The following is a 288,358-nucleotide window of genomic DNA, read 5'->3' as shown; positions in this document are numbered from 1 at the left end:
GCTTCCTATGTAATCAGGGCAGTTCTCCGGCTCTACGTAACTATCTTTACCCTCATAAACCATAAAGCTCCATGCATAGCCTGTGGCCCTGTCACAGCACTTATAGAGCTTGACCCCGTATCTGGTACGCTTGTTGGGAATGTACTGTTTGAATGACAAGCGACCAGTAAACTTAACCAGGGACTCATCAACGCAGACAACTTTTTGGGGAGTAAACAAGTCTGCAAAACGTTGGTTGAAGTGGTTTATGAGGGGCCGAATTTTGTAGAGCCGATCGTATTCAGGGTCTCCACGTGGACGACAAAGTTCATTGTCACTGAAGTGCAAGAACCGCAAGATCTGCTCGTATCGTTTCCTGGACATGGAGTTAGAGAACACGGCATGTGGTCAGCCGGATGCGTGGACCAATAAGCCCGCATCCGCATAAATTTGTGTGTGCCCATGTTGAGGGAAAGGCCCAAAAACGTCTTAAATTCGAAAACCGTAACTGGTTTCCAATCTCTGGCAAGAGACGGCAACTGGGGATTAGCGGCGATGCGTTGACCAGCATATAAATTGGTTTGGTCCACAATAGATCTATAGAGATCTTCCGTGAGATACAGAGAATAAAAATCGAGTGGCGTAAAATCATCTGTATCCACCTGAATACCGGGTTGGGCAGTGAATGGGGGAAGTACGGGTTCTGCAGAAGTGGTGGGCACCCAATCAGGATTGGCGAATTCTGCAGGAAGGGCACTATGGGTACGACAGGCCTGTCTTTGTCTTCTTCTTGGTGGCAGCGGGACACTACTTGTGCTTGCCACCTCGCCAGCTTGAACTGCACTTATGGGACTCGCCACGTCACCACGTGATACTGCAGTGCTGGATGTACGTCCAGGGTGTACTAGGCCGCTGGTGCTTGCCAGTTCACCAAAAGGATGAGCGGCGCTAGTACTGGCTCTATACTCCATACGAGGGACTTGCGGTTCCTGCACCTCAACAACATCAGAAAATCGGGGTCGGGTACGCCTGACAATAGCAGGGACCTCTTCTTCGTCGTCAGAGCTATCTGACATGGAGGCGCTGTCCTCTACAGGTTCGTATTCTGAGCCTGAATCTGACAGATCAGTGTCTTCCTCTTCACTATCTGTCATGCTCAGAAACGTGTAGGCCTCTTCACTAGTGTACCTTCGCTTTGCCATTTTGGGCTCTAAATTTAGGGGTACAGTAGTGAGACTCACAGGTAAAAAAGCACCTAGCCTGTCAGCGACTGTATAAAACGCTACCAAAAAAACCTGTTAGCGATCGCAGGGATCAGGCCTGACTCTGCGAACGCTGCAGTTATGTGTGTTGTGTTTTGTAAGTGACAGTGATCGATCGATACTGCACTTGGGTGGGCTGGGCTGGGCTGGGCTGGGCAGAGGGGCAAAACGCAGGTGCTAGCAGGTATCTGGGCTGATCCCGCTAACAATGCGTTTTTTTAGAACCCTAAATTGCTGGGCACGCTAGTATAGATCTGATCAGATCAGATATTGATCTGTTCGGATACTATACCACTAAGGGAGGTGTATGCTTTGCGCGTGTGTGTTAGCGGTGCTGGCACTAACCTAGCACTGCCTGGGGCGACGCAGACCCTTTCTGACCCTAAAACCAAATTTATATCACCCGCCGGGTGATCAGGGGTTAAAACCTTTATTGGGTATTTATATGGGGGTACCTGAAGCTTTATAAAAAGCTGACGGGGAACCTAAATAACTAACTGGCTAACCAGCGTCACCAGTGACACTTATGCAGCGATCGCTGGTGAAAGGGTTAACTCTAGGGGCAATCAAAGGGTTAAAACCTTTATTAGGTTATATATCGGGGTACCTAACGGTATAAAAACCTGGCGTTGAACCTAAAAAAAAAACTAGCTTCCTAGCGGGACCAGTGACACTATTGCAGCGATCAGAAAAACGATCGCTTAGTGACACTGGTAAAAGAGGGTGAAAGGGTTAACTGGGAGGGCAATCAAGGGGTTAAACCTTTATTAGGGGGGGTAGGGGGCTACCCTGGACCTAAAGGGGCCTAACACTAGCTGCCCTGACACTTTTTACAGTCACAACTGACACTAAATGTAGTGATCAATAAATAAATGAACACTGCATTAGTGACACTGTGACTGGGGGGGGGGCGGGGGGCCGATCGGGGGGTGACTGGGGTGAAATGTGTGCCTGTGTGTACCTATGTGTCAGTGGACTGTTGGTGCACTTACTTGAAGGTCTTCACTCCTCGCTGTCCGGTTCAAAAAGACCGCCACGAGGAGTGTGACATCACTTCCTCCTCCTGTGTTTACATTTTCACAGGGGAGGAAGTTCGTCACTGGCCAGGAGCGATCGAGAGGGGATGGGCGGAAACCAACGGCCATCCCCTCATCGCCAATCGCTCCGGCACCGAAAGGGACCGCCGTATCTAGCGGGAGGGGGTCCGATCGGACCCCCCACCCGCTAGAAGGCATTCACGTACATTTACGTGATTGTGCCTGCCTGTGCCATTGTGTTGACGTACATTGGCAATACGGCGGTCCTCAAGTGGTTAAGGACTGGTATAGGTGTACAGTATATAGGGTTGTAATCCACTTATAATATACTTTCTTTCAAATATAGAAAGTATATTATGGTGGACTGCTGTGCTGCTGAGTGCTGACCGATTCTGCCGCTGTCTTTTATCAGTGTAGGGACTGAGGGACGGTTTGGAGCAGGGACAGTCTGCAAATCACTAGCTATGAGGTCCACAAAGGTCCTTTTAAGGACTGGTATAGGTGTACAGTATATAGGGTTGTACACGTATAATATACTTACTTTCAAATATAGAAAGCATATTATATTTCACTGCTGTGCTGCCGAGCTCAGTGCTGACCATTTCTGCAGCTGTCGTTTCTCAGTGTAGGGAGGGACAGTTTGGTTTTTGGAGCAAGGACAGTCTGCAATTCACTAGCTAGCTACTACTAGTTCCACAAAGGTCCTTTTAAGGACTGGTATAGGTATACAGTATATAGGGTTGTAATACACGTATAATATACTTTCTTTCAAATATAGAAAGCATATTATAGTGCACTGCACTGCTGTGCTGCTGACCGATTCTGCAGCTGTCGTTTCTCAGTGTAGGGAGGGACAGTTTGGTGTTTGGACAGGGACAGTCTGCAATTCACTAGCTACTATTAGGTCCACAAAGGTCCTTTTAAGGACTGGTATAGGTGTACTATTTGGTGTGCAGTATATAGGGGTGTAATACACGTATAAAATACTTGCATATATAGAAAGCATAGTATAGTGCATATCCACTGTGCAGCATTGTGACTGCTGAGCGGTTCTGCAGCGATACTACAAAGAGTGACAAACGCAATTAGAAAAAAGTATTATAACTGGTGTAATAGACCAGTGGCCCCCCAAAACGACAGATTGAAGCGGGGTGTTATATACCTTCTTCCACATACATACTGCACTTCTCTAGAGACTTTTGTCACAGGGTCATTTAAAAAGACAGGCAGAGGAAGAGGCAGGCTCTTCTGCAGGGGGGGTAGGGTAGGAGCAACAGGCTTGAGCCAAAGTGGCAAATTTCAGAAGGTGCGTTCGATTACGTCAAAGGACGCACCAGACTTGGTTGAGTGGCTCACTCAGCCTTACTCTTCTGCACCCTCCTCATCCTCTTGATCTGCACCCTCTTCTTCACTCTCTACTGTGTGCACCCCATAAACTATTTTTTTTAATCTAGCACAGGGACCCTTTTTCTACCTTTGGCTCGCTTCCTTGTACAAAAAAGAGTTTGAAGAGGTTGAGCGGTATCATATTTTTGGGTCCCGCGAGTTACTGGTATCAGTGCTGGTGTCAGTGCTCTCTATCTCGGTGCTGGTGTTGTGTCAGTGCTCTCTATCATGGTGCTGGTGTGGTGTCAGTGCTCTCTATCATGGTGCTGGTGTGGTGTCAGTGCTCTCTATCACGGTGCTGGTGTCAGGTCAGTGCTCTCTATCTCGGTGCTGGTGTCAGTGCTCTCTATCTCGGTGCTGGTGTCAGTGCTCTCTATCACGGTGCTGGTGTCAGTGCTCTCTATCACGGTGCTGGTGTCAGTGCTCTGTATCTCGGTGCTGGTGTCAGTGCTCTCTATCACGGTGCTGGTGTCAGTGCTCTCTATCATGGTGCTGGTGTGGTCTCAGTGCTCTCTATCATGGTGCTGGTGTGGTCTCAGTGTTCTCTATCACGGTGCTGGTGTCAGTGCTCTCTATCTTGGTGCTAGTGTGGTCTCAGTGCTCTCTATCATGGTGCTGGTGTGGTCTCAGTGTTCTCTATCACGGTGCTGGTGTCAGTGCTCTCTCTCTAGCTCAGTTCTGGTGTGGTGTCAGTGCTCTATCACTGCTGGTATCAGTGCTCTCTATCACGGTACTGGTGTCAGTGCTCTCTTTCATGGTGCTGGTGTCAGTGCTCAGTCTCTATTGCGGTGCTGGTTTCAGACAGTGAGGGAGATAGCAGCGGAGAAGCCAATCAGCAGGCAGTGCCAGCACCATGGCTGAGGATCAGCACTGGACTGGCACCTCCGAACCACTGCAGTGGAGCCCTGCATAGGTGGGGGTAAGGGCCGGGCAGAGGGAGGGGCTCAAGCACAGGTTGGGACACTGGCACAGGACTGCGCTGCCCTGACTGTGGCACTGATCATCTCCTGCACCCCCTTCATAGCCTACCCTGACCTTGCCTCTCCTCCATGGCCCTCATGCTCTCCTGAATTGTCAAAATTTCACAGATAAAAAAAGAATGCTTGTCGTTGCCGATCCCAGATTCACTTAATACTTTTGTTATGTCAGTGTCCATGTTGTGGGACTATGTGTGCACAGCTAGTAAGTATTTTGTGGCTGAAAATATGACCTGGAGGTTTTTAAGGTTCGCCTGCCATTAAAGTCAATGGGGCCTGCCGTGAACTTTTGGCCACGTTCGTGGTTCGCGGAACGTCCCGTCGGAAGTTCGTCCATCACTAATATTGATCCAACAGAGCTGCAAAATTGAATGGGGGGATAAATACTTTCCCTGGGACCACAGTACATTAAGTTGACGTAATACAAGTTTATGTCTAAATTTCCCCAAACACGGCTTCAATACACACGGCCTAGACTATCAGTATGGGCAAAGGATTAATGGTAAACTACCCTACACTCTGCACATGATAATGTTAACACATAAAATATACAATACAATCACTACAATTTTGAAAGAAAAAGATAATTAATATTCGTCAGGTCTCTATCTTGCCAACAGTTTCAAAAGGGAAGATATCCGACAAATTTTAAGAAGTTTGAGACGTTTCAGTCACAAGGTCCAGCAAGATGGGGAGTGGTCAGATATCATAAAGTTTCCTTATCGTCTAGGGGTGTATACGGCATGTGGGTCTGTGATCCTCTCTCTATGGCCCTCACATCATTTAAACCAGGGATATGCAATTAGCGGACCTCCAGCTGTTGCAAAACTCCAAGTCCCATCATGCCTCTGCCTCTGGGTGTCATGCTTGTGGTTGCCAGATTCTTGCTATGCCTCATGGGACTTGTAGTTCTGCAACAATTGGAGGTCTGCTAATTGCATATCCCTGATTTATACCATCTGGGACAATAAGCTCATAAAATTATCATAAGCTCAGCCCAGAAGGTTTGTCTTATTCACATAGGTGTGTCTGAAGATAGAAAATGTATTCTAAACGATTTGTTAAAAGGAAGAATATGTTTTCTTTTATAATTGCCATCTACCTATATATTGGGGCTTATGAATATATATCTATATTGTCCAGGAACCCCCGACAACTGGTACAAAATATAATATACTTAGTATAAATTTGATTAATCACTATCACACAAAATGGATGTTTATATGCATAATTGCATGACTCTTGCATATCCTATGAAAACCTATGTGTCTTGGGATAACATATGTTAGATGGTATTTTTATGTAGATGTGGTCACAGTTTCTATGTCTTTACAACAATGATGGGTATCTAAACACAATTCTTCATTTGTTCATACTATAGACACCCCCCAGGTATGAAATTTAAAGGAATATTTCACTTTTATTGTTTCACTTTAATCATTATTAAAATCACTGCTCCCAAAAAATGGCAGTTTTTAAAACTTTTTTTGCATTGATAAATGTCCCCTGGGGCAGGACCTGGGGCCCCAAACACTTTTTATGACAATAACCTGCATATTAACCTTTAAAATTAACACTTTTGATTTCTCCTATAGACTTTTAAAGGGTGTGCCACGGCTTTCGAATTTGCCGCAAACACCCCAAATTGTTCGCTAATCGGCAAACGGGCAAACAGCCAATGTTCGAATTGAACTCATGTTCGACCCGAACACAAATTGGATTCATAGTCTAATGCCGCATGCACGCGACCGAACCTTCCGGCAAACTAGGTCTGACAGGATCAGTCAGTCGAACAATCCGATCGTGTGTGGGCTAATCCGATCGTTTTTCGTTATAAAAATCAGACGGACTTAGAAATAGAACATGTTTCAAATCTTTCCGAAGGGCTCAATTCCTATCGGGAAAACCGTTCGTCTGTATGCTGGTCCGATGGACCAAATACTATGCGAGGGCAGCTATTGGCTACTGGCTATTGAACTTCCTTTTTTAGTCCTGTCATACATCATCACGTTCAAAACGAACGGACTTTCGAACAGACTTAGTCCGTTCGAATGTGGCCAGGTCCGTTAGTTCGGAAGTCGGTCTGAAAAGTCACTCGGGAAGACCATCGGACCTAGTCTGCCGGAAAGTTTGGTCGTGTGTACACGGCATAACTGTTCCATTAATCTTTCTATCCGTCCCTCCATTGCTCTCTGCTCGGATTTGAGTCTCTCAATTTCTGGTTCACTCTCTTTATCTCTAGTGGCAGAGTTTGTTTCAATGGGGTCTTTTCTCTCTCATTTATAATATTCTCTTTCTTGTTTACATTTTTGATATTTCTCTTGCAGTTTTCTAGTAGGTGATGGAATTCTTATATTAGGCCTGAGCATTTTGGATCTGGCCCTTTAACTCTTCCTGTCCTTCTTTAGATTGTCTGAGTCTACTCTCAGCCTGTTGGATTTGGGTTGACTTCTGTTTTGTTATTTAAGATGTGTTTAAGTGTGTCCAACAATTCTCTCTTTAAGGCTGGCATTTGTTCGGTGACTTCATTACACAAAAACTACAAGATCGGCCAAGACTATAATGAGCCGGTCTCGACTTTTGGTGTCTTTTGCTCTAGCAAAAGTCATAATCATTTGGCAAACCCTACCATCTTCAATAAAAGAATTATCACTTAACCTCTGGGCCTGTTCTTTATCCTCTTTAACCACTTCCCGACCGCCGCACGACGATGTACGTCGACAGAATGGCACGGGCAGGCATAAGGGCTTACATGTACGTCCTTGCCTGCCCGCGGGTCGGGGGCCTGATCGGGCCCCCGCCCGGTGCCTGCGGCGGTCGGTATTCGTTCGGGAGCGATCCCGGACGAGGGGACGGCCATTCATTCATGGCCACCCCCTCGCGATCGCTCCCGACGAATGAAAATGTCCGGTGACATCACTTCCTCTCCTGTAATGTAAACACAGGAGAGGAAGTGATGTATTCTCTCCTCTGTGTCGGTATTTTTCGTTCCGGCACCGAGGAGAGAGCATCGGTGAGTTGCACAAGCACTACACTACACAGTAGAACATGCCAGGCACACCAATTACCCCTGCCCCCCCAGTCACAGTGACACCAATTGCTTTTTTTTTTTTTTGCATTGGTGTCATTTGTGACTGTAATAACTGTTAGGGCAGTTAGGGTTAGCCCCCTTTAGTTCTAATGTGCCCCCCTAACCCCCCCAATAAAGGTTTAACCCCGTGATCACCCCCCCTCGCCAGTGTCACTAAGGCTGGGTTCACATTGCAGCGGTTTATGAGAACGAATGTGATTCGCACTGCAGTGCAAATCACATCCGATCTCTGTGCGATTCGAGTTCAGCCATACAGATAGTATGGCTGAATTCGTGTCGCACCCGCCGCACCCGCCGCAAATTCGCACGGGACCCTTTTTTTGGCCCGCAGCAGAATCGGATCGCATGGGTGTTCACACCATGCGATCCGAGTTTGCAGATCGCACTGCGATATGCGAACTGATCTGGGGGTGTCATTAACATTTCACTGACACTCCCAGCAGTTCGCATAGGGCAGTGTGAACTGCCGCCGGGAGGCATGCGATGCGGGAACCCCCCTGCGGATTCATGGCGTTCCCGCATCGCTCCAGTGTGAACCCGGCCTAATAAGCGATCGTTTTTCTGATCGCTGTATTAGTGTCACAGGTGACGCTAGTTAGGCAGGTAGGTATTTAGGTTCGCCGCAGCTTTTTATAGCGCCAGGGACCCCCATATACTACCGCATAAAGCCCCCTGATTGCCCCCTAGTTAACCCTTTCACCAGTGATCACCATATAACTGTTACAGGTGACGCTGGTTGGTTAGTTATTTTTTTTATAGTTTCAGGGCACCCGCCATTTATTACCTAGTCTCACTAGTGTACCCCTAAATTTAGGGGTGTCTACTTTCCAAAATGGGGTCATTTGGGGGGGGTTTGTGCCATCTTGGCATTTTATGGCCTTCAAAACTGTAACGCCCTTAGAAAGCCTGAAGGCGGTGCTTGGTTTTCGGGGCCCCGTACGCGGCTAGGCTCCCAAAAAGTCCCACATATGTGGTATCCCCGTACTCAGGAGAAGGAGCAGAATTTATTTTGGGGTGTCATTTCACATATGCCCATGGCATGCGTGAGCAATATATCATTTAGTGACAACTTTGTGAAAAAAAAAAAAAGTTTGTAATTTTCCCGCAACTTGTGGCAAAATATAAAATATTCCATGGACTCAACATGCCTCTCAGCAAATAGCTTGGGGTGTCTACTTTCTAAAATGGGGTCATTTGTGGGGGTTTTGTGCCATCTTGGCATTTTATGGCCTTCAAAACTGTAATAGGTAGTGAGGAGTGAAGTCAAATATTTACGCCCTTAGAAAACCTGAAGGCGGTTCTTGGTTTTCGGGGCCCCGTACGTGGCTAGGCTCCCAAAAAGTCCCACATATGTGGTATCCCCGTACTCAGGAGAAGCAGCAGAATTTATTTTGGGGTGTCATTTCACATATGCCCATAGCATGTGTGAGCAATATATCATTTAGTGACAACTTTGTGTAAAAAAAATAAATAAATTATTTTTTGTCATTATTCAATCGCTTGAGGCAAAAAAATAAAATATTCAATGGGCTCAACATGCCACTTATCAATTTCCTTAGGGTGTCTACTTTCCAAAATGGGGTCATTTGGGGGGGTTTTGTACTGCCCTGCCATTTTAGCACCTCAAGAAATGAGATAGGCAGTCGTAAACTAAAAGCTGCGTAAATTCCAGAAAACGTACCTTAGTTTGTAGATGTGACAACTTTTGCGCAAACCAATAAATATACAATTATTGACTTTTTTTTTACCAAAGACATGTGGCTGAATACATTTTGGCCTAAATGTATGACTAAAATTGAGTTTATTGGATTTTTCTAATAACAAAAAGTAGAAAATATCATTTTTTTTCAAAATTTGCGGTCTTTTTACGTTTATATCGCAAAAAATAAAAATCGCAGAGGCAATCAAATACCATCAAAAGAAAGCTCTATTTGTGGGAAGAAAAGGACGCAAATTTTGTTCGGGTACAACATTGCATGACCGCGCAATTACCAGTTAAAGCAGCGCAGTGCCAAATTGTAAAAAGACCTCTGGTCATTTACCAGCAAAATGGTCTGGTCTGAAAGTGGTTAATACATTTCTCTAAACTGCCTCCTAGGTCTAATCTTTTGCGAATATATTCAGTCACACCATAATCAAGGACCCTACCTAAGTTTTCTTGTGGCCCAGTGGCCTTTTTCTGGTTTGAGGTAGCTACAGCTGGGGTGGTATCATCATCCTGCCCGTTTCTAGATGAACTTGATTCGTTATCACTACCAGCCATGTTATTATACAACAGATATTTTTCACAATGTATATGCAAATACAATCACCAGTATGTTCTATAATGTGGTAAGATTCCCAGTAGTGCTTGCCAATTTTATGTTGTGAGTGCGGTACGGAATCTTAATTAAGATCTCAGTGTTTTTGTTTTTAAGTGCCTCCAACCTTAAGGTAAATTACGGTAAATTTTGTGAACCTAGTTCAGATAATCAGTACTTACCACAATCCTTTCCTGAGTTTGTTAATTTATGGGGTCTTCTTACCAATGTATAAATAGCTCCCAACAAAATTAATAAGTAAATCATTTGACTTTATTAATTAACAAGTATAGTTATACAATGTTATACAGAACTGGAATTTCTGGTGATTGATATTTCACACACACACATAGTCAAAACATCAACATGACCATGAACAATATTTCTAAATATAATAATTAACTCAAGGGAGCCCAAATTGGTCTGTTAGAAAAAATATGTGCGGTAATCGTGCTTTACATTCAAGAACACAATATCCCTTGTCGCTCGGGTAAACAGTCCTCTGAATTTCTCTGGCCGGAAGGAATTCAAAGTATGTCTGACGGAGTCAACAGAAAAATATTGCCAGTTTGAAAGAAATATTAAACTAACAGAACTTACTAAAATTGAATGGGGCAATTGTACTCTCCCTGGGACCACAGGAATTAAATTTGATGTAAAAAGTTTGTCTGAATCCCCCCAAAACACGGCTTCAATAATACACAGCCTAGACAATCAACATGAGCAGATGATGATAATATATTTCCCTACACACTGTATATGATAATATCAACACATCAATAGTATAAGATAACCTCTACAATTTTGAGAGAAAAAGATAATTAAGATTTAATGGTCTGTATCTTATCAACAGCCTAAAATGGGAAGATGTCCGCCAATATCTAAGTACATCGAGTGGTTCCAGTCACAAGGTCCAGCAAGATGGGGGGTGGTCAAATATCAGCAGACTTCTTGATCGTCTAGGGGTGTATCCGGCGTGTGGGTCTGTGATCCCTTCTCTTTGGCCCACACATCCTTTATACCATCTGGGACAATAAGCTTATAAAATTATCATAAGCTCAGCCTAGAGGTTTGGCTTATTCTCCATTGGTTTGGAGAACTTTAATGATTTACTTGGTAAGCTCAGGTAATATCATCTTCAGCCACTAGGTGTGTCTGAGGACAGAAAATGTATTCTAAACTATTTGTTAGAAGAAAAATATGTTTTCTTTTATAATGGGTATTTATCTATATATTGGGGCTTTTGAATATATGTCTATATTGTTCAGGGACCCCGGCAATTGGTACAAAATATAATAAATTTAGTATAAATTTGACTAATTAATATCACACACAATGGATGTTTATATGGATAAATGCATGACTCCTGCATATCCTATGAAAACCTATTTGTCTTGGGATAACACATGTTAAATGGGTATTTTCATGTAGATGCAGTCACGGTTTCTATGTCCTTACAACAATGATGGTATCTAGACAGTTCTTCATTTGTTTTACCTCCAAAATTTATATTTCTATCTATGGGAGGTTACTCATGGGGCCAGTGGATATAAAAATTATGGTCGTTATCTGTGACCTGGAGTCTGATATATAGCATTTGCTTGAGTATTGGAAATAGACCTTGGACCGGCTTTACTGAGGGTTTAGAGAAAGATTTAGCTGCACAAACAATTTCTCCTTATAGACACTTTTAGTCAATATCATTATAGTCTGTTCATACATTTGGGACTGTTGACATGTTGGTGTAATATAAACCTTGCATCTCAGTCATTGTCTGAGGGACAGCTTGAGTCAACATTGGGGTTGACTAAGGAGACAATTTCACCCTTTGAAACAATGGGGTTATTTACCCACTTTTTTCCTTTAATCGAAGACTTTGTAATTTGGATCTGGAAACACAAATTAAGTTAACATTATTGTTCATGTTTACTTGGCTTCAACATAGGTTTTGTCTCTTTACTTCAATCAGCCTATTCTTGGTTTGTAACCTGCCTCTGCCTGATGTTCCTGTCCTCCGCTGCCTGGCTATTTTTGACCTTCTGTCCTGTGTCCTGGCTACGCTCCTGTCTGCCGATCAAGTGCCACGTGTTCCAGTTCAACAGAAGTGTAAATAAGCTGTCATCCTGAGCTCCACTTCCTGCAAATCTGGTCACTGTATGTAGATAGCAATTAAAGGGAGAAAGCACTCACCCACAGGATGTTCCTTAGCCTGAATAAGATGTTGATAATAAAATTATAATAATTGATATCCACATCTGTCCCCAATCACTTAATCTACAGCACTCCCTATGCTCTCCCCATCACAGAAAAGCACCTACTGGGAACCCACCTTTTACAGGGAATGGTCTGGCTTATCCATACTCCCCCTTGATGGCCCTTCTAAGCCATCTGACCAAAATTCAAAGGCCAGGAAGTTAATTATTGGTAATTGGTTGCTATGGTGCTGTATTAGTTTGGTGAGTCCACAAATGACAAACAAGTTGGGTTCACCTCAAACTGATGCTTGACCTGAACCTTAACCGGTTCCCGACCGGCGCACGCCGATGTACGTCGGCAGAATGGCACGGGCAGGCATATTGGCGTACAGGTACGTCCAGTCTTCAATGCAGCCCTGCCATCGGGACCCCCGTGAGTCCGGTCGCGGGTCCCGCGGACTCGATCGCCGTGGGCATACCCGCGATCGTCTCACGGGGCGGCTGAATGGAGGAAATGCCGTGTAAACAGCATTTCCCCATTCTGCCTAGCAACTAGTGACGCTGATCTCTGCTCCATGTGATTGGAGCAGAGATCAGTGTTCACTAAATGAAAGCCCAGCCCCCCCACAGTTAGTAACACACCCCTAGAAACACTTAACCCCTACACTGCCACCCACTGGTTAACCCCTTCACTGCCAGTGTCATTTACACAGGAATCACTGCATTTATATAGCAGTGATTACTGTATAAATGACAATGGTGTCAAAAATGTCTGATGTGTCCGCCGCAATGTTGCAATCACAATAAAAATCACTGATCGCCGCCATTACTAGTAAAAAAAATGCCATAAAACTATCCCTATTTTGTAAACGCTATAACTTTTGCGCAAACCAATTAATAATCGCTTATTGCGATTTTTTTTTTTACCAAAAATATGTAGAAGAATACGTATCGGCCTAAACTGAGGGAAAAAAATGTTTTTTTATATATTTTTTGGGGGATATTTATTATAACAAAAAGTAAAAAATAATGCGTTTTTTTTTCAAAATTGTCGCTCTATTTTTGTTTATAGCGCAAAAAATAAAAACCGCAGGGGTGATCAAATACCACCAAAAGAGAGCTCTATTTGTGGGAAAAAAAGGACGTCAATTTTGTTTGGGAGCCACGTCGCACGACCGCGCAATTGTCAGTTAAAGCGACACAGTGCCGAATCGCAAAAAGTGGTCTGGTCTTTGACCAGCAAAATGGTCCGGTCTGTAAGTGGTTAAAACAGAGTTCCACAGACAAAAAGGTATTATACAGTATCTGCCGCCCCCTCCCCCTGAAAGGTGCCAAATATGAGGAACCGGAAAAGCGGAAGTTCCATTTTTGGGTTTGAACTCCGCTTTAAGCTGTTCTCTAGTTGCTGGTAATATGGTTGTCTATTGTGTCATATGGTTAGAATTAGGGCTGAAACAACTAATCGATTAATCGACAACTATTCGATTACTATTTTCATAATTGATTAATCGGCCAGTAACATAATGGGGTTAAAAAAACTAAAATGAGCCCTTTATAGCACAAAAAGAGCAAATCGCTACTGTAAATATTACTTTCACTGTTCTACAGTAAAAAAAAAAAAAAAAAAAAAAATGAACCGCTTACAGTAGTGATTATCTGCTTTTTTCTACTATAAAGGGCTCATTTTAGTTTTTTTTTAACCCCATTATGTTACTAAACGTCTTAGACCTGGTTCACATCTGTGTTTATTGGTGCTTTTTGCAGAAATGCACTACAGTTCATTTACATGGTTTCCTATGGGACACGTTCACATCTGAAAGGGTCAGAGACTTTTAACGCAAAATGGTTCTTTATTGGTTCAATATTCTTCAATGGAGAAGCTACAGAAAAGCAAATTGCAGTAAAATCACGTGCGCAAAAATCAAAACATACAGCAAAAAGCACTGCAGAAACAGATCAAAATCAAACTGTATAGGTGTGTACCGAGCCTTATGCTGGCCACACGGATAAATTTTCAGATGAGAATATTCAGACGAAAAATCTTTGTACATTCGCTGAATGAAAGAATTTTGTTTGAAAATTTTCACTTGTTTTTAACATTCTGTTTTTAAAATGAATGTAATTTCTGAACGAAAACCACATACACTGTCTGAAAATTCCTTTGACCAAGCAGTTTTCTATTATTTCCAAATTTTCCCGTCACTGTGGTTGAAAATGAAAGTCAATTTGACCCACAGAAAGTTTTACAATTTTTCTTTTGTTTTGATAGAGCTGGTCATTGGACATTGCTGGAGCTGATCACTAGACATTGCTAGAGCTGGTCATTGGACATTGCTAGAGCTGTTCACTGGACATTGCTAGAGCTGGTCATTGGACATTGCTAGAGCTTGTCATTGGACATTGCTAGAGCTGGTCATTGGACATTGCTAGAGCTGGTCATTGGACATTGCTAGAGCTGTTCACTGGACATTGATAGAGCTGGTCATTGGACATTGCTAGAGCTGTTCACTGGACATTGCTAGAGCTGGTCATTGGACATTGCTAGAGCTGTTCACTGGACATTGCTAGAGCTGGTCATTGGACATTGCTAGAGCTGGTCATTGGACATTGCTAGAGCTGGTCATTGGACATTGCTAGAGCTGGTCATTGGACATTGCTAGAGCTGGTCATTGGACATTGCTAGAGCTGTTCACTGGACATTGATAGAGCTGGTCATTGGACATTGCTAGAGCTGTTCACTGGACATTGCTAGAGCTGGTCATTGGACATTGCTAGAGGTGTTCACTGGACATTGCTAGAGCTGGTCATTGGACATTGCCGGAGCTGGTCATTGGACATTGCCGGAGCTGGTCATTGGACATTGCCGGAGCTGGTCATTGGACATTGCCGGAGCTGGTCATTGGCCATTACACAAAGTGCCATGGTGCTCACAGGTGAGCTGGTGTGCCGTCAGATAACACCACTGTTCTGTCAAAATAGCCAATTCATCAAGATCTCCAATTATGGCAATTCTGGTTACTGTAAACCATTATTTGATTGAATATTTCAAAGACTTGCCGATTTGATACAACATCGGCAAGTGTGTACACTATCATACACAAAGACTTTGCTGTTTTGACACAACAGCTGGTAACGAGGAAGAAATTGATGCTGCCGCAGAGGCAGGCATTCTGTTGGTTAGTATCGGAGCAGACTAACAATATCCGCTCATAATACCGTGTACCGGAGTGTATACGGTTGCCGGTGTTGTGTCAAAATGGAAAGTCGTTGAAATCTCCAATTACTGATGGTTTACTGTAACCGAAAGTGACGGAATTGGAGATCTTGATGAATTAGCTATTTTGATGGAACGCCGACTCCGGCAGCATGATCTCCTCCATGCAGTGTGCTTGCCCAGTTGCAGCTGTGGCAATAAGAAAAAGAAGAGTCCGGATGGCTGCACACCAAGCTGAGATCCAAAAAGGCTTTTATTCATATAAAACCATGGCACAATGCGATGAAGCACGTTAGCTGTTCCTCTCCTGCTTGTACATGTAGTGCTCTTCATGTCTTTCATGGTTTTATATGAATTAAGGCGTTTTTGGATCTCAGCTTGGTGTGCAGCCATCCGGACTCTTCTTTTTTTGAACACTGGCCATTGCTGGAGCTGGTCATTGGCCGTTGCTGGAGCTGGTCATTGGCCGTTGCTGGAGCTGGTCATTGGCCGTTGCTGGAGCTGGTCATTGGCCGGTGCTGGAGCTGGTCATTGGCCGGTGCTGGAGCTGGTCATTGGCCGGTGCTGGAGCTGGTCATTGGCCGGTGCTGGAGCTGGTCATTGGCCGGTGCTGGAGCTGGTCATTGGCCGTTGCTGGAGCTGGTCATTGGCCGGTGCTGGAGCTGGTCATTGGCCGGTGCTGGAGCTGGTCATTGGCCGTTGCTGGAGCTGGTCATTGGCCGTTGCTGGAGCTGGTCATTGGCTGGAGCTGGTCATTGACCATTGCTAAAGCTGGTCATTGGCTGCTCCTGGAGCTGGTCATTGGCCATTGCTGGAGCTGGTCATTGGCTGCTCCTGGAGCTGGTCAATTACCATTGCTAAAGCTGGTCATTGGCTGCTCCTGGAGCTGGTCATTGGCTGCTCCTGGAGCTGGTCATTGGCTGCTCCTGGAGCTGGTCATTGGCTGCTCCTGGAGCTGGTCATTGGCTGCTCCTGGAGCTGGTCATTTGCTGCTCCTGGAGCTGGTCATTTGCTGCTCCTGGAGCTGGTCATTGGCTGCTCCTGCAGCTGGTCATTTGTCATTGCTGGAGTTGGTCATTGGCCATTGCTAGAGCTGGTCACTGGCTGCTGATGGAGCTGGTCATTGACCATTGCTAGATCTGGTCATTGGTTGGTTATTGGACAGCTGTATCATTTTCTAACTACCCACTGCTGAAACCTTAAGAATGCTGATCCGGGAGATTTAGGTTTGCATGTTTAGTGTTTGTTCTAAGCCACCCATACCAAAGCCACCTACCTCTACTATGTCCTCTCCACAGTCCTACAAAGACTCAAGGGTCACATCATTCAGGATTAACATATCGGGTCATATGATTTTACAGTTCTGTAAATGCAATAATTTTGTGTTTTTCGTCACTTTATATATTTTTTTTATTTGTATATTATTTCTATATTACAAATTGTATATTATAAATTATTGCAATCATTTAATTTTTTAGGAAAAGTGTTAGATAACATTCTGAATAGGCATTTTCCATGGTGCCTAAACCGGCATGACACAGAAAAAGCTATTTATAACTATTCACATCCACACAAATTTGGCATGTCCTATATTTTAATAATATTTGGGCACAGTCCTTGGAGGAGACCTCAGCACCGCAAGGCAAGAGCATTATCCACTCAGTTACTGATCTTCCCAGCAGTGTCACATACACACAAGGAATTACATTTCCATATAGAGGTGGGACCCCAAAATCTTCAGATCTTATTGGAAAAGATCCCCCGTAGACGACCTTAGTCTTCTCAGATACGACCTTCAGTGTTGTCACTTCCAATGATGTCCAGCAGGGAGCGACCATGTGTCGTACTTTCAGCCACTGGTTTACTGGATATATATACTGGATATGGATATAGTTCAATTCTATATTTTAACTTCGGCTCCTGTCCAGTTCTCACATGTTTCCTGATAATTGGTGTTTTGTATAGAGATATTATTTTCTGCTTCCCCTCTTTTCTTTCCCTACAATATACAAAAAGAGAAAATGTTGGTGATGAAAAAAAATATAATGGCAATGTAAGAATTGGGAATATTTGTGTAGTGATGTAGTATTTTCCCTCAATTCTTTGTTTTATTTCAGAATTCTGTAGATCAGCCTAATGCCCTGCACACACGATCGGTTTTCCCATCGGAATAAACTCTGAAGGTTTTTCCGACTAAAAAATATAGAACATGTTCGCTATCTAAGTCCGTCTGAATTTTCGACGGAAAAAGTCAAATGGGGCATACACATGGTCAGAATATACGATGAAATTCCGACCCTGTGTGTACGCGGCATTTAGACCCCTTTCACAATGGGGCACGTTTCAGGCATTTTAGAAAAATAGCGCCTGTAATGTGCCTAAAAAGTGCCTCTCAAGCTGCCTCACATATGTAAGCGTGAGTGCTTTCACACTGGGGCGGTGTGCTGGCAGGACAGGAAAAAGTCTTTGGGGTGGTGGGGGAGCGGTGTATACACCGTTCCTCCACCGCCCCTGCCCATTGAAATAGGCAGCGCTGCTGTAGTATGTGGAAATGGCTTCAGATGTAGGTAGGTGGAGTCTACTTTCTCCACTGCAGGTGGCATTCAACCGCAGGTGCATTGCAGAGAGCTGGGGGAGATATCCAGTTGGATGCTGGCACCCCATGTGACTCTGATGGTCATCTTGGGTCGTGCAGAGTCTATTTAAGACCCTGGCCCCCGGGCATTGCATATGTGGTCAGTGTAGGCACAGGTAACCCCTGTATCACAGACAGTAATTAGAAGCAGGGATACGCCATCCTTCCTCAAAGCCTCCCAGTTTGATCCCAGACCGACCAGGCCATATTCTGCCACTCGAGACAGACACTTTCGTTGCACAGGGGTATGCCATCCTTCCTAGAAGCCTTCCTATTGAAGCACAGACAGGCCAGGCTGCATTCCACCCCTCAAGACACACACTGTCCGTGCACCCAAGACCTACTATTCTACTCTTCACTGCAACATCCTGTGAGTGTGCCCGGTTGGGTTGTCTTCCCACCGGGTAGTTCTGCCTTATTGAACTTTAACTTCAATACAGTTCTGTTACTGCAACCGCAGCACACTGCACCTTCCCCTAGAAGAGTTTATGGCCAAGTCTAGAGTATGAGACTCAGTGTACTTAGGGATTTCCTGATCCATACCTCATCCCTCTTCCCATAATGCCCTGTGCGATAAACTTTTAAATCCATTGAATGACTGGTGCCCATTATTTCTGAACATCCAGACAAAAGGTGCACACCCAAGATGAATGTACATACAAATCCTTATGTGGGTGCAGTGGTAGCAAATGCACGACTGTATGGGTGCAATAGCAGCAAGGGTTAGAATGCATGTCGGGTACAGTGGTGGTGAGTACAAGGGTTCCAATCCAGATGACGCTTTCTAAGGGGAAACGCTTTGGGCGGAGCTAGCGGTGTGACATCAACACACACAGACCAACCTCTCGTCATCGTTGCTGCGTTTATATTAAATTTTTTGCTTATTTTATAAGCTTTCTCTGTAAGTGCAATACTTTTTATGAAATATAAATATGAAATTTTTCCCACAAATAGAGCTTTCTTTTGGTGGTATTTGATCACCTCTGGGGTTTTTATTTTTGGAAAATGAATAAAAATACAAAACAGTTTTATATTTTGTTATAAAATTTTGTAAACAGATAATTTTTCTCCTTCATTGATGTACGCTGATAAGGCTGCACCGATGGGCACTGATAGGCTCCACTGATAAGCGGAACTGGTAGGCACTGATGAGGCATCACTGGTGGGCACTGAGAGGTGGCACTTGTGGACACTGAGAGGTGGCACCGGTGGACACTGAGAGGTAGCACTGATGGGCGGCATTGAAGGGCATTAATAGGTGGCACTGATAGCTGGCGCTGATGGGCACTGATAGGTGGCAGTGATGGGCGGCAGTGATTGGCACTGGTAGGTGACATTGATAGGCCGCACTGCCAGGTGGTACTGATGAGGCATTGATTGGGACCACTGGTGGGCATTGATAGGTGGCACTCGGCATTGATAGTTGGCACTGATTGGTGGCACTAATATACATGGTTGTCACAGATGAGGCGGCTGTGCCTCTTCCTCTTTGGAACCGATGCCCCTTACACAGAAGCCGGTGATTGGCTTTCTTTTCTCCTCACGCTGTCAGTGTGAGGAGAAAAAAACGAATACCGATCTTCTGTTTACATCACGTAATCAGCTGTCAGTGGCTGACAGCTGATCATGTGGTAAGGGGCTGGTGATCACAGCGTGGGGAGCGTGCAAAGGGGAGGATGTCTATTGATGGCCTCCTGGCAATGTAGGTCCGCGCTGTAGCCGTCATTCGGCTATAGCGTGGACGGGAACAGGTTAACATTTCTACAAAATTTGCATGGTCGTAGTACTCGGGAATATTTGGTGCAGCAGTCTTAATTTAATTGTGGTTAAGCGAAATCCTAGGAATTTTTAAACGTGTGTATTTCACATGTATTGCATAATATCAGATACGTACTCTGAGGAGTTTCTGCCTCATCCATGGAGTGAACTGGACCGCGGTAAGGCACACCAGAACCACAAGTATCAGCACCAGCAAACCAATGATAATTCCTAGGGATGACCCTGACAACACACTGGAAAGGACACAACACAGAACATGGCATAAAATCATATGAATAAGGATAAATAAATGCCTTAAACAAAATAGCTGGTAAGGGGCCTGGTGGGACAAGCTGGATACATGATTAATGGATTCATCAAGTACTGGGACCTTTTTTTCACCAGAATTTGTGACATGGGTTTATTTTGTCAAAGAGTCATTTAATGAAACCATAATCAGCCACATTTTGCCACTTAAGTTACCAGGAAGGGGGCCTTTGGTCCCAATATATTATAAAGGGAACTGCTCTTTAGTCTGTCCTAAGTTGCAACCATCAACTTACTGAAAACACCAAATCCCAAGGGGGCCACTACATCCACCACCATGCTCCATACCACCAGATGTGCCTACTTTACCTAAACTTCCTACTAATTTACCATTGCCGGTGACCTTGTACCCATTTGGCTGCTATGACAAATCACCTCCCCAAAGACCCTAATAAAAATTATTTGGGTGGGTTGGCAAGACAGCTTTCTAGCTCTGCATTTCCTTCTGGAATGGCCATCACAATATCCTTATTTGTTATCCCTTACTACCCAAGCTACCACCTTCCTCCCTTTGCCTTGCAGCCCCTCTGTTAAGCCCTTCATAATCCAGGACTACCTATTTTTGGTACACAGAAACCAAATCCTAGAATATCCGTGTGACTTCCTTGCAATTGATGACTAGAGTGTAAGTTCTGGAATGTCAACATTAGGGATGGGCGAATGGTTCAGCCCGAGCATGAGTTCTGACTGAACATTGGCTGTTCGCCCATTTGACGAACACCCAAGTTATTGGGGCGTTTAACCATTTGTTCGGCCTGCCGAATGACCACAATGCACTGCGTCGCCGCACAATGCATTGGAAGCCCTGATTGTCTGAAGCAATGAAAGCTTTGCCCAATCAGGGCACAGAGCACTGTCAGAGCCATGATTGAAGAAAGTAATGATGACTTTAATCAATCATGGCTCATTGCACTTAGTCCCGCCCCCACTATAAAATTATTTTTTCAATAGCGGCCATTTGTAGTGTGATAAATTTGCCTGGAGAGAGATAGAATAGGGCTCTGTTCAGTGCTACTAGAGAGTTATGCCCCGTACACCCGATCGGAAATTCGGCGAGCAAAAGGCAGATGAGAGCTTTTGGATGGAAAATGCTACCGTGTGTATCCCGCCAGCAAAAGACTGAGAGAAAGTTACTCTATTTTTCAGTCAGAATAAGTTCTGATCAGAAATTCCGATCGTCTGTACAAATCTGACATGCAAAATTCCTAAGCATGCTCGGAAACAATTCGACACATGCCCATAAGCATTGAACTTAATTTACATTGTAGTGTTGTACGTCACTGTGTTCTTGGTGATCGCAAGTTCCGATAACTTTTGTGTGACCGTGTGTATGCAAGGCAAGCTTGAGCGGAATTCCATTGGAAAAACCATCCAAGTTTTTTTTCTGATCGTGTGTACGGGGCATAAGTGTGCTATTCTGATTCTATTGTCAGTGTAGAATATTAGTTTAGTGTAAATCTAGTGATAGATCAGCCAGTGTGAGTGTAGTGACCATTAATTTTTACATTAGTTTCAGTTTATTTTGTCAGGGCAGGTTTAATGCAGTATATTTCTGTGCATTAGTGCACGTTTAACACAGTATATTTCAGTGTGTTGCGTGCCGTTTAACGCAGTTTATTTCAGTGCATTAGTGCACGTTGAATGCAGTATATTTCTGTGCTTTAGTGCACGTATAACACAGTATATTTCAGTGAATTATGTGCCATTTAACGCAGTATATATCAGTGCGTTACATGCCATTTAACGCAGTATATATCAGTGCGTTAGTGCACGTTTTCCGCAGTATATTTCTGTGTGTTAGTGCACGTTTAACTCAGTATGTTTCTGTGTGTTACTCCAAGTTTAATGCAGTAAATTTCAGAGCATTACGTGCCGTTTAAAGAGGAAGTAAACCCCACCAAAAAAATTCTAGTTTTCAAATGTTTGCATAATTATTAATATCAGCATTCATAATATCTCTAAATATTCCAAAAATTAGCGTTATAATTACCTTTTTGAAAGGTTTTATATTGCACTGTCTTCCGGGTATCGCCCGCGCCATTGTTACTGCTGATTTTAGAAGCCTTTGCGGACGTCATTTCCGCCCTTAGTTGGTGTCCCTCACGAAATCTCGTGCATGCGCCGTAGCGTAGTACCCAAGCCTCGATCTCGATTGCCGTTACTAAGGCAACAAAGCATTTCATTACATGAAATGCCGATCAAGGCTCTACATCACGAGATTTCTCCTCTGTGCCATTCTGAGGAGAATCTCATGTACGTTCCTATGCAGACAAGCCGGAAAAACACATGTGGCATAGGATACATGCCGCGCTTGAAAATCCATACTGCGCAATCGCGCATGACGTCATGGACTATAAAACTGCGATTTTTATGAAAAGTAAACAAGTAAGTGCACTTTCTCAGGCAGCGATCAGCTGCCTGAGAAAAGTAGTATCTGACAAGCTAAACATGTATCTGAGGGTTTACAACCACTTTAACGCAGTATATTTGTGTGTTAGTACACATTTAACGCTTTATATTTCAGAGCCTTGTGTGCTGTTTAATGGAGTATAGTTCAGTGCATTATGTGCCATATAACGCAGTATGTATCAGTGTGTTAGTGCACGTTTAATTCAGTATACTTCTGTGCGTTACCTGCCGGTTAATGCAGTATATTTTAGTGTGTTACTGCACATTTAACGTATATTTGTTAGGGCTGGGCTCATCCCTTCCTTCCCTGAGCTGGCTGATCAGCTGTTGGCTAATTGCCAGCTCCTATCTCTCCACAGTGACTCACATGTTGATGATATCCTGCCTTGTCAGTCCTGCCAACTTAAGCTGTCCAGTCCAGATGATCTCTGCCTTCGCCTTGGTCACATCTCTAGAGATGCTCTCCTGTGTTCCTATTAAAGACTTGCTTGGCTGACATTCCTTCTGGCTCCAGATCCTGCTTGCTGTTCTACTATGCTGTTCTCTGGCTTCCTGATGTTCTGGCTTGTCTGACTATCTGTTCCAGTTCCAGAACTCTGGCTATGTTTTGACTCTGTTTACTTTTTTATTATTATTAAACAAGTGTGATTTAACTGTGCTTCTGTCTCAGTTTGATTCATGGCTTCTGACAATATATCTGTGCATTACTGCATGTTTAATGCAGTATATTGCAGTGCGTCAGTGCAGTTTTACTGCAGTGTATTGTAGTGTATCAGTGGAGTGTGTCTGTGTAGTGAGTACTCAGGTTAAAGTGCACCAAACACCACTTTCCACTCCATCATGTCTGGGGGGACAAGAAGGAGAGGCAGATGTTCTCATGGCACTGTGAGGGGGCCAGTGGCGCTTGTGTCCACAGGTAAAGGTGGATCTGGTCAGTCTCACTCCTCAGGCAGGGCATCCTTTCCTCTGTTTAGTGATGTTGCCTTTGCTATCCAGCCACAGCATGCAGAGGAGGTGGTGGACTGGCTTACTAAACCATCCTCATCCTCCTCATCCTCTGTCACCCAAGCAGAAACTAGTGTGCAGTCCACTGCAGCTGCCAGAGTGGCTAAACCTGGCTCCTTGACCACAGCTATTGCTGTCATAGCCCCAGTATCAGGCATGGAGGAGTCAGCTGAGTTATCTGCACACAGTGTCAACCACTTGCTCCTTGAAGATGCACATCCATTACTTGATTCAGATGTTGGTTCTGAGGTTGAGGAAGGCAGGAACATGAGCCTACAGAGAGGGGAGAACACTGGTACACAAATTGGTAGTCATGTTCCCCCAGCCGCAGTGTATTTTCAATTTGTTTCCAGTGGTAATGAGGATGGAGGAGATGATGATGATGAGGTCCCTGATGTGATTTGGGTGCCGGATAGAGCAGAGGAGGAAAGTAATGCCACGTACACACGACCGGACTTTCCGGCAGACTAGGTCTGATGGAATCATTCCTTCGGATAGTCCGATCGTGTGTGAGATAGTCCGATTGTTTTTCTTTAAAATAAATCGGACGGACTTAAAATAGAACATGTTTCAAATCTGTCCGACGGACTCAATTTCTATCAGGAAAACTGTTCGTCTGTATGCTGGTCCAACGGGTCAAATACAACGCAAAGGCAGCTATTGGCTACTTGCTATTGAAATTCCATTGTACATCATCACGTTCAAAACGAACGGATTTTCAAATGGATTTTAGTTCGTTCGTGTGTGGGCAAGTCTATGTGTTTGGGAGTCCGTTGTAGCTCCGTCAAAAGTCCACCGGGAAGACCGTCTAACCTTTTCTGCCGGAAAGTCCAGTCGTGTGTACGCGGCATAAGGGTGAGGCACAACCCCAATGAGGCAGCCACCATGGAAGAGTAGAGAACAGCCATCCTATTCCATCACATTGTTAGCTCCCGGACCACTTCCCACAGCTCAGCTGTCTGGGCATTTTTTAGCACATGTGCAGCCAATCGCACTGTTGCAATTTGCAAACTTTGTCTCAAGCACATCAAGTGTGGCAAAAACACCAGCCATTTGGGTACCACATGCTTGACAAGGCATTTGACCTCCCACCACTCAGCCCATTGACAAGAACACCTGAAAGCCACACAAAAGGGGTGCAATTCTGTTCCCCCTCCTTACCTCAGTCTGCCCCTGCTATACCTCATGACCTCTCAGCAGCCTCCACTGACAGGGATGATGGTATAGCGCAGGGTGCCCCAGGTCCTTGCAGCACATCTGCCAGTAGCAAACCACCAGCTTTAGACTATAGCCGGCATCTGCTGCAGTGAAAAAAAATACAGTCACTGACACCCACATGCCCAGCGTCTAAATACAAGCTTGGCTAAGCTGCTGGCTCTACAACTTCTCAAAACAAAAAAACACAATCTCCTGCGCTCAGGCCCTTAGTCCATGTGTAGGTGGTGTAGCCAACCCTTTGGATAAAGTGTGGAAAGTCAAAGGTCTTGCTGCCCTCCTCAGAACAATGGGCGTCCTTAAAGCTGAAACATATAGAAAGACAGGGAGGGCGCACCGACCTTGTGCATTACCAAAGATAACATTTATTTGAATAGTAAAAACAAAGGTCATACTCGCACAAACAAGCGTTTAAAAAAGGCTTAACATTACTCCAAGGATTTGGAGCTGTCTTCTAGACACCTGCAACATATTTAGATTTCCCTTCTAAATGTTTTTTTTTTTTGTCTGAATATCTCACTTCCTGTTTCTCCTCAGTAAACTTCTCACCATCATCCGAGCGGTGGTTAGTCAGCCAGAACAGCTTACTGAACAGCTTACTGAGGAGGAACAGGAAGTGAGAAATTCAGACAGAAAACAAAGAAAAAAAACATTTAGAAGGGAAATCGAAGGAAAAGATAAGTGAACCAACAATGCACTAGCTTAAAGGAACCTATTTAGAAAATAAAAAACAAACCTTTACAACCCCTATAATCTTAGTTTCATCCATACAAAGAGTCCAATCTGGCTTTTCTATTTTTCAGGCTTATGAATGGTTTGCACCTTGTGGTGAGCCCTCTGTATTTGCTCTTGTGAAGTCTTCTCTTGATTGTAGACTTTTACAATGACACGCCCACCTCCTGGAGAGTGTCCTTCACTTGCGTGGATGTTGTGAATGGGTTTTTCTTTACCATAGAGAGGATTCTGCGATCACCCGCCACTGTTGTCTTCCTTGGACGTCCAGGCCTTTTTATGTTGCTGAACTCACCAGTGCGTTCTTCTTCTTTTCTTCAGAATGTACCAAACTGTTGATTTGGCCACTCCTAATGTTGCTGCTATCTCTCTGATGGATTTGTTTAATTTGTTTAATTTTTTTATCACTTGCATGGACAGCTCCTTTGAACGCATGATGTAGGCTCACCGCAATAGATTCCAAATGCAAATACCACACTTAGAATCAACTCCAGATCTTTTACCTGCCTAATTGATGAAGAAATAATGAAGGAGTAGCCCACACCTGTCCACGACGCAGCTTTTGATTCAATTGTCCCTTGAAAAAGGGGGAGTGGCTATTCTTAACAGCTGTAATTCCTAAACCCTTCCTCCGATTTGGATGTACATACCCTCAAATCAAACCTGAGAGTGCGCACTTTGAGCCCATATCCATTATATTGTATAACTATAGCTTAAATATGTTTTGGTAAATACTTGAAAAAACTAAAATTGTGCCTGTGTCCAAATATATATGGACCTAACTGTATGTATATAATAAATGTGCACACAAACTGTATCTTGAATTGATCTGACCACTAAACCTAGCACATAGAAAACTTCCATTAGAGCCAATGACATAAAAAGTAGCATTATTTCCCTGTAATAATCATGACTGTTTCCAGGCTGAATAAGCATAAAGAATTAAAATGTATAAAAAAAACAAAAACAAAAATGTCATATTGGGGCTTCCCAGTCCTTAGATGTGTTGCATGTATTTGTTTTCTTTTTTTTCAGGCTAAGAGCGTTTTCTGCAAGTACAGAAAATACCTGTTGATCCTGCCAGAAATGCAGTGTCCTTGTCACTTCCTGCACACTGAACTGATATATAGCACCCTCCTAGTTAATGCAGGTAGATAGGCACGTTTAGTTTAGCTCCTCTGCAATCAATGGAACAGGGGTTGATTGTTCTGGCCTGCTCAGTGTCTCACATGCTGTGGCTCTGATTACTTCTCCCTGTATTCTAGAGGATTCTAGAAGTATAGTGGGAGGAAGAACAGATTTGTCAGCCTGAATATTTATAGGGAATAAAGCCAATCCCTGGGGAGGTGCGCCCAGTAGGGTGGCTGGAATGCCCAAAAAAAGTCTGAGACCTGAGGGAGAGAGAATTCCTTGGCCCAATCCTGCTAGAGACAGAGGCTTAACTAGAACCTTCAGGGCCCCCCGTTGCAAGAAACCTTGAAGGGTTCACCTGATCCCCAGGTGAGGCCCTTCCCTCTGAGCCCAGGGTCCTTTAATACCATTGCAGGGCCCTTTATTAAGGTCCTGCAGCGGGGCCCTTTCACATGTTCGGTAATTGCCTATTTTTTTGCCATTGTGTGGCCTCCCACAGTGGTGGAATGCCAGGGCCTAGTCGCAAGTGTGACCTGTGGGACCCTACTAATTCCACCACTGGTGTCAGTAGAACTATGAATGGTGTCAACAAGACTCAAGATACACTATACAAGCTATACAAGCCTCCCTTCTAGTATATCATCACAGCGCTCAAATGCCCCCCTCCCTTCCTAGCTGCCACTTAAAAAATTGGTATACTTCTCAGAAGGTGATAAAATAAAGGAAAATAAACGAAATAATAAACAGAAATCACCTTGTGGCGCTGAATAAGCGCAATAACGCTAAATAACAGTGTACTCTAATGTCCTACTGGACTCCGTGAATAATAAACACAAGTGCATGAATATAATGAGATCACATTCAAAAAATCACATGTAAGTGATAACAAAAAAATCGCATAAACATAAAAAAATAAAAAAATGTCAAATACGTGAAAACAATTATATAAAGCAAATAAGTGAAGCCAAAAAGTGCTCTTATAACAATGTGCAGTCCCAAAACATATGGTCTCACACATCCAATATTCAATCAGACACATTCAATGTCTAATATTGAAATGATGATTGCAGTAGTTCAAAGACTCCTTCTCCAGTGAAAATTCTATAAAGTGTCCATAAACGCAAACCTCCACCACACCTTCAGTGTTCGTGCCCCCCTCGTTTAGAACACTCACCAACAGTATTGCCCAGCACTCTCGTGTCAGGCAGAAGTGCTTATAGTGAATACAGATGGTAGTCGTTCCTCCAGCCAACTCTTGTGCCAAGCTCCGCAGCAGAGGTTAATTGGTTAATAACTCAGAGTTACCTCAAGGAAACAAAGGAGACTTCCCATAGTGCAAGATTGCAAAGATAATTTTAATCTCACTAGAAAAATCGCTAAAAAGTCGCACTCACATGAATCAAGTTAAAAACAGGTACTTCAAATCAACATTCCACTGGTCAATCAGGAGATCCTTTACTCTTAGGCATTGGTAAGCACATCGGAGGCTAGTCCAATTGATATCAAAAAGCACAAACTCTATAACAAGGCAGCTGTGCGGTACCTGACAACAGACAGCCTGGTTTGAAAGCAGCGCCAAATCGTGATAGTCAATACTTCAGTAGGTATGTGCTCCTTCCTCCGCCTTCTCTCTACCTAATACTGTGTAAGCTGGTCGCCGTATAGCCACGCCCCCCATGAATGGTGTCAGTCAGTAGAGCAGTGGACGGTATCCATATGGCAGTGGACTTTGTCAGTAATACAGTGGATGGTGTCAGTAGGGTGGTATACTTTGTCAGTAGGGCAGTGGAGGGGTCAGTATGGCGGTGCTCAATAGTTTTTTTATTTTTGTTATTAGATTTTTTTTATTATTTTCTACCATTTTATTTTATTATTATATTTTTTTTTTATTATTATTATTTTTTTATGAGCCCTGTTGGGAAGCTTTGGTGAAATATCAGGGGTCTAAACAGACCTCTGATGTTTCACCTTTGAGACAGAGAAAGGAAATTGAGCCTGGCTTCACACTTTTGCAATGCGGGAACCAGTGCGATTCCAGTGCCGGTTCCCGCATCGCATCTCCCCCCTCAGGCAGTTCACACTGCCCTCTGAAAACTGCTGCGGTTGCCAATACAAAGTTAATGACACCCCCAGATTGGTTCATGGATCGCAGTGTGAACTGTGAATTCGGGTAGGAATCGGATCGCATTGGGTGTGCACACCAATGCAATCCAATTCCAGTGCGAGGGGGAAAAAAGGTTCCTGCACCTTTTTTGTGTGAATCCAATCCAAGTTCAGCCATACAAATGTATTCGCATTGCACAAACATCAGATGTGATCTGCACCAGCGTTGTGGTGCGAATCACATGCAACGTCTGTGTTCACATATGTGTGAATCCAGGATGAGAACACAGCCCTCAGCCTCCATCTCTGCAGACTCATCAGCACAGGATGAATGGACAGGAGTAGCTCTGTACAGAGGTTTCCCGTTCATTCACAAACAGAAGCATAGTAAATACCGTTTACTATGCTTCCGTTATGAATGGACACAGGACCGATCGGTACCAATTACTGACTTCATTCAAAAAAGGAAGGGGACAGTAAATTACATATTTATCGGCCCCTCCCTGTTCTAAATCCTGACACATCCACCGCAGCAGTCAGCGAAAGAGGGAAAGGGGGGAACCTGGCAGCACTGCAGGGAGACTAGGGGGGACAAGGGAACACACATGGGCCTGGGAGCAGCAGGACCTGGATAGGAGATGTGGCATATAGTGGAACCAATGCCCTCCCTTTTCCTCCTGCAGCTGCTGAATGCATGTGGGGGGGGAAGAGGAGAAGCAGGTTTTCAGTGGCTGCAGGAGGAAGATGGGGGGGCATCGGTTCCTCTGTATGCTGCTCCCACCAACTCCCCTATCCAGGTGCCACACGGGCCCCCTGCAGCATGGAGAAGGGTCACAATTGCGACTTCTGTGACCTCTGGCTGGAGAAGACTAGACATGTGCAAAAGGAAAAAATTAGTTTAGTTTAGTTTCGTTTTAATTCGTTAATTCATTAATTTCGTTTAGTTATATTCGTTAACTTCCTTAAATTCGTTTTCGGATTTCGTTTAGTTTTCTACCGAATTCGAAAATATTTCAACCAAATTCGAAAATATTTTGTGACCCGAATTTAGGGCCATGTATCTCGGGGTCCCTTGGTGCTACTCCAAATTTGGATATGTTGTAGTGCTAGTACTATTGTGTTTGCATACCAAATTTGGGGTTTCTATCTATAAGTGACTCCGAGATATGTGGCCCCAAAATCGGGTCGCAAAATGTTATTAGTTATTAGAGCAGAGAATGACATTTTGTGACCCGATTTTGGGGCCACATATCTCGGGGTCACTTATAGCTAGAAACCCCAAATTTGGTATGCAAACACAATAGTACTAGCACTACAACATATCCAAATTTGAAGTGTCGTGTTGAAATAATTTCGAATGCAGTTGAAATCATTTCGAATCATGTCGAATTCATTCGAATTCATTCGTTATATTTCTTTTGTATTCGTTGTAATTTGTTATTTTTTTATTCGGACATTCGGATGCATCCGAATGTCCGAAAGATGCAAAATTCGGCCGAATTTCAATTCGTTACGAAACGAATTGCACAAGCCTAGAGAAGACCTCGGGGGCAGGATTACTGGGTGTCCCATCTAGAAGACATCAAGGTCTTAGCTCAGGCTTTAGCTGGAGGGCCTTTTTGCAGAGTGTAGTCCTGGAGTTCTTCGGGTCTGGAGAAGGTCACTGGAGAGTACCAGGAGGAAGTTGGGGGGGAAAGGGTGTCCAGCTGACTTATGGTGGGAGCCTATATCTCCCTCACTGGGGAGTACCAGGAGGAAGTTGCGGGAAAAGGTGTCCAGCTGTCCTATGGTGGGAGCCTATATCTACCTCACTGGAGAGTACCAGGAGGAAGTTTGGGGAAAAGGTGTCCAGCTGACCTATGGTGGGAGCCTATATCTCCCTCACTGGGGAGTACTTGGTCGATAAAGGAAAGAGGCAACTGATGATCCTGTGGTTGTGTGAGTAGATGACCCCGGAGCTGGAGGTAAGTGACTGTGTGCAGCTTTGGTCTCTCAGGAAAGTCCTCGTCACCTACCAGCGTTAGAGATTCTGTGGGACATTTTTTGCAGCACAGCAAGATAGAGGAGGAGTCCTCAAAGAGTTCAGTTCACCAGTTTGGGGTATCCCATGCTCCCTTCACCCCATCCAAATTTATCGCTACAAAAATCCCTAAAAGGACACCCCTTGGTGGTCCCTTTTGAGCCAGTGGAGGAATAAAGAAAGTGCTTTGCCCCTGGCTGTGTGTGCACTAACTGGTGGAAAGAGTCAGTTCACCAGCGGCTCCTGAGGGGTGCGCTACAGTTATATCAATCACTGCTTTTAGCTTTCCAGGCTATACTCTGAACCAGGGGCATAACTATAGGGGGTGCAGCAGTCGCGACGGCAACTGGGCCCTGTGATGCAGGGGGCCCATGCAGCCCCCTCTACATATGGCCAGCAGCAGCATAGGCAGCTAGGGGTACCAGTGCACCATGCACACGGGTGGCTGGAGGTGGAGGGTGACTAGCAGAGCTCCATGCTCCACTATCGCACTGGCTGCTCTTTAGTTGTGCATTCCCCCTGTGACCTGTGTCCTCGGCCGGCTCCTCAGAGTACCCCTCTCCTGCTCCATGCATTGCCGCTCAGTCCGATGTCTGTTCTCCCCAGCCAGAGTTTCTTTCTGGGAGATATGCTGATCGCCCGTCCCATCCAGCACAGTGGATGGAGCCCAGGCCAACATGGATGAGTGCGTGGCCTACAGCTTGGTCATGGTGAGTGCGAGGACTCCATCCCCCACACACCCTCCATCTCCCCCTGGGGACAGGGACCCCCACCTCCCCTGGGGACAGGGACCCCTTCTCACCTGGGGGCAGTAACTTCATCTGCCCTGGAGAAAAGGACCTCATCTCTTCTGGGGACGGGGACCCCATCCTGCCTTGGGACAGTCCCCCAATGGGGCACCTAAAAATAAAAAAAACTACTGATACCAGTGGTGGAACTACAGGGCTCACAAAGGTCATACCTGTGACCACGCCCTGGAGTTCCACCGCCGGACTCAGAGGGAAGGGCCCTGGCTGGGGTTCAGGGGGGCCCTTCATGGTTTCTTGCATCGGGGCCCTGAAGGTTCTAGTTACGCCACTGCTCTGAACTAAGAACGCCTCAATATGCTATGATGAGTACAGTGGGTGAACACCGCCACCCTGAGACAGGAAGTGTGTTACTGGCAGGATCATCAGGTGACAATAAACTAGGAAAAGAAAACTTCAGCAGCCACCACATCTAAGGGCCAATCAGCTGCAATATATGACATTTTTGTTCTTGGGTTTAGATATGTTGGCTTCCAATAACCTGGTTATTATTTGGATGGCTCATATTTCCTAAATCACCCGACATGCCCAGAATGAGGAGGACTTCTTATACACAGTGTCAGAACAAGGGGTTGTTGGGGCAATTGGGACCATCACCATCACATGCCTGGTGATCAAGTTCCCTTCAGCTCCTCTAACCTTGTAGAGAGTTAATCACCTGCCGACCCCTCACAATAAATATACTGCGAGCGGGCGGGAGATACGGGCACAGTCATGTACATGTACGGGAACCGGCCTTCTTCCGGGGTTTTCGACCCGTGCTGTGATTGGACACAGCACGGTGTTTGGCAGCAGATTTCAGCCAATGGTTTTTAGCTGAACCCTGCTGAATGGCTGTATCCAATCACTGAGTTCTGTCTTTTCAAAACACACAGAACTCTGTGTACCAGGAACAGCGATCTGGCTGTCTCTTCCTCCTGAAAAGCAGGGAGAAAAAAACAGCCAGATCAGAAAGTAGAAGCATTACACATTGTTAGGCACACAGTTAACCCCTTTGATTGCCCTTTGATTAACCACTTACAGACCGGACCATTTTGCTGGTCAAAGACCAGACCATGTTTTGCGATTCGGCACTGCGTCGCTGTAACTGACAATTGCACGGTCGTGCGACGTGGCTCCCAAACAAAATTGACGTCCTTTTTTTCTCACAAATAGAGCTTTCTTTTGGTGGTATTTGATCACCTCTGCGGTTTTTATTTTTTGCGCTATAAACAAAAATAGAGCGACAATTTTGAAAAAACCGCATTATTTTTTACTTTTTGTTATAATAAATATCCCCCAAAAATATATAAAAAAACATTTTTTCCCTCAGTTTAGGCCGATACGTATTCTTCTACATATTTTTGGTAAAAAAAAAATCGCAATAAGCGATTATTGATTGGTCTGCGCAAAAGTTATAGCGTTTACAAAATAGGGGATAGTTTTATAGCATTTTTATTAATAATTTTTTTTTTTTTACTAGTAATGGCGGCGATCAGCGATTTTTATTGTGACTGCGACATTGTAGGGGACCCATTGGACATTTTTGACACATTTTTTGGACCATTGTCATTTATACAGTAATCACTGCTATATAAATGCAGTGATTCCTGTGTAAATGACACTGGCAGTGAAGGGGTTAACCAGTGGGTGGCAGTGTAGGGGTTAAGTATTCCTAGGGGTGTGTTACTAACTGTGGGTGGGTTGGGCTTTCATTTAGTGAACACTGATCTCTGCTCCAATCACATGGAGCAGAGATCAGCGTCACTAGTTGCTAGGCAGAATGGAGAAATGCTGTTTACACGGCATTTCCTCCATTCAGCCGTCCCGTGAGACGATCGCGGGTATCCCCGCGGCAATCGAGTCCGCGGGTCCCGCGACCGGACTCACGGGAGTCCCAACCAGTGATGGCAGGGCGGCATTGAAGATTGGACGTACATGTACGCCAATATGCCTGCCCGTGCCATTCTGTCGACTTACATCGGCGTGCGCTGGTCGGGAACTGGTTAAAGCGGAGTTCCAGCTGGCATGAGTAATAAATGTATGTTTTAGCATTTATTTATTTTTTTCTTGTTAAAAAAATTTTCTTTTCCAGTGAGCCCACTTCCATCTGGAGTGTGGGCATTAGACGTGTGCAATTTGTTTAGTTCCGAATTCGTTTTTTAAAAACTAATTTAGACAAATTCAATAATTCGGAAATATCCGAATGAAGGAAAACCCGTTTACCAAATTTTTCCGAATATATTCGTAAATTCGAAAACCCGAAAATTCGAAAATCTGAAATAACAACTAACTAATAATAACTTAACTATTACTATTAAATTATAGGTATTGGAATCTCCTTTCATATTTGGCTGTTGGTGAACGTAACGAATACGAATTTATCTGAAGTTACGAATTATCTGAAATAATGAATGCCGTATGTAAGCAAATGGAACGTAACAAATTAATAAGAATAAATAATAATAATAACTTTTTTTATTATTATTTATTAATATTAATTTTTTATCTTCCATTTGTTTAGATACGACATTCATTATTTTGGATAATTCGTAACTTCACATAAATTCATATGTTACGTTCATAAACAGCTAAATTTGAAAGGAAATTCCAATACCTATAATTTAATAGTTAGTTATTATTAGTTAGTTATTATTTAAGATTTTAGAATTTCCAAATTTGAAATTTCCAAATTTTTTAATTTACGAATACTGCATTTAAACAAAAATAGAACATAACAAATTAAAATTTTTCCGAAGTTACAAATTTATTCAAAATAACTAATTACGACAAAACGAATGAAACGAAAACAAACACATTTTTCGGCAGTGCACATGTCTAATTGCCAGTTAAAGTAGTGCAGTGCTGAGTAGCAAAAAATGCCCCGGTGATGAAGGGGTTAAAACCCGCTGGTGGCTAATACACAGGAATGTGTGAAAAGTATGTGATGGAACAAATAAGAGAGACTCTGGGAGATTAATCTTCCACTAAGTGAGCAAAACTTTCCAAGCTTTTCATCAGATCACAATCACATCATTTTCCGATCACAGATTAGTTGGAGTCGGGGACCATTCTAGGTACAAACCATGGACTTGGTTCTATCAGACTTGCCTTCTTGCAGGCACTTAGCCAATTCCCATATCTTCAACTATTTCCCTTGTTGTCACCGACTTTGCTAACACTGCAGAATGAAGAATGAATTATCGGGAAATAACCACATTGTGTTTCCTGACCTTCTGATGAGACACGAAGATTCTCAAATATGCCTAGTAAGGACCATGAATGTCCAAAAGGTCATAGACCAAGACATTCACTCCAATTCACGAGCGACATTGAGAAAAAGCATTTTATGAAAGCAGTACTAAGTAGTACTTTAGAAATTTATATCCAGTTTTACTAACATATGCCAAAGTTGCAAAACTGTGTTCAGGCTTTAAGTTTTTTTCACAAAGAGGTTAAGGGCTAGTCCTAACCTTAACCTGATAGAATGTCTTTGGGCTGAATTCGAGCGAAGACTGCAAGCCAGGCCTTCTTGTCCAACATCAGTGCCTGACCTCACAAGTGAGCTTCTGGAAGAATGGTCAAACATTCCTATAGACACTTTTCTAAACCTTGTGGACAAACCTTCCCAGAAGAGTTGAAGCTGCTATAGCTGCAAAGGGTGGACCAATTCAATATTGAACCCTATGGACTAAGACTGGGAGTCCATTAAAGTTCATGTGCGTGTAAAGGCAGGCATTACAATACTTTTGGTAATACAGTGTCGGTTTGTGACCTACTTTTGGTGGGTGCAGCATGATGCGGTGGCTGTAAAGAAACAGAGTGCTAAGGTGCTGAAGTCATATAGTCATATAGTTCTGGGTTCTGGTCCAGAAGTTGTTGCTGATTCCGTGGTCCTGGTCCTCCTGACCAGCCCCCAGGGGCCCTCATGGCCTGGGGTGCGGATCCATCCGTTTCCGAGTCTCGGAACTGGCTAGTTCAAGGCGCAGTAACTGGAAGGAGGATTCTGAGGTGTTCCGGTGCTGTCCCGGGTTTGGAGAGGCCCAGCAACTCTACATACGACCAGGGGAGGGCTCTTCAGTAAGAGAACCACGCACAAGGCTGGCTGCTCGGTAAGAGCCTGGAAGCAGAGCTGCCATGGACATTGACTGAATCCACAGTTCTTATGGTATCGCCGGACCGGCTGAAAGATTCTGATACAGTAAGAAAAGTTTCTACTTCTACCCTTCCAGTTGTAACTAAGTTTCCAACCAAGTCTGTGTGAGAGTCTTTGAAAAGCCAGAATTACCTGTTGGCTGCTAAACCCAAATCTTAACCACTTAAGCCCCGGACCATTTTCCAGCTAAAGGACCAGGCCCCTTTTTGTAATTCGGCACTGCGTCGCTTTAACTGATAATTGCACGGTCGTGCGACGTGACTCCCAAACAAAATTGGCGTCCTTTTTTTTCCCACAAATAGAGCTTTCTTTCGGTGGTATTTGATCACCTCTGCAGTTTTTATTTTTTTGTGCTATAAACAGGGCAGTCTTTAATTTTGTTTGGGCCCTGGGCAAACATTTTCTTGGGGCCCCCCCTCCATTCTGAGACATAAAAAAAATAGCAGGTAGACTCAAAATCTGTTTACTGCAGCAGATCACGCAGCGATTGCAATTGTTTGCCAGAGGTTACAGCCTATCCTTACTGCTCGCTGGCTGGTTGCTAGAGGTTACAACACATAATTTCTGCTTGCCGATTGGTTGCTAGAGGTTAATGCACATCATTACCACTTACTGATTGGCTGTTAGAGATTAAAGCAGATCACTACTGTTCGCTGATTGGTTGCTACAGGCTAATACACATCATTACCTCTCACTGAATAATTGAGCAAGTAAAGGAGCACATTAATACACATACTACAGGAGAGTGTCAGAGACTGCAGACATACTGCAGGAGATTACCAAAGACTGGGGACATACTGCAGGAGACAATCAGAGACTGCGGACATATTACAGGAGACAATCAGAGACTGCGGACATATTACAGGAGACAATCAGAGACTGCGGACATATTACAGGAGACAATCAGAGACTGCGGACATATTACAGGAGACAATCAAAGACTGCGGACATACTGAAGGAGACAATTAGAGACTGCGAACATACTGCAGGAGACAATCAGAGACTGCAGACATACTGCAGGAGACAATCAAAGACTGTGGACATACTGCAGGAGACAATCAAAGACTGTGGACATACTGCAGGAGACAATCAGAGACTGCGTACATACTGCAGGAGACAATCAGGGACTGCGGACATACTACAGGAGAGAATCAGAGACTGCGGACATACTGCAGGATACAATCAGAGACTGCAGACATACTGAAGGAGACAATTAGAGACTGCGGACATACTGCAGGAGACAATCAAAGACTGTGGACATACTGCAGGAGACAATCAGAGACTGCGTACATACTACAGGAGACAATCAGAGACTTCGGACATACTGCAGGAGAGAATAAGAGACTGCGGACATACTGCAGGATACAATCAGAGACTGCGGACATACTGCAGGAGACAATCAGAGACTGCGGACATACGGCAGGAGACAATCAGAGATTGGGCACATACTACAGGAGACAATCAGAGACTGGGGACATACTGCAGGAGACAATCAGAGACTGCGGACATACTGCAGGATACAATCAGAGACTGAGAACATACTGCAGGAGACAATCAGAGACTGCGGACATACTGCAGGAGACAATGAGAGACTGCGGACATACTGCAGGAGACAATGAGAGACTGCGGACATACTGTAGGAGACAATGAGAGACTGCGGACATACTGCAGGAGACAATGAGAGACTGCGGACATACTACAGGAGACAATAAAAGACTGCGGACATACTGCAGGAGACAATCAGAGACTGTGGACATACTGCAGGAGACAATCAGAGACTGCGGACATACTGCAGGAGACAATCAGAGACTGCGGACATACTGCAGGAGACAGAGACTGCGGACATGCTACAGGTGATGGCCAGAGAACTTTTAGCAACGCACAGCTTGACAGTTGAATAACACAGCTCAGGGTTTAAGCAGTCAGGCATTTTATGGGTGCAAGGACATACCTGGCCAGCCAAACTCACTACATACATTTAGAGGTATGTGGGCTGGGCTTCCATTCTCTGATCTCACTACAACAGCCGGGAGCTCCACTGATGTTTTGTAGGGGGGCCCCGTTACCCGTGAATTGGGGCCCCGATGAAGGTTTTGCAGAGTGCACAGAGGACACGGGAGGCTGTATTCCCGCGCTAGCCAGCTGAGAGGAGGCGGGGCCGGGAGCTCCACTGACGCTCTGACCCCGCGCCTGTGCAGCCTGTATGCTCGGAACAGAGCGGCTGTAATGAGAGCCAGTGATCGGAGTGGGAGCGTCAGTGGAGCTCTCGGCCCCGCCCCCTCTATACTGGCTGGGGAATACAGAGGTCAGGGGGTGGGGCCGGGAGCTCCACTGATGCTCCCACTTCGATCACTGGCTCTCACTACAGCCGCTGTGTTCCAAGCATACAGGCTGCACGGGGGCGGGGTCAGAGCGTCAGCGGAGCTCCTGGCCCCGCCCCCTTTCAGCTGGCTAGCATGGGAATACAGCCTCCCGTGTCCTCTGCACACTCTGCAAAACCTTCATTGGGGTCACAATTCACGGGTAACGGGGCCCCCCTACAAACATTGGGCCCAGGGCAGGTGCCCCGTTTGCCCTGCGCTAAAGACGGCCCTGGCTATAAACAAAAATAGAGCGACAATTTTGAAAAAAATGCAATATTTATACTTTTTGCTATAATAAATATCCCCCACAAATATATAAAAATTATTTTTTCCTCAGTTTAGACCGATACGTATTCTTCTACATATTTTTGGTAAAAAAAAAAATGCAATAAGCGTTTATTGATTGGTTTGCACAAAAGTTATAGCGTCTACAAAATAGGGGATACTTTTATGTCATTTTTATTAATATTTTTTCTTTTTACTAGCAATGGCGGTGATCAGCAATTTTTATTGTGACTGCGACATTATGGCGGACATGGACAATTTTGACACATTTTTGGGACCATTGGCATTGATACAGCAATCAGTGCAATTAATAATGCACTGATTACTGTAAAAATTTCACTGGCAGTGAAGGGGTTAACCACTAGGGGGCAGTGTAGGGGTTGAGTGTGTGTGTGTTTTTTTTAACGGTAGGGGGCGTGGCTTGGCGTCTGACATCACCGATCATCTTTCCCTATAAGCCCTTGTACACACGGTCGGAGAATCCGTCGGAGTGCGTCTTATCGGACCGTGTTGTCGGATAATCCGACTGTGTGTGGTATGCATCGGACTGATTCCGTCGGAATATCTGTCGGACCCAATTTTCCAACTTGTTGGAAATATTTTCCGACCAACTGGTTCGATCGGACATACTCCGATCATGTGTAGAGAATTTTGATCGGACAAAGTGCCACGCATGCTCAGATCAAATTCCTACATCAAAGCTATTGGCTACTAGCCTGAACGTAGTCCCATCGTAACTAAATTACGTCATCACGTACTGAACGATCTGATTTTTCGACAACTTAGTCCGACCGTGTGTATGCAACAGTTTCGGACAAAATCCGACGGACAAAATCCGACGGACAAAATCCGACGGATTTGGTTGTCGAAATCTCAGACCATGTGTACAGGGGCTTACAGGGAACAGACGATCAGTGATGGCCTCAGTAGGAAGCATGAAGAGAGGTTTGTTTACACTTACCTCTCCTCCTCAGCTCTGTGACCCGATCACGGGGACACCGGCGGCGATTGGATCCACGGGTCCCGCGGCCATGGTCACGGAGCTCAGGACTGGGTCCGAGTACGCCACTGGTGGTGCACACACGACCCACAGCTGGGCACTTAAAGGGAACGCACAGGTACGTGATTGTGCCCAGCCACGCCATTCTGCTGACGTACATCGGCGTGAGGCGGTCCTTAAGCGGTTAAGGATTTATCCAACAGTTAAAGAATCCAGTTGTGAGCGGCTGTTTCCTGGATCGTGTATATAGAGAGAGGCTTTTATTGAAGTCAGCAGCTCCAAGCACCTGAGCTAAACTCTACCCTGATACCCTCTATTCCCAACTTAGAGACTGAGTTTGTTCAACTGCTTTATGCAAAATAAAAATCCTAACAAGGAATTCAAGTGTCGGTCTCTACAGTTACTGGGTTATCAACCCTGGGAACCCTTAGACAAGGACAACGAGTACGAGCTGGTGGAGGTAATCGGTAAGCCCAAAGTTAAATCAGCAGCTCCTTCGGGGGTTAGTGCTACACATTTTTTAATTTTTTTTCAAAAAAGGATCTCTGCACGTATGCAATTCTTTCAATATACGTTTTCATTGATTGTCTGCAGTTATTGTGTATACAACAGACACACATGAACATGTAGAGGTTAGTAGCTAGCAAAACCTGGAAGTACTGCCCACAATGAAGCAGGGTTCCACTTGATAGATAAATGATATCTCAAGTAAGCAAGGTGAAGAAATCAACTATGGCAGGAATGCATTAAAGTTCTGAATTAATGCTTGAATAAATTTTTGTACATTTTTACCAGACTCTAGTATTGCCCTTTGCAGTGGCGTAACTAGAACCTTCAGGGCCCCGATGCAAGGAACCATGAAGGGCCCCCCTGAACCCCAGCCAGGGCCCTTCCCTCCGAGTCCAGCGGTGGAACTCCAGGGCGTGGTCACAGGTATGACCTTTGTGAGCCCTGTAGTTCCACCACTGGTATCAGTATTTTTTTTTATTATAATTTTTTTAAATTTTTAGGTGCCCCATTGGGGGACTGTCCCTAGGCAGGATGGGGTCCCCGTCCCCAGAAGAGATGAGGTCCCTTTCTCCAGGACAGATGAAGTTACTGCCCACAGGTGAGAAGGAGTCCCTGTCCCCAGGGGAGGTGGGGGTCCCTGTCCCCACGTGAGAAGGGGTCCCTGTCTCCAGGGGGAGATGGAGGGGGTATGTAATGGTGTGTGGGGGATGGGGTCCTCTCACTCACCATGACCAAGCTGTAGGCCGCTCACTCATCCATGTTGGCCTGGGCTCCATCCAGTGTGCTGGATGGGTGATCAGCATATCTCCCACAAAGACCTTTCATCATCTGTGTATGACGGGGAGGAGGAGGGCTGGCAGACAAGCCTGCAGTGTCCTCCGCGAGCCGGCTCTCATAGGGCTGCACTGCATCTGTGTGCTTAAAGTTTGTTTACCCGGGAGAAGTATGCAGTGCAGAGTGGGCCGGACTCGGGGGGGGAGAACAGATATTGGACTGAGCGGCAATGCATGGAGCTGGAGAGTGGTACTCTGAGGAGCCGGCTGAGGACACAGGTCATGCGGGGAATGCACAACTAAAGAGCAGCCAGTGCGATAGTCGAGCATGGAGCTCTGCTAGTCACCCTCCACCTCCAGCCACCCGTGTGCATGCTGCACTGGTACCCCTAGCTGCCTATGCTGCTGCCGGCCATATGTAGAGGGGGCTGCATGGGCCCCCTGCATCACAGGGCCCGGTTGCGGTCGCGACTGCTGCATCCCCTATAGTTACGCCCCTGGCCCTTTGCTGCCTTAGTAGCCATTTTATCTCTCGGGGGTTCTCTCACCTGAGCTTTCCCCCATCTTTTCTTTTCTTTTGGTCCAGTTTGCTTGGCTATGGCAGCAACACCTTACCTGGGTGAATGGCATTGTGTCTGTATTAATTAACATATATGGTAGAGGTGCCATCAGTGTACCTGTCATCATCTTTTTTGCCAACGTACACACGATCGGAAATTCGGCCAGGAAAAGACCGATGAGAGCTATTCATTAGAAAATGCGACCATGTGTAGGCTCCATCAGACTTTTACTGGTGGAATTTCGGCCAGCAAAAGATTGAGAGCGTGTTCTCAATTTTTCCAATCCGATCGTCTGTGGCAATTCCGGTGTGCAAAATTTCCGACGCATGCTCGGAAACAATTTAATGCATGCTCAGAAGCATTGAACTTCATTTTCGCGGCTCGAAGTAATGTTGTACGTCACCACATTCTTGACGGTGGGAATTTGGTGTGACCGCGTGTAGGCGACACAAGCTTGAGCCGAATTCCGTCGGAAAAACCATCCAAGAATTTTCCGACGAGAATTCCGATCGTGTGTATACGGCATTTTTCTTGAGCTTATACAAAAAAACCTACACTAGCACCTACCTACCTAAGGTAGAAGGTGCTACAGGTATATTTTTCGTTTATTTAGCAAAAAAAAAAAAAAACCCAGCAGTGATTAAAGCGGGAGTCCGCCGGGAGTCCGCGTTTTTTTTTTTTTAAAAGCCAGCAGCTACAAATACTGCAGCTGCTGACTTTTAAAATAGTGACACTTACCTGTCCAGCGCGCCCGCGATGTCGGCACCCGAAGCCGATCTCTCGATCGTCTCTCGGGTGCTGCCGCCGCCATCTTGGGTATGGGAATCAGGAAGTGGAGCCTTTCCGCTTCATTTCCCGGTTCCCTATTGCGCATGCGCGAGTCGCGCTGCGCAATGAGGATGGACCCGCTGCCTCTGGGATCTGTGTGTTTCCCAGCAGGCAGCGGGGGACTTTCGGAAAGGGGCGTAATCTACACCCCTTTCCGCAGAGAGCTATCCAGGAAGTAGGTGCAGATACCTGTACTGTACAGGTACCTGCACCCCCCTCCCCCCTGAAAGGTGCCAATTGTGGCGCCGGAGGGGGGGGAGGATTCCAATGAGCGGAAGGTCCATTTTAGGGTGGACCTCCGCTTTAAATACCACCAAAAGAAAGCTCCATTTATGTGAAAAAAAAAGTTAAAACACATCGTTTGGGTACAGTGTAGCACGACTGCACAACTGCCATTAAAAGTGTGACAGCGCTGAACAGTGAAAATTGGCCTGGGCAGTAAGGGGATAAACGTGCCCGGTATTGAAATGGCTAAAAATCCTCAGTGTTCTCCATTTTGGTTTTGGTGTTCCCATTTTGATTAGGGTGTGGTGTCCGTTGAATGCTGACTCCCGTTATATATCATCATTGCTAATCCTAACATCGTCTTCTCCCTCATGGTCCAATGGTGTAAGGTCACAAGACAAATGCAAGGTTGCTCTGTGTTGGACTGGGGGGGATGCCGAGGGACAGTCCACCACTGGGGAGCAGAGGATAAGGTAAGTAAAAGTGCTTTTACTCTCCGCTAGACTAAACAAGCAATCAACCCTTGAAATACGGACACAACCACACAGAGAGAATTTTCTGATTTTCCGGTGTTGGGCACTAAGAAAAAATGCTGGGCCTCACACTGATGGCTGTCCGCATGGTAAAATACAAAATGTTATCACACAGACTGGTGTGAACCAATCCTAAAGGTTTTTTCATAGTGTTATGACATTAATAATGTGAACAACTCCAACCTCTGACAATACATTTATTTTGGCACATGAATGTGTGATGGAGGTATGAAGGCTCCTTCCCTGGTGAGCCCAGGATAATTCCCCGCCGTTTCTCACCATAATATTCCATAATCATCGATGACTGAAAATAATATATAAAGAATCAGGATCAGCCTGTGATAATATTAAATGTCAGAAAGAGAGAGAGTAAGGTGGGTGGGATTATTGCGGTGCTATAAAGATGAGAAAATTATGTAGTATAAAAGTAAAAAGAAATTTTATTAAATACAGTAAAAATTAACCACAATAATGAGGTAAATTCCAGGAATTATTTTCAAAAATACAGACAACAATATCTATACAGACAATAACCACAATCTGTCAATTAGTTTAGATGAAGGGGTTCTTGGCTATTCTGATGGAATCCCGACATGTTTCGCCTACACAGAGGCTTCTTCAGGGGAGCCAATAATTGACAGGAGGTAATTTTAAAAGAAAAAAAGAGAAGATTCACAATCTCCGAATACGGGCCCCGCCTGCACACTAAAGTGAGGACACCTTTAGAACGTGGAGAGCGCAACAGTCCCTGAAATCCCCAGGAGGTGACTACGCAGGTTGATGTTGAATATGTCACAGGTGGAGAACTAATAATTGCAGGTAAGCAAGTCCATAAGATGATCTGGTGTCATGATAATGACCAATAAACAGAGAAGAGCAAAAGGAAATATTGCTATGTTCCAATAAAATGGATATGGAATCGCACTATGCTTAAAGAACTCAGCAGAGGGCTGCAACAAGTGGACCAATCTACACCAGTCGGTCCTGCGAGACACTACAGCGGTGATCTCATTGTGAAGACTAACATTTTTTGGTGCTGCACATGCTGGCTGATTGGTCCACTTGTTGCAGCCCTCTGCTGAGTTCTTTAAGCATAGTGCGATTCCATATCCATTTTATTGGAACATAGCAATATTTCCTTTTGCTCTTCTCTGTTTATTGGTCATTATCATGACACCAGATTATCTTATGGACTTGCTTACCTGCAATTATTAGTTCTCCACCTGTGACATATTCAACATCAACCTGCGTAGTCACCTCCTGGGGATTTCAGGGACTGTTGCGCTCTCCACGTTCTAAAGGTGTCCTCACTTTAGTGTGCAGGCGGGGCCCGTATTCGGAGATTGTGAATCTTCTCTTTTTTTCTTTTAAAATTACCTCCTGTCAATTATTGGCTCCCCTGAAGAAGCCTCTGTGTAGGCGAAACATGTCGGGATTCCATCAGAATAGCCAAGAACCCCTTCATCTAAACTAATTGACGGATTGTGGTTATTGTCTGTATAGATATTGTTGTCTGTATTTTTGAAAATAATTCCTGGAATTTACCTCATTATTGTGGTTAATTTTTACTGTATTTAATAAAATTTCTTTTTACTTTTATACTACATAATTTTCTCATCTTTATAGCACCGCAATAATCCCACCCACCTTTCTCTCTCTCTTTCTATTCAATACCATTGGGATGAGGTGCGCTGTTAAATTTTTGCCCGACCTGGTTCTCCCCACTCCTCCATAAAAATATTAAATGTCACCTTCTTTGTCTTACCTTCCCCCTCCGGAGCGTTGGCATCAACCGGCATCAGTTGGCAGAGGAGACAGACGGTGATCACCAGATAAGACCGCAGTGTAGACATGGCAGGAGGACCCCCAGCTGCAGTCAGTCTTATCACTGGAAAGGAAAGGAAAAGATCTGCTCTAACTTCTTACACCCAGAAACTCATAAAGTAGACGATAGAAAACAAGATAGATAGATAGCATCATCAAAACAATGTACATGAAGGTAAGCAAGCTCCGGGAGGCAGTGGAGGACAGAAAAACCTGGCGCACCATGGTCCATGAAGACTCGGACATGAGTCGGACATGAATTGGACATGACTAAATGACTGAACAACGAATGTAAATCAGATATACTTTGTAAATTACACAATATTTTCTTCTATCAAAACTGCCTCTAGATTGTTTTCTTTTTTAAATATGGCCACCATTGTCTTCTCTCGTCCTCAGAACTTCCCCTAAACAAAGATTGCCAATCATCCTTTTTTTCCACAAAGAGTTTATCTCCCATCTGGGGAGAGGAGAACCTGTCTGTGAATATAGGATGGCTGGCAGCAACTGTCACTTCAGGATAAACGTCTGAAGCGCTCTGTGAGTGTCCACCAGCAACATTCACCCCTGAGTGACTAGATGGATAGGATAAGCAGAGGCTGGATTGGATCCACCACTTGCTTTATTCCTGCTGTAACTGCCAAGCCTCGAGCTCCATCCCCACCTCCCAGCTTATCCCTGTTGTTACCGCTAAGCCTTAAGCATCACCCCCACCATATTCCTGCTGTTACTGCCAATCCTCAAGCTCCACCCCCGCCCCCCACCCTACCCCTGTTGTTACTGCCAAGCCTTAAGCTGTACCGCCACCCTATTTCTGTGGTTACTGCTCATTTCCAAGCTCTACCCTACCCCGGTTTTACCACCAAGCCTCAAGCTCCACCCCCATCACTCACCCTATCCTTGCTGTTACTGTCAAGTCTCAAGCTCCACCCCCACCCTATCACTGCTGTTACTGCCCATCCTCAAGCTCCACCCTTCAACTCCCACCCTATCCCCGCTGTTACCGCCAAGCCTCAAACTCCACCCCACACCCTAAACTTGCTGTTCCTGGCCAGCCTCAAGCTCCACCCCACCTCTCATCCAATCCCTGCTGTTCCTGCCCAGCACCAAGCTCCACCCTCTGATGTGCAGTGTTTGGCTACACTGCCTACAAAGGGGTTCCTGGTGTGGGTGGCAGATTTTAAACGAGAGGGTGAGACAGAGATCCTGTGTCTATACTGGAGATGCTGGAGCCTCGGGGAGGTCAGACATGATAGGTGAGTGAGCCTTCTGTATAGTGAATGACTCCCTCTCTACCCCCCCCCCCCCCCAACTCCTCTCCACCCTTTCCCTTACTAACCTGAATTTTTGGAAGACAAATTGAAGCAAACAGGACGTGTTATAGATGATCAGAGAGGGGACACAAGCTATCCTCCCCTGCACAGCTCCCTTCAATCAGTGACAGTCTGTCTTTACCACACACAGTTTTATATTTGCAGATCAGCTGTGTATTACATTACCCCCCCCCCCTCCCTCTCTGTGCTTCTATGGAAAAAAAAAGAAAAATAGGAAGATCTGTGTGCTGGACCCCTTCCAAATCTCAGGGAATCAACTTCTACTACAATCCTTAGCAGAGTTCCATTGAAGAAGCTTCTACCCTGGGAAGTGACCTCTGTCCTTCCCTCTACACTGAGACTGGAATCACGAACACAACCAAAAAAAAGGGGGGGGGGGCACTCTACAAATATAATCCTAATTAAAGGTACCACATCCTATACATTTGACTTATGAATCTCCATCACCATACAGAACAAGATACAGGACATTAGAGGTACAAATCACAAACTAATTATATAAAACGTTCAATATTGTTCTTCCATTTAAAGATCCACAATAAAAAATATGTATTACAGGCTGTTCATTGTACATCCATATCCAAAGTACAATATTTCACCCCAAAGACATCCAAATACATCATTATAAATGTACAAATGATTTCTGAAGCAATATTTCCAAAGCAAGTGCATATGAGGATATCACGCTTCAATGCATTTCTGCATTGACCCAAGAAACGCATTGAACAATAAAATTGTGAACATTTTAAAATATAATTTGTTTGTGATTTTGTATCTCTATAGTCCGTAGCTATTTTTTTGTATATTTAAGGAGTTTCTAAATTCTGTGCTAAAACGCAACTGCTTATTACTGGCTGGTTGAAAGGAGTTCTTACTCTGGTCCCCCCTCCTCTCTCTCTCCCTCCTTTTTCTCTTTCCCTTCCTCCTTTCTCTTCCAAACTCTCTCTTCCACACTCCCTCCCTCTATTCTCTCCCACCTCTCTCTCCCTCCTTTCTCTCTCCCTCTCTCTCCCCCCTTCCACTCTCTCTTCCCTTTCATTTCAGAGTATATAGTGCAGTCAGTAGGGATGACCTTGCGGTTCGCCTGGCGGTCGGTTCACGGCTAATTTTGCGTGTTCGCGACTCGCCAAACCGGCGGACATCTGGCGCTGTTCGTGCAGCGGACATATGCGTTTACATTGTGAAAGAACTTTGACCCATGATGACACATCCATCATGGGGTACAGGACAGCCAATTGAGACATTTCAGCACATGGACAATTGGACATTCCCCCTAACTTATAAATAGACCTGATCTGGTGGCCATTTTACATTCTGTCTTTTGTCAGTGTAGGGAAAGGACACTGTGTGGAGCAGGGACAGACTGTAGTGACACAAATCACTAGCTATTAGGTCCACAAAAGTCCTTTTAAGGACTGGTATAGGTGTACAGTATATAGGGTTGTACACGTATAATATACTTTCTTTCAAATATAGAAAGCCTATTATGCTTGACTGCTGAGCTGAATGCTGACGGATTCTGCAGCTGTCTTTTATCAGTGTAGGGACTGAGGGACAGTCTGCAAATCACTAGCTACTAGGTTCACAAAGGTCCTTTTAAGGACTAGTATAGGTGTACAGTATATAGGGTTGTACACGTATAATATACTTTCTTTCAAATATAGAAAGCATATTATACTTGACTGCTGTGCTGTTGAGCTGATTGCTGCCCGATTCTGCAGCTGTCTTTTATCGGTGTAGGGACTGAGGGACAGTTTGGTGTTTGAAGCAGGGACAGTCTGCAAACCACTAGCTACTAGGTCCACAAAGGTCCTTTTATAGGTGTACAGTATATAGGGTTGTACACGTATAATATACTTTCTTTCAAATATAGAAAGCATATATAGTGCACTGCACTGCTGTGCTGCTGTCCGATTCTGCAGCTGTCGTTTCTCACTGTAGGGAGGTTTTTGGAGCAGGGACAGTCTGCAATTCACTAGCTACTAGCTAGCTACTATTAGGTCCACAAAGGTCCTTTTAAGGACTGGTATAGGTGTACTATTTGCTGTGCAGTATATAGCGGTGTAATACACGTATGAAATACTTGCACATATAGAAAGCATAGTATAGTGCATTTCCACTGTGCAGAATTGTGACTGCTGAGCGGTTCTGCAGCGATACTACAAAGAGTGACAAACGCTATTTAAAAAAAAGTATTATAACTGGTGTGATAGACCAGTGGCCCCCAAAAACGACAGATTGAAGCGGGGTGTTATATACCTTCTTCCACATACATACTGCACTTCTCTAGAGACTTTTGTCACAGGGTCATTTAAAAAATGAGAGGCAGAGGAAGAGGCAGGCCCTTCCACTGGGGTGGTAGGGGTAGGGCAGGAGCAACAGGCTTGAGCCAAAGTGGCAAATTGCCGAAGGTGCGTGCGATTACGTCAAAGGACGCACCAGACTTGGTTGAGTGGCTCACTCAGCCTTACTCTTCTGCACCCTCCTCATCCTCTCGATCTGCAGCCTCTTCACTCTCTGCTGTGTGCACCCCCAAAGACACTACCACCAACATCACCACCACCATATACCTTCTGCTTGAGTCACAGGATTTATTTTCCGATCCATCACAAGAAATTTCCGATGCGCAGCCATTCTTGGCATTGGATCAGGAAGAGGAGGTAGCAACAACCGCCACTCAGCAGTCTGACAACAGTACCCAGATCAGCCCAAGGAGGAGGTTGGTCCCCGGTGTTGCTGCCTACTCCGAGATCTCTAATTATAGCGGTGGGGAAGGTGACGTCGATGATGACGTGTCTAGTGATGTCACATGGGTGCCCACAACAGAGGAAGAGGAGGGGAGTTCAGAGGGAGATATGGACTAGCAGATAGGGAGGAGAAGCAGGCGGAACTTAGATTGCACAGGAGGCACAAAGCAGACTGCTAATGTATCAGGAGCGAGGCATCAACCATGTATGGTCACATCTGGCGCTCCTAGGACGCCGGCACATGGCTCCGCAGTGTGGGATTTTTTTAACGTGTCCGCTGCTGACAATAGTGTTGCCATCTGCAATCTTTGCAGTCAACGCATAAGTCGCGGTAAGCCCAACACTCACCTACTGACGACCGCCTTAAGAAGGCACATGAGCAGCCATCACCGAGCCCAGTGGGAGCAACGGAACACACAAAGCCACACTCCAGGCTCCCACCATCCAGCCTCGTCTTCTACTTCTCCTTCTCCTTCTCCTTCTCCTCTCTCCTCACAATTGTCCTCCACTCCACCTTCCATCATGCCGTCCTCACATTTTTCTGCAAAAAGGCAGGCTTCCGTGGGCCAAATGTTCGAGCGTAAAAAAAATGATGACGCCGGATAACCCTCTTTCCCAATGGTTGACGGCTGGCTTGTCAGAACTGATAGCCCGCCAACTACTGCCATATAAACTGGTGGACTCGGAGGCCTTTCGAAAATTTGTGGCCATTGGAACACCACAATGGAAGGTCCCAGGAAGGAAGTATTTCTCACAGAAGGGCATCCCAGAGCTATATGGCCATGTTCAGCGGCAAGTGAATGTATCTCTGGCACACAGTGTCGGTGCCAAGATACATCTGACCACAGACACGTGGTCTAGCAAACACGGGCAGGGAAGGTATATAACTTTTACTGCCCACTGGGTGAACCTTCTGACGGCCATCAAGCATGTAACCCTTGGCACCCGTGTAGATTTGGTTTTACCGCCACGGATTGCATGCAGACCTGTCTCTTCTTCTCCTCCTCCTACTCCATCCTCCTCTCTCTCCTCCTCGGCTGACTCCTCCTTTTCCACTGCTAGCGCCTCTTCCGCTGCGCCGCCCAAGATCCCCAGAACATATTCGACATGCCAGTTAAGACGTTGCCATGCTGTGCTGCGTCTGTTGTGCATGGAAGCCAAGAGCCACATTGGCCCTGCACTCCTTTCAGCTTTGTGTTCACAGGCAGATCAGTGGCTAACACCGCTCAATTTGACAGTTGGTAAAGTGGTGTGTGACAACGGTGCCAATCTGCTTAGCGCATTGAAAAAGGGCAAAATTACACACGTGCCATGCATGGCACACGTCTTACACTTGGTCGTGCAGCGATTCGTTGTCAAATACCCTGGGGTCCAGGACATCTTGCGGCAGGCAAGGAAAATCTCGGCCCATTTCAGAAGATTTTACATAGCCATGGCTTGCCTTGCTGACATTCAGCCGCGACACAATCTGCAGGTCAGACGTCTTATTTGCGATTGCCCGGTGCGATAGAACTCAACCTTCTATATGATTGATAGGCTGCTCCAGCAGAAACGTGCAGTTAACGACTACCTGTACGAACTCTGCGGCAGAACCGGTTCTGGGGAGATTTTTTCACCGCGCCAGTGGCTGCTAATGTGCGACGCATGCAGACTTCTGCGGCCATTTGATGAGATCACCAAACTGGCCAGTCGCAGCCATGGTGCCATCAGTGACATGGTACCTTATGCCTTCTTTATGGAGCGTGCATTGCGTTGTGTCATTGATCAAGCCGTGGAGCATCACTGTGCTGGTGTCAGTGCTCTCTATCACGGTGCTGGTATCAGTGCTCTCTATCACGGTGCTGGTATCAGTGCTCTCTATCACGGTGCTGGTATCAGTGCTCTCTATCACGGTGCTGGTGTCAGTGCTCTCTATCTCGGTGCTGGTGTCAGTGCTCTCAATCACGGATTTGGTGTGGTGTCAGTGCTCTGCATTTCGCTGCTGGTGTCAGTGCTCTCTCTCTATCTTGGTGCTGGTGTCAGTGTTCTCTATCTCGTTGCTGGTGTCAATGCTCTCTCTATCTCCGTGCTGGTGTGGTGTCAGTGCTCTCTATCTCTGTGCTGGTGTGGTGTCAGTGCTCTCTATCTCGGTGCTGGTGTCAGTGCTCTCTATCATGGTGCTGGTGTCAGTGCTCAGTCTCTATCGCGGTGCTGGTTTCAGACAGAGAGGGAGATAGCAGCAGAGAAGCCAATCAGCAAGCAGTGCTAGCACCATGGCTGAGGATCAGCACTGGACTGGCACCTCCGGACCACCGCAGTGGAGCCCTGCATAGGTGGAGGTAAGGGCTGGGCAGAGGGAGGGACTCAAGCACAGGTTGGCACACTGGAACACTGGCACAGAACTGCGCTGCCCTGACTGTGGCATTGATCATCTCCTGCACCCCCTTCATAGCCTGGCCTGACCTTGCCTCTCCTCCATGGCCTTCATGTGCTCCTGAATTGTCAAAATTTCACAGATAAAAAAAGAATGCTTGTCGTTGTCGATCCCAGATTCACTTACTACTTTTGTTATGTCAGTGTTCATGTTGTGGGACTATGTGTGCACAGCTAGTAAGTATTTTGTGGCTGAAAATATGACCTGGAGGTTTTTAAGGTTCGCCTGCCATTAAAGTCAATGGGGTCCGCTGCAAACTTTGCGGTTCGCAAACTTTTGGCCGCATTCACGAAACGTTGCGTCTGAAGTTCGTCCATCACTAGCCACCATGACCCCTCTTTTTTTTGCATTTATATTGGAGAAAAAGTAGTGTTGGAAGTTTCTGTGAGAGCATCTAGGTGGAGTAATGTGATGAAAGTGTGTCTCTTGTGCGCATAGTATATCGCATTGGGAGGAGTCAGCCTCTTTCCAAAGGGATGCTCTCTTGGCCGGGTGGCTTCGTTTATGTGCATTAATGTAGAGTAGTTTAATTGGCATGTATCAAGTTGGAAACTGTGAATGATGGGGATCGATGGTACTCACATTTATGTTGATGGGAGGTAGTCCACTTGGAGGTAGATGTTCTTCTTTCCAAGACGATGATGCTTCTAAATTGCTGCTTGGTTCGGGTAGGTGCCATTTAGAGTCTGGAGGTTATTTTCCATAGAGATGAACTTGGAGATGTATCTGGTATAGGTAGTTGATCCACATAACAAAAGGAAAGGTATACCATAACGAATTGAAAAAAAAGAAAAGAATGATCACACGCCCCTCCCTCCCAGACCATCTTAAAAGACGCAGTTTTGGTGTTAAGAAGAAGTTTTAGTTCATTTTGGCTGTGACACCTGATTTATTTATCCAATGGTAATAGGCCTGAACAACAGATCCAAAAGCTACCGGAAGGTTTACTTCTGATAAAGCCGAACTCCTCGACTTACTAAAAATTGTCCCGAGGCACAGGAGTTTCATGGTATAGCGTATGAGTGTCCTTTTCACAGTACAGCACTGCAGTTCAATGAAATATCAGAACACGCGAAAACACTTAAAAACTACAATCCCACATTCCCCTGAACCCCTATCCATCCCTGTATGGGAATGCCCAGATTTGCTAATGATGTGCCCTGGGAGAGAGGAGGAAGAGAGAGAAAGTGTTTGAGATAGGTAAGAGAGAGAGGGGGGAGAGAGATAAAAGAGGGAGGGAGAGAGAGAGGAGGACGAGAAAGAAAGAGGGAGGGGGAGAGAGGAGAGAGATGAGAAGAGAGACCATGAGAGAAAAGTAGGAGGAATAGGAGAGAGATAGGAGGGAGAGAGAGACGATCAGGGAAGGATAGAAAGAGAGAGAGGGGGGAGATAGAGGGGAGAGAGAGAGGAGGGGAGAGGGAGAGAGAGAGGAGAGAGAGATAGAGGGGGAGAAAGGGGGAATGAGAGAGAAAGAGTGGGAGACAGAGAGGGGGAGAGAAAGGAGGGAGAGGAGAGAGAGAAAGTGTTTGAGAGAGGTAAGAGAGAGAGGGGGAGATAGATAAAAGAGGGAGGGAGAGAGAGAGGAGGAAGAGAGAAAGAGAGGTAGAGGGGGGAGAGAGAGAGGAGAGGGGGAGAAATGAGGGAGAGAGAGATAGTGTGAGAGAGGTAAGAGAGAGAGAGAGGGTGAGAGTAAGGGAAGAGAGAGGGAGAGAGGAGAGATGGCGGCGGGGAGAGAGAGAGAGGGACAGGAGAAAGAGAGAGAGAAGGGGCACAGAGGGGAGAGAGGGAGAGAGGAGGAAGGGAGAGAGAGAGGGGAGAGAGAGAGGGGAGGGATGGGGGTGGAGAGAGGGAGAGAGGAGGAAGGGGGAGAGAGAGGGGAGAGAGAGGGGGGAGAGAGGGGAGAGAGGAGGAAGGGAGAGAGAGAGGGGAGAGAGAGAGAGGGAGAGAGGAGGAAGGGGGAGAGAGAGGGGAGAGAGGAGGAGGGGAGAGAGAGGGAGAGAGAGGGGGAGAGAGGAGGAAGGGGGAGAGAGAGGGGAGAGAGGAGGAGGGGAGAGAGAGGGAGAGAGGAGGAGGGGAGAGAGAGGGAGAGAGGAGGAAGGGGGGAGAGAGAGGGGAGAGAGAGGGGGGAGAGAGAGGGAGAGAGAGAGAGGGAGAGAGGAGGAAGGGGGAGAGAGAGGGGAGAGAGGAGGAGGGGGGAGAGAGAGAGAGAGGGAGAGAGGAGGAAGGGGGGAGAGAGAGAGGGGGTAGAGAGAGGGGAGGGATAGGGGTGGAGAGAGAGAGAAAGGGAGAGAGGAGGAAGGGGGAGAGAGAGAGGGAGAGAGGAGGAAGGGAGAGAGAGGGGGAGAGAGAGAGAGAGAGGGGAGAGATGAGGGTGGAGAGAGATGGGGGAGGGGGACCAGAGTATGAACTCCTTTCACCCAGCAAGTAATAAGCAGCTGAGTTTCAGCACAGACTTATGAAATTCCTTAAAGGGTAAGTTCACCTTACAGAAAAATCTGTAAGGTGAACTTACACAGGACCCCCAACTCACCCCTCCAGTTCCCCTGACATGGAGCTCGGCAATCTCCCGCTCTGAGCCCCGCTATAGCCCCATCATGGGTCCCGGGCTAATCCCTGCTGCTTAATCTCCATAACGTACCCCGTCAGGAGTAGTGATGTCCAGTTCATGAACGAATCGTTCTTTTGAATCGATTCTTTTCAGTGAACTGATTCGTTTGAAACACTTCACTCTGCACTCAGTACATAGCAGAGCAGCAGAGCTGGCAGTGGTAATATGATCCTAGAGTGAGAGAGCTCCGCCCCTCCCTGCAACCAATCAGCTGACTCAAAGCACAGCGACACTCAGGAACTGGATACAAACTTAAAACAAGAGCCAGGAGTACACAGTACACCGAGTTAAAGAATCGTACAAGTTACCGAGTTAAAGAATCGTACAAGTTACCGAGTTAAAGAATCGTACAAGTTACCGAGTTAAAGAATCATATCAGTTTTTAGAACCCAGTACACTGAAAGAACCACGAGTCACCACCAGTAAAACAATACACTAAACCAATGAGGTGGCAGCAGTGATCAGGTGGTACGTACAGCCTAAGGCCCTTTCACACTCGTGCGACTTGTCCTGCGACTTGAGACTGCAAAGTCACATGACAAGTCACACCCCATGATTTCCAACGAGTTCAGTTCATATCTGTGCGACTTCAAAGTAGTTTTTGTACTACTTTTGTCTGACTTTGATGCGACTTGTGGCAGAGACCTCAAGATTACACAGGCATTGCTTCAAGTCGTGGCAAAAATCATGGCAAAAGCACTTGACTTTCAAATCGCACAAGTGTGAAAATAGCCCTAACGATTGGATTTTACTACCAGGGGTACTTCGCCCATGGTAGTGGTAGTAAAATGTGATCATCATTCCTGCGCATGCGCTGTAAAGACTATGGGAAAATCTGATGGCTAGCAATTTTAACTGGGAAGTTGGCCCATCAGAATGCAGTTCACATGCACAAAAACCCACTTTTCATTTAGGCTCCATTTCCACTTGTGCAACTTGTCCTGCGACTTTGTACTCTATGATTTCCAATGAGTATTATTCGTATCTGTGCGACTTCAAAGTAGTCCCTGCACTACTTTGGTCCCACTTTGATGCAACTTGAGATCCATAGACCTCCGGAATACACAGGCATTGCTTTAAAGTCGCATCAAAATTGCGGCAGAATTGTGCAACTTTCAGGCTGCGTTAGCCTAAAAAGCCAGAAAGTTGCACGATTCTGCCGCGACTTGAAGCAATGCCTGTGTATTCTGGAGGTTTAGGGACCTCAAGTCACATTACAATGGGACCAAAGTAGTGCAGGGACTACTTTGAAGTCGCTGTGACTTGAAGTCGCACAGATATGAATGGTACTCATTGGAAATCGGGTACTTCTTGTCATGCAACTTTGCAGTCCCAAGTCGCAGGACAAGTTGCACAAGTGGAAACAGAGCCTAAATGAAAAACGGGGTTTGTGTGCATGTGAACTGCATTCTGGGGCAACTTCACAGGTAACATTGCTATCCATCAAATTTGCGGAAACCTAGGCTCAGGGCCAGTTCACACTGCTGCATAGTGCAAAATCGCATGCGATTTGCACTGCAGTGCAAATCACAGGCAATGTCCGTGCAATGCGATTTCAGCCATACAGATAGTATGGCTGAAATCGTATCGCATTCGGACTAAACTCGCACAGGACCCTTTTTTTGGTCCGCACCAGAATCAGATCGCATGGCACTCATGCGATCCGATTCATGTCCAAACTGACACTTCGCAGTGCGACATGCGAACTGAAATGGGGGTGCCATTAACATTGTATGACACTCCCCAGCAGTTCGCATATGTCGTTGTGAACTGTCGTGCGAGTCGGGTGCGATGCAGGAACCCGTCGTGGAATCGCAGGGTTCCCGCATCGCACAAGTGTGAACCCAGCCTAACACAGCTGTTTGTGTGTCACCAAAATGCATGACACTGAGCTAATCTGACAACAATGGAATAATTGTCAATTGACAACAATTGTGCTCTGCGCCGATGAACTAAATCAAAGTAAACATTACCAGGACCTGCCATCCTTCTGTGTGAATCACTCTTCTGATTCTACTCATTTAAGAAGGTTGAATCAGAGCTTCGGTTCACTTGCTTGTCAGTAGACTCAGCAAGTGAACCGAGGAATCGATTCATTGAATCGGTTCATTTCAGTGAGCAGTTCGAAATGAACCGATTCATTTTAAAGATCCGAACTTCCCATCACTAGTCAGGAGGCACATTTAGGAGCGTTCTAATTGGTCGGCGCCGACCAATCAGAAAGCGCGTAGCCCATCCCTGCAGAGGGGAAGAATAAGAGTTAAAGCCGCGGGCATTTCTAAGCCTTGGACCCCTGACGCGGCTATACTGGGGCTCAGAACAGGAGATCGCCGAGCTCCGGGTCAGCAGTACTGGGGGAGGGGGGGGGGCGTAGAGAGTCTTGTGTAAATTCACCTTACAAAATTTTCTGTAAAGGTGAACTTACACTTTAAGTATACAAAAAAAGCTACAGACTATACTGTAGAGATACAAAATCACAGACAATATATATATATATAAAAAAAGTTCACATTTTTATTGTTCGATGCGTTTCTTGGGTCAATGCAGAAATGCATTGAAGCGTGATATCCTCATATGCACTTGCTTTGGAAATATGGATTAAAAAATAATTTGTACATTTATAATGATGTATTTGGATGTCTTTGGGGTGAAATATTGTACTTTGGATATGGATGTACAATATGTAATACATATTTTATTGTGGATCTTTAAATGGAAGAACAATATTGAACGTTTTATATAATTAGTTTGTGATTTGTACCTCTAATGTCCTGTATCTTGTTCTGTATGGTGATGGAGATTCATAAGTCTAATGTATAGGATGTGGTACCTTTAATTAGGATTATATTTGTAGAGTCCCCCCCCCCCCCTTTTTTTGGTTGTGTTCGTGATTCCAGTCTCAGTGTAGAGGGAAGGACAGAGGTCACTTCCCGGGGTGGAAGCTTCTTCAATGGAACTCTGCTAAGGATTGCAGTAGAAGATGATTCCCTGAGATTTGGATGGGATCCAGTACACAGGACTTCCTATTCTTTTTTTTCCCATAGAAGCACAGAGAGGGACAGAGGTGTGTGTGTGGGGGGGGGGGGGGGGTAATACACAGCTGATCTGCAAATATAAAACTGTGTGTAGTAAAGACAGACTGTCACTGATTGAAGGGAGCTGTGCAGGGGAGGATAGCTTGTGTCCCCTCTCTGATCATCTATAACACATCCTGTTTGCTTCAATTCTCCTTTCAGAAGTTCAGGTTGGTAAGAACTTGGAGAAGGGTGGAGAGGAGTTGGGGGTGGGGGGGGGTAGAGAGAGAGTCATTCACTGTACAGAAGGCTCACACACCTATTATGTCTGGTCTCCCCCTGAGGCTCCGGCATCTCCTGTATACACACAGGATCTCTGTCTCACCCTCTCTGTTCAAATCTGCCACCCACACCAGGAACCCCTTTTGTAGGCAGTGTAGCCAGGCACTGCACACCAAGGGGTGGAGCTTGGGGCTGGGCAGGAACAGCAGGGATTGGGTGAGAGGTGGGGTGGAGCTTGAGGCTGGGCAGGAACAGCATGGTTAGGGTGTGGGGTGGAGCTTGAGGCTGAGCAGGAACAGCATGGTTAGGGTGTGGGGTGGAGTTTGAGGCTGGGCAGGAACAACATGGTCAGGGTGTGGGGTGGAGCTTGAGGCTTGGTGGTAACAGCAGGGATAGGGTGGGAGTTGAAGGGTGGAGCTTGGGGATGGGCAGTAATGGCAGGGATAGGGTGAGGTTAGAGCTTGAGGCTTGGCGGTAACAACAGGGATAGGGTGGGAGTTGAAGGGTGGAGCTTGGGGATGGGCAGTAATGGCAGGGATAGGGTGAGGTTAGCGCTTGAGGCTTGGTGGTAACAGCACGGATAGGGTGGGAGTTGAAGGGTGGAGCTTGGGGATGGGCAGTAATGGCAGGGATAGGGTGAGGTTAGAGCTTGAGGCTTGGCGGTAACAGCACGGATAGGGTGGGAGTTGAAGGGTGGAGCTTGGGGATAGGCAGTAATGGCAGGGATAGGGTGAGGTTAGAGCTTGAGTCTTGGCGGTAACAGCACGGATAGGGTGGGAGTTGAAGGGTGGAGCTTGGGGATGGGCAGTAATGGCAGGGATAGGGTGAGGTTAGAGCTTGAGGCTTGGTGGTAACAGCAAGGATAAGGTGAGTGGTGGAGGTGAAGCTTGAGACTAGGTGGTAAAACTGGGGTAGGGTGGAGGTGGATCTTGAGGATGGGCAGTAACAGTAGAAATATGGTGGAGGGTGCAGCTTAAGGCTTGGCAGTAACAACAGAGAAAGGGTGGAGGGTTGAGGCTTGGCAATAACAGCAGGAATAAGGCAAGTGGTGGATCCAATCCAGCCTCTGCTCATCTTATCCATCCAGTCACTCAGGGGTGAATGTTGCTGGTGGGCACTGTGAGAGAGCGCTTCAGACGTTTATCCTGAAGTGACAGTTGCTCCCAGCCATCGTATATTCACAGACAGGTTCTCCTCTCCGCAGATCTTGATGGACGGGAGAAATCTGGGTTTTTTATAAACTCTTCGTGAAAAAAAAGGATGGTTGGCAATCCTTGTTTAGGGGAAGTTCTGAGGACGAGAGAAGACAATGGTGGCCATATTTTGAAAAAGAAAACAATCTAGAGGCAGTTTTGATAGAAGAAAAGATTGTGTAATTTTCAAAGTATATCTGATTTACATTTGTTGTTGTTCAGTTGTTTAATGTCCGACTCTTCATGGACCATGGCGCGCCAGACTTTTCTGTCCTCCACTGCCTCCCGGAGCTTGCTTACCTTCATGTACATTGTTTTGATGATGCTATCTATCTATCTTGTTTTCTGTCGTCTACTTTATGAGTCTCTGGGTGTAAGAAGTTAGAGCAGATCTTTACTTTTCCTTTCCTTCCCTCTGTCAATGTTTGATGTACAGAACAGGCAGTGATAAGACTGAGCACTGAGCACACTGACTGCAGCTGGGGGTCCTCCTGCCATGTCTACACTGCGGTCTTATCTGGTGATCACCGTCTGTCTCCTCTGCCAACTGATGCCGGTTGATGCCAACGCTCCGGAGGGGGGAGGTAAGACAAAGAAGGTGACATTTAATATTATCACAGGCTGATCCTGATTCTTTATATATTATTTTCAGTCATCGATGATTATGGAATATTATGGTGAGAAACGGCAGGGAATTATCCTGGGCTCACCAGGGAAGGAGCCTTCATACCTCCATCACACATTCATGTGCCAAAATAAGTTTATTGTCAGAGGTTGGAGTTGTTCACATTGTTAATGTCATAACGCTATAAAAAAACCTTTAGGATTGGTTCACACCAGTCTGTGCGGTAAAATGCCGTATTTTACCATGCGGACAGCCATCAGTGTGAGGTCCAGCATTTTTTTTAATGCCCAACACCCGAAAATCTGAAAATTCTCCCTTACTGTGTGGTTGTGTCCGTATTTCAAGGGTTGATTGCTTGTTTAGTCTAGCGGAGAGTAAAAACACTTTTACTTACCTGATCCTCTGCTCCCCAGTGGTGGACTGTCCCTCGAAATCCCCCCCAGTCCAACACAGAGCAACCTTGCATTTGTCTTGGGACCTTACACCATTGGACCATGGGGGAGAAGACAATGTTAGGATTAGCAATGATGATATATAACGGGAGTCAGCTTTCAACGGACACCACACCCTAATCAAAATGGGAACACCAAAACCAAAATGGAGAACACTGGAACACTGTAGATTTTTAACCACTTCAATACCGGGCACTTTTATCCCTTTCCTGCCCAGACCAATTTTCACCGCTCAGCTCTGTCACACTTTGAATGCCAATTGTGCAGTTGTGCTACACTGTACCCAAATGAAGTGATTTAACTTTTTTTTTCACATAAATGAAGCTTTCTTTTGGTGTTTTTTTATTTTTTGCTAAATACACAAAAAATTACGTGTAGCACCCTCTACCTTAGGTAGGTAGGTGCTAGTGTAGGTTTTCTTTTTGTGTAAGCTGCCAGCTCAGGTAAATTTAGTCACTCCTATGCTGTGAGCTAGGCCTGTTTGTTTTGATCTGGGGGCAGGGGAGTGGTTTAGTGTAGCAGTAGGTGGCTGATATGTACTTCAGCTCTTGGGCGCCTCCTCTGTTTCCAGGGAGAATGTTCTGGAAAAGGGGCAGGGCAGAGAGCCGGACAGGGCCGTCTTTAAAGCGGAGGTCCACCCTAAAATGGACCTTCCGCTCATCGGAATCCTCCCCCCCTCCGGCACCACAATTGGCACCTTTCAGGGGGGAGGGGGGTGCAGTTACCTGGATAATCCAGGTAAATGCACCCACTTCCGGGATAGCTCTCTGCGGAAAGGGGCGTAGATTACGCCCCTTTCCGCAAGTGCCCGCCCCTTTCCGCAAGTGCCCCGCTGCCTGCTGGGAAAACACACAGATCCCAGAGGCAGCGGGGACCGTCCTTATTGCGCAGCGCGGCTCGCGCATGCGCAGTAGGGAACCGGGAAATGAAGCCGAAAGGCTCCATTTCCTGATTCCCATACCCAAGATGGCGGCGGCAGCACCCGAGAAACGATCTACAGATCGGCTTCGGGTGCCGACATCGCGGGAGCGCTGGACAGGTAAGTGTCACTATTTTAAAAGTCAGCAGCTGCAGTATTTGTAGCTGCTGGCTTTTAAAAAAAAAAAAAAAAAACACGGAGTCGCGGCGGACTCCCGCTTTAATATTGATAGGACCCTGGGCAAAACTTTTCTTGGGGCACCCCTCCCCCCTTGCAGTTTCACTCTCCACCTGCTCTGAGACATACAATAAATAGCAGCTAGAGTCAAATTCAGTTTACTGAATCAGATCAGGCACCTATTGCGATTGGTTGCCAGTGGTTACAGTGTATCATTACCGCTCACTGACTGGTTGCCAAAGGTACAGCACACATTATGGCTCACTGATTAGTTGCTAGAGGTACAGCACACGATTTCTGCTTGTTGATTGGTTGCTAGAGATTACTGTGGGACATGATATACATATCAATGCCGCCGGCCACTGCAATTTACATATGAATGTCACCACGATTTACATATGAATTTCGGTAATTTACATGTAAACACAGGGTCTGCATGTGAGTCTTCTGTACACCACAATAGGGCAGACCTGTGCAGCATTAGTAGCAACAATTCACACTGAGTTATTGGGACGCAGTACAGGACTAAAACCTCAAGGGACAAGGGAATTTAAACCAGGATAGTTGGCAAGTAAGAGGCAGCTGCTTTGGGCCCCACAACAATGACAGGGCCCAGGGCAGCTGCCCCTTTTGCCCTGCCTTAAAAACGGCCCTGGAGCCAGAGTGACATGGGATGCATGTGAGGAGCTTTGACCAATCCCCAACTAGGATTGGCAGGGGGCAGGCCTCCTACATATACCCATGGTCAGCCTGCTGGGGGAGGAGTTGTCGGTTGGGTGAACTGGAGGATGGAGGGTTAGACTGTCGTGGTCTGAGGGAACCCCCTTTCTGGGGAGGGGTGTACCTCAAGCGGAGGAGCTCGGGAGCTGGGAGGGAGCCTCTCCTTACACGGGTCATGGAGAGGGGTCATGGAAAGGCTCCCTCCCACAATTATTCTGTGTGAAAGTTCTAACGTCTACAAACGATGGGATATATCTGAAAATCGATCGATCCTGCATGTCCTGACATCTCATTTCTTTAGGCCCTAAAATTCCAGGACAGTACAAATATCCTCCAAGTGACCCCCTTTTTTTTTTTTTTTTTTTGGAAAGTAGATAGTCCACAGTATTTATTAAGAGGCATGGCACATTTTTTGTAAATTGTACATTTTTTGGCACAATTTTTTTGAGAATGAAGTAATTTAACCGCTTCAACCCCGGAAGGATTTGCCCCCTTAATGACCGGGCCATCTTTTGTGATTCGGCACTGTGTCGCTTTAACTGACAATTGCGCGGATGTGCGGCGCTGCACCCAAACAAAATTGACGTCCCTTTTTCCCCACCAACAGTGCTTTCTTTTGGTGCTATTTGATCGCCTCTGCGGTTTTTATTTTTTGCTCTATAAACAAAAAAAGAGCGACAATTTTGAAAAAAAAACACAATATTTTGTACTTTTTGCTATAATAAATACCCCCATTTTTAAAAAAAAAAAAAGCCAATTTTTTCTCAGTGTAGGCCGATACGTATTCTTCTACATATTTTTGGTAAATAAAAATTGCAATAAGCGTATATTGATTGGTTTGCGCAAAAATTGTGGTGTCTACAAAATAGGGGATAGATTTATGGCATTTTTATTATTCTTTTTTTTTTTTACTAGTAATGGCGGCGATGTGCGACTTTTATCGGAACTGTCGACATTATGGCGGACAATTTTTACACATTTTTGGGACCACTGGCATTTATACAGCAATCAGTGCTATAAAAATGCACTGATTACTGTAAAAATGTCACTGGCAGGGAAGGGGTTAAACACTAGGGGGGCGATCAAGGGGTTAGCGTGTTCTAAATGTAGGGGGGGGGGGGGTGGGACTTGCTAGGGGAAGAGAGAGATCGGTGTTCATACTTTGTATGAGCACATGATTACTCTCTTCTCCCCCTCAGAGAACCGGGATCCACGTGTTTGCACACAGATCCCGGGTTCTTGCTGTGTCACGTGCGACCGCGGGAGTCTGGCAGTCACCGCGCCCGCCGGGCACTCGCATCTGCTCCGAGGGGGGGGTCACAGGGCAAAGCGAAGTAACGTAACGTAATTTCGCCCAGTTCTTCCATTATGCCGCAGTAAAACTGTGGCGGCTGGTCGGCAAGGGGTTTAAAAGGGGTTTTATTTTTTTCATTATTTAAAAAAAAAAAGAGAAGTATGTTTTTTTTTTTCAATTCATACTTACCTAGCCGGATGCAGCATCTGTCTCCGGGCGCCTCTGCAGTGAGAACTGAGCGATAGAACACAGCTGAACGCTCGGTTCTCACAGCTCTCTGTACTCCCCTCCTCGACTCATTGGAGCGCTGGAACAGTGATAATCGCTGTACTAAGCAACCATTTTTTTCTGTGATTAACTGTGGATTAGCTTGTCCACAGCTAATCACATGGTACAGATGGGTGGTGATTGGCCCTGTCTGTACCATGTGCTTACTGTGGCCAATCACAGAGATCAACACAGTAGTGCGCAATGAATGGTATGAATGGAAACCATTCATTGTGTACAATTGCCATGTGATCTACTGTGCTTGGTCACAGGGGGGTTATTTACGAAAAGGCAAATCCACTTTGCGCTGCAAGTGCACTTGGAAGTGCAGTCGCTGTAAATCTAAGGGGTAGATCTGATATGAGGGGAAGCTCTGCTGATTTTATCATCCAATCATGTGCAAGCTAAAATGCTGTTTTTTTTTTCCCTTGCATGTCCCCCCCTCGGATCTACAGCGACTTCACTTCCAAGTGCACTGGCAGTGCAAAGTGGATTTTCCTTTAGTAAATAACCCCCACAGTGTCATCGGGTGACAGATCTCACTGCAGCATGGCCCAAACCTGGGAGAAAGTCAAATATGGGGGTTATTTACTAAAGGCAAATCCACTTTGCTCTGCAAATGCACTTGGAAGTAGGGATGAGCTTCGTGTTCGAGTCGAACATACGTTCGACTCGAACATTGGCTGTTCGGCGAATACCGAACGTTATGGGCCGTTCGCACCAAATTAGTGTGGCGCTCTCAGCCCACAATGCACTATGCCGTCGTAGTGCATTGCTGGCTCATGATTGGCCAAGCATGCACTGTGACCCCGCATGCTTGGCCAATCACAGCGCCGGCAGCGAGGAGAGCCATGATTGGCCACAGGCAGGATGCCTGTGGCCAATCATAGCTCAGGCTGTGTAGTACATGCCCCACACTATATAAGGCCGCCAGCGTGGCGGCCTTGTGTAGTGTGTTGGCGTCTGTAGGAGTTAGTGGGTGTTCTCTGTGTACCTTCAACACAGTATACACAGTTTGTTATCGGCCGATTTAGCGCTCTTGCTCTTCTGTAATTGAGCTGTTAGCAATCTGCAGGAGTTTGTGGGTGTTGTCTGCGTGCCCTGAGCGCAGTATACACCATTATATCCACCTATATAGCTAGCTATATTGCTCTTTTGTAATAGAGCTTGCAGTCAGTTGTAGGAGATTGTGGCTTTTGTTTGCATGCCCTGACCGCAGTATACACCATTATATCTACAATTTTTGATGCAATGCTTTGCAGCAGGGCTCATTCCTGCACTACAACTAGAGTATATGGGAGAGGTTGCAGTGTCGTGGCACCAGCACCAGTGCCTAAGGCCCAATTTTTCAGCCCCTGTTTAACAGGGGCATGTAATTACAATTCTTGATATAATATTTCACAGCAGGGCCCCTTCCTGTGCCCACCCAGAGTAACTGTGAGGACTTATAGTGTTGTGGCACCAGCACCACCACCACCAAAGGCCCAATTTTTCTACCACTGTTAAACAATGGCATGTAATTACAATTCTTGATATAATCGTTCACAGCCGTGTGCTCCAGCGCCCACCAAGAGTCACTTTGAGGGCTTACAATGTTGTGGCAAAACCAACACCTTGTTCCGCCATTTCTGCAGAGCATATAGGGCAGGCCCCTACTTTCAAACATCCAATTTACAAACATCTCCTACTTGCAAACGGAAGGAGACAACAGCAAGTGAGATGAAAAAAGATGGACGACAAAACAAATTATACAGGGGTGATAACCCTTCCCTATGTTTTCCAAAAAGCTTAAAAATAGATTTTTTGACTGGAGCTACACTTTAAAAATGTACCAGTTGAAAATTACAAACAGATTCAACTTAAGACAACAAACCTACACAGTCCCTGTCTTGTTTGCACCGCCTGTATACTCCTGTTCTGAGTATATAGGGCCTGGGGGCCACACGCATTTCCTTTTTTTAATATGGGTATGGGGTTCCCCTTAATATCCGTACAAGACCCAAATAGGCTGGTAATGGGCAGGGGGGGGGCTACCCATGCCATTTTTCTCAATGATTTTCATCCATATTGCAGGAACCAGATATAACATTAAAACCGCAAGCAGTTTAAAATGACTTTTTTTCCGTTAAATGTCATTTTGTGCAGGGACTGTTCTTTTTTTTTTTTTTTTTTTCTTTTATTCTTTATTTATCTCAAAAAAATTTTTTTTTTCTTCCAGCAGAGTGTATTTATAACAATTTCAAACCAGAAAAAGGAAAAAAATAAAAAAAGGAAAAAACCTTGTTTACACATATATACAAACATTCCTTAATTTCTTTGTGGTTAAAACCTACACCATCCTAATATTAAATACCCCTCTGCTTTCCCCTACCCCCCCCCCTACCCTCCCCCCCCTTCCCCTACCCTCCCCCCCCTTTCCTTGCAGGTTTCAAATGGGTTTCTTATTTATGACCGTTGTTTCTAACCGGGTATTGATTTCTTCTTGTGCTTATTGTGTAATTTCCTCAAAATATCTCCAAGACAATTTAAATTCTTCCCACGAGGCCCATTTATCTAAGCCTCCCTCATCTACTGTTAGGGCTTCGTCCCCTTCATTATAATTTTCAATTTTTTGTATTTCATTTATACGGAAAATCCATTCCGATATTTTGGGGCTCACACTTTCTCTCCATTTTTTTGGGATTAGGTTTTTGGCGGTGTCTAGCAGTATGGGAATTAAAGAGGTTTTATATTGCTTTATGGGTTCGTCTGTCCCATGAAATAGGACCGTCCACGGATCTTCTCTAATTTCCTTTTTAGTTACTACTTTTATTATCTCTAGGATTTTTCTCCAATAATTTTTAATAATGGGGCAGTCCCACCACATGTGGGCCATGGTCCCAATTTTTTTACACCCACGCCAACAATCCGCAGATTGCTCTACTGCATATTTGGCCATTTTATCGGGTGTCGCGTACCACCTTGCTAAGCACTTGTAGTTTGTTTCTATCAGCTTATTGTCTACTACCCCCGAGTGAATTAATTTAAATATCTTATTGCGGATTTGTGTGCTACATTGTGACCCCAACTCTTTTTCCCACTTTTGGATGTATGGCGGGTCCTCCAGCTCATCTCCCTCTGAGAGAATCTTATATAAAAGGGTTATGTTTTTTTTTTATTTTTCTCTCAGGCATAGCCGCTCCAGAGGTCTCAATTCCTCTTCACTACGGATTGGCTGAGGTAAGTTTGAGATTAAATGACTTAGCTGGAGGAACCGCCATACATCCATCTTCATAAGTTCTGTGTCCGCACACAGTACTTGAAATGGGGCTATTTTACCATTAACTAGTATATCTTTTAATTGTGCGTTTTCTTTCATTATCCAGTTACCCCCCACCTCCTGTTTGCCAGGTGTGAAATAATCATTTTCTTTAAGAAAAATCAAGGGTGAATTATATCCCCATTTATTTTGTGAATGTGTACGATCCCAAATCTTTAGTGCTAAACGTGTTATCTCATGTGCTTTTGGTCCGATGGACCTGAACTGAGGAGGATTCCATATTGTGCGTCCTAAAAGTGCTTGACTCATTGCATTCTCTACACTCACCCATCTCTTTTCGTTTACCTCTTTCGCCCATTCCACTACGCGTGACAAAACCACTGCATTGTAATATCTTTTTAAGTCCGGGACTGCCAATCCCCCTTGTCTTTTCCCCCTGCTTAACACAGGCAATTCTTGGCTTTTTATGTTGCCATATGTACTTCGAAATTATATTTTTCATTAATCTAAAATAGGCCTGAGAGAGCGGAATGGGCAACATTTGAAACTTATATATGATCTTCGGGACCAGTATCATTTTAACTGCATTGATACGTCCTAACCAGGAGAGGGGACATGTTGAGATTTTTTTTATTTCTCTTTTTATTTCATCGAGTAAGGGGATGTAATTATTCGTAAATATTTTCCTTATGGTATCCGAGAGAAAAACTCCCAAATATCTAATCTCCTTGCGCCAGGGAAACGGAATTCTGCCCGGAGTTTCTCTTCTTCCTGGTTACTAATATTGACATTCATAACTTCGGACTTGCCGAGGTATATTTTCAAATTCGATATTTTGCCGAATTTTTCCAACGCCCTCAGCAAGTTCGGGATCGTAATCCTAGGATTGGTAATGAAAAAAAGCACATCGTCCGCGTAAGCGGCTAATTTGTGTTCGTCCCTTCCCAACCCGATCCCCCTTATATCCTGTTTTTTTCGGATAAAATTCAATAACGGCTCCAAAGATAAGGCAAAGAGAAGTGGGGACAGTGGGCACCCCTGTCTAGTACCGTTTCCCATTTGAAATTGAGAGGAGGATTCTCCATTAATTTTTACCGAGGCCTGCGGATGGTTATAGAGTACCTGGATCCATTGGATCATTCTCGGGCCTATACCCATGACTTCCAGCGTTTCTATCATGAGTCCCCAGTCTACCCTGTCAAATGCTTTCTCAGCATCTATAGACAGGAATAGACCTGGGGACCCACTGTTTTTTAGGGCCTGAAGGAGGAGTAATGCCCTCACACCATTATCCCTGCCTTCTCTCTCGGGTATAAATCCGACCTGATCAGGGTGCACTAATTCGCACATCTTATTCTTCAGCCTGGACGCCAGTATTTTGGCAAATAATTTTGTATCCGCGTTCAATAATGCTATTGGCCTATAACTAGAACAAAGTAAGTGATCCTTTCCCTCCTTCGGTATTACCGTGATCGAGGCCCGCAAGGCCTCGGCCTTCATTTCATATTTTATGCCTAATCCGTTCATATATTTGCATATTCTGGGGACTAAGAACTCCTTAAATTTTTTGTAGTAAATAATCGTGTACCCGTCGGGATCCGGGCTTTTGCCCGATGCCGTGTCCTTTAACGCTTGATAGATTTCCTCCTCTGTAATAGGTTTATCTATATTATATCTATCACACTCTTGTAAATGGGGTAAATTGGTATCATACAAAAATTCTTTAATAATTTCCTTGTCCCCTTTATCATGCCCCCCTTTTTGGCCTACATTATACAGGGCATTGTAATATTGCCTGAATACCTCTGCAATTTCCTTTGAAGAATGGACCATCTTCCCGCTCTTATCCTGTATTTTATCAATAAAGTTAATCCCCCTCCTCCCTTTTAACTGTCTCGCTAGATATTTACCGGTTTTATCTTTCCCATAGTGTCTCTCTCTGACTCGCCCCTCCTGTGCCCTCCTTGCTTCCAGTTCCATGAGATCCTTAAGTTCCTCTCTCTTGTTGAGCAATAGGTGAAAGAGTTCCTGCTGTTGGACCTTTTGTTTTTTATGCTCTTGTTCTAATTTATGAACTTCTTTTATCAAGTTCTCCCTTTTCTGTATTTTAACTTTTTTTTTATTTGCGCCTATGGAAATGAGGATACCCCTGATGTATGCTTTATGTCCTTCCCATAGGGAGGCACCCGAAATTTCCCCTGTATCATTCGTCAAGAAGTAGAATTCTAATTCTTTCCGAATTATCTCTAAGGTTTCTTTGTCCTGTAGGAGATTTTCATTTAATCGCCAAGTAAAAGGTTGTCTATATAATCCAGGTACCCTCATCTTCATTAACACTGGAGAATGGTCCGACAAAGAAACTATTCCTATCCTTGTCTCAACGACATCCTCCAACAACCTGTGGTCCACCAGTATGTAATCCAGCCTGGAATGTGTCCCGTGCACAGGGGAATAGAAAGTATAGTCTTTCATTTTTTCATGTTGAATCCGCCATACATCCATCATTTGATGTTGTTTCAGGCGATGTTTAATTTTTTTCAAAATCCTCTCATTCCTCCCTCTTGCACGGGACGTACTATCCATGACTGGTTCCATACAGAAATTAAAATCCCCTGCTAGGATTACATCACCAGATTTAAAATCTGCTAATCTCCGTAAAATCTGTTTCATGTATCCTAAGGGATTTTTATTTGGACAGTATACATTTGCAAGAGTAAATATCCTCTTTCCTAGTTCTCCCTTGAGGAACAAATATCGGCCCTCAGGGTCAGTCAGCCGATCGAGCAGAATGAATCTTGTATGTTTCTCAAATCCGATTGCCACTCCCTTAGCCCTCCTTATTGGGGAATCCCCATAAAACCAAGTCGGAAAGCTATCTGAAAATAACTTAATATTCGTATCCTGGGATAAGTGTGTCTCCTGCAAAAATACTACTTCTGCTCCGTAATGCTGAAGTTCCTTTAAAAGTTTGTGCCTTTTGTTAAGAGAATTTAATCCTTTCACATTGTACGACATAAATTTTACCTCGGTCATCCAAGACAGACTGATGACCTGTTTAATCTACACCTTTTTAATCTACCCGAGATTTCCACATTTCTTTCGGTCCCCTCGTCTGCAAGGCATTTCTCCACCCACCCCACCCCCCTCCCCCCCCATCCCTCCGCCCACCCCCCTCCCCAACCACTTGCCCAATCCTGGCCTATACTTGACATTGGGGGGCACAGCTCCCCAATACAAGCAATACCTTCTAGGGTGTGACTCCAACTGCGGTCTTCCACTTCTGCACCCCTTATCCCCCAACCCCTAGGGAAAAAGGGACACCCTCTCCAGACAAGGAGTGGTGGAGCCCGGGTCAGCCCATCCCGTCCTTCTTCCTATCCAACCCACCCCCGCCCCCCCCCCCCAAGCTCTCCCCCCCCCCACCCCCAACCAGAAAAAAAACCAAAAGAAAAAAAAACAACCAAAGGACCAAAGAACCAGAGCAAGAAAAATTAACATCCTCCTCCTCCCCTCCTTATTAACCCACGACTATTGTCATTAAATTACACCAGAGTCTCGGGGGATCTTGGGAGGTAAGATTCCCAGATTGTTACAAAAGACCTCAAGTTCGTCAAGGAACTTTAACTTGATAGTCCTTCCCTCTCTCTGAACTAACAGAGCTGTCGGAAACCCCCATGAGTATCTTATATTTGCACTTCTCAATTGTTCCAGTAGAGGTTTAAGTTGTCTTCTCCGAGCCAGGGTCCTAGCAGAAAGGTCTGCAAAGACTTGTAGAGTTGTCCCTTCATATTGTAAAGAGGGCAGTCCTCTTAATTTGCTCCAAATCTTGGCTTTATCCTCATAAAGGTGAAATTTTATAATCACGTCTCTAGGTACCTCTACTCTTAGTCCTGGAGGTTTCCTCACTCTGTGGACACGGTCTATCTTTAATTCTTTGCCTTCCTCTCTTCCTAGTATAGGGTTAAATATCTTCCCCATTTTTGCTCCAAGGTCTTCTCCTTGTTGTTCAGGTAGGGCTCTAATCCTCAGGTTCTGACGTCTGCTCTGGTTCTCCTGTTCCTCCAATCTGTATAAGATGTCCCTGTGAGCCTCTTGCATCTTTTTAGTCTGCGCTTTTAACTCCTGTATTTCCTGGGCCTGTTTACCCATTAATTCCTCTGTTTCTTCTAACCTCCTTAACAGGTGACCCATATCCGCCCCTTACGGTTGAAATCTCGGCCTTAATGGTATTTTCCAGTTTCATAAACATTTCTTGTATTTCACCTTTTGTAGGTATTTGAGAGGTAGCCGTCTGCGCCTTATTTTTACCCTCCAAATCTGGCTCTATCTCCTCACTGGAAGAGTCACCCTGTATCCCGGTTGAATTTCCTGCCTCCTTCCTCCTCTCTCGCTTGCCCAGCTGTTTTTTTTCCATGCCGGGACTTCTTTGGCTTGTTTCTTCAAGGTACTTCTGGATCGAGCTTGTATTTAGGCTCTCTTTAGGGGCTTTGGGGTCATTAGCTTTTGGGTTTCTTCCCCTCATGTTGTCCCTCTTCGTCCTTCTTTTCCCCAGGATTCCCTTTCGTTAAGTTGAAACTGGGAAGTAAACTTTGAGATTACATGGAGAGTACCAGGGGGCAAAACAAAAATAGGATACTCCTTTCCTTTGAGCTCGCTGATGACCTATTTAGGAGATAACAATCTCTTCACTACTGATCCACCAATGGCGCGCTCTGATCACAGTTTGCAAAGGGAGAGATCACCTGGTCTTCTCCGTAACCCCGAGTATCTCCCTTATATGTCCAAGGCTTAACCAGTAAGGGCCAAAGATATGAAAGAAAAAAACAAAAGGAGAACCCCCTTTTCCATTAGTATGTTCCCCCAGCAAAGATATGTTCAAGGGACTAAAGGAGTAGTCTTCTAGTACAGAGGGATTAGTTGGCACTATATTTGAAACCTCCGATCCCTCCTGTGATAAGGGAATCCTAATGCGGCACTCAGTCTTTGTCGTCCCCAGCTTCTCCTCTCAATCAATACAGAGGCATAAAGTCTGAGCTATTCCGGCCTTAAATACAGAGGTAACCCTTAAACTGGGCTATCATTGATTTAATTCAGGCCAAACGGAGGACGCAAACCAAAAAAGAGGGGGAGGGGAAAAAACAAACAAACGCACACATCAAAAATGTATCAGAGTTCAAGGCTGTACTTTTCATGGCTTAGTTAGCATATAAAAATTGTCAGAGCTCTGCATAGTTTTCAAGTCCGTCAGCCACCTCCAGCAAGTTTACTCCAGGACACGTGTTTTAAAGATGCACATTACCACTTCTTGTAACATAAGTCTACAGGCTTCCTATTAGTGCAGGCACTCCTGTTTAACTCCTGAATTGCTGCTACAATGTATTTAGCTGGTCATTAACCGATCATTGTATAACAATCCGAATAAATGAGATGGTTGGGTCTGACCTGATTGTAGACTTCTGTGCTAATAGGCTCTTCAGCTCACAAGGATGTCACAGCGCTGAGGCGTCTGGTGGGTGAATATGGGGGGGGGGGAGAACCAGGGGCTCCGTCCGCTCCGGCGAGATCCTCCGTGTCGTCTGCCGGCGATGTTCCTCCGAGTCCCGCTGAGGGAGCTCTCAGGCTCGAGTGAGCGGACGTTCGAGTGCGGGCGATGGGATAAGAACGGGCATCGTTACGGAGCGCCGCGCTCTCTCACTGCGCTCAGCTCCGGACGGCAAGGCAGGTCCTCCTCCATCCGCTCGCGTGGAAGCCGCAGTTAGGCCCCTCCCCTCTCACGTACGCCGCATGACCTCACCCCTCCAGGTGTGCAGGGACTGTTCTAAACACGGGAAACATGTGGCACTTCACAGGCATACTACAGACACCCCCCAGGCACCATATTTAAAGGAATATTTCACTTTTTTTTTCACTTTAATCGTCATTAAAATCAGTGCTCCCGCCAAAACGGCCATTTTTAAAAACATCTTAGGTATTGATTCATGTCCCCTGGGGCAGGAGCCAGGTCCCCAAACCCCTTTTAGGACAGTATCTTGCATATTAGCCATTAAAATTATCACTTTTTATTTTGAACTTTCAAGTCCCATAGACTTCAATGGGGTTCTAAAGTTCGTACGAATTTGCGGTCCGTTCGAAAGTTCTGATGCGAACCGAACAGGGGGGTGTTCGGCTCATCCCTACTTGGAAGTAAAGTTGCTGCAGATCCTAAAGGGACAGGCATAGATAATAAAAAATTTGCATTTTAGCTTGCACATGATTGAATGATAAAATCAGCAGAGCTTCCCCTCATTTCAGATTTACCTCTTGGATTTAGAGCGACTGCACTTTCAAGTGCACTAGCAGTGCAAAGTAGATTTGCCTTTCGTAAATAACCCCCATAGTGTCCATCAAGGATGGCAGCGCCCCCACCTGGCCCTTTAGACAAATGACATGGATTTAGTGCACATGGACAACCAATAAAACTTTTATTTAACATTGACGTAAAGGGATTGTAAAGGCAGAAGGTGCATTCTATGCATTAACCGCTTGTCGACCGCCTCATACTGCGGCAGAAGGGCTCGTACGGGCAAACTAACGTACCTGTACGTGACCCTTTAAGAGGCGGCCTGTGTGCGCGCCACTGGCAGGCTCCGTGAGTCGGGGTCTCGCGGGTCCCGCGGACTCGATCGCCGATGGGATACTCGCGATCATTTCACGGGGAGGAAGAACGGGGAGGTGCCGATGTAAACAAACATCTCCCTGTTCTGCCTAGTGACAGTGTCACTGATCTCTGCTCCCTGTGATCGGAGCAGAGATCAGTGACATGTCACACACAGCCGCCCCCCCCCCCCCCCACAGTTAGAAACGTGCACCTAGGACACACTTAACCCCTACACTGCCACCTAGTGGTTAACCACTTCAGTGCCAGTGTCATTTACACAGGAATCACTGCATTTGTATAGCACTGATTGCTGTATAAATGACAATGGTCCCAAAAATGTGTCAAAAATGTCCGATGTGTTGGTCACAATGTCGCAGTCACGATAAAAATCGCTGATCGCCGCCATTACTAGTAAAAAAAAAAAAAGGTTAATAAAAATGCCATAAAACTATCCCCTATTTTGTAAACGCTATAAATTTTGGGCAAACCAATCAATAATCGCTTGTTGCGATTTTTATTATTTTTACCAAAAAATATGTAAAAGAATACGTATACGTATGTTTTTTTTATACATTTTTGGGGGATATTTATTATAGCAAAAAGTAAAAAATAATGAGTTTTTTTCAAAATTGTTGCTTTTTTTTGTTTATAGCGCAAAAAATTAAAACCGCAGAGGCGATCAAATACCACCAAAATAAAGCTCTATTTGTGGGGAAAAAAATTGAACATCAATTTTGTTTGGGAACCACGTCAAACGGCCGCGCAATTGTCAGTTAAAGTGACGCAGTGCCGAATCGCAAAAAGCGCTCTGGTCAGGCAGGGGGGTAAATTCTTCCGGGGCTGAAGTGGTTAAGATAAAAAAAAACTTCAGTGTGTAGCAGCCCCCCCCCCCCCCCTCAGCCACACTAATTATTCACCTGAACCCAATCTCTATCCAGCGATGTCCACGAATGCCTCGGCCATCCGTGCCTCTCCCTCCTGATTGGCTGAGACACAGCAGTGGCACCATTGACTCCCGCAGCTGTCAATAAAAGTCAGTTAGCCAATCAGGAGAAAGAAAGGGCAGGGCCGAACCCGGGCTCTGTGTCTGAACGGACATACGGAGCTGTGGCTCGGCTCGGGTGCCCCCCCCCCATAGAAAAGCTGCTTGCTGTGGGGGCACTCGACAAGTGGGAGGAGCCAGGATAGCCAAATAAGGACCAGAGAAGAGGAGGATCCGGGTTGCTCTGTGCAAAACCAACTGCACAGAGGAGGTAAGTATAACATGTTTGTAAAGTCTTGTTTTTTTATTCTATTACAAATAACAATCACTTTAAAATCAAAAAACAAATATACAGTACATTGACATAAAAATACATTAAAAATAGATTCCATATAGAGGAATACCCCTCATTGGCAGTGTTGCACCAAATGTGTGATACATGGGGGGGGCACTGCCTGCCTTGTGAATGTCGCAACGCGTTTCACAGGAAAAACGCTCAGGAGGACTTCAAGGGGAGAATTATCTGCAATAATAATCATAACATAAACAGATCTCCTTAATACCATGCCAGGCATTATATAAATGCTATTACAATCATCAGTTCTTACATAATAAACATATTAGGTGTCAAGTCACCTTGAGGCCAGGTTACAGATGCACACCGTAGGGATCAGGAGGGCACCGCAAGCTTGTGGACCCTATGGCTGACTGCTGCAGACGTGAGACAGGTCCCACCGAGGTTAGAGCGTACGATTCCCTGGGGCGCGGAGTCTAAGAGCCAGCAGGTGTTCATCAGAGCCTCGAGTGGTGAGGATGGACTTGGCTGCAGCTGGCTTCAGGTCGCGACCCCCAGGGTCCCCCAGCTCACACCCACAGTAGGCAACAGGAGGATAGGGATGGTGAGGGACAAAGCCAAGGTTGGGGACACAAACAGACAGGAATAGTCAGGGACATGCCAAAAGGTCAGGATCACAGGCAAACAGGGATAGTCAAAGACATGCCAAAGTCAGTAACGGAACAACAGACGAGCACACGGCAGGTAACAGGAAGCTTAACACACAAAGGAATACACAATGGTTGATCAGCACTGAGGCCTGCAGTGCACAGGTTAATATAAGGTTCCCTGATAGGGCCTGGGGTGGAGCCATGCTTAGAGGAGAGGTTATAAAAACCACCAGGTGGAAGTGGCTGGCTTCTTAGTCTGAAGACATGGGGGAAGGTAAGCAAACACAGGAAGATCACTGCATAACCATGACATTAGTCTTAAGCCAGAAATTGCTGAAGCCCTTCTCTTTTCCGCAACCACAGGTTTCATATATTGGTAAAACTGGACATAAATTTCTAAAGTGCTTAGTACTGCTTTCATAAAACGCTTTTTCTCAATGTCACTCGTGAATTGGAGTGAACGTCTTGTTTTATGACCTTTTGGACATTCATGGTCCTTACTAGGCATATTTGAGAATCTTCGTGTCTCATCAGAAGGTCAGGAAACAACAATGTGGTTATTTCCCCGAAAATTCATTCTTCATTCTGCAGTGTTAGCAAAGTCGGTGACCACAAGAGTTGTGAAATGGATATTTTGTAGATAGGCAACTCCTATCCTCATATTGATTAGTGGTTCCAAATTAATAATAACTACTGCAGTAGGGAACAGACACAAAAGATACGCTCCGCATCTTTCCAAATAACCGTTCTCCTTTATTATGACGCATGTGAAGGCTTTTATACACAATGATTACGTAGGTATCATATTAATATTACAATTGTATGTTTATGGTAACAAGGGGCGTAACATAGGCAGGCTAATTCTAATCAGGACTCGAAAGAATGCAAAACATGTACTGAAAACATTATCAGTGCTGTGTGCACAGTGAGGGCATCGTGCAATACATATAAAATAGAATACAATTATATACGGAACCTACAAATTTCCATTACAGTTGTAGATATGGAAACTGGCAAGTGCCTGCAAGAAGGCAAGTCTGATAGAACCAAGTCCATGGTTTGCACCTTGAATGGTCCCCGACTCCAACTAATCTGTGATCGAAAAATGATGTGATTGTGATCCGATGAAACGCTTGGAAAGTTTCGCTCACTAATGCCGCGTACACACGAGCGAATTGTCCGGCGTAGTTAGTCCGGCAAACAATCCGGCGGACTTTCTACCGAACGGACCACGGCCACACACGGACACACAGAAAGTTCCGGCATTTGCTAGCGCGATGATGTACAGCACGGACGACGTTACTAGAAAAAGGAAGTTCAATAGCCAGTAGCCAATAGCTTCCTTTTCATACTTGCTTCTGAGCATGCGTCATTCTTAGTCCGCCGGACTAGCATACTGACGAACTGGTATTGTCCGCTGAAACCCAAGTCCGGGGCGGAAAGATTGGACTGCAAAAATACTTTCTAAGTCCGCCGGACTTTGCGCTGAGAAAGTCCGCTGAAGCCCACACACGATTGAATTGTCCGGGGGAAATGCGTTTCGGCGGACTAAGTACGCTGGATAATTTGATCGTGTGTACGCGGCATTAGTGGAAGATGAGTCTCTCTTATTTGTTCCCTCACATACTTTTCACACATTCCTGTTTATTAACCACTTGACCACTGGACGGTTTTACCCCCTTCACGACCGGGGGCATTTTTGTTACTTTAAAGTGGTTGTAAACCCTTACAAACCACTTTGATCCACAAGTAAGCCTAGATCAGTGATGGCGAACCTTGGCACCCCAGATGTTTTGGAACTACATCTCCCATGATGCTCCACTACACTGCAGAGTGCAGGAGCATCATGGGAAACGTAGTTCCAAAACATCTGGAGTGCCAAGGTTCGCCATCACTGGCCTAGATGAAGGCTTACCTGTAGGTCCAAGAAATATCTCCTATACCTACACGGTTTAGGAGATATTTACTAAGGGACAGTCACCGCTGTCTACGGCGCACAACGTCATCGCTGCTCCGGTGCTGTGAGTGGCCGGAGCAGCGATACCCGGGAAGAAGATTAACGTACTACAGGGGACATCGGTGACATCGCTGGCTCCTGTGCCAGGTAAGTGATGTATAATGGGCTACTATGCGATGCATAGTAGCCCATTATGCTTTACCTTTGCAGGGAGTCAAAGAAGAAGTAAACACATCAGAGTTTACTTCCCCTTTAACTGGCAATTAGACATGTGCACTGCCGAAAAATGTGTTCATTTTCGTTTCATTCATTTTTTTGTTTTTTGGTTCATTGGTTATGATCGAAATTTGTTATTTTGAATACATTTGTAACTTGCGAAGAATTTGAATTATTTATGTTCTATTCTTTTAGATGCGGTATTTGTAAATTTGAAAATTCGAAAATCTGAAATAATAACTAACTAACTAATAATGACTAACTATTGAATTATAGGTCTTGGAATTTCCTTTCAAATTGGGCTGTTTATGAACACAAGACCTATAATTTAATAGTTATTATTAGTTAGTTAGTTATTATTTCAGATTTTCGAATTTCCGAATTTTCGAATTTTCAAATTTACAAATACCGCATCTAAACGAATAGAACATAAATAATTAAAAAAATGTTCGCGTTATTTATTCTTATTAATTCATTGCGTTCCATTCGTTTACATGCGGCATTCCTTATTTCAGATAATTTGTAACTTTGGATAAGTTCGTATTGGTTACGTTCACCAACAGCCAAATTTAAAAGGAGATTCCAATACCTATAATTTAATAGTAATAGTTAAAGTGGTGTTGCCACCAAAAAAATAAAACTACTTAAAATTCGTAAAAAAAAAAAAAAAAAAAAATTGGCAAAAAAAAAAATTTTTACTCACCTCTAAATACCGGTTGCTAGGGGGTCCCTCGTAGTCTGCCTTCTTCATTGCCCGGGCTGGTGACATCACTTCCCCTCGCGCCGCACATTCACCTGGGACCCGTCATGTGTCCCAGGTGACTGTACGGCGTATCACGGCGCCCTGCGCCGCTCGCGCATGCGCAGTGGGTGCCCGGCTGTGAAGCCACAGCCGGGTGCCCACAGTATGCATGACGGCGCCGCGAGCGGAGCGGGGAGCGAGGGGGGGGGGGCTTCATTCCCCCGCATCGCTGGACCCTGGGGCAGGTAAGTGTCCGATTATTAAAAGCCAGCAGCTGCAGTATTTGTAGCTTCTGACTTTTAATTTTTTTTTTTAGGGGGTACCCCACTTTAAGTTATTATTAGTTAGTTGTTAGAATAAAATATGCGTAGGTATAGTCCCAATATCCCTCTAAACACAATACCTACACATTAACAGCGCTAAAATTTAAATTAAATATACATCGTACATATAAATATATATATATATATATATACAGCTCTGAGGAGAATTTATAGCTCCTCCCACACAGCTCTGAGGGGAATTATAGCTCCTCCCACACAGCTCTGAGGGGAATTATAGCTCCTCCCACACAGCTATGAGGGGAATTATAGCTCCTCCCTCTCATCCCCTGAGGGGAATTATAGCTCCTCCCACACAGGTCTGAGGAGAATTATAGCTCCTCCCACACAGGTCTGAGGAGAATTATAGCTCCTCCCACACAGCTCTGAGGGGAATTATAGCTCCTCCCACACAGCTATGAGGGGAATTATAGCTCCTCCCACATAGCTATGAGGGGAATTATAGCTCCTCCCTCTCATCCCCTGAGGGGAATTATAGCTCCTCCCACACAGGTCCGAGGAGAATTATAGCTCCTCCCACACATGTCTGAGGAGAATTATAGCTCCTCCCACACAGGTCTGAGGAGAATTATAGCTCCTCCCACACAGCTCTGAGGGGAATTATAGCTCCTCCCACACATCTATGAGGGGAATTATAGCTCCTCCCACACAGCTATGAGGGGAATTATAGCTCCTCCCTCTCATCCCCTGAGGGGAATTATAGCTCCTCCCACACAGGTCTGAGGAGAATTATAGCTCCTCCCACACATGTCTGAGGAGAATTATAGCTCCTCCCACACAGGTCTGAGGAGAATTATAGCTCCTCCCACACAGCTCTGAGGGGAATTATAGCTCCTCCCACAAAGCTCTGAGGGGAATTATGGGGAAAAAAAAAAATGTGAAAAAAAAAAAAATTACTTTAGGAAAAAAAAAGATTTTTTTCCCCATAGCCGAAAGCTGCCGAGAACGGCCGAAAGCTGGCCAGAAGAGCCGAAGGCGGCCGAGAATTACCGCACGCCGCCGAGATACACAGGACATCTGGCTCTGTATCTCAGCGGCAGCATTTTTAAAAATGCAATGCTTTTCTCGGCGGCTTTCGGCCGCCTTTGGCTCTTTTCAGCGGCTTTCAGACTCCTTTGGCTCTTCTCGGTGGCTTTCGGCTGCCTTCGGCTCTTCTCGGCAGCTTCCGACCGCCTTCGGCCGTTCTCGGCAGCTTATGGCCGCCTTCAGCCCTTCTCAGCAGCTTCCAGATGCCTTCGGCCGTTCTCGGTGGCCGAAAGCTGCCGAGAACGGCTGAAAGCTGCCCAGAAGAGCCGAAGGCGGCTGAGAATTACCGCACGCCGCCGAGATACACAGGACATCTGGCTCTGTATCTCGGCGGCGGCATTTTAAAAAAATGCAATGGTGGACAAGGCTACATGACAAGGCTGCATGACAAGGCTGCAAATGACACTGACAAGGCTGCAGATAGACACTGATAAGGCTGCATTGATGGGCATTTAAATGTAAGTTTTTTTTCCCTTAACCGGTTCCCGACCAGCGCACACCGATGTACGTCGATAGAATGGCACGGGCAGGCATATTGGCGTACATGTACGTCCAATCTTCAATGCCGCCATGCCATCGGGAGCGTGCTGCCCGATGGCGCGCTCCCACGCTGGTCGGGACCCCGTGAGTCCGGTCGCGGGACCCGCGGACTCGATCGCCGCGGGCATACCCGCAATCCTCTCACGGGACGGCTGAATGGAGGAAATGCCGTTGTAAACAGCATTTCTCCATTCTGCCTAGCAACTAGTGATGCTGATCTCTGCTCCATGTGATTGGAGCAGAGATCAGTGTTCACTAAATGAAAGCCCAACCCCCCCACAGTTAGTAACACACCCCTAGGAACACTTAACCCCTACACTGCCACCCACTGGTTAACCCCCTCACTGCCACTGTCATTTACACAGGAATCACTGCTTTTATATAGCAGTGATTACTGTATAAATGACAATGGTCCCAAAAATGTCCGATGTGTCCGTCATAATGTCGCAGTCACAATAAAAATCGCTGATCGCCGCCATTACTAGTAAAAAAAATAATAATAAAAGATTATTAATAAAAATGCTATAAAACTATCCCTATTTTGTAAACGCTATAACTTTTGCGCAAACCAATCAATAATCGCTTATTGCTATTTTTTTTACCAAAAATATGTAGAAGAATACGTATCGGCCTAAACTGAGGGAAAAAAATGTTTTTTTATATATTTTTGGGGAATATTTATTATAACAAAAGGTAAAAAAAATGCTTTTTTTTCAAAATTGTCGCTCTATTTTTGTTTATAGCGCAAAAAATAAAAACCGCAGAGGGGATCAAATACCACCAAAAGAAAGCTCTATTTGTGGGAAAAAAAGGACGTAAATTTTGTTTGGGAGCCACGTCGCACGACCGCGCAATTGTCAGTTAAAGCGACGCAGTGCCGAATCGCAAAAAGTGGTCTGGTCTTTGACCAGCAAAATGGTGCGGTCTGTAAGTGGTTAAAATTCCCTCCTAAACTTGGGGTTACGCCGATGCGTGTTATATGCCGATAAATACGCCGATAAATACGGTAGTTAGTTGTTATTTCAGATTTTCGAGTTTTCGGGTTTTCGTATTTACGAATATTAGAATTTACGAATATATTCAGAAAAATTTGTTAAACGTGTTTTGATTCATTTGGATATTTCCGAATTAATGAATTTGTCTAAATTAATAAAAAAAAAAAAAAAAACGAATTCGGAACTAAACAAATTACACATGTCTAACGCCCACACTCAAGATGGGAGCGGGCTCCCAGGAAAAGTAATTTTTTTTTAACAAGAACAAAACTGCTAAAACATACATTTATTACTCATGCCAGCTGGAACTCCACTTTAATCAAAGGGCAATCAAAGGGGCAGTTTTTTTCTCCCTGCTTTTCATGGGGAAGAGCAAAGCAGGTGCTGAGAAGATAGACAAGTCCATACAAAGGGCCGTAGTGGGTGACTCCAGTGGGTATAGATAGAAAATAAGTAGGCTTGTGCAATTCGTTTCGTAACGAATCGAAATTCGGCTGAATTTTGCATCTTTCGGACATTCGGATGCATCCGAATGTCCGAATAGAAAAATAACAAATTACAATGAATACGAAAGAAATATAACGAATGAATTCGACATGATTCGAAATTATTTCAACCGCATTCGAAATTATTTCAACATGATTCAACATTATTTCAACCGCATTCGAAAATATTTTGTGACCCGAATTTAGGGCCATGTATATCGGGGTCACTTGGTTCAAATTTGGATATGTTGTAGTGCTAGTATTACTGTGTTTGCATACCAAATTTGGGGTTTCTAGCTATAAGTGACCCCGAGATATGTGGCCCCAAAATCGGGTCGCAAAATGTCATTCTCTGCTCTATTAACTAATAACATTTTGTGACCCGATTTTGGGGCCACATATCTCGGGGTCACTTATAGCTAGAAACCCCAAATTTGGTATGCAAACACAATAATACTAGCACTACAACATATCCAAATTTGAAGTGTCTAGCACCAAGTGACCCCGAGATACATGGCCCTAAAGTCGGGTCACAAAATATTTTCGAATGTGATTGAAATAATGTCGAATCATGTTGAAATCATTTCGAATCCGGTAGAAATATTTTCGAATTTCGTTGAAATATTTTCGAATGTGGCCGATTTTTCGAATTCGGTAGAAAACTAAACGAAATCCAAAAACGAATTTAAGGAAGTTAACGAATATAACTAAACGAAATTAATGAATTAACGAATTAAAACGAAACGAAACTAAACAAATTTTTTCCTTTTGCGCATGTCTAAAAATAAGTGCACTTCACACCAAATCCTCCACACGCCCCAAGGGGGTTAAACTCACCAGAAATTCACATGTAATGAGCACTGGAGTCACCCACTACGGCCCTTTGTATGGACTCATCTATCTTCTCAGCACCTGCTTTGCTCTGAGCATATGAACTGTTTGATTATTATTTTTTAGCAGCAGTGATTTCATCGATTGATTTCACTTATGTGATTTATTTTATTCATGCGTTTTTGTACTCTTTTATGCGATTTATGTGAGAACATATATAAGTCAACTATGTCAATATGTAAAGTTGATGGGAGCGCTGCTTAGATTATTTTGGATTTTTTTTTTTTTACTTTTTTAAGTTCACTGAAAAATCTTTATAATCTTGTTATTTGTGTGTATACCTAATTTAAAGTAGCTGCCGTTTTAGGTGCAAACCAACTATTACTATAATTCTTACTCTGAGTGTCAGTTCTGAAGCTTTTAGCGCTGAGGTGGGAGAAATAGAGGAAGCGCAATTTTGAGGTTTTTCTCCCTTATTATTTAATTGGATAATGGTGTATACTGCGCTCAGGACACTAAGACAACACCCACAAACTCCTGCAGCTGGCTGAAAGCTCAATTACAGAAGAGCAATATAGCTATATAGGTGGATAATGGTGTATACTGCGCTCAGGGTCCACAGACAACACCCACAAACTCCTGCAGATGGCTGAAAGCTCAATTACAGAAGAGCAATATAGCTATATAGGTGGATAATGGTGTATACTGTGGTCAGGGCGCACAGAAAACACCCACAAACTCCTGCTGATGGCTGAAAGCTCAATTACAGAAGAGCAATATAGCTATATAGGTGGATAATGGTGTATACTGTGGTCAGGGCGCACAGACAACACCCACAAACTCCTGCTGATGGCTGAAAGCTCAATTACAGAAGAGCAATATAGCTATATAGGTGGATAATGGTGTATACTGCGCTCAGGGTCCACAGACAACACCCACAAACTCCTGCAGATGGCTGAAAGCTCAATTACAGAAGAGCAATATAGCTATATAGGTGGATAATGGTGTATACTGTGGTCAGGGCACACAGTCAACACCCACAAACTCCTGCTGATGGCTGAAAGCTCAATTACAGAAGAGCAATATAGCTATATAGATGGATAATGGTGTATACTGCGCTCAGGGTCCACAGACAACACCCACAAACTCCTGCAGATGGCTGAAAGCTCAATTACAGAACAGCAAGAACACTAAATCGGTGGATAACGGACAGTGTATACTGCGTTGAAGGTACACAGAGAACACCCACTAACTCCTGCAGCTGGCAGATGGCTCAATTAGAGAAGAGCAAAATAGGTGGATAATGGTGTATACTGCACTCAGGTCACACAGACAACACCCACAAACTCCTGCAGCTGGCTGAAAGCTCAATTAGAGAAGAGCAATATAGCTATATAGGTGGATAATGGTATATACTGCACTCAAGTCACACAGACAACACCCACAAACTCCTGCAGCTGGCTGAAAGCTAAATTACAGAAGAGCAATATAGCTATATAGGTGGATAATGGTGTATACTGTGGTCAGGGCGCACAGACAACACCCACAAACTCCTGCTGATGGCTGAAAGCTAAATTACAGAAGAGCAATATAGCTATATAGGTGGATAATGGTGTATACTGCGCTCAGGGTCCACAGACAACACCCACAAACTCCTGCTGATGGCTGAAAGCTCAATTACAGAAGAGCAATATAGCTATATAGGTGGATAATGGTGTATACTGTGGTCAGGGCGCACAGACAACACCCACAAACTCCTGCTGATGGCTGAAAGCTCAATTACAGAAGAGCAATATAGCTATATAGGTGGATAATGGTGTATACTGTGGTCAGGGCACACAGACAACACCCACAAACTCCTGCTGATGGCTGAAAGCTCAATTACAGAAGAGCAATATAGCTATATAGATGGATAATGGTGTATACTGCGCTCAGAGTCCACAGACAACACCCACAAACTCCTGCAGATGGCTGAAAGCTCAATTACAGAAGAGCAAGAACACTAAATTGGTGGATAACGGACAGTGTATGCTGCGTTGAAGGTACACAGAGAACACCCACTAACTCCTGCAGCTGGCAGATGGCTCAATTAGAGAAGAGCAAAATAGGTGGATAATGGTGTATACTGCACTCAGGTCACACAGACAACACCCACAAACTCCTGCAGCTGGCTGAAAGCTCAATTAGAGAAGAGCAATATAGCTATATAGGTGGATAATGGTATATACTGCACTCAAGTCACACAGACAACACCCACAAACTCCTGCAGCTGGCTGAAAGCTAAATTACAGAAGAGCAATATAGCTATATAGGTGGATAATGGTGTATACTGCGCTCAGGGCACACAGACAACACCCACATACTCCTGCTGATGGCTGAAAGCTCAATTACAGAAGAGCAAGAACGCTAAATCAGTGGATAACAGACGGTGTATACTGCGTTGAAGGTACACAGAGAACACCCACTAACTCCTACAGACGCCAACACACTACACAAGGCCGCCGCGCTGGCGGCCTTATATAGTGTGGGGCGTGTGCTACACAGCCTGAGCTATGATTGGCCACAGGCATCCTGCCTGTGGCCAATCATGGCTCTCCTCGCTGCCGGCGCTGTGATTGGCCAAGCATGCAGGGTCACAGTGCATGCTTGGCCAATCATGAGCCAGCAATGCACTGCAATGGCGCAGTGCATTGTGGGCCGTGAGCGCCACACGAATTTGGCGCGAACGGCCCACAGAGTTCTGGCTTTGCCGAACGGGCGAACAGCCGGTGTTCGAGTTGAACATGCGTTCGACACGAACACCAAGCTCATCCCTAATGGAGACCTCTGAAACTGTGGATTATACAGTGTTAAGTAAAAGGAAACAAGGGTCAAAGTAAATGTAACGAAGGGGAAAATAGTAAAAAAACAACCGTGTGTAACTATTGACTTCACTTTTTTCTGTGTGAGGAAAAGAAACAAGAAATCATACAAAGGAGAGTCTAGCTTCCATGCCCTCGTAAGATGGGTTTTGGTGGTACGCCGATATAGACCGTGTGCTTGGGTTGGGAGAAGAAAAAAGAAAGAAATAACAATAAAAGATAACAATTTTATCCCTCACACCGAGGATCTCTCCCCATCTGTATCTTGGCAGGGAAGCTGACGATTCCTGGCAATAAAGATCAAACATGGCACAAATTTTTAAACAAAACTCTCCGGCTCATAGGCCTACGGAGAGGAGAAAATATCTAATAAGCGTTAGTATCAGGCCCAGGCATGCCTCAGGAAACACAAAATGAGGCAGTTCAGTAGTCAGCGTATACCTGACCATTGAGGAAGAGAGCCATATCGACCATGCTTAAATGGATATTTCATAGGACTGCTTTGGTGCTAAGACAAGCTCGGAGCTGCAGAGGAAGGAACAGAGGGAGCAGTGACGGCTTGTGCTCAACATTTTTTGGGGGCGCAAACAAATTGAAGATTTTTTTTAAAAAAAAACATCAATTGCAGCCACTGTGCCATCAAACGCTGCCACTGTGCCCATTAAAAGCTGCCACTGTGCCATCAAACGCTGCCACTGTGCCCATCAATTGCAGCCACTGTGCCATAAATTGCAGCCACTGTGTCATCAAACGCTGCCACTGTGCCATCAAACGCTGCCACTGTGCCCATCAGCCACTGTGCGAAATGCTGCCACTGTGCCCATCAAACGCTGCCACTGTGCTATCAAACGCTGCCACTGTGCCATCAAACGCTGCCACTGTGCCCATCAAACACTGCCTCTGTGCCATCAAATGCTGCCACTGCACCCATCAAATGCTGCCACTGTACCATCAAATGCTGCCACTGTGCCCAAATGCTGCCAGTGTGCCCATCAAATGCTGCCACTGTGCCATCAAATGCTGCCACTGTGCCATCAAATGCTGCCAGTGTGCCCATCAAATGCTGCAAGTGTGCCCATCAAATGTTGCAAGTGTGCCCTTGAATGCTGCCAGTGTGACCCCGCCCACTCACCGTCTGGCCGGCACTTACCCTGTCTTGGCGGGGCAACAGATGATGGTGACGAGCGGGGTCCTTCATGCGTCTCCTGTCGTCCTCAACTCCCGTCCTCTTCTCCAGATAGGCGTCCAATAGTGGTGCCTGTCGTTTCAGCCAGTCAGGTGACAGGTAACAGACCTGAGCATCTGATTGGCGGAGAGGTGGTTCAGTGTTCGGAAAGTGAATATTCATTCGCTTTTCTAACACAGCTGGGTGAACTGCTAGTGCTAAGCATGTCGCTCGCTGTTTACCTTTTTTGACACCTATTAGAGCCTATGGCTCTAATCAGGTGCTTAAAAAACACCCCTGCTGCTGTAATTCAGGTGTCTGGCACCCGAAAAGGGGCCGGGCACCTGAATAGGGGGAGTCAGCAGCGGCCATGAATAGATTCATGCAATGCAGGAATCTATCTATCGGTGATAGAGGGGGTGGCAGGAGAAAGGGGGTGGCGTCAGTGCGCTCTTATAGACGCACCACCACTGAGAGGGAGTGTCATCCATTATATTAGAGGAGGCCATGTCTCCTACCAGCAGAGATTCAACATATTGCTGGGCATTTGGTCGCCTTGAGGAGACCGCGGGCGCAGAACGGCAGGGTATGCCAGGGGGAATTTTAGATTGTGCTGCTGCAGCTGTGAACAGATGGGAGCAAGAAAGATCTCCGCTGCTTGGAGACCTCCACCGAATAAACAGTGAAGAGTAATTGTTTGTGGCTGTCCACAGAGAGGCCCCGTGCCTTGCAGTAATGTTGTAGTATGGTGTGCTTTTCTGCATATTTTAAGTAGCGTACAATTACTGGCCATGGCTTGGGTTGTGGAGGGTCTATGTGGTTCGCTTGTTCCACTACACAGGGGTAGCAGAGACCCAGAGCTTCAGGTATGCAGTGGCTGCAAAGCTCCATTAGAGATGTTGTCTCGCAAGACTCAGGGAGACCTATTATGCATAGGTTATTCCAACAGGACCGGTTCTCGAGGTCCTCAAACTTGTCTATAAGGCATTGAGGTACTCCTGTGTGGGTACGTATAGAGGCCGTTACCTGGTGTAATCTTTTCTCCACTGAGGACATCCGTTGCTCTGCCTCCTGCAGCCTATGGGTCTGGCTGTGAAGATCCTCCTGTAGCTGCTCCATGCCATGCTGGACAGCCTTATCCACTGCCTCTGTGATCATGGGTGTGAGGAGTAGAGCTACCACCAAGGCTATTTTGGCATGTGACACCTCTGTGTCCTCTGGGGAATGCAATACCTGAGAGGAGTGAGGCGGAGCGGTGATATCCTCGGCCGAGGGAGCGGCCGCCATCTTAGCAGCCATGTCTGCCTGTGTCAAACTGACTCTGGGCAGCCTGTGTGGGGCGAGGAGCAGTGCCCTCCAGGAATAGATCCATCTGACCCTCAGGATCGCAGCACTATAAACTGCCTGTAGGAGCCAATGCTGTGCCGTGGCTGGTAGAAGCAAATGAGCTGAGGGGAGGGGGAGCCGTAGCCATGACAGATCACTCCATCCTCCGGAACTGGAAGTAGGTAGCCATATTTTAGCTATAGGGTGGTCGGGAAATGGATAAAATACACATTTCCTGCAGACAAATCTATAGACTTAGCAGTGATTTCACCACAAAACTTCCAAATGTATTATTCCTCAATGTCGTTCATTGTGCTGCTTAGGCAAAAATTACATTTTGTCACTTTTATATCTTCATTTTTCTTTTTACTTTCTGATATATTTCTGTGTTAAAATTATAAAATGAGACTAATGAGGGGCATTTCTGGCACACGAACAGGTCCACTCCAGGGTAGACGAGAGTTTTTAAGACATTTAAAGGGGTTGTAAACCCTTACATACCACTTTATGCTACAGGTAAGCCTATAATAAGGCGTACCTGTAGCTACCCCGGATATCTCCTGTCCCCTGAATGTGCCAATGTCATCGGCACATGCGCACTGGAGCAAACTGAAGAAATGGCACATATGCAATGCTGGGGGAGTGACGTCATTGCAGTTCTGGCCAATCACAGCGCCGGAGCCGCGATACCCGGAAGTAACCCCCGGTAGAGATGTCGTCGACCAGAGGGGGGTATGAGGACTGATGCGGGGGCTTCGATGTAAGCTTAGTAATTCATCCATGTCTTTATGGACCTTGCTTTGAATAATGGTGCACAGTCATGTTGGAACAGGAAGGGACCATCCAATATCAGGTCATTCATCCCTACTGATCACCCTACAGATACACACATTGTCAGGTCATTCATCCCTATTGATCCTCCTATAGATACATACATTGTCAGGTCATTCATCCCTATTGATCCTCCTATAGATACATACATTGTCAGGTCATTCATCCCTACTGATCACCCTACAGATACATAAATTGTCAGATCATTCATCCCTACTGATCACCCTACAGATACACACATTGTTGGGTCATTCATCCCTACTGATCACCCTACAGATACATACATTGTCATGTCATTCATCCCTACTGATCACCCTACAGATACATACATTGTTGGGTCATTCATCCCTACTGATCACCCTACAGAAACATATATTATGTGCTGAGGGAAAATAAATTGTCACCCAAATCTCTTGATGTAATTCATTCTTTTAATCACTTTACAGCTCAGTGTGAGAAGCCGGAGGACAGAAGGCTGAAGATGGATCCAGAGAAAACATTTTATAATATTGGAGATACAGTGACAGTAAAATGTCCGGATGGATTTTTCCCTCCTTATCCCTCTGCACAATGTGTGAATGATGGGTTCTCCAATCAGTGGAATAATACACTACGATGTATACGTGAGTAGTAAACCTCAGTATATAGACTGCAGGAACCCAGAGCAACCAATCAGCAGTCACCTCTCTTTGGTCAGACTCATCTAAACTGATGTGTATAGTGTAATGCACCAATCAGGTTTTATGTACATCATTGCTGTCTGTCTGGTCATATTACATACATAACCCTGTATATTACATACACTTTGTGTAATGAACATGGGAATACTTTATTTTGTCCAACTAAATCTACATGTATCATTGTAATCAGATCCAATATAAGCAAACACCATGAGAGCGATCTGATTGTACATCACAGTTATTATTAATACAATCTACAATCTTCCCATTGAGACTTTCTGACTTCTTTTTAACCACTTAAAAACCATAAGGATTTACCCCCTTAACCGGTTCCCAAACAGCGCACAACGATGTACGTCGACAGAATGGCATGGGCAGGCATATTGGCGTACATGTACGTCCAATCTTCAATGCCACCCTGCCATCGGGAGTGCGCCGCCGGCGGCACGCTCCCGTGCTGGTCGGGCCCCCCGTGAGTCCGGTCGCGGGACCCGCGGACTCGATCGCCGCGGGCATACCCGCGATCATCTCACGGGATGGCTGAATGGAGGAAATGCATTTCTCCATTCTGCCTAGCAACTAGTGACGCTGATCTCTGCTCCATGTGATTGGAGCAGAGATCAGTGTTCACTAAATGAAAGGCCAACCCCCCCACAGTTAGTAACACACCCCTAGGAACACTTAACCCCTACACTGCCACCCACTGGTTAACCCCTTCACTGCCAGTGTCATTTACACAGGAATCACTGCATTTATATAGCAGTGATTACTGTATAAATGACAATGGTCCCAAAAATGTGTCAAAAATGTCCGATGGGTCCCCCACAATGTCGCAGTCACAATAAAAATCGCTGATCGCCGCCATTACTAGTAAAAAAAATAATAATAAAAAATTATTAATAAAAATGCTATAAAACTATCCCTATTTTGTAAATGCTATAACTTTTGCGCAAACCAATCAATAATCGCTTATTGCGATTTTTTTTACCAAAAATATGTAGAAGAATACGTATCGGCCTAAACTGAGGGAAAAAAAGTTTTTTTTATATATTTTTGGGGGATATTTATTATAACAAAAAGTAAAAAATAATGCGTTTTTTTCAAAATTGTCGCTCTATTTTTGTTTATAGCGCAAAAAATAAAAACCGCAGGGGTGATCAAATACCACCAAAAGAAAGCTCTATTTGTGGGAAAAAAAGGACGTCAATTTTGTTTGGGAGCCACGTCGCACGACCGCGCAATTGTCAGTTAAAGCGACGCAGTGCCGAATCGCAAAAAGTGGTCTGGTCTTTGACTAGCAAAATGGTCCGGTCTGTAAGTGGTTAATGACCAGGCCATTTATTTCTTTACGGCACTGCGTCACTTTAACTGAAAATTGCGCGGTTGTGTGACGTTGCACTCAAATAAAATTTACATCCTTTTTTTCCCAAAAATAGAGCTTTTTTTTGGTGATATGTGATCACCTCTGCGGTTTTAGTTTTTTGCTATAATAAATATCCCCAAACAATATAAAAAAAAAACAAATGTATTCATCAGTTTAGGCCGATATATATTCTTATTACATTAATACATTGATCAGTGCTATAAAAATGGCAGGGAAGGGGTTAACACTAGGGGCGATCAGGGGGTTAAATGTGTTCCCTGGGTATGTTCTAACTGTATGGGAGATGGGCTACCAGGGACATGACAGCGATCATTCCCGATCACTGGGAACAGTAGATCTCTGACATGTCCCCTGGTAGAACAGGGAATCTCCTTGTTTACAAAGACAGTTCCCCATTCTGCCTCTGTATTAGGCAATCACGGGTCCGCCCGACCCACAGGCACGCTCCCATAGTGTGCAGCGGGTGTGAATGCGTGCCGTCGGATATTACAGCTGTCCCCTGGCATCTCTTCACTGAGAACTGAGCCACTGAACACCGCCGATGGCTCCGTTCTTTCACCTCCCCAAGCGGAGAAATGCTGACTGTCAGTCTGCATCTCTCCTGCTCTGCTCCTCCACGCTCATTGGAGCGCTGAGCTGTGGAGGGGCGGGGAGCGGCCATTTCAGCTTCTCAGCGGCTTGCTGAAACAGCCATCATTCAAGGCAGCTGGCGGATCCAGACTTCACAAGTCGGTAAGATACGCTGCCTTGACTGATTGCAGTGACGTCAGTGGAAAGCGAACTTCAGAGCACTCTCCATTGAAAACGGGTCACAGGAGGGCAAAATGAATTGCACTCCTGTGACCCTTAGGAAAGGCCCAGACTAAAAAGCTCAGGCTGGACTTCTCCTTTAAGTATGATCTCTCAGCATGGCTCCACTCCAGCCTCTCAACAGGAAACACTATTTAACCCTGCGCACTACAAGCCAGCTTTGTCCTAGCAGCAGTTGTGTCTAGGCTTCTGTGTGGTGTCCTGCTCTATGTTTATCTCTGACTTCTGTGTACCGACCTTGGCATGTTCTTCCTGACCATCCCTGTCTGCTAGTAACCCTGAGCTTTGTGTACCTTCCTGACAATCCCTGTCTGCTAGTTGCCCCGACCTTGGCTTGTTCTCCTGACTAGCCTGTGCTTAACCCTGAACTGCTGCTTCCACTCTGTCCATCCGAGCCGGTCTGTGAGCATGAGCTGAGAGACCCTGGGGCTGCAACCTGGAGTCAGCTGAAGCCAAATCCATCCTCACCACTAGAGCCTCTGGTGAATACCTGCTGGCTCTTAAACTCCGCGCCCTGGGCAATCTTCCACTCCAGCTTCCTGCTTGGCCCTTGTCAGTGTTCAGGTGGAGCTACTTTCCTGAACCACCCAGAGCTCCATCTGTAGCAACCAGCCGAAGGGTCCACAACCTTAGCGGTGCACCCCTAACCTCTGCGGTTTGCATCTGTCACCTGGTCTCTGGTGCTGACACATGGTCAGGTCACTACTAAAAGCCCAGCACACACCTGACCAATTATTATGCTGGCTGTTCTGAATACATGGACTAAAGATTTCCTCCCACCAGGTTCACTTAGAAAGGAACTCTGATTGTATCAGCCTATCCTCAAGATTTTTAGCTTGACAGGCTACCAGCTTAGGAGCAGGTCCCACTATAGTCACCAGGCCAGGACTGTTTGTCAGTATGCTCCAATGTTTTTCCAGGATAATGCATACTGTATTCCACTGTGCTCCAAATTCTATTATTACTCCTACTGGGCTTGGATTTACTTGTCCTTTACTTTCATTACTAGTCTCTATAGATAGAAGGCTCTCTTTACTCCGACCAGCTACCTTCTTTCTGGCCTTGTGAATTTGACCATCGGAGTAACTGCTCTTACGGAATCTCCCATACATTTCAACTTCCTCCTTCCTGAATTCACAAGTTTTGGGACAGTTTCTTTTTATCCTAAACAACTGGCCCACTGGGATCCCATTCTTCAACCAGGGAGGATGATGATTTTCTGCTCTTAAAAGAGTATTAGCCTCAGTTTCTTTGTGGAATGTGCGATTGCGCAGTTGTCCTTGTTCAATGGCTATCCACAGGTCAAGGAAGGGGATCTGTGTACGATCAAAGATGCAGGTCAAATATATGTTGCATTTATTTTTGTTGAGTTGCTCAACAAATTTATGTAAAGCTTCTGTCACCTCTCCATAATACCATTACATCGTCGATGTACCTTAACCATGTATTTACATACATCCATATACAGTTTTTTGGGGTCTCTTACTAAAGACTGTGGCAATCATTACAATAATTCCCTATTGGCCAACCAGGCCTTGGTTCCTGCTTTTGATAATTGGGTATCGGATTGAAATCCTTTCTCTCGGATGAGATCTTCTGACACAGAGTGCAATATTCCACCCTTGTTCATCTCTTCCAGTTTCTTGTCCTGAGAGGAGGAGACTGATCAGGTTTGGTTGTTTTTCTCTAAGCTAATACCTATAAATCCTACAAAAGGATTTGAATGAAGCTTGTTCATTTGGAAATGATTTGTTTTCATTTTCTTCACTCCTCGGGTCAGGTACATTCTGGACTTCAACTGATCTTAGGCTCTCAGGTCATTCATCCCTACTGATCACCCTACAGATACATACATTGTCAGGTCATTCATCCCTACTGATCATCCTACAGATACATACATTGTCAGGTCATTCATCCCTACTGATCACCCTACAGATACATACATTGTCAGGTCATTCATCCCTACTGATCACCCTACAGATACATACATTGTCAGGTCATTCATCCCTACTGATCACCCTACAGATACATACATTGTCAGGTCATTCATCCCTACTGATCACCCTACAGATACATACATTGTCAGGTCATTCATCCCTACTGATCACCCTACAGATACATACATTATGTGCCAAGGGAAAAAAAATTATTTTTCACATTGTTCCCAACTCTCTCAAATGTAATTCTTTCTTCTAATCACTTTACAGGGATGTGTAGAAAGCCGGAGGACACAATGATGAAGATGGATCCAGAGAAGACATTTTATAATATTGGAGAGACAGTGACAGTAACATGTCCAGTTGGATATTTTCCTTTTTACCCCTCTGTACAATGTGTGAATTATGGGTTCTACAATCATTGGAATAATATACCACGATGTTTAGGTGAGTAGTAAACCTTAATATACAGACTGCAGGAACCCAGAGCAACCAATCAGCAGTCACCTCTCTTTGGTCTGACTTATCTAAACTGATGTAAGATAAAACCTGATTGGTGCATTGCACTCTACACATCATTACTGTCTGTATGGCCTTATTACATACACTTTGTATAATGAATGTGGGAATACTGTGTGCTGTCCAACTAAATCTACATGTATCATTATAATCAGATCCAATATAACGGTAGCACCCTCTACCTTAGGTAGGTAGGTGCTAGTGTAGTGGGTTTGTTTTGTACTGTCAGTGCAGGTAAATTTAGGCAGGCCTATGCTGTGAGCTAGACCTGTTTGTTTTGATGTGGGGGCAGGGGAGTGGTTTAGCGTAGCAGCAGGAGACTGACATGGGCTTCAGCTCTTGGGCGCCTCTTCTGGTTTTCAGAAGGTTCTGCAAAAGAGGTAGGGCAGAGAGCTGGAGTGACATGAGGGAGCCCTGACCAATCCCCAACTAGGATTGGCAGGGGGCAGGCCTCCTATATATATCTATGGTCAGCCTGCTTTGGGAGGAGTTATTGGGTGGAAGAACTGGATGATGAAGTGTTACACTGTCGTGGACTGAGGAAACCCCCTTTCCGGGGGGGTTAACTCAGGCCTGGAGCTTGGGAGCTGTGAGGGAGCCTCTCTCTACATGGTCATTAAGAGGTGTCCTGGAACAGGAGCTGGAAGAGGACAGTTGGGAGCACTGCCAGGAAAGTCATTCAGGAGGGATCCATGCCGGGGTCGGTGAGTGAGAAGCGCAGTTTGAAGCTCTGGAAGAGACATGTCAGGATTTGGATGTGGAGCCAGAGGGAGAGACTGTGGTATTGTACTGGAGTCAAGTCTTTGCAGCCACGAGGGCTGGCAGGATTGGCATTGGACATGCTGGGATCAGTATTCCACCGTGTCAGTTAGCACATATATTCTTCTCAACTAAAACGGTTTATACCACAAAGGGGACTGCAGACCCCTGCCTGTAAAGGGCTACTAGGAAAGGCCTAGCCATGTGCTAACGGTGACAGGAACCTAGATTTGGACAGTGAAGTGAAGCAAGTGATCTCAAGTAGAGTGCTGGAGGAGATGTGCAGAGGAAGAGACTCAACATTGAAGGAACAACTATTACGATAGATTCCAAATGCGTTGGGTTATCTCTTTTGTTATGTTTTGTAATTCTTACCTCTGTATCTACCCCTCTGCATCCTGTATTTTCATGTCTTGCACAATTGTGATATCTTTTACTTCACTTAATAAACAAGCAATATTTTGATAATAACATTGCATAACTTTACCGAACCAGTGTCCCGTTTAAAGTCCCAATTAAAGAAAACCCTTTTTCAGTGATTTATGATTTAAGAAATCCTGCACCACCAAAATGAGGACATGTGTCAGGCATGGCACATGTGTCAACTTTCCCTGTCTAAGGACAGACAGGAGGTTGGTGCCATTATCTCACACCACCATTTCTGGCTCCAGCTGGCATGGTGTGAACCACCTCTGGGCCTGCCCCTGCAGAGCTGCAAGAATCTCTGCTCCTGTGTGGTTCCTTTCCCCTAGACATACCAACTGAAGCAGGGAATGCCATCTTTTAGCCTGACTCATTGAAAACCGCTTAGTGGGTACTTGTGGTTCATAGGACAATTCAGCAGGGGAGGACACTGAGGATGAAGAGGAGGAGGAAGGGGTAGAGCTGACAAATCTCACATCATCTCTAGCTGTATGGAGACGCGGCGGTACAACAAGCTGAAGCCCTGAGCCTTGTCCTGCATGCTTCTGAGTTGCAAGCAGAGTTACCCAGTGTGCTGTGAACTAAATACTTCACCCCTGACCATGCTTGCTGGACAACATGTCAGCAGTAACGTGGATTTTGCGGCTGACTGCCTTGCCCAATGATACCACAACATGGCCTTCCACGTGATGGTAGAGAGCTGGAATAGCCTTATATGAAAAGTAAAAGGGACTAGGAACCTGCCATTGTGGTACAGCACATTCTGCAAATGCATGGAAGGGGACAATATCCACTAGATGGAAAGCCGGTAATTGTAAATCCAGCAGCTTTGAAAAGCTTGCATTTAGATGCTGGGCATGTGGGTGACAGGGACTGTATTTTTTTTCGCTGCAGCAGATGAGGCAGAGAAATTTGCTGGCTATAGTCTACAGCTGATGGTGTGCTACTGGCAGATGTGCTGCAAGGACCTAGGACACCCTGCGCTATACCATCATCCCTGTCAGTGGAGGCTGCTGAGAGGTCATGAGGTATAACGGGTGTAGACTGTGGTGAGTAATAGGAAGTAACAGAATTGCATCCCTTTTGTGTGGCTTTCAGGTGCTCTTGCCAACAGGCTGAGTGGTGGGAGGTTAAATGCCTTGTCAAGCATGTGGTACCCAAATGGCTGGTGTTTTTGCCACGCTTGATGTGCTTGAGACGAAGTTTGAAAATAGCAGCAGTGCGATCGGCTGCACATATGCTAAAAAAGGCCCAGACAGCTGAACTGTGGGAAGAGAGCTAGGAGATAACAGCTCCACTATGTGATGGAATAGTGTGGCTGCTCTCTACACTTCCATGATGGCTGCCTCCATTGTGGTTGTGCCTCATCCTCACTTTTCTCCTCTGCTCCAGGGATGAGCTTTATTGTTCGAGTTGAACTCATGTTCGCCTCGAACATTGGCTGTTCGCCAATTCGCCAAACAGCGAACAATTTTGAGTGTTTGCGGCAAATTCGAAAGCCCGCGGAACACCCTTTAAAAGTCTATGGGGGAAATCAAAAGTGCTAATTTTAAAGGCTTATATATTATAGTATGCCTGTAAAGGGGCACATGTTTCCCATGTTTAGAACAATCTGACAGCAAAATGACATTTCTAAAGGAAAAAAAATAATTTAAAACTACTCGCGGCTATAATGAATTGTCGGTCCGGCAATACACATAAAAGTTGATTGATAAAAACGGCATGGGGATTTCCCCACAGGGGAACCCCCGAACCAAAATTTAAAAAAAAAATGCATGGGGGTCCCCCTAAATTCCATACCAGGCCCTTCAGCTCTGCTATGGATATTAAGGGGAACCCTGCACCAATTTTTTTATAAAAATGGCGTGGGGGTCCCCCTCAAAAACCATACCAGACCTGATTTTAAGGGGAACCACACACCAAATTTTTTTTTAAAAATGGTGTGGGGTCCCCCCTAAAAATCCATATCAGACCCTTATCTGAGCACGCTACCTGGCAGGCCCCAGGAAAAGAGGGGGGACACATACCAGGCCACATGCCCTCAACATTGTGAGGGTGATTTGATGTAGCCAAAGGACCTTGTCCCCATGTTGATGGGGAGAAGGGCCTCATCCCCACAACCCTTGCCCAGTGGTTGTGGGGGTCTGCGGGCGGGGGGCTTATCGGAATCTGGAAGCCCCTTTAACAAGGGGACCCCCAGATTCCGCCCCCCGTGTGAATTGGTAATGGGGTACAAATGTACCCCTACCATTTCACAAAAAAAATTACAAAAAGGTTAAAAAACACAAGAGACTGTTTTTGACAAGTCCTTTATTAATTTCTTCTTCTTTCATCTTCTTTCTTCTGGTCTTCCTTCGGTGTTCTTCTTGTTCCTCCAACTTCTTCTTCTTCATCTTCTTCTTTATCTTCTTCTTCCTTTGCTCTTCTCGTCCCGCATCTTGCTCCGCCTTCTTCTCCGCTCAGTCCGCACAATCCGCCTCAATCCGCCTCAGTGGGAGTCTTCAGCCGTGTGACGATTCGATTCTTTGAAGCGTCACACGGGCAAGGGTTGTGGGGATGAAGCCCTTCTCCCCATCAACATGGGGACAAGGTGCTTTGAGGGGCTACGTCAAATCACCCTCACAATGTTGAGGGTATGTGGCCTGGTGGCCTGGTACGGTTCAGGAGGGTGGGCGCTCTCTCATCCCCCCCTCTTTTCCTGCGGCCTGCCAGGTAGCGTGCTCGGATAAGGATCTGGTAAGGATTTTGACGAGGGACCCCACGCCATTTTTTTTTAAAACTTTGGTGCAGGGTTCCCCTTAAAATCCATAGCAGACCTGAAGAGCCAGGAATGGAATTTAGGGGGACCCGCACACATTTTTTTTTTAAATTTTGGTTCGGGGTTCCCCTTCGGGCAAATCCCCATGCCGATTTTATCAATTAACTTTTATGTGTATTGCCGGACCGACAATTCATTGTAGCCGCGAGTAGTTTTAAATGACTTTTTTTCCCTTTAGAAATGTAATTTTGCTGTCAGACTGTTCTAAACACGGGAAATATGCACACAGGCATACTATACACACCCCCCAGGTACGAAAATTTAAAGGGATATTACACTTTTATTGTTTCACTTTAAGCATTATTAAAATCACTGCTCTCGAAAAAAAACGGCTGTTTTTAAAACTTTTTTTTGCATTGATACATGTCCCCTGGGGCAGGACCCGGGTCCCCAAACACTTTTTGTGACAATGCCATGCATATAAGCCTTTAACCACTTCAATACCGGGCACTTATACACCTTCCTGCTCAGACGAATTTTGAGCTTTCAGCGCTGTCGCACTTTGAATGACAATTGCGCGGTCATGCTACACTGTACCCAAATGACACACAAATAGAGATTTCTTTTGGTGGTATTTGATCGCATCTGGGATTTTTATTTTCTGCTAAACAAATAAAAAAAGATTGACAATTTTGAAAAAAACATGTTTTTCTTTTGTTTCAGTTACAAAACTTTGTAAATAAGTAAGTTTTCTCCTTCACTGATGGGCACTGACGGAGCTGCAGTGACGGGCACTGATAAGGAGGCACTGATGGGCACCGATGATGTGGCATCAATGAAGTGGCACTGATTGGCGGAACTGATATGTGGCACTGACTTGAGACACAGATAGACACTGATAGGTGGCACAAATAGGCACTGATAGGTGGCACAGATTGGCATGGATAGGTGGCATGAATTGGCATGGATGGGCTGCATGGACAGGTGGCACGGATGGGCACGGATGGGCATGGATAGGCACTAATAGGCGGCACGGATGGGCACTGATATGCGGCACAAATGGGCACGGATAGGCGGCATGGATGGGCACTGATAGGCGGAGCGGATAGGCACTGATAGGTAGCACGGATGGGCACTGATAAGCGGCATTGTAGTGTAAAGTATTGTAGGGATGGATGCCAATCAGTGTCAAACAATAATGCATGGCAATCAGTGATGCCCATTGTGGGCGCTGATTGGCATCCATTGTGGGCACTGATTGCCATCCATTATGGGCACTGACTGGCATCCCTGGTGGTCTAAGGGGGCATACCTGATGCTGGGCATCCCTGGTGGTCTGGTGGCATCCCTGGTGGTCCAGTGTGGGCATCCTCGGGGGGGCTGCGCTGATAATCAATCAGCACAGACCCCCCCTGTCAGAAGAGCAGCCGATCGGCTCTCCTCTACTCGCGTCTGACAAACGCGAGTGAGGAAAAGCCGATCACCGGCTCTTCCTATTTACAATGTGATCAGCTGTGATTATGATTGGACAAGGCTTAATATCATGATCACGTCATATGAGGTCCGGTCAGGATATTAAAACCACTTTGCCACCGTCATTTTGCTATATGGCGGGCGGCAAGTGGTTAAAATTAGCAATTTTGATTACTCATGTTCATGTCCCATAGACTTTAATGGTGTTCGCATGTTTGAACACATTTTTTGCCTGTTCGCATGTTCTGGTGTGAACCGAATGGGGGGGGGGGGGGGGGGGGGTGGTGTTTGGCTCATCCTACTCTGATAGCCAATTTGTGTACCAGTGTTCTCCCTCTTTAGAGGCTCATGTTCCTACCTTCATCAACCTCAGAACCAACATCTGAATCAAGTAATGGAAGTGCATCGTAAGGAGCAAGTGACCGATGCTGTGTTTAAATATACCTCTAACCAAACAACAGGCACATGGTTAAACACCATAGGATTGTTTAAATGCGGTGCCGTTAGATGTTACATTTGCAACCTAATAGGAGATTCTCATACTATAACCTGTTTCAATGGCTTCTCCATAACTATTGGTTAATTGTCATACCAAATACAGTGGTGTGAAAAAGTGTTTGCCCCCTTCCTCATTTCCTGTTCCTTTGCATGTTTGTCACACTTAAGTGTTTCGGAACATCAAACCAATTTAAACAATAGTCAAGGACAACACAAGTAAACACAAAATGCAATTTGTAAATGAAGGTGTTTATTATTAAAGGTGAAAAAAAATCCAAACCATCGTGGCCCTGTGTGAAAAAGTGATTGCCCCCTAAACCTAATAACTGGTTGGGCCACCCTTAGCAGCAACAACTGCAACCAAGCGTTTGCGATAACGTGCAATGAGGCTTTTACAGCGTCCTGGAGGAATTTTGGCCCACTCATCTTTGCAGAATTGTCCTAATTCAGTTACATTAGAGGGTTTTCGAGCATGAACGGCCTTTTTAAGGTCATACCACAACATCTCAATAGGATTCAGGTCAGGACTTTGGCTAGGCCACTCCAAAGTCTTCATTTTGTTTTTCTTCAGCCATTCGGTGGTGGACTTGCTGGTGTGTTTAGGATCATTGTCCTGCTGCAGAACCCAAGTTCGTTTCAGCTTGAGTACATGAACAGATGGTCGGACATTCTCCTTCAGGATCTCTTGGTAGACAGCAGAATTCATAGTTCCTTTTATCACGGCAAGTCTTCCAGGTCCTGAAGCAGCAAAACAGCCCCAGACCATCACACTACCACCACCATATTTTACTGTTGGTATAATGTTCTTTTTATGAAATGCAGTGTTCCTTCTACGCCAGATATACTTGGACACACACCTTCCAAAGAGTTCCACTTTTGTCTCATCGGTCCACAGAATGTTGTCCCAAAAGTCTTGGGGATCATCAAGATGTGTTGTGGAGAAATTGAGACGAGCTTTGATGTTCTTTTTGCTCAGCAGTGGTTTTCTCCTTGGAACTCTGCCATGCAGGCCATTTTTGCCCAGTCTTTTCCTGATGGTGGAGGCATGAACGCTGACCTTAACTGAGGCAAGTGAGGCCTGCAGTTCCTTGGACGTTGTTGTGGGGTCTTTTGTGACCTCTTGGATGAGTTGTCGCTGCGCTCTTGGGGTAATTTTGGGCGGCCGGCCACTCCTGGGAAGGTTCACCACTGTTCCATGTCTTCGCCATTTGTGGATAATGGCTCTCACTGTGGTTCGCTGGATTCCCAAAGCTTTGGAAATGGCTTTATAACCCTTTCCAGACTGATAGATCTCAATTACTTTCTTTCTCAATTGTTCCTGAATTTCTTTGGGTCTCGGCATGATGTGTAGCTTTTAAGGATCTTCTGGTGGACCTTACTGTGTCAAGCAGCTCCTATTTAAGTGATGCCTTGATTGTGAACAGGTGTGGCAATAATCAGGCCTGGGTGTGGCTAGAGAAAATGAACTCAGGTGTGGACAACCACAGTTATAGTATGTTTTAACAAGGGGGGCAATCACTTTTTCACACAGGGCCATGATGGTTTGGATTTTTTTTCACCTTTAATAATAAACACCTTCATTTACAAATTGCATTTTGTGTTTACTTGTGTTGTCCTTGACTATTGTTTAACCACTTTCCGACCGGACCATTTTGCTGGTAAATGACCAGAGGTCTTTTTACACTTTGGCACTGCGCTGCTTTAACTGGTAATTGCGCGGTCATGCAATGTTGTACCCAAACAAAATTTGCGTCCTTTTCTTCCCACAAATAGAGCTTTCTTTTGATGGTATTTGATTGCCTCTGCGATTTTTATTTTTTGCGATATAAACGTAAAAAGACCGCAAATTTTGAAAAAAAATGATATTTTCTACTTTTTGTTATTAGAAAAATCCAATAAACTAAATTTTAGTCATACATTTAGGCCAAAATGTATTCAGCCACATGTCTTTGGTAAAAAAAAAAGTCAATAATTGTATATTTATTGGTTTGCGCAAAAGTTGTCACATCTACAAACTAAGGTACGTTTTCTGGAATTTACGCAGCTTTTAGTTTACGACTGCCTATCTCATTTCTTGAGGTGCTAAATTGGCAGGGCAGTACAAAACCCCCCCAAATGACCCCATTTTGGAAAGTAGACCCCCTAAGGAAATTGATAAGAGGCATGTTGAGCCCATTGAATATTTTATTTTTTTGCCTCAAGCGATTGAATAATGACAAAAATAATTGAATTCAAGCGATTGAATAATGACAACTTTTTACACAAAGTTGTCACTAAATGATATATTGATCACACATGCTATGGGCATATGTGAAATGACACCCCAAAATAAATTCTGCTGCTTCTCCTGAGTACGGGGATACCACATATGTGGGACTTTTTGGGAGCCTAGCCGCGTACGGGGCCCCGAAAACCAAGCACCGCCTTCAGGCTTTCTAAGGGCGTAAATTTTTGAGTTCACTTCTCACTACCTATTACAGTTTTGAAGGCCATAAAATGCCAAGATGGCACAAAACCCCCACAAATGACCCCATTTTAGAAAGTAGACACCTCAAGCTATTTGCTGAGAGGCATGTTGAGTTCATGGAATATTTTATATTTTGCCACAAGTTGCGGGAAAATTACAAACTTTTTTTTTTTTTTTTCACAAAGTTGTCACTAAATGATATATTGCTCATGCATGCCATGGGCATATGTGAAATGACACCCCAAAATAAATTCTGCTGCTTCTCCTGAGTACGGGGATACCACATATGTGGGACTTTTTGGAAGCCTAGCCGCGTACGGGGCCCCGAAAACCAAGCACCGCCTTCAGGCTTTCTAAGGGCGTAAATTTTTGAGTTCACTTCTCACTACCTATTACAGTTTTGAAGGCCATAAAATACCAAGATGGCACAAAACCCCCACAAATGACCCCATTTTAGAAAGTAGACACCCCAAGCTATTTGCTGAGAGGCATGTTGAGTCCATGGAATATTTTATATTTTGCCACAAGTTGCGGGAAAATTACAAACTTTTTTTTTTTTTTTTTTTTCACAAAGTTGTCACTAAATGATATATTGCTCACGCATGCCATGGGCATATGTGAAATAACACCCCAAAATAAATTCTGCTGCTTCTCCTGAGTACGGGGATACCACATATGTGGGACTTTTTGGGAGCCTAGTCGCGTACGGGGCCCCGAAAACCAAGCACCGCCTTCAGGCTTTCTAAGTGCGTTACAGTTTTGAAGGCCATAAAATGCCAAGATGGCACAAACCCCCCCCAAATGACCCCATTTTGGAAAGTAGACACCCCTAAATTTAGGGGTACACTAGTGAGACTAGGTAATAAATGGCGGGTGCCCTGAAACTATAAAAAAATAACTAACCAACCAGCGTCACCTGTAACAGTTATATGGTGATCACTGGTGAAAGGGTTAACTAGGGGGCAATCAGGGGGCTTTATGCGGTAGTATATGGGGGTCCCTGGCGCTATAAAAAGCTGCGGCGAACCTAAATACCTACCTGCCTAACTAACGTCACCTGTGACACTAATACAGAGATCAGAAAAACGATCGCTTATTAGGCTGGGTTCACACTGGAGCGATGCGGGAACGCCACGAATGCGCGGCGGGTTCCCGCATCGCATGCCTCCCGGCGGCAGTTCACACTGCCCTATGCGAACTGCTGGGAGTGTCAGTGAAATGTTAATGACACCCCCAGATCAGTTCGCATATCGCAGTGCGATCTGCAAACTTGGATCGCATGGTGTGAACACCCATGCGATCCGATTCTGCTGCGGACCAAAAAAAGGGTCCCGTGCGAGTTTGCGGCGGGTGCGGCGGGTGCGGCGGGTGCGACACGAATTCAGCCATACTATCTGTATAGCTGAACTCGAATCGCACAGAGATCGGATGTGATTTGCACTGCAGTGCGGTGCGAATCACATCCGTTCTCATAAACCGCTGCAATGTGAACCCAGCCTTAGTGACACTGGCGACGGGGGGGTGATCACGGGGTTAAACCTTTATTGTGGGGGTTAGGGGGTACCTTAGAACTAAAGGGGGCTAACCCTAACTGCCCTAACAGTTATTAGTCACAAATGACACCCGCCGGGTGATCAGGGGGTTAAACCTTTATTAGGTAATAAATGGCGGGTGCCCTGAAACTATAAAAAAATAACTAACCAACCAGCATCACCTGTAACAGTTATATGGTGATCACTGGTGAAAGGGTTAACTAGGGGGCAATCAGGGGGCTTTATGCGGTAGTATATGGGGGTCCCTGGCGCTATAAAAAGCTGCGGCGAACCTAAATACCTACCTGCCTAACTAGCGTCACCTGTGACACTAATACGGCGATCAGAAAAATGATCGCTTATTAGGCTGGGTTCACACTGGAGCGATGCGGAAACGCCACGAATCCGCGGCGGGTTCCCGCATCGCATGCCTCCCGGCGGCAGTTCACACTGCCCTATGCGAACTGCTGGGAGTGTGAACACCCATGCGATCCGATTCTGCTGCGGGCCAAAAAAAGGGTCCCGTGCGAATTTGCGGCGGGTGCGGCGGGTGTGGCGGGTGCAGCGAATGGCTGAACTCGAATCGCACAGAGATCGGATGTGATTTGCACTGCAGTGCGGTGCGAATCACATTCGTTCTCATAAACCGCTGCAATGTGAACCCAGCCTTAGTGACACTGGCGACGGGGGGTGATCACGGGGTTAAACCTTTATTGGGGGGGTTAGGGGGGTACATTAGAACTAAAGGGGGCTAACCCTAACTGCCCTAACAGTTATTACAGTCACAAATGACACCAATGCAAAAAAAAAAAAAAATGACATTGGTGTCAGTGTGACTGGGGGGCAGGGGTAATTGGGGGGGTGATCGGGGGGTAAAGGGGGGGTGTGAGTGTGCCTGGCATGTTCTACTGTGTGTGTAGAGTGTTGGTGCAACTCACCGATCCGCTCTCCTCCGTGTCGGAACGAAAAATACTGACACGGAGGAGAGAATACATCACTTCCTCTCCTGTGTTTACATTACAGGAGAGGAAGTGATGTCACGGGGGATTTCTATTCGTCGGGAGCAATCGCGAGGGGGTGGCCATAAATGAATGGCCGCACCCTCGTCCCGGATCGCTCCCGGACAAAAACCGACCGCCGCAGGCACCGGGCGGGGGCCCGATCGGGCCCCCGACCCGCGGGAAGGCAGGGACGTACATGTACGCCAATATGCCTGCCCGTGCCATGCTGTCGACGTACATCGTCGTGCGGCGGTCGGCAACTGGTTAAATTGGTTTGATGTTCTGAAACACTTAAGTGTGACAAACATGCAAAGGAACAGGAAATGAGGAAGGGGGCAAACACTTTTTCACACCACTGTATGTTGTATATGTGGCCACTTGCACCGCATTTAATATCCAATATATAGGAGGAGCTACCAGACGACTGAGCGACAGAATAACAGACCACCTGTTGGACATCAGAACAAAAAAGAATATGAATCTAGCCAGACACTTTAATCTATTCCATCAATGGAACACACAAACTCTTAGCCCCTGTACACACGGTCGGACATTCCGACAACCAAATCCGTTGGATTTTGTCTGACGGATTTTGTCCGAAACTGTTGCATACACACAGTCGGACAAAGTTGTCAGAAAATCCGATCGTTCAGAACGTGATGACGTTATTTCGTTAGGACGGGACTACGTTCAGGCTAGCAGCCTATAGCTTTGGTCTAGGAATTTGATCTGAGCATGCGTGGCACTTTGTCTGATCGGAATTCTCTACACATGATCGGACAAAGTCCGATCGGATCATGTTGTCGGAAAATTTTATAGCCAAGTTGGAAAACTTGGTCTGTCGGATACTCCGACGGAAACAGTCCGATAGAGCCCACACAGGGTCGGATTATCCGACAACACGGTCCTATAGGACATTGTCCATCGGAATATCCGACCGTGTGTACAAGGGCTTAAAGTCCAAATAATCGAAAGAATAAACTAGGCTAATATCTGGTCCGAGGTGAGATCGTTTCTCCCTTCTCTGTAGAAGGGTGGTCTACTGGATCTTCAGAATGGATACTAGAATTCCTAAGGGTCTTAATTATGAGTGGGACATCATGCATTACTATGAATAATTAGTATTTAGGCACACTCTCAATTTTCACCCTTATTTCATAGTTCTTTTTGTTTTCATAACATAAAGCAGACACACTTTCATTTGCTTTGTTCATAGTTATAATCATAATAATATTGTGATTGCACTTCTGAATAGGGATGGGCTGGGTGTTCGACTTGAACGCATGTTCGACTCCAACATCGGCTGTTCGCCCGTTCGACAAAGCCAGAACTTTGTGGGCCGTTAGCACCATATTCGTGTGGCCCGAACGGCCCACAATGCACTGCGCCATTGCAGTGCATTGCAGTGACCCACATGCTTGGCCAATCACAGCGCCGGCAGCGAGGAGAGCCATAACTGGCCACAGGCAATTTTAGCTCAATTATAGCTCAGGGGGTTTAGTACATGCCCCACACTATATAAGGCCGCCTACGAGGTGGTCTTGTGTAGTGTGTTGCGGTGTTCATAGAGTGAAGGATAGGCAGGGACAGTGTCTAAATTTCTTGTGATTGAACCTAGCGCAGTTACAGTGGGTGTATTGTGCCTCCTGCACAGTATACACCTGAAGCTACCCCCAATTGCTGTAGTTGTTCTGTTGCTATACCACAGGCAGTTACAGTGGGTTTATTGTGCCCCCTGCACAGTATACACCTGAAGCCACCCCCAATTTCTGTAGTTGTTCTGTTGCTATACCACAGGCATTTACAGTGGGTGTATTGTGCCCCGTGCACAATATACACCTGAAGCTACCCCCAATTGCTGTAGTTGTTCTGTTGCTATACCACAGGCAGTTACAGTGGGTTTATTGTGCCCCCTGCACAGTATACACCTGAAGCTACCCCAAATTGCTGTAGTTGTTCTGTTGCTATACCACAGGCATTTACAGTGGGTGTATTGTGCCCCCTGCACAGTATACACCTGAAGCTACCCCCAATTGCTGTAGTTGTTCTGTTCCTATACCACAGGCAGTTACAGTGGGTTTATTGTGCCCCCTGCACAGTATACACCTGAAGCTACCCCCAATTGCTGTAGTTGTTCTGTTGCTATACCACAGGCATTTACAGTGGGTGTATTGTGCCCTCTGCACAGTATACACCTGAAGCTACCCCCAATTGCTGTAGTTGTTCTGTTGCTATACCACAGGCAGTTACAGTGGGTGTATTGTGCCCCCTGCACAGTATACCCCTGAAGCTACCCCCAATCGCTGTAGTTGTTCTGTTGCTATACCACAGGCAGTTACAGTGGGTGTATTGTGCCCCCTGCACAGTATACACCTGAAGCTACTCCCAATTTCTGGTGTTCTCATCTCCCTGCAGGCCATTAGTATTTCTGTAAGGCCAACAAGGAGAGGCAGACAGTCACGAGGCAATTAAAGAGGGCAAGCAGGCTCTGTGTCTAGAGGCAACAGTGCTGGTCATGGACGCGGTGCATCATCATCAACACGTGGACATGGGACACGCTTGTCCTTATTTTCGGCAGCTGGACGCGCAACAGCTCTTCAGCGCAACATGCCGAAGACTTGGTAGAGTGGATGACCAAGCCCTCCTCATCCTCCTCATCCTCTCTCACCCAGGCTCAGGGTACTGGCAAAGCAGCTGCCAACACGTCCTCTTCCCTCATCTCAATGGCATCAGTCACTCCTTCCCTAGACCCATGTCCTCCTGAGGAGTCCCCGAACTGTTTTACCACAGTGTTGGGTACATGCTCCAGGAGGATGCCCAGCGTTTTGAAGACTCTGATGTTGATACCCAGCTAGAGGAAGGCAGTAGCGTGAGCCCAGAGAGAGGGGATGCTCAAGAAGGACAGCAATCTGGCAGTCATGTTCCACCAGCTGCAGCATACTGCCAGGTTTGAAGAGGGAGGGGATGATGAGGTCACTGACTCCATGTGGGTGCCTGATAGGAGAGAGGAGGAGGTGGCACATCTCCAACGAGGCAGGATGCCCTCCAGGGGCCAGCTTAGGGGCAGCACACCAACTGAATCACACCTCAGAGCTCCGCCTGTGCAGGGCACTGCCTCTGCGCATTATTCCAAAAATTCTTTGGTGTGGGCTTTTTTTGAGACGAGTGCATCAGATCGTACTGCTGCTATTTGCAACAAATGTCTCAAGCGTATCTTATGTGGCCAAAACATCAGCTGCTTGGGCACCACATACTTGACCAGACATATGTTGACCTGCCATGCAGCTCGTTGGCAAGCGTACCTTAAAGACCCGCACCAAAGAACAAAGCGGACCTCTCCTTGCTCCTCATCAGCTGGGATCTCCAACCCCACTAGACCTTCAGCCCTCTCTGAAACCTGCACTGAGGGGAATGGAGGTGTAGAATTAGGTGTGTCACAGCCAAGTACTTCCGGGCACTCTGCTAGCAGTACACCTACGTCCGATTATAGCAGGCAAATTTCCCTGCCCCAACTGCTGGACCGTCAAAATAAGTTCACTCCCAGCCATCCACATGCCCAGTGGTTGAATGCTAGCTTGGCTAAATTGTTAGCACTTCAACTGCTGCCTTTTCATTTGGTAGACTCGGCCCCCTTCCGTGAGTTTGTGCAATGTGCGGTTCCTCAGTGGCAGGTTCCCAAATGCAACTTTTTCTCACAGAAGGCAATTCCAGCTCTCTAACGGCATGTGGAAGGCAATGTCCTTGCCTCGCTGGACACGGCGGTCAGCGGTAAGGTGCATATTACCGCTGACTCATGGTCCAGCAGGCATGGACAGGGACGTTACCTATCTTACACTGCACATTGGTTGACTCTTCTGGCAGCTGGTAGGATGCAGCACAAGGTGCACCAAGAGTCACTTTGAGGGCTTACAGTGTTAACTTGTGGCAACACCAACACCTTAGGGCCACATTTCTGCAGAGCATATAGGGCAGGCCCCTACTTTCAAACATCCAAGTTACAAACGTCTCCTACTTGCAAACGGAAGGAGACAGCAGGAAGTGAGATGAAAAAAGACAGACGGCAAAACAAATTATACAGGGGTGATAACCCTTCCCTATGTTTTCCAAAAAGCTTAATAATTGATTTTTTGACTGGAGCTACACTTTAAAAATGTACCAGTTCAAAATTACAAACAGATTCTACTTAATACAACAAACCTACACAGTCTCTGTCTTTTTTGCACCGCCTGTATACTGCTGTTCTGAGTATATAGGGCCTGGGGGCCACACGTCTTTACTTTTTTTATTTTGGTTCCCCTTAATATCCGTACAAGACCCAAAGGGGCTGGTAATGGGCAGGGGGGCTACCCATGCCTTTTTTCTCAATGATTTTCATCCATATTGCCGGAACCAGACATGACATTAAAGCCGCAAGCAGTTTTAAATGACTTTTTTTTCCGTTAAATGTAATTTTGTGCAGGGACTGTTCTAAACACGGGAAACACATGCCACTTCACCGGCATACTATAGACACCCCCCAGGCACGATATTTAAAGGAATATTTCACTTTTTCTTCCCTTTAAGCGTCATTAAAATCACTGCTCCCGAAAAAACTTCAGTTTTTAAAAAAAAAAAATTGCATTGATCCATGTCCCCTGGGGCAGGACCCAGGTCCCCAAACCTAAATTTTTAGAACAATAACTTGCATATTAGCCATTAAAATTAGCACTTTTGATTTCGAACGTTCGAGTCCCATTCTTCAATGGGGTTCTAAAGTTCGAACTAATTTTCAGTCCGTTCGCAGGTTCTGGTGCGATTCGAATCAGAGGGGGGGGGGGGGGTGTTCGGCTCATTCTTAATACTGAATATTATCTGAGTGTCATTTAGAACCATAGAGACTTTTGTATATCTATATAGTGATTTTAAAAACTTTTTTCCATTCATTCCCTAGACACACATATAACATATAACATTTTTTTAAACATTTTCTATGTACATATATATATATATATATTAGCCAACATACAAATAAAAGTTTTTGTTTTTATCAGATTTAGGCGGGAGTATAGGCGTTCTGGCTTTCTTTTGCAACATTAGGGTCTGATGCACCTTCACATGCATTTATATATAATTTTACCACAAAGGGCTTTGCTCATCTGGTCTTCATTGATTTCACTTTATTTTTTATTGTTGTTATTATTTTTATTTTCATTTTTTTTAAAATTTAATGTTTCTTTTTTTTTTCTCATTCACTTTATTTACTCCCAGTTAAACAACAAGAACCAGTGTTTTGCACATACCTGCCAGGCCTTTTGATAAATAAGTGATTTCCAATGATGTTTAAATACTCCCCCCATGCATGGGATCTCCATCCCCATGATTAAGCTCCGAGCGGTGGAGCGAAACGCATTGGGAGTGTGACCTGGTTGGAGTCCAGGCTGAGGTCATCACTCTCATCAACATCGTAGCATTACATTGATGTGCGGCATTAGGGATCACATCCTTCTTTCTTGAGTTATAGCTAAGAGCCAGAAGGGATCTGTCCCTTGCCAGCACTTAATGCAGCAGAGGCAAAGATGTCTACACACATACCCCATATTGGCGAACCTGAGTGGCACACAAAGCAACTACCAGGGGTCACAGTGCCTGAAGAGGTGGTGGTGGGATCATTAGCCAATGGAAGGTAGCTGGACACTGAAACTTTTCTACACACCAAAGGGGCCCATGGTCCCAGCCTGTAAAGGGCTATTACTGGATCTGGCTGAGCACCTTGTCAGATCCCCCCCAAACAGTGTTCCAGCTGGGCCTGAGTTTTCAGTGGTGTGAAAAAGTGTTTTCCCCCTTCCTCATTTCCTGTTCCTTTGCATGTTTGTCACACTTAAGTGCTTCGGAACATCAAACCAATTTAAACAATAGTCAAGGACAACACAAGTAAACACAAAATGCAATTTGTAAATGAAGGTGTTTATTATTAAAGGTGAAAAAAAATCCAAACCATCATGGCCCTGTGTGAAAAAGTGATTGCCCCCTAAACCTAATAACTGGTTGGGCCACCCTTAGCAGCAACAACTGCAACCAAGCGTTTGCGATAACGTGCAATGAGGCTTTTACAGCGTCCTGGAGGAATTTTGGCCCACTCATCTTTGCAGAATTGTCCTAATTCAGTTACATTAGAGGGTTTTCGAGCATGAACGGCCTTTTTAAGGTCATACCACAACATCTCAATAGGATTCAGGTCAGGACTTTGGCTAGGCCACTCCAAAGTCTTCATTTTGTTTTTCTTCAGCCATTCGGTGGTGGACTTGCTGGTGTGTTTAGGATCATTGTCCTGCTGCAGAACCCAAGTTCGTTTCAGCTTGAGTACACGAACAGATGGTCGGACATTCTCCTTCAGGATCTCTTGGTAGACAGCAGAATTCATAGTTCCTTTTATCACGGCAAGTCTTCCAGGTCCCGAAGCAGCAAAACAGCCCCAGACCATCACACTACCACCACCATATTTTACTGTTGGTATAATGTTCTTTTTATGAAATGCAGTGTTCCTTCTACGCCAGATATACTTGGACACACACCTTCCAAAGAGTTCCACTTTTGTCTCATCGGGCCACAGAATGTTGTCCCAAAAGTCTTGGGGATCATCAAGATGTGTTGTGGAGAAATTAAGACGAGCTTTGATGTTCTTTTTGCTCAGCAGTGGTTTTCTCCTTGGAACTCTGCCATGCAGGCCATTTTTGCCCAGTCTTTTCCTGATGGTGGAGGCATGAACGCTGACCTTAACTGAGGCAAGTGAGGCCTGCAGTTCCTTGGACGTTGTTGTGGGGTCTTTTGTGACCTCTTGGATGAGTCTTCGCTGCGCTCTTGGGGTAATTTTGGGCGGCCGGCCACTCCTGGGAAGGTTCACCACTGTTCCATGTCTTCGCCATTTGTAGATAATGGCTCTCACTGTGGTTCGCTGGATTCCCAAAGCTTTGGAAATGGCTTTATAACCCTTTCCAGACTGATAGATCTCAATTACTTTCTTTCTCAATTGTTCCTGAATTTCTTTGGGTCTCGGCATGATGTGTAGCTTTTAAGGATCTTCTGGTGGACCTTACTGTGTCAAGCAGCTCCTATTTATATGATGCCTTGATTGTGAACAGGTGTGGCAATAATCAGGCCTGGGTGTGGCTAGAGAAATTGAACTCAGGTGTGGACAACCACAGTTATAGTATGTTTTAACAAGGGGGGCAATCACTTTCACACAGGGCCATGATGGTTTGGATTTTTTTTCACCTTTAATAATAAACACCTTCATTTATAAATTGCATTTTGTGTTTACTTGTGTTGTCCTTGACTATTGTTTAAATTGGTTTGATGTTCCGAAACACTTAAGTGTGACAAACATGAACAGGAAATGAGGAAGGGGGCAAACACTTTTTCAGACCACTGTAAGTCCGTCAGACAATTCCGACAGACAGTCCGTCCAACTTTTGAATGAACGGACTTGACCACACACGATGAACAGACAGTCCGCTGAAAACTTGCGCGATGACGTGTACAGCACGTACGACGGGACTAGAAATACGACGTCCAATACACTGCAATGCAACCTTCCGCCGTGTAAATCCTTTCTGAGCATGCGCCATACTTAGTCCGTCCAACTTGCCTACTCACGAGCGGACTGTCCGCTGAAACCAAGTTTGGACGGACAAAATTACGGAAATTCCGAAAGACTTGGTTCGCCAGACTGTCCGCTGAAAAAGTCCGCTGAAGCCCACCCACGAGCGGACTGTCCGCTGAAACACGTTTCAGCGGACTAAGTTGGACGGACATTCCTCTCGTGTGTACGCGGCCTTAGGGGCCTGGGCCAAGCCCTGGGTGCGGATGTTGTGACAGATCAGGAGACGTCTCACAAGCCATGTGCTTTCCCTCCAGTCCCATCCACATACAGTTTTTTTTAGTTCTCTTGCAAAGAAATGGTAGTGAAGATAAACTTATATGAAGGCTGCAGCAGGTATGCAATTAGCAAGATACCAGCTAGAGAGATCACAATAATCTAGCAAACAGGAGGAGACATGTCTTAAATCAGGAAGTTCATGGGAGGAGAAAATAGTTTAAGGTTCACCAGAAACAAGATACAAGCCTAGATTGTCCAAGGGATTCGATTGTTGTCCTAAACGTTACATACGTTGTCAGGTCATTCATCCCTACTGATCACCCTACAGATACAAACATTGTCAGGTCATTCATCCCTACTGATCACCCTACAGATACATACATTTTCAGGTCATTCATCCCTACTGATCATCCTACAGATACATACATTGTCAGGTCATTCATCCCTACTGATCACCCTACAGATACATACATTGTCAGGTCATTCATCCCTACTGATCACCCTACAGATACATACATTTTCAGGTCATTCATCCCTACTGATCATCCTACAGATACATACATTGTCAGGTCATTCATCCCTACTGATCATCCTACAGATACATACATTGTCAGGTCATTCATCCTACAGATACATACATTGTCAGGTCATTCATCCCTACTGATCACCCTACAGATACATACATTGTCAGGTCATTCATCCCTACTGATCACCTTACAGATACATAGATTGTCAGGTCATTCATCCCTACTGATCACCCTACACAGGCATGTACTGGCCATCGGGACTATCGGGAGCTTCCCGGTGGGCCGATGGCTCAGTGGGCCACTCTGATGTAAGCAGGCTGGTGATGGGACACTCTGATGTAAGGGGGCTGCTGATGGGACACTCTGATATAAGGGGGCTGCTGATGGGCCACTCTGATGTAAGGGGGCTGGTGATGGGACACTCTGATGTAAGGGGGCTGCTGATGGGACACTCTGATGTAAGGGGGCTGGTGATGGGACACTCTGATGTATGGGGGCTGGTGATGGGACACTCTGATGTAAGGGGGCTGGTGATGGGACACTCTGATGTAAGGGGGCTGGTGATGGGACACTCTGATGTAAGGGGGCTGGTGATGGGACACTGATGTATGGGGGCTGGTGATGGGACACTCTGATGTAAGGGGGCTGGTGATGGGACACTCTGATGTAAGGGGGCTGCTGATGGGACACTCTGATGTGAGGGGGTTGCTGATGGGACACTCTGATGTAAGGGGGCTGCTGATGGGACACTCTGATGTAAAGGGGCTGCTCATGGGACACTCTGATGTAAGGGGGCTGGTGATGGGACACTCTGATGTAAGGGGGCTGGTGATGGGACACTCTGATGTAAGGGGACTTGTGATGGGGACACTCTGATGTAAGGGGGCTGGTGATGGGACACTCTGATGTAAAGGGGCTGGTGATGGGACACTCTAATGTAAGGGGGCTGGTGATGGGACACTCTGATGTAAGGGGGTGCTGATGGGACACTCTGATGTAAGGGGGTGCTGATGGGACACTCTGATGTAAGGGGGCTGGTGATGGGACACTCTGATGTAAGGGGGTGCTGATGGGACACTCTGATGTAAGGGGGTGCTGATGGGACACTCTGATGTAAGGGGGTTGCTGATGGGACACTCTGATGTAAGGGGGCTGCTGATGGGACACTCTGATGTAAAGGGGCTGCTCATGGGACACTCTGATGTAAGGGGGCTGGTGATGGGGACACTCTGATGTAAGGGGGCTGGTGATGGGACACTCTGATGTAAGGGGGCTGGTGGTGGGACACTCTGATGTAAGGGGACTTGTGATGGGGACACTCTGATGTAAGGGGGCTGGTGATGGGACACTCTGATGTAAAGGGGCTGGTGATGGGACACTCTGATGTAAGGGGGCTGGTGATGGGACACTCTGATGTAAGGGGGTGCTGATGGGACACTCTGATGTAAGGGGGTGCTGATGGGACACTCTGATGTAAGGGGGCTGCTGATGGGACACTCTGTTGTAAGGGGGCTGGTGATGGGACACTCTGATGTAAGGGGGTGCTGATGGGACACTCAAAATGTAAGTGGGCCGGTCTGGATGAAGTCCAGGGCCAAATTTCTGTCCCAATCCAGCCCTGACCCTACAGATACATATATTATGTGCTAAGGGAAAATAAATTGTCTTTTCCACATTGTTCCCAAATCTCTCAGATGTAATTCATTCTTCTAATCACTTTACAGGTCTGTGTAAGAAGCCGGGGGACTCAGTGATGAAGATGGATCCAGAGAAGACATATTATGATATTGGAGAGACAGTGACAGTAAAATGTCCGGATGGATATCGCCCTTCCCATCCCTCTGTACAATGTGTGAATACAACTGTGTTCTCCATCGATTGGAATGATCGTCCACAATGTATAGGTGAGTAGTAAACTTCAATATACAGACTGCAGGAACCCAGATCAACCAATCAGCAGTCACCTCTCTTTGGTCTGACTCATCTAAACTGATGTACATGAAACCTGATTGGTGCATTGCACTCTACACATCATTACTGTCTGTACGGCCTTCTTACATAAATAAGCCTTTATATTAGACACAGGGTTATGTATGTACTATACAGGACATGGGAATTCTGTATTCTGTCCATCTAAATCTACATCTACATCTACAATCTGTATCATTGTAATCAGATCCAATATAACCAAAAACCATGAGAGCGATCTGATTATACAGCACAGTTATTATTAATACAATCTACAATCTTCCTATGGAGACGTCCCTGACTTCTCTTTAAAGTGTCAATAACTGCTTGATGAAAGCAAACAAAAACATGTGTTGCTGCTAAAAAAAAAAAAGTTTTTTTTAAATATAATTGAATACATTGAATAAAATGCAATGAATCTGATCGGGGGGCTTCTGCTGTATGTAAGCCAAGATAATCCCACAAGAAAAAAATCCATTCCTCAGTGCATGCTTGTCACCGAGACTGGCCCGAAAAATTGTACTGTTCTGTAACACTGTGTACAGCTTTAATACATCCCCAAACCTGTAGTTTAAAGGATTTGTGTATATTAAATGTTGCCCTCGAAGCCACATGAAAAGGGCCCTGTCCGTATGGTTTCTGAAAATAAAATCTGGCTTTTGTTCATACCCCCCCATGGCTGTGCCTGACCTCCCATGTCGGTTTTCTTTGACAATAGGGATGAGCTTTACGTTCGGGTCGAACATGAGTTATACTCAAACATTGGCTGTTCGCCCGTTTGCCGAATAGCGAACAACTTGGGGTGTTCGCGGCAAATTTGAAAGCCGCGGGAACACCCTTTAAAAGTCTATGGGAGAAATCAAAAGTGCTAATTTTAAAGGCTTATATGCAAGGTATTGTCATAAAAACTGATGTTTTTTTCGGGAGCAGTGATTTTAATGATGCTTAAAGTGAAACAATAAAAGTGAAATATTCCTTTAACCACTTACAGACCGGACCATTTTGCTGGTCAAAGACCAGACCACTTTTTGCGATTCGGCACTGCGTCGCTTTAACTGACGATTGCGTGGTCGTGCGACGTGGCTCCCAAACAAAATCGACTTCCTTTTTTCCCACAAATAGAGCTTTCTTTTGGTGGTATTTGGTCACCCCTGCGGTTTTTATTTTTTGCGCTATAAACAAAAATAGAGCGAAAATTTTGAAAAAAAAACAAATTTTTTTTTACTTTTTGTTATAATAAATATCCCCCAAAAATATATAAAAAAACATTTTTTTCCCGCAGTTTAGGCCGATACGTATTCTTCTACATATTTTTGGTAAAAAAAATCGCAATAAGCGATTATTGATTGGTTTGCGCAAAAGTTATAGCGTTTACAAAATAGGGATAGTTTTATAGCATTTTTATTAATAATTTTTTATTATTTTTTTTTTTACTAGTAATGGCGGTGATCAGCAATTTTTATTGTGACTGCGACATTGTGGGGGACCCATCGAACATTTTTGACACATTTTTGGACCATTGTCATTTATACAGTAATCACTGCTATATAAATGCAGTGATTCCTGTGTAAATGACACTGGCAGTGAAGGGGTTAACCAGTGGGTGGCAGTGAAGGGGTTAAGTGTTCCTAGGGGTGTGTTACTAACTGTGGGGGGGTTGGGCTTTCATTTAGTGAACACTGATCTCTGCTCCAATCACATGGAGCAGAGATCAGCGTCATTAGTTGCTAGGCAGAATGGAGAAATGCTGTTTATTCTGCATTTCCTCCATTCGGCCGCTCCGTGAGACGATCGCGGGGATGCCCGCGGCGATCGAGTCCGCGGGTCCCGCGACCGGACTCACGGGGGTCCCGACCAGCGCGGGAGCGCGCCGCCGGCGGCACGCTCCCGATGGCAGGGCGGCATTGAATATTGGACGTACATGTACGCCAATATGCCTGCCCGTGCCATTCTGTCAACGTACATCGTCGTGCGCTGGTCGGGAAGTGGTTAAATTTCATACCTGGGGGGTGTCTATAGTATGCCTGTGAAGGGGCGCATGTTTGCCGTGTTTAGCACTGTCCGAGAGCAAAATTAAATCTCTAAAGGAAAATAAGTAATTTAAAAGTACTAGCGGCGGCTATAGTGATAGTGAATTGTCGGGTGCCAGTAATAAAGATAAAAGTCATTGAAAAACACGGCATGGGATTCCCCCACTCCATATTAAGGGGAACCCTAAAACAAAATTTTAAAAAAATTGCGTAGGGGTCCCCTCAAATTCCCTACCAGGCCCTTCAGGTCTGGTATGGATATTAACCACTTGTGCGACGTGGCTCCCAAACAAAATTGGCGTCCTTTTTTCCCTCACAAATAGAGCTTTCTTTTGGTGGTATTTGATCACCTCTGCGGTTTTTATTTTTTGCGCTATAAACAAAAATAGAGCCACAATTTTGAAAAAAAAATGCAATATTTTTTACTTTTTGTTATAATAAATATCCCCAAAAAATATATAAAAAAACATTTTTTTTCCTCAGTTTAGGCCGATACGTATTCTTCTACATATTTTTGGTAAAAAAAAAAGCGCAATAAGTGTTTATTGATTGGTTTGCGCAAAAGTTATAGTGTCTACAAAATAGGGGATAGATTTATGGCATTTTTATTAATAATTTTTTTTTTACTGTGACATTATTGTGACTGCGACATTATGGCGGACACGTCTGACAATGTTAACACATTTTTGGGACCATTGGCATTAATACAGCAATCAGTGCTATTAAAAATGCACTGCTTACTGTAAAAATGTCACTGGCAGTGAAGGGGTTAACCACTAGGGGGCAGTGTAGGGGTTAAGTGTGAGTGTGTGTTTTTTTTACTGTAGGGGGCGTGGCTTGGCGTGTGACATCACTGATCTCTTTCCCTATAACGGAACAAACGATCAGTGACAGCCTCACTAGGAAGCACGGGGAGAGGTTTGTTTACACTTACCTCTCCCTGTTCTTCAGCTCTGTGACCCGATCGCGGGATGCCGGCAGGGATCGGGTCCGCGGATCCCGCGGCCACGGTCACGGAGCTCAGGACCAGGTCGCAAGTGTTCTGCCGCCGGTGCACGCGCGACCCACAGTTGGGCTCTTAAAGGGCAACGTACCTGTAGGTGCTTGTGCCCATTCTGCCGATGTATATCGGCGTGAGGCGGTCCTTAAGTGGTTAAGGGGAGCCCCGCGCCAAAATGTAAAAAAAAATGGCTTAGGGTCCCCCCAAAAACCCATACCAATCGCTTATCTGAGCATGCAACCTGGCAGGCCACAGGAAAAGAGGGGGGACGAGAGTGCGCCCCACCCCTCCTGAACCATACCAAGCCACATGCCCTCAACATGCACTTTCTCATTCCCCCTCTTTTCCTGTGGCCTGCCGGGTTGCATGCTCGTATAAGGGTCTGGTTTGGATTTTTGGAGGGACCCCACGCCATTTTTTTTTAAAAAAATGTCACTGGGTTCCCCTTAAAATCCATACCAGACCTGAAGGGTCTGAAATGTATTTTGAGGGGGACCCCCATGCCATTTTTTAAAAAAGCATTGGCAAGGGGTTCCCCTTAAAATCCATACCAGACCTGAAGGGTCTGAAATGTATTTTGAGGGGGACCCCCATGGCATTTTTTTATTTTGGTGCTCGGTTGCCCTTAATATCAATACCAGACCTGAAGGGTCTGGTATGGAATTTGGGGGGACCCCCACTCTATTTTTTTTTACATTTTGGTTCCGGGTTCCCCTTAATATGGAATGAGGGAATACCATGCCGTTTTTTTCAATTACTTTTATCTTTATTACCGGCACCCAACAATTCACTATCACTATACGTGAGTACTTTTAAATTACTTTTTTTTCCTTTAGAAAAATGTAATTTTGCTCTCTGACTGTTCTAAACATGGGAAACATGCACCACTTTACAGGAATATTATAGACACCCCCCAGGCACAACGTTTTAAAGTAATATTTCACTTTTATTGTTTCACTTTAGGCATTATTAAAATCACTGCTCCCAAAAAAACTGCAGTTTTTAAAACTTTTTTTTGCATTGATACATGTCCCCTGGGGCAGGACCTGGGTCCCCAAACACTTTTTATGACAATAACTTGCATATAAGCCCTTAAAATTATCACTTTTGATTATTCATGTTCGTGTTCCATAGATTTTAATGGTGTTCGCACGTTCAAACAAATTTTTTGTCTGTTCGCATGTTCTGCTGCAAACCGAAAAGGGGGGTGTTCGGCTCATCCCTTTTTGACAATAGCTCTCAATCAGCCCTACAAATTACTAGGATTATGGTAAATAGCAAGATTTGCCCTTAATATACTCCATTGGGGTTCTCAGCAAAGTTTGGGTTTACCAGGTTTTCAGCATGATTTGCAAAATATTTCCCAAATTGAATCCGGGCCTCTATGATCACCATTACTCTTCATATGATAGCCCAGAGTAACTTCACTGAAATTACAGAGAGCTTAGTTAAGTTAAATTGTGACAAAGAAAACTGGAAAAGTAAGGAGAAATGCTCCATCTATATAATCTTCAATGAAAGTCAAATTATAATTTAAGTATCTTCTATGACACCTGAGAGAATACATCCCTAGTGAGATACCACCTCCAGCACACCAATCAGTTTTTCTATAATTGGATCCCACCGCCAGCATACATCTTAGCCCTTGTACACACGGTCGGAGATTCCGTCGGAATGTGTCCTATCGGACCGTTTTGTCGGATATTCCGACTGTGTGTGGTATGCATTGGACTGTTTCCGTCGGAATATACGTCGGACCAAATTTTCCAACTTGCTGGAAATATTTTCCGACAAACTGCTCCGATCGGACATACTCCGATCATGTGTAGAGAATTCCGATCGGACAAAGTGCCACGCATGCTCAGATCAAATTCCTACATCAAAGCTATTGGCTACTAGCCTGAACGTAGTCCCATCGTAACGAAATTATGTCATCACGTTCTGAAAGATCGGATTTTCCGACAACTTTGTCCGACCGTGTGTATGCAACAGTTTCGGACAAGATCCGCCGGACAAAATCCAAAGGATTTGGTTGTCGGAATCTCCGACTGCGTGTACAAGGGCTTAGTCTTTCTCCAGTGAGATCCCTCAGAACACACATTGGTCTTTCTTCAGTGAAATCCCACCTCCAGCACACACATTGGTCTTTTTTCAGTGAAATCCCACCTCCAGCACACACATTGGTCTTTTTTCAGCGAAATCCCACCTCCAGCACACACATTGGTCTTTCTCCAGTGAGTTCCCACCTCCAGCACACACATTGGTCTTTCTCCAGTGAGTTCCCACCTCCAGCACGCACATTGGTATTTCCCCAGTGAGATCCCACCTCCAGAACGCAAATTGGTATTTCCCCAGTGAGATCCCACTTCCAGAACACACATTGGTCTATTTCCAGTGAGATCCCACCTCCAGAACAAAAACTGGTATTTCCCCAGTAAGACGTCCAGCGTGCACATTGGTATTTCTCCAGTGAGATGCCACTTTCAGCATACACTGTCACGTCTGCGGTCAGGCTCGGAGGCCAGTGGCTGTAGCCAGGGCTGGACTGGGACAGAAATTTGGCCCTGGACTTCATTCAGACCGGCCCACTTTAATTTTTCAAACACGCACAAAATCAGTATGTAAACTATACACAATTGCGCAAAAAAATAAGATAAAATTATTCATCAGTTACCGTGACCAGTGCCATTAAATTATTCATCAGTTACCGTGGCCAGCGCCATTAAATTATTCATCAGTTACCGTGGCCAGTGCCATTAAATTATTCATCAGTTACCGTGGCCAGCGCCATTAAATTATTCATCAGTTATTGTGGCCAGCGCCATTAAATTATTCATCAGTTATTGTGGCCAGCGCCATTAAATTATTCATCAGTTATTGTGGCCAGTGCCATTAAATTATTCATCAGTTACCGTGGCCAGTGCCATTAAATTATTCATCAGTTATTGTGGCCAGTGCCATTAAATTATTCATCAGTTACCGTGGCCAGGGCCATTAAATTATTCATCAGTTACCGTGGCCAGCGCCATTAAATTATTCATCAGTTACCGTGGCCAGTGCCATTAAATTATTCATCAGTTACCGTGGCCAGCGCCATTAAATTATTCATCAGTTACCGTGGCCAGTGCCATTAAATTATTCATCAGTTACCGTGGCCAGCGCCATTAAATTATTCATCAGTTATTGTGGCCAGCGCCATTAAATTATTCATCAGTTATTGTGGCCAGCGCCATTAAATTATTCATCAGTTATTGTGGCCAGTGCCATTAAATTATTCATCAGTTACTGTGGCCAGTGCCATTAAATTATTCATCAGTTACCGTGGCCAGTGCCATTAAATTATTCATCAGTTACCGTGGCCAGTGCCATTAAATTATTCATCAGTTACCGTGGCCAGCGCCATTAAATTATTCATCAGTTACCGTGGCCAGTGCCATTAAATTATTCATCAGTTACCGTGGCCAGCGCCATTAAATTATTCATCAGTTACCGTGGCCAGTGCCATTAAATTATTCATCAGTTACCGTGGCCAGCGCCATTAAATTATTCATCAGTTACCGTGGCCAGTGCCATTAAATTATTCATCAGTTACCGTGACCAGCGCCATTAAATTATTCATCAGTTATTGTGGCCAGTGCCATTAAATTATTCATCAGTTACCGTGGCCAGTGCCATTAAATTATTCATCAGTTCCCGTGACCAGCGCCATTAAATTATTCATCAGTTATTGTGGCCAGCGCCATTAAATTATTCATCAGTTATTGTGGCCAGTGCCATTAAATTATTCATCAGTTACCGTGGCCAGTGCCATTAAATTATTCATCAGTTATTGTGGCCAGTGCCATTAAATTATTCATCAGTTACCGTGGCCAGCGCCATTAAATTATTCATCAGTTACCGTGGCCAGTGCCATTAATTTATTCATCAGTTACCGTGGCCAGTGCCATTAAATTATTCATCAGTTACCGTGGCCAGTGCCATTAAATTATTCATCAGTTACCGTGGCCAGCGCCATTAAATTATTCATCAGTTACCGTGGCCAGCGCCATTAAATTATTCATCAGTTACCGTGGCCAGTGCCATTAAATTATTCATCAGTTACCGTGGCCAGTGCCATTAAATTATTCATCAGTTACCGTGGCCAGTGCCACTCAATTATTCATCAGTTAACATGGCCAGTGCATTAAATTATTCATCAGTTACCGTGACCAGTGCCATTAAATTATTCATCAGTTACCATGACCAGTGCCATTAAATTAATAATTGACCAGTGGCATTAAATAATAATCAGTTACCGTGACCAGTGACATTAATATTAATTTAATGCCACTGGTCAATTATTAACTTAATGTCACTGGCCACAGTAACTGATCATCAATTACCGTGACCAGTGCCATTAAATTAATAATTGACCAGTGGCATTAAATAATAATCAGTTACCGTGACCAGTGGCATTAATATTAATTTAATGCCACTGGTCAATTATTAACTTAATGTCACTGGCCACGGTAACTGATCAATAATTTAATGACACTGGTCATGGTAATTGATGATCAGTTACTGTGGCCAGTGACATTAAATTAATAATGGACCAGTGGCATTAAATTAATATTAATGCCACTGGTCACGGTAACTGATTATTATTTAATGCCACTGGTCAATTATTAATTTAATAGCACTGGCCATGGTAACCGATGAATAATTTTATGTCACTGGTCACGGTAACTGATGAATAATAATCAGTTACTGTGACCAGTGACATTAAATTATTCATCAGTTACCACGACCAGTGGCAGTACATTTACCCCTACCCCCTCCCTCCGCCATGCTGCATATTACAGAAATCACAGACACTGACAGTAACAGTCAGACTCTCAGTTTATTATTAATCATGCTGTCATGCAGCCTGCATCCCACATAGCATATTAAGCACATTAGCTTATTATTTAGTGCTTACTTGAATTACACTGATCGACTTTTCTTTGTCGGCTGACCCTGTCTGTGCTGCTGTCTGGAGTGGACAAGGAATTTTCACGTTCCTCCTCCAGCAGCGCTGGCTCCTCTTGGTTGCAGTCGCAAGCAGCTAAGCTTGGGCAGCAGCTTACTATGCTCCGGCTCCTCCCATATCCCCGGGCCGCCTCCGCCCTCCGGCCGTGAGTTACGCAATGGCGCCGGGACAAGGAGGCAGCCTGTAATGTTAGGGGAGTAAATGGCAGCGTCACGAGGGGGTGGTGCATGTGTGCCGGGTGCAGGAGCGGAGCTGCCGCCGCCAGCCTTATTGTAACACAGGACAGACACGGAGAGTGTAGTGAAATAACACACTGTCTGACAACCGGCCCACTGAGCCAATCGGCCCACCGGGAAACTCCTGGTAGTCCCAATGGCCAGTACAGGCCTGGCTGTAGCAGTAGAGAAGTTCACGAGTAATAAGCTTGAAAAATACAAGCAGATCCCCCCCAGCAGATGATGCCGACTCACCTAAGGCACAGGGTCTAACCACTACCCAGTCTTTACCAGATCTCCTGATGGTGGAGAAGGGTTTTGCTGTGTGCTAATGCCAGGCTGCATGGATTGCTCAGTGGGAAAAGAGCAAGCGGGATCAGGTAACGGATGAAGTAGATAAGAATCAAGCAGAAGCGTAGTTGATGAACAAGCCAAAGCTCACTAACAAGTGGTAGTTGGATGGGATCAGATGGAAGTGTAGTTAATAAACAAGCCAAAGGTCGGTAACAAATGGTAGTGAAGATAAGCTTGTATGAAGGCTGCAGCAGGTATGCAATTAGCAAGATACCAGCTAGAGAGATCACAATAATCTAGCAAACAGGAAGAGACATTAGTTAAATCAGGAAGTTCATGGGAGGAGAAAATAGCTCAAGGTTGACCGGAAACAAGATTAGACAAGGCTAGATTATCCAAGGGATTCGATTGTTGTCCTATAGTTACATACGTTGACAGGTCATTCATCCCTACTGATCATCCCAGCAGATGCATACATTGTCGGTCATTCATCCCTACTGATCACCCTACAGATACATTCATTGTCAGGTCATTCATCCCTACTGATCACCCTACAGATACATACATTGTCAGGTCATTCATCCCTACTGATCACCCTACAGATACATTCATTGTCAGGTCATTCATCCCTACTGATCACCCTACAGATACATACATTGTCAGGTCATTCATCCCTACTGATCACCCTACAGATACATACATTGTCAGGTCATTCATCCCTACTGATCATCCTACAGATACATACATTGTCAGGTCATTCATCCCTACTGATCACCCTACAGATACATACATTGTCAGGTCATTCATCCCTACTGATCACCCTACAGATACATTCATTGTCAGGTCATTCATCCCTACTGATCACCCTACAGATACATACATTGTCAGGTCATTCATCCCTACTGATCACCCTACAGATACATACATTGTCAGGTCATTCATCCCTACTGATCACCCTACAGATACATACATTGTCAGGTCATTCATCCCTACTGATCACCCTACAGATACATACATTGTCAGGTCATTCATCCCTACTGATCATCCTACAGATACATACATTGTCAGGTCATTCATCCCTACTGATCACCCTACAGATACATACATTGTCAGGTCATTTATCCTTACTGATCACCCTACAGATACATACATTGTCAGGTCATTCATCCCTACTGATCACCCTACAGATACATTCATTGTCAGGTCATTCATCCCTACTGATCACCCTACAGATACATACATTGTCAGGTCATTCATCCTTACTGATCACCTTACAGATACATACATTGTCAGGTCATTCATCCCTACTGATCACCCTACAGATACATACATTGTCAGGTCATTCATCCCTACTGATGTGCTAAGGGAAAAGAAATTGTCTTTTTCACATTGTTCCCAACTCTCTCAGATGTAATTCATTCTTCTAATCACTTTACAGAGATGTGTAAGAAGCCGGAGGACTTAGTGATGAAGATGGATCCAGAGAATAAATATTATAATATTGGAGATAATGTGACAGTAACATGTTCGGTTGGATATCTCCCTTCCCATCCCTCTGTACAATGTGTGAATACATTTGGGTTCTACAATCAGTGGAATAATCGTCCATACTGTGTAGGTGAGTAGTAAACCTCAATATACAGACTGCAGGAACCCAGAGCAACCAATCAGCAGTCATCTCTCTTTGGTCTGACTCATCTAAACTGATGTAAGATAAAACCTGATTGGTGCATTGCACTCTACACATCATGACATTTGTAAGCCTTCAAGAGGAAGTAAACCCTGATGGTTTTACTTCCTCTTTGATTCCCTGCAATGGTAAAGCATAATGGACTACTATGTGTCACTTACCTGACACAGGAGCCAGCAAAGTCACCCTTTAGTTCCGAGCTTCCATCTTCTTGGGTCTCCGTGGGTCTCGCTGCTCCAGAGCTGTAATTCGCTGGAGCTGCGATGACGTCACTCCCGCGCATGTGCACGGGAGCCGACACTTGTGGCATATCGCCGCGATCTGCGGCTTACCTAGTGCGCCTGTGCGCCGCTGTCTATGGCTGTCTTCAGGTAAATATCTCCTAAACCGTGTAGGTTTAGGAGATATTTCTTGGACCTACAGGTAAGCCTTAATCTAGGCTTACCTGTAGGTCAAAGTGGTTTGTAAGGGTTTACAACCACTTTAAGCCCCAATGTCCAGATCACCCCATTACTTAAACCTACCCCTCCAACTCCCTCAAGAACGACTTGACCAGGTTATTGGAGTAAATGGCCTAAACGGCTTAATTTTATTAATAAACTCTGAAAATATAATATATAATGAATAACAAATTATCAATAACCATTAAACTTTAATGTATTTTGTGGGTCATGTAAAAAAACCACATCCACTGGTCACTGTGAAACAACTTTTTAACTTTATATTTCCAGTCGGCAAAACCCGGACTCGGAGGCGGTGCCCAACCATCAGGGTGACCTACCTTTTTACCCTTCCAGGTTAATCCGTCTTAACCTAGGGAGTACTCGAAAACCTCCCATCCTCAAGGATGTGTACAACATGTTCCATACATGTACCCAAACTTCTCCTCCAGCGACCCAACACTGCCACAGCATGGAAGGGGTAACCCTTTACCCTTGCCTGCACCTCCACACCCTTAGCCCGCGTTAGGCCCCATCCTCCAGGCCAAGCGCCTACAAGTCAGTGCTCACCTCATTAAGATGCACCCCATCTCTCCTAAGATACCTCCACGTGTCCACTTCCAGCTCTCTGTGGCGTATGGTCAGCCCCCCTTTTTTTATGAAAAACCTACTAACCTCTTTGTTAACTTTTATTCTTGCCCTATCAACCTTTTTAGCCAACCATGGCCACCGCATCCTCATATTATCCTCCGCGTACTGCCCGTTCTCGGCTCCTCCCCTTTTTATTAAAAGGGAAACTAAACTTTTAAAGCGGCCATGCTGTACTGACCAGCACATGTCATGTAGCCCCTCCACCTATTTCTTTTTCTTCTTTCTACTCTGGGGCTTTCTTTACTGTCTGTATGGCCTTATTACATACATAACCCTGTATATAGCATACAAGGTTATGTATGTACTATACAGGACATGGGAATACTGTATTCTGTCCATCTAAATCTACATGTATCATTGTATTCAGATCCAATATAACCAAACACCATGAGAGCGATCTGATTGTACATCACAGTTATTATTAATACAATCTACAATCTTCCCATGGAGACTTCCATGACTTCTTTTTAAAGTGTCAATAACTGCTTGATGAAAACAAAAAAAAAACATGTGTTGCTGCTAAAAGTACCAAAAAAAAAGCTTCTTTAAATATAATTGAATACATTGAATAAAATGAAATGAATCTGATCGGGATGCTTCTGCTGTATGTAAGCCAAGATAATCACACAAGAAAAAAATCCATTCCTCAGTGCATGCTGTCACCGAGACTGGCCCGAAAAATTGTACTGTTCTGTAACACTGTGTACAGCTTTAATACATCCCCCAAACCTGTAGTTTAAAGGATTTGTGTATATTAAATGTTGCCCTCAAAGCCACATGAAAAGGGCCCTGTCCGTATGGTTTCTGAAAATAAAATCTGGCTTTTGTTTATACCCCCCATGGCTGTGCCTGACCTCTCATGTCGGTTGTTTGACAATAACTCTCAATCAGCCCTACAAATTGCCCGGATTACGGTAAATAGCAGGATTTGCCCTAAATATACTCCATTGTGTTTCTCAACAAAGTTTGTGTTTACCAGGTTTTCAGTATGATTTGCAAAATAGTTCCTGAATCAAACCCGGTGTTCTGTCAAAAACTGTCCAGCCATCGGATAGTGTCCGCCCCGTACTGTGCAGGTGCAGCGTTTGCGCAGTACAGAGGACAAGGAGACTCAGAAAGTCTCCGAAGAAGAACGGTGCCTGGTGCAAGACCCAGCATCCAAGTGGACATACGATAGCGCAATGTAACAGGGCCCCTCGCGGGCTCGCTCGCCACGCTTCAGGCACGGCCTCGCTTCACTCGGCTATTTTTTATTCTAACTCTATGTCCACTTGGATGGTGGGGCTTGAACCTGGACTCAATGCGCAGGGCAGTTGGACAAGATCATACATCAGATCTTGTTAAAAAAAAGGACTAGACCCTCGGGAAGTGGATAAAACCCAAGCAAAACAAGTCCTGAAGGGTGCCCAACCATTGGACCCCATCATGCTCCAATTAAGGGCCGTCAAGATGGTGGCATCCTGAAGTACTCGGATCTGATCAGAATTGTGCGTGAAGAGGAGGCCATCCTTGAGAGGAAAAAGGAAAAATTCCAAAGGCCAAAATCAGTTGTTGGAGTCAGGATGGCTAGTGCAACTAGTGGCGACCCTCAGATCGAACTTATCCAGACAAGGGTGGCACAATTGATGGAAATACTGGCTCTGTTGACCGCCAGGCACACCATTCCACCCAATGGAGGAATTCAAGTACCCAAAGAACTGTTAAGTCCCACAGTTGCGGGAAAAAGACCTGTTTCAACTGTGGAGGGGTTGGACATTACAGGCGAGTGTGCCCAAGCCCACAAACAGAAACAAAACCCCAAAACCAGCAGAAAACTTCAGAGGGCCCCAATGAAGGAGTCAACTGGATGCCCTACTACAATAGCCAACTCCAAACCAACCCGTACGCACCAGACCCCTGGGACCACAGCTAAGCCAAGGCGGAAGAAAAAGAGTCCACGGAAGCCAAGTGTGAAGGTACAAGCCACTAAGCAGGCCAAAAGTACCCCCCACTTCCCATGGACTTACTCCCAAGCTAGTGGGGCCCTCCCCAATTGTCCCTATCCAGATAGAGGGGATATACACAAAAGCCCTGCTGGAAACTGGAGCCCAAGTGACTTTTCTATACAGGGACTTTTACAAGAAATATCTCAAACACCTGCCACTACAGAAGTTGGACAAACTGGAGATATGGGGCCTAGGGACCCAGAACTTCCCCTATGATGGCTAACTACGTATCAAGCTCACCTTTAACCCGAGTATGGCAGAAAAGGCCGAAACCTTTGATACCTTGGCCATGGTGTGTCCTCGGGCTGATAGAAGTTCCCTCATCATTGGGACCAACACTGATCTGGTCCGAAGATTACTCACACCGCTTGTACAGGAGAAGAGTACCCCTTCCACAAGTGTGCACCCCATGCTATCACAAGTGTAGCAGGATCTTGTGCAGGAGCAGAAGGCCCAACAGAAGGAGTGGGAAAGTTCTGGTGTCTGGACAAGATTGAGAAGCTGGGGCAACCGGGTGAGGTAGTCTGCCTAAAAGCCTCCATCAAGCTGAGTTGGAAACAGCCTGGGCCCTTCTTTGCCCTTCAGACAGACAGGCAGAAGGAGGATAAAGGCCTGGAAGTTATCCCTGAAGTGTTGTCAACCAAGGCACCGAAGAGAAGCAAAGGAAGAATCACAGTTAGTGTTTGCAACACAACAGCCTTGCCTGTGAAGGTATCTGCCAGAGTGCTGCTGAGACAGGTCAGTCCAGCAACCCCAGTCTCACAGTGTGGTACCATTGGATAGCAAGACGGAGAGATTCCCCCGGAAGAGTTCTACTCAAAGAACACACCTCTTACACCTGCTTGGATGGAAAGAGCCAAGACCCAGCTCCTGAGATGGAGAACTGCTTTCTCAAAAAGTGAGTTCGATGTGGGGCTTGCCAAGAGTGCCAAACACAAAATTTGGTTGGAAGAAGACAAACCCTTCCGGGAGAGAGTCAGACGGATTCCACTGGGAGATCCTGAAGACCTGTGAGAACAGCTGGCTGAGCTGAAGAAAACAGGTATTATCAGAGAGTCCCAGAGTCCATATGCCTCTCCAATAGTGGTAGCGAAGGAAGAAGAATGGGTCATTACGGCTGTCTATTGACTACAGGACACTGAACCAAAGGACCATTCCCGACCAGTACATCACACCTTGGATAGAGGATGCCTTACAGAGTCTGTCAGAGTCTATTATATTACCAGATCCCCATGTGTCCCAAAGATAGGGAGAAGACCGCTTTCATTACCCCTCTGGGATTATTTGAATTCAATCGGATGCCACAAGGTCTGTCTGGGGCCCCGGCAACCTTCCAGAAATGGATGGAGAAGACTGTGGGTGACATGAATTTGATTGAGGTGTTAGTGTATCTGGATGATGTCATAGTGTTTGGCCGAACACTAGAAGAGCACGAAGAGCGCCTGGAAAAGGTCCTGAAGAGACTCCATAATGAAGGCCTGCAGCTCTCAATGGAGAAATACCAATTCTACCAACCCTCAGTGAACTACTTAGGGCACATTGTGTCTGAAGAAGGAGTGGCAACAGATCCCAAGAAACTGGAAGCTGTCACTTCTTGGCCCAGACCCACAAATGTGACTGAGCTTAGTTCATTCCAAGGCTTCTGTTCATATTACAGGAGGTTCATAGAAGGGTTTGCCAAGATTGCTCACCCACTTACTGAGCTATTGAAGAACCAAGAAGAAGCTGGTATAGACTCAGATAAGTCTGGAAAACAAAAAGAAGGGCCCAGAAACAAGAAAGAGTCCACCCAGGACCAGTGGACTCCACAATGCGAAGAAACCTTCAGACAGATGAAGTGGAGCCTTACCACTGCTCCCATTTTGGCCTATGCAGACCCCGCCAAACACTATGAATTGGACGTGGATGCCAGCCGAGACAGGCTAGGTGGAGTGCTCTACCAAGAATATGACAGGCATCTGAGGCCCATTGCCTATGTGAGCAGAAGTCTAATCCCTACTGAAAGGAACTATCCCATTCACAAACTTGAATTTCTGGCTTTGAAGTGGGCAGTGGTGGACAAGTTAAAAGATTATCTTTATGGTCAAGACGGACAACAACCCCCTCACATACTTGCTCACCACCGCAAAGCTGGATGCCACTGATCACAGGTGGTTGGCTGCCCTCTCTGTGTTTACCTTCAGCTTAAAGTACAGAACAGGAGTTGGTAACCGAGATGCAGACGCTTTGTCGAGAAGGCCTCACTATTCCCAGGACCACTCAGAAGAATGGACCCAACTTACCCCTGAAGGAGTAAGAGCCCTCTGTGAAGGGACGGAACAGCAGGGAAAAGGTGGAGCCAGAACTGAAGAAGTTGGAATGTCCGCAGTAGAGATGCCCAAATGTTATTGTAACGTATCTCAGATTGTACAGGAGGGTCTACCCAAACTATCCAAAGAGAATCTCAGGAGAGATCAGCTGGAAGTCTCACTTTGTGGACTAGTCCTGAAGGCTTTGGAGAGTCAACAGCCTGATCTGCTGCTGAAGAGCACATGGAGAGAAGCTCGGCTGCTCCACAAAGAGTGGGATGGGTTGCAGTTACAACAAGGGATGGTCTACCGAAGGGGCCCCTCTGAAGATCCCGAAGAGAAGTGGCAACTGTTTCTGCCAGAGAAACACACAGAGAGAGTACTGATCGCCTTGCATGATCACCATGGCCATCTGGGATGAGAAAGAACTCTTCGACTTGTAAGATACAGGTTCTACTTGCCTTACCTGAGGACTGAAGTGGAGAGCTACTGTCATTCTTACCTCAGGTGAATACAGCGGAAGACCTTGCTCCAGCGGGCCACCCCAATGGGCCACTTAGAGAACCAAGGGCCAATGGATCTGGTCTGCATAGACTACTTATGTTTGGAATGCGACCTAAGTGGGCAAGGGAACATCATAGTGGTCACCGATCACTTCACCCGCTATGCTCAGGCGTTCCCTACTAAAGATCAGCAAGCGGCCACAGTAGCAAAGACTCTTGTGGAAAAGTTCTTCGTCCATTATGGTCTACCTCAACGGATACATTCAGACCAGGGAAGAGACTTTGAGAGCACCCTGATAAAAGGGCTGTTGGATCTGCTAGGCATCCAGAAGTCTAGAACTACCTCCTATCACCCACAAGGGGACCCTCAACCAGAGAGGTTTAACAGAACCCTCCTCAACATGCTGGGGACTTTGAATTCTGAACAAAAACGACATTGGAGCAAACACATCACTGCTTTGGTACATGCCTACAACAGCACCAAGAGTGATGCTACCAGATATTCACCCTACAGGCTAATGTTTGGGCGTGAAGCAAGACTGCTGATAGACGTTGCCTTTGGAACCTCTCTGGACCATACCTCCGAGACCTCTCATCGAGGGTATGTGGATAGGTTGCGGAGGAATTTGAAGATTGCCTATGAACAGGCCCAAGCCACATCAAACACCAGAGGAAGTAGGAACAAGAGAAATTTTGACTTGAGAGTATGAAAACAGGACCTACAACCCGGTGACCGGTTCTACTGAGAAATATGGGCATCCCAGGCAACCATAAGTTGGCTGACTGCTGGAGGTCACAGCCATATGTTGTGTGCAGGAAACTTCCAGGACTCCCAGTGTATGAGATCAGGCCAGAAGGGAACACTGGGCCAGTAAAGACCTGGCATCAAAACCACCTTCTACCTCTCACAGAAGCAGTCAGGATAAACTCAGAGGAGGAACTACCTTCCACATCCACTGCCGTACATCGAACAGCAACTAGGTCTCAGCCTGGACCTTCAACAACTGAGGATGAAGAGGGAGAAGAAATGGAGATGAGTTGGCTGTGGCCATCTGATACAGCAGGAGCTGAAGCCAGTGTTTCACCTCAGACAAGAGGAGGAGGCAATGGGATTCTTAGGCCTGAAGCCCCCGAGTTTGTACCTCAAGACAGGTCAGCAGAAAGTTCAGAGGAGTCCGAAACCTCTATGTTGGAAACAAATCCTGAAGATTCCCCTGCTGGTGCTGAAACTGGAATACAGGGCACAGAATTGAGTGAACGGGAGAATGAGGAAATCAAAGAAGATGTCAGCCTACCTGAGACACCAAAAGAACAGAGAGCCAAGAGAGACATTCGCCTACCAAAGAGACAAACTAAGAAATGAGGGAGGCAAGGGTGGGAAAGCAAATCTGGGACCCAAAGGTAAAGGAGGCTTCTGCAAGCGCTCCTAAAAGGAAGGTCTCTCCCAGAGTCTGGAGTCAATGAGAATGGCAAACATGGTTAACCTCTCCAGATCTGTAGGTATGTCTCGGGCTGCTATCTCATTTTTAATGTTATCCGAGAGACCGTGAGACAAAGCAGCCACAAGGACCTCATTGTTCCAAGCAACCTCTGCTGCCAGAGTACGGAATTCAATGGCCTAATTGGCAACAGTTCTCATACTCTGATGGACATGAGGCTCTTGGCAGCAGAAGTGGAGTGAGCGGGAACTTCAAATACCTTTTAAAGGAAGCCACAAACTTAGGGTAAGTCAGGACAATGGGTTTTTGCATCTTACATAGAGGGTTTGCCCAGGCTCTATCAGAAAGCAAACAAATAATGAAGCCTACTTTGCTTCTGTCCTTGGAGAATGCCTGGGACAGCATCTCAAAATATACCCCAACCTAGTTGAGAAACCCTCTGCATTGATCTTGATCGCCCCCCAAATTTCTGGGGAAGTGGAGTGGAACCAGACATACCTCCTTACAGAGGTAATATTGGAGGCGGATACCTGTACAGAGACTGGAGCAGCCAAAGTGGGAGGATCCTGGTAAGCAGTTCATATCAGGAGCATCTGTAACGCTATGGCAAACTGATCAATGTGGTGGTCCTGCTAATTCAATCTGGAAAAAATATTAACACTCAGTGGATTGCCTGCATCTTCTGAATTCATGGCCTTTGCCTACTGTCAAGAATCAGACTGAGACAGAAATGCAGTAAAAATCACAACTTTTAGTGTAATAGTAAAATGGTACAAATCAAACGTAGTCAAAACATAGCCAGGGATTGGAAGCCAAAGTAAGTAGTCAGACAAGCCAGTAATTAGGAAACCAGAGATCAGCGTAGTCAGAGGCAGAAGAACAGGATCAGGAACCAGAAGGGACGTCAGTCTGGCAACGTTTTTCACAGGAACACAACAGAGAAACTCCAGATATGTTTGACCAGGTGAGAGACAGGAAAGGAATGAACAAGGCAGTTTAAATAGCCAGAAGGGGCTGGCTGTAGGCAGGACTGATGAACAGATAATGATAACCAGGTGAGCCATTGAGTAATGAATCAGTTCTGACAATTAAACGACAGCTGAGCAGCCTGAGCACAGAGAAGAGAGCTGCTAAGAACCCAGCCCTGACACATTTTTGCTGCAGCAGGCTCTATACACGGTACAGATGTGCCACATTACAGGCAGACTTAGGGGACACCCATGCACTATAGTTAAAGGAATTTTTCATTTTAATTGTTATTTCTCATTTTTATGGTTTCACTTAAAAGCATCAGTAAATTACTGCTCATTTCAAAATTATGCTTTTTACAAACTTTCTTTTTCATTGATACATGTCCCCCAGGGCAGTACCCAGACCCACATAACCACTGTATGCCCAATTACTTGCATATAAGCCTTCAAAATGGGCACTTTGATTTTTCCCGTTCGGGGGCCCATAGACTTCATTGGGGTTTGTTATTCAGTTGCGAACGTCGTTCATCCCATCTCTGTTCCCATGTGAGATCCCACTTCCAGCATACACTGTCACAGCCTCGGGTCAGGCTCAGAGGACAGTGGCTGTAGCAGTGGAGAAGTTCATAAGTAATAAGGTATAAATATACAAGCAGATCCTCCTAGTACATGACGCAGGCTCCCCTGAGCCGTGAGACCTAACCACTAGCCGGTATTCACCAGAGCTCCTAATGGTGGAGATGGGTTTTGCTGTGTGCTAATGTTAGGTCACTGACCCATGGATTGCCCAGTGGGAAAAGAGCAAGCAGGGTTCAAATAATGGATGAAGTAGAACAGGATCAAGCAGAAGTGTAGTTGATGAACAAGCTGACTAAAGAGTAGTAGCTGGATGGGATTAGACATAAACGTAGTTCAGGAAAAAGCCAAAGGTATATGACGAATGGTAGTGAAGATAAGGGCTGCAGCAGGTATGCAATGAGCAAGAAACCAGTTGCAGAGAGCACAGTAATATTGCAAACAGGAAGTGCAGAAACATGGCTTAAATCAGGAAGTTCATGGGAGGAGCAAAGAGTTCAAGGTTGACCAGAAACATGATACAAGGCTATATTGTCCATGGAATCAGGCAGGGAACTGTCCAGCATTTCAGTTGGCACAGTGAGAAGAGCTACAGCCAAACGTTGCAGATGTCCCAGTTTCAGATCCAGACCCTGACACATACACATTGGTCTTTCTGCAGTGAGAGCCCAACTCCAGCGTACACATTGGTTGTCCCCAGTGAGATCCCACCTCCAGCATATACATTGGTGTTCCCTATTGAGATTCCTTTTTATAATCACACATGTTAGCATTTCCCCAGTGAGATCCCACCTCCAGCACACACATTCGTTTTCCCAGTTAGATGACACCCCCCCCCCGCTTACACATAGGTCTGAGACACCCCCATAACACACACTGGCCTTTCCCCATTGAAATCCCACTTCCAGGATGCACATTGGTATTTCCCCCAGTGAGATCCCATTTCCAGCACACACTCTCTTGTCTGCGGTCAGGCTCGGAGGCCGGTGGCTGTAGCAGTAGAGAAGTTCCCATATAATAAGCAGGAATTATATAAGCAGATCCCTCTAGCAGATGACAAAGGCTCACCTGTGGCACTGGGTTTAACCATTAGCCAGTCTTCATTAGAGCTCCTGATGATGGAGATGAGAATACCTCCCATCCTTTTGAGATGGGAACAAGGAGCACCTATTAGCAAAAGTACTGTATGTAGGCATAGGTATTATACAAAAAAATATGTAAACCCTCAAGTGCTTTTTTTACCACTACTATGCCTTTATACTGGCTTTTGAAATTTTCTGATGCAGGAATATAGAAATTGTATGAAAGATTTAGCACTGAGAAACACTTTGAAAGATAAAAAGGGCATTTTATATACATCTATATGGATCAGACAAAAATGTGGGACAAAAGAAGAGGTCAGAGGAACATGGTTCCAAATCAGGGACAGTAGGAAGCTATTGATGAGTTTCGCTGTGCGCTAAAGCCAGGTCGCGGCCCCATGGATTGCCCAGCGGGGAAAGGGCAAGTGGGGGTCAGGCAATGGATGAAGTAAATAAGGATCGAGCAGAAGCGTAGTCAATGAACTAGCTAAAGCTCAGTAATGAGTAGACATGGGTGCCGTCAATAAATTTGTTTTGTGCTGTTCTGTTACGGTTCGTATTAAAATTAATTCGTACTTCGTATTTTGTGTCCGAAATTCAATTTCAATTCGTACGAAATACGAATTGTCGTTAGGTTCGTTAACTTGTACGACCGTTCGTTACAATGAATTTAAAGGCAAAAATATACCTCAATATGACAGTCGATGCTGATGGAAGTTTGGTTTTTATCCGAAATTCCGTTGAAGAATTTCCTATCCGAAATACGAATTTTCGTTAGATGAGGGGCTCCCACCATCCCTGTGCTGTGCTGACTTCCTCCTGGGGATTCGTAAAACAAAAGTTCATATTTCGTACAAAATTCGGACGCATGGCAATTCATATTTCGGATCCTCCCGAGCGTACGAATTTAGGGAAATTCGTACGAATTTGAGATTCGTACGAAACAAATCGCACATGTCTAGTAATGAGCAGTAGCTGGATGGGATCAGATGGAAGCGTAGTTGATGAACAAGCCAAAGGTCGATAACAAATGGTAGTGAAGATAAGCTGGTATGAAGACTGCAGCAGGTATGCAATGAGCAAGATACCAGCTGGAGAGAGCAACATAATCTAGCAAACAGGAAGTACAGAGATATGGCTTAAATCAGGGAGTTCATGGGAGGAGAAAATAGTTCAAGGTTGACCAAAAATAACACACAAGGCTAGATTGTCCAAGGGAATCAGGCAGGATGCTGTCCAGCATTCCAAGTGACAAAGTGAGAAGAGCTACAGCTAGACACTATAGGATCTCCAGTAGCTTGGCCCGGAGAAAAAGGGAGATTAAATATTAGAACAATTAAGGCCTTTTTTGGCACAAGAACAGGTCCAGGGTAGATAAGGGGTTTTGTAATCATCTGTGCAAGGAGCTGAGTCTTCACCTTCTCACTAATGCCCCGTACACACGAGCGGACTTAAATCCGAAGGAGTTTCCGCCGGAGTTCCGCCGGAGTTCCGACAGAGTTCAGTGGAAACGGACTTGCCTACACACGATCCCACTAAAGTCCGCCAGTCTGGTACGCGGTGACGTACACCAGGTCCGACGAGACTATAAAACGGAAGTTCAATACCAAGTGCGCCACCCTTTGGGCTCCTTCTGCTAATTTCGTGTTTATCTCGTGTTAGTAGAAGTTTGGTGAGAGACGATTCGCGGTTTTCAGACTCGTATTTTTCAGAACGTTTTTCACTGCTTTTCAGTTTGTGCTTGTGAGGTTTGTATCTGTTTTTTAGTGCGTGTAGTCAGTTCGTGTCTGTATTTTGCAGTGCGATCTAACTGCGCTCGCTGACTTTCAGCTCGCTCTTCACAGGCCTTGCTGTTCTTCAGTGACGTCTGTTAAGTTCGTTCTGACAATCCGACCGTTTTGAAGCCATGTTGCGTGTGCGTACTCGTCGTCGAGTTCGTGCTTTGCTTGCGCTTGGTGTTGTAGTTCATTCTGCAACCCAAGAACAGTCCGTGGACGGGGTGTTGAGGAGTTCATGGACGAAGAATTGGTTGCTCCAGCGTGACCAGTTCTCGCACATGCCTTTGCTTCGTGAGATCCGGGAGAATAATCCTGATGATTTCAGGAATTATCTCCGGATGACGGACCCCGTTTTTCACCGTCTGCTGGCTTTGCTGACCCCTTATATCAGCAGGCAGGATACCTGCATGCGGCAAGCCATCACTCCGGAGCAGAGGCTCGTCGCCACGTTGCGCTACTTGGCGACAGGGAGAAGCCTTCAGGACCTCAAGTTCTCGACAGGCATCTCCCCCCAGGCTCTGGGGATCATTATTCCAGAGACCTGTTCTGCCATTATACAGGTCCTGCAGGAGGACTATATTAAGGTAAGATTTAGCATTTAACATCACATTTTATTGTCTTTAATGTTTGCTAATGCCTTGTATTTCTTTCCTCAATCTCTAATTACCATGATTGCAATATGCTGTGAATGTCCCCTTTGTCCTCATGCATGCTGTAATCTTTTAATGCTCCTTTTTTGTCTTTCATGCATATTTGCCTTCATTAAACCTCACCAACATGCTATGGTAGGCCCATATCCACCTAGTCTAGTCACTTAAAATGTCTTTTGTCAGCTCCATTCTATTGCTTTATCCTAAAACCAAACATTTTAAAGATTATTCCAAATGGTCTGTGTCCCCTTAACTGAATCCCCCCCCCCCCCCTTAATAGTATCCCAAATGGTCTGTGTGTCCTTTAACTGGATCCCCCCCCCCCACCACACTTAATATAATTCCAACGAGTCTGTGTGTCCTTAAATTAATGTTGAATTATATATTGTATTTTTAACACACTTCAACCCTGGAATGATTTTCCCCTTTCCTGACCTTCATCACTTTTTTGGGTGATTTGGCAGTGCGTTGTTTGAATTGACAATTGTGCGTCCTTGTAACATGGCTCCTCCTAGTAAATTATCTTCATTTTATTAGCACAAAGCGATTTTGTATTTGGTTGTCTTTGATCACCTCTGCTTTTTTATTTTTGGTGATTAACCACCAACAAACCCAAAATGCATTTTTCAAAATATGCATTTTTTTCTCACTTTTCGCTCTAAAGAAAGATAGGCACAAAAATATATCACCCTGATTTTTTTGGACATCATTTGATGCTGATACGTATTCTTTTAGTAAACAAATGTGTTAAAATGAATCACAATAAGCGTTTATTGATTGTTTTGGGCAAAAGTTCTATCGTTTCGGAAATATGGTCTATTTTGCTGGCATTTGTAAAATCTTGCCATTTTTGAAAATAGTAATGGCGTTGCTAACCGTTTGTTTTTGTTTTTTTTGTTTTTTGTTTTTCTGGTGACTGCCACATTATGGCGGACACATTGGCCAATTTCCATACATTTTTGTGACCATTGTCATTAATACAGTGATCAATGCTGTAAAAAATTGTATTGATTACTGTAAAAATGTCACATGCAGTGAAGGTGTTTTATTAAGCACAAGGGGGCCAAGGAATGGTTTAAAGTGTGTTCTGGGTGAGTGTTTATTAACTGTCTGGGGGATGGGCTAGCAGTGACATGACCCTGATCACTGCTCCCAATGACAGGGAGCAGACGATCGGTGTCCTGTGACTAGGCAGAAGCGTGAAATAAAGTTTGTGTTGTAATGTACAATGTTTAATGTGCAAAAGTACTTATTTTGGTTTTTTCTGCTTTGCCTCCCCAGTTTCCTTCATCGCCACAGGAATGGCAGACTGTGGCATCCCATTTTGCCACCCGTTGGGACTTTCCGAACTGCGGTGGTGCGATAGATGGGAAGCACGTCCACATTGTGCCACCACCCCATTCGGGGTCATACTTTTATAATTACAAGGGGTTTCACAGTATTGTGTTAATGGCGGTGGTGTCGGCACAGTATGAATTTCTGTATGTGGACGTGGGGAAGAATGGCCGGATGGAGGAGTCTTCGCCCAGACGGAGTTCTACCGCCGTCTACAGACAGGTGGCCTGGGATTGCCACCTGATTCGGAGAATGTGGAGGAACTACCCTTCGTGTTCATCGCTGATGAGGCTTTTGCTCTGGACGACCACATCATGAGGCCATTCCCCCAAAGAACCCTCACCCCGGAGAGGAGGGTTTTCAACTACCGGCTGGCCAGAGCGAGAAGAGTTGTGGAAAATGCATTTGGAATAATGGCCAGCCGGTTCCGTGTTTTTCTGACTGCTATAAACCTAGCCGAATACAAACTGAACTATGTCGTACTTACGTGCTGAATTTTGCACAATTTTTTACATAAAAACTCAACAAATTATTTATCCACAATAATGCCTGAGGCTGGACTTGGTCCGGAATCACTGACAGGCCTGGATACTGGCCGTACTGGCTTGGCCCCCCAAAGTGCCCGTGAAGTTCGCCAAAGATATGTCACTTATTTTAACGGTAGGGGGGCCATTGCAATGCCACACAATATTTAATTTTTAAAAAGAGTAAAATAATAAAAGAACCTCAAATCTGAAATGTGTTTTCTTGCTTGCTTTTGGTTTGTGCTGTCTCCTATGTTATCCTAGTGCACTTGTAGTGCCAAGTGTATTTTCATTAATTCAATAAGGCCCATTGTCACTGGATACACAAAATCACTTTTCCCAAACTGGTATTGAGCATTGAAAGAATACGCCACACATTCTTGATTCTTCAAAATTTTAATTTGGCCACATTCACATGTGCCATTGAATATTTATTGATATAATTTTTTTTTGGGTTTATTTAACTTTCTTTGCCAAACATTTTTTAGTTTCCTTTTTTTTCTAATTTTTAAAAACATTTTTTTTTTTTTTGTGGTTTTTATTTTTCTTTAAAAAATATGAAAAATGTAACAACAATCAGCCACAATCGTAAAAATTTGGGAAGTAACAATCTTTGAACTAAAACAAGGGAAATGAAGAACATGATCGATATTATGGAGAAACGGATTATATTCTCCCCAAAATATCGATCATGTTCTTCATTTCCAGCTGCATATTGTCAATCTGATTCTTCATGAGATCCAGGCTAGTTCGCATGTCATCTAGTTCCCCATTCCAGCCCATTATCTGGCCAATCAGCCTTTGTGCGCTGTCACTGGAAAACGGGGCCCTTTCCACAACCAGAACATCACCTACAATAGATGGTAAAAATTGGGTCAAAAATTATGCAGTCATACATGGATTTCAACAAGCTGGGGTGTCAGACACTCACCTGGTGGGGTGCCCATCTCCCCTACTTCCTCCACCTCTCCTTCCTCAACCTCTCCTTCCTCGACATCCTCGGGGGGGGGGCACTGGTGCTTGGAAATGTGTCGCTTTCCACAACCAGAACATCACCTAAAATAGATGTAAAAACATGTGTTTGGAAATATGCAGGTATACATCGATTACCTGAAGCTGTGGTGTCAGACACTCACCTGGTGGGGTGCCCATCTCCTCTCCTTCTTCCACCTCTCCTTCCTCCACATGCACATCCACGGGGGGGATGGGGCTAACCTCACATTCATGCTGGCAAGGGTGGCGGTCCCTGGGATCCTGCTTTGTGAGTCTTTTCTCCCCTATGAGAAATTAACAAACAAAAAGGTATACTTTAGCACACAGATATTTAAGGCCAGAACTAGGAAGATGAAACCTTGATTAGAAGTGTTGTACAATTGTCGGTTTATGAAGAGATGCAAAATGTGAAGACATGATAAATCAATTCACTTTGCCAAAAACTACAATAATTTGCTTTTTGTGCCAAGTTTCACACATGCGCCCCCCCCCCCCCCCAAGTATACCAGGGAACCCCGTGTGGCGTGTGGTTTACCCTAATAAATGTTCTCTGGTGTCCCACACCTTTGCTCATGAGTGCAGATGTGTTTTTACCCAGCTGCCAAGTGTCCTCTCCTTCAATTACACTGAATGTTCTTTTCTAGTCATTGTATTTTGAAACACATCTAAACCACAATGTCCTAATCATTTTTTGTGTCCTAAAAATTACACAGCCAAAAAATGCTGTTTAAACCCTGTATCATAAACGAGGTTTGCCACGAACAATTTACGAGGGTTTGTTAAAACGATACGATTCTTTTACTGTATACAACATGAAAGCAGCAATTTTTTACATTGTACAAAGGTAAAGCATATGGATCTGTATGCAATAATCATAAAATAGGAACACACGACAAGTACTTACTTTTTTTCAGAACTTTCTTGATCCTTCTGTATTGATCCGGCTCCCTCAATTTAAGGTCGGACCACCGTTTCCTCAATTGGTCTTTTGACCGTCGTACCCCAAAACGATTATGCAGGGTCTTAACTACTTTGGCCATGATTCTGGCCTTGCGCAAGTTCGGATGGGTGTATGGTCCATGCTTGCCATCATAATCCTTACTTCGCAAGATTGCCACCATCTCCACCATCTCTTCAAATGCCATATTTGAGGCCTTAAATCTCCTCTTTCCGGATCGGGACATTTGTGGCTCCGGGGATTCCTGACTACTGGAGTCGTTAAGATCAACCACCTGTTGTGTTTCCGCCATGTTTCTCCTACTGCGCACCGTAGAGAAAAGGGGGCGTGAAATATTCTTGGAAAAGAACGTCATGGGCGGGCAAAGCAGGCGTGGTTCTACGCGTACGCACTGGATCTTACGCCAAAATGCACATGTCGTACGTACGTTAAGTGCGCAGAAAGGGCGGGAAAACAAGAACTTGACTAAAAGAACGTCAGGGGCGGGCAACGCAGGCGTAGTTCTACGCGTACGCACTGTATATAACGACAAAAATCACATGTCGTATGTTCGTTTGCGAAAATAGGAACGGAAGTTGGGAGCAAGCAAAACGAAGGTAAGTTTAAACCATTTCCCCAAATAAGTGGCAGATCCTGGAGTCTATATTGGGCTAAGATTAGGAGAGTCTGAGCTAACATTATTGTTTTTGGCTTGTGTATTGTCTTTCAGAAAAATGAATCAGAAATTCAAGGATCCTGAATTTTTAAGTCTATTTATAGACAAATATAAAGAGATGACAAATCTGTGGCAAGTCAAGCACATTGATTATTATAATAAACCAGTAAGGAGGGCAACACTGGAGAAATTTGTGACATTTGTGCAGACTTGGATCCCAGAGGCAGACGTGGACTTTGTGGACAAGAAAATTCAAATATTGCGAAATATGCACCGAAAGGAAAAGAGGAAAATCGATAAATCCAAAACATCAGGAGCAGCACCAGGTGATGTGTATGTACCCAGGCTGTGGTACTTTGAAAAGCTACGGTTCCTTGACGACCGGTGTAAAGTCAGGGAGTCGCTTTCAACTCTTCCCTCCACCCTTCCCTCCACCCTTCCCTGCAGCATTCCCTCCACCCCAGCAGAGGCTGATGAGCAAGCGGAGCCTTCCATCCTGGAAGAAGCGGATGCACCCAGCTGGAGCCAGGTATTTTGTTACAAAAAATAGTGATATTCATAATATTAATGATGTTAACTAGATGTTATTAGAATTTGGACGCTATTATTGATGTTAAAAAATAGTTAAAATTTGGACATATCAATTTACAGTAGTGGCCACAAATGTTTGTCACCAGCAGAAACAAGAAATAGTGGTGTCATAATGATACTCTTTTATATGTATTAACAGAATTTTGAAGTCAGGAGCTGAAAAATGTTTATGATTGATGAACAAAAAACTAAAACAATGTCCCTTTTTTATACACAGGATGAGCTCAGCCAGGAGGAAGGTGGGGAAAGTGGCAGGCAGGAGGAGGCTGGGCCCACTGTCAGCCAGGAGGAGGCCGTGCCCACTGTCAGCCAGGAGGTGGCCGCGCCTAGTAGAAGCCTGACAACATCACAGGTGCCTCCCCTCCGTCTTCCATCAAAAAGGGCAAAAAAAATTTCGGTATCACAGGAGGAATCCCTGCGCCTAATTCGAGAGGCTACTAATGTCTTAAAGAGCCCCCCTGACGCTGAAGAGGCCTATGGCTGCTACATCGCCAGCCGTCTCCAGCAATTAGAGATGGGCCAACGTCTCCAGTGTGAAAGGCTAATTTTCTTGGCGTTACAGAAGGGGCTGAGTGGCGAATTAACTGCCAACAGCAATATTGTGGAGCAAGTTCCTCCTGTTCCTCCTCCTCCTCCTCCTCCTCCTGCCACGAGTACACCACCGGAGACACAGCCTCCCAGGAAGGCTACAGGGAAGTCTGCAGTGAAGGGTGCAGTGAAGGGTGGAGCGAAGAGAAGAAGGTGCTGACCTGGCTTCACTCTGGTCCGACCAAAGACGCAGCCTGTTGTACCACAGCCTGGGGACATATATACCATCTGCTGCTGCTCTTGATGTCTGCGATTCTGGGACCATATTGGATTTCGTAATATTTGAATTTTCTTTTCCACAGAGTTTCACGTTTGCCCTGGGGCCAAAAGGCTACACAAATGTCACAAGTTGCTCCAGTGTTGCCTTCATTTTTTTTGTTTGTTGAACCAGAATAAATGGATATTTTTGTTTGAAAATATAATTGCCTATGTGTTTTTTGGTCAAATACATTTCTAAAAGACAATGTGAAATTAACAAGGGACACTAACCTCCTTGAGGTTACAAACAAAATAAAAATGTTATTGTGGTAACTTGTCACCAGAATAAAAATAAAAAGGTTATTGTGGTAATGAAAAAAAAAAAAAAAAAAAAAAGTTTTTGGTGTTAACTTGACGGAATAATTAAATATGGAGATCACAAGAAAAAAAATGGTAAAGAATTCTACCAAAAATATGGAGGAAAAAAATTACTCAACGCAAGAGATATTATTAGTCCTGTAATGAGAAGAATGAAGCCAAGATGCAGCAATACCAATTAGATTATAAGTCTCCTCTTGCACCAGAGCTTCCAACTCACCTATTTTGCTTGGAAGACTTATGACATTGGTGAACAAACACTTTAATTCATTGTCACATTTTGCAAAAAAATGTGGCATATTTTTTATTTTAGTACAAATAGTACCATTTCCAATGGTTGACCCATTATAATCTAATTCACCCTCCCCCACAATACTAGTTTAAATACTCCTCCAGCCTTCCCATAAACCTCTCTTTCATCCTCAGAACACCTAATAAGGAGATAGTATCCGACTGGTCTAAACTACATGGCATGTTCACCATTGCCAGGAATCGGGTGGACAAGATGGGAGAACTAGGGATACTGTTGTACGAGGAGGATTTCGATTTTGTAGGAATTTCAGAGAATTAGTTCAACAGCTCTCATGATTAGCTGGCAACCATTCAAGGATATTCCCTATATGGCAGGGATAGAGAGGGTAAAACAGGAGGAGGGGTATGCGTGTATATCAAAAATTATGTACAAGTGAATGTGAGAGACGACATCAGTAATGGAGCAAGGGAGGAGGTGGAATCCTTATGGGTGGGTAGAGATACAAAGGAAGGAAACTAAGGGGAAAGTAATACTGGGAGTATGCTATAGGCCCCCTAACCAGAGGGAGGAGGGGGAGGCAGACCTCCTATAACAACGGGGCAATTTAGGAAACAACGATCACAGGTCAATTAGTTTCAGTATAAATCACACAAATAGGAAACATAAGGGAAATACAAACACACTGAATTTCAAAAGATTTAACTTCCCTAAACTATGATCCTTGCTAGAAGATACTAATGGGATAAAATCTTAGGAACAAGATTTGGAGAATTGGGTATGCTTTAAGAGCATATTAAATAAGGGTATTGACCAGTGCATCCCAATGGGAAATACATTTTAAAGAGCTAATAGAAGTCCTGGGTGGCTTAACTCCAATGTAAGAATGCATATAAAAGCAAAGGAGAAGGCCTTCAAAAAATACAAGGCAGGGGGATCATAATCAGCATTTCAACTTTACAAAGAATGCAACAAAAAATATAAGGGCAGCTAAAATAGAAGACAAAAGGCACATAGCAGAGGAGAGTAATAAAAATCCAAAGAAATTCTTTAAGTACATAAATAGTAAGAAAGGGAGGTAGGATCATATTGGTCCCATAAAGAAGGATGAAGGGAATCTGGTTACTAAGGATGGAGAGATGGCGAAGGTATTGAATTTATTCTCCTCAGTCTTCACAAGGGAATCTGGGGGCTTCAGTAACCAAAACTGCAATGTTTATCTATATGACACGACACAGTAAGCACCCTTCCAGAGGGTAAGCACTTCTCTGCAGGATGTGGAAACCTTGTAAGAAGATCTGAACAAATTATTGGGGTGGGCAACTACATGGCAAATGAGGTTGAATGTAGAAAAATGTAAAATAACGCATTTGGGGGGCAAAAATATGAATGCAATCTATACACTGGGGGGAGAACCTCTGGGGGGATCTAGGATGGAAAAGGACCTGGGGGTCCTAGTAGATGACAGGCTCAGCAATGGGATGGAATGCCGAGCTGCAGCAATATTGGCATGCATTAAAAAGGGGATTAACTCCAGAGATAATCCTCCCACTCTACAAGACTCTGGTCCGGCCACACCTGGAGCATGCCGTCCAGTTCTGGGCACCAGTCCTCAGGAAGGATGTACTGGAATTGGAGTGAGTACAAAGAAGGGCAACAAAGCTAATAAAGGGTCTGGAGGATATTAGTTATGAGGAAAGGTTGCGAGCACCGAACTTATTCTCTCTGGAGAAGAGACACTTAAGAGGGGATATGATTTCAATAGACAAATACCGTACTGGTGACCCCACAATAGGGATCAAACTTTTTCGGGAATTTAATAAGACACATGGCCATTTACTAAAATTAGAAGAAAATTGCTTTAATCTTTTTTTTTTTTTGTAAATCAAGTAAAAGTTTATTGTACATAAACAAATTCAAATACAGTAAGGTAAGGAACTATTGCAGCAATATAATCAGGTGCAGCAGTCATTATAGTTATTATTATCATCATTATCATACAGCTTCTAGATATAAATAGTTGCATGAAATCAGCTTACTGTACAAAACTATCATTATTGAATTCAGTGGTGCTGCATAGATTGATATTGGGATTCACCATGGTTCCATCAAGAATAATTATTATAAAAGTTAGACATTATTACCGGCAAACGGAATCTTGCCTTCTAATCTGCCAAATTACATTTGTAATAGTCTGTCTAAAACCAGCTGGGTAGGACCTAGTCCTGGTGTATCTAGCAACGTTTGCCACATTGAGTAGAATTTTTTAATAACATTTCTATGTTGGTAGGTCATTTTTTTCTCGTATTAGCATACTGTTTTCCATTTCGAACCCATCCCTTACCCGTTGGCACCCTCGGAGTTATACAAAGTCTCATAATAGCCTTGCTTGCCATGTATAATAGCCGCAGAATTGCCTTATGCCCATTCGGGTGAGGGTATCTCCAATGCCACAAGCAGGCAAATAACTGGGTCTTCTGGAACTGGGGTTTGAAATACTTTAGATATAGTAGAAAGAACATAACCCCTTCCTGCATGGCAGCTTAGAAGCATCATGTGTAGAGTGAAGCAGTCTAGAGCAGGCTTTCTCAACTCCAGTCCTCAAGACGCCTCAACAGGTCATGTTTTCAGGATTTCCCTCAGATGAAACGGCTGTGGTAATTACCAAGGCCGTGAAACTGATCAAATCACCTGTGCTAAATAATGGGAAGCCTGAAAACATGACCCGTTGGTGCGCCTTGAGGACTGGAGTTGAGAAACACTGGTCTAGAGTATACACTTGAAATCAGGCCTTTCCTATCTTCCGTTAGCAACACGTCCGTCATCAGAGGATGTGTCACCGGCACAAGCGAGAATATTCTGTTTTCATTCTGAATAGCCTGTCTGAGTTGCAGATACTTAAAAAACTGTGTTCTGGGTATTGTAAATTCATCTTGCATGTCTGTAAAGGATTTAAATACATTACCATTGAACAGCTGAGAAATATATTGCACACCCTTTGCTTCCCATGAACAAAGGTCCTGCAGTTTGCAAAGTTCTCTATAGTATTTGTTCCTCCATATGGGTGTGAATGTACACGGACCTCTAATTTTCAGAATAGATCTGGTGTATTTCCATAGGGTGTTCAGTAAGATTATTGTGGGGTGAGTTTGTGTTTTATGCGTGAGACCTGCCTCTAGGTGAGATAGAGCCGAGAGCTGTGAGCCCTCAGGGAGCAATAGGGACCTGATGGGATCCTTAACATCAGAACCCCCCCAGTTACCTAGGTGTTGTAGCTGGGATGCCACAAAGTCAAATCTGGCATGCGGTACGGCTAGACCCCCCTTGATCTTTAGTTAGCTGAAGGGTATGTAAACTAATCCTTGCCGACTTGTTACCCCATGTTAAATCTCTGAACTGGGCATCTATTTGGTTAAACCATTTGTGTGATATCCATATAGAGGCATTATAGAGTACCGTATATACTCGAGTATAAGCCGAGATTTTCAGCCTCTTTTTTGAGGCTGAAAGTGCCCCCCTCGGCTTATACTCGAGTCATCGCTGTCTGCCCGCTCGATCAGCGTGTCGAGCAGACAGACAGCGGCCATTCTATTCAAAAGCCGCGCCTCCGGCTCCGCCTTCGCCTGTGATAGGCGGAACACTGAATTTCCCAGCAGCCTGTGTTCCGCCTATCACGGACATCGTATCATCCTCGTACTACGGACGAGGATGATACGACGTCTGTGATAGGCGGAACACAGGCTGCTGGGAAATTCAGTGTTCCGCCTATCACAGGCGAAGGCGGCGGCGCAGCTTTTGAACTTTACAATGGCCGCCGACGAAGAGGGCACGGGACGGAGGCAAGGGAAGGCACGGCACGGGACGGGACGGGACGGCGGCGGCAAGGCACGGCACGACACGGGACGGATGCAAGGAGGCAAGTCACGGCACGGGACGGAGGCAAGGAGGCAAGGCACGGGACGGAGGCTCGGGACAAAGGTAGGCTGGACACACACACACACACACACACACACACACACACACACACACACACACACACACACACACACACACGGATGGAGACACACACAGGGATGGATGGATGGATGGAGACACACACACACACACAGGGATGGATGGATGGATGGATGGAGACACACACACACAGGGATGGATGGATGGATGGATGGAGACACACACACACAGGGATGGATGGATGGATGGACACACACACACACAGGGATGGATGGACGGACACACAGGGATGGACGGACACACAGGGATGGACGGACACACAGGGATGGACGGACACACAGGGATGGACGGACACACACACAGGGATGGACAGGCATGTCTCACCCTCGGCTTATACACGAGTCAATAAGTTTGCCAGTTTTTTTGGGGGTAAATTGGGGGCCTCGGCTTATATTCGGGTCGGCCTATACTCGAGTATATACGGTATATATAAAAGTTGTGGGGCCCACACCATTTTAATTAAATTTGCCCTGCCTGTGACCGAAAGGGGTAATTTTGTCCATGTGGAGCACTTCAACGGGAATTTACAGAGTAAGGGTACTAAGTTTAGTGCAATATATTGGTTTGTGTCTGGAGTTACCTGTATACCGAGGTAACGGAACTCGTCAACTGTCATAATGTCTCCTGCACAGTCAGGTAGAGGCTGCGGCAGAGGATCTAATGGCATAAGCACTGAGTTAATACTAAATCCCGACAGTTCACCAAAGTCAGCAATTAAGCGCATTACTTTCTTTAGGGTGCTGTCTGTGTCACCTAAATAAATCAATGTGTCATCTTCATATAGAGAAATTATGTCATGCTTAAGTCCTCGACGGAAGCCTAAGATGTTTTGCGATGCTCTGACATGTATGTCTAGAAGTTCGAGAGCTAGGGCGAACAACAGGGGTGATGGAGGGCACCCCTGCCGCATGCCCCTAAAGAGTCTGAAGGGTTTCCAATATATCTCCATTGATAAGCATTCTCGCCGTCTGATTATTGTATAACAGTTGCACCCATTTCAGAAAAGAGGGGCTCACCCCACATTTTTTCAGTTTCCCACAGGTAGGGCCATTCAACGCTGTCAAACGATTTGGCCGCATCTAAAGATAAGATGGCTCTATTACCCGGGTTGTCTGTAGGCACTTGTAGATAGAGAAATAGTCTGCGTAGGTTTTGAGATGTTGATCTGGTTGATATAAAACCCGACTGATATCTAGGGATCATAGTTTGAATATATTTGGCCAATCTGTTAGCCAAAACTCTGGCCAACAGCTTAATGTCAAACGTAAGTAATGAAATAGGTCTATATGCATTTGGAGAAAGGGTGTCCTTGCCAGGTTTCAAAAGTACTACAATAAGTGCCTCACTCATAGAGGGGGGAAGTCTTGCAGTTGCAAATGCCTTGTTATGCAGGAGTATTGGGCTTAATTAGGCTGTATAGCGTTTATAAACTTCCGCTGGCAAGCCACCTGCCCCAGGAGCTTTTCCAATTTTAGCATGGGCCAGTGCCTCTAGGAGCTCCTCCTCAGTCAGTGGGGCATTCAATTGTTTTGCATCCATGGTGGACAGGCTGGGTATAGGGTATTTATCCAAAAAGGAGTGAATGTCCTCGGGTGATGGGTGGACATTAGATGTATATACATCTTGAAAGAAATTTTTGAAGACATCCATAATGGCTTGTGTGGAATAACAGGGTGTTCCCTGTGCGTCTGACACTGCCACTATGTGTGAGGGGCCTTGTTGAGATTTGACTAGTAGGGCTAACATATGACCCGGGCTTTCCCCTTCCTCAAAGTATTTCTGTTGCAGAAAGAATCTCTTGTTTTCTGCCAGTTGAAGGGATAAGTGCTTGAGCATGGATTGGGCTGCTAGCCACTTTCTTTTAGTGTCATCAGTAGGGTCTGCTACATAAAGTGCTTCAGATAATACTAGATTTCCCCATTCTTTAGTTTTGATGTGTGATATTTCTCGAATGAATTGTCCTCCTACGTAGGCTTTGGCCACCTCCCATACAGTACTAATGCCCATAGATCCTAAGTTCTGTTTAAAAAAGGATGTAAGGGGTGGCTGGAGCTAACAGTGTGTATTCAAATCGGGGGTGGGCTTGGGTGGGAGGTTGTGGTATAATTATAAGGCAAGCTTGTAACAATTTGAAGGCTGTGTATAGTTTTGCCATTGTCTTAACCATGCTCGAGATGAAGGCTTTTGTGAATTGTGAATTTTACTGTTAATCTTGTGTTTAAAAATTTTATAAAGAAAAAGGATTAAAAAAAAAAAAGGATGTAAGAGCTTTTGGGAGTGGGTCAGGTTCTGGTAGGAGTGACAACCAGAAGGGGTTGAGTTTCCATAGACTGTTACCTCTGACCGCTCCCACTCGTATATCAATCGAGAGTGGGGAGTGGTCTGAGATCTGTCTGACATGGTATTGCGAGGAGACTACTATTGGCAGCATATGTTTATTACCTAGTCCTAAATCAATTTCGTGAAAGGCCACCTATTGAGGCTGATTTGCTCGAATACATCTTAGTGTCAGGGTTATGGATCCTCCACACGTCTGTGAGGCCCATCACTAGAAGAAGGTGAGCAAATGGAGTAGGCCCTTCCCTTCTTTGATCCATCTCCAGTACTGCTACTTAATTTGTCCTTCCCACAATCAACGTAATTATTAAATTCCCCTATTACCGGTACTGGTATGCCCGGCAAGCAGGACATAAAGTTAGCTAGAACTGTAAAGGGACTGGCTGAGAACAGAGGAGGGATGTACAACCCTGCTAGTACACATTTTGTTCCACATAAAGAGCATAAAAGGAATACATAATGACCATCCGGGTTCATTTTAACTTCCAAAAAAGAGAATTGCACATCTCTTTTAATCAGGAGGCTCACTCCCCTGGAATACACAGAATATGTGGAATGTTATTGATGACAAAACTGTCTTCGTGCAAATAGCGGTGTGGATGTCGAGGGGAGATGGGTCTCCTGCAAGCATATCACGTCAGTATTCAAACGCTTGATCTTGCGTACCACGGCCAATCGCTTAACTGGATTATTTAAACCTTCCAGGACACTATTCTAGTTAGCTTAGACATTGTATCAGCATAACAGTAGTAATTGTTATAGATCCTATCTGCACCACGTGTTCATGTGGCAATACCCTGTAACAGCTAGCACTTAGAGTCTGTGTCCATACGAAAAACATTTGAAATGCATCCTGGTTTAATAAGAAGTTGAGTGGCATGTCCATAGTTGTGGTAGTGTTGTGGAAAGTAGGAACCACCGATAGTGGAAAGGACAATGTTGAAACGATGGTGAAAAAATCAGAAAAAGCAAACAACAACAACAAAAACATGGTGAAATTGGCCAACAGGGCCTTGCATACTTGCCAGACTAGGACTGGGGGTCTGTACCAGACCATCTGGGGGGGCAACAGTGGAAGCGCACTTCAGTGTCTTACAGCTTCTCAACAGCAAGAACAAAAGCCGTGGTTGCAGTAAAACTATTTGGAGAACAGACAGCTATCTCTGCCTTGGCAAGCTAGCAGTGGGGAGAATAGGGAAAAGGATCCCGGAGTTCATCTTTAGGGTTTTATGGTTCATGGTGGTGCAGGACGCCTGTTGCGTGTTTCACTAATTGTTTGTTCTTCTCGGACCAGCCATTGTGCAGCTGCTGATGGGGAGTTAAAGAATTGTACAGTACTTCAATTTGCATACGGGCTGGGTATAGCATAGCATACTTCAGGTCAAGATCTTTGAGGCGACGTTTAACATCAATAAACTTGTTTCTGTAGGTCAGCCGAGAAATCCAGAAAAGGGGAGATTTTTAGTGCAGCAGGATTTATTCTGGAATTTTATAGAATTGCATCGCTGTCTTTGTAATTGAGAAGTTTAAATAGGAAGGGTCATGGAGGAGCCCCTAGCGGGGGAGGCCTAGCAGGAACTCTGTGCGCCCGTTCCACAGTGAACATAGGGGAAAACACCTCTCTGCCAAATGCTTTGATCAGCCATTGCTCAATAAATTCTGCAGGGTTTTTCCCTTCCATTCTTTCAGGCAGACCTATAGCTCTCACATTATTTCTTCTCATTCTATTCTCTAAATCTTCTAAGCAAGAAGTGTGTTGAGTCAGCAGGTGGTTATTTTATGTTAGGTCTCTCTGCATGGGCGCCATGTCATCTTCTATGGAGCTCACTCTCCCCTCCAGAGCTGATGTTCTTTCCCTTAACTTTTTGGTATCTTCATGTAGGAAGGTTATTTCTGTCTTTACCCCTTTTATTTCAGCTGTGAGGGCTGCTATAGATATACTGCAAGTGTTTACAGCCGTAAAAATGTCCTGCAGTGTGGGTTCACCTTCAGTATTAGGGCTGGTGGGGATATGAGGCCTAGCAGGGGTATCCTCTGGAGTACTCACTGTGTCCCATGCACCATTGGTATCTTCAGCATTGTGTCACCAGTCTCTGAAAATCCTCCGGATGAATTCTCTGGGGTGCTGGAGGAGGCTGCTGGATCTGCGGAGAGCGGCATAGAGAACAGTTGTTAGGGCAAGCAGTGACACCAAGGCTGCCCCCTCTGAGCTCTGAACCCTCACATCTTCACCCAACTTGGGTGAAGATGCATACATTGTCAGGTCATTCATCCCTACTGATCACCCTACAGATACATACATTGTCAGGTCATTCATCCCTACTGATCACCCTACAGATAAATACATTGTCAGATCATTCATCCCTACTGATCACCCTACAGATACATACATTGTCGGGTCATTCATCCCTACTGATCACCGTACAGATTCATACATTTTCAGATCATTCATCCCTACTGATCACCCTACAGATACATACATTGTCGGGTCATTCATCCCTACTGATCACCCTACAGTTACATACATTATGTGCTAAAGAACAAAATAAATAGTATTTTTCACATTGTTCCCAAATCTCTCAGATGTAATTCATTCTTCTAATCACTTTACAGCTCTGTGTAAGAAGCCGGAAGTCTCAATGATGACCATGGATCCAGAGAAGACATTTTATGAAATTGGGGATACAGTGACAGTAAAATGTCTGGATGAATCCCGGAATTCTTATCCCTCTGTACAATGTGTGCAGATTGGATCCTCCATTAGGTGGAATAATCCTCCAAAATGTATACGTGAGTAATAATCCTCAATATACAGACTGCAGGAACCCAGAGCAACCAATCAGCAGTCACCTCTCTTTGGTCTGACTCATTCAAACTGAAGTAAGATACAGGGGGTCCCCGGGTTACATACCCATCAGGGACTGTCCTCCTGTTTGTAAATCGGAAATGTTTGTAAGTCGGTTGCGCGTGTGCAGAATGACAATTACGGACATTTCCGATGTTCAGTCGAATGCCGTTCTGCGCATGCACGGCAAATTACGGACATTTTCGTTATTTTCGGTCATTTTCCGTGGCTCCGTCTGCCCGCGTACGCGCAGGACGGCCGATGTCCACGCAGAATGGCAGAGGGTCCCCGCAGCGCCCAGTTCATAAGTTGGAGTTGTTTGTAGGTCGGGCGTTTGTAAGTCGGGGACCCCCTGTAAAACCTGATTGGTGCATTAGACATTACTGTCTGTATGGTCTTATTACATACATAACCCTGTATATTACATACACTTTGTATAATGAACATTACTACCACAATACTGTGTGCTGTCCATGTAAATACATGACTCCAGGTAATCAGAATATCACAGTTTAGCTTGCAGTTTTCTTTTTGTGAAATTCTCTTTTCCTGGCTGAAGTGGTTCTTCTAGACTCGTGACTCCATTCACATGTGCTGCTGGCTTCTGTGTTCACCTTTGGGTGTTGCCTGCTCTACTGTGGAATTATATCCCTTTCCCTTCTGTCTCTTCCTGGCCGCCTCCCTGTCTGCTTCCCTATATAAGACATGCTCAGTGCAGCTCGTGTGTCCTGAGCAACTTCCTAGTTTCTCCATGTTCCTGCTTTCCTAAGTATTACTTGTATTTAGGGATGAGCCAGATGTTCGAGTAGAACGCAAGCTCGACTCGAACATCGGGTGTTCACCCGTTTGCCGAATTTAGAACATTTCGTGGGAAATTCGAGCGCCCGTGGAACGCCCCAAAATTTGCACTGCGAGACCGTCAATGATCCCAGATCGAGATCGCAGTACATTGACTGCGGCTGATTGGCCAAAGTATGCACCTGACCTGCATGCCTTGACCAATCCGAGTGTGCTCTGCTGTGAGGGTGCCAATCATGACTCAGGGGGCTAAGTCAACGCCCCACACTATGTAATGCTGCTTACATAGCGGCCGTACATAGTGTAATGACATTTCTAAATCCCGGCAATATACACACAAATCCTTGAAAAAAAAGACATGAGTTCCCCCCCAGTCCAGAGCACCCCCCCTTGAACTGTACCAGGCCATATGCCCTGAACATGGGGAGTGTGCTTTGGGGTCCCCCAAAACACCTTGTTCCCATGTTGATGGGGATAAGGGCCTCTTCCCCACAACCCTTGCCAGGTGGTTGTAGGGGTCTGCAGGCGGGGGGCTTATCTGAATCTGGAAGCCCCCTTTAACAAGAGGCCACCAAGATCCTGCCCCCCCCATGTGAATGGGTATCGCATAGTTGCCAACTGTCCCGAATTTACCGGGACATTCCCGGGATTGGGACATTTGTCCCAAATTAATTTTGTCCTGGGAAATGTCCCGGGAAATTCGGTTTGTCCCGGTAAATTGAATTTCCCGTTTTTTTGCTGCCGGCCGCTAGAGGTCGGCGGCCGGCGAAGACAATGTCTCCGCCAGCCGCCATTTTTAAGAAGACCAGAAGTTGGTCTACACCTGTGGCGCCGCCTACCCCGCTGCCAGTGTGTGTGTGTGTCAGTGTAAAGTGCAGTGGGCGGCGCCACAGTTAAATGTCTCCGCGCGGCAACGGCGGCATGTTGGGGGCCAGTCTGTCACTGTGGATGTCAGGGTGGGGGCCAGTCGGATGTCGGGGGCCAGTCATGGTATGTGGATGTCGGGGGCCAGTCTGTGAATGTATGTGGGGGCCAGTGGTATGTCGGTGGCCAGTCTCTGGATGTCGGGGCTAGTCTGTGAATGTGGGGGACAGTGGTATGTCGGGGGCCAGTCTGTGGATGTCGGGGGCCAGTCTGTGGATGTCGGGGGCCAGTCTGTGCATGTGGGGGCCAGTCTGTGAATGTGGGGGTCAGTCTGTGGATGTTGGGGGCCAGTCTGTGGGTGTCAGGGGCCAGTCTGTGAATGTGTGGGTCAGTCTGTGGATGTTGGGGGCCAGTCTGTGGATGTGGGGGAGAGTCTGTGGATGTCGGGGGCCAGTCTGTGGATGTGGGGGCTAGTCTGTGAATGTGGGGGCCAGTGGTATGTTGGGGGCAAGTCTGTGGATGTGGGGGCCAGTCTGTGGATGTGGGAGCTAGTCTGTGGATGTCGGGCCAGTGGTATGTTGGGGGCCAGTCTGTGGATGTCGGGGGCCAGTCTGTGAATGTGGGGGCCAGTCTATGGATGTTGGGGGCCAGTCTGTGGATGTGGGGGCCAGTCTGTGGATGTGGGGGCCAGTCTGTGGATGTGGGGGAGAGTCTGTGGATGTCGGGGGCCAGTCTGTGGATGTGGGGGCTAGTCTGTGAATGTGGGGGCCAGAGGTATGTTGGGGGCAAGTCTGTGGATGTGGGGGCCAGTCTGTGGATGTGGGGGCCAGTGGTATGTTGGGGGGCAAGTCTGTGGATGTGGGGGCCAGTCTGTGGATGTGGGAGCTAGTCTGTGGATGTCGGGCCAGTGGTATGTTGGGGGCCAGTCTGTGGATGTCGGGGGCCAGTCTGTGAATGTGGGGGCCAGTCTATGGATGTTGGGGGCCAGTCTGTGGATGTGGGGGCCAGTCTGTGGATGTGGGGGCCAGTCTGTGGATGTGGGGGAGAGTCTGTGGATGTCGGGGGCCAGTCTGTGGATGTGGGGGCTAGTCTGTGAATGTGGGGGCCAGTGGTATGTTGGGGGCAAGTCTGTGGATGTGGGGGCCAGTCTGTGGATGTGGGGGCCAGTCTGTGGATGTGGGGGCTAGTCTGTGGATGTCGGGCCAGTGGTATGTTGGGGGCCAGTCTGTGGATGTCGGGGGCCAGTCTGTGAATGTGGGGGCCAGTCTATGGATGTCGGGGGCCAGTCTGTGGATGTGGGGGCCAGTCTGTGGATGTGGGGGCCAGTCTGTGGATGTGGGGGCCAGTCTGTTTATGTGGGGGCTAGTCTTTGAATGTGGGGGCCAGTGGTATGTCGGGGGCAAGTCTGTGGATGTGGGGGCCAGTCTGTGGATGTGGGGGCTAGTCTGTGGATGTGGGGGCCAGTCGGTGGAAGTGGGGGCTATCTGTGGATGTCGGGGCCAGTGGTATGTCGGGGGCCAGTCTGTGGATGTCGGGGGCCAGTCTGTGGATGTGGGGGGCCAGTCTGTGGATGTCGGGGCCATTTGTATGTTGGGGGCCAGTCTGTGGATGTTGGGGGCCAGTGGTATGTCGGGGGCCAGTCTGGAGATGTGGGGGCCGGTCTGTGGAGTATGTGGGGGCAGGTCTGTGGAGTATGTGGGGGCAGGTCTGTGCAGGATGTGGGGGGGGGCGGTCTGTGGATGGGGGGGGGGGCGGTCTGTGAATGTCAGAGGGGCACCAGATGTAAGGAGGGGCTCCGCTGATGGACACAGATGTGAGGAAGGTACCTCTGATGGGGCACCTGATGTAAGGACAGACTCCGCTTGGGACACCTGATGGCATCTGGTGGCAGGCAACATGGCTAGTGACGCGCTCAGGGCTCCCACTGATTCTGCATTATGGTGAGTTGAATGATTTAATTTCATATTACAATGTAATAATAGAAATGATGAGCTTCAATCATCCTGACACCATAACAATCATGGCGCCGGGATGATTGAAGCGCCAACACCAGGTATTTGGAGTATCTTTATCTGCTGATTGTCAAACTCTGGAAAACACATATTGCTATTGTGGTGTAGGATCGGGGGGCTGCTGTCCCTCCTTTCCCTCTCCCCCCCTCCTTTCCCTCTCCCCTCCTTTCCCTCTCCCCCCTCCTTTCCCTCTCCCCTCCTTTCCCTCTCCATCCTGCATTCATCTCAGACTCTAACCACACCCCTTTGAGCCACGCCCCATATAAGCCACGCCTACTATTTTACGTAAACCACGCCCATATTTTGCCGCTGCGCGCGCTGCGTTTTAGCTTTTTCTATGCCACACCTATAAACGCATGCCCCCGCCCCCCTAATTATACCACGACTCCGTCTACTGCCAAAAAAGTGTCCCGATTTTTTTTTTTCTACAATGTTGGCAACTATGCAAAAAGTGTCACAAAAGTAAAAATGACAGGAGACAGTTTTTGACAATCCCTTTACTTAAAAGTATTAATTAGTATTTTAGTACTTTACTAAAAAAAAAAAAAAAAAATCCGATGGAGCCCACACACGGTCGGATTATCCGACAACGCGCTTCGATCGGACATTTTCCGTCGGAATTTCCGACCGCGTGTACAAGGGCTAATATACAGTAGCTGTGATTAACCACTTCCCACCCGCCCACTGCATATAAACGGCTGGGTGGGAGCTCTCTACTTCTGACTGGACATTCCTGAACGTCCTGTCAGAAGTAGCGGGTTTGCTCGGGCGCGCTCCCGCGCAGCTGCGCGATCCCGATGTGCGCGTGTCCCACGCACATGCCGCATCTCGGATTCGGCAGGAGGGCAATGTAATTTGCCCCCCCCCCCGATCCGCACGATGGCTGTGTCTAATCACAGCCATTGTAAAGTAAACAAAGGGGGATGGGTGGCAGATGACAGGTGATCATGCCGCCGCGTGCCCACGCAGCGGTGCGATCCCGATATGCCTGTGCCCCCCAGAGACTGCAGAGCATTATAAGACAGGAGGGCCATGTGATTGGCCCTCCTGATCACATGATGACTGTGTCCAATCACAGTCGTCATGTAATGTCAATAGAGAGCAGTTGTAACTGCTCTCATCTCTTCCTCTCCTCACACAGAGCCTGTCAGTGAGGAGAGGAAGAGAGATCTGTGCTGCAGCCGGGAGATCAGGGAGTTTATAGCTGTTTGTCCGCTGATCACCCAGCTAGTGTCCCCCAAATCACAGTGTCCCCAAAAAACACAGTGTCCCCAAAACACAGTAAACACCTGTCATATAGAACAGTGAACATCTGTCCGCCAACAGCTGGCACATCAACCCGTCAACAGCTGGCACATCAGCCGCCTGTCATCTGACACATCAGCCACCTGCCATCATCAGGCGCATCTGCCCGCCATCATCGGGTGCATCAGTCCGCCAGCATCAGGCGCAGCCGTCCGCCCCCATCAGGCACGTCTGCCCGCCCCCATCAGGCACGTCTGCCCGCCATCATAAGGCACATCTGCCCGCCATCATAAGGCACATCTGCCCGCCATCATAAGGCACATCTGCCCACCATCATAAGGCACATCTGTCCGCCATCATAAGGCACATCTGACGCCTGCCATCTGACACATTTGCCGCCCACCAACATCTGGCACATCTGACGCCCACCATCAGGCACATCTGACGCCTGCCATCAGGCACATCTGACGCCTGCCATCTGACACATTTGCCGCCCACCAACATCTGGCGCATCTGACGCCCACCATCAGGCACATCTGCCACCTGCCATCAGGCACATCTGACGCCCGGCATCTGCAGATGTTTACCCCTGATAGAAATATTTGTGTAGATGAATCCATATTACACTTCACTGGACGACTTGGAATACAACAATACATCTCCAGTAAAAATTTTATAAGGTGACAGGGCCACGGGTTACACATATGACTTTATAATTTATGAGGGAAAATACAGACAGCTAAACCCCCCTGGATGCCCTACCTACATGGGAACAAGTGGCAAAATTGTCTGGTAGCTGATCCAACCATTGCTTGGGAAAGGTTACCACCTATATGTAGACAATTTCTACACAAGTCTCCCACTTTTCCGCCATCTGTACCTAAAGAAGACTGTGGCCTGTTGGACAGCACTGACCAACCGCAAAGGCTTCAACAGCGGGCACATCAGCCCATCAACAGCTGGCACATCAGCCGCCCGCCATCTGACACATCAGCCACCTGCCATCATCAGGTGCATCTGTGCGCCATCATCAGGCGCAGCAGTCCGCCACCATCAGGCAAGTCTGCCCACCCCCATCAGGCACGTCTGCCCGCCACCATCAGACACATCTGCCCGCCATCATAAGGCACATCTGCCCGCCATCATAAGGCATATCTGACGCCTGCCATCTGACACATTTGCCGCCCGCCAACATCAGGCACATCTGCCGCCCGCCATCAGGCACATCTCCCGCCCGCCATCAGGCACATCTGACGCCTGCCATCAGGCACATCTGCCGCCCACCATCTGACCAATCTGCCGCCCACCATCTGACCAATCTGCCGCCTGCCATCTGACATCTCCCGCCCACCATCTGACGCCCGCCATCTGATATCTGCTGCCCGCCATCTGACATCTGCCCGTCAACATGACTAAAAGGTTGTACAGTACAGAGGAGGCTTTCCAGATACTCCAGAGTATGTCGGACGAGAGTAGCGGGGAACTCTCTCCGTCAGACTCGGATAGCGACTATGAGCAAGTCGAAAGCAGTGGCTCCGAGATGGAAACCGAGGAAGATAGAATCCTAACAAGGAGAAGCGGGAGAAAAGAGCAGGCGCAGACATCCACCAGCAGCGCGGCACTCCAGGATAATATGCAGGCATCCACCGGCAGCGCAGCACTCCAGGATAAGCAGGCATCCACCAGCAGTTCTGCAACCTTCCTAGAAGATAGGCCAGATGCTAACAACGGAGCATCCCATCAACGAGGCAGTGCCCATACTAGCCTTCCAGATGTTCTACTGTATCCAACATGGCTGCCCGATGCGTCAGTAGAACCTGTATTTCCCCTTTTTACAGCCCAGCCAGGCCCTCAGATACAGATGGAAAATGTAACCCCACTTTATTATTTTCATTTATTTTTTACCAATGATCTCCTAACTGGCATTGTGGAGCAATGTAATCTATACTCCAGCCAACATATAGCCAACAATCCAAGTTCTTTATATGCCCGTCCTTTTGTTTGGAAAACCCTGACTGTGGAAGAATTTAAAATTTTCCTTGGCCTAACCCTCAACATGGGGCTGACAAAAAAAAAATGAAGTCCATTCCTACTGGTCTACCCAACCTATCCACCACATGCCGGTCTATTCGTTAATGATGCCCAGAACCCGTTATGAGATGATCATGAGATTTTTACATTTCAATAACAATGCCCAATGCCTCCCTCGAAATCATCCCAGTTACGATAAATTATTCAAAATTCGGCCCCTAATCAATTTTTTTCCGCCAGTTTCAAGCAGATGTTTACCCCTGATAGAAATATTTGTGTAGGTGAATCCATATTACACTTCACTGGACGACTTGGAATACAACAATACATCTCCAGTAAACGAGACAGACGTGGGGTAAAATTTTAAAAGGCGTATGACAGGGCCACGGGTTACACATATGACTTTATAATTTATGAGGGAAAATACAGACAGCTAAACCCCCCTGGATGCCCTACCTACATGGGAACAAGTGGCAAAATTGTCTGGCAGCTGATCCAACCATTGCTTGGGAAAGGTTACCACCTATATGTAGACAATTTCTACACAAGTCTCCCACTTTTCTGCCATCTGTACCTAAAGCAGACTGTGGCCTGTGGGACAGCACGGACCAAGCGCAAAGGCTTCCCACAGACATTGGTCGCCAAGAAATTAAAACAGGGTGAAATGGCCAGTATGCGGACTGAAGAGGTACTAGCGCTGAAGTGGAGAGATAAAAAAAGAGATGTCTACATCCTTTCCACAATACACAATGAGACCTTGGTGGAACTGCAGAAAAGAAAAGGCCCCATGTAGAAGCCAAAATGTATCCATGAGTATAACCTATACATGGGGGGGGGGGGGGTGGATATGAATGACCAGATGATGCAGCCCTACTTGGCCATCAGAAGATCACTGTTATGGTACAAGAAAGTCGCAATTTATTTGATGCAACTAGCCATGTTCAATTCGTATATTATTTTTTCTAAGAGCACCCAATGTTCCCTGACCTATCTAAAATTCCAAGAAGACGTTACCACAGCACTTGTCTATCCCCATGGCCAACCCACTCAACTAATTCGCTCTGATGCAGCAGCCAGACTCCATGAAAGGCACTTTCCCGAAATCCTCCCTCCTACCCAATCAGGTCGCAAACCCCCAAAAAATTTTTGTGTGTGTACAAGTAGAGGAATTCGCCGTGACACCCGATACTACTGTCCAGATTGTCCCTCCCAGCCAGGCCTCTGTATTGGAAAGTGCTATCGAAGCTATCATACTTCACTACACTATTAGTAAAGTGAAGATGATTTTTTTCCAGTTTCCACTTTCTGCCATTCCTGTGTATGACCCGGACTGTTAAAGACTATGCCTCTGCCAAACATGTTTCTGCCTTCAACATGAATTGACCTCGGCCTGTTAAATGACCATGCTTTTTGCCTGCCTCCTGAACTGATCATTTGCCCTGCCACTGTACAGCACAGGGGTCTCACATGTGAGGGGCTCCAGAAAAGGTTTTCCGAGTGGAGAAAACATTTTTCTCCAGGTTTTTCATTTTCTCGGATTAGGGTCTGGAGACTCGGAGGCTTCGTAGAGATTTGGGTGGGAAGAAGCCTCTACCCCTGTCCTCAGGTCTTACCTGACCAAGGCCCAATGTACAAAGTGCCGCCTGCTGCCCTCTGAATTGCCCATGTCTTTCCCTGCCACCTGAACTGGCCATGCCTTTGCCTGCCACCTGAACTGGCCATGCCTTTGCCTGCCACCTGAACTGGCCATGCCTACGCCTGTTACCTGAACTGGCCATGTCTACGCCTGTTACCTGATCTGGCCATGCCTATGCCTGTTACCTGAACTGGCCATGTCTACCCCTGTTACCTGAACTGGCCATGCCTACGCCTGTTACCTGAACTGGCCATGTCTACGCCTGTTACCTGATCTGGCCATGCCTATGCCTGTTACCTGAACTGTCTGCTAAACTTTGGACTGTACTGAACCATGTTCATACTTTTCCATATCTGTCTGCTGCCTGGACAATTCCTGGACATTTCCTTTGGCTGTCTACACAAATGCTTTGACGGCTCTAGAACGGTATTCCTGCCTGCTAAAACCACAGGTGAGTCTTTTTTTTTTTACCCTTTGCTCAGCAGAATGTATTTTGGGGTGTATTTCTTGGTGTGTACATGCTATATGTTAGAAGCCTGAAGGTGCTACTTGCATGTTGGGCCTCTGTATGTGGCCAGGCTGTGGATAAGTCTGACACTTGGGGTATCACCATACTCAGGACAAGTAGCAGAATGTATTTTGGGGTGTCATTTTGGCTATGTACATGCTATGTGTTAGAAAGATGTTCTAAATTGACAACTTTGTGAGAAAAAATAGGTTTTCATTTTCTTTCCACATTTTCCAAAAACTTGTGGAAAGAAATGACATGTCCAAAAGACTCATTATGCCTCATAGAATATACATTTGGTTGTTTTCTTTTCAAAATGGGGTCACTTTGTGGGTAATTCCATTGTTGTGGTGCTCCAGGGCCTTCAAAATTGTAATAGGTACTCAGGAAATGAAATGTGTAATTTATGCCTTTAGAACACCTGATGGTGCTACATGGATGTTGGGCCTCTGTATGTGGCCAGGCTGTGGGGTCTGACACATGGGGTATCTCCATACTCAGGACGAATAGCAGAATGTATTTTGAGGTGTAGTTGCAATTATGCCTGCACCATGTGTGAGAAATAACTTGTAAATATGATAATTTAGTGAAGAAAAAAAATGTATATATATTTCTTAATTTTCCAAAGCATTGTGGGGGGAAAAATTGCAACTTTAAAAAATTCATTATGTCTCTTACTAAATACCTCAGACTGTCTTCTTTCCAAAAAGGGGTAATTTGGGGGGTTATTGTACTGTCCTGACATTTTAGGGCCTCAAGAAATGAGATAGGCCATCAGTGCATTAGGATTGATACATTTTCAATAATGCATAGCATGGCTTGTAGGCTTTATAACTTTCACAAAAACCAATGATCATACACTTATCAGGATTTTTTTTTTACCAAAGACATGTAGTAGAATACATTTTGGCCTAAATTTTCACCAAAATTAGATTTTTTTTGGTTTCTTTTAAAAGAAAGCTCTATATGTGTGAACAAAATGATAAAAAATAATAATTTGGTTACAGTGTAGCATGACTGAGTAATTGTCATTCAAAGTGAGAGAGCACTGAAAGCTGAAAATTGGCCTGGGAAGGAAGGGGGTTTAAGTGTCCTGTATTGAGGTGGTTAAAGATGGATTTACATTGTGGGACAGTTTTATTTTTATTTTTTACTAAAGGAATTGTCAAAAACATTTTTACTTTTTTGACACTTTTTTTACCTGATACCCATTCACATGGGGGGGGGGGGGGGCAGGATCTGGGGGGCCCTTGTTAAAGGGGGCTTTCATATTCCGATAAGCCTCCTGCCCATAGACCCCCATAACCATACATATAATGTACATTTTACTAAAGGAATTGTCAAAAACATTTTTACTTTTTTGACACTTTTTTACCTGATACCCATTCACATTTGGGGGGACGGGATCTGGTGGCCCCTTGTTAAAGGGGGCTTTCAGATTCTGATAGGCCCCCTGCCCATAGACCCCCATAACCACCGGGCAAGGGTTGTGGGGCAGAGACCCTTCAATCAACATGGGGACAAGGAGTTTTAAGGGGACCCCAAAGCACACTCCCCATATTGAGGGCATTTGGCCTGGTACAGTTACAGTTCAGGAGGGGGCACTCTCTCGCCCCCCCCCCTTTTCCTGCGGCCTGCCAGGTTGCGTATTCGGATAATTGTCTGGTGTGGATTTTGGGGGGCCCCGCCATTTTTTAAAAATGTTGGTGCAGACCTGAAAGGGTATGGTATGGTATGGATTTTGAGGGGGCACGCACGCCATTTTTATATCCTCAGGGGTTCTGGTAAAGAAGGCTGGGGCATAGGCGCTACATCCTTGGGAACCTTGAGTTGGCCTTTCGCAAGGGCTCACTACCATAGGAACCTGAAACAGAACCAATATATCCAAACACCATGTGAGCAATCTGATTATACATCATAGTTAACCCCTTCATGCCTAAGGGTAAAACAGATCCTAATGCCTAAGCCCAATTTTGCATCTTTGACATGTATTAGTAAAACCGTATGTAGCACTAACCCCCGAAGGAGCTGCTGGTTTAATTTGGGCTTACCGTTACTTTCTTGACCTCGTATGCATCTAGAGGTTTCCCGAGGTAGATGGCCCAAAGAACTGTAGAAACTGACACTGGATCCACTTTAGGGATTTTTATTTGCAAAATGGTAGACAAAACGCAGTCTCTCAACAAAGGATAGTGGGTATAGGTAGGAAGTTCAGGTACTCTTAGGACTACTTCAAACAGAATGTCTCTCACTATGAAATCCAGAGAATAGCCATTCACAACTGGATATTACAGCTATCGGATAAATCTCCTTTCAGCAGATTTAGCAGCCGATAGACAATTCAGATAGAACAAAGTCTCTGCCACAGACTTGATTGAGAAAATTGTAAATGAAAAGTCTCTGCCACAGACTTGATTGTAACTGAAGGATATATGAAATTAAAGAACCCTCATACGGTACCAGAATCTTGCAGCCGGTCCGGCTATACCATACGAGTGTGGATTCACTTGGTGTCTTCCAACTTAGCTTCCAGGCTCTTACCGACCAGCCAACCTTTTGCATGGCCCCCTTCTGAAGAGTCCTCCCCTGGTTGCTTTCTCAGTTGCTAGGCCTCTCCAAAGACGAGACGGCACCGGAACACCTTGGAATCATCCTTCCAGTTACTGCGCCTCGGGCTAGCCAGCCCTGAGACTCGGAAATGAATGGATCCGCACTCCAGGCCATGAGGGCCCCTGAGGGCTGGTCAGGAGGACCAGGACCAAAAAGACAGAATGGCTCTTCTGGACCAGAACCCAGAAAGCACAGCGAGACAACACACTCACTGGTTGGTTCCGAGAGAGATTGGCACCCAATGCGTCCAACTGGACCGCGTTCTCATGCCTGTCAGAGGTGACACCGACACCTATGGCCACGCAGAACATAGTGCAATCCAGCCAAACTGATACTGAGACCATAATTTAGAACAATTAACCCCAAAACCCAACTGTGGTTTTAGGAACATTTAAATTTACAAAACATATAGCGCATGCTCATTAGGAGCCCGGCGCTACACACTCCCCCTGGTAGTTTAGACAATGTCCTCAAACTTCTAATCCTAGAAAAATCCAAGTACCTGAACTTTAGGGTTTGGAATGGGAAAGGGAAAGAAATGTAAAACACATTTGAACATAGCAATGTAAAAGCAATTGACACAAACAGATTACTCATACACCACCCAATTCCTGCCTATCTAAACCACCAACTCTCCGGCGGCTTGATAGACGATTTTGGTGAATCCTGAAAAAGAAAACACATAAACATTAACAAAATACACTCTAAACTTTTACCTTTTAGAAGGCAGGGTCTCATCCCATTCTCAATGAGACCCTCTCTCCTAAACTTTTTTAAAACTTTGTTTTTTCTTTGCAAGCAAACAATAAAACCAAACATTTGTGCCGACCCATACCACCTAGTGGTCAGAGTCACTGAAGTAAGTACAAGTTCTTTCCCAAAAGCAAGTCCTGTGACCCAGTAGGTAGTTTTGACACGGTGCTTCTCAGGAGCTGACCCTATCTAGCTACCCCACAGTCCTGATACATTCAAGAAAGAGGAGAAAAGAAAATTCTCCTAGATCCAAAAAATAATCCGGGTAATTCTTCACCAATAAAACCTTGGATCCGGCAGAGTCAGGTCTCTTCCTTTCACATCCAAAGTTGTGATGAAATAAACTGCACTGTCTTTATCTGGCTTGCAAATAACGACCTTGTCAGCATAAATGTGCCGTCCATAGCTCCAGTGCTGCAAGCAACCAACAAACCGTTCATACAATTCCAGAGAAAAAGCTTTCTTCCGTAGTGGCTTCGGAACTTTAAGATAGTTCCAAACGTCCTCTGCATACCATCCCTCTCGGTTCTCCTCGATTACATCCATGATCTCTTTGGGCACATACGGGAATTCAAACCCATATACTCAGTTGCTACTCGCTTGTTTAAGAGCCGCTGAGATCTTGCAAGTCTGGGTAGAGCTCGGGTAGTTCCATCCCCGGGGGGTATGCATGAATTTGGAGACTTATGCACCAGAGCAGCAGAGTCTCTCCTAAGTATTGGCAGGTTTACAGGTTTTGGCAAAGTCACAATAATGGTGGTCGGGGTTTCTGCCCGTGACCATACGCTCCCTGAAGTAAGGGCTACCAGCCCGAAATGTCTGTACAGGTAGAGGCCACATCATCCCCGCCAGCCCATAACAACTCTTGGGACATTGTCTCGAAGAGATCGTCATCCCCAACATCGGAAAGGGAGTCTAACTCCGAATCCCGCAATTCTTCCGCTGGCAAATAATTAGTCAATGTCTTACTCACTGTCAAAGCCCCAGATCTCTCACCGGTAGATTTGTTGGACTTCTCGGGCCGATCTCCTTCCACTGATTCGGTCCGGCCAGACTTGGGGGTGGTCTTCCACTGCGACTGCAGGAAGTCTTGGCACGCTCCACTTTCTCCAAAGCGGGCATGGTGGCATTGGTGACGGTAGAAGAATTAGTGTCCATCTGCTCCGGAGCAGTTCCTCTGATGGTAGCAGTGATAGAAGGTGAGGACCAGGACCAAAAAGACAGAACGGCTCTTCTGGACAGAAACCCAGAAGCATGTGACCTCAGTACCTTAAGTACCCTCTCCCAGAATGCACAGCGAGACAACACACTCACTGGTTGGTTCCGAGAGAGATTGGCACCCATTGTGTCCAACCGGACCGCATTCTCATGCCTGCCAGAGGTGACACTGACACCTGTGGTTTTAGGAACATTTAAATTTACTAAACATATAGCGTGTGCTCATTAGGAGCCCGGCGCTACACGTATATATCATCATAACTTCTTAATGTATCCAGGTGGATTATACCTTGTTTTTTTTTCTGGACAATTTGGACTTTCATTTGGGGTAAATGGTAATGGATATCTCCTGATTTTTTTTTATTATCTAAGGAAAACTGGTCCAAAATAGTAAAACAAAACAAAATGTTTTTTTAAATGTAACTATATATTTCTTGCTACTACCATAACCTACCACCAAAGAACATCCCAAAATAAATTCTCCTGCTCCTGAAGATTGCAGTGATATCACATATGTGTGTGTTATGCCGCGTACACACGATCAGATTGTCCGGCGTACTTAGTCCGCCGAAACGCATTTCAGCGGACAATTCGATCGTGTGTGGGCTTCAGCGGACTTTTCCAGCGTGAAGTCCGGCGGACTAAGAAAGTATTTTTGCACTGCAATCTTCCTGTCGGACTTGGGTTTCAGAGGACAATACGTTCGTCAGTATGCTAGTACAGCGGACTAAGAATGACGCATGCTCAGAAGCAAGTATGAAAAAGGAAGCTATTGGCTACTGGCTATTGAACTTCCTTTTTCTAGTCCCGTCGTACGTGCTGTACGTAATCACGCAAGCGAATGTCGGACTTTCTGTGTGTCCGTGTGTGGCCGTGGTCCGTTCGGTAGAAAGTCTGCCGGACTATCCGCCGGATTGTATGTCGGACTAAGTACACCAGACAATTCGCTCGTGTGTACGCGGCATTAGTTAGACAGAGAAGTGGAGCTGGTGCGGAAAGGGGTAGTGTCTCAGTCCCAAATTAGTATGCACAGAGAAAAATATTTTGCCCACGAGACTTTTAAAGGGTCACACCTCAAACAATATCTATAAAAATATGAAAAATGTATTGGCATACATTTAAAAACAAACATTGCACAGTAACTGTATTAATAAACATGACTAGTGCTAAATTGAAATCACATAGAAAGAAATTAGTATGTGGGACCTAGAGGCACCATATAGATACCGCCATCAATCTGAAGCAACTGGTCTAGATGCAGTTCGCGAGGTGGATCTCGCTTCTTCAGGAGAAGCACGGGAAAGTATCTGGAGATGAAAAGGAATCAATGAATAACAGTATTAGGGGGAAAAAAAATATATATATATATATATATGTAGGTAGCACTAACCCCCGAAGGAGCTGCTGGTTTTATTTGGGATTACCGTTACCTCAACTGCTTGCATCTCCGTCTTGAGGGTCCCGTGGAAGATGGCCCAAGAAATGTTGAAACTGACATGAGTCCTCTTTTTGGGCTCTTTATTTATGATAAAGACAAAGTCTCTCAATAAAATGGGTCAGAGGGTTAGGGATGAGTTCACACACTTGAATGATTGCTAAATGGAAGTACTATAGGAATCCAGAGGATAAAAACAGTTCCACAGACTGGATCCAACAACCCCCGGATAGACCCCTCTCACTTGGCCTAGCAGCCGTTGGGATGCTCGGTAAAGTCTCTGCCACAGACTTATTAATTACACTTGAGCGTTACTGAGGGTTTTAGATGAATTTAAAGAACTGCCATACAGTATTAATCTCTCTCAGCCGGTCCGGCGACACTGTATGGATGTTGATCCAAGTTGCGTCCTCTAACCGAGTTTCCAGGCTTCTTCAGAGATACCAGCCTTGCGCTCGGTCCTTCCTTGGAAAAAGTCCTCCCCTGGATCCTCCAGTTACTGGGCCTCACTTACAGGGCGAGACAGCACCGGACCATCCTTGGATCAATAGGCCCCAAGATGTTCCTGGGCCTATCCCCTCAGTTGTGTTGCGTAGCCTCGGGCCAGGAGGGCCCTGAGGCTGGAGCAGCGGGCCCCAAGCACCGCTTAGGGAAAAGCCCAACAGGCCAAACCCAAAGAACCACACTCTCAGAAAAATGGCATTGGTACCTTAAGTATCACCACCCAGAATGCACAGCGGGAGAACAGTCCCACTGGGCTGGTTCCAAACAATAGGTGATATTCAATACATCCAGCTGAACTGCGTTTCTACTCTTGCTGGCGGTGACACCTGCGGTCAAGGAGAACCCAGTGCAACCCAGCTGGACTGGTACAGAAACCAGTAATTTAGAGAAAATTAGCCTGAAGCCCAACTGTGGCTTCAGGCAACTTAATTTTGAAAAAACAATAGCACCTCCTCGTCAGGAGCCAGCGCTACATATATATATATATATATATATATATATATATATATATATATATAATAGGAGGGGAAAGGGAGAACCATATATATATATACACATATGTGTCTGTGGGAGATTGGTATCATGGATGTGCAGCCGACAAATCTGCAGCAACTGCATGATGCTATCATGTCACTATGGACCAAAATCTCTGAAGTCATTTTTTTTTTGTTCTTATTTTCTTTTCTTTGGTCGTATTCCATACCGTGTTACATATTTCGACGCTTACTCCTTCAGCAGTAGAATAGCAGTCGGATTCCATAAAAATGCAGGTTATTGTCTGCTAGGTAGTTATCATTGGTTATCCACTTGGTTCCCACACTACGTCTATTGACGTCATGGCGTTTCGGTGGTTATATCTAAATGATGCCTAAGGCCACAGACATCATTCAGATATTGCCGTTTTCAGCCAGTGATTCCCTACACTATAAGAATGATCATAGCGGCTGTTCCACCGCTTGATCATTCTTACGGGCGGCGGGAGGGGACGCCCCCCCCCCTCCCGCCGCCCTCCGGTGCTTCTACCGACTCACCGTTTCCATCGGTGAGTCGGTCACAGGATCCGCCGGCCCCAGCAAGTAATCATAGAGATTTCCGGCGGACTAGATTGTCCCCGGAGTCTCTATGATCGTTCGGAGGCCGGGCGCGATGTTATGACGTCACGCCCGGCCTCGGTATTCAAATTAACGGCGCCGATCTGGCTAGGAAGCCATGATCGTTTTTTTTTTGTTTTTTTTTTATTCTTCCCAGCCTAGAGGTGAGATGACCCCATATTTCCCTGTAAATAGGTCCGATCGTGCCATATTCCTATTACAAGGGATGTTTATATTCCTTGTAATAGGAATAAAAGTCATCAATTATTATTTATTTTTTTTAAGTGTAAAACTAAAAAAAATAAAATAAAATTAACAATAAAAAAAAAAAATAATAATTTAAAGCGCCCCTGTCCCCGTGAGCTCGCACACAGAAGCGAACGCATACATAAGTCCCGCCCACATATGAAAACGGTGTTCAAACCACACATGTGAGGTATCGCCGCGAACATTAGAGCGAGAGCAATAATTATAGCCCTAGACCTCCTCTGTAACCCAAAATATGTAACCAGTAAAAAATTTTAAAGCGTCGCCTATGGGCATTTTTAAATACCAAAGTTTGGCGCCATTCCACGAGCGCGTGCAATTTTGAAGTGTGACATGTTGGGTATCTATTTACTCGGCGTATCTTCTTCTATCACATTATAAATTGGGCTAACTTTACTGTTTTTTTTTTTTTTTTAGCATGAAACTGTTTTTTTTCTGAAAAAAACGCATTCGAAAAATTGCTGTGCAAATACTGTGCGAGATAAAAAGTTGCAATGACAGCCATTGTATTCTCTAGGGTCTTTGCTAAAAAAAAAACATATATATAATGTTTGGGGGTTCTATGTAATTTTCTAGCAAAAAAATTAGGAATTTTACATGTAGGAGAGAAATGTCAGAATTGGCCTGGGTCCGAAGTGGTTAATGCTGTCTACGAGGGGGAAATTCAATAGACACTCCACTGTCACAGATGATTTTCGAACGTCATTGTAACTATCTTAGTGTCGGTGTCAATCTGAGTGTTAGCGGTGTTTAGTAAAAGTGACTTATTGTAAATAAACATTCATCCAAATTTTATTTTCTGTACTTACACCGATCTTATCATACGTTCAAAGGATTTCTGCAGCGGCAAAATTAACTCTGAAATAATTTGTCAGATTAATCAATTTTTTATAAATTATTTTTGTATTGGAGACTCTGCCGTCCTTTTTTTTTTTTTTTTCTCAATTTTTTTATTTTTTAACACATTTTGACCAGAACGATATAATGTTATCATAGTGACATTGTACTACTCTGGGGAAGTGATCAGGATTTTTTTTTTTATCTCTATTCTCTATTTTAGCTCACACTCCGGCTGGGTTCCCACCAATGAGCTCCCATTTTCATGTGTTTTTTTTTCAGTCTTTTTCAATGTGTTTTTTTTCTGCCGAGAAACTCAGCAGCTTTTGTCAGCAACAAGTGTCATCCCTTGTTGGCCCTTACCTCCCAGCAGAATTTTATCATTGTTTTCTGTGTTTTCATTTAATGTTTTTCAACTTTTTTTTTTTTTTTTTTGGGCCGGGGGGGGGGGGGGGCATTTTTTGCTTTTTTTATATTTCCAGGTGTGCAATAAACACTTATTGAAACAGATTTTGGAGTTCCCCTTTGTACACAGCACATTGCCACAGTGCTCTGCAGTAACTAGGGTGCACCTGAAATGGATATTTTGATGATAGGCAACTCCTATCCTCATATTGATTAGTGGTTCCAAATTAATAACTACTGCAGTAGGGAACAGACACAAAAGATACGCTCAGCATCTTTCCAAATAAGGGCCGGTTCACACTGCGGGCGATGCGAGGCAACACGACTCGCCTCGCCGCAGTGTGACAAGTCGCCCCCGTTCTGTACAATGGAACCGTTCTGAGAGGAGCGACTCGAGTCGCTCCGACTCAGAAAAAAGGTTCCTGTACTACTTCTGGGCGACCTCGGGGCAACTTGCATTGACTTCTATACAGAAGTCATCTGCAAGTTGCCGCTGAGGTCGCGGCAGGTCGCGGCGAGGCAAGTCGGTGTCGCCTCGCCTCGCCTGCAGTGTGAACCGGCCCTAACCGTTCTCCTTTATTATGACGCATTTGAAGGCTTTTATACACATGATTACGTAGGTATCACATTAATATTACAATTGTACGTTTATGGTAACAAGGGGCGTAACATAGGCAGGGCTAATTCTAATCTGGACTTAAAAGAATGCAAAACATGTACTGAAAACATTATTAGTGCCGTGTGCACAGTGAGGGCATTGTGCAATACATCTAAAATAGAATACAATTATATACAAAACCTACAAATTTCCATTACACACCAAAAGCACCATAGGGGGCCAGCAGGTCCTCTAGGGAAAAGCGGTGGTAGGACCACACATCTGCCTCTCCGTTACTTCTGCTATACCACTGAAATGTTCCATCAACTGATCCATCCCATCCCATCACACACAATCACTTTACTCCACACACTGCATATAATGTATAACGATTTGCTTTTACCTTCCGCTTTCATAGGTTACTGTAAAAAGCCGACCCTTGGAAATTTGTCCATTTTTTATGTAAACAAGAGGCACTATAATAAGGGAGAATGGATCACAGTGCAATGTTTACCTGGATATTTACCATCATCACAAATAATGCAATGTGAAAACCCCCACTCTTCCCAGGAGTGGGCTCCTCCCACTATTACCTGTATAGGTGAGTATAACAACAGAGGACACTTCCGCCATGAACACGGTATGGGAACTGAACTATGTACGCTATATTCAGAAGAAAATGGACTACCTTAAAGTCATATAAATTCTAACTTTTTTGTTTAATAATCTTCCCACAAGGCCAACGTACATAAACGGCCGGGTGGACGCTCTCTACTTCTGAGTGGACATTCAGAAACGTCCACTCAGAAGGAGGGGATCGCTCGTTTCACCTGCACACGGCGCTTCTCGAATCGGCAGGAGGGCTCTGTGATTGGCCCTCCTGATCACATGACGGCCGTGTCCAATCTCAGCCGTCATGTGATGTAAACACAGAGCCGGTTGCTAGGCAAACGGGTCTCCTCACACAGAAGTTGTCGGCGAGGAGAGGAGAGCGGATCGCTGCAGCCTTCTGGTGATCAGTGAGTATGAGCAGTTTCTTACAGATTTTTACTCACTGATCACCAACGCAGCGTAAAACACACATGTCCCCCACACAATGTCCCCAAGACATGTCCCCAAAACACATGCCCCCAAATAATAAAAACACCTGTCCCACACATATGTCCCACTTAAATCACATGTCCCATCTGTGATCTGCGCACATCTGTACATGATCATCTAAGTACATCTGTCTGTGATCACACAAACCAATTATTATACACTTAACGGAATTTTTCTTTTTACCAAAAACATGTAGCAGAATACCTTTTGGCTTAAATGAATGACAATTATTGGATTTATTTTAAAATAGAAAGAAGAAAATATATTTTTTTCCCAAATATCCGCAGTTTTTTCGCTTATATCGCAAAAAAATTTAAAACGGAGTCGTGAATAAATATCGCCAAAAGAAAGCTCTAATTGTGCGAACAAAATGATAAAAAAATTAATTTGGGTACAGCATTAGATGACCGCGCAATTGTCAGTGAAAGTGCGAGAGCGATGAAAGCTGAAAATTGGTCTGGGAAGGAAGGGGGCGAAAGTGCCCTGTATTGAAAATGTGCACTTATCCTGCTGGTTGGTGGGGGCCCTCTCTACTGCTATCGCTACTGGTCTCCAAGCCTGATTCCTGACCGTGACACACCTATTGGTCATTCTCCAGCATGATTCCTCCTCCAGCACACACATTGTTTTTTCCCCAGTGAGATCCCACCTCACCCACACACAAATAGGTGTTTCTCTAGTGAGATCCCACCTCCAGAACACACATTGGTCTTTCCCCAGAGAGATCCCACCTCCGGCACACACATTGGTCTTTCCCCAGAGAGATCCCACTTTCAGCACACACATTGGTCTTTCCCCAGTGAGATCCCACCTCCAGAACACACAAATAGTTTTTTTTTCCTAGTGAGATCCCACCTCCAGCACACTCATTGGTCTTTCTCCAGTGGGATACCATCTCCAGAACACACATTGGTCTTTTCCCAGTGAGATCCCACCTTCAGAACACACAAATAGGTCTTTCCCTGGAGACATCTCACCTCCAGCACACACAGATAGGTCTTTTCCTGGAGTTATTCCATCTCCAGCACACACATTGGTCTTTTCCCAGGGCAATCCCATCTCCAGTATACACATTGGTCTTTCCCCAGGGAGATCCCACCTCCAGCACACGTATCGGCCTTTCCCTGGTGAGATCCTATCTCCAGCACACAATTTGGTACTTCAACAGTGAGATCCCACTCCAGTACACACATTGGTACTTCTCCATTAGATCCCACCCCAGTACACACATTGGTCTTTCCCCAGTGAGATCCCACCCCCAGCACACACATTAGTATTTTCCCAGTGAGATCCCACCTCCAGCAAACACATTAGAATTTTGCCAGTGAGATCCCACCTCCAGCACACACATTAGTATTTTGCCAGTGAGATCCCACCTCCAGCACACACATTGATCTTTGTACAGTAAGCTCCCACCTCCAGAGTACACATTGGTCTTTCCCCAATGCACAGAGAGGTCTCTCCTCAGTAACACCTCACTGTGCAGTACCCACAATACACTGCACAAATGACATATTGAACAGTGTCCATGTCTTTCTGTAGACCTTGCGCACTAAGCCTGTGCACAAAGTCTAGAGGATCAGCAGCATCCCCCTTCTCTACAGAAGGAACGTTGCTTGCCGGTGGAGGAATTTTCAGTTCCTGTTTGCCCACCTCACTATTTTGGATGAGCTGCATGTTCTGTCCAAATCTAAGTTCAGACCGGACATTCACTGTTCAGAAGATTCATGAACTTTATGGATGTTCGGTGGGAACTCTGCAGGTGAATCCCATAATGCATTGCAAAAGTTGTCATTGGCCAAAATCTTGCACCTGACCTCTGTCCAGTCATGGTATGAAGCTAAGTTGGATATCTCTCAGATGCTCTCTCAGCAGCTCTTGGTCATGGGTCATGGTCATGGGAGTTTAGTGATAGTGAGGGACGGCTTACATGCTTTTAGGGTGACAGTGCTGGATAATGTACTGTGCTATTAGTGCTTTCTGCTTACAATATCTGTACTATATCCTGTGGTATATACAGTATTATATCTTGTGCTATTTACAGTATTATATCTTGTGCTATATGCGGTACTACTGTATATTCTGTGCTATTTACAGCATTAGTGATATGTACAGTACTATATACTGTGCTATATAGAGTATTTGTATTACTGTATGTACCATATCAGTGCTATATACATAGTGCTACAGTGGGGATCGAAAGTTTGGGCACCCCAGGTAAAAATGTGTATTAATGTGCATAACGAAGCCAAGGAAAGATGGAAAAATCTCCAAATGGCATCAAATTACAGATTAGACATTCTTATAATATGTCAAAAAAAGTTAGATTTTATTTCCATCATTTACACTTTCAAAATTACAAAAAACCAAAAAATGGCGTCTGCAAAAGTTTGGGCACCCTGCAGAGTTAATATCTTGTACTGCCCCCTTTGGCAAGTATCACAGCTTCTAAACGCTTTTTGTAGCCAGCCGAAAGTCTTTCAATTCTTGTTTGAGGTATCTTTGCCCATTCTTCCTTACAAAAGTGTTCCAGTTCTTTGAGATTTATGGGCTGTCTGTCACACACTGCTCTTTTAAGGTCTATCCATAGATTTTCAATAATGTTGAGGTCAGGAGATTGTGAAGGCCATGGCAAAACCTTCAGTTTACGCCTCTTGTTGTAATCCCCCGTGGATTTTGAGGTGTGTTTAGGATCATTATCCATTTGTAGAAGCCATCCTCTCTTTAACTTCAGCTTTTTCACAGATGGCATCAAGTTACCATCCAAAATTTGCTGAAATTTTATTGAATCCATTTTTCCTTCTACTCGTGAAATGTTCCCTGTGCCACTGGCTGCAATACAACCCCAAAGCATGATTGATCCACCCCCATGCTTAACAGTTGGACAAAGGTTCTTTTCATTAAATTCTGTGCCCTTTCTTCTCCAAACGTACCTTTGTTCATTCCGGCCAAAAAGTTATATTTTAATCTCATCGGTCCACAGAACTTGTTTCCAAAATACCTCAAGCTTGTCTATATGTTCATTTGCAAAGTTCAAACGCTGATTTTTGTGGTGAGGACGTAGAAGAGGTTTTCCTCTGATGACTCTTCCATGAAGACCATATTTGTACAAGTATCTCTTTATAGTGGAATAGTGTACCACAACTCCAGTGTCTGCCAGATCTTTCTGGAGGGATCGTGCAGTCAAACGTGGGTTTTGAATTGCTTTTCTCACAATCCTGCGAGCTGTTCTGTCTGATATTTTTCTTGATCTTCCAGATCTTGCTTTAACTTCCACTGTTCCTGATGACTGCCATTTCTTAATTACATTCCGAACAGAGGATATTGACATCTGAAAACACTGAAAACCCTTTGCTATCTTCTTATAGCCTTCTCCAGCTTTGTGAGAGTCAACTATTTTCACTTTCAGTTTTCTAGACAACTGCTTAGAAGAACCCATGGTGCTGATTGTTGGGGCAAGGTCAGATGAGTCTGGCCATTTAAAACCTTTGAGATTGACATCACCTGGTCTTCCCAGATGATGATTGAGAACAATCCATGACACTTGCAGGTCTCAGCTTTGCAAAGGGGGCAGTGCATGCTATACATTCTGCAGGGTGCCCAAACTTTTGCAGACGCCATTTTTTTGTTTTCTGTCATTTTGGATAATGATCCTAAACACACCTCAAAATCCACGGGGGATTACAACAAGAGGCGTAAACTGAAGGTTTTGCCATGGCCTTCACAATCTCCTGACCTCAACATTATTGAAAATCTATGGATAGACCTTAAAAGAGCAGTGTGTGACAGACAGCCCATAAATCTCAAAGAACTGGAACACTTTTGTAAGGAAGAATGGGCAAAGATACCTCAAACAAGAATTGAAAGACTCTCGGCTGGCTACAAAAAGCGTTTAGAAGCTGTGATACTTGCCAAAGGGGGCAGTACAAGATATTAACTCTGCAGGGTGCCCAAACTTTTGCAGACGCCATTTTTTGTTTTTTTGTAATTTTGAAAGTGTAAATGATGGAAATAAAATCTAACTTTTTTTGACATATTATAAGAATGTCTAATCTGTAATTTGATGCCATTTGGAGATTTTTCCATCTTTCCTTGGCTTCGTTATGCACATTAATGCACATTTTTTACCTGGGGTGCCCAAACTTTCGATCCCCACTGTATATCCTATGCTGTATGTTTTATATAAATACATGGCAGTGAATTCTAGTTTGTGGAGCTTGGGAGTGTAGGGTATAAGTTCACCTGCATTCACTGTGATGTACTTAAAAATTGTACTTCTCTTTAACACTGCATACAGCTTTAAAGCATCCCCCCCAAGCCTGTATTTTAAAGGATTGTGTATTTTTAATGTTGCCCATGTGAAAAGGCCCCTATCCCCACTGTACAGTACTTAAAGATAAAACCTGGATTTTGTACACCCCCCCATGGCAGTGCCTTATTTTCCATGCCTGTTGCTTGACAATAGCTTATGGATTAGTCCTACAAATTGGCAGAATTTATTAGCAAAATTTGCCCCCATAGCCTTTTTAGGGGTTCACAGTTTTTGGGTATACAAGGTCTTCAGCATGCCTCACAAAACAGTTCCCGAATCAAACTCAGGTTTCTTCAATCATCACTACTGTTCATATCATACCCTTGACGACCCTTTTTTAACCTTTTTCAACACAAAGGAACCCTTGAAATAACTTTCCGGTCTCAGGGAACCCTGCTAAAAATGTTGATACTCATGATACATTACTGTGATTGTGAGTGGGAAGAATGCTCCTTACACTTGTGGACATTGGGAAGAATTACCCTCTTACAGATAGCGAAAAAGATGAATAGTGTCAGTGGGAACTTATCTGAGAGGCAGAGATTGCTGATTGCTCAAGGAACCCCTAGCAACCTCTGGAGGAACCCTGATTGAGAAACCCTGCCTAAGCCCCTGTACACACGGTCGGAGATTTCGACAACCAAATCCGTTGGATTTTGTCCATCGGATTTTGTCCGACAGATTTTGTCTGTCGGATTGTGTCTGAAACTGTTGCATACACACGGTCGGACTAAGTTGTTCTAAAAATCCGATCTTTCAGAACATGATGACGTAATTTCGTTACGATGGGACTAAATTCAGGCTAGTAGCCAATAGCTTTGATGTAGGAATTTGATCTGAGCATGCGTGGCACTTTGTCCGATCGGAATTCTCTACACATGATCAGAGTATGTCCGATCGAACCAGTTGGTTGGAAAATATTTCCAACAAGTTGGAAAATTGGGTCCGACGGATATTCCGATGGAAACATTCCGATGCAGACCACACACAGTCGGATTACCCGACAACACGGTCCGATAGGACACATTCCGACGGATTCTCCGACCGTGTGTACAAGGGCTTAGAGTGACTTCACTGAAAATACGCAGAGCTTGGGTATGTTAAATTGTGACAAGAAAACTGGGAAAATAAGGAGTAACACCCAGACTAATGAAAATAAAATTATATTTTAGGATCTTCTATGGCACCTGATGTATTTATAAGTAAAATGTTCACTTCAAAAATCTACATGTCACAGGAGGGGGCAGGTCATGAGTTCCCACAATATCAGGACTCCTCCATAATCTGCTCCATACTGATGGCTTCCTGATGAATGTTCTAGTGATTGTCTTCTACTGCAGACAGATCCCAGGAATTTCCCATAATGAGGAGGTCAATGGTCTATATCAGGGATATGCAATTAGCGGACCTCCAGCTGTTGCAAAACTACAAGTCCCATCATGCCTCTGGGCGTCATGCTTGTGGTTGTCAGAGTCTTGCTATGCCTCATGGGAGTTGTAGTTCTGCAACAGCTGGAGGTCCGCTAATTGCATATCCCTGGTCTATATGCTACTGAACGGTCCTATCAACTGATATATCCCATCACACACAATCACTTTACTCCTTACACTGTATATAATGTATAATGATCCGCTTTTATCTTCTTATTTCACAGCTCAGTGTAAAAAGCCGATCATAGACAATGTGGACACACTCTTTTTAGACAAGGGTTATTATAAAAAGGGAGACAGCATAAAAATAAAGTGTAATTATGGATATTATCCGACATCCAGCTCAATGAGATGTGACAACCCCCACGCCTCCATGGAGTGGTCTCCTTCCACTGTTACCTGTATAGGTGAGTACAAGAACACGACACGTCCATCATACACACAGTATGAGAACTGAACTCTGTACAGTATATTCAGAACAAATGTACATATCCTTCCTTAATGTCGTACTAAATCCTGACTTTTTTATCTCATTCAAGAAAGTTCATTGTGTATAGTCTGCTTCCTTGAATGTTTGCATTTTTCCTTGGGTGGATGATTCCACAGCCACTGCACCCCACTCCTGTTTGTCTTCCTTAGGCAGCCACTCCTAAAGAGACACCTGTGCACACGCTCTCCTGGCTGGGGCTGTGTGTTTCCATTGCACACACAGCACCTAGCAAGCGAATCCCCTGCTCCCTCCACTCAGGTTTTGACAGTCAGCTGCAAGAGCCAATCATTTGGCTAGCCTCACCTCTTCCTTCTGCAACCCTGGAGTTTTTGGGGAGCAATGCGGCTCACAGAATGCCCAGTAAGTGTGAGAGAGACACCAGGTAAGTATTTGGGGATGGATGGTACTGGGGCATTTTACACTTATTCTATGAATGTAGTAAGATAAAAAATGTATAGCCTTTAGTACTACTTAAATTATAGAAGATGTTTCTACTTTCACATTGCCATGTGTCCTTTGTGCATTCTGCCTCCATAATAGTTGAACAGAGCATGCTGAATCAGTGACATCATACTTCAATCAAACACATATTGGTCCTTCCCCAGTGAGATTCTACCTCCAGCACACACATTGGTCTTCCAACTGTGAGATCAGATCACAACTCCAGCACATACATTGGCTTTTTTCCCAGTGAGATCCTACCGCAAGCATACAGATAGGTCTTTCCCATGGAGATCCCACCTCCTACACACATAATAGGTCTTTCCCCATTGAGATCCCACCTCCAACACACACATAAAGGACTTACCCCAGTGAGATCCCACCCCCAGCATACACATGAATGAATGAATGAATGAAATACTTGTATAGCGCACAATGCGAGCTGAATCGCCTCTAGGCACATAGATCTTTCCCCAATGAGATCCCACCTCCAGCACACAAATTGGCTATTCTCCAATGAGATCCCACCTCCAGTACAAACGTTGGATTTTCCCCAGTGAGATCCCACCCCAGCACACAGATAAGTATTTCCCCAGTGAGATCCCACCCCCAGCACACAGATAGCTATTTCCTCAGTGAATCCCCATTGTATAGTACCCACAATCCACCACACAAATGACATACTGAACAGTGTCCATGTCTTTCCATAGAAATTGCTCACTGAGCCTTTATACAATGTCTAGCGGTTCAACAGTATCCCCCTTCTCTGCAGAAGAAATATCTCTCATTACTTTCCAGTGGAGAGTTCCTTGTTGCCCACCTCACCGATTGGAATGAGCTGATTGCTCAGTCCACAAGTTTTGACCAAACATTTGCTGCTAGGTTGTTCAAATGAATCACAGACTTTCAGGTTCAGTGAGAATTCTTCGAATGTACATGCCACAATGCATTGCAAAAGCCATCATTGGTTAAAGTTTTGAACCTGACCTCTGGCCAGTGATGGTTTGGGGCTAAGTTGAAACCCACACACTATAAAAGGTGCTCTCTCAGCTGCCCTTTGTCATGGTGAGGGTGTTTAGTGAGAGTGAGAGACGGCTGACATTGTATTTAGGGGTAGAGGGTTGGATAGAGTACTGTGCACTCCCACAGCAACAAATAATAGGGGACACAGGGTCATATAAGCCCTGGACACTCAGGGATAAAGAACCTAGAGTCCAAGAATTGGACTAGGTAGCTGACATTACCAATACCCTCTCCCACCCTCTGATTCTGTTTATCCAATGTTCTCAGACTCCTGCTGGGGAAAACATAGAGTGAAAGACTGTTGTACCTCTGATGTGATGACCCGTGTTTATTGTTTTATTGTTTCATACACTGTTTTATATGGATGAGTCTAGAGTAGATGCTTACCATATGTTATCAAGCTGGGGGGACGGGAATGGACCGGGAGAACCTCTCCCGGTCCACTCTTATGTTATCAAGCTGGGGGGACGGGAATGGATTGGGGGAACCTCTCCCGGTCCACTCATACCTCTTCCCCAATAGGACGGAGCAGTTTTCCTGGTGAGACCTAGGACATGCTCCTTGGAAAATAGATTGGTCCGCACTTATCTAGCGGACAGACGGTTCACACAATACCCTACTCGTCTTTTTTTGACAGCTTCTATATCCTTTTTTCACTTCTTTAATTCCTGCTTTCTCTACTTCATCTATATACTTTTACCCCATACTACCATCCCTCCTCCCTGCTCTCCCCCACTCCATTTCCCCCCCAGACACCTCTTAACCCAGGAGGCGATGGACTCCATGAACATCTACTCGCTGAACGCAAAGGGCCTAAACATACCCGAAAAATGCTGTATGTTGTTAAACAATCTTAAAAGAGGCCACAATGATGTAGGGTTCATCCAAGAGACACATTTCAGGACAGGCAGCCCTACCTATCTCAAAAACCAACACTTTCCTCACTCATATCACGCCACTAATGCAGTCTAAGGGAGTCTAATTTCAGGGAGAGTGCCCTGGACATGCGATGACACCCTAGTAGACCCGGGTGGCCGCTACGTGTTCATTAAGGGATTGCTAAGGAGCACGAAGATGACACTGGCCACTGTATATGCCCCTAATGACTGACAAGACACTTTCCTACACCGCACATTGAACTTACTCACTGATTTTAAAGAGGGCCAACTAGTTATAGGAGGGGACATTAAGGTAACTCTAGCCCCTGTGGTTGACACCTCTTCAAGTACCTCATCTCTACCTACAGGTACACATAAACGCATAACCCGAGACCTAAATGACACCCAACTGATAGACGTTTGGGGGGCACTCCTCTCAGGGAAACGAGATTACACATTCTTCTCATCTCCACACAGTGTACTCGAGAATAGGTTATTTTTTTGTCTCCCGTAGTCAACTGGAGGCGGTTCGCAACGTTGAGATAGGCAATATCACATGGTCGAATCATGCACCCATTACTATACTGTATTGTTTGTCATCATCTCTGACCATCAAATCTAAATTTTGAAGGCTAAACAAAAGCCTCTTGCAGGTACCGGAGGTGATGGCGGACGTCCAGACTGAACTGAAACATTATTTTCAAATTAACGACACCGAAGACTGTGACCCAGGCTTTTTATGGGAGGCCCACAAGACTGTAATGAGAGGAATACTTATTAAACATGGCGTGCACATCAAAAGAGAAAAAGAAAAACTACTACTTGACCTCCTTCATAAGGGACATGACTTAGACTCAAAACATAAAAGAACACCGACAACCACACTAGAAACAGAACTGACATCCCTCAGGAAACAAATTATAGACCTGCTACACTATAGAACCAAAGCAGCACTACAAATCTGCCGGAAATGATCCTGTGTCAGGAAACAAATGTGGGAAACTTTTAGCCAGAGCAGTCAGGACTCATTGAATTAACACATATATCTCTCAAATCATAAATTCATTGGGCCAAAAAAAGACCACACCAACCCAAAATCAGAAGAATTCAGGGACTACTATGCTTCCCTCTATAACCTCCCAATTAGACCACAAAATGACACAATGATAAATGACTATCTCACAGCATCCCAAATCCCCCAACTATCGATAGAAACTAGGGCAGGACTGGACGACCCCATTACCATAGAGGAATTACAGCGAGCGGTGGGAGGGATGAAACCAGGCAAAGCTCCGGGCCCAGACGGGTTCACCCTACAGTACTACCAAACTCTCTTACCACTACTAGGCCCTCACATGGTGAGGATGTTCAATGGACTAGGAGAGAGGGCCTCCTTACCTAGAGACACATTATGGGCACATATATGCCTCATACCAAAAGAAGGAAAAGACCCGTCGGCATGTGGTAGCTATAGACCCATATCCCTCCTGAATGTGGACCTTAAGTTATTCACGAAGATATTAGCCAACAGACTGACCCAGTTTATGCTGGATCTAATTCACTTGGATCAAGTGGGGTTTATCCCTGTGAGGGATAACACCACTAAAGTGCTCAATCTCGTTCATGTGACTACCAAAACTCAAACCCCATGCATCTTCCTCAGCACAGACCCTAAAAAAGCGTTTGACCGCGTTAACTGAGTTTTCATGTCATCAGTTCTTAAAAAGATTGGATTAGGACACAAAATGCTCCAGTGGATTTCCAGCATCTACTCCACACCCACGGCACAGGTTAAGGCCAATGGAATCCTCTCAGATACACTTTTGATAAAAAATGGCACTAGGCAGGGTTGCCCACTCTCACCCCTCCTTTTCGCCCTAGCCTTGGAACCCTTTTTATGCACTGTAAGATCAAACCCTGACATATCAGTGGTGACGGTAGAAGGAACTCAATGCAAAATCTCTGCCTATGCAGATGACCTCATGCTCTCCTTAACTAACCCTATGGTGTCACTACTGAACCTCCTTAGGGAATTTGATAGGTATGGGAATCTTTCCAATCTAAAAATTTATTTTTATAAATCGACGGCAATGGGGATTAATATAACACCAAATAGATTGAGATTTCTACAATCACAGTTCACATTTAAATGGTCAGATACTTCCCTCAGATACTTAGGAACCATGATCCCCAATGATCTAAAACGCACCTTTGACCTCAACTTCCCACCCATGTTGACTAAAGCTCGATTACTCCTGGAAGAGTGGAACAAAGGACTACACTCCTGGTTCGGCAGGTGTATTTTACTGAAAATGTCCATAGTTCCGAAATTCCTATATTTATTCCGAGCATTACCGATCAAGATCCCACCCCAATACTTTAACTAAATACACTCCATCTTTATCAAATTCATTTGGGCAAACTCAAAACCGAGACTGCCCAGACGCTATCCAACACTACCTAAACACTACAGAGGCCTGGCCCTTCCATACTTAAAAAATTACTACCTGGCAGTTCATCTAGGCAGAATAATAGATTGGAACCGAGATGATAAAAACAAGTTATGGATACAACTGGAGCAGGCACAGTCCGAAGCCTCATTGAAAGGAGCACTTTGGTGTTTAGACCAACTGCCCTCAACACTGAAGTCGCACCCCGTAATTGCTACAACCCTCCGGGTAGGAGCAACCACGGCATCCCAATCCACTAGTAACTCCCCGCTATTGGGTAATCCTGCCTTCCCCCCAGGCCTGGAACAAGCAGGGTTTGGGATCCTTACATCGACTGGCAGGGATCGAGCCTCACATTTCTTAATAGACAATAACTGGCCCTCCATTCAATCCCTGACCGACGAGAGTGGCCAATTCCAACTTCCATTTTGGACAGCAATACCACTGCATTACTTTCTACATTCAATTCCCAACCCGGCACAGTTTAACCGCGACCTGACGACTTTTGGAGACTACTGTAAGGACGAGGGAATTTTAACCCAGGTATTATCTAAAACCTATGCCTTACTCAACTCCCCCCAGAACAACTGGACCTGACATTCATACGAAGCTGGGAAACTGACCTACAACACACATTTACTAGCGCCCAAAAACAAACAATTATCAGATTCTCCTTAAAAACATCTATCTGTACAAAAATACAGGAACTCAACTACAAGATCATGACGAGATGGTATTATACCCCAAACAGGCTACACAAGTATTTCCCGGCCACATCAGACAAATGCTGGAGGTGTCAGACAGTTAAAGGGATGCTCCTTCACATTTTCTGGTCCTGCCCTCTGCTTCAGCACTTTTGGAGGACAGTCCGAATGATTACACAAAAATTCACAGATTACACGATAAGTGATGATCCCGCCTTTATCCTGCTGCAAGCCACTACAATCCCATCACGAACATACAAAAAGTCGATAGTTAGGCACCTATTGAACGCAGCTAAAGCTTGCATCCCAATTTTGTGGAAGAAAAGCTCGCCCCTGACAATAGGGTTGTGGCTACACATAGTGGAGGAGATCAGAAGATTGGAGGACTTAGTCATGACAGCTCAAAACAAACAAGAACAACACTCTGAGGCATGGATGCTTTGGAATATATTCATATCCTCCGATGAAGGAATTGCCATGCTTACCACTTAGAACAGTGAAACACAACAGAAGATGTCTCACCTGGGCTTACCACCCTCATGCCTCCTCCCTTTCCTCCCCATTACCTCCCCTCCTAGACTTCCTGTTTCTCCCCCTTTCCCCTTTTTCTTTCCTTCTTTTTTCCTCTCCTCTTTCTTCCTTCCTTTTTCATGTTTCTTCTTCTATTTTCTGTAGAATTTATTCACCCCAACCACTAGAGCTTGGGACTTGATATCGATGCATCTAAACTCAGAGATTCCACGATCCAGCCAGACTTAAGTTTTCAAGAACGCGATGATATACATTATTCATGCAATCTGGCTCTATTAATGAAAAATAACTATGGATGCTGAATATTCAACCACAGATATCGATGCTACTGTTGATAATATGTCATGTACCCAGCTGTGAACATCAATTACTGTGATGGGAATTGTACCATATCTGTTGATTCTGTTTTTTTTTCTCCGTTCTACTGGAAAATAATAAAATTTATAGTTGGAAAAAAATGGCGGCTGGCCAGGACTCACGGCACACCGGAAGTGACACAAGCGGCGTCCTCTCTTGCCAATCTCCAAGATAGCGTCGGGCGCCGTGGATCTGTATGGAGCATGTGCGGCTGTGACGTCAGCTCCGCCGCGACGGCAGCTTATTTAAAAATTGCATTTTCTCTTCAGCCTGTCCCTCGAGGGTAAAAAACCCACCACCCACCCTGGTTCTGCTGCTTTTTTTTGCTGCCTTGCTACCCAGCTCTGTCATCTGTTATTGGTAAGCTTTATGCACTCTCTCCCTCCTCCAGCACTGGCTGCCTATCCTCTGCACCCTTTTTTAAAGTTAACCTCTTTTCACAGGTACACTCTATCCTCTCCCATGGAGGCCGCTGCTCCAGCAGACCATCCATGGACTACAAGGTAAGGGGGCATATGTTGGGTAAGTAGTGAAGAGGAGAAAAGAGAGCCTTGCCACTAATACCATCTTGTCCTGGTAGTTCTGGCAGGTCATTGCATTCTAAACTAAAAGAGCGTTCACCTTCAAGACACTCTCATTCCTGGAGAAGCCGGTCAAGAACCTCCCATCACCACAGAGATTCGACTTCACACCAACCTCGAGATGACCACCGTACCCGTCCTGCGGCTAATACCTGCTGGGCCTGCGGGGCGCAAGCCCTGCCTAGTAAATTGGTGTGCCAAACCTGCTTGGACGGGGCAACCCGTGATAAAGAAGCAGATGCAAGGGAAGCGTCCAACATAATAAGAGAGTCAGTAAAGGAATCTATTCTGCAGGTGGCAGCATCCGAACAGATTAGACATTCTACTTTGGCTTCAACTTCTTATGCTCCCCAAGACCAAGAGGATTCCCCAGAGGAGGATCATTTGATTTTGCACTCGTAGATCCTTTTGCGAAACCAGTAAAGGAGGCGATCGGTTGGGAAGAAGAGAAGGATGCCCCACGTAAGCTAAGGAAATAATTTCTTAACCTGAAAAAAGATCCCGAAACTTTCCCATTTATTGAAGAACTCGAAGAGCTAATAAAGGACGAATGGCAAAAGCCAGATAAAAAAATCTGGTCTGAACAATAGGCTAGCCAAGCTCTATCCACTAAGGGAACCAACGGTAAACCCTCTCATCTTGGCTCCTGTGGTGGATTCCTCATTAATGCGCCTGGTGCGACATGTAACTCTGCCAATCCAGGATGCAGTGACATTCAGGTATGTAATGGATCGAAAAATAGACCTAAATCTTAAAAAAGCCTAAGCAGTGGCAGGAGGGGCCTGCAGGCCAGCAGTCACTCTGGCAGCAGTTGGCAGAGCTATCACCAGCTGGACATCCAGAATTTAAAAAATTATTGCTGGAAGCAAAGGACCAAGAAAAAATCATACCTGCTCTGCAGGAACTCAGCCTAGTAGGAGACTTTGCGGCAGAAGCTTCGGTGGATATATTAAGATCTTCAGTGAGAGCAATGTTGGCCTTGGTAACGTCCAGGAGAGCGCTGTGGCTAAAGCCCTGGGTCGCAGATGCAACATCCAAATCCAGCTGGTGTAACAAAGAAGATGGGAGACTTGAGGCCGGTGCTAGATTCAAAAAACCTCAATGAAACGATCCTAATCAAATCCATCAAAATGGAGAGCCTTCAATCCATATTACTAGCAGTGGGGACAAAAGATTGGATGCTCTCTGTGGATTTGTCCGATGCTTATTTGCATATCCCCGTGCACCAAATCATCCAGAAATACTTACGCTTTGCAATAGGTCACAAGCATTTCCAATTTCAGAGCCTCCCGTTCGGGATATCAACGGCCCCCAGGACCTTTACAAAGGACTTACTACCGGTAATAGCGCATCTGAGGGAGAAAGGACTGAGAGTCCTACATTATCTTGACGACATTCTCCTCCTGGCCGAAAGCCAACAAACCCTGCTTTAACATCGAACAATACTAACCTCCACACTTCAACAGTTTGGGTGGATAATAAACTGGAAAAAGAGCAGCCTGGTCCCAGCACAAATTTTTTTTTTCTCAGGGGCCGAACTGGACACCTGTTTCAACACGGTCGGACTTCCCCAAGAGAAAATAGAACCGTTGGCGGCAGAGTACTTGTCTGCCAGAACGTGTCTAAGCATCCTGGGTTCAATGTCTTCCACCTTTCCGATGGTCCAGTGGTCCCAGTGGAATTCAAGAATCTTCCAAAATTCATTCCTAAGACAGATGAACGGTTCATCGATGAACCAGTGGATAGTTATCAACCAGGCGGTAAAAAAAATCTGCGTGGTGGTGGACTCGAATCAACAACCTGACACGCTGTCGTCCCATAGTACCCTCACTACTAGAAATAATCACGACAGATGCCAGCCTCCAGGGGTGGTGAGCACATTATCAACAACAAGGGGCACAGGGTTGTTGGTCCTTTCACCCACAGGGTATAGTCTCAAACATTCTGGAGCTCAGGGACGCCTGGCAGGCCCTCTTAACATTCGGACCACTCCTTGCAGGGAAGAGCGTTCTCTTACGCATGGACAACACTGTGGCTGTGAACTACGTTCACAGATAAGGAGGTACCTGGAGCGACACGCTTATGGAAGAAGTTCACCCTATACTCAAATGGACTCAAGTTCTGGCGGATATGAAAGCACTATATGTTCCGGCAGTACAGAACCAACTCGCGGACAATTTGAGCCAAATATTTATATTGAATAAAGAGTGGTCCCTCAGTCTTCAAGCTTTTTCTCTTCTTACTCGCAGATGGGGGATTCCCGATGTAGACTTGGCAGCAACTCCAGAGACCAACAAATGTTCCCGATTCCTAGCGAGAGCCGCCTATCCAACGTCGGCAGGGATCAACTATCTTCACCACCCATGGAAATTTCACCCCTAGAGTTCCTGAAACTAGGTCTGGAGAGGGGACTAGGTTCAAGCACTGTCAAAGTCCAAGTCTCTGCCCTGTCCGCAATAACGGGAATCAAATGGGCCTTGAATCCCCTCATAATTCAATTCCAGAAAGCATGCCTGAAAATAAGGACACCCAGGAAACCAACTTTCCTGACTTGGGACCTATTAATTGTTCTAGAAGCTCTGTCAAGGGAACCCTTCTTACCTCTAAAATCGGTATCCTTATGGGATTCAAATTATCATTTCTGGTCGCAATAGGGTCTGCCAAAAGCGTTTCGGAATTACAAGCTCTGTTAATCAAAGAGCCGCATCTGTTTATTTACCCGGATAGAGTCGTTCTCAGACCCTCGGATCAGTTTATACCTAAGGTATCATCTACCACCTACTTCAACTCGGAAATCAATCTTCCAGTTTTCCTTACTAGTGAAAGGAACCCACACCCTTTGGACATTAAATCCGTTATCTCCACCTACTTAGAAGCTACCAGACCGTTTAGAAAGACTGAAAACCTTCTATTTATCCCACATGGTGCAAAAAGAGGTCAGACAGCCTCCTAAAAACAATAGCTTCTTGGCTAATTAAAACCATCAAAAGAGCATACCTAATTAAGCTGCTCCCAATACCGGATGGATTGAAGGCCCACTCGACTAGAGCAGTGGCGACCTCCTGGGCAGTGTACTGTAGAGTGTCCTCAGAAACCATTTGCAAGGCAGCAACTTGGTCTTCCAGAACCACATTCATGTCACACTACAGAATAGATCCAGCTCAATTAACGACGGTTGAGTTAAGGAAATCAATCATTCAAACTAATTCTTCCATACCCTGTACTTGAGTAAATAAAATCTTCTGAAACCACCCACCCACATAGCGAGTTATTACCCAATGTGTGTGCTGCCATGATGCGTCAGGAAAATGGAAAATTGTATACTCACCTTTGCGTAATTTTCCTTTCTTGATCATACATCACGGGACACAGGAGCTTCATTACATAGTGGGTTATATAGGCACCTCTGGTGATTGGACACTGGTTGACCCTAATTAAGGAGAATTCCTCCCCTATATAACCCCTCCCATCTGGGAGGCACCTCAGTTTTTTCGCCAGTGTCTATGGTGATGGTCACGTAAAACTTTAGCTCTATGCAGGTCCCTGCGAGGGCCTAAGGGCTACAACAAACCGGATCCATACCTCGGGCCGATATTTGACTCCCAAGATGGTATGGTACCCGGGCCTCGTCAACCGAAGAAGCAAGGTTTTGCCTGTAAGTCCTCTCCATTGGAAGACTGGGCTCTGGGAAAACCAGCCTTGGTGTACTGTTTATACAGAGCGCACAAAAGTTTCTGGCAGAGCTTTCTACATGGCCCAGGTGGGAGGTTCCTCCGAGAAGGAGCCCCAGATATACCTGAAGTTTGGCTAACAATACCCGCCGTGATGGGTGAAGGCTGGAATTTGTCTGGTTCAGCAATTCCTGCGGCGGGGACAGGTAAGGGAAGTTATCCTGTATATTTAATTATATGAATGGATTTCTTCATTGTGAGTAGTTGTATGTCTTACCTGGTTTCCACCACTAGAGGGAGTAAGAGCAGCCTGATGCATACTTACATGCCTTTCAATACACACGCTCAGTGAAAGCCTGGTTTCTCCAGCTAACTCACGTCTCCATTGCAGTCCCTGCCACAGATGAAGGTAAACAGGGGTCCCACGCAGTTCAGGGGTCCCACGCAGCTCCGTTTTGGGTTCTCCTTCCCCCACTGGATTCCGCGGTCCTCATGCACGCGCGCAGGCGCGTGCACGTGTGCCGGGCGCGCTCCCGGCCTAATGGAGGAGGGGGGGGTGTGGTTGCGAGCTGTGCACGTCAGTGTGCATGGCACTGTTCTGCGCAGGCGCCAGGCGGCAGTTTTAAAAAGCCCAGAGCGTCAGGGGGCTGTAATGGGAGACACAGGAGCTGTGGGCAGTAAGCATCCGTGGGGATTGGATCCAGGAAACCTTAAGACACCTACTTAGCATCAGGTTGTGCAGTTTAAGCATACAGTGGTGTGAAAAAGTGTTTGCCCCCTTCCTCATTTCCTGTTCTTTTGCATGTTTGTCACACTTAAGTGTTTCGGAACATCAAACCAATTTAAACAATAGTCAAGGACAACACAAGTAAACACAAAATGCAATTTGTAAATTAAGGTGTTTATTATTAAGGTGAAAAAAAATCCAAACCATCATGACCCTGTGTGAAAAAGTGATTGCCCCCTAAACCTAATAACTGGTTGGGCCACCCTTAGCAGCAACAACTGCAACCAAGCGTTTGCGATAACGTGCAATGAGGCTTTTACAGCGTCCTGGAGGAATTTTGGCCCACTCATCTTTGCAGAATTGTCCTAATTCAGTCACATTAGAGGGTTTTCGAGCATGAACGGCCTTTTTAAGGTCATACCACAACATCTCAATAGGATTCAGGTCAGGACTTTGGCTAGGCCACTCCAAAGTCTTCATTTTGTTTTTCTTCAGCCATTCGGTGGTGGACTTGCTGGTGTGTTTAGGATCATTGTCCTGCTGCAGAACCCAAGTTCGTTTCAGCTTGAGTACACGAACAGATGGTCGGACATTCTCCTTCAGGATCTCTTGGTAGACAGCAGAATTCATAGTTCCTTTTATCACGGCAAGTCTTCCAGGTCCTGAAGCAGCAAAACAGCCCCAGACCATTACACTACCACCACCATATTTTACTGTTGGTATAATGTTCTTTTTATGAAATGCAGTGTTCCTTCTACGCCAGATATACTTGGACACACACCTTCCAAAGAGTTCCACTTTTGTCTCATCGGTCCACAGAATGTTGTCCCAAAAGTCTTGGGGATCATCAAGATGTGTTGTGGAGAAATTGGGACGAGCTTTGATGTTCTTTTTGCTCAGCAGTGGTTTTCTCCTTGGAACTCTGCCATGCAGGCCATTTTTGCCCAGTCTTTTCCTGATGGTGGAGGCATGAACGCTGACCTTAACTGAGGCAAGTGAGGCCTGCAGTTCCTTGGACGTTGTTGTGGGGTCTTTTGTGACCTCTTGGATGAGTCGTCGCTGCGCTCTTGGGGTAATTTTGGGCGGCCGGCCACTCCTGGGAAGGTTCACCACTGTTCCATGTCTTCGCCATTTGTGGATAATGGCTCTCACTGTGGTTCGCTGGATTCCCAAAGCTTTGGAAATGGCTTTATAACCCTTTCCAGACTGATAGATCTCAATTACTTTCTTTCTCAATTGTTCCTGAATTTCTTTGGGTCTCGGCATGATGTGTAGCTTTTAAGGATCTTCTGGTGGACCTTACTGTGTCAAGCAGCTCCTATTTAAGTGATGCCTTGATTGTGAACAGGTGTGGCAATAATCAGGCCTGGGTGTGGCTAGAGAAATTGAACTCAGGTGTGGACAACCACAGTTATAGTATGTTTTAACAAGGGGGGCAATCACTTTTTCACACAGGGCCATGATGGTTTGGATTTTTTTTCACCTTTAATAATAAACACCTTCATTTACAAATTGCATTTTGTGTTTACTTGTGTTGTCCTTGACTATTGTTTAAATTGGTTTGATGTTCCGAAACACTTAAGTGTGACAAACATGCAAAGGAACAGGAAATGAGGAAGGGGGCAAACACTTTTTCACACCACTGTATATATTATTGTGAGACTTTAAGCACAACAGTGATTGCACTTGTACTAGTACCTCTGCTTTGTAGCCTAGTACTATGTCTCCTCGTAAGAGGGTCTCAGGGGGAGGTAATAAGGGCACTGGTAAATCACTACCTAGGTCCAGGGGTTCCAAAAGTGCCTGTAAATTACCATCCCCCCCTGCAAGACTGGAGCCAGCCTCTCAAGACGAGTCAGTGCCCCTGTCGGGTTTTGCAGCCTCTCCTAATGTCGCAGCCCCGGTTTATGTCACTGAGGACTCCCTTAGGGCTACATTGGAGGGTTTTGAAGGGAGAATCATGAATTTTATTTCTGCTTCCCTAAAAGATAGCAGGAAAAGGGGTAGATCCCCTCCCTCTGCTGAAATCCCTCTCTCAGATGATTCTTCTGAAAATGAGGAGGGATCCCTATCTTTGGATAGGGATCATGAGCAGTCGGATGAGTCAGAGGAAGAGGAGATAGTCCCCTCCTCCCAGGCGCTCAGAAAACAGGTGCAGTATTATACTGAATTGGTGCGTACCACATTCAGAATGCCTGCTGCTGAAGTCGCTATGTCCTCTGTCTCTTCCCTGGGAGTCAGGAAAGCCCCACAGACTGCCTATTCCTTCCCAATTCATCCCTTAATGGATAAATTGATGTATGAGGATTGGGGACATCCCGATAAACTGTTTGCTCCTCCTAAAAGGTTTTCTATGCATTATCCTGTGGAGGAAAGTTTCACCAAGAAGTGGGGGGTCCGTTGGATAATGCGCAGGTATTCAAGGATCCAACTGATAAAAAGCTGGAAACCTTATTTAAAGCCTCCTTTTCCATGGCTGGCACTGTGGTGCAACCTACAGTCGCAGCCGTGGGGTTGTGTCAGTTCCTCAAGGAACAGGTTAAGCGGATGCTTGGGCTCCTTCCCAGTGAGGAAGTAGAAAATTATGCAGAATTGCCTCACATTCTGTGTTTCATAATTGATGCGATTTTGGATTCCGTCCAACAAGCATCACGTTTGTCTCTCATGTTGGTTCACATGCGAAGGGCCCTATGGCTAAAGAATTGGGCAGCTGAGCTGTCATGCAAGAAGCATTTGACTGGGTTCCCGTTTAAAGGGGAGCGTTTGTTTGGAGAAGAATTAGATAAGTTCGTCCAAAATATTTCAGGAGGTAAGTCTACTCTCCTTCCAGTCAAAAAGAGCAAACGTCCTTCATTCAGGCGTGCTCTTTCTCCCGAAGCATCAAGCTCTAAACAGTGGCGACGGCCTTCTCAGTCCTCCTCTACTAGAAAGGCTCAAGGCCGAGCCCAGGGACAGAAAAAGACTTGGGGGCGAAAGCCTGCCAAGCAGAGCCCAAAAACTTCCTTGTGAAGGGGCGCCCCCGCTCGGCAGAGTGGGGGGAAGGCTCCTGCAGTTTGCAGGCGCCTGGCAGGAAGAGATCCAGGACAAGTGGGTGATCTCTTCAATATCTCTGGGCTACAAGCTAGAGTTTCAGGAGATTCCACCTTCTCGTTTCCTAAGGTCAAGGATCCCCAGGGATCCAGTAAAGCAAAAACTGCTATTTCTGGCCTTAGATCAGTTACTATCCCAGGGTGTGATAGTAGAAGTGAACCCGAAAGATCAGGGTTCTGGTTTTTACTCAAATCTCTTCACCGTTCCAAAACCAAATGGAACTGTCAGACCTATCTTGGATCTGAAGGATCTGAACCGGTTTTTACATATCCGGTCCTTCCAAATGCAGTCAATTCGCACTGTGGTCTCCTCCCTGCAAGGAGGAGAATTCATGGCATCAATAGATATCAAGGATGCATATCTCCATGTGCCAATTTTTCCCGCACACCAAAAATTTCTAAGGTTCGCGGTAGAACGGCGCCATTTTCAGTTTGTGGCCTTGCCGTTCGGGCTTGCTACAGCCCCTTGAGTCTTCACAAAGATTCTAGACCCTCTCTTAGCAATCTTAAGAGCTCAGGGCATAGCCGTCATGGCTTATCTAGATGACTTGCTTCTCATGGAGAAAACTGCAGCGTTCCTAAGTCGCAGCGTCACCAAAACGCTAGAACATCTAGAACGCCTAGGTTGGATCATAAACCTAGAAAAGTCGTCCCTACAACCGACTACCAGGTTGGAATACCTAGGTATGATCATCGACACCGCTCAGGGCAGGGTGTTTCTTCCAAGGCTAAAAGCCTTGGCCATTGGGGATCTAGTGCGCCTGATTCTGGGCAAAAGATCTTCCTCCATTCGGTTGTGCATGAGACTGTTAGGGAAGATGGTCGCCTCCTTCGAGGCCGTCCCATTCGCCCAGTTCCACTCAAGGCCTCTGCAAGGATGTATCCTTGCGGCTTGGAACAGGAAGCCCCAATCTCTGGATCTTCCTATGCGTCTATCCCCAGAGACACGCAAGAGTCTTGTCTGGTGGTTACAAACCAAGAATTTGCTGAAGGGCAAAACTTTTCTTCCTCTCTCATGGAAGATTATCACAACAGATGCCAGCCTGACAGGCTGGGGAGCTGTATTGGAGGAAACATGCTCGCAGGGGAAATGGTCTGCGACCGAGAACCTTCTGCCCATAAATATCTTGGAGATCCGGGCAGTTTACATGGCACTCATGGAGTGGTCTTACAGACTGCGAGGTTTCCAGGTTCGGGTTCAGTCCGACAATGCCACCGCAGTGGCTTATATCAATCACCAGGGCGGTACCAGAAGTCTGGTGGCCCAAAAAGAGGTGAATCGCATACTTGTCTGGGCAGAAAAGCATGTTCCGTGTCTTTCTGCAGTCTTCATCCCAGGAGTGGAGAATTGGCAGGTGGATTTTCTCAGCCGCCAGCAGTTGTGCCCAGGAGAATGGGCTCTGCACCCCGACGTGTTTCAGAACATATGTCACAAGTGGGGTACTCCAGACGTAGATCTGTTTGCATCCAGGTTCAACAGGAAGCTGGACAAGTTTGTATCAAGGACAAGAGATGCACTTGCACAGGGGTCAGATGCTCTGACAGTTCCCTGGGATCAGTACAATCTGATCTATGCCTTCCCTCCGAGCCCGCTTCTGTCGCGGTTCCTGGGAAGAGTCAAGAGGGAGACAAAGTCGGTCCTTTTGGTGGCCTCGGCTTGGCCCAGGCGACCATGGTACGCAGAAATCATGAAGTTGGCAGTAGGCAGGCCATGGACCCTCCCTCTCCGGCCAGATCTGCTCTCACAGGGTCCAATCTACCATCCTGCTTTACGCAGTCTGAATTTGACGGTTTGGCTGCTGAGACCCACATTCTGAGAGACCGGGGCCTTTCGGGGCCAGTCCTTTCTACTCTGGTCAATGCCAGAAAGCCGGCCTCCAGGCTTATTTATTACAAGATCTGGAGGACATATGTTTCCTGGTGTGAACTCAGGAAATGGAATCCTAGAAAGTATGTCATTAACAGAATCTTGGCCTTTCTCCAGTCAGGCCTAGAAATGAATTTGGCCATAAGCACTATCAAAGTGCAGATTTCGGCCCTGTCAGTATTTTTTCAAAAGCCGCTTGCATCACATTCCCTAGTATGGGCTTTTATCCAGGGGGCTATGCGGACAAAACCACCAGTTAAACCTCCGGTATGCCCATGGGATCTGAATTTGGTTCTCTCGGCCTTACAGGGGCAACCATTTGAACCTTTGCATCTGGCTCCTTTAGTTCTCCTGACTAAAAAGCTGGTTTTCTTAGTAGCCATATCTACGGCTAGAAGAGTATCAGAGTTGGCAGCTCTTTCCAGTAAGGAGCCGTATTTAATTATCCATAAGGACCGGGTGGTCATGCGTCCCAACAGGTCCTTTCTACCTAAGGTGGTTTCGGGTTTCCATTTAAATCAGGATGTAATCCTACCATCCTTTTTTCCGGACCCTCAGTCCACAGAAGAAGAATCTTTACACACTTTGGATGTGGTTAGAGCAATCAGTATTTATCTTCAAGCAACTGCTCAGATAAGGAAAACTGATTGTTTATTTATTTTGCCGGAAGGCCCTAGAAAGGGCCAGGCGGCGTCAAAATCCACTCTCTCAAGGTGGATCAGGCAAGTTATTTCTCAGGCCTATGGTTTAAAGGGGAAGATTCCTCCTTTTCGGGTGAAGGCGCACTCTACTAGGGCTGTTAGTGCTTCTTGGGCAGTGCATCACCAGGCCTCCCTGGCTCAGATCTGTAAGGCTGCGACTTGGTCATAAGTCCACACATTCACCAGATTCTATCAGGTGGATATCAGAGGGCAAGAGGATATCGCCTTCGGGCGCAGTGTACTGCAGGCTGCAGTTTAGGTCCTCCGGTCCCTGGCGGTCTATATTCATGATCTGTGTCTCCCTCCCCTCAATCTGAGCATTGCTATGGGACATCCCACTATGTAATGAAGCTCCTGTGTCCCGTGATGTATGATGAAGAAAATGGGATTTTTATATACAGCTTACCTGTAAAATCCTTTTCTTGAGAGTACATCACGGGACACAGGGCTCCCGCCCCTCTTGGGTTTTACGTGGTTTCTTATTGCTTTGCTACAAAACTGAGGTGCCTCCCAGATGGGAGGGGTTATATAGGGGAGGAATTCTCCTTAATTAGGGTCAACCAGTGTCCAATCACCAGAGGTGCCTATATAACCCACTATGTAATGAAGCTCCTGTGTCCCGTGATGTACTCTGAAGAAAAGGATTTTACAGGTAAGCTGTATATAAAAATCCCATTTTCCTGATGCATCCCATGGCAGCATATGGAAACCCACCCTTCTAAGGTGATAGTTACTGAGAATGCAACGGTGGACTCCTCTTCAAATCTTATAGCTAACCAGTCCTATCAGGTTGTGGAGGCGGAGTCACAACCCAATGTGTGTGCTGCCATGGGATGCATCAGGAAAGGTGAGTATACAATTTTTCGTTTTCTTGCATTTTTATATCCACAGAGCTGGTGTGGGTGAGGCGGTAGAGATGGTCAGGTTGGGCCTCAGTAATCACAGGTTGCAGGTCTCTCTCCCACTCTCTTATGTATACAGGTTTTCCTCTAGGCTCCACCGATTGCAACATCCCATATAAAACAGAAATTGAATGTGGAATCCTGGGGGTTGACATACAGAGCTTCTTAAAAGGGGCCAAGGAGGAAGGGAGCGGGTGACTTGAGGCAGACTACAAGTAAAATGTTGAAGTTGTCTGTAACACCAGTCATCTAACGGAAAGCAACCATATTGTTCTCTAAGTCTAGCCAAGGGTAACAGCCCCTGGTCTTTGTACAAACCTGCCACATCTCACTTCCCCATCAGCCACCCAGAAGCAAAAAAAGGAGAGGTGTTCCCCTGGAGTGAACCAAGGGGTGCCCCCTAAGGTAGCAAGAGGGGAAACCAGAGGGGCTCGCTGTCTCAAATTATTTAAAGCATCCTATAACTTCAGAGCATGAGTGGTAGAGGTAAATTCGGATAGCCCTTGATATTCCCGGGGGAGCCAAGGAGCATGGGATAGATTAAGGTCAGCCAAAACATTTTTGAGTGGAACCCACAATTTAGTGGTCACATTATGGGGCCAGTCCAATATCAATAGCTGCCATGTTCAAATATCAATTTTAAACCAGATAACAATAGGTAAACAGCCGCGCTAAACTGCATTAAATGAATTATAAAACAAAATAACAATGTTCTAATAAAACTCTACCATAAATAAAAACTGCCCAGTGATAACTGAAGAAAACAGAAGTCCATATAGAAATAAAAGGACCAAAGGTTGCCCCAGGTGTAATTCGATGATCATCGAATAAAAGAAAAGCAACAAATCTTGGAAGACCAAGATGAAGAATTCACCAAACTTTATGGTTACACCACAGGACCTGATGACTGCATCTCAGAATGATCCAGTGATTCAAGAAATTCTTAAGCCCCGTACACACGAGAGGACTTATGTCCGACAGACTTCCGAAGGAGTTCTGCCGGAGTTCTGCCGGAGTTCCGACAGAGTTCTGACTGACTTTTCGACTGAACGGACTTGGCCACACACAATCACACTAAACTCAGACGGATTCGAACGTGATGACGTACGACTCGACTCGAATAAGGAAGTTCATAGCCAGTAGCCAATAGCTGCCCTAGCGTCAGTTTTAGTCCATCGGAATAGCATACACACGAGCGAATTTTTTGAAGGGACCGGGTCCGGCGGAGTTCCGTCAGAAAAATTTGAAGCATGTTCCATATTCTAAAGTCCGTCAGACTTTGGCGAATCAAAAGTCCGTTGCAGCCCACACACGATCGAATAGTCTGACGGAATCAGTCCGTCAGACTTTGGATGTTGAAAAGTCCGCTCGTGTGTACGCGGCATTACCTACTTACACGATTCCAATACCACAACCCCCTATGAAATCAATTCTGACGAAACACGTAGGGTGAATCCATCGCCTGTGATGCCACGCCACACTCTTCTCGAGTGAGGAAGTGTTTAAATTGTATCAGGATTTTCTACATGATAAGCGATTTATCTTTTTATCCATTTGAGTGCTGCTTGATCCATTCTTATTGAGGTGGAGATTGCTGTGGATGATTTATTAACCCTTTGAGGCTGACAGCTCAATTGCCAAACACGAGAATGTTAGGCAAATAAATTCGGTGAGTTCACTGAGTGTTTTTTCTATTTATGGTAGAGTTTTATTAGTACATTGTTATTTTGTTTTATAATTGATTTAATGCACTTTAAGTGCCGCTGTTTACCTATTGTATTCTGGTTTAGGTGAATGCAATTGGATGAGGCTAGCGGGTGATCTCCTCGTGTTTTCTCCCTCACACTTCCCAGCACTGACTGCACATTGTCCATATGTGCCACTACCCCTGTAAGAGTTACAAATGTCAGGGTTCCCCACTGCCGCACAGCCAGTCACATAGCATTTTCAACTTGCATCCAGACTCAGAAAACAGTCCTTGAGCTCGTTTTTGTTGTTTTATTGAAGGGTTAATAAGGTGGATTGGGGTTAGGGGTTATAGGATGCCCAACTTGACAGTAAAAAAACGAACCTGGGACAACTTCCTTCCTATTTACAGCTCCACTTGATCCTCTGTACAGCTTCACTTGATTCACTCCTTTTAGTAGAAACGAACAGTCTCTTGTTATCTCAGCAAAAGCCCCTTACAGGCTAGGAACTCTCAGTCCCTTAGATAAGTAGCAGATGTGGAATGAACTGCATCCTGAAACTCCTTCAGCTTCTCTGTAGACACTGGTCCCAGCTCTACTTCTTACAGGAAATGCTAGCCTACCTGGCTGCCTCTTCACCAGCCCGCCTGGCTGCTACTTCTTCCCAGTCTACCCCACTGACACTGCACCAGTCCAACCCAACTGACACACTGAAGTTCTCCCAGGGCAAGGTAGAAGTCTTAAGCACACTGATGTCTTTAAGAGAGACCTGCTACATGGTTCAGTCTCTCCCTTTGTCTGTCCCTGCACTGTGCTGATCTACTCACTCTGCCCTTCCTTGCTCCTGCTGCCTCTCCGGAAAGCCTCCTTCCAACTTCTCCTGTGATAGGATCTTTCCAGGCCCTGGCCTGAGGTAGAGCCTCTCCCCGGCAGGGGTCACTCGAGGGCCACCGACAGACTACCCCAGCACTGCATCTCTATCTTCCACCTGACTCCCTTCCTGGCATGACTCATACATATTTAAAGCGGTTGTATACCCGCACCTTTTTTTGTTTTAAACCAAAAAAACCTGCAAGGCAAAGGCATAATGATCTAGTATGCAGCGCATACTAGCTCATTATGAAATACTCACCTTAGAATGAGACCTCGACATCTGATCCCGGTCCACGCCGAGGGAGCTGACATGTTCCCTCTGCGTTTTTTCCAGTTATCGCGGCTCCGGCGCTGTGAGTGGCAGGAGCTGCGATTACGTCTCTCCCTCGCGTGCGCGTGGGAGTCTTTTTCCCGTCAAGGTCTGGCAGCGTCTGCCAGGCCTTCAGCCTGGCCTTAACAGCGCATGTGCCGCTGGCGTCAGCGGCTGCATGCAAATTAAATATCTCCTAAACCGTAGAGGTTTAGGAGATATTAATTTGACCTACAGGTAAGCCTTATTATAGGCTTACCTGTAGGTAAAAGTAAAAAAAAAAGGGTATACAACCACTTTAAGGACCCATTTAGACCCCTGCCAGGCCCACTTCCTGAGGATTGGCTAAGGGCCCTTAAATATGCAAGACAACCCTCCTAGCTTCCGCCCACTAATTTCCAGAATATTCTCCAATACTCTAGAACCAGAGGGGGCACCAGAGAGCTGCCTGGATGAGTCATCCAACCCTGAACTCTATTGAACCCTGACTCAGATTCCATGGCTCGGGCTTAGCCCTGAGCCAAACTACAATTTACCTGCATTACCACTAGTAGCACACTGAAGGGTGATACACATACACAGACAGATCTTCCAATGACAAGGCACTGACACTGAGCTCCATTTAGGAGCAGGTGTGGTTTTATTACAGCCATAGTGTTTTTTGTTTATGTGGTTAATAAATGAGCATAGCTTATATTATAAATCATCTCTGAGAGTTTAATGTCTCCATCTTGTCTTTGTCAGGAGTCACATTTACAGATTGGAAAGTCACCTCAATCAGTGTCAGCTTCCAGTTCTCCTGCACTCCTCAATGTCCCGATACCTGGAGATTTACTGTGCAGTTGTGTCCTACTGCAGATTATTATCGGGATGGTTACTCCTGTAAAGATTTATATGGTAAAGTTGGGACATTCACCGATCTAAAGCCATACTCTAGATATCATATACAATCCAAACTTCATACAGGGCTGGAACAATTCAACCTGGTGAACAAAGTTATCTGGACGGATGACTCAGGTGAGAGAATGGTCTGTTCTTATACAAGTATTGTCTGTTCTGATATCAGCAAACATCGCACATAATACTCAGCTTGTCAGGTCATTTAGCAGAATCCTCAAAATATAATACTGCTGGGATAAAATATTTAGGAAGCAACCTGCACCCGAACCCTCCACCCTGCATTTTAAATACGTTCTTCAATAAACCATGAAGAGATCCCTAGACTGCAGCTAGTTGGAGTTTCTCAGTGAGCTACTGGGACTAGAAACAGGATGGGCAGCCTCTAAACAGGAGGACCCAGTTTATTTCCAGCGGCTCCTGAGGGGTTCATTGGCCACTGAGTGTTCAAAGTTATGACCTTGAACACTCAGTGGCTTCATTATTAGACACACATATATCATTCAAATGATCCCTGATTTGAATTAAAGTGACTCCATTGCTCTCCCTCTTTGACTGAGTTTGGGGTTTGGGCAGGAGGCATAGAAGAATTAGGAGCAAGGTCTGGTGGAATAGTAGGTATAGGAGCGGAGTCTGGTGGAATAGAAGGAATAAGAGTGAGGTCTGATGAAATAGGAGGAATATAAGTGGGGTCGGGTGAAATAGAAGGAATAAGAGAGAGGTCTGATGAAATAGGAGGAATAGGAGCAGAGTCTGGTGGAATAGAAGGAATAGGAGTGGGGTCTGATGAAATAGGAGCAATAGGAGTGGGGTCGGGTGAAATAGAAGGAATAAGAGTGAGGTCTGATGAAATAGGAGGCATAGGAGCAGAGTCTGGTGGAATAGAAGGAATAGGAGTGGGGTCTGATGAAATAGGAGGAATAGGAGTGGGGTCAGGTGAAATAGAAGGAATAAGAGTGAGGCCTGGTAAAATAGGAGGAATAGGAGCAGTTATTGGTAGAAAAGAAAACATAGAGGTTGGGTATTGGGGAATAGAAGGAATAGTAGTGGAGTCTGGTGGAATAAAGGGAATAGGAACAGAGTCTGTTAGTATTGAATGAATAGGAGCGGAGTTTGGTGGAACAGAAGGAATAGAAGCAGGCACTGGTGGAATAGAAGGAATATACGTGGGGTCTTTTGGAATAGATGGAATAAGAGTGGGGTCTGGTGGAATAGAAGGAATAGGAGTGTACGCATTATTGGTTGCCCCTCCCAAGGACTATGTCCCTCCTTACATAAGAAAATGGGAAACGACACTAAATAAGAAGTTTTTTTCAGGTACAACATAGACAGATTATAAATTTAGCGTTAAAATCCTCAATATCCACTAGGGCCCAAGAAACTAACTTTAAAATTATGAAAAGATGGTATTGTACATCTTCCATACTTAACAAATACTACCCCGACAATTTCAGATAAATGCTGGAGGTGTCAAGAGGAAAGAGGGACGATACTTCGCGTTTTTTGGTCTTGTCCAAGACTGGGGTACTTCTGGAGGGAAGTAAGGCGGATAATACAGAAATTTACTGAGTTCAACCTTCCGGAAGACCCAGTCCTTTTCTTGTTACATGTTTCAAATATACCAAGAAAAACATTGTAAATCAATTTTGCGCCATCTTTTTAATGCCGCTAGATCGTGTATTATACGACAGTGGCTGGATACGAGACCTCCAACAATCTTTTCGTGGTTCACACGAATCGAAGAGGTGAATAGGATGGAAGAGTTGCTATTATTGGCTAATAACCGATATGAGACTTACCTAGAAACATGGGCCCAATGGAATATATTTAAATCTTCGGAGGAATGGAAGCTCCTCTTTGTACCCTGAAGAGACTGGAGAGAGAGGGTTGGGAAGAGAGAGCTGATTGGGGCCTCCACCTCCCCTGTCGATGGTTAGATCTGGATAGATCTGCTTGTGACTCAATCTTATAATTTCCCTTTTTTTATTTTTTATTTTTTGCTTGTTTGTCTCTATATTGTGTTGGGTTGGGTTTTCATTCTTTTGTTTGTTTTTTGTTTTTTGTTTGAGGCTACTTTACTTAGAAGAAAAAGGGTTGTCTAAGTATAAAGGGGGAGATAGGCGATATGGAGGACAGAATGTGGTTTACTTTAATATTAAAGTTGTTGTTGTACTTAAGATAGGATTATCCTGTATTTTTGATTATGATTGGATCTGATTGGTCTCTATATGTCTGAAATATATGATTAATGAATTGTTATGTATTGGTATACTGGACAAGTTAAAATAAATAAATTGAAAAAAAAAAGGAAGGAATAGGAGTGGGGTCTGGTAAAATAGGAGGAATAGGAGTGGGGCAGTGGCCGCCCATCCACTAGGGACACACCCCCCTATCCATGAGTCCGGGCCCCTGATCTACATGCAGGGGCACTGGATACATAGATTCCAATGGTAGGGTGTTTTTTTTAAGCACGTGATTAGAGCCAGAGGCTCTAAAAGGCTTCAAAAAAGGGTGGGTTCAGGGCACAGAGCACTGCGTTACAATAAAGCTTTTTTTTTTGGAAACAAAGAATTTTTGGATTTTTTGGGATACAAAGAAAAAAACACAAGCAGATGTGCGTCTTTCTCTGTTTAATATCTCCATATTTTAGTTCTGCGGCTCATTGCAGGGGGAAGGAGACACTGACCTCTGTGTGTACGGACAGTTTACAAATTCTGTAAGATTTTATTTTCCATCCAGTTACAAGTCAACCTGAAATACTGAAAGTTCCATCAATGGAAGATAACACAATTAGATGGAGACTGTCTGAGGAATGGGGAGAAATCACCGGGTTTCAGGTAAAACCATCCTACATTTTCCGTATTTTATTCCTGATTCCATATTGACCAGTTACCGCTTACATGTTGAAGACTAATTGCCTTATCTAAAGTTAATGGTTAAGAGTTAATTTTATTAGAATTTTAACCACTTTAGCCTCGGAAGGATTTATCCCCTTCCTGACCAAAGCACTTTTTGCGATACGGCACTGCGTCACTTTAACTGACAACTGCGCGGTCGTGCGACGTTGCACCCAAACAAAATTGACATCTTTTTTCCCCACAAATAGAGCTTTCTTTTGGTGGTATTTGATCACCTCTGTGTTTTTTTTTTTTTTGCGCTATAAACAAAATTTTTTTGAAAAAAGCAATATTTTTTACGTTTTGCTATAATAAATATCCCCCCAAAAATATATATAAAAAACATTTCTTTCTCAGTTTAGGCTGATATGTATTCTTCTACATATTTTTGGTTAAAAAAAATTGCAATAAGCGTATATTGATTGGTTTGCACAAAAGTTATAGCGTCTACAAAATAGGGGATAGATTTATGGCATTTTTATTATTTTTTTTTTTTTTAGTAATGGCGGCAAACTGCAACATTATGGCGGACACATTGGACACTTTTGACACTATTTTGGGACCAGTGACATTCATACAGCGATCAGTGCTATAAAAATGCAATGATTACCGTGTAAATGACACTGTCAGGGAAGGGGTTAAACACTAGGGGGCGATCAAGGGGTTAAGTGTGTCCTAAGGAGTGATTCTAACTGGGGGGATGGGCTACGACTGACATGACAGCGATCACTGCTCCCAAAGATAGGGAGAAGTAGATCCCTGTCATGTCACTAGGCAGAACAGGAAATTGCCTTGTTTACAAAAGTATCTCCCTGTCCTGCCACTCTGTGACACGATCGCGGGCCCCCGGCGGAGATCATGTACCTGTACGCCCATTTGCCCAGCCGTGCCATTGTGCCAATGTACATTGTCGTGCGCTGGTCGGCATGTGGTTAAAAGGGAATGCATTTTAGAAAATATGTTTATTTTTTCATGGTAATTTACCTTTCTTACAGGGTGTATTTATGACACAAGATTCCCAGAGCACTGTGAGTTAACTAACAAGAGGACACAGCAATGGTTGTTTCCTTTCAGACACAATGGGGTTACTTTACTAAAGGTAAATAGTAAGGGAATTTCCCCTTAGCTTAGTGAATGAGGTGAAGCTCAGCTAGCTTGTGCAACAGAAAAATTGGATTTTTGTACTCACCGTAAAATCCATTTCTCTGAGTTCATCAATGGACACAGCGCCTCCTTTATCTTGATCATTGGGTTATATCGCCTCTGCAGGAGTAGGACTAGGCAGAACAAAAATCTTGGCTACAATCCATGGGCTGTCCTCAGTTAGCATATAACCCACTTCCTGCTCTAGGTATTCAGTTTAGTAGCAAGTAGTAATAGAAGTATCAAAAACTCCATAGAGGGGTGGGTGCTGTGTCCGTCGATGAACTTGGAGAAATGGATTTTACGGCAAGTACAAAAATCCTATTTTCTCCTTCGTTCATTGACACAGCGCTTCCTTAATCTTGACCATTGGGGCATTCAAAAGCAGTGCCAAAGAAAATGAGGGGTGGGGAAAATAACCCAAAGTTAAACACAAGAGCCCTAACCAGGACACAGGAGCCTCAACCTGGTCACAGGAGCCCCATCTGATAAAATAAGATTTTTAAGAAAAACACCCCTCAAGAGGGAACCCCTCTCTTTAAACAGCAGCCTGAAACACTTTCAGCCAAGAGAAGCATCCGCAGATGCCAAAATATCTACTTTATAGAATTTAGTGAAGTTATGCACCAACAACCAAGTGGCCGCCTTGCAAACCTGTGATGTTGACGCTTGATGATGGAAGGCCCAAGAAGTACTAAGTGCCCAAGTAGAATGTGCCGTGACAAGGAAAGGAGGAACCCAACCTTAAATAGAATAGGCCTGAGTCACCGTTGTCTGATCCATCTGGAGATGGTAGCCGAAGAAGCGGCCAGCCCTTTCCTGACCTCCGAAGGGACTCCATGGCTGCCAAATACACCCGAATCGCACAAACCACATCCAAGGTATGCAAAGCAAATTCCTTGGGATGGGCCAGCTTGGTACACAAGGATGGCAACACATTCAATTCAGTCAAATGGAAGTCAGAGACAACCTTGGGCAGAATGATGGACAGGGACGAAGAACCACTTTATCCCTATGGAGTACTAAATAGGGACTGCGACAGGATAATGCCGCCAACTCCGCAACCCTGCAAGCCGAGGTAATAGCCACCAAGAATGCCACCTTCTGGGACAATGTAGGTAAGGGAATCTCCCGAATATTCTTGAATGGAGGTTTCTGGAGAACCGCTAGTACTAAGTTTAAATCCCAATGGTGGCAAAAGAGACTGTACCGGCTGAGCCACATGCCTGACTCCTTGAATGAAGGTACAAACTAAAGAGTGAGTGGCTAGGGGTCAAGGAAAGAAGACTGCTAAGGCAGACACCTGGCCCTTGATGGTACTCAGGCCAACCTCTGCTCAACGCCCCGTTGCAGGAAGGTCAAGATCAGACCCATAGAAAAGGAGCGAGAATAAGCTCCAATCGACTTACACCAAGAAATGTGCGCTTTCCATGTATGATGGTATATCTTACTAGAAGTTGACTTCCTCGCATTCAACATACTGTAGTAGGGATCACTGATCCCAACAAACCTCTATCTCTCAGTACTTGGCTTTCAATGGCTAGGCCAATAAAACCAGCAACTGTAAAGAGGGATGGTAAATCAGCCCTTGGAACAACTGTTCTTCTCTGAGCGGTAGCTCCCAGAGGATGTTTACAGCCACCAGAATGACCAAAAGACTTTCTCCCTTGGTCCTTCACCTGCACCGCAGAAGAGGAAGGTGTTGGCCCTGCAGTGGCATTAGGACGACTGCGGCGTCTACCAGAGGAACCAGTGAGATTGCCACGAGTCTCGGTAACTGCCTGTTGAACTAAACCTGCTGAAGGAGCAGAGGTTTGAGTAGAAAAAAAAGACTACCCTGGTCAGCATTAAATCCAGAGTCCGACCCAGATAATTACATTTCCTGGATGGCAATAGAGGAGACTGTGAATAGTTCGGACGACATCTGAACCTTATATCCACACTAGGAGACTCAGGGCCCCTTGAAGCGGACAAACTCTTTCCCTCTTCTGTGCTACCCCCAAAAGGATCAATTCATGGATCCCCTTGATGCTCATAAAGATGTCCCCTCCCCCCATTTATGGGTGAGGGCAGACCTTTCTGCTGAAGGGGTCTTGTCTGCGGGATTGGAGAAGCCAGCTTTAGGCTTACCAGACCAAGATTGCTTGGAACCTCTTGGGAAAGACTTGAGAGATCTGTTTCCCTTGTCTGCAGCCCAAAATAATTTCTTATGGGCTGAGAAGGAAGTCCCACTTTTGCGAGGGCCCTTCCCTTTCTTAGACTGTGGCAGGTAGGTACTCTTCCCCCCTGTGACACCCTTAAGGATGTCATCCAGGGTAGCCCCAAACAGGCAATCGCCTTGAAAGGGCAGATCAATGAGAGCTTTCTTAGCCCTTGTACACATGGTGGGACATTCCGACAACAAAATCCGCCGGATTTTTTTGACAGATTTTGTTTGAAAGTGGTGTTGCATACACACGGTCGGACAAAGTTGTCTGAAATTCCGATCGCTCAGAACGTGATGACGTTCGGTCATTGCGACAGGACTACATTGCGGCTAGTAGCCAATTGCTTTGGTCTCGTAATTTGATCTGAGCATGTGTGACACTTTGTCCAATCGGAATTCTCTACAAACGATCGGACAGAGTCCGATCGGATAATGTTGTCGGAAAACTTTATATCCAGCTCTCAAACTTTGTTGGTCAGACATTCCGACGGAAAAAGTCGGATGGAGCCCACACACGGTCGGATTATCCGACAACAAGGTCCGATCAGACCTTTTCCGTCGGAATGTCCGAACGTGTGTACAAGGGCTTAGAAGCTTGGTCTGAAGACCAGTTCTTAAGCCACAACACGCGTCTAATCACTACCGCTAAAACTGAAAGTTTGGAAAGCAGGGGAGTTGTATCTAAAGATGCATCACATATAAATTGCAGCCCTTGGACCAACTGGTCTGCCAAGTCAACATAAGCAGCAGGAACCTGCTCATTCTCCAGACCTTGGCACAAAAGCTTGGCCCACTCAGTCAGTGTCTGAGACACCAGGGCTGAGGCTAGGACCGGTCGCATTGCCGAACCTGCCATAGTACACATGCTACACGCCACGGACTCTGCTTTCCTATCAGCCGGGTATTTAAAGGATGAGGAATCCTAAACTGGAATCATTGTTGCTTTATTCAACCTGGAAAGTGGAGGGTCCACCACTGGTGGACTAGTCCACTATTTTAAAAGTGATTCCTCAAAGGGGTAAGTGTTTAGGGACTACAAAAGGTTGCTTTGGTTGCCCCCACTCCTTATAGCCAAACTTGTCAAAATATGGCAGATAAAGAAACACCTTAGCTGCACAAGGTGCCTGGTGTGCTGGTGTGTATCAAAAGGGACAGCCATGTCAGTGGCCACATTAGCCACATCCTCCATTTTTAATGTCTCACACACCACAGTAACAAGTGCGTCCACCAGCATTTATTTCTTCGCACCTGCGACCGTTGAGGAGTCATTGTCACTATCAGATGGATCAGGGAGCGTGGTATCAAGTCCCACTGGAGGGGCCACATTCACAGCAGCATCAGACTTAGACTTATGCCGCGTACACACGACCGGACTTTTCGACAGCAAAGGTCCGACGGAAGGAATCCGTTGGACAATACGATCATGTGTGGTCTCCATCGGACCTTTGCTGTCCAAAAATATGACAGACTTTAGAAATAGAACATGTTTCTAATTTTTCCGCCGGAACTCCGCCGGACCCAGTTCCTAACGAGAAATCCGTTCGCGTGTATGCTAGTCCGACGGACAAAAGCCGATGCTAGGGCAGCTATTGGCTACTGGCTATGAACTTCCTTATTCTAGTTCAGTCGTACGTCATCACGTTCTAATCTGTCGGACTTTCGTGTGATTGTGTGTGGCCAAATCCGTTCATTTGGAAAGTCAGGTAGAACTCTGCCGACTCTGCCGAAAGTCCTTTGGGTAGACCGTCAGACCTAGTCCGTCAAAAAGTCCGGCCGTGTGTATGCTACATAAGGGTAAATGGCCACCAACTTTTGCCAAAATGCTAGCAGATCCCCCATCAGGTCCTATTCCCACACTGACACACCAGCCCCCCCAGGGAACATCCACATAGGGGGATGGGGGAAACCCTTGCACTGGGACCCCAATGGCCCCAGGCACTCCAGCCCCACCAATCAAGGCAGTATACACAGCAGCACATGTGTCAGCAACATGTGTCCCCCCTCCCCCCACCTCAGGGAATACTGGGTGGGGGGGCGGTAGAGGGTAGATAGGGGGAACCCAGCTTAACTGAAGGATGGAAGGAGGGATCCTGCAGGCAAGTCTGACCATCCCTGGAATACCCGCGTCCACCCCACTCCCCGCACACAAGGAGGGAGGACTGTACTTGCCCTTTTACGGCTGTGGGTATAGCTCCAGATAGGACCCTCGCCACTGAAATAGGGGGCTGTTGGCCAGAGGGACGGTGCGACTTGGACCAAAACCCAGTCGCATTTGACTTTGCAAGACATTTAACTCGCAGGCCAGCCTCCGTCTGTTGAGGCTACGTCGTGGCTGGCCTAGCGCGTAGCTGTGGTCTGCGCGTGCTCACTGGCTGGAAAGGGCAAGTGATACACAAAGGTAATTACTGTGAGGGATTAGTTGATGGAGAAGGCACAGTTTTTAGGTGGAGGCAGGGTAGGCTTGTAAGATGGCTGACACCTGGCCCAGTTCCATGTAGTCTTCATAAACCGCCAGGCACGAGCCTTTACATAAAGGTTGTAGGGTGTCACAGGTTGATCAGCCCAAACCAATGCTGTCCATGTATGGATGGCAGCCTGAGGCCTAGTCTTTCCATCCTCCTGGTACTTACATAGTTAACCCCACTTCCTCAGGAGTAATCAGGCACCTCATCTACATGTAAGCTTTGAGGACCATGATGGCCAGGTTTTCACCACATCTATCACCTAATGTCCCAAGCATTGGCTTTGTTGAACACTTCTGATATATTATCACACAGAGGCTTCTTGTCGTAACAAATTCTTTTACTGAAATAACTCTTCTCTGCAACCAAAAATTGACATTATAGACAGAAGGGTGCGGGATATCAAAACATCACTTCGTGGTAAAAGTGGATATCCCAATATAATCCTTAGTAAAGAAGTGCCATCGTCCGTGATGAGTGTATACAAAAAAACGAGACTACTGGGGGGACTTATGGACTTTACAGGCCCCAGTACAGAACAAAAATGATTTTCATTAAACAGTTTTTATTATTCCAAAGATATACAAAAATGCGATTAAAAACCAGAAAAGGATGATACATTCATTAGCGGAGACCTCAATCAGCAAAAAATATATCATACTACATCTCATACAATAATATGGTTCAATAAAATAGCCAACAATAAGCCATTGGGAACTAGAGTGTAGATATATATTCACAGTGATGATATGCTGATATGAGTCCCTTGCTCATGCCCCGACATGTTTCGCGTCCCATCGACGCTTCTTCTGGGGCGCAATGAAGTTCTTAAAAGCAAAGAAGGAACATACATCACAAATAAAATACAGTAAAATATACAACTACATTTGGTTCATAATAACTAACAAATAATTAACATAGGGCAAGGTGCTGTCGAGAGACGATATGAATGTGCAACACATAGACAGTCATAATAGGGCACTGTGGGGACACACGACAATATAATATCAAAAATTGAGTAAAGATAAAAATGTATTAATTTACAAAGTTACCCTCCGGAGTGGGGGCTAATGACCAGTTAATATAGCATCTGGATCGCGAAGGAGATAGAGAGTCTGAAAATCAGCAACTAGAGATAAGATACATAAAAGGAAAAGGTTTGTATAAATGTAGTGCTTGATGCCAATGTATTATATATATATATATAAATGTCTATAATGTATATGATGATATGGTAGTAGCGTAAGGAAGGGCTCACCAACGTCTAGTAATCCATGACCTATGCATCTAGTAATACACCCCTTCCCGGAAACCTTCCTTTTCCTACCCCATACCTTTTACCTTTCCCTTTTACCTTACCCCCCAATAAATAGACCACACTGGAGTTTGGAGTATAAAATGGCCATAGCCATAGCAACCTTTATTTTAACCAATCTTCAACCAAAACCACATTTTCACCATACCAGGCCTCCGGCCGTTTATCAGCCCGGAGACAACCCACTTTCCCGCAGTGCCACCAAACCCGTATCCCAGCCTACCCTTCCGCTGGGATACACCAAAAAGGGGGCACATACCACCTATGAGCCCCCCCACACACTTCCATCACATCCGTTTCTTTACCCCGTCAAAGACCAAAGGCACCGTCTTTTGCTGCTATGACGACCCTCTTCACCGAACCTGCAAGAAAAAAGGGGACACCGGCAACAACCAGAAATACAATAAATATAACATCCTAACCTAAGGGCGGGTGGGTGGGCAACTTCCAAAACCTTGTGACCCACGCTTGCCGCTCGACTCCTCCCCACATTTAAATAGTGTTCCGCCCCCTTCCTCCTGACTCTCAGCTCCGCCCCTCTTTCACTTCTTCTATCTTAAAGGGGTTGTAAAGGTTCGTTTTTTATTTTCTAAATAGGTTCCTTTAAGCTAGTGCATTGTTGGTTCACTTACCTTTTTCTTTGATTTCCCTTATAAATGTTTTTTTCTTTGTTTTCTTTGTTCGAATTTCTCACTTCCTGTTCCTCCTCAGTAAGCTGTTTAGTAAGCTGTTCTGGCTGACTAACCACCAGCTCGGAAGATGGTGAGAAGTTTACTGAGGAGAAACAGGAAGTGAGATATTCAGACAAAGAAAAAAAACATTTAGAAGGGAAATCAAAGGAAAAGGTAAGTGAACCAACAATGCACTAGCTTAGAGCAACCTATTTAGAAAATAAAAAATGAACCTTTACAACCCCTTTAATTTTAACCCTGCAGGGGTTTTACTTAGCATCCGTCATGCCAGCCCTGCACCTCCGTCTTTGCCTTCATTTCCGTGCCTCCCTTTCCATGAGTTCCAGAGTAGTCAAATGTAAGAGGATAGAGACAGCTATCACATCTCAGTTCCAAACAGCAGGTATAGGGAGCCAGCTCATTGGCATATCCAACAATCAAGACCACATAAGGCTGGGTGTCAAGAAAGTATAGGGTAATATAGGGGTGTCAATGAAGAAAGGAGGAGGGGATGATGGTAAGTGAAGATGATAACTTTTCCAGAGGGAAAAGTAAATGAGTGTCTCATCGCAAGGAGACGCTTGTGCGGCATCTCCATAAATGTGTGTGCCCCACCCCCCGCGTCCAATAATTACCAATAAAAACCATGTTGATATAATTGGTATTCATTTAGTTCGTATTTTATGTTTTCTCTGTTTTTTTGTTCTGTACTGGTGCCTGTAAAGTCCATAAGTTCCCCCCAGTAGTCTTGTTTTTTTGTATACAAAAATTGACATTAGCAAAAGTCCAAATATTGGCCAACAATAGGTCACTCTTCCTTCCACTGAATATAATACTGATAATATGCTATCTACTGATATGAGTCACTTTCAGTAGCTTTCAGTTCAGAAAAAGGTCCATAAAGACATGGATGAGCAAGTTTGCGGTGGAGGAGCTTGACTGGCCTGCACAGATTCCTGACTTCAACCCAATAACACCTTTGGGATGAATTAGAGCAGAGACTGAGAGCCAGGCCTTCTTGTCCTGTGACCTCACAAATGCGCTTCTGGGAGAATGGTCAAACATTCCCATAGACACACTCCTAAACCTTGTGGATGGCCTTTCCAGAAGAGTTTAAGCTATTATAGCTGCAAAGGGTGGGCCAACTCATTATTGAACCCTACGGACTAAGACTGGGATGCCATTAAAGTTCATGTGCGTGTAAAGGCAGGTGTCCTAATACTTTTGACAATATAGTGTATGTGCTGTTTTTATTGAGGTGCCTTATAACCTTATGGAATTCTAGATTTGTCAATCAATGTGTACCAGATCTGTTGCCCAATGGTAGTTTATATTTTGATTATGACCATTACAGGTAAAATAAATAACAATGAAATAATAGTAGTTGTTGGTTGAATTATGTGTTTAATTATGTAAGGGCAATGATGGCAAATTGGGACTCAGGTTTTTGAATTGACCCGCCCACTCCACACCCTCTATTTAGCATATCAATTGCCTAGATATGTTGGCTGCCAGCTTCTCTGTGACTTGACAAAGCACATGCGTGCGAAATGCGTCGTCACTGAAACCCCCATGCTTGCGTGCCAAGCTGGATCCTTGTGACTCCTTCCTTCTTCTGCTCAGTGGCTAGTCCTGACGCCATCCGCATCGCGCCGTGCGCCTAGCCTGGACACACAAACAGACAGCGATCCACAGGCTGTCACTTCGCCATTTCCCTAATGGCTTCCCCACTGGAACTTGGGTGCAAGATTCCATCTCACCCCGGAGTTTCTGGCATTGGTATCACTTGCTTTTATTAACATTTTAATGACTTGTTTATTAAATTAATTATTACTTAAAGCGGAGGTCCACCCTAAAGTGGACCTTCCGCTCATTGGAATCCTCCCCTCCTCCGGCGCCACAATTGGCACCTTTCAGGGGGGAGGGGGATGCAGGTACCTGTACAGTACAGGTATCTGCACCCACTTCCGGGATAGCTCTCTGCGGAAAGGGGCGTAGATCTATGCCCCTTTCTGAAAGTCCCCCACTGCCTGCTGGGAAACACACAGATCCCAGAGGCAGCGGGTCCATCCTCATTGCGCAGCGCGACTCGTGCATGCGCAGTAGGGAACCGGGAAATGAAGCCGAAAGGCTCCACTTCCTGATTCCCATACCCAAGATGGCGGCGGCAGCACCCGAGAGACGATCGAGAGATCAGCTTCGGGTGCCGACATCGCGGGCGCGCTGGGCGGGTAAGTGTCCTTATTTTAAAAGTCAGCAGCTGCAGTATTTGTAGCTGCTGGCTTTTAAAAAAAAAAAACGGTGGAACTCCCGGCGGACTCCCGCTTTAATTATTTAAAATAAACAAGTGTGTTTTTTCTTTGCATCTACTGGGCGGACTCTTTACAACCTGCATTACATCCACCCAACCCTAGAAGGATTACCACAATATAAAGATTTGCTCCTAGGACCCTGAGTGCTGCTTTTCCTTGACTGACTTAATTTTAGGTGTGGTCCTTTGGTGATGTCGGGGGCTACACTTGGGCCCTCCATATCAAGAAAGTTGATCACCATTGTATTAGCAGAGAAGGGTTTGCATATACTTTAAGGGGAACTCCACCTGCCTTCAGGCTTCCTTGAAGAGATGAGTTTTCAAGGCTCTCCTAAAGGTGGACAGAGTAGTAGATAGTAGGACAGATTGGGGTTGTGAGTTACAGAGGATGGCAGAGGCCCTGGGGAAGTTCTGGAGGCATGCACAGTACTCTCCATTGACATAACGATAAGTGTGCTGTGAAGGCAGACAGTGCTATGCCACAATGGTGACTCTGGCATGCATGTGTTGTCATCACTGCCTTCCAGTTCATATGGCCAGAGAGTATGAACCAAGGAAGAAGGCCACGTGAAGGTAGAAGCACTTGGAGTGGTGACAGCCCAGCACTGGAAGGCTCCATTTGAAATATTTGTCTATCATATCGTGTTAGTAATCGATGCATACCAGCCCTCTATGGAATTACCTGCAGGGGGCCCATTTTTTCTTTGAGTTCACTACCAATTAAAGTTTCTTCATAAATTCAAATAGAAAAATCTTCTCAATTCCACAGCATAGCAACATTTCAGGAATGAAGAAATCTCATCTGGAAGCCCGGAGTGTGTGAACAGCACAATGAGACATTAAACATTTATATATCCCACTCATCTACAAATAGGCCATCAATGTGGACTGCCAACACTCTCTAGTCAACCAATAGGCCTGTGAAAATGTAGACCATGGATCGTGTAGACCAGGAGTCTCCAAACTTTCTAAACAAAGGTCCGGTTTATGGTCCTTCAAACCTGATGGGAGCCGGATTGTGGCCAGTGGGAGTAATAAATGTCCTAGTGTCGGTGGGAGTAAACAATGACCTATGGTTTCTATTAGGTGGATGAATAGTGCCCCATCATTGGTGTCAGTGGGAGGAATAGTGCCCCATCATTGGTGTCAGTGGGAGGAATAGTGCTCCATCATTGGTGTCAGTGGGAGGAATAGTGCTCCATCATTGGTGTCAGTGGGAGGAATAGTGCTCCATCATTGGTGTCAGTGGGAGGAATAGTGCTCCATCATTGGTTTCAATGCAAGGAATAGAGTCCACGAGTAGCCAGGCCTTGGAAACCCAATAAGAAATGATAATATTCTGAGCTTGGCCATCATTGTACCAATGACAGCTGAGCATCTAAGCGGTTGTAGCCTTCTACCTGCCAGGCGGTGCTATTCATACTCATCAATGGTATCTGTCATGTAAATAGACTCAGGGCCGTTTTTAATATTGATTGGGCCCGGGGCAAAAATTGTCTTGGGGCCCCCCTCCCCCCCATGCAATGTCGCTCTCCACCTTCTCTGAGAAATACAATAAATAGCAGCTAGACTTAAAATCAGTTTACTGTATCAGATCAGATCAGATCAGGCAGCGATTGCGATTGGTTGCCAGAGGTTACAGCATATCATTACTGCTTACTGACAGGTTGCTAGAGGCTACAGTACACATTAAGGCTCACTGATTAGTTGCTGGAGGTTACAGCACATGATTTCTGCTTGTTGATTGGTTGCTAGAGATTACTGTACAGTAATACTGCTCACTGGTTGCTTTAGGTTACAGCATATTTTCTCCTCACAGCAGGGGGCATAATATATATGAATGCCACCTTTATTTACAAATCAATGCCGCTGGCCTCAGCTATTTACATATGAATGTTGCTGCTATTTACATATAAATGACCGTTATTTACATGTAAACACAGAGTCTGCAGGTGAGTCATCCGTACACAATAGGGCTGAGCTGAGCAGCATTAGTAGCAGCATTTCACACTGAGATATCAGGACACAGCACAGGACTAAAATTTCAAGGGACAAGGGAATTTAAACTGGAATGGTTGGCAAGTATGAGGCAGCTGCTTTGGGCCCCACAACAATGACAGGGCCCAGGGCAGCTGCCTCTTTTGCCCTGCCTTAAAGAAGGCCCTGAATAGACTCCATAGAGAGGCAATCTGCAATGGTTTCTACATAGTTTGCTATTGTATTTATTATGATTAGGACTATTTGATATATTTTCCCTTGAGTCAAAAAAATATTATTTCTTGATCATACATCACGGGACACAGGAGCTTCATTACATAGTGGGTTATATAGGCACCTCTGGTGATTGGACACTGGTTGACCCAATTAAAGAGAATTCCTCCCCTATATAACCCCTCCCATTAGGGAGGCACCTCAGTTTTTTCGCCAGTGTCTGGTCGATGGTCACGTAAAACTTAGCTCTATGCGGGTCCCGGCGAGGGCCGAAGGGCTACAACAAACCGGATCCATACCTCGGGCCGATAATTGACTCCCAAGATGGTATGGTACCCGGGCCTCGTCTGCCGAAGACACGAGGTTTTGCCTGTAAGTCCTCTCCATTGGAAGACTGGACTCTGGGACAACCAGACTTGGGGTACTGTTTACTCAGGGCGCCCGTAAGTTTCTGGCAGAGTTTTTTACAAGGCCCAGGTAGGAGGATCTTTTCGTAAGAACCCCAGATACGCCTGAAGGTTGGCTAACAATACCCGCCGTGATGGGTGAAGGCTGGAATTGGTCTGAACACAGCAATTCCTGCGGCGGGGAACAGGTATGGGAAGTCATCCTATATATTTAATATATGAATGGATTTCTTCATTGTGAGTAGTTGTATGTCTTACCTGGTTTCCACCACTTGAGGGAGTAAGAGCAAGCCTGATGCATACTTACATGCCTTTCAAACAAACACGCTCAGTGAAATGCCTGGTCCTCCCAGCTACTCACGTCTCCTTGCAGTCCCTGCCACAATGAAGGTAAAAGAGGGGTCCCACGCAGATCAGGGGGTCCCATGTCACTCCCTTTGGGTTCTCCTCCCCCCCCGGATCCCGCGGTCCTCGTGCACGCGCGCGGGCGCGTGCACGCGCGCCGGGCGCGCTCCCGGCCTAATGGGGAAAGGGGGGGGGGGTGGTTGCCAGCTGTGCACAATCAGGTGCTCTATGCTGCAGTGCAGGCGCCAAAACGGCCGTTTTTAAAAGCCCAGAGCGTCAGGGGACTGTAAGGTGAGACACAGGAGCTGTGGGCTGTAAGCATCCGTGGGATTGGATCCAGGCGAACCTTAAGACACCTACTCAGCATCATATTGTGCAGTTAAGCTTATATTGATTTATTGTGAGACTTTAAGCACAAACAAGTGATTGCATTTTACATTAGTAACTCTGCTTTGTAGCTCAGTACTATGTCTCCTCGTAAGAGGGTTTCAGGGGCAGGTAACAAAAGCACTGGCAGGTCACCGCCTAGGTCCATTCCAAAAGTGCATGCAGATTACCATCCCCCTCTGCAAGAGTGGAGCCTGCATCTCAAGACGAGTCAGTGCCCCTTTCAGGCTTTGCAGCCTCTCCTAATGTCGCAGCCCCGGTATATGTCACTGAGGACTCCCTTAGGGCTACATTGGAGAGTTTTGAAGGGAGGATAATGAATTTTATTTCTGCTTCCCTAAAAGATAGCAGAAAAAGGGGTAGATCCCCTCCCTCTGCTGAAATCCCTCTCTCAGACAGTTGTTCTGAAAATGAGGAGAGATCCCTATCTTTGGATAGGGATCATGAGCAGTCGGATCAGTCAGAGGATGAGGAGTTAGTCCCCTCCTCCCAGGCACTCAGAAAGCAGGTGCAGTATTATACTGAATTGGTGCGTACCACATTCAGAATGCCTGCTACTGAAGTCGCTACATCCTCTGTCTCTTCCCTGGGAGTCAGGAAAGCCCCACAGACTGCTTGTTCCTTTCCAATTCATCCTTTAATGGCTGACTTGATGTATAAGGACTGGGGACATCCCGATAAACTGTTTTCTCCTCCCAAGAGGTTTTCTATGTATTATCCCGTGGAGGAAAGTTTCACCAAGAAATGGGGGGCCCCATCTGTTGATGCGGCTATCTCTTGTGTGAATAAAAACCTAACTTGTCCTTTGGATAATGCGCAGGTATTTAAGGATCCAGCTGACAAAGGGCTGGAAACCTTGTTAAAAGCCTCCCTTTCCATGGCCGGCGCTGTGGTGCAACCTACAGTCGCAGCCGTGGGGTTGTGTCAGTTCCTTAAGGAACAGGTTAAACAGATGTTTGAACTCCTTCCCAATGAGGAAGTAGAGAAATATGCAGAAATGCCTCACATCTTATGTTTCATAATTGATGCGATTTTGGATTCTGTCCAACAAGCATCACGTTTGTCCCTCATGTTGGTACACATACGAAGGGCTCTATGGCTAAAGAATTGGGCTGCTGAGATGTCATGCAAAAGCATTTGGCTGGGTTCCCGTTTAAAGGGGAACGGTTGTTTGGAGAGGAATTAGATAAATTCGTCCAAAATATTTCGGGAGGTAAATCTACACTCCTTCCAGTCAAGAAGAGTAAACGTCCTTCATTCAGGCGTACTCTTTCTCCCGAAGCATCAAGCTCTAAACAGTGGCGACAGCCTTCCCAGCCCTCCTCGGCTGGAAAGCCTCAGGGCTGAGCCCAGGGACAGAAAAAGACTTGGGGGCGGAAGCCTGCCAAGCAAACCTCCAAGACCTCCTTGTGAAGGGGCGCCCCCGCTCGGCCGAGTGGGGGGAAGGCTCCTGCAGTTTGCAGGCGCCTGGCGGGAGGAGATTCAGGACAGATGGGTGATCTCTTCAGTGTCTCTGGGCTACAGGCTAGAGTTTCAGGAGATTCCACCTTCTCGTTTTCTAAGGTCAAGGATCCCCAGGGATCCGATAAAGCAGAAACCGCTATTTGTGGCCTTAGATCAATTACTATCCCAGGGTGTGATAGTAGAAGTGAGCCCGAAAGATCAGGGTTCAGGTTTTTATTCAAATCTCTTCACCGTTCCAAAACCAAGCGGAAGTGTCAGACCTATCTTGGATCTGAGAGACTTAAACCGGTTTCTACACATCCAGACCTTCCGGATGCAGTCAATACGCACTGTGCTCTCCTCCCTACAAGGAGGAGAATTCATGGCATCAATAGATATCAGAGACGCATATCTTCATGTGCCAATATTTCCCGCACACCAGAAGTTTCTGAGGTTCGCGGTAGAGCAGCGCCATTTTCAATTTGTGGCCCTGCCGTTCGGCCTAGCCACGGCCCCCCGAGTCTTCACGAAGATTCTAGACCCTCTCTTAGCAATCTTAAGAGTTCAGGGCATAGCCGTCATGGCTTACCTAGACGACTTACTTCTCGTAGAGAGAACTGCAACATGCCTAAGTCGCAGCGTCACCAAAACGCTAGAACATCTGGGCCACCTAGGTTGGATTATAAACCTAGAAAAGTCGTCTTTACAACCGACCACCAGGTTGGATTACCTGGGTCTGATTATCGACACCGCTCAAGGCAGGGTGTTCCTTCCAAAGCCAAAGGCCTTGGCCATTGGAGATCTGGTGCGCCTGATTCTGGGCAGAAGATCTTCCTCCATTCGGTTGTGCATGAGACTGTTGGGAAAAATGGTCGCCTCTTTCGAGGCCGTTCCATTCGCCCAGTTCCACTCAAGGCCCCTGCAAAGATGCATCCTTGCGATTTGGAACAGGAAGCCCCAATCCCTGGATCTTCCTATGCGTTTATCCCCTCGGGCACGCAAAAGTCTTGTCTGGTGGTTACAGACCGAAAATTTGCTGAAGGGCAAAACCTTTCTTCCCCTCTCGTGGAAGATTGTCACCACGGATGCCAGCCTGACAGGCTGGGGAGCCGTGTTATAGGGAACATGCTCGCAGGGAAAATGGTCTGCGACCGAAAGTCTGCTGCCCATAAATATCTTGGAGATTCGGGCAGTTTACATGGCACTCAGAGAGTGGTCTCACAGACTGCGAGGTTTCCCGGTTCGGATTCAGTCCGACAATGCCACCGCAGTGGCTTATATCAATCACCAGGGCGGTACCAGAAGTCTGGTGGCCCAAAAGGAGGTGAATCGCATACTTGTCTGGGCAGAAGAGCATGTGCCGTGCCTCTCTGCAGTCTTCATCCCAGGAGTGGACAATTGGCAGGCGGATTATTTCAGCCGCCAGCAGTTGTGCCCAGGAGAATGGGCTCTGCACCCCGATGTGTTTCAGGACATATGTTACAAGTGGGGCACTCCAGACGTGGATCTGTTTGCGTCCAGATTCAACAGGAAACTGGGCAGCTTTGTATCAAGGACAAGAGATGCACTTGCTCAGGGGTCAGATGCTCTGACAGTTCCCTGGGATCAGTACAATCTGATCTATGCCTTCCCCCCGAGCCCGCTGCTATCGAGGTTCCTGGGAAGGGTCAAGAGGGAGACGAAGCCGGTCCTTCTAGTGGCCTCGGCTTGGCCCAGGCGACCATGGTTCGCAGAAATCATGAAGTTGGCAGTGGGCAGGCCATGGACCCTCCCTCTCCGGCCAGATCTGCTCTCACAGGGCCCAATTTACCATCCTGCTTTACGCAGTCTGAATTTGACGGCCTGGCTGCTGAGACCCACATTTTGAGAGGCCGTGGTCTTTCGGGGCCAGTCCTTTCCACTCTGGTCAATGCCAGAAAACCAGCCTCCAGGCGTATCTATTACATGATCTGGAGGACATATGTTTCCTGGTGTGAACCCAGGAGATGGCATCCTAGAAGGTATGTCATTGGCAGAATCTTGGCCTTTCTCCAGTCAGGCCTTGAAATGAATTTGGCCATAAGCACCATCAAGGTGCAGATTTCGGCCCTATCGGTCTTTTTTTCAAAAGATCGCTTGCATCACATTCCCTAGTACGGGCCTTTATCCAGGGGGCTATGCGGATGAGACCGCCAGTCAAACCTCCGGTATGCCCTCGGGATCTGAATTTGGTTCTCTCGGCCTTAGAAGCCCAACCATTTGAACCTCTGCATCTAGCTTCCTTGACTCTCCTGACAAAGAAGCTGGTTTTCCTAGTAGCCATATCCACGGCTAGAAGGGTATCAGAATTGGCAGCTCTTTCCTGTAAAGAGCCCTATTTAATTATCCATAAGGACCGAGTGGTCATGCGTCCCAACAGGTCCTTTCTACCTAAGGTAGTTTCAGGTTTCCACCTGAATCAGGATGTAATCCTACCATCCTTTTTTCCAAATCCTCAGTCCACAGAGGAAAAATCCTTACACACTTTAGATGTGGTTAGAGCAATCAGTCTTTATCTTCAAGCAACTGCTCAGATAAGGAAAACTGACTGTTTATTTATTCTGCCAGAAGGCCCTAAAAGGGGTCAGGCAGCGTCAAAGTCCACTCTCTCAAGGTGGATCAGACAGGTTATTTCTCAGGCCTATGACTTAAAGAGGAAGATTCCTCCTTTTCAGGTGAAAGCGCACTCTACTAGGGCTGTCAGTGCTTCTTGGGCAGTGCATCACCAGGCCTCCCTGGCTCAGATCTGTAAGGCTGCGACTTGGTCATCAGTCCACACATTCACCAGATTCTATCAGGTGGATGTCAGAGGGCAAGAGGATATCGCCTTCGGGCGCAGTGTACTGCAAGCTGCAGTTTAGGTCCTCAGGTCCCTGGCGGTCTAAAATTATGATCTGTGTCTCCCTCCCCTCAACCTGAGCATTGCTATGGGACATCCCACTATGTAATGAAGCTCCTGTGTCCCGTGATGTATGATCAAGAAAATAGGATTTTTATATACAGCTTACCTGTAAAATCCTTTTCTTGAGAGTACATCACGGGACACAGGGCTCCCGCCCCTCTTGGGTTTTACGTGGTTTCTTATTGCTTTGCTACAAAACTGAGGTGGCTCCCTAATGGGAGGGGTTATATAGGGGAGGAATTCTCTTTAATTGGGTCAACCAGTGTCCAATCACCAGAGGTGCCTATATAACCCACTATGTAATGAAGCTCCTGTGTCCCGTGATGTACTCTCAAGAAAAGGATTTTACAGGTAAGCTGTATATAAAAATCCTATTATATTTTCTCATATCCAGTCAGCAGGTGGAGTCTTTGGATCCATTTCACGTTTCCAGTGTCTCCTTACCTCCTGATGAAATATCCGGCTGTTTAGGGGGCTCAGTAGCTTTATGGGCCCTTCTGAGATTTCCTTCAGAGTGTCTAATATAAGGGCAGCTAGTGCAGAGAAGTGTTTTCCTTTCAGATAACCCATGAAGCTCTAGAAATCCTGTGTCAATGCTACCCTATAAGAATGTTGTTAACATAAAACTATTTTAAATATAAATATATATATATATATATATATATATATATATATATATATATATATATATATATATGTAAAAATTGGCATTACATCATCATATATTTCTTTTCAGCTTACTAAAGAACCAATTTGCTTACTTTTAATCTTTACTACATGGTCATCAAATGAGTCATATAAGATATAATTCCTTGTAGATGAATATCTCAGGCTGGAGGGATTACAATGTGTCCTTTGCTGTGGACGAGTCTCTCCAGTTCCCACCCAATGTGACAGAATATAAAATCCCCCTCCAGTATGGGACCAACTACACCATCACCCTCCAAGGACTCGCAACATCTGGGGCTAAGGAGGTTACAACCGAGAACATTGAGACTGATATTGGAGGTGAGTGCACTGGCAGACATGCCAATTGAAAGGCTGTTTTATAGAACAATAAATATTCATAGGTTTAAAGCAGTGGAGTGTTTGATCTTGTTTCACAATGGAAGGTTCACCACTGACACCGATCTGCTGCAGAGACTTGATGATCAGCTATATCAGCCATTCTCAACCAGGGTTCCGTGGAACCCTAGGGTTCCCCAAGAGCATGCAAGGGGTTCGATGAGCTATAGCTGAGGGACCTCATATATGATGGTGCCTGGATACAGGCCTGGGACAAGGGGGGCTGCCCTGGGCACAACATGTATTGTAGGGATTGGGGGTGCCACAAGTTCCTTCTACCGTATGGCTGACAGGAGTAGTGACAGTGGCATCACTACTTCTGTCAGCCCAGCGCTAAAAGCAGCAAGGAGAGGAGGAGAGGGCCAGGAGGAGGTGCGGACTGTACTCTCTGTCCCCCTCCTCCCCATAAGTTCACAAATAATGAAGGGGGGGGCACATTTTTGCATCTTTGCCCTGGGCACTGGATGATCTTGTCCCAGTACTGCATACAACCACACGAACACACTGTGCACGCACCCACATTGTACACACTGTGCACCCACACAGACACATACAGACTCATGTATAATAAAGGTAGGGTGAGGGGGACACAGTTGGCATCTTCGCTCTGGGCACTGTGTAGGGAGGGGCACTGAAGATAAGCCATTCCTCCATGTTTGCCCATTAACTCATTTGGGGCCAAGTCTGGGTCACAGGAGAGGACACACCTGGGATGGGATCATGAATGTACACCGTGTACAATTGCACCATATCCGTTCTCTACTTAACTCTCGGGTCCCCATGACAAAGTACACCTTCTCTGTAACTTGCATTTAGGAGGGGCACGATGAGCCTTGTCCACATCCACCCGTACAGCAAATCACCACTACCTCACTCCCAGTAACGGTATGTGGTCAAGCCCTGCATCCAGCATGGTCTCCATGCTTGCACTAAAGTTCACTTGATTCTTCCATACCTGTCTACAGGACAGGGACCTCTGAGGCACGAGTCTGCTCCTATTGGTATGGGAGACAGACCACTCATGGAGAGAGCGCCAACAACAGCTCCCTCCTGCAAAAGGCTATCCCACCTATCTCAGGCACACACTTAACGACAGGCTGCTTGGTAGATTTCTGTTACCATGGGTGACCACTTGTATCTGCACACTGCACCAACTTCGGTACGTCTTCATACCCCATGTGTTTAGTGACCCGAACTACAGACTATGTGTGCCAGTTACTTGCATTACACCCATTAAGTAAATTCAGACCAGATGGGAACAAAGTTTCAAACCTTTACTTACAAAAGTGTAAAATGAACATCTTAAAGTCCAACATGCAAGAGCAAGATTTTTCCTATATCCCTACTCATAACTCAGACTTTACTGCCCCCGCATACCTGCAAAGGTAGAGTTCATGTAGGAAGAAACGGATCCATTAGCGACATTTCCCAGTGCTGGAATCTTCGGGGATGAACTCCAGGTACTGATGACTTTCTACATCACGGTGGTGGCAAGTGACATTCCTCTGCTCCTCCCAAGTGGGGGCACTCTCAAATCTTTTACCTTATGGGGTTCTCTTACAGGCTCTGGGCTCTATGCTTAGAGGTAGGGATGAGCGAACAGCCCCCGGTTCGGTTCACACCAGAACCTGCGAACAGACCGAAAATTGGCGCGAACTTTAGAACCCCCATTAAAGTCTATGGGACTCGAACGTTCAAAATCAAAAGTGCTAATTTTAAAGGCTAATATGCAAGTTATTGTCCTAAAAAGGGTTTAGGGACCCGGGTCCTGCCCCAGGGGACATGTTACAATGCAAAAAAAAGTTTTAAAAACGGCAGTTTTTTTCGGGAGCACTGATTTTAACAACGCTTAAAGTGAAACAAAATTGAAATATTCCTTTAAATATTGTGTCTGGGGGGTGTCTATAGTATGCCTGTGAAATGGCACGTTTTTCCCGTGTTTAGAACAGTCCCTGCATAAAATGACATTTCGAACGGAAAAAAAGTAATTTAAAACTGCTTGCGGTTCTAATGTAATGTCTGGTCCCAGCAATATGGATGAAAATCAGTGAGACAAACGGCATGGGTAACCCCCCGCCCATTACCAGCCCCTTTGGGTCTTGTATGGATATTAAGGGAAACCCCGTACCCAAATTAAAAAAAGGAAAGGCGTGAGGCCCCCAGGCCCTATATACTCTGAACAGCAGTATGCAGGTGGTGCAAACAAGACAGGGACTGTGTAGGTTTGTTGTTAAAGGGATTGTAAAGTGAAATTTTTTATTTATTTAAAATAACAAACATGTTATACTTACCTCCACTGTGCAGCTCGTTTTGCACAGAGTGGCCCCGAACCTGCTCTTCTAGGGTCCCTCGGCAGCTGTCTCTGCTTCCTCCCGCAGGTGCTTCTCACGTTCATGCGAGCTCCCTCGCATTGGTGAGAAGCACCTGCGGGCTCGCTCCCATGATACAACTGACGGCTATAGCCGCTCCCTGTATCACAAGGCTCCGCCCCCGGCGCGTCATTGGATGTGATTGACAGCAGCGCGAGCCAATGGCTGCGCAGCTTTCAATCCATCCACTCCAGCCAATCAGCGGCCAGGCTGAGCGGCGAAGAGGACAGCGGGGGCGAGCGCGGGATTTTCGAGGGGTCAGGTAAGTAAAACGGGGGGGCTGGGGGCGCCGGCAGTGTCAGATGTTTTTTCACCTTAATGCATAGAATGCATTAAGGTGAAAAAACATTTACCTTTACAACCCCTTTAAGTAGAATCAGTTTGTAATTTTGAACTGGTACATTTTTAAAGTGTAGCTCCAGTCCAAAAATCTATTTTTAAGCTTTTTGGAAAACATAGGGAAGGGTTATCAGCTCTGTAACATTTTTTTTTGCTGTCTGTGCACCTCTTCAGAAGATTTCACCTCGCTTTCTGTCCCAATGCCAAATGTTTTTGAAAATGTGGGTTTTTTAGTAAAACAGGGATTGGGATAAAGCATCAGTTCCCCATATCAACTCTTACAGGAGGAAATTTCCCTTCCTAGGGGTAGATTTCATCTCACTTCCTGTTGTCTCCTTGCATTTCCAAGTAAGAGATGTTTGTAAGTTGGTTGTTTGAAAGTAGGGGCCTGCCCTATATGCTCTGCAGAAATTTGGGCCTAAGGTGTTGGTGTTACCACAACACTGTAAGCCCTCAAAGTGACTCTTGGTGGGCGCTGGAACGCCCTGCTGTGAACGATTATATCAAGAATTGTAATTACATGCCATTGTTGAACAGTGGTAGAAAAATTGGGCCTTTGGTGGTGGTGGTGCTGGTGCCACAACACTGTAAGTCCTCATAGTTACTCTTGGTGGGCCCTGGAACGGGTCCTGCTGTGAAATATTATATCAAGAATTGTAATTACATGCACCTGTTGAACAGGGGCAGAAAAATTGGGCCTTTGATGGTGGTGGTGTTGCCACAACACTGTAAGTCCTCACAGTTACTCTTGGTGGGCGCAGGAATGGGCCCTGCTGTGAAATATTAGATCAAGAATTGTAATTACATGTCCCTGTTGAACAGGGGCAGAAAAATTGGGCCTTAGGCACTGGTACCACAGCACTGTAACACCTCACAGAAACTCTAGTTGGAGCACAGGAATGAGCCCTGCTGCAAAGTATTGCATCAAAAATTGTAATTACATGCCCCTGTTAAATGGGGGCTGAAAAATGGGGCCTTGGGCACTGGTGCTGTTGCCACAACTCTGCAACCCCTCACAGATACTCTAGTTGGAGCGCAGGAATGAGCCCTGCTGCAAGGTATTGCATCAAAAATTTTAATAGCACGCCCCTGTTAAACAGGGTCTGAAAAATTGGGCCTTAGCCACTGGTGCTGGTGCCACAATATTGCAACCACTCACAGATACTCTAGTTGGAGCGGAGGAATGAGCACTGCTGCAAAATAATGCATCAAAAATTGTAATTACACGCCCCTGTTAAACAGGGGCTGAAAAATTGGGCCTTAGCCACTGGTGGCGGCACCCAGAACCAAAAATGTTCTTACAAACTATCAGCATGATCATTGAGGAGTAAGAGGATAGTCACTCAGCATAACAGGATAGTCACTCAGCATCAGCATAGGCAGTCTTGAAGGGATCTGACATTTAAAAAAATTTTTTTGGTTACACCAGCATCAGGTGCTTGGTAGCTGGTGGTGATCCAAGACTGATTCATTTTTATGAAGGTCAGTCGATCAACCGAGTCGGTGGACAGGCGCACCCTGTGATCGGTTACAAAGCCTCCAGAAGCACTGAATGTGCGTTCCGAAAGACCGATGGATGCAGGACAGGCCAGTAGCTCAATTGCATACTGTGCAAGCTCTGGCCAGTGATCCATCCTCAAGACCCAGTAAGCCAGAGGATTTTCGGTGGTAAAGGTGTCCAAGTCTGACCTTGCCCCTAGGTATTCACGCACCATGTAAATCACACGCTGGTGATGGTTGCTGGAACCGATCATACCTTGGGGCTGCGGACTAAAAAATTGTCTGAACGCATCGGTCAGATGGCCACCTTCTCCACCGCTCCTTCTGTGACTGACCGAAGCCTCAGCAACACGTTGTCCAGGACCAGGAATTTGAAACCCCCCAGTCTCTGGGAACGCGTTGCACAGACCTTTCTGCAAGGCCTCCCGAAGATGTTTCATCCTCTGCTCCCTCTGCGATGGCAAGATAAGGTCCGCAACTTACCCTTGTAACGTGGATTAAGGGGGGTTTCCAGCCAGTAATGATCCTTCTCCTTGATCCGACGAATATGAGGATCCTTCCGCAGGCTTTGCAGGATCAGGGAGGCCATGCAGCATAGGTTAGCTGAGGCATTCGGTCCGGAGTCCTCTGGGTCACTAAGGCCGACATGATCCGCAGCCACCTCCTCCCAGCCACGTACAAGTCCACGGGTTTCTTGGGACTGTGAATTCTCCCTAAAAGATTGCTGCTGATGCTGAGTGCCAGGCGCCACCTCCATGCTGACACAATCCTCCTCCTCCTTCTTGTCCTCCTTCTGTGTGATCGGCGGGCCAGCAGGAACACTGTCTGGATAAAGGGGGCCTTGAGAGGTAAGGAAGTCCTCCTCTTCCTGCCTCTGTTCTGCCTCAAGTTCCTGTCCATTATCCCACGCAGTGTGTGCTCCAACAGGTGGACAAGAGGGACAGTGTCAATGATGCATGCACTGTCACTGCTCACCATCCTCGTGGCCTCCTCAAATGGTGACAGAACAGTGCATGCATCCCTGATCATGGCCCATTGGCATGGGGGAAAAAAACCAAGCTCCCCTGACCCTGTCCTGGTGCCGTAGTCACAGAGGTACTCATTGATGGCCCTCTGCTGCGTGTGCAGCCACTGCAGCATGGCCAACGTTGAGTTCCACCTGGTGGGCATGTCACAGATTAGGTGGTTCTTGGGCAGGTTAAATTCCTTTTGGAGGTCAGCCAGCCAAGAACTGGTATTATATGACTGGTGCAAATGCACACAGACTTTCCTGGCCTGCCTCAGGACATCCTGTAAGCCCGGGTACATGCCCAAGAGCTGCTGCACCACCAAGTTAAGGATATAAGCCACACAGGGCACATGGGTCAGTTGCCCCTGTCGGAGGGCAGAGAGGAGGTTGGTGCCATTGTCACAAACCACCATTCCTGGCTTAAGCTGGCGTGGCATCAACCACCTCTCAGCCTGCCCCTGCAGAGCTGACAGAATCTCTGCCCCAGTGTGGCTCCTGTCCCCCAAGCACACCAGCGCAAGCACCACATGGCATCTTTCTGCCTGCGTACTTGCGAAGCCCCTTGAACACCTACGGAGCACCGCTGGTTCTGAGGACAAAGCACAGGAAGAGGCCATGGAGGAAGAAGAAGAGGAGGGGTGGAGGAGAGAGGTGTGTCAGAATAACCAGTAGTAGCATTTTGCAGGCATGGTGGCGGAACAACCTCCAACACTACTGCACCTTGTCCTTCATCCTTCCCAGCTGCCAGAAGAGTCACCCAATGCGCCATGAAAGATAGGTAACATCCCTGTCCATGCCTGCTGGACCATGAGTCAGTGGTAGTATGCACCTTACCACTGACCGCCCTGTCCAGCGTGGCCAAGACATTGCCTTCCACATGTCGGTAGAGAGCCAGAATCGCCTTCCATGAGAAAAAGTGGCGTTTGGGAACCTGCCACTGAGGAACCGCACATTCCACAAACTCACGGAAGGGGACAGAGTCTACCAACTGAGATACGCTTGAGGCATATGTTACAAATAGCAATGGTGCGATCTGATGCACTCATCTCAAAAAAGGCCCACACCAAAGAACTTTTGGAATAATGCGCAGAGGTAGCGCCCTGCACATACGGAGCTGTGCGGTGTGATGCAGACAGTGTGCTGCCCTTAAGCTGGCCCCTGTAGGGCATCATTGGAGATGTGCCTCATCCTCCTCCTCCTCTCTCCTATCATGCACCCACGTGGAGTCAGTGACCTCATCATCCCCTCACTCCTCATCACTGGAGCAAACCTGGCAGTATGCTGCAGCTGGGGGAACATGACTGCCAGATGGCTGTCCTTCTTGGGCATCCCCTCTCTCTGGGCTCACGTTACTGCCTTCCTCTAGCTGGGTATCATCATCATCAGAGCCTTCAAAATGCTGGGCATCCTCATGGAGCATATACCCAACACTGTGCTTAAACAGTTCGGGGGACTCCTCAGGAGGAAATGGTGGGGCTAGGGAAGGAGTGACTGATGCCATTGAGCCGAGGAAAGAGGCCGCATTGGCAGCTGCTTTGCCAGTACCCTGAGCCTGGATGAGAGAGGATGAGGAGGATGAGGATGGCTTGGTCATCTACTCTACTAAGTCTTCGTCATGTTGCTGCTCAACAAGTCCAGCTCCCGAAAAAAAGGACAAGCGTGTCCCATGGCCACGTGCTGATGAGGATGCACGAGTCCACGACCAGTACTGTTGCCTCTAGACACAGAGGCTGCTTGCCCTCTTTTATTGGCTCGTGACTGTCTGCCTCTCCTTGCCTGCCTGTAGTATTATTATTATGAGAACACCAGCAATTGGGGTAGCTTTATGTGCACACTGTGCAGAGTACACAGTACAGAAACTGTAATTACTGCAGCTGTCTGCCTGCGGATAGGATCAGCAGAACATCAGCAATTGGGGTAGCTTTAGGCATACACTGTGCAGATGGCACAATACACCCACTGTAATTGCTACAGCTGCCTGCGGATAGGATCAGCAGAACACCAGCAATTGGGGTAGCTTCAGGCTTACACTGTGCAGATGGCACAATACACCCACTGTAATTGCTACAGCTGCCTGCGGATAGGATCAGCAGAACACCAGAAATTGGGGTAGCTTCAGGCGTACACTGTGCAGATGGCACAATACGACAACTGAAATTGCTACAGCTGCCTGCGGATAGGATGAGCATAATACCAGCAATTGAGGTAGCTTTAGGCGTACACTGTGCAGATGGCACAATACGCCCACTGTAATTGCTACAGCTGCCTGCAGATAGGATCAGCAGAACACCAGCAATTGGGGTAGCTTCAGGCGTACACTGTGCAGATGGCGCAATACACCCACTGTAATTGGTACAGCTGCCTGCGGATAGGATGATTAGAACACCAGCAATTGTGGTAGCTTCAGGCGCACACTGTGCAGATGGCACAATACGACAACTGAAATTGCTACAGCTGCCTGCGGATAGGATCAGCAGAACACCAACAATTGGGGTAGCTTCAGACGTACAGCGTGCAGATGGCACAATACACCCACTGTATTTGCAATAGCTTCAAATGAAATGAAATCACACTGTCTCTCCATCTATCTCTCACTGCCACCACAACACACAACAGAAGATCGCCGCTCAGGCGGCCTTATATAGTGTGGGGCGTGTACTAAACCCACTGAGCCATAATTGGCCAAAGCCACCCTGGCTTTGGCCAATCATGGCTCTCTGTTTTTTCCACGCTGCGATTGGCCAAAGCATAGTGCATGCTTGGCCAATCATCAGCCAGCAATGCACTGCAATGCCGCAGTGAATTATGGGCCGTGATGCGCCACTCAAATTTGGCACGAATGGCCCATAATGTTAGGATTCGCCGAACGGGCAAACAGACGATGTTCGAGTCGAATGTGGGTTCGACTCAAACACGAAGCTCATACCTACTCAGAGGCGGGGGGGGGGGGCCCTCTGCTCTGGACCACTGTCCCTCCTTTTTATCACAAGATCAGTGGGTTGGACTCAAAGAGAACCCGCTTAAACCAAAGAACCAGGAAAGGCCTTAACTCTAACCCTCCCATTCCAGGGCAGCACCTACTGTAACTAGCACAAATTCCAACCTTTTTACAACTGGATGACCTTGTCCCGGCACTGAATACCGGGATGCAAAAGGTAGTCTCCCAGTTTATTCTCATTTACAGTGAATTCAACTGTAAACAATATCAAATGATATCTGAAAGCAACCATTACCCAACGTTTGGTCCAAGTCTAAACTAATTCCAAAGTTTGCAGTTTCCATATCCTATGTGGTCAGATAGTCATTACTGGCACACAGCAAATCAGTTCTGTTTTCTGATCAGATTACTGAATTTTCCTTTTCCAGATCCTCCTCTCCACATGGAGAAGACCATACGTGATGACACTTTACAGCTCTACCCAGTTCTTAATCTGAATGGGCCAATCAGGTGAGAAATATTTGCTCAGCATGTAAAGAAGAATTACAATATGCCACACTATCAATGCCCCCATCAGTGCCCATCAGTGCTCATCAGTGCCGCCTATCCATGCCGCCTATCAGTGCCGCATATCAGTGCCCATCTGTGAGGCATATTAGTGCCTCCTCATCAGTGCCACCTAATCAGTGGACTTCAGTGCCACCTCATTAGTGCCCATCACTGCCACCTCATCAGCGCACATCAATGAAGGACACAAATTACTTATTTACAAAATTTACTAACAAACCTAAGAAAAAAAAATAGTTTCAAAATTTTCTGTCTTTTTTCATTTTTTTGCAAAGTGGTTAAAAGAAAGTTCTATTTGTGTTTAAAAAATAATGATAACAATTTAATTTGGGTACAGTGTTGCATGACCGCGGAATTGTCATTCAAAGTGTGACAGCGCTGAAAGCTGAAAATTGGCCTGGGTGGGAAGAGGGTGAAAGTGCCCGGTATTGAAGGGGTTAATGAAAGAAAAAAAGTCTCTCAATGTATATCAATCACATCATCCAGAAATATGGGTCCACATCAATCATGATAAACAATGGCCCCTGACCTGAAGAAACACCGCTAACGTTCGCTCGACAGTTCCGCTTCCCCCGTTGCTGAAGTAAACAGGGGTGGAGTCACTTGGTGATGTCACCGGTGACCCGCCCCCTTATAATGTCACTGACTATATATGGACATGTCTATTTATGGTCAGCAACTTCATAAGGGGTGTCACTGAGGAGGGGGTGACATCACTTCTTTGTTTATTTCAGTAGCGGGGGATGCAGAGCTGTCATTTAGCTCCTCTGCTGAAGTAAACAAAGAGGCGAGGTCACCCAGTGACATCATGAGGTGACCCCGCCTCTTTTTGTTTACTTAGCAGTGGGGAAAGCAGAGCTGTCCTTCTGCCCCGGCAAACAACAGGAGCGGTTGGGTTAGAGGGTCGGCGGTCATCATTCATTATGATGGACATAGAGCTACATCTCTGGATATGATGTAATGGAAGATGGATGGACATCGGGGGATTTCTTTTTTTTTTTATTAACCCCTTACCTACTGGGCACTTTCACCCCCTTCCTGACAGGCCAAGTTTTAACATTTAACATCGAACATTTTGAAAAAAAAAGTAGCTTTTCTTATTTTCTGTTCTAAAATGTTGTAAATAAGTAATTTTTCCCTTCACTGGTGTACACTGATGAGGCTGCACTGATGGGTACTGATAGGCTGCATTATTGGAGAGTGATAGGTGGCACCGATGGGCACTGATAGGGTGCACTGATGAACAGTGAAAGGTGGCACTGATAAGTATTGATAGGCTGCACCGATGGGCACTGATAGGCTGCACTGATGGACAGTGATAGGTGGCACTATTGGGTACTGATGAGGTGGCACTGGTAAGAGCTGTACTTATATGTGGCACTGATGGGCACTGGTAGGTAGCAACCTTTTCATTTTTTGCTGTGAAGTCCCCCCCCCCCCCCCCAATTCATACCAGACCTGAATAAATGGGCTTTCTTAATGTTACATAGTTAGCCAGGTTAAAAAAAAGACACAAGTCCATCTAGTTCAACCAATGTTATATGCAAATAAACAATCGTTAGTGTGTCTTTGGTGCCACTCAATGAACCCAACATGTATGAAGGGGGCCTTAGAGCTACAACTGTTTAAGGGCAACTATTTGTGCTTTTTTTCTTTTAAACTCTTGTAAGTATTATATCTGGACATATGGTATGGAGGAAGCAGTGAGCATTCTGGGTAATTTGTGCCCTTTGAATTGCCCTTCAGTTCTTGATTTAGGCTTTTGTCATTAACCAGAGTTTTAATGGTTTCACTCTAAAGCCGGCCATGGACGGTTCGAATATCGTCCGGTTCAACATGGAGGCTGGGTATGGGCAGCCTGATTGTACCCAAGTTGATCGATCTATCAATTTGGGTACAAGCAGCCTGTTGGACTTTTTCCAGCGGCTATAGTCACTAGAAACAATCACTGTGTGTTTTCCCGGCTGGGACGACTTCCCCCGCCAGGAGAACACTGACTGTGTTGATGGGGGGAATTGCACCATCTATGGCCCGGCTTAAAGAGGAGATAAACCCTGATGCATAGTATAAGAGAAATTGGATGGCAGAGAATATAAGGCAAGTATGGACTTTCATGGTACGGCAAGAACTTACATGAACTTTCATATAAAAATATATACATTTATTGGAAGAATACAAAAACACAATCAATAGAGAAGAAAACCCCCTCACAGCAAAATAAGGACATTACACATAAACAATCATCCACAATAGGGGAAGACAAATAGACGACCAAACTGATTCAAACTCGACATGTTTCACTGGGTGACGGCTTCTTCAGGAGTAAAATTCACAGGCGATTATGTACAGTTGTCTCTTCAAAAAATAAATATTCGAAAAAATAAACAATGAAAAAGGTTATACAAGTGTACTTGGCATAAAATGCTATAAGAGACTGAATACATGGTTTAGCCTCCCCTTATTCCTCTGCCAAAAAGGGGAAACATAGTAGACAATCTCTATAGTCCACACCTCATTATATAAAATGAGATGATATGTCTATTAAACATTCACAAACAAAAAACCCCTGAAAGATAGTAAAAAATCGAGCTTACCATAACCAGATCGAACAGATCAAAAACATGCCCCCCAAAAGAGGGGAATACTCCCGGGCATAGTAGCTCATTATGTGTCACTTACCTGAAAACGAAGCCTACAATGTCACCGGTGTCCCCGCTGGCTGGAAGCGTCCATCTTCACCCCTCTTCCTTCCGGGGCCACGGACTCCGGCTCTGTGACTGGCCGGAGTGGCGTGACGTCACTCCCGTGAACACGCGTGGGAGCCGCCAGTCACGGCATGATCCCTTTAGAAACGGCACAATCATGCCCTTTCTAAAGTGCGCATGCACCGATGACATCGGTGTGCACCTATATATTGTAAATATCTCCTAAAACGTGCAGGTTTAGGAGATATTTCCAGCACCTACAGGTAAGCCTTAATAAAGGATTACCTATAGGTAAAAGTGGCTGTATAGGGTTTACAACCACTTTAACCGCTTGCCGACCACCGCACACAGATGTACGTCAGGAGAATGACACAGGCAGGCACATGGGCGTACCTTTATGTCCCTTTGAATTTGCCGCCTATTGGGCGCTTGCACCCGCCACGCACAGCGGGAGTGTGCCTGCAGGTCCAACTCAATGTTCGCCGGTGTACCGCGATTGCGGTGAGGAGAGGCAGAACGGGGAGATGCCTATGTAAACAAGGCATTTCAATGTTCTGCCTAGCAACATGACAGAGATCCCCTGCTCCCTGTCATCGGGAGCAGTGATCTCTGTTATGCTGTAGTGAGCCCATCCCCCTACAGTTAGAACACCTCCCTAGGACACACTTAACCCCTTGATCGCCACCTAGTGTTTAACCCCTTCCCCGCCAGTGTAATTTATACAGTAATCAGTGGCTATTTGTAGCACTGATCGCTGTATAAATGACAATGGTCCCAAAATTGTGTCAAAAGTGTCCGATGTGTCCGCCATAATGTTGCAGTCCCGATAAAAATCGCAGATCGCCGCTATTACTTGTAAAAAAAATAATAATAAAAATGCTATAAATCCATACCCTATTTTGTAGACACTATAACTTTTGCGCAAACCAATCAATATACGCTTATTGTGATTTTATTTTTACCACAAATATGTAGAAGAATACGTATCGGCCTAAACTGAGAAAGACACTTTTTTTATATATATATATTTTTTGGGGGTTATTTATTATAGCAAAAATTTAAAAATATTGAATTTTTTTCCAAATTGACTGCCTTTTTTTTGTTTATAGCGCAAAAAATATAAACCGCAGAGGTGATCAAATACCACCAAAAGAAAGCTCTATTTGTGGGAAAATAAAGGACGTCCATTTTGTTTGGGTACAACGTCGCACAGCTGCACAATTGTCAGCGCCGAATCACAAAAAGTACTCTGGTCAGGAAGGGGGTAAAATCTTCCAGGGCTGAAGTGGTAAAATTAGCACATTGGGGAAGGGAAAGATACCAAAAGGAGGACAACAAAGATAAAGGAGAAGGGTGAGAGATAACAAGGGGATGAAATCCACCCCATCTGCTCTTTGTTATGTTACATATAGGAGCCCCGGGCCTTTATAAATACTAACAACCCACCCTTACTCTGTACAAACATGGAGCCTCTGTCTATTTACATGTTTGCTCCTTAATTTCTGCAATGTTTGAAAAAAAATTCCTGAAATATGATACAATTAGAGTTCAGCAGAATGTCTTTATCTGTCTTATTATAATAATTACAATTGGAAATGATGGACAGCAGAGATAAGCACACACATTATATTGCATAGCTGAGATTATTCCGGTATTTTCTGCCTCCAGATCTTATGAAATAATTGTCTTTGGTGATCAGGAAGACAATTCAATGAAGGAGTGTCTGACTTTCAAAACCACCCCGTACAATTTCATCTGGTCTCCGAGCCGTTATACCGCAGCTGTCCTTCCTGCAGAGAACCTCACCGAACCCAGAACCTTCACCCTGGGGGATAACCACCATTATAATGGGTTCCACAATGTTCCTCTTATCCCCAACCACAACTACACCATCTACATTCGGGTCACCAGCCAATGGAAACACGTATGTCTTTACTGATGTCTTCCTGGTGTGTGAGTGCCATGAATGAGGTGTGCAATATTCCATGTTTACCTGATTGTCATTCTTATTGTTATGGTTAACTCCACTTTCTGGTAAAAAAATAGCAAATAAAAAAGTATAATCTAGCATATACAATTGCGACACAAGTCATATTGTAATTGAATGTTCTAAAAATGTATTTTTATTTTCAATCTGCAGCCGCTGTAATATTCTGTAAAGTGCAATGCAATATGGCTACCTGGATGTGTTCTGTACACAGATGGTATACAGAATGACCCCCAGAAACATCATTTCCTGCTTGTGTGATTGGCTCACCGATTTTCCCAGATGTCTGCACTAAGATACGAGTCAGATTTTAGGCATCACCTGCAACAAAAAAAAAAAACATTTTTGGTCAGATACTCCCAATAGGAAATAATGTCTTAAAAGGGATGCGTTAGTGCAAGTTTAACGCCATATATTTCAGTGCGTTATCTTCAGTTTATCACAGTACAGTTCAGTGCATTCCTGCAAGTTTAACGCCGTATATTTCAGTGTGTTATCTTCCGTTTAATGCAGTACATTTCAGTGCATTACTGCAAGTTTAACGCTATATATTTCAGTGGGTTCCTGCAAGTTTAACGCCATATCTTTCAGTGCGTTATCTTCAGGTTAATGTAGTACAGTTCAGTGCGTTACTGCAAGTTTAACACTGTATATTTCAGTACGTTATCTTCCATTTAATGAATGGAAAGTGGTGTTTGGTGGAACTGTACTGCATTAAAGTGAATCCACGTACACATTTCCACATCTATATTACATTGTGTTAATAAGCACCCCAACCCCATCATGTCTGGGAGGACAAAAAGCAGAAGGCAGACATTCCCATGGCACTGTGAGGGGTCCAGCAGCGTATGTGTCCACAGGCTAATGGGGACATGATCAGTCCTTAGGCAGGGCATCATTTCCTCTGCTTAGTGGTGTTGCCCATGCTATCCAGCCACAGCATGCAGAAGAGGTGGTGGACTAGCTTACTAAAGCATCCTCATCCTCCTCATCCTCCATCACCCAAGCAGAGACTGGTGCACAGTCCACTGCAGCTGCCAGAGTGGCTAAACCTGTCTCCTTGTCCACAGCTATTCCTGCCATAGCCCCAGCATCAGGCATGGAGGAGTCAGCAGAGTTATTTGAACACAGCATTAGCCACTTGCTCCTTGATGATGCACAGTCATTACTTGATTGAGATGTTGGTTCTGAGGTTGTGGTTGAGGAAGGCTAGAACATGAGTACACAGAGAGGGGAGGATACTGGTACACAAATTGGCAGTCATGTTCCCCCAGCCGCAGTGTATTATCAAGTTGTCTCCAGTGGTAATGAGGATGGAGGAGATGATGATGATGATGATGAGGTCACTGACGCGACTTGGGTGCCAGATAGAGCAGAGTAGGAAAGTGAGGGTGAGGCACAACCCCAACGAGGCTGCCATCAAGGAAGAGTAGAGAGCAGCCACCCTATTCCATCACATTGTGGAGCTGTTATCTCCCAGCCCACTTCCCACAACTCAGCTGTCTGGGCCTTTATTAGCACATGTGCAGCTGATTGCACTGTTGCAATTTTCAAACTTTGTCTCAAGCATATCAAGCGTGGCAAAAACACCAGTCATTTGGGTACCACATGCTTGACAAGGCATTTAACCTCCCACCACTCAGCCTGTTGGCAAGAGCACCTGAAAGCCACACACAAGGGGCACAAATCTGTTCCTCCTCCTAAGGCCGCGTACACACGGGCGGACTGTCTGACGGACTTGGTCCGCTGAAACGTGTTTCAGCGGACAGTCCGCTTGTGTGTGGGCTTCAGCGGACTTTTTCAGCGGACAGTCTGGCGGACTAAGTCTTTCGGAATTTCCGTAATATTGTCCGTCCAACTTTGGTTTCAGCGGACAGTCCGCTCGTGAGTAGGCAAGTTGGACGGACTAAGTATGGCGCATGCTCAGAAAGGATTTACACAGCCGAAGGTTGCATTGCAGTGTATTGGACGTCGTATTTCTAGTCCCGTCGTACGTGCTGTACACGTCATCGCGCAAGCTTTCAGCGGACTGTCTGTTCATCGTGTGTGGTCAAGTCCGTTCATTCAAAAGTAGGACGGACTGTCTGTCGGATTGTCTGACGGACTTAGTTGGCCAGACAGTCCGCCCGTGTGTACGCGGCCTTACTCACCTCAATCTGTCCCTGCTATACTTCATGACATCTCAGCAGCCTCCACTCACAGGGATGATGGTAATGTGCAGGGTGTCCCAGGTCCTTGCAGCACACCACCAGCTGTAAACTATAGCTGTCAAATTTCTCTGCCCCATCTGCTGCAGCGAAAAAAAATACAGTCACTGCCACCCACATGCCCAGCATCTAAATGCAAGCTTGTCAAAGCTGCTGGCTCTGCAACTTCTGTTTTTCCGTCTGGTGGATTCTGCTCCTTCCCTGATTTTTCAGAATGTGCTGTACCACAATGGCAGGTTCCCAGTCGCTATTTCTTTTCACGTAAGGCCATTCCAGCTCTGTACTATCACCTGGAAGGCAATGTTGTGGCATCATTGGGTAAGACAGTCAGCCGCAGAGTCCATGTTACTGCGACACATGGTCCAGCAAGCATGGTCAGGGATGATATATTTCATTCACGGCACACTGGGTAACTCTGCTTCTAACTCGGAAGGATGCAGGACAGGGCTCAGTGCTGCAGCTTGTTGTGCTGCCACATTTCCATAGGCTAGTGGCGATGATGCCAGATTTGTTGGCTCTACCCCCTCCTCCTCCTCCTTCATGCCCTCCTCTGCTGAATTTTACAATGAACCACAAGTACCCCCTAAGCGCTCAAGGGGCTATTCAATGAGTCAGGCTAAAAAGTGCCATGCAGTGCTTCAGCTGGTGTGTCTAGGGGACAGGAACCACACCAGAGTTGAGATTCTTGCAGCTCTGCAGGGCCAGGCCCATAGGTGGTTTACGCCACGCCAGCTGGAGCCAGAAATGGTGGTGTGTGATAATGGCATAAACCTCCTGTCTGCCCTTAGACAGGGAAAGTTGACACATGTGCCATGCCTGGCACATGTCCTCAATTTGGTGTTGCAGCGTTTCCTAAATAGGTACTCAGGGTTGGAAGATCTGCAAAAACAGGCCAGAATAGTCTGTAATCATTTCAGGTGGTCATACACAGCCAGTGCTCAGTTGGCTAAAAAATTCAGCGTGAATTCCACCTGCCCTTAAACCACCTGATTTGTGACATACCCACCAGGTGGAACTCGACTTTGGCAATGCTGCAGTGGCTGCACATGCAGCAGAGGGCCATCAATGAGTACCTGTGTGAGTATGGCACAACGACAGGCTCAGGCCGGCTCAAATTTTTTCCCCCATGCCAATGGCTGCTCATAAAGGATGCATGCACTGTACTGTCACCATTTGAAGAGGCCACAAGGATAGTGAGCCGTGACAATGCGTGCATCAGTGACATAATACCTGTTGTGTTCCTTCTGGAGCAGACTCTGCGAGGCATTATGTACAGGGCACTTGAGGAAGAGCATCGGGAGGAAGAGGAGGACTTCCTTTCCTCTCTCAAGGCCTTTATGCAGGCACCATTATTCCTATGCCACAGAACACACAAGAAGAGAGGGAGGAGGAGGAGCAGGATTCTGGAAGTTTTGGAGGCATTGAAGTAGAGGAAGACATACGTCAAACAGTAAGAGATGGTTTTCCATCTGCAGAACCCTTGGGAGTAGTACGTGGCTGGGAGGAGGCAGTTCCAGATACGATAATCTTCAATTATGCCGTGGAGTCTGCCTCTCATGCCTCTGCAAATTTGCAGTGCATGGGCTCCCTCATGCTTCAAAGCCTGCGAAAGGACCCAAGCATATGTGCCGTAAAGGATCACTATTGGTTGGTAACCCTCCTTAACCACCGTTACAAGGGGAAAGTCTCAGAACTCATCCCGTCCCCACAGAGAGTGCAGAAGATGAAATCTCTTGAGGACACCTTAAAGAGGAGTTTATCTAATGCTTTTTCAGACTCTGGTAGGTTAGAGTGTCATAAAAAATGTAGTTTTGAGGCTTCTGTTGGTCAAAAGAGGAGCTGTTGAGAAGGCGGCCTCCTAAGAGATGCATTTCACAATTTCTTTAGTCCTCGCCGCCCAAGGCTGTCAGCTTTCACATTCCATCAGCAGCATCTTCATCATACAGTGGAAGATTATCTAGGGGTGAAAACAGTGATAGCGAGCTTTCCAGTCGACGATCTACTGGCTTACTGGGTCAAGAGAATAGAACACTGGGCAGAACTTGAAGTATGTAATTGAACCACTGGGCTGCCCTGCATCCAGCATGTTTCCAAACGGGCATTTAGTGCTGCTGGAAGTTTTGTTACTGATAATAGAACACGTCTGTCCACAGACTCGGTGGACCATCTGACATTTATCAAAATGAATAAGTCCTGGATTACCAGCAGCTACTAAGCCCCTGATGCCGATGTCACGGATTAATTGTTTTTGGGATGTGGACTTCTAGGCTGCCTAGTGTTGTGGGTGTTGATTTCATCTGAAAGATTTTTTTTTGGTGTAGGTTTCATGGGCACAATTAACACCCAAAGAAAGATAAATTTTCCACACCTGTTTGACAGGTACATATAATTTAAATTTTTGACAGCAAGGCCAATTCTTGCTTTCATCAAGAGTACCTCTATAGGATTTACGGTGTGAGGGTGCCACTGACACCCAAAGACCAATTTGTTACGGTTACCTGTTACTTCTATCCAAAGTCTGTGGAAGAGAAACCAGAATTTATCCAAAACAATCTATAATCTTGTTCCCAGTGCACTACATTGTGGCTTCATCATACAGACTGGCTCTGCAAGCCTTTGTCTACAAAAGAAAGCTTGCAGAGAAAATGTAATTTTGGCTTCATAAATGCAATTATTTCTGTAGCAGGTTCTAAATACACAGTACAAATGTGCCACTTTACAGGTAGACTAAGAACACCCTCCCAGGCACTATATTGAAAGGAATGTTTCATGTTTATTCTTTTACTTTAAGCATCAATAAATCACTGCTCATTTAAATATGATGTTTTTTACAAACTTTTTTTCATTGATACATGTCCCCCAGGGCAGTACCCGACCCCCATTACCATTGTATGCCCAATTACTTGCATTTAAAGTGGAGGTCCACCCTAAAATAAAAAATTCCATTAACATTTAAAAAAGAAAAAAACATTTGAAAAGAAAAAAAAATGTACTTACCAGAAACCCCTGTTGCTAGGCAGTCTTCCTAATCTGCCTCTTCCTATTCCACTGCGCTTCCTCCTCTTCAGCGAGCTGCCTCTTTGTCTTCTGGGACATGTGTGTGCCAGAAAACAACAGGGCCATTAGCAAAGCACCGCAAGGCTCCACTGCCTATTTCCCTTCATCAAGATGGCGGCGCCGGCAGTCGATCCGATGGACGGATCGGCCTCTGGGGGCCTACATCACGGGTCCTTATTAAGTGTCCTTATTAAAAGTCAGCAGCTACAGTGTTGGCTGGAAAATCGCTTTAAGCCTTCAAAATGGACACTTTTGATTTTTCACGTTAGGGTCCCATAGACTTCAATGGTATTCGTCATTCGGTTCCGAACTTTCGTGATGTTTAAAAGTTCTGGTGTGAACCGAACAGGAGGTCGTTCGGCCCATCTCTACTCAGCAGTCAGCAGCACAGAGGGAAGCAGCACTCCTCTGGCAGATCCTACGCTTCTCTGTGTAGCTCCAGAGAGGTTCATCTCTGACCCCTCCCCTGGTCTCAGCAGTTGGCAGCAGAGAGGAGGACAGAATTCCTCCTACAGATCTTGCTCCTCTCTGTGCAACCACAGCACCCCCTTGTCTCTGCCTTCCCTGGTCTCAGCATTCAGAAGACTCTGGTAGCTGACTCCAGCCCTTCTCTGGTCCTCCTTCAGACCCTGCACTTTCCAGCTCCCTCCCCCGGTTTCTTCCTTGCAGCAACACAAAGTAAGGGAGGTGCACTGTGATGTAAGGGAGGGTGGGGGACTCTTGACTTATAGAGATGAGGAGACCTCTGATGTAAGGTGGGGAGGGGTGCTCTGGACATCTAGTCTTACAGATAAAACTGATGAGGGCAACCATAATGCTGATGATGCCCAAAATGAAATGGAGTTTGACACCCCTGATCTAGTAAAGAAAGGAAAACACTATAAATTTTCTTTAACAAATTACAATAATAGTAGAGCTAGCTGATTTATAGAGAATGGTGATTGGTCTATCCCATCTTTCCTGCAGGTGGAGACGTCATCATGTGCATTTGCTGGAGTCATTGAAGGTGAGTCGGGTTAGAGACTCTCTACTGTAACATTCCTCTGTATATGGGTGGGGCTCTGTTATCTGTCAGGGGTGAGACCCCTTATATCTAAAAACTGATTATTAAACCTGATGAAGGGTCAGAGCCCTGATTCATATTTGGATTGATTTACTAAAATGTTATGTGAAACTAAGAGCTAGCATTTTCATGAGAGGTCAGTAATGGCAGCCTCCATATTTCCAGTAGAAGTTTCCTCTAATATGATTATCTGGATATATGAAAAGCCCTGTTACAAAGTTTGTTTATCTTATGATACAAAAAGTATTGGACTAAAAAATCATGCAATGCCTCTCATTGCTGTCCAGCCCCGCCCCCGAAGAGTGTAATCTTTACTCAGTGGGAGGATGTAACCAGCAGGGAGAAGTGAATTAGTTACGGCGTAGGTCACCATCTGTGTTCAGTTGAGAATACTGGGTGAGGGAAGTCTGTATAATGAATTCTGGCACAATCCCCTAAATTATTAGGCGGAAAAAAGTGTGTCCCAGGTCTCCCCAAGGGGGAAAGACACTGGGAGATTTTGAATGTGCCCAAAAGTCAATCACTATATACTATAAATAAAATCAATATATTTTTTCCACAGAAAAAGTTTAAAAATGCAAGAAATATAATTTTCATAAAAGATATGTTATGTTGTACGCATCACCATACTATACAATTATCTGCATCTGAATAGATCCCACAAGGTTTGAATCGGTGCATTTCACCGATGGCGCGGGCTTCTTCAGGATCCAATTTTCAATATTCCAATTTTTGATTTGTGGGTTGGGACCCACAAATCGATCTGATTTTCCTTTTTATTAGCACGCTTTCACTCTACTTACTGGTTCAACCCCCTTATCTATTTAGATTACTATTATTGCGGATCTATGGTGAGGATCCATATATGTATTCTACCTGGGCCTTTTTCTAGGGAGGGTTGGAAGATCCCACCAACCCACCCCTTTTCATTTGCACTTGGTCTAATTGGTAAGTTAGGCACTTGTACTTTTGATAGCACTTTTATCGCTCGCATATGACACCTAGCTCTATACTCCCTTTTATGGTTTTATGATTTATCAATGTTCTTGTATATCCAAATACCACTGTATTGGATCCTTTATGTGGACATATAACTTTTGTGGCACTCGGATCTCTCTAGTTGATAGTTCCTCTCTATCCCTTCATTGTTGTATTTCACTTTCTTGGTAAGTCGGGGCACTTGTACTCTTGATATTTTTGGTTGCGCATTTGGGTGCTTCGACGTACTAACACCTTACTATCTATTTCTCTACTATTATTTATGCTTACTAGATGCCTGTTTCCTGATGGCGATCCCATTCCTAGTCTTTGATCTAGACACCATAGACCGAATGTTTTACTTTGGATCAGAGCATTTCTCAGATCCTTTAGGGTGTCCGCATACAATACACCTTATTATACATTTTTCTTGGATATTGTTTTGGAGGTAATACAAACTACCAGTTATATGGTTCCTCCATGTTTTTGTAGCCTCTTGTCCCCCCAATAAGGTGACTCCTTCACACTTGTCTTTGTCCTCTCCCTCTCCCCCCAATTTTATTTTATTTAATATTCCTTTTTTTTCCATTCTCTTGCCCACCAATTTGTAGTTGTTGTGTATAAACATATCTTTTGATCAAATGATATCCTGCCACACTTTCTTTCTTCCCTTTTCGATTTATTAGAATTAACATCTCACTGCTATAATGTGTATATATATATATATATATATATATATATATATATATATATATATATATATATATATATATATATATATATATATATATATATATGTTTGGAACTGATATATTGTTTGTACTGTCTACCTGCTATAAAGTTTAGTAATATTGAAAATTGGATCCTGAAGATAGAAGCGCAAAACACGTCAATCCAAATCACGTGGGATCTATCTAGATGTAGACAATTGTATTGTATGGCGATGTGTACAACATAACATATCTTTTATGAAAGTTATATCTCTTGCATTTTTAATGTTTTTGTGTGGAAAAAAAATAGATTTTGTTTATGGTATATAGTGATTGACTCTTGGGCACATTTAAAATCCCATCTCCCAGTGTCCCCCCTTGTAGAGACCTGGGACACACTTCTTTCCTCTTAATCTGTGTTCCTCCTAATCATTGTCCTCAGGGTCCAATATTGTCAGCCTCCGTGTATCTGTTGGGTCATTCATTGTCCTGTCTATTCCACAGGTGTGACCAGGAGCTCCTTGATTCCGTAAGTACAAAGATCTGCACTTCTGACAACAAAAATACTTTACTGATAGAAGCCAGCTCTGCAATGTTCTATGATCATCTGTACAAGGGTAACATCATAGATATTAAAATATTTTTGGGATATAGGAGAAATATAAGTAAGTCAGATTAAATTGTTACCATATGTAGCGATCCAAATGAGCACACGCTATATGTTTTTGTAAATTTAAATTTCCTGAAACCACAGTTGGGTTTTAGGGTTAATTGTTCTAAATTCTGGTCTCAGTATCAGTTTGGCTGGATTGCAGTGTGTTCTGCTTGGCCATAGGTGTCGGTGTCACCTCTTGCAGGCATGAGAACGCAGTCCAGTTGGACGCATTGGGTGCCAATCTTTCTCGGAACCAATCAGTGGGTGTGTTGCCCTTCTGTGCATTCTGGGAGAGGGCACTTAAGGTACTGAGGTCACTGTCCAGAAGAGCTTTCTGTCTGTTTGGTCCTGGTCCTCCTGACCAGCCATCAGGGTCCCTCATGACCTGGGGTGCGGATCCATCCATTTATGAGTCTCAGGGCTGGCTAGCACGAGGCACAGTAACTGTAAGGAGGATTCTAAGGTGGTCCGGTGCTGTCTAGGTTTTGGAGAGGCCCAGCAACTGAGAACGCAACCAGGGGAGGACTCTTCAGAAGAAGGCCATGCGCAAGGCTGGCTGCTCGGCAAAAGCCTGGAAGCTAAGTTGAAAGGACACCAGGTGAATCCACACTCATATGGTATCGCCGGACTGGCTGCAAGATACTGGTACCATATGGGAGTTCCTAAAGTTCATTTATCCTTCAGTTACAACCAAGTCTGTGGCAGAGACTTTTCATTCTCGAGTTCTACAACCAAGTCTGTGGCAGAGACTTTGCTTTATCTGAATCACCTGTCGGTTGCTAAATTCACCAAAGAGGGATTCACCTGATGGCTGTAATATACAGTTGCGAATGGCTATTCCCTGGATTGTATAGTGAGAGACATTCAAGTGTCAGCAGTTCCAAGAGTACCTGAACTTCCTACCTATACCCTCTGTTCCTTTATTGCGAGACTGTGTTTTGTCTACTGTTTTTGCAAATAAAAATACCTAAAGTGGATCTAGTGACGGTCTCTGCAGTTCTTTAGGCCATCTACCTCGGGAAACCGCTAGACGTATAGGAGGTGAAGAAAGTAACGGTAAACCCAAATCAAACCAGCAGCTCCCTCAGGGGTCAGTGCTACAAATATTTAACCCAACTAAGCAAAACTTGCCTTATTTTGTATCCTTTGCTATACAGTGTTTTTAATACATATATATATATTGTAACATCAGGGGTTGTTTTATATATATATAATTGTAGCTAGGCTTTGTGTTTTATATAAAAAATTTCCATCACCTTCTTCACACTAACTGAAATTCTAGATAAGGCAGACAGTAGGAGTGGCAGGAAAATAGACACCAAGGACATAAGAACTAAAGACCAACCAAAGCCTGTGTGCCCACAATGCACGGGCCACCACTGGTCAAGCGTAATGCTTTATCATAAGCTAACAACTCGCCCTCAGGAACTTCAAACGAGCTCAGAGCGAAGAAATTGCGGGAAGAGGCTGGTAGTGCCATGACCCTGGGAACTCATTAAGAAAAGGGGGTCACATGCACCTAGTAGCTGATACTAGTGAAACCACTAGTTAGCAGCCATAAACCCAAGACTCCAAACTCCCAGTGTCTGGGGATCCCTTCTCTCTTCTCTGCTTGTCTTCCCATCCAGCACCGTGGCTCATTGCACTATGTGGTATGGATGCATTAAAGTGATTGTAAAGCCTTTTTTTTCTATAAAAATAACAAATATGTTATACTTACCTCCGCTGTGCAGTGGATTTGTACAGAGCAGCCCCAGTCCTCCTCTTCTCGGGTGCCTTGTTTGTGCTCCTGGCCCCTCCCTCCTGTTGAGTGCCCCTACAGCAAGCAGCTTGCTATGGGGGCACCTGAGCCAAGTCACAGCTCCCTGTGTCCATTCAGACAGGGAACCGTGGCCCGCCCCCACCCCTTTTTCTCCTGATTGGCTAACTGACTTTGATTGACAGCAGTGGGAGCCAATGGTGCCACTGCTGTGTGTCAGCCAATCAGTTGGGATAATCTCAGGCAGCCGAGACATTTGTGGACATCACTGGACAGAGATGGGCCTCAGGTAAGTATTAGAGGGGTCACTATCCTAAATGTCAAATCAGAGTTCATAGATGCACTCCACACGTTCCAGATCCCATATGCTGTTAACACCGCGTGGGGCTGTCACCAAAGAAAAATGCCTGCTTACCAGGTTTATCAGACCTGTAAGAAGGTCAACAGCTCCTATGGCTTATTACCCTGCCAGGACCTTTGGACTGCAGTTAGCTCAGCATACGGTGGTCCTGTGGGTACGCCCTCCTGTCCTCTCGCTTCAAATATCCAAGAATATCCCACTCAAAAAAAAGGATGCTCCACAAATTGACAGATTAAAAAGGAGAGAGAACATCTCTCTAATACAGAAAGTAAGATAATACCGGCCGGTACAGATAAGACACGATCACCCGCACTTCCGGGACTTCGTATGTCATGATGACGTCAGCACATTGTCAACCCTGCTAGTTTCGTCACAGATTGATGTTGTCCTGGGGCGATGGGCAGATGTGAGCATCTGTGCGGTCCTGCTGCATGATCCTACAGGTAGCAGGATCGTGCAGTGGGCCGCCGCATTGCTAGAGGGTGCGTGGGAGCCAGACAGCTTGAGTTGTGAGATGCTCTCTGAGTTCCTGCGCCACAAATGATGTTTGGAAGTGACGTCTGCCGCAACTGGAAGTGGCAGGTGGAACGCAAATCCACCCACACTTCCTAGCGTGAGTGCCACACGAACTAGATAGTGGAATGCACGCTGTGCATGTATATTCCATCACAACATTACAGGCTATGGATCCAGCTAAACGACGGCGGCTCCCCTGCTCTCACCCCCTGGCCTCTTCTCCAAAAAACATCCTCCCCAAAGTTTCACCCCCCGTTCAGCATCCCCTCCATTGGCAAGAAAGGTGGATCACATGATACGGATGGATTCAATATTTCAAAAAGGGTATGTGTGTTTTGTGGAACGATCAGTTGATGCCATAATGTGACATATGAAGTATTTGATTTGGCTAGAAAATGAAGCAGGGTGATGGTCAGGTGGATAAAGGGAGATGCTCTCTGATACCAGTGCAGGAACTTAGCCGCCTCTCTATGAAAATAAAATTGTATGACTGACAGTGCAATCTAGGCATACGATATGGGTAGATGGAGTGACATGGTAGGCAGGGCCCACCCGAAAGGGTGTGGCAGATTCCGGTGGGCGTCTGCCCAGACATGAAAATGGCTCTATATAGAAGGTCATTTGAGAAAGTCAATCTGCTATTGCTGAGGCTCTGATGAAGAGGGTACTCCCTCGTAACGCATAAGCCATTTTGCGATGCCATCTGATTCCTCCTAACATCCGGTCCAGGTTGCAGGTGTCTAGAAGACAGCTCCGAATCCTTGGAGTAATGTTAAGCCTTTTTTAAACGCTTGTTTGTGTGAGTATGACCTTTATTTTTACTATTGAAATACATTTTATCTTTTATAATACATACAAGGTCGGTGCGCCCTCCCTGTTTTTCTATATGTTTCAGCTTTAAGGACGTCCATTGTTCTGAGGAGAGCAGCAAGACCTTTGACTTTCCACACTTTATCCAAAGGGTTGGCTACACCACCTACACATGGACTAAGGGCCTGAGCGCAGAGGATTGTTTTGTGTTTTTTTGTTTTGAGAAGTTGTAGAGCCAGCAGCTTTGCCAAGCTTGTATTCAGACTCTGGGCATGTGGGTGTCAGTGACTGTATTTTTTTTGCTGCAGCAGATGCTGGCTATGTTGGTGGTGTGTTACTGGCAGATGTGCTGTAAGGACCTAGGGCACCCTGCGCTATACCATCATCCCTGTCAGTGGAGACTGCTGAGAGGTCATGAGGTATAGCAGGGGCAGACTGAGGTAAGGAGAGGGAACAGACTTGCACCCCTTTTGTGTGGCTTTCAGGTGTTCTTGCCAATGAGTGGTGGGAGGTTAAATGCCTTGTCAAGCATGTGGTACCCAAATGGCTGGTGTTTTTGCCACACTTGATGTGCTTGAGACAAAGTTTGCTAATTGCAACAGTGCAATCGGCTGCACATGTGTTAAAAAATGCCCAGACAGCTGAGCTGTGGGAAGTGGTCCGGGAGCTAACAGCTTCACAATGTGATGGAATAGGGTGGCTGCTTTCTACTCTTGCATGATGGCTGCCTCATTGGGGTTGTGCCTCACCCTTACTTTCCTTCTCTGCTCTATCTGGCACCCAAATCACATCAGTGACCTCATCATCATCATCATCTCCTCCATCCTCATTACCACTGGAGACAACTTGACAATACACTGCGGCTGGGGGAACATGACTGCCAATTTGTGTACCAGTGTTCACCCCTCTTTGTAGGCTTGTGTTCCTGCCTTCCTCAACCTCAGAACGAACATCTGAATCCAGTAATGGCTGTGCATCATCAAGGAGCAAGTGGCTGACACTGTGTGCAGATAACTCGGCTGACTCCTCCATGCCTGATGCTGGGGCTATGGCAGGAATAGCTGTGGACAAGGAGCCAGGTTTATCCACTCTGGCAGCTGCAGTTGACTGCACACTAGTTTCTGCTTGGGTGACAGAGGATGAGGAGGATGAGGATGGTTTAATAAGCCAGTCCACCACCTCCTCTGCATGCTGTGGCTGGATAGCACAGGCAACATCACTAATCAGAGGAAAGGATGCCCTGCCTGAGGACTGACCACTAGTGATGGACGAACTTCTGACGGGACGTTTCGCGAACGCGCACCGCAAACGCGGCCGATAGTTCGCGAACCGGAACGTTCGTGGCGGGCCCCATTGACTTAAATAGGAGGCGAACTTTGCAAACCTACAGGTCAAATTTGCAGTCACAAAATAATTAATAGCTGTGCAAACATAGTCCCACCACATGGCCAATGACATAACACATGTATGAGGTGAATCTGGGATCGACAACTACAAGCATTCTTTTTTTATATGGGAAATTGTTGTGACAATTCAGGACTGTGGATCGCATGAAGGCAATGGAGGAGACGGAAGGTCAGGGACCAGGGTAGGCAAAGAAGAGGGTGCAGGAGATGATCACCAGCAGCGTGACATATAGCAATGACACCTACACAGTGATAGAGTCATCTGACACCAGCACCGTGATAGAGAGCACTGACATCAGCAGCGTGACATACAGCAATGACACCTGCACCGTGATAGAGTGATCTGACACCAGCACCGTGATAGAGAGCACTGACATCAGCAGCGTGACATAAAGCACTAACACCAGCACCGTGATATACAGCACTGACAGCAGAACCATGATAGAGAGCACTGACATCAGCAGCATGACATACAGCAATGACACCTGCACCGTGATAGAGTGATCTGACAACAGCACCGTGATAGAGAGCACTGACATCAGCAGCGTGACATAAAGCACTAACACCAGCACCGTGATATACAGCACTGACAGCAGCACCGTGATAGAGAGTACTGACATCAGCACCGTGATATACAGCACTGACACCTGCACCGTAAGCAGCCCCAGGAGGAAGTCAGCATAGCACAGGGATGGTGGGAGCCCTTCATAATGAGCATAGCACAGGGATGGTGGGAGCCCCTCATAATGAGCATAGCACAGGGATGGTGGGAGCCCCTCATAATATGCACAGCAGAGGTAGAGCCCCAGGAGGAAGTCAGCACAGCACAGGGATGGTGGGAGCCCCTCATAATAAGCAGCCCCAGGAGGATGTCAGCATAGCACAGGGATGGTGGGAGCCCCTCATAATAAGCAGCCCCAGGAGGATGTCAGCATAGCACAGGGAAGGTGGGAGCCCCTCATAATAAGCAGCCTCAGGAGGAAGTCAGCACAGCACAGGGATGGTGGGAGCCCCTCATAATAAGCAGCCCCAGGAGGAAGTCAGCACAGCACAGGGATGGTGGGAGCCCCTCATAATGAGCATAGCACAGGGATGGTGGGAGCCCCTCATAATATGCACAGCAGAGGTACAGCCCCAGGAGGAAGTCAGCACAGGGATGGTGGGAGCCCCTCATAATAAGCAGCCCCAGGAGGAATTCAGCACAGCACAGGGATGGTGGGAGCCCCTCATAATAAGCAGCCCCAGTAGAAATATGACACCGCTCAACCTCTTCAAAGAGGAGGGTACGGGCATATAGTACGGTGTGCTTTTTTTGGACAAGGAAGTGAGCCAAATGAAGAAAGAAGGTCTGTTTGCTCGATTTAAAAAATTGTTTATAGACATATACATGGTCTACTGGTCACATATGTTGAATTCCTCCGAGATCCATGCCTCATTCATTTTTAGAAATGTGAGGTAGTTAACACTATCGTGAGCTAGGCGAGTACGCTTATCGGTCACGATCCCCCCTGCTGCGGTGAACGTCCTTTCGGACAGGACATTGGACGAGGGGCAAGCCAACAGTTCGATTGCAAATTGGGCAAGCTCTGGCCAGAGGTCAAACCTGCCCACTCAGTAGTCCAGGGGTTCATCACTCCTCAGAGCGTCCACATCGGCCGTTAACCCGATGTAGTCGGACACCTGACGGTCTAGACGTTCCCTGATGCTGGATCCGGATGACACCTGTCGATGGGTCGGCTGAAAGAATGACCTCATATCCGAAGTCACCAACACATCTTCAAACCGGCCTCTTGCAGGCGCTGTTGGATTGGTACCCGCAACTCCTTCTCTGGGAGTGGGAATTGCTCCTCTGCCAGCACACGCAAAAGCAGAATGCAGCATTTCTCGAAGCAAGGCCTGGAAGTGCTGCATTCTGACAGCCCTCTGTGACGGCGGTAGCATTTCCGCCATTTTGTGTTTGTACCGGGGGTCTAAGTACGTTGCCACCCAGTATTGGTCCTTGACCCTTATGCTTTTTATACGGGGGTCCCTATTAAAACACTGTAGCATGAAGGCCCCCATTTGCACTAAAGTGGAAGCGGTGTGGTGGCCTGGCTCCTGCTCATCATCCAGGATAATGTCGTCCTCTTCATTCTCCTCTCCCCATCCACGCACAACAACAGGGGTCCCAGAAAGGTTTAAAGCATGCTCTTCTTGCTCCTCCTCATCCGCCCCGGCACCATCCTCCTCTGACTCCTCTTCAGACTCCTGTTGTTGACTTGTCTCAGATAGAGTAGCCCCCCCTGGGAATTCATCCAGCATTGCGACTTCCTCATCTTTCCGCTCCTGGTCCTCCACAGCTTTATCAATGCACGCTCCATAAAGAAGGCATAAGGTACCATGTCACTGATGGCGCCATGGCTGCGACTGACCAGTTTGGTGATCTCCTCAAATGGGCGCAGAAGTCTGTATGCGTCGCGCATGAGCAGCCACTGGCGCGGTGAAAAAAACCCCAGCTCCCCAGAACCGGTTCTGCCGCAGAGTTTATACAGGTAGACGTTAACTGCACATTTCTGCTGGAGCAGCCTGTCAAGCATATAGAAGGTTGAGTTCCATCGCGTTGGGCAATCGCAAATAAGTCGTCTGACCGGCAGATTGTGTCACCGCTGAATGTCCGCAAGGCGAGCCATGGCCTTGTAAGATCTTCTGAAATGGGCCGAGATTTTCCTTGCCTGCCGCAAGATTTCCTGGACCCCAGGGTATTTGACAACGAATCGCTGCACGACCAAGTTTAAGACGTGTGCCATGCATGGCACATGCGTGATTTTGCCCTGTTTCAATGCGCTAAGCAGTTTGGCACCGTTGTCACACACCACTTTACCAACTGTCAAATTGAGCGGTGTTAGCCACTGATCTGCCTGTGAACACAAAGCTGAAAGGAGTGACGGGCCAGTGTGGCTCTTGGCTTCCAGGCACAACAGACGCAGCACGGCATGGCAACGTCTCACCTGGCATGTCGAATAGGTTCTGGGGAGCTTGGGCGGCGCAGCGGAAGAGACGCTAGCAGCGGAAAAGGAGGAGTCAGCTGAGGAGGAGAGGGAGGAGGATGGAGTAGGAGGAGATGCAGATGGCAACGCTATTGTCAGCAGCGGACACGTTAAAAAAAGCCCACACTGCGGAGCCATGTGCCGGTGTCCTGGGAGCGCCAGATGTGACCGTACATGGTCGATGACTCACTCCTGATACATTTGCAGTCTGCTTGGTCCCTCCTGTGCAATGTAAGTTATTCCTGCTTCTCCTCCCTATCTGCTGCTCCATATCTCCCTCTGAACTCCCCTCCTCTTCCTCTCTTACCTGTCCTTATAAGGACCTTTGTGGAACAAGTAGGTTGTGTGTGACTGATTAGCAGACTGTACGTCAGTCCCTATACTGATAAAGGACTGCTGCAGTATAGGGCAGCGGTCAGAAGTAGTGCACCTCAACCCTATGTATTGTGGACCTATACCAGTCCTTACAGAATAGCAGACTGCACCTCACTCAACCCTATGTACTGTAGTACCCTATACCTTACCAGTCCTTATAAGGACCTTTGTGGAACAAGTAGGTTGTGTGTGACTGATTAGAAGACTGTACGTCAGTCCCTATACTGATAAAGGACTGCTGCAGTATAGGGCAGCGGTCAGCAGTAGTGCACCTCAACCCTATGTATTGTGGACCTATACCAGTCCTTACAGAATAGCAGACTGTACCTCACTCAACCCTATGTACTGTAGCACCCTAGACCTTAGCAGTCCTTATAAGGACCTTTGTGGAACAAGTAGGTTGTGACTGATTAGCAGACTGCAGCAGAAGGGCAGCAGGCAAGTATAATATTCTTTCTATATTTGGAAGAAAGAATATTATACATGTACAAGCCTATTGCCATACCACTGATACCAGTCCTGAAAAGAACCTTTGTGGACCTAATATAGTAACAGCTACTGATTAAACTGACCCTCACTGGCTCACACACAGCTTACTGCCTGTCCCTATATAAACTGACAAAACAGAGGCTTCTGAAACAATAACTGGTTACTGGAATAACACTTTTGTGGACCTGATAGTAACAGCTAATGATTAAACTGACTCTCCCTGCAGCACACAGTGTCCTGTCCCTTTCTCTAAACTGACAAAAGACACTCAGGCTGCTGCAACAATCACTAGCACTGCACTGCCTCAAACCTATATCCTGAACTACACCTAACACCGATACCAGTCCTGAAAAGAACTTTTGTGTACCAAATAGCTAGCGATTTGGGTCACTGCAATCTCCCTGCTCCACACAGCAACCTCTCCCTATAGTGACATATGAAAGAATGTAAAATGGCCGCCGGATCGGGTGTATTTATAAGTTAGGGGGAATGTCCAAGTGTCCATGTGCTGTAATGTCTCAATTGGCTGTCCTGTACCCCATGATGGATGTGTCATCATAGGTCAAAGTTCTTTTACACAGTAAACACGGAAGTCCGCCGGGCGAAAGGCGGCAATAGTCCGCCGATCGGGCAAATCGCGAACAGCCGAAATTCGCCGTGAAACGACCGCCGGGCGAACCGTTCGGCCATCACTACTGACCACATCCACCTTTGCCTGTGGACACATACGCTACTGGTCCCCTCACAGTGCCATGAGAACATCTGCCTCTCCTTCTTGTCCCCCCAGACATGATGGAGTGGAAAGTGGTGTTTGGTGCACTTTAACCTGAGTACTCACTACACAGACACACTCCACTGATACACTACAATACACTGCAGTAAAACTGCACTGACGCACTGAAATATACTGCATTAAATGTGCAGTAATGCACAGATATATTGTCAGAAACCATGAATCAGACTGAGACAGAAGCACAGTTAAATCACACTTAATAATAAAAAAGTAAACATAGTCAACACTTAGCCAGAGTTCTGGAACCGGAACAGATAGTCAGACAAGCCAAAACATCAGGGAGCCAAAGAACAGCATAGTAGAACAGCAAGCAGGATTTGGAGCTAGAAGGAATGTCAGCCAAGCAAGTCTTTAAAAGAAACACAGGAGAGCGTCTCTAGAGATGTGACCAAGGCGAAGGCAGAGATCATCTGGACTGGACAGCTTAAGTTGGCAGTACTGACAAGGCAGGATATCATCAACAGGTGAGTCACTGTGGAGAGAAAGGAGCTGGCAATTAGCCGACAGCTGATCGGCCAGCTCAGAGAAGGAAGGGCTGAGCCCAACCCTAAAAAAAATATACATGTTAAACACACTAAAATATACTGCGTTTACCGTCAGGTAATGCACAGAAGTATACTGAATTAAACATGCACTAATGCACAGAAATATGCTGCGTTAAATGTGCACTAACACACTGATACATACTGTGTTAAATCGCACATAATGCACTGAAATATACTACATTAAATGGCACATAACGCTCTTAAATTTACTGCATTAAACTTGAAGTAACGCACAGAAACATACTGAGTTAAACGTGCACTAATGCACTGATATATACTGTGTTATAATGGCACGTAATGCTCTAAAATAAACTGCATTAAACGACACATAATGCACTGAAATATACTGTGTTATACGTGCACAAAAGCACAGAAATATACTGCGTTAGATAGCATGTAACGTACAGAAATATACTGCATTCATCCTGCACTAACACACTGAAATATACTGCATTAAACAGCATGTAACGCACAGAAATATACTGCATTCAATGTGCACTAACTCACTGAAATATACTGCAGTAAACCTGTCCTGACAAAATAAACAGACACAAATGTAAAAATGAATGATCACTATACTCACACTGTCTGATCACTAGATTTACACTAAACTAATATTCTACACTGACAATAGAATCAGAATAGCACACTTATGCCCCGTACACACGATCAGAAATTCCGTCAGAAAAAACTTGGATGGCTTTTCCCATGGAATTCCGCTCAAGCTTGCCTTGCATACACACGGTCACACAAAAGTTCTCTGAACTTTCGACTGTCAAGAACGCTGTGACGTGCAACACTACGACGAGCCAAGAAAATTAAGTTCAATGCTTCCGAGTAAGCGTAGGAATTTTGCGCATTGGAATTTGTGCAGACGATCGGAATTTCCGATCTGAACTTTTTCCGACCGAAAAATAGAGAACATGCTCTCAATCTTTTGCTGGTAGGATTTCGGCCAGCAAAAGTCAGATGGAGCATATACACGGTCGCATTTTCTGACCAAAAGCTCTCATCGGTCTTTTGCTGGCCGAATTTCCGATCGTGTGTACGAGGCATAACTCTCTAGTAGCAGATAGAGCCCTGTTCTCTCTCTTTCCAGGCAAATTTATCACGCTACAAATGGCCGCTATTAAAAGAATACTTTTATAGTGTGGGGCAGGACTAAGAGCAATGAGCCATGATTGGATAAAGTCATCATTACTTTCTCCAATCATGGCCCTGACAGTGCTCTGTGCCCTGATTGGGCAAAGCTTTCATTGCTTCAGACAATCAGGGCTTCCAATGCATTGTGTGGCCTAACAAATGGTCAAAGCGCCCGATAATTCGGGTGTTTGTCAAATGGGTGAACAGCCAATGTTCAGTCAGAACTCATGCTCAGGCTGAACCATTCACCCATCCCTAGTGTTGACATTCCAGAACTTCCACTCTAGTCATCAATTGCAAGGAAGTCACAGGGATATTCTAGGATTTGGTTTCTGTGTACAAAAAATAGGTAGTCCTGGATTATGAAGGGCTTAACAGAGGGGCTGCAAGGCAAAGGGAGGAAGGTGGTAGCTTGGGTAGTAAGGGATAACAAATAAGGATATTGTGATGGCCATTCCAGAAGCAAATGCAGAGCTAGAAAGTTGGCTTGCCAACCCACCCAAATAATTTTTATTAGGGTCTTTGGGGAGGTGATTTGTCATGGCAGCCAAATGAGTACAAGGTCACTGGCAATGATAAATTAGTATGAAGTTTAGGTAAAGTAGGCACATCTGGTGATATGGAGCATGGTGGTGGATGTAGTGCCCCCCTTGGGATTTGGTGTTTTTAGTAAGTTCATGGTTGCAACTTAGGACAGACTAAAGAGCAGTTCCCTTTATAATATATTGGGACCAAAGACCCCCTTCCTGGTAACTTAAGTGGTAAAATGTGGCTGATTATGGATTATGATTTCATTAAATGACTGCTTTGGCAAAATAAACCCATGTCACACAGTCTGCTTTATTGGGAAAATTCTGGTGAAAAAAATGGCCCAGTACTTCATGAATCCATTAATCATGTATCCAGCTTGTCCCACCAGGCCCCTTACCAGCTGTTTTGTTTAAGGCATTTATTTATGTATTTCTCTTTATTCACATGATTTTATGCCGTGTTCTGTGTTGTGTCCTTTTTTTCCAGTGTGTTGTCAGAGTCATCCCTAGGAATTATCATCGGTTTGCTGGTGCTAATACTTCTGGTTCTGGTGTGCCTTACCACGGTCCAGTTCACTCCATGGATGAGGCAGAAACTCCTCAGAGTACGTATCTGATATTATGCAATACATGTAAAATACACAAGTTAAAAAAATTTCTAGGGTTTCGCTTAGCCACAATTAAATTAAGACTGCTGCACCAAATATTCCCTGAGTACTAGGACCATGCAAATGTTGTAGAAATGTTAACCTATTCCTGTCCGCACTATAGCCGAATGACGGCTACAGCGCGGACCTACATTGCCAGGAGGCTGTTAATAGACATCCTCCCCTTTGCACTCTCCCCACGCTGTGATCACCCGCCCCTTACCACATGATCAGCTAACAGCCAATGACAGCTGATCAAGTGATGTAAACAGAAGAACGGTAATCGTTTTTTTTTTCTCCTCACACTGACAGCATCAGGAGAAAAAAAGCCGATCACCGGCTTCTGTGTAAGGGACATCGGTCCCGAAGAGGAAGAGGCACAGCCGCCTCATCTGTGCCAACCAGTACCACCTGCCATTGTCCACGCAGTGCATATCAGTGCCCACCAGTGTATATTAGTGCCACCAATTAGTGCCAACTATCAAAACCCACGAGCGCCACCTATCAAACCAGTGGTGCCAATCAATGACTCATCAGTACCACCTAGCAGTGCTGCCTATCAGTGTCACCTACCGGTGCCCATCACTGCCACCCATCACTGTCACCTATCAGTGCCCATCAGCGCCAGCTATCAGTGCCCCCTATTAATGTCCTTCAGTGCCACCTATCAATGCCCTTCAGTGCTGCCTTTCAGTGCCACCTATTAGTGCTTACCAGTTCCGCCTTATCAGTACACATCAATAAGCCTATCGGTGCCCATCAGTGCAGTCTTATCAGTACACATCAATAAGCGCATTGGTGCCTATCAGTGCAGTCTTATCAGCGTACATCAATGAAGGAGAAAAATTACCTGTTTGCAAAATTTTATAACAAAACATAAAACTGTTTTGTATTTTTATTCAAAATTCTCAGTCTTTTTTTTACATTTTTTTAACAAAAAATAAAAACCCCAGAGGTGATTAAATACCACCAAAAGAAAGCTCTATTTGTGGGGAAAAAAATTATGGAAAGAGGACTCATAGTGCTATACTGCTTGCATCAAGTATTTAATAAAAAAAAGTATTGCACTTACAGAGAAATCTTATAAAATAGGCAATCTTATAAAATAGGAAATCTTATAAAAAAGCAATGTCGTATAAACACAGCCACGATGACGAGAGGTCGTTCTGTGTGTGTTGATGTCACACCGATAGCTCCGCCCAAAGCGTTTCCCCTTAGAAGGCGTCATCTGGATTGGAACCCTTGTACTCACCACCACTGCACTTGACATGCATTCTAACCCTGCTACTGCACCCACACACTCTTGCATTTGCTGCCACTGCACACACATAAGGATTTGTAAGTACTGTATATATATATATATATACATTTTAAAGCTATTACCATGTGGTAAAATATCTTCATGATCAGAAAAGGGACTTTGGCATATAACGGTGCCAAAAAAAAAAAAAAAATTAATGAACATGTATAGCACTATTTGTACTGATCTTTAATAATTACACATGAGTATAGATCTTCAGCTACATTCCTTAATGGTCCAAGTCCATTTACTTACAATAAAATCCCAGACACATTCATCTCGGGTGTGCTCCTTTTGTCTGGATGTTCAGAAATAATGGGCGCCGGTCATTCAATGGATTTAATTTTTTTTTGCACAGGGCATTATGGGAAGAGGGTGAGGTATGGATCAGGAAATCCCGAATTACACTGGGTCTCATACTCTAGACTTGGCCATAAACTCTTCTAGGTCTTTCAACAAAGTCTCTTTGTGGGAAGGTGCAGCGTGCTGCGGTGGCAGTAACAGAACTGTATTGAAGTTAAAGTTCAATAAGAAAAAACTACCCAGTGGGAAGACAACCCAACCAGGCACACTCACAGAATGTTGCAGTGAAGAGTAGAATAGTAGGTCTTGGGTGCACGGACAGCGTGTGTTTTGAGGGGTGGAATGCAGCCTGGCCTGTCTGTGCTTCAATAGGAAGGCTTCTAGGAAGGATTGCATACCCCTGTGCAACTAAAGTGTCTATCTTGAGGAGCAGAATATGGCCTGGTCGGTCTGGGATCAAACCGGGAGTCTTCGAGGAAGGATGGCGTATCCCTGCTTCTAATTACTGTCTGTGATACATGGGTTACCTGTGCCTACACTGACCACACACGCCATGCCTGGGGGCCAGGTTCTTAAATAGACTCTGCACAACCCAAGATGGCCATCAGAGTCACATGGGGTGCCGACATCCAATCGGATAGCTCCCCCAGCTCTCTGCAATGCTACTGAGGTTGAATGCCACCTGCAGTGGAGAAAGTAAACTCCACTTGCCTACATCTTGGCTACCTTCAAAATTGCAGTCTGTGTTGATTGGAATCTTTCAGAGCTTTGGTTCCTTGAAATTTGAGGTTCTATTGGTATCTCAGTCTTTATCTTTCAAGACAGGCATATATAGGAAATTCCCTGTATATACTATCCCACTCATCCAGTCACATGTCCATACTGTATGTTGATAGAGTTGCAGCTTATGCAGTTTATCTCCAGCAACACACATCTTCAGGAGATTTTCTCAGGAGGGGATATCCCTGCTTCCTTCCATGGCTGTACATAATGCCTGGGGAGACTGACTTCCCAGGTTGACATCCTCATAAAGCAAAAGCCCTGCAGGGAAAATCCAGAACAGCAAGTGTCTCAGATATGTATTAGTTCTCCCAGCATGCATAAGCAGGTTCTTCAAACCTGTTGAATGGCCAGGCTATCAAACAACCATAACCCAGAATAATACCTCTCTAGCACTCCCTGCTGGAGCAAGCTCAAACAACACATTGCAGAGAAAATACACTCTACTATTGGAGAAACACTCCTGTTACAGTTAGACCCCTTTCACACTGGGGGCGGCGGGTCCATTAGCGGTTGTTTTAGCGGCACTTTACCGGTGTTATAGCGGAATTTTTTCAGCCGCTAGCAGGGCGCTTTTAACCGAGGAAAGGGTTAATAGCACCCATTTTGTGGCGCTGCTGAAGCCATTTGCAGGCAGTTCAGCAGCACTGCCTATTCATTTTAATGGGCAGGGGCGGTGGAGGAACGGTGTATACTCCGCTTCCTTACCACCCCAAAGTCTTTTTTTTTCTGTCCTGCAAGCGCACCGCCCCAGTGTGAAAGCACTTGCGCTTTCACAGTGGGGCAGCTTGAGTGGTGCTTTTCAGGCACATTACAGGCGCTATTTTTAGCACTAAAACACCTGAAAAGCGCCCCCCCCAGTGTGAAAGGGGTCTAATGCCATGTATACACACGGTCGGAATTTCCAACAGAAAAAGTCCGATGGCAGCCTTTCATCGCATATTCTTTTTCCATCAAAAATTCAGACGGACTTAGATAGAGAACATGTTCTATATTAACCTTCAGAGTTTATTCAGACGGGAAAACCGATCGTGTGTACAGGGCATTAGGCTGATCTACAGAGTTCTGAAATAAAACAAAGAATTTAGGTTAAATACTACATCCCTACACAAATATTCCCAATTCTTACATTGCCATTATATTTGTTTTCATCACCAACATTTTCTCTTTTTGTATATTGTAGGGAAAGAAAAGAGGGGAAGCAGAAAATAATATCTCTATACAAAACACCAATTATCAGGAAACATGTGAGAACCGGACAGGAGTTGAGGTTAAAATATAGAATTGAACTATATCCATATCCAGTATATCCAGTGGCTGAAAGTACGACACATGATCGCTCCCTGCTGGACGTCATTGGAAGTGACAACACTGAAGGTCGTATATGAGAAGACTAAGGTCGTCTACTGGTGATCTTTTACAATAAGATCTGAAGATTTTGGGATCCCACCTCTATATGGAAATGTAATTCCTTGTGTGTATGTGACACTGCTGGGCAGATCGGCAACTGAGTTGGTAGTGCTCTTGCCTTGCGGTGCTGAGGTCTCCTCCAAGGAGTGTGCCCAAATATTATTAAAATAGGCATCATGGAAAATGTCTTTTCAGAATGTTATCTGGCCCATTTCCTAATAAATTAAATGATTTCAATAATTTACAATATACAATTTATAATAAAGAAATAATATACAAATAAAAAAATATATAAAGTGCCGAAAAACACAAAATTATTGCATTTACATAACTGTAAAATCATATAACCAGATATGTTAATCCTGAATGACGTGACCCTGGAGTCTTTGTAGGAGAGGACATAGTAGAGGTAGGTGGCTTTGGTATGGTTGGCTTAGAACAAACACTAAACATGCAAACCTAAATCTCCTGGATCAGCATTCTTAAAGTTTCAGCAGTGGGTAGTTAGAAAATGATACAGCTGTCCAATAACCAACCAATGACCAGCTCTAGCAATGGTCAATGACCAGCTCCAGCAGCAGCCAATGACCAGCTCTAGCAATGGTCAATGACCAGCTCCAGCAGCAGCCAATGACCAGCTCTAGCAATGGTCAATGACCAACTCCAGCAGCAGCCAATGACCAGCTCCAGCAATGGCCAGTGTTCAAAAAAAGAAGAGTCCGGATGGCTGCACACCAAGCTGAGATCCAAAAACGCCTTAATTCATATAAAACCATGAAAGACATGAAGAGCACTACATGTACAAGCAGGGGAAGAACAGTTAGCCCTTGTACACACGGTTGGAGATTCTGACAGAATGTGTCCTATCGGACCGTTTTGTCGGATATTCCGACTGTGTGTGGTCTGCATCGGACTGTTTCTGTCGGAATATCCGACGTACCAAGTTTTCCAACTTGCCAGTAACATTTTCCGACAAAATGCTCCTATCGGACATACTCCGATCATATGTAGCCTACTCCGACGGACAAAGTGCCATGCATGCTCAGATCAAATTCCTAGACCAAAGCTATTGGCTACTAGCATGAACGTAGTCCCGTCGTAACGAAATAATGTCATCACGTTATGTACAATCGGATTTTCCAACAATTTAGTCCGACCGTGTCTATGCAACCTCACTTCCGGACCTCTGCCGGAATTAATCAGTCGGAATTACTCCGAGGGATTTGGTTGTCGGAATCTCCGACCGTGTGTACAAGGGCTTAAGGTGCTTCATCACCTTACAAAAGGTGTGTTGGCCATCACCGTTGTCCTCACTAGCAGCGAGCGTCCATCTTCACTCCTCTTCCTTCCAGCTGGACGGTGCCAGTCACTGCGTGACCCCTTTGGAAATGGCACGATCTGCCCTTTCTAAAGTGTGCATGCGCCGTAAACATTGGCGCATGGCTTTATTGTAAATATCTCCTAAATCGCAGAGGTTTAGGAGATATTTCCAGCACCTACAGGTCAGCCTTAATATAGGCTTACCTGTAGGTAAAAGTGGTTGTGCAACCACTTTAATGTCTTTCATGGTTTTATATAAATAAAGGCATTTTTTGGGATCTCAGCTTGGTGTGCAGCCATCCAGACTCTTCTTTTTCTAATTCCCACAGCTGTGACTGGGCAAGCACTCTACATGGAGGAGATCATGCTGCCGGAGCCGGTGTTCCATCAAAATAGCCAATTCATCAAGACCTCCAATTCCGTCACTTTCAATTACAGTAAACCATCAGTAATTGGAGATTTCAACGACTTTATGTTTTGACACCACACCGGCAACCGTATACACTCCGGTACGCGGTATTATGAGCGGATATTGTTACTCTGTTCCGATACTAACCAACAAAATGCCTGCCTCTGCGGAGGCAACTTCTTCCTCCTTACCCGCTGTTGTGTCAAAACAGCAAAGCCTTTGTACACTCATGATGTACACTCACTACTTTACATTGTAGCAAAGTGTCATTCCTTCAGTTTTGTCACATGAAAAGATAGAATAAAATATTTACAAAAATGTGAGGGGTGTACTCACTTTTGTGAGATACGGTATGCGATGCTGCATAGAACAGCCACCCTGTAGCAGTTAATATGCTATAGGGCAGTTGGAAAGTGGTTAAATAATCTAACCTATATACTGTAGGAGCAGCTCTCACCCCTGTAAATCTCCAAACACAGAAAAAAAAATTCTCTAGTACCATAGTGCTCGACTACTCTGAGTTTGGTAATATACAGTATGTTAATCAAAATCAATTATCAATCATATATGTACAAAGTAATCATTCGTAAGAAAAAGTGCATATACACATGTAAACAATATAGAGAATATATATTGTCCAACCAATGTGCATGTGAACTCCAAACCATATATAAAAATATATATTCAGAATTCAAAAAGTCCCAGTGTATTACCCGTGAAATATAAAAAAAAAGTTCCATACACTTACCAGATCCTTTAGTGCCTTGGATTAATAATTGCCCAAAGTCCTGATTGTTTCCAACCAGGTGTGCAACCAGATGTTCTCTCACCTCCTTGGACCTCAGTATTACAAAGATATCATAAACAGTATTTTATCACAATCTCCTACGATCTTGCTTCACAGTCAAGGTCCAGGTCATATGCTCATAAGGAAACACAGAGAGACTCCATAGTGCTTACGGACTATTTATTACATTAAAATCAAACTTCTCCAAATGCACTCACATAAATAAAAAGTATTCATGCATGTAAACAGGACACTCCAGTCCACAGCAGTTAACAGACCATAAGATCGATCTGTCCTCCAGCTTAGCCGATGTGATTATGTTCCCACCTCCTCCCACCTGACGTGTTGCGTCCTTCTGGACTTTCTCAAAGGCCTTGTAACTGAACTACCGTTGTGGATGTATGTGAAGGATAGTTTGGTGAGAGGGGTAGAAGTGCCTGGGAGTGGTGGGAGGAATTGAAGCATTATCGGTTATATAGATGATGTGACAATGGTGTTTAGAGTATACGTGGTTTGAGGAGAGCAAAATTGTCAAGCAATATTTTTTGTTCTCCGGGTAGGTTTGCATTAAATATGACAACGAGTGGATGTAAGTTTTTTTTTTAGTTAATTTGAGAGATGTGGAACAGTGTGGTTGGAAGGTATGTAAGGGATTGGTGTAAAAATACCAGGTCTAAATAGAGAGAGAGCTAGGAGGAGGTATAGGGGTACATTTCTGGTCATTAAAGACCTCAACGTTAGAGTGGAAAATGTTGATCATTAAGGCCGTCATCCTGCAGATTTTACTATATTTATTTTATGCCTTTCCTTCGGTATGCTTTAGCATGCCATGTGTGAGGTGTTTGAGGAGATATAAACTGAGTGAAGTAACTAAAGGTGTGGTGTGAAAGTTGGAAAGTGATGGGAGAGTTAAAGGGAAGGAATGGGTTGGATTTGATAGGTGGATTTAATAAGTTGCAGAGTAAGAAATTATGAAGGAATGCATGCAGTGAAGAAATTGTCAATTGGCAGTAAGATGTGGCGAGGGTGGCTCTACATAGATTTTTGCCACCAGGAGAGTTTCAGAGGAGGAGAAAGCTGGTTGATAATGAGGTGTGCCCAAGGGAGCGGAGTGGGAGGGTGGACAGTGTTGAGCATTTGTTCTGGAGGTGTGGTATGTCTGAGAGGTGGGGTGTAGGAGGGTGAAGAGTGTGGAGCATTTGTTCTGGGGGATTGGTATGTCTGAGAGAGGGGTGTAGGAAGAAGTGGAGTGTGTGGAGCATTAGTTCTGGAGGTGTGATATGTCCAAAGGAGGAGTGTAGGAGGGTGGAGAGTGTGGAGCATTTGTTCTAGAGGTGTGGTATGTCCAAAGGATGGGTGTAGGAGGGTGGAGAGTGTGGAGCATTTATTCTGGAGGTATGGTATGCCCAAAGGATGGGTGTAGGAGGGTGGAGAGTGTGGAGCATTTGTTCTGGAGGTATGTTATGTCCAAAGGATGGGTGTAAGAGGGTGGAGAGTGTGGAGCATTTGTTCTGGAGGTATGTTATGTCCAAAGGATGGGTGTAGGAGGGTGGAGAGTGTGGAGCATTTGTTCTGGAGGTATGTTATGTCCAAAGGATGGGTGTAGGAGGGTGGAGAGTGTGGAGCATTTGTTCTGGAGGTATGGTATGCCCAAAGGATGGGTGTAGGAGGGTGGAGAGTGTGGGGGATTTACAGGTATTCTGGAAGTGTGAAAATGGTGAGGAAGAGTCTAATGAAAGTGGTGAAAGGTTTGACTGAGGTGGAAAGAATGACATGTGTTTGGGTTATATATGATTGGGAAGAATGAAGAATAGGCTCTATGGAAATTGTGTAAAAGAAAACTTGTGGAACATTGATGATAAGAGGAGAAACTGAATGTAAAGGATTGTGTATCTATGGACCCAGAAGAGTTCTACGTACTGTATATGAATATTGTGATTGCAAGATTTATGAATAGGAGGCAGTACAAAAGATCTGGAAATGGAGTGGGTGGGTGAAGGGAGCAGAGTAGATACAATTATGATAATGTTGTTGTTGGGTATGAATGGGTGGAGTAAATTGTAATAAGTGGAGGGATGTGGGAGGTTTAGGGCCGGTTCACACAGCGATGCGATGCAAGGCGACACGGCTCGCCTCGCCTCGCTCCCGCAAGTCGCCCCCGTTCAGTACTATGGAACCGTTCTGAGAGGAGCGACTCGAGTCGCTCCGACTCAGAAAAAAGGTTCCTGTACTACTTCTGGGCGACTTCGGGGGCGACTTGCATTGACTTCTATACAGAAGTCCTCTGCAAGTCGCCGCTGAGATCCCCGCAGGTCGCGGCGAGGCAAGTCGGAGACGCCTCGCCGCGCCTCGCTGTGTGAACCGGCCCTTACCGTTAAGGCTTTGGTGTAGGAGTGGGTGGTTTGCGCCTTTTTGAAATGTGTGTTTGGGAAATGAGGAAAGTAGGAAATAATAATAATAGTTACAATTTTTATGGTTGGGGTTTGGTAGGGGTGTTTTCCAGAAGGTATCAAGTTTTCCAGAAGGAGGATGGACATCCTTTTTTTTTTTTTTTTTTTGAAGGGGGTATGGGAGGAGTGCATTATGGGTTATGTTTTATTTTGCATATAAAGTATTTAATTTTGCTGTGTGTCACTAATTTGTTTTTTCTTTTCATTATAGGGTGAGTGTAGTGCAGCAGTGGAGGGAGAGTGCAGTATTATGATGTCTAGGTGGAGGAAAAAAGTTGAGGGAAAGTTTTGTGGGGTAGGGTTAGTGGTGCTCAGTGATTATTATTATTAGTAGTATTATTGCTTTTATTATTAGTATTATATATGTATTTTGTGTTGATGTTACTGGATGAATTTTTTTTTTTTGTTACTTTTTGGAATTTTTGTTACGTAAAGTTGGTTTTATAAACATTTTAGGACATTTTAAATAAAAGAATTACAAAAAAACAATCAGCATAGAAATAAGGGGAGTATTATTTCCTGCTCTGTGGGTAATAAACTCTGAGGGCAATTTACATAGTGAGTGGAAAATGATCGATTTAAAGAAAATCTTAAGATTCTCTATATCTGGCTTTGCTATACAACTCTGGTGGGTTTGCTCAAAGCAGGAGTTGCCTGGAAGTTGCCATTTCCCTCAATGATGAACCCAATTCACATACGTTATTTGGCAAAGGGGTTGACATACTTGTATATAACTTTTTCAATACTAAACAGGCCCTTCTAAACCTGGCTGACAACACAGCTTGGGATTTTGGTGCAGCAGGGGCAGTATTGTCAGCTCAAAAAGTAATTTAGGAGCTCACTGGATATCTGGCAGGTATTTTTCCATATGGAGAAAATTCAAGAGCCCCACCCAGTGCACAGGAGGAGTAACTACTCATATATGTACAAGTTACAATCCTCCATGTACCAGGCAGGGGTCTTGTTCATCCACTGGCGATAGTGCAGACCTGTCATCTAAAAAAAATGTAAAGAAATATTGTTAGAACAAAAAAGAGAAATGGTTCCTGAAATTAAATTAGGAAAAAATAATTTATAATAATAATAAACTGCATGTGGTCAGTTCTGCGGGTCTGTTTATCTTTAGAATATCTGAGTATCCCGCGACAATAAATTATCTATGAAATGGTAATAAATCATAAGGTTACAGGTTGCGGTTCCATTAAAAAGGTTACAAAAAGGTTTAAAGCCCCGTACACACGAGAGGACTTATGTCCGACAGACTTCCGAAGGAGTTCCGTCGGAGTTCTGCCGGAGTTCCGACAGAGTTCTGACGGATTTTTCGGCTGAGCGGACTTGGCCACACACAATCACACTAAACTCCGACGGATTCGAACGTGATGACGTACGACTGGATTCGAATAAGGAAGTTCATAGCCAGTAGCCAATAGCTGCCCTAGCGTCGGTTTTAGTCCGTCGGAATAGCATACACACGAGCGAATTTTTCGAAGGGACCGGGTCCGGCGGAGTTCCTTCGGAAAAATTTGAAGCATGTTCCATATTCTAAAGTCCTTCGGACTTTGGCGAGTCAAAAGTCCGTTGCAGCCCACACACGATCGAATAGTCTGACGGAATCAGTCCGTCGGACTTTGGATGTTGAAAAGTCCGCTTGTGTGTACGGGGCTTAAGAGGTTCCACCAAGATGGAATATAAAAGGTTGTGTAAATTAAAAAATAACCCCATAATAGGCATATCTATAAAAAAGACAAAATACAAATGGACAGAGACCTACACCAACCAATAAGCAACCATCATTCACCGGTGTTCTTATTGCTGCTCTAAACGTGTTATAATTGGTCTTGGCAATGCCATAATAAAATAGCAACAATTTAAAAGGTTTAACAGCAAACTGGTAATATCATGTCTCAGTCTGATTCATGGTTTCTGACACCCTGACAGATACAGTATAAGTACAATCAGGGTACCAATAGCAGGAGGTCTCGAGGACCCAGCATCGGTCAAAGCATGAGAAGGGTTCTAGGACCCAGCACCTCCGCCAGCACATCACATGGGCCTTTATAAGGAAGCCAGCCCTTGGCTGAAGTGCTTTTTGATCTCAGCTGTTACTGATTTTCCTGTGTTTCCTTTGATTCTTGATTACTGACCCGGCTTGTTGCAGACCTGTCTCCTGACCTTGATCTCGGCTTGTCCCAGACCTGTCTCCTGACCTTGATCATGGCTTGTTCCAGACCTGTCTCCTGACCTTGATCACGGCTTGTTCCAGACCTGTCTCCTGACCTTGACCTCGGCTTGTTTTAATGGATCTCCTTGGCCTGCTACCTGTCTTGAGCCTCGGCTCTGAACCTAAACCTCGTCTTCTCTGCTATTCATCTGGCTTGAACCTTGGCTTGTATTGACTACCCTCTCTCTGTGACCCTTGTTACCTGCTACATCTCACAGGCGCCACCTGCCTGCAGCAGCCCTGAAGCACATCAGCAGTGTTCCGGAGCCTTTTCTGCAAGCTACGCTGCAGGCGACCTGTGTGACTTTGAGCCTGACTCCTCCTGTTTCACCTCCAGGGGGGTCTGGAACTGAGCTGCAAGGGAGGCCTTCTCTCCATTGGCCTTCAGCACTTTGGTACTTGATAATATCCAGCAAGAGTCCTGCTATTACCATTGTTAGCTAGAAGACACATTGTATCAGCCTCTTTAATTCAGGTTTCTCTTTAATTTTCCTAACTACAGGTCTTATCCCCACCACTCTCAGAGTTACTAACAGACGTTCCATCATTGGCATACCTCCCTACTTCCTGAGATATAAGGGAAGGACACATAGCACAAGTATGTGGGGATACAACACACCAAATGCTAGTTTTGCAATAGTTTAGAGGTTGTATAAAAGGTTTAGTGTGTTACAACATTCTTGGGAGTTAAATAGTACATTTTAGAGAAATCTGTACATCAGAAGAGCAACAGAGAGCTCCAAAAAAAGATTTAAATCATTCTAAAAGAGAAAACTAGGGCAGCTACAAAACACACAAACATGCATTGCCTTATGTTTCAAAGCAAAATCACTCATGGATATCGTGGTACAAAAAGTAATGACTTTGTGCAGAACTGCTAGTGTGACATGGCCATAAAATATTGAATATTGAATTGAGAAAGCCACATACCTGAGACTCTTGGTCATATGTGATATTCTTTCCGATGCACCATCGCTCCCCACTTTGTGTTCATTCAATGTCTACCTCTGCGCCAACATGTAAGGAAAACTCATCATCAAATATGATAAGTGCCTCCTCCATGTTGTCCTTCTGTGGTTCTGGAGTCATTTCAGACTGAGATCCAGATGTGTCTGTGGTCAAGAGGTAAGACAAGGATGTGATGGATACACTACCTGATGAGGTGTTCAAGTAGGAAGCTATGGATTCCTCAGATTGTACAGAACAGCGTTCTATTGGATCCTCGTCTTCTTGTCCTGTGGTTGCATCTGGGGTTTCTTCCTTCCAGCTTTCAGTCATATATTTCAGGATTTCTGAAGCTTTACTTCTTTTCATATAGTCAATAGCCAAAAGAGAGATAAACATCCTTCTTATCTCAGTGGGAATCTTTCTCCATGCTTTAGGAGGCTTGTCCATATGAAAATTGTTCTGCCAGTCAACAAAACATTTATATCCTTGATCATCAAGGGTTGCCACCTGCCATGGAATCTCCCCCGTGAGTAGGCAGTAGATGATGACCCCAAACGACCACACATCCAGGCTGCTATCTACAATCAGTCCATTAGAGATGGTCACGTCACGCAATTCTGGGGCCATATAAGATTTGCTGCCACACCTGGAGGTTATCATTTTCCCTTTGACCTTAGCAAGGCCAAAGTCTGTGATCTTGATGAGGTGGCAGTCCTTGTCGAACACTAAAATGTTTTCTGGCTTCAAATCCATATGAACAAGTCCTTTCTCAGACATGAATTCAAGAGCATTGGAGATCTGTACAGAACACCTCTTGACTGCATCTTCTGGGATTCCCACCTAGGAAAAAAGAAATGAAAATACAAAAGAGATGTTAAAAATACAGTTTGGTAGAATATAAAGAGAAATTCAGAATCAGTGAAAGTATATGTACGGCCATAACTTTTCACCATCATTAAGACAAAGTGATGTAAAATTCAAAATATATTAGTTAACACTTCTTTACCAAAACCAAAAAAAAAAAATGGGTATACTGAAATCTTAATGTACTTACGTGGGGTAATATCATGGTGAACAGATCACCAACAGGGGCCAGTTCCTGGGCAAAAACAAAGTAGTCGATGGTGGTGAAGGCGATGCCAATACATCCGATGATATTGGGGTGAGGAGAAAGTAAGTATGAAACACTGAACTCCTGGAGGAAAGACCGCAGGCTGGTCTTCTTTTTATCCATTATCTTCAACGCCATTGTTTGGCCTGTAAAAAAAAATAATAATAATCATTTAACTTGGATTAAGAATTGGACATTTTTTAGCTGATTATTTTTTATGTCCACTTGAAAATCTCTGTCTTGGAGCAACAGATCTTATTAAAATGTTTGAGAATGTATTATGCTTCACTTAAAGCTACATTTCAGCCTTATAAACAGTCAAGTGTAGAGGAACCTCTCATGGACTGAAATGTCCTACTTGGATTTTTCTTAAAGTACATTAGTAGCTGCAACTAATCAGAAAGACCCCATCTTGTTTTCTGGCTGGGGAACCTCCATCATTATTAGCATCATATCCTCCCCAGATGCAACCATCATTATGGAGGCAGTCTGCATGCAAATACAGTCTACTCTTCCAGGCAGATATGTACCCATCAAAGTATTTTGATATTTGCATAACTCTTCCCAAGACTCACCCCATTGCTTAGTTACCTAAATAATTCTAACAATTTGAATCCATACTTTAAACAGTTTATACTTATTGAGATGTAATAAATATATAGTCTATAATTTAAAGATCAAATTTACATACATATACATAAATCATCATAGACAATATTGATATTGAAATGTTCGGTTAGAATAATTCACTGACCTGTTATCTTGTCGTTTGCCAACAATACTCTTCCATAGCCTCCTTCTCCCAGTTCCTTCACAATGAGGAAGTACTCCTGTAAGTCTACCTTCACTAGTCCTTGGGACCAGAAGGAGAACATTCTGTCCAGAAGTCCTTCCACATCATCAGCAACGGAGGCCATAGTGTCCTGGAAAGGAAAAACAGAAAACTTGTTACATTAAGAAGAAAACAAATCTTTAAAGAGAAACTTTAAAAATTTGTGAAAAATGAATACTATTACTAGCATTTAATTGTCCCTTTAAATATGAAATGCTCAATAAAGCTCCACATCTTAATGAATGTGACTCAGGAATAAGGTTCAGTTATATAAGTGAGAGCTTTAACAGAGCAACAGAAATGTATGAAGAACAGTTAAGAGGACCTGAATATGGAAATACAGCGATCCATATACAAGACAATTATCAAGCAAATGTATAACTTGGTCAATTACAAAATCAAATGGAAAAGCCAAGACTTATAACAATAAATAGGTGCCAGGATATATCCAATATTTACCAGTTCAGTTATGTGTGTGGGGGGGCCGTCTGGGAAACTGGGGGGGGGGGGTCAAAAGAGTAATTTTACCTCCAAGTGTCCTTCGGGAAGGAAATGTAATAGACTTTGGCCAGCAGGTGGAAAGGTGTATCTGCTGCTAGAAGAATTTTGGTGAATCTTATATTTCTGGCAGGTACTGCCATGAAAAGACCAAATATACCATAGGATGATCTGCAAGAGAGTCTCTGCTTTTTTTTTGCCGACCAGCTATCTCAACTTTCCAGTTTCCTTACATAAAGTCAGGAGGATGAACACAGAGCTCAGCCAAGTAAGAAGTGTAAATTTAATCAGACCTATCATGTAAAATAAGGACAATGGTTGCCTCACCTTTTGTACCCAGTGCAAGACATCAGAGGCCATGCTAAAGCCATCAGAAGATCTGAGTGACACTTCCTTATAACATTCTTTTCAAAACTGTGAAGTCCCAGAATGACCAACAATAACCATGAGTGATGTGATAACATCCAAACACTCCATTGTCACATCACTTTTCAGGAACCTTAAAAAAATTATTTCAGTGCATTTTCCTGCTCAATGTCATTTTTATGTTCTCAGTAAGACCTCATAGCATCAGACTGACAGACTTCATGAAATGAAGTGAAGGGAATGCTCAGTGAGGTTATTATGTAAAATGTTGTACTCGGATTTTGTTGAGAGGGAAAATTTCATAGCAAAGAATTCAATGATGTTGAGTCATTTGTTTTGTACAGATTGGAATATACTTATAATAGGAGATTTATAACAATTATACATTACTTAGCTACCCAAACATGTGTTTCCTTTGGATTACATCACACAAATTACTGCCCCAACTTTTATTGCACTTAATTTATTACAAACAATGTTGTTATCAGGCTGATCATGGCAAGCCAATGGTTATCCTGTCTTCTGTATACATTGTATTTCATAATATCCTGTCCTGAACCTCCATTCATTACCCCTTTCATCAGTTTTTTATATTTAGGTTTTAGATATTTATTACATACACCTCATAAACCTCTGCAGAATTATTATCAGAATGCTCATTAAATCATAAAGATCCATTGATTGGTTAGATGAAAGTGAACTTACCTTAATGTCGGGAGGATTCAGCGGTGATGAAGTTGGATTCGTTTCTCGAAGTATTAAGTTCAACTGCAGATCAACACCGGACAACGTCGCCAAATCTGCAGCTAGGCTGTAATAGATGAGTATACCGGGATCTCTGGAAGTAGTCACTGATCACAGGAGGGAGAGGCCCACTTTATACAAGGGAGATGGGCGGGGAAGGCAGAGAATGGAGGCTTTCCATTGGCTGACTTCTCATGTAAATGATGTGTAAATGACCCCGCATTGTTCTTGCTGATTTGCATATAAACAGGTTTTCTAGAGTATCGCTGATAGGATTAAACATGCTGAATACACAAATGCTTTAAAAACTTTACTGAGTTTTAAAATTAAACTTTCCACCATATTAACTACGAAATAGAAAATTATTTGTTTTCTAATATTTATTTTGTACCTGATTATAGACTGAATAACTAATACAAGAGGGAGAACAAAAGATTAATAAAACCAACAGCACCACAAAGAATTTTTTTTAGAAACTTAAATACCAAAAAAAAAACAGACCGCTGACACCCAAGCTTTGCTAGAACATCAAATAAAATACTGTTACAAAAGTGAGAAGCACTGGTCTGTTTTTCTGGTGTCCCATCTCAACCTCCTTTGGGTTATCCTCTCTTTAATATAGAATTCCAGAATAGTCACATCCCACCAAATCTTAATTTGTTTTGGATGTTTCAACTGGTTTCTACTTTCTAAGTCTATCCCAGGTTTTCCTTGGTTTAACTGAAAACTTCCTTTAAATCTACCACCCTTTTCTCCATATACCCAAATACAACAAGGTTATCAATATGTTAAGATGAATAAAAAGAAAAGCGCCACAGAAAATTTTGTTTAGGGCCTTAAATACCAAAAAAAACAGACCACTGCCATTGTAGCTTTGATAGAGAATCAAATAAATAAAAAACTGTTTAAAAAAGTAAAGCAGTGCTGCTCATTTTTTAAACAAAAGGGGAAACTAACCAGATAATTTATTGAGAAAAAACAAAAAAAGTAACATCGGCTGTAGGTTCTTGTGGGTTTTTGCCTTTTGCCTATGTTTTATGCCTTCTAGTAACATAGTACACCAATAGGTTTAGATTAAAAAGGCCTTATCGAAAATAAAAAAATGAAGCATAAAAATATCATCAGCATACAAATAGTTTGCAGGAGTATTGGAGCTCCCATGTCTGGGCTTATTTCTAGAGATTTATCTCCAAACATCCTGATCATCTCTTCACTACTTGGTGAGTCTCTGACCTAGAACAATCCATGTATATATCATATAATGGAAAATATCATACTGACATGATGCTCTGGGAAAACAACAAACCAAGTATTGAGACAAGAATGCCAAATCTGTAGATTGTGCCTTCAAAAGTAAATACTTTTCAAAACCGATGCTTCTGAATACTGTACAATAAAACTGGGTTGTCAGTCATTTTATAATCCATAACACAACACTTGACCATGGCATAAAGTAAGCCTTAATCTTAGTATTCTAAATGGAAAACCAGAATGTCCCCATTGGCCCAAAACAAGTCATTCCTTAACTGCTGAAAACTTAACTCCAATAACAATAGAATTGATCTAGATGAAGATGAGATTATCTTAACCAGGGTTCCATTGTTGTTACGGGTTTCTTGACCAAGAAGCAAATTCTGTCTCATTGATAAGTTGCAACTGACACCAAGGATCTTTTCCGATATCTGTAAAGGGAGGTGTTACCATTGACCACAAATGTAATAAGATTCTTTCCACTGATCAATACACTAAGGGCCCATACACACTATTAGATTTTCTGCAGATTTTTGACTTCAGATTTACCAAAATCGTATAATATGAGGTCAAACCTTAAGAGTTTAAATTTGAATGCAATCAGGTAGGCCCTTGCACTACATGGTTTAGGTAAATCTGAACACAAAAATCCGCAGAAAATCGAATGTGTATGGGGTCTAATGTACACAGAGCAGTAAATGTAGTAATTGTTAGCAGGGGTCCTCTGAGATTTGAAGGTTATTCCAGGGGTTCCTCCATTTTCAAAAGTTCGAGAACGGGATGGTTTTGGCAGTCCTCTAGGGTGTATGTATATATAAACAGTTTATAGTGGAATTAAACATAAGTGTACACAGGGCTCTTGCCATAATGCAATAACTACGCACCTCATTTTTGCATGTTATGGCAGATTTACCACACACAAGGTCTTTGTTTCATCTAGTTGCCCCCATTGCTACCTTCTCCTGGTCTTCTGGGTTCAGAGTCCTCAGCTTTATTTATTGGCCGGCCAGGTTTTACAGTATATACATTTGATTAGTTATGCTTTAAGTAAAAAAAAATGCTTATGTGTACAAGGAGGGAGTCACAATTGCTCATTCTACATGGAGAATTTGGTTCCATCTTTTTGATTTTTGTTTTACTTCACCTCATCTCATTATAGTTCCACCAGTCTGAACAGACTGTATAAAATCAATACAATTACTATGTTACTTCCCTTTATGTCACATGTTCATCATGGGTGCCTATTGCATGGAGTTGGCCTTTTAAAAAAAAAAGCACCTGAATATCTGAAATGTGGTGAAAAATATAAAATAGCAACTATTTAACAATTGAGGTAAATGTAATAATACAACTGAGATTGTGTTATTTAGTAAAGATACACTTTGGTTTTCATGGACAATGTCTATCTGTAGAATATAGAGAGAATGTTTACACCCAGGATGTAACTAATCATCTCTCAATGGTGAGGGACTTGATGGTGAATTGATATGCTAAAGAGGAGGTGGAATACCTGGCTGAGGTGTGACTGCTGATACTGATTCCATCACAATGACCATGTTTATGGAAGCCAACCTCCATTGTTGGGAAGAGTGGTGTCCTATTGTGGCTCTCAGCGGATACCAAATTTGCATGATTGTCTGAGTATTGGAACACACACAGGTGGTAACATACAGGAATTGCCATAAAAAAACAATAAAAAAACAACAACACAACACTAGATTGTGTCATGGTATAAAGAAAGCCTTAACCTTATTATTATACGTGGAAAACCACTGAACAATGTCCACATTGGCCAAAACCAGACATTCTTTTACTGCAGGAAAATGTTTAATTTCCAAAGGACGAGAAGTTTTCTAGATCAGTCTTTCTCAACCATCTTTCCATGAAACAAGGAGGTTCCTCCAGGAGGTTACTGAGGGTTTCTTGATAAAAGGAGCAATGTCGGCCTCATTAATATATTTCCACTGACAACAAATGATCTTTCTAGCTTTCTGTACATGGGGTTCCCACTGACCTCAAATGTAAGAAACATTCTTCCTATTGAACATCACACTAATATACACAGAGCTGTAGATATAGCCATAGGTGTGTGCAGCCTATTGCATTAGGGTGTGTACCCCAAAGCCTAAAACACACATACCTTTCTCTGCAGCCTAAGCTGTGAATTACAGGTCCCCAGGCTCTGTGAAGCCACATAGTTACACAGTTAATCTGGTTGAGAAAAGACACAAGTCCATCCAGTTCAACCAAATGAATGGGAAGTGCTTTGTGCCGAGTGCCTTCCTGTTCATTCACAAACTGAAGCATAGTAAACCGTTTATGAATGAATATAGTGAGTGTGTTCATTTTGTTCATTTGGAAAAGGAAGGGGGTCGATAAATAAAATAGCAACTATCCAGTTACTTTGCTCTCCATCCTGAAATATCCCAACTGCAGAAACTGGGAGGAGAGGAGGGAAGCCAGCGGGCCAACATGGGAGAAGCCCAGACAGTAGGGGGAATTGGCACTGCACAAAGTGATTAGGGTGTGCCCAGGCACACCTGGCACACCCCCTGCGCACGCCTATGGATTTAGCAATCACTAGCAGGGGGATTCTCTGAGACTTGAATGTTATTTAATGGGTTTTTCTATGTGGAAAAGGTTGAGAAGGACTGGGCCTTTTTAAACCATTTAGATTTATATATGAAACTTCTCAGCTTAAAGTAGAACTAAACATAAGAGGCCCCAGGTCTCTTACCATAATGTGCAAGTATGCACTTCATATTCACAAAATATGGCAGATGCCATCTTCTCCCGGTCTTGTCTGGAGTCTTTAGTATTCTCTATCGGCTTGCCATGTATGATGGAAGTACGTTCCGGCACTTACTCATGATATACAGAGATTGCATGCCGAGTTGTTGTGTATGGCAGTTAGTGTACAATTAGGAAACAATCTCACAGGCAAGGAAGAAGCTTCCACATTGAATGAACCATTGTGAGTCTGATCTGTCATAAAAAAAATATGTGCTAGCAATTTTTAGTTGTTTAGCTAAGGTTTAAGTAAAAAAAAAATGTTTATGTGCATATAAAACGGTAGCCATATTTTCTCATTACATATGGAGAATCTGAATCCTTCCTATTCATTTTGCTTTACTTCCCCTCATCTCAATTAAATTTGTCTAGTCTGAATAGACTGTATAAAAACAATATCTTTGCTATGGAGCTTCCTTTTATGTCACCTACTGTTCATCAGGAATGTCGACTGTAGTGAAAAATATAAAATAGCAACTATTTAAATATGTGGGTAAATGTAATAATACAACAAAGTTTGTGTTATTCACTAAATACACTTTGGTTTTACCTCAAACTTTGACAATGATTATCCAGCTGCGGAATATAGAGAGGACATTAACACCCGGGGGATTCTCAATGGTGATGGGCTTGTGAATTGATATGTTAAAGAGGAGGGAGAATACCTGGCTGGGGTGTGACTGCCGATACTCTTTCCATCACAATGGCTGTGTTTATGAAAGCCAACCTCCATTGTTGGGGCTAATGGTGTCCAACTGTGGCCATCAGGGAATGCCAGATTTGCACGATTACCCCAGTATTGGGAGAGACACAACTGATTCAATTACTAACCTGTACAAGAGTTGCCATAAAAAAAACTCTATTTACACCTGATCCTCACAAAGTAAGAATCACTTGTAATGATCAGAACTTCTATGGCATCTCTATGTGGTGGAAACAAGAGTCACAGGCCCTCATAAACACTTGATTTGGTACATTGAAGTCTTCTGATTCTTCACACATCTATGGAGAAGGAAGATACAAAGCTTTGTATGGGTTTTCTCCTTCACTGGCCAAGAACCACGACTAACCCCCATATCCTATAGAGTCATTTGCTTATCACTCCTAGAAAGCCGTTTATCTATGGTCAGTCTAAGACAGGGGTCTCCAAACTGCGGCCCGTGGGCCAGATGCGGTTCTTTGCTTGCCTTTATCTGGGCCTTTGGGGCATTAATCCTCCTACTGGTAGGAGACATTACTTTGCCATCTAACACCAACAATGAAGCACCATTTCTCCCACTGACACTAATAATAGGACACTATTCCTCGTTATGATACCAACGATACACTATTCCTCTAACCTAATACCAAAAGTGGTGATGTTTACTTCTACTGATGGCAGAAAAATTTCCACTCCCGCTGGCCACGATCTGAAAAACAGTAATCTGGCCCTTTATTTGGAAAGTTTGGAGACCCCTGGTCTAAGACAACAACACTTATAAATCTACGCTGTTGGGAAAAATTGTCCTTTTGGAAAACTTTGAGGATTGCAATGGTTTGAGAAAACGAGAGACTCTCTGACTCGTATATTATATTTATTACTATTTTGATCAGATAAAGGTAATCAAAGATAGTAGATGATGGTTGCCTGATAACTACAAACAACAGTGAATGTTGTAGGATACTGTAATCTTTCATGTTGAAGAGTGAATCTTGATTGAAAAATGTTGAGAGAATCTGCTTTAGTTTAAATGTGAATACAAACCTTGTTTCCTAATGAAATCAAATTTGTCGTTTGTAGATGGCGAACAAATCTTGTATACCTTTTCAAGCAAAATTCTCACATCTACCTAATTTTTATTGAAAAGAAAATGCAATAAAATACAGACAAGTAAATGTCATCAATCCTTCCCAAAAAAAACAAAAACCTTTATACGTAGTCTTAGCCCTTGTACACACGGTCGGATATTCTGTCGGATTGTTTCCTATCAGAGCGTTTTGTCGGATATTCTGACTGTGTGTGGTCTGCATCGGACTGTTTCCATCAGAATATCCGACGGACCAACTTTTCCAACTTGCCGGAAATATTTTCCGACAAAATTCTCCGATCGGACATACTCCGATCATGTGTAGCCTACTCCGACGGACAAGGTGCCATGCATGCTCAGAATCAAATTCGGACACGGAAGCGCTCTCTCAGGTAAAACTACTGCTCGAATCGATATAGCACATTCGTCACGCTGCAATGTTAAAAATTCTTTCATGAAGCGCATTCTCTTGTTTTTTTACAATGCTGCAAGAAGGAACTTCTTTTGATGCTCATAGTCACACACACTTCTCCCGAACGAATTTCATAACTTTTTTTTTACTCATTTTAGCAATACAATTTTTGTATTCGTCACATCTACACAATTTTATTTTTTGTTTATTCTTTTTTGGGTGAATTTTTTTTTTGTTTTTTTTACTAAGCATCTCCTTTTTTGACAGTTTGCTCATCTTTCCATTTTTTGGGGTGTGTTTTGTGTGTAAACTTCCCACAACAACATTATTATCTTTTTTAGATTTTCTTTTTCTTTTTTAATCTACAGGAGGTTGTTTAGTATTCGTACCCCTTGTTATTCATTTCACTTTGTATTTTTGAAATGTACCTGCCTGCTCACAAATAAACTGTCCTTTTTGAAGTAAAACACATACGCAAGTATTTCTTCAAACAAAAAAAACCTTTATTTAGGTCTCAACCAACTAAAAAGAGGAAGGCAGCGCTGGAGAAACTTGTTACTTTGGCGAAGCCTTTGGCCCCCAGGGCAGACATGAACTAATTAGAAAAAGAATTGGTGGCCTGAGGAGTACATATCTCAGGGAGAGAAGTCTGGTCCAGAAGTCCTAGAGATCAGGAAAAGCAGATGCCATCTATGTCCCCAGGATGTGGTTCTTCAAGAGGCTGCATCTTCTGTCAGACCAGACAGAACCCAGGCCATCACTTACTCGTCTTCCTTAGGCACTTCCCACCATGCATCCTTCGAGGCTGTGGCTGGGCTCCTGTAGTTGTGGCAGGAGGAGGAGAAGGAGGACGATGGTCGACCTCCTGGCTGCCACTTGCCACAGCCTCCCCCCGGCTGAGGTCTTCCTGTGTATGAAAATGGGACATAGTTTTAGTTTTTTGCTCATCAATCACACCATTTTTAGCTCATGAATTTTGCAAATTGAATGTTCCCAAATAGAACAGACTATCATTCTGAGCCCAGCATTTTTCATTCTCGTCCCAATCATTTTTGGTCACTACTGTCTATTGATATGTAAAACACTTTGTTAAATCACAACTTACTGATCAATAAGAACATCTAGTTAACATCATTAAATGTACCACAAGAAATATGTTCAACAATGCAATACCTGTCTCAAGCTGGGCCCCACCACATGTTGCTGCCTGGAAGGCCCAGGTTGGACGTTGGAAGCCTCAGCTGGGGCTGAAGGAAGCCTTGAAGGAAGACTGGAGAGTGGTGGCCTGGGTACCCACTGGTCTACCAGAAAATGCAGCCTTTGTAAGTAAACCATCCTCAGGTAATAAATGGCATCTGGATCTCCTGATCTCAAGGACTCCAGGTGCTTCTTTCTCTCCCTGAGATATGTACTCTTCATTACACCAATTTTCCTATTCACATAGGCCATGTCTGCCGTGGGGACCATGATCCGCACCAAAGAAAGAAGTTTCTCCAGCGCTGCGTTTCTCTTTCTTCTGTTGTAATAAAACTGGTTGGTGATCTGCCACAGGCAGGGCATCTCCCTGTACAGTTCCAGGAATAGACCCATAAAATTGTGGTTTTTGAATGGATCCATCTTGTCTGCAAGACACAACAAAAGATAAACCCTAAAATACTAATAATGCCATGATAAACCCTCCTAATCTTGTCCCAACATCGGCCTAGATAGAAGCAGTCTAGTCTAGTGATGTAGCAAGTTCAAAATGTTACCTTTGTTTGCACGATCGTCGCGTCAGCTGCTCACTCTGTTCCCAGATCGTACGGACGACACACGCGTGTTGCGTTTTATATACAGTGCGCATGCGTGAAACTCCGCCCGCCCCTGACGTTCTTTCTAGACTATTCCCCGCCCCTTCGCTTTCGGCGCAGTGGGGAGAGCACATGGCGGAGAGAACGCAGGTGCGCAATCATAGTTCCACTAACGAGGAGGAGGGTGAGGAAAGCCCGGAGCCTGAAACGTCCCGATCCAGGAAGAGAAGATTTAAGGCCTCAAATATGTCTTTTGGAGAGATGTTGGAGATGGTGGACATATTGAACAGGACCGACTATGATGGGAAGTATGGACCATACCCAAACCCAAATATCAGAAAGGCCAAGATCATGACTAATGTTGTGAAGAGTCTTCAGAAGAATTTGGGGGTACGCCGATCCAAGGATCAACTGAGAAAACGCTGGTCAGACCTGAAACTGAGGGAGCACCATCAGTACAGAAGGATCAAGCGTGTTCTTCAAAAAAGTAAGTAGTTGTCATGTGTTCATATCATTATTCTTGCTTGCATACTGCTCCATGTGCTTTGATTTCATGTTGTGCATTTTAAAATGGCCACTTTAAAGTTCATGGTTTCATTCGTTCGCAAGAAACATTGTTCTGCAGGTAAGTATTCCAGCCTAACAAAGTTTCCACAATAATGTTCTCACGTTGAACTCGGCCAAAAAACACAATTGTACAACATTTCCAAGCAATGTTTCATATTCCTATTTCTGCCCTCTGTGTGCTAATTATTCTTTTTTTACATTCTCATAGGGGAGAGAAGACTCGGCAAGTATGAGGACACCAGGGACCCCACCCCTCCCAAAGAAGGCAAAATTCAAAAACCAGAAGCAGAGGAGCTGTTGTAAAACCCTTTTCTAAACGCACATGTGAGTGTGGTTTGATTAAAAATTTTAATTATCGGGGGCGTGTCCAAGATGGCCGACTGAGCGGACGCACTAGCTGAGAGCTCCGCTGACCATCCGCTGTAATAGACTCCTAGCCCTGCAGATATCGCCCGTGGAGCAGCTTATCCTTGTCCAAACGGTCCCGGGAGGGGATGACCAAGGGTAGGGGTAGCTCCGGTAGCCGTAGGACCCCCGCATCGGCCAAATCTAAGCCGCGGCCTAACTCCGGCCTATCTCCGGACCCGAAGCCTGCGGCCCGCATGGCGTCCCCGTCGGAAGATCCGGACCCGGCGCTCTCGGAGCAGTCAAATTTCACGGCACTGATGCAGGCTATTACCACCTGCCAATCTACCCTGACGGGGAAGATAGAATCGGTACAGCTCGATATCAGCCTTGTCCGAAGGGATATGGATTCGTTCCGCACACGGTTGACTGAGGCGGAGCGGCGGCTGGGCGACTCTGAAGACGTTCTACGAGATCACTCCGGGACACTCCGAACGTTGCAAACCAGGGTGAAGATACTGGAAAGTAGGGCGGAAGATTCTGAGAACAGGAATCGACGGAATAACCTTCGTATTGTGGGACTACCTGAGGGGGCGGAAGGAGCGGATCCCCACACCTTCACGGAGAACCTGCTCCGCAAGCTCCTGCCTCAGGCACCCTTTTCAAATTTTTTCACGGTGGAGAGGGCACACAGAATGCCTGCCACCCGGACTATTCCGGGGGCTCCTCCACGTACCTTCATCCTTCGCCTTCTCCACTTCAGGGACCGCGATTTGGTGTTGCGGGAGGCCCGCAAGATGGAGGCTCTTACCTATGAGGGGGCGCGATTGATGATCTTCCCGGATTATTCCATTGATACCCAGAAGCTACGCCGATCGTTTGACCAGGTAAAGCTGAACCTCCGCAACAGACGAATTAAATACAGCATGTTGTTCCCGGCCCGACTTCGTGTACAAGACGGTGAGACGGTTCGTTTTTTCACATCGCCGGAAGATGCTGCGCACTGGCTGGAAACCTTGCCAAGAAACAGAGATGACCGATGAGCTGCCCTTAGGGTGGTGTTTGTTTGTTTGCCTTCCACATGGACCCTACATTTAATTTGAACGGAGCCCTGGCCGGACTTGATAGGCAGGGGCCGGTTTGAGATCCGCTTAGTGGCAATGGCGGTGTTTCTTTCTACCACTTTGTTTCCAGTTTGACTGTCTTTACTGTGCCTGAGCCTACTTTGACTATGACTTTCCTTAATTGGTGGCGATATGCTCCCCCTTTTTTTTTTTGTTTTGCAACCGTTCTCTTTCAAGAATTTGCCCCCGGCTATGGCCGGGTGAATTGAATCTAATCCATCATGCCTCTGCAGGGCCCTCTTATCCGACAAATGGACTGGGCTGGACCTGCGGTGCTCAGACGATTGCACTCATGGTGCTCATCTTTTCATGCACCCCCATGGTTGTTACCAGGGCGGTTTGGTTTGGGGTTAGGGCACACCGAAGTTTGGGGGGTGGTGTCGGGGTGGGGGGTGGAGGGGGGGGGATTTTGGGTATCGTGTTCAGGACATTTTTTTGTAAGTATTATTCACTCTATATATATGTGCTGCTGAGGTCTGATTTTTGGTATGGTTTTGATGTGTCAGGGGAGGAATTCTGGAAATGTCTATTTACTGATGTGGGGGGGGGGGGTTCTCTGGGGGGGGGGGGGGGTGGGGGGATTTGGAATCGCGGGCTGGTGGGAGATCTCCTGGGGGCTGGGTTGTGGTTTCTGGGAGGCCGCGTCCATTTCTGTGAGATGAATCTATGGCTCCTTTAACCATTCTATCCTGGAACGTGCGAGGCCTTAACTCAAGGCTCAAGCGTTCCCTGGTTTTCACGTATCTTAAACGATACTCTCCACAGATTTGTATACTGCAGGAGACTCATCTGGCGGGTGGAAGGACGCTGGCCCTTAAGAAACCCTGGGTTGGGGCATACTATCATTCTACTTACTCTGTATATGCTAGGGGGGTCAGTGTTCTGGTGCACAGGTCTCTTCAATTTAACCTATTGGATCTCCATTTAGATCCGGGTGGCAGATATGTGGTGATCCATGCCATCTGTAATGGATTAGAGATGCTGCTGCTGGGAGTTTATGTTCCCCCGCCGGCTACCATGGAGCTCCTTAACAAATTAACCCCTATTATGGCACTGTACCCAGGTGCCGCTGTTTTGATGGCGGGTGACTTTAATATGGCCCCGAACCCCTCACTAGATAGGTTTCGGGGGGGGGTGGGTCAGAGCTCCCCGCTTATGACCTGGATGGATCTTTATGGGCTCACTGATATCTGGCGGTGGAAACATCCTACTGACAAGCAATACACATGCCACTCTGCCACCTATGCTTCCTTTTCAAGAATTGATCTGCTGCTGGCTGACGCTCTGCTACTGCCCCGCACACTTGATGTGGAGGTCCTGCCAAGGGGTATTTCAGACCACGCTCCCATGCTGCTGCGGCTGGAGGTGGGTCCCACTTTGGGCCCCGCCATGTGGCGGCTCTCCGGGTATTGGGTGACGGACGAGCGGGTTGCCCCGGAGGTTGAGGGGGAATTAGGTGTTTACTGGGGGATAAATGCTGGCACCGCGACGACCACGGTGCTCTGGGACGCTTTTAAGGCCTATGCCAGGGGTCAGTATCAGACTGCCATCTCCAAGGCCAGGAAAAATTCTAGGTTGGCACTGGCAGAGGCAGAGAGGAGGGCGCAGGAGCTTGAGAAAACGTACACACAGGGGGGTGATGAAGCCTCTTACTCGGCCTTGCAGTCGATACACAGGGAGATTGCTTTGCTCAGGACAGAGGGTAGTAGGAAGATTCTGTTGGCCCAATCACAACGTATTTTTGAGCAGGGGGAAAAGACGGGCAGACTCTTGGCCTGGTTGGCTAGGGAAAGGGCCTCTGTGGCGCATATCGCCAGGATCAGAGGAGAACTTGGTGAGGTGCTATCAGACCCCTCTCAAATTAACGACCGATTTGTACAATTTTATAAGGCCCTTTATGCACCTAAGGAGGTTTTTACTCTCGAAGCACTTGGCCACTTTTTGGACCGGGTTGCCTTCCCGCAGCTCTCTGATGAGGACCGTACCCGTCTGGAGGGCCCGATCTCTCTTGAGGAGGTTCAGGCGGCTATTGTCTCCCTCAAGAGCTCAAAAACGCCGGGCCCGGATGGCCTACCGGCAGAATTCTATAAAGCGCACGCGGATACGCTTGCGCCACGATTTCATGCACTACTCCGTACTATGCTAACTGAAGGGAGTCTGCCCCCCACGATGTCCGAGGCGGTGATAGTAGTTATCCCTAAACCGAATAAGGACCCTGAGTACTGTTCCTCCTATCGCCCAATCTCTCTGCTTAATGTCGATGCGAAGATAGTGGCAAAAATTTTGGCAAATCGGCTTAACTCTGTTATTCTGACCCTGGTTCACGGTGATCAAACGGGCTTTATGCCGGGCAAGGGCACTGACATCAACATTAGGCGCCTCTATACCCACGTTTCTAGGGCTAGGGTGGGACAAGGACAGGGAGTGGTTGCGTCGCTCGACGCAGAAAAAGCGTTCGACTCTGTTGAATGGCAATTTCTCTGGGGAGTTTTGGAGCGCTTTCGCTTTGGCCCTAAATTTATTTCCTGGATTCGGCTGCTTTACAATCACCCCATGGCCAGGGTCCGAACCAACGGTACGGTTTCGGAGGAGTTCGCGTTGGGTAGAGGTACGAGACAGGGGTGCCCTCTGTCCCCTGGCCTCTTTGCACTAGCCATAGAGCCCCTGGCCATTCTTTTACGGGCATCGGAGGCATTCAGGGGGCTGCAGGTGGGTCCCCTTGAAGAAAAAATTTCGCTGTATGCGGACGATGCACTTCTTTACCTACCTGATGCATCTGTCTCCTTGCAGAGGGCCTTGGGTATGATGGAGGAATTTGCTTCCTTCTCGGGAATTAGAATTAATTGGGATAAATCCTTGTTGTTCTCACTCCCCCAGGATCCTCGTGCTGAAGTTACGCCGACACCACTGAAATTTGTTCAGGGGTTCCGTTACTTGGGGATTCTGGTGCGGGGAGACCCTAAGCTCTATCTAGCAGACAATGTGTACCCTATCCTAGACGACCTAACTGTTAAGTGCCAGATGTGGAAGTCTTTGCCCTTATCACCGGTGGGTAGAATTAACCTCTTGAAGATGACCTTTTTGCCAAAGTTCTTGTATGTCTTTCGGAACACCCCTACCCCGATCCCGAATTCTTTTTTCCTCAGGGCAGACCGGGTGATCAGTACGTTTATTTGGGCCGGAGCGGTGCCCAGGGTGGGGAGGCTAGCCCTCCAGCGACCTCTTTCGGCTGGGGGCCTGGCCCTACCGTGCCTGAAACAATATTATTGGGCGGCGGTACTGGTGACAGTGCGGTGGTGGTTTGTACAATCGAGATCCAATCCGTCGGTCAACCTAGAGGCGGCCATCCTGGGGTCTTATGCTGCGCTTAGTAATGTGGTATTTAGAGGCCCTAAAGCTCACCCTGCGGTCACGTCGAATATGGCGACGACGGTGCGTGTATGGCTGCAGGTGGCGAGGAAACTTAATGGTCCTTTGGAGGTTTCACCTCACACGCCGTTGTGGGGCAATCCGCAATTGAGCCATTTCAAATCTATCCCAGATCCTGCCCTGTGGGCCAAATACGGCATCACGACTATACAGCAGATTATGCCTAGGGGGGTCCTCCTAAACTTTGATACTCTTAAGAGGGAGTTTGGGCTGCCGAATAAGATGTTTTTTAGATACCTGCAGCTGCGCCATGCGGCACGGGCCCAATTCCCTGCCCCAATCTCGGTCTGCTCGAACCAAATTGAAAAGTTTCTTATAGGCAAATATGCGGATCGGATCCTCTCCTCCCTGTACCTTAGGCTCTCCATTTCGGAACCCGAGACGGAGTCTGCCCTTTTTAGCAAATGGAGGTCTGATCTCCCATCACTTGATGAGGAGGACTGGCAGGAGGGCATTCAGAATTACATTCCCCGGATGATCTCTGCGCGCGACAGATTTATCCAACTGAAGTTTCTTCATAGGGCATACTACACTCCACAGAGGCTTTCGAGAATATACCCACTAAGCTCAGATAGATGTCCGAAATGTGGTGTGGAGGTTGGGACATTTCTGCATGTGGTGTGGGAATGCCCAGCTATTCAGACCTTCTGGAAGGAGGTGGTGGGGGTGCTGAATTCGGTGGAGGGCCTCTCGGTGGGGCTGGACCCTGTGGTCTTGCTGTTGGGGGTATGTGACAAAGTGGTGGTGGGTACACATAGACAACTGTTTGTATTCTATGCGGCATTTTATGCCAGGAAGACTATTCTCCTTAACTGGAAGAAGGCGGACCCCCCTGGGATTTCACAATGGAAAGGGCTGATTGACTCCGCCCTTCCACTATATAAGCTGACATACATGAGTCGTAAGTGCCCGTCCAAATTTGATAAGATTTGGGGATCCTGGGTGGGAGTGTAGATGGGCAATAGCGGGATGGGTGGTTGCGGGTTTCAGGATGTTCGGATGTTCTCCTGTATTAACTTGCTCATTGCTCAATGGTGTGGGTTAAAAGCGGTATTGATGTGCACTGTTTGTCACTATAAGCTATGTCTGGAGATGTGATTATTGCTCGCTTTCCCCCCTTCCCCCCCCCCCCCCCCTTTTTTTTCCTCTTCCCCTTCTTTCTCCCTTTTGCCTTGTTTCCTTCCCTATACCTTTTGACCATCATCAGCTAAATTATAAGTCTGTTTAACTGATTATACACTGAACACTCTGTTATGTTGAGATGTGCGATGCGCTGTTGTATCGCACCATTGTTTGTTTCATGTATTTAATGGTGATAAATAAAAACTTACCTGTTAAAAAAAAAAATTTTAATTATCAACAATGTGTGGCTTCCTTTTTCATTGCGCAAATGATGTATTTGGAGTAAAATTGTTGTTTTCGGTGACAATGGGTGTTATTTACTAAAGGTAACTCCACTTTGCACTCCAAGTGCAGTTTCAGGTGCACTTTTGCAGTGCACTTGTAGTGCATAGTGGATGTGCCTTTAATAAATAACACCCACAGTGATGTGTTAATTTTCACAATCATGCCATTTTCCTGCCATGGTGCTGAAAATGAGCACGATTTTGGTCAGTAATGCACTACATACATTAGTTAGCAAAAACAAGGTGTGTGTGTAGCAGACCCACAACATAATAAGATTATCTGAAGAAGAGTCTGTCACCTCATCTCGCTCAGAACTTGGGTTTGCACTGTTGGTGAAAAAGGCACAACAAGAAAAAACAAAAATGTACCTAGGAGACACCTAAAACCAAGCCAAGCAGTAAATGTAAACAAATTTTGGCGTTTGAAAGAATAATTTATTCTTAAAATGCCACTCAGACATTGTCTGGCATATCAATGGCCCCCCTACCCACAAAGTAGTCCATGTATTGGGTTCTAACCTCACGGGCGCTTTGGGGGGGCAAGCCAGGATGAGCAGCTTCAAGGCCCGTGAGGTTCTCATTTTCCATCAAGTCTGCTTCTTGGACAACTGAGACCGCATAGTTTGCAGAATGTCTTTTTAGGATATTGTGAAGAACACAGCAGGCCAGCACAATGTGATTTAGATTGTATTCTGCCATGTGGAAAGGCATTAAAAAAAGGCGGAACCAGCTGGCCAGTATTCCAAAGGTGTTCTATACCACTCGTTGGGCACTGGACAGGCAGAAATTAAAAATACTGTGGTCCGGGGTGAGGGTCCTCATCGGGAAAGGCCGCATCAGATGGTTCGCCAGGGCAAACGCCTCATCCGTGACAAAGACGAACGGAGTCCTTCCTGATTCTCCTCTGGGGGTGGCAAGCCCAGACTGCCACTCTGGAGACGCCAGTAGAACTCCATTCCGTGAGAACGCTCCACCATCCGACATCCGTCCATTTTGCCCCACGTCCGCATACAAAAACTCATATGTCGCAGACACCACAGCCAACATCACGATACTATGAAACCCCTTGTAGTTAAAATAGTACGACCCCGAGTTGGGTGGTGGGAAGATGCGGACGTGCTTCCCATCAATTGCACCTCCACAATTGGGAAAGTCCCAACGATTGGCAAAGTGGGAGGCCACAGTCTGCCATTCCTGTGGCGTTGAAGGACACTGTG

General features: G+C 45.3%; 1 protein-coding gene and 1 long non-coding RNA gene across 4 annotated transcripts; one reads left to right on the top strand and one right to left on the bottom strand.

Moving 5' to 3' along the window:
• Positions 1-16,862: 16,862 nt before the first annotated feature.
• LOC143995872 (uncharacterized) lies at positions 16,863-46,073 on the bottom strand. Its single transcript, XR_013277486.1, has 3 exons — positions 45,958-46,073; positions 44,560-44,682; positions 16,863-17,440 (listed from the first exon to the last, which is right to left on the bottom strand). It is a non-coding gene; the product is annotated as an uncharacterized LOC143995872 (long non-coding RNA).
• Positions 46,074-56,854: 10,781 nt separating this feature from the next.
• LOC143995870 (uncharacterized) lies at positions 56,855-264,788 on the top strand. Of its 3 annotated transcripts, XM_077490594.1 has the most exons (18): positions 56,855-56,964; positions 58,646-58,793; positions 88,249-88,425; positions 92,884-93,060; positions 114,150-114,329; positions 124,379-124,558; positions 152,428-152,604; positions 171,890-172,072; positions 178,539-178,721; positions 200,342-200,614; positions 203,234-203,331; positions 222,031-222,220; positions 230,861-230,942; positions 235,373-235,628; positions 241,922-241,961; positions 244,211-244,235; positions 256,602-256,719; positions 260,328-264,788. In XM_077490594.1, the coding sequence occupies exons 2-18, from the start codon at positions 58,706-58,708 to the stop codon at positions 260,424-260,426; spliced, it is 2,526 nt and encodes an 841-aa protein (XP_077346720.1). In that variant the 5' UTR covers positions 56,855-56,964; positions 58,646-58,705; the 3' UTR covers positions 260,427-264,788. The 3 variants fall into 3 exon arrangements, with proteins under 3 accessions (XP_077346720.1, XP_077346722.1, XP_077346721.1); XM_077490596.1 differs by lacking the exon at positions 124,379-124,558; XM_077490595.1 differs by lacking the exons at positions 241,922-241,961; positions 244,211-244,235.
• The last annotated feature ends 23,570 nt before the right edge of the window (positions 264,789-288,358 follow it).

This window comes from Lithobates pipiens, unplaced genomic scaffold (genome assembly GCF_037356315.1).
Source record: "Lithobates pipiens isolate NorthernLeopardFrog02 unplaced genomic scaffold, aLitPip1_a1.2 Scaffold_19, whole genome shotgun sequence".
In the NCBI taxonomy this organism is placed as follows: Eukaryota; Metazoa; Chordata; class Amphibia; order Anura; family Ranidae; genus Lithobates; species Lithobates pipiens.
Note: the sequence above shows the minus strand (reverse complement) of the source record. Positions and strands in the feature narration are given on the sequence as shown.

Excerpts from the sequence above, each read along its gene's own strand:
- LOC143995870 (XM_077490594.1), top strand. The coding sequence starts at position 58,706 with ATGTCTACACTGCGGTCTTATCTGGTGATCACCGTCTGTCTCCTCTGC. Across the intron at positions 152,605-171,889 it reads TAATCCTCCAAAATGTATAC|GTTACTGTAAAAAGCCGACC; the intron begins GTGAGTAATAAT and ends CCGCTTTCATAG. Across the intron at positions 256,720-260,327 it reads TGAGGCAGAAACTCCTCAGA|GGAAAGAAAAGAGGGGAAGC; the intron begins GTACGTATCTGA and ends TGTATATTGTAG.